Here is a 288,358-nt window from a genome sequence, read left to right as displayed (position 1 = left end):
ACACGAGATTTCAGATGCCGTTTTATCTTTAGATACAAATAGTCGACAGGCGACAATAGGACAAACCGTCATTGACGTTATCATTTTATCTGTCGTCAAACAAGAGAGTGTTATACCATTTCACAAGAAAGACAACGTAATGTACTGCTGTGGGGCGTCTGGCAAAAAAAACACTTACTTTTTTATAATTGTGTGAGTGGTGGGTGGTACCGGTAGGGCAGGTTGGTTGGTTGGTTTGTTGTTTAACGCCGCACTCAGCAATATTCCAGCTATATGACGGCGGTCTGTAAATAATCTGGACCAGTCAATCCAGTGATTGATATCACGAGCATCGATCCACGCAATTGGGATCGATGACATGCATCAACCAAGTCAGCGAGCCTGACCACCCGATCCCGTTAGTCGCCTTTTACGACAAGCATAGTCGCCTTTTACGGCAAGCATGGGTTGCTGAAGACCTATTCTACCCCGGAATTTTCACGGGTCCGGTAGGGCAGGACACGCTTACCATTGTCATTGTCACCTAGTGTCATCACTGATTTTCAGTTACCCATTCAAACATTTTCATCGTTATTTTGCCTGTAACGCGCAGTTGAATCTGTTTTAAGTGATACTCGAGACTGCTTATTCTCCGTTGTTGACGTTTGACTCAAAAACAAAACAAACACATGTCACTACATACGTGCAACAGCCTACCTGTACTCAAATAGAAACCATCTATTGTCTTGCCGTGAAAGGTGATTTTGCTTGTCTTAAGGGGCGACTAACGGGATCGGGTGGTCAGGCTCGCTGACTTGGTTGAAGCATGTCATCAATTCCAATTGCGTGGATCGATGCTAATGATATCAATCACTGGATTGTCTGGTCCAGACTCTAGTATTTACATACAGACCGCCGTCATATAGCTTGTAAAACAACAAACCAACCAAACATCTATTGTCGGGAATATTGTCCAAACACAATACAGTCTAAGGAGCATCCATCGGTTTAAAGACACCAAGACACACTAAAGAACTGTCAAACATTTATTATATTTGTAAATGTTTTCATCTTATGTTGATCTCAACTGCCCGAAGACCATACATGTAATTGTAAGTATATGTCTCTCTCACAAGTTTCAAAGTTGAACCGAGATTCAAACATACGGTGGCTGCTGGTCACACATTATATTTCAAATAAGGAGGATCCTTCTGTTTTCGGTGCATAGTTGCTCTTATGGATCTCAGGGTAATAGGAATTGGTAGTTCCGATTTTCTTGTATTCAACACAAAACTTGAAAAACTTGAAGAATTGTAGCCAGGTCACTTGATGCTATTTTGTCGAAACCAACCTCAATTTGTCATGGATTACACCACTCTGAAAGAAGGAAAACGTTGTGAACTTTAGTGCACTCCCATAGTTGCATGAATTACAAGTAGACCAACTGTATTAATTAATTTATTAATTAATTAATTCCATGACATTTATTGGCCTAAATAATAATATACATCTCATTCAATTTTAATTTCCTCTCTGAATGCCCAGGCTGTCTGCCGCAATGTATTGACTGCTCTTTCCTTCATCTGCAGTCTGTCAAGTTTCTCTTCATCTAAATCGCTCTCATTATCATTTCAATCAACAAATTTGAAGTCAGTAGATTCGTGAAGCGCTCGGTCAATCACACGAGCTGTCGTTAACACCGATCGCATCGGACGCCATCTTTGTGACGCAATCCTTACATAAGCAACTATACGTCTGAAATTTGGAGTTTGCAGATAATGAGTCCAGATGTTTGATGCCATGTATCTCTGTAATAAATATGAATCAAAACATGTTATATGTTGTTATATGTTCCTTAGTTACTGTAGTATTACGTATACAATATCACGAGACTTCAAAATGTGATTTTTCACCCATAATATCTCTTTTCTCCTTGTGGGTCATATATAATTCTTCACAATTTCAGACACAGGAAAACATGTAATATTTCACCCATAATGTCTCTTTTCTCCTTGTGGGTCATATATAATTCTTCACAATTTCAGACATGAAAACATGTCTGGTGTCTTATGAACGCATCAAGAATGCTGACAACATTGTTGTTTAATTTATGTACATTTCACACTTCTTCTCATGGCAAGTTACACCCTTGCATCTTCAAGAGAACGTTTAGCTGCTTTATACAATGTGACACTGGACACGACCGTGGCAGGGACGACATTGGAAGTTGAGATACAACCAGTAACAACACACAGAAATGTACAGGACAAACTGAAGTTGCCGCCAAGAAGCTTCGAACAAATATTTCATTCCACTATGCATCTCGACATGTCACTTGCTTTAAACATGACATGCTCAATGGCTGAATTTGGCAGTCAGGAAGTTAACTGTAAACAATTTTTTCTTCATACATGGAGATATAGAATGAATGGCCATGAGTACTTTCTAGAAAAACATGGAACCAACTTTATATGTCTAGATGCAGTTTTTAGTAGACGGAAAGAGATGGTAGTATATATGTCAGCTTATTCAGCCGTCATTTCTTGCTTCTAAAATAACAACAGCGGTCTGTCTATCCCTCAGCATACTCTTCCTCCTCCTCACCCTGTTGGTCTACATCCTGATTAAGGAGCTACATACTGTGCCAGGCCTCAACCTCATCCTACTGTCATCCTCCCTGTTCCTTGCACATGTGTTTTATCTGTTTGGGGCTGGAACTGTCACCACCCCGACCATCTGCACCGTCATCGGAGTCCTCATCCACTACTTCTGGTTCGCGTCCTTTTGCCTGGATGAACGTCTGTTGTCTACACATGTTCAGAGTCTTCACCAACCTCTTCTCCTCGCTGCACTTTGCTGACAACAAGGAGTCTCTGATGATAAAGTCCTCAGTTTTTGCTTATGGCGTCCCCTGGTCAATGTAACGATGACGTTAACCACCACCTACATCCAGTCTGGCTACACAACTGTTGGGGGCGGTCGGGTAGCCTAGTGGTTAAAGCGTTCGCTCGTCACGCCGAAAACCCGGGTTCGATTCCCGACATGGGTACAATGTGTGAAGCCCATTAATGGTGTCTCCCGCCGTGATGTTGCTGGAATATTGCTAAAAGCGGCGTAAAGCCATACTCAATTAATCACAACTGTTGGCTATATCTGGCGGTCCTGCTCTGTTTCGTAGCTCCTGGATTGGTGTCACTTGTTTTCTTTGGTAGTCCTGCTTGTCTAACAGTTGTCATCAACGGGGTATTATTTCTTCGGACGATGATCTCCATACGACTCAGAAACAGACAAAGTCAGTCCGCAGAAAATATACATGCAATCAACAACATTAGATTATTCAAACTACTATAACACGTCTCTCATGGTTGTTTGGCTTCGTTGGTTACTTCCTTCAGAGAGTGGAGCTGATGTATGTGTTCACTGTGCTGACAGCTGGCCAGGGCGTCTTACATCTTCTAACTCACCTCAAGGAATGGAAAGCCGTTTCTGATAGAGCTGTGTGGTTATTTGGAGATGCTCGGTTTCTGTATATCTATCATCCAGGTATCTAACATTATCAGTATCTGAAAAATATGTTGACATATGTCGAACACATGTCATCACCCAAATCAGAGATTACTGTTGAATATGGAAAGGGTTTTGACACTTTTATTTCAAAGACGTACTAAATTCACGTGTGTGCCATTTTCTATGGTCATATTTCACCATCTGTTGAATATGCTTTTATGTCTTCAGGCTATTCGTATTAAATATTAATAAAAAAACGTCAACACCAGAGACTAATCAGCTTCGCTTAAGCGCGGACAGAGTTTTGATTCGGCCTGAAAGGCAAAGTATCAGCGAACCGTATATGAATGGATCTTGAAAATTAGCGATGACATCAAGTGCGAAAAGCGTAAGCGTGTCCGGCCCTACCGACAGCATCATCCACTCACATTATTTGCACACAAAAAGTAAGCATTGAGCTGTAGAATTCAAAATTTATATGGAACTGTTCTGATCAGTGCCTTGATCGTGTCTTGTGAATGTTGTCAAGTGCTATTCCGACAAAGTAATATGTTTGATGTTCCTTCAGTTGATATTGTTCTGCTGAAGGATAAAGTGGTTTGAGGTGATTAAACTGATTCCGGAATGTGGTTTCATACGCTTTGTGTAGGTGGTATGAACGACCCACATGAATGCAAATGTGACTTTTGAACAGTCATTTTTTTAGGTTTAGACAATATATATTTCAGACCATCTACATGATACTTGTTTCGTATCAAATATTGTTTCACACGATAAAGAAACATTGGGTTACAACATCCAATGTCTTATAAAAGCTTTCAAAACATTTTACGGTAGACTTGTGAAGAACATTTCCAAAATAATGTGTCAGTGACCAAAAATAATATCTGATAAAATTCCATATTTTCATGTCTACCGCATGTCTACCCCGGTGTTTGTTCAGGTGTTTGAACACTTGACTTGCCTTTACATATTATTGTGACGTTTGCTACCGCTGGGGAAGTATGACCGCTCACCTTTTCACGCACACCTGGTTTTATCAGTTTCTTGTCATAACTACATGTTTATGACATAGTCGGAATCGTACAATGGACTCTGCTTTGAATGGAGAGTTCTTATGATTATGGGAATGGTTTGGTCACTTTATTTGATATAAAGTTATATTTTAAGTGATGCATTCATATAATATTCACCGCTATTTTCACTGCTATTTTGGAATTTACGCATAATTGAATCTGTTTCGGTGGATAATCGTGATTCTCTGGCGTTGACGTCAACTATCGCATGAAGTATCTAACTTGTGACTCTAACGTGTGATGGAAGTGCTTCTAATTCATTTTGTAGTGGAATAGAAAGATTGCAACGATTCTTTTCACACATTGAAATCATTTGAAATCATTTTCGGTAATTCTCAATTTCATAGTTTGGTGGGTGTTTTTATATCCGAGGGTCTTTTTGTATTACACTAAATATTTTCATTTTAGAAAGACAATACTAATGATCGAAACATTTGGTTGAAAGCAGCTATAAGATTATGAGGAGAACATAAAATGTGGTTCGTTCTTTATGTAATATTGTATACAGCCCAGGATATTTTCTCCACAAGGAATGCTCAAGTGATCACCGTGTCGAACAATTATTTGACAGCTGCTGTTGAAATTTTCTATGAATCCAATATTTTCCAGTAAGTTATGTTTCCGTTTAGTTCGAAATGAAGTCAACGGGACAACGGAATGAAAGCAATGGATCGTGTTTGTCTGCAAGGCACTGAAGCGGGATAAATGTTGGGTGAGAATGCATGTATATGCTAGTCTGGTTTATACCTTTTTGAGTGCATGCTTAGGCAGTATGCTTACATGTATTAGGTGTAAGTTTCCAGTTATCGTCAAATCGTCAATTTGTCAATTATAATGGATCTTCAATACAAATTCATGAAGACATCTCGACTTTAAGGTCGTGATTCACAATTTGTTAATGTTGCATGTTAATGTAAGGCACACAATTTGGATGTTTGTGTATTTGTTGCGAGCATGATCAGGTACTCATTAAAAGACTTGTGGTTCGCCGTAAATAACGTTTACACAATGATACGGTTTGCTGAAAATCAAAGTCAATGCGCTGTGGGTATACTGAAAACAGGTATGGTGCAAAAGGAAGTTGTCAGATGCTTTAATGTTCATCGAAACCCAATATTATCTCTTTGGAGACGTTAGTCCAGGTTTCATCTGGACAGCTCTGATGGACGTGCCAGGGTCTACAGGCGTCCAGGAGAACGTTTTAGCGGCGCTTGCGTTACTCAACGTCGTCAGTTTAGGGGTGGAAGTCTTATGACATCTCGTCACCGTTAATGTCAGTTTGAATGGTGTACGCTACCGGAATCTTTCGAGATTATGTTCAACAATCTGTGCAATTGCAGGGACGTAACGTCACATTGCAGCAGGATAATCACACACACACGCGCACGCACGCACACATGCACGCGTTGTTAGATGGAGCGTCGCTACAATAGGACCAGAACCAGCCGGTAACGCTAGCTCAGTTGGTCCAATCTTTGGTTGACATCTGGAACAAGATCCCCAGGCTGTCCCCAACATCCCCAACATCTGGTGCCGTAACTGAATCAACGCAAACAGTGGTCACACCCGACATTGACATTGTTAATTGAGTTGTGTCACTAATCCAATATTAGGGCATGTTGCTCTGTCTCCTGTTACCAGGTATGAGTTGTGTAAATTAATTATGATAAAACATTGATCAGAGACGACTTATCCAATTTTATGTTGTTATTTTCCATTACATACCATTTGCCCCACTCTATATGAAACACGGTGACTAGTAGTATATAAACAACTTAAGACAAAGGTGTATATCACTTACTTACTTCTTTGTGTAAGTCCCGAGAGAGTTTTTATGTGGATGTATACATGCATTGAACGTCCGTTAACATTCCTTTTCTGTCGACGGTGATTGTTATTATTCCTCTCAATAATACAATATCTCCGTTGTCCAATCGGAAATCGGATATGAAACAGTATTTCGAAAACAAGCAGTATAAAACCATCTGATGATTTCGCATTGCGAACTACAATCGATCTGTTGGACGAACAGTGTGCGTCAAAATAAAAACTACAACTGCCCCTCTGGGCCTGATAGTATCGCTAGATTCCATTTCGCCCACTTCATGTTTTCATTAGAGTCATGCATTAAATATGTCACAGGTGTGGACGATTGGTCCTGGGGGTATTATTGCAACCTACAGGCGTGCCCTTGTGTCCATCATAATCACACGACAACTCAATTCCGTAATTTAGAACATCAATTGCAATTCAGATACTGAATTACAAAAATAAGAAGAAAATGAAAGTGGTGCAAATGTTCATATTAAACACAAGTGTTGTGTTCATGGCTACGTATAACAATGTATATATTACTGTGCTGTTCATATATATATATATATATATATATATATATATATATATATATATATATATATATATATATATATATATATGTATATCCGTATTATAAACATTTTGTAGTCGCGAGTGGAGAATGTGACCTGAGTCATATAACATGTTCCCAATCAAATTCACTTATGCGAATAAAATATGCTTAAAATGAACCCGGTCAATAATCACGTGGTTGCATTAATGTATCAGCTGATTGCAGTGCGAGAATGGTGGATTTGAAATTTGCATCCCCGTATTTTTGCATACACTGGCGCCTGCATTTATAGCTTATTTAGGAAATACGTTTCTCCGAACGCTGGTCTTCAATTCAAAAAGACAAAGGTCCAACGTAGTTTTTCTGCTTACATTTAATACTCACAAATCTAACATGTGTTTAATACTATCTCACTTATACTGAATGACGTCAACCCAGGGGTAACACTGATGACAATACAACCAAGTACTGCCTGCCTGTACCTTAATAGAAACCATATACTTGACTGGCATTTTTAAAAGTTAGTAAGTAACAGTTACGGCAAGATATGTTTTGGGTGACGATTTCTTTATTCTATTCTGATGTGACATTTTGGTATAGATCCTTGACAACACTCTTGCTTGACAACAGTGTAAGGATCTATATCGAAACGTCGCATCAAAGAAGTCGTCATCCAACAAGTATCGTCTTTACAGAAACCAACTGTCTACTGGAATATTGCAAAAACACCAAACAATCGAAGGGGAATGGAGAAGTTTTCTGACACCATATTAAGGATACGATAAACTTAAATAATAGCTGTAAATGGATTCAGCTTTGAGCCTTCACATTCGATTATACTGGTTCATGTCATGATGAAAAGCGAATTGTACAGTTTCGTAAAAAAAGAAGAAGTTAAACATAAAAAGTCAACGCCAGAGAATAGGAAGTCTCGGATATCCGCCAAAACAGATTCCACTGGGAGAAGAAGGCAAAACAGCGGTGAAAATTTTATATGGAGGTATAACTCACATCAGTGATTTCGCTGGATGTTCGCGAAAAGGGTAAGCATGTCCTGCCCTACCGGTAGCACCCGCCATTCATACAATTTGCATAAAAAATAGGAAATTTATTGCTTGGCGCAGCACAGCAGTAATCCTGTCATGCGACGTCAGCCTGTAAACCAGACAATCAAGTGATCGATTAACCAGAAATCCACAGACACGATATTATCATTATTTATTTTGTTGTAACTAATAAAAACGAAAAATACTGTGACTAATGTGTTGATGTGAAGTGCCCGAAGTCCATACATGTTACAATTACAGATGTCTCTAGCATCCCTGTGCCGCTCCCCTCCCCTTTTTCGGTACAAAATCCGTCTTGCATGGCTGCGTTTGAGGCGTGTTGGTATCATAATGCTGACACACAAGCCAATCGCACGTCCGTGATGACTGTTGTGAAGACACGACTGAATCGATAAACCTGTTAACGTGGCAACTGTTTCCAGTTCTCTATTATGACTCTGTGTATTTCCTGACTGTCCAATCAACAAACACGTTAGGAAATGTAATATTCACATAAACTACAGAGTGACAAAATACAGTCACATTAATAGGCTGTTCGCTGATTCAAAAGATCGTGAAAACGCAATTCGCCGTCTTCCCTCCAGGCTTGTTGTTCTGATATGAATGTAAGGTACGTACATCTTTCACAAGTGTGTGTGTTAATATTGTTACCGTTCGCTCATATCGGTGATATTGTTTTATTCATTTATTCGAATTGTACAATGTATATTGCTTGTTTGTTGTTTAAAGCCGCACCACCATGTATGTATGTGTTTGTTTGTTTGTTTGTTCGGACGGACGGATGGATGCATGGTTTGTGCTAATTAAGTGCTAATTCCTCGTGGTGCTTTAGCCAGGCATAGCCAGTTAACATATTCAGCAGTTCAAACATATACACATATTATTCTAGAAAGTTTTAGGTTCATGTGCAGAGTTAACCATTTGAGTTGTTATTGTTAAACGTTCTCAACATCTTCCCTTGGCAAGAGTGTCCACTAGCCTACATAAGCCAACTTTCCGTCCTTGCCATTTCAATCGTGTGCTAAAATATAAGAGGACTATTGCACTTATCGTTAGTCATATCGGAGAACGTTTTATAAACTCAACATCCATGTTCCGAAAACGTGGTCGTTGCTGTGGACACAGCCATCGTGTGTCGAATTTGCGCTGGAATTAGTCCAAACATTATGCGAACACAAAATATTTTTGGTGAGAGGGGGAACCTGCGATTGTACGGAGACTTGATATTTCATGGGCTACAGCTGCAAAACCAAATTATCAATTAAAACTGTTATCAATTATAACTATTATATTATTTTTTTAAATAGATATCTTTACAGGAATGCATTTTTCGTGACTTATTCGTGATTTATTTTTATAACCAGTCTGAAGCATAAATATATTTTTTCAAACATTCTCTGGGACAATTCTTTTTCTCGATAAAATCAGGGCCATTAAGAAAACGAATCTTGACAGCATCGAAGTCTATGCCTAGATAAGAGTGTCAAGTGTATAGTGGTTTTGTGACCCACGATAAATGCTGAGCGTAAAAGAGAAGGTCAACCATTCGATGATACTAGTTCATGTCATTATGACAGCCGAATTGAACAGTTTCTCCCAAAAAGAAGAGAAACATAAAAGGTCAGCGCCAGAAATTAACCACTCTAGATTATCCGCCAAAACAGATTCCACTGGGCGAAAAGGGCAAAAGAGCGGTGAAAATTATAGAGCGGGATCACTGACATCAGTGATGAGCCTGGGTGTTCTGAAAAAGAGTAAGCATGTCCTGCCCTACAGGTTGCACGCGCCACATACGCAGTTTGCATGAAGACGCAGGTGTTGCCTAACGTCGCTCATCAGAAAATATGAGCGACAAAACCCTTTCCATATTCATAGGAAATATCTGCCAAAAGCGGAGTAGATTAAACGATCCATCTTTCATTTTGATATAACTCCTCCCCAAAATTCTTAATTATACTGTGTCAAAGTCGAGGACAATGTCATACATCTTGTTTTATAGTGATAATATCAGTGCTGTAATGTGTATTGTGTCTAATATGTGTTATGATTTGCTTAACTTTGCTGACATATCGACCTCAAATTTCAGGTGGCGACAACAGTAGTTAACCCAATGGCCTACACTCAAGTCCTTCTTTTCCTTCCGTTGTTCCTCACGTCATCTACCATTATTAGCGATGACGTCAAATCCCTGATATACACGCTACAAACTAGGTACTGCGGGCGATCTCTCTGCTCAACAAACACATCTCATAGTCCTCCATCATGTCCGTCACAGGAGCAGACAACCGTCGGCGTTTCTTCTGGAGTGACCGATCTCAACGCGGCTGTCGAAAACTTTACTTTAGATCCATCAAATACATTTCACACTGAGACCAGCAGAGAATTTACTACCATCAGCCCAGGGAGCGACACATCTAAATCAGCTGCTGTTACGGAATATGTTCAAAATAATATGATATCACAACCGTGTGAGCCTTGTCATCAGTGTTCATGTAATGATAGTTGTGTGATATTTGGAAATTGTTGTGCTGATAAAGAGATTGGCGGGAGATATTTTTTTGACTGTGAACGTATCACAACATATGATAACGAGATTGAATCATTTTTGTTCCTAATTGTAACAAAATGTCAGCAAGATGCTCCCAGCTACACTGAAGACCTTGCCGAGAAATGCGAGCATGGAGAACTTGGGTATGTCCAAGATGGCCGCCTGGTGACGGCGCCACATCCCTTCAACACCAGCGTCACCTTTAGAAACAAGTACTGTGCTGCATGCTATGATGTCAACAACTACACACCATGGGACGTGTATATCAACTGTCCAAAATACTTCGATTCATCCAATTACACAGACATAAATTCCTTGATACGTTCAGCAAAGGGCCTAAATTGTTTAGTTTCAACTAATATAAAGAATAACAGCCATGTTCATACATGTATTTCTGAAAAAAAGTTGGTATCAACTTGTAATGTTACTGGACTTTGGCAGGAATACAACAAAAGCATAGAAGAGGCGTGTCACTCCTATTACAACCCAACACTGAAAAACTATAAAAACATCTTCTGTCATCTATGCAATGGAGAATCAGAGCAGGAACTGAAATGTCCTTCAGTGTGTCATACATCCAAGGTAAAAGGAGTGATCTTCATGCCATTTGTTGCATTGCTTAATTTTGAAAATTCAGATGCAGAAGTTGTTGCAAGCGCAGAGAATCTAAGGGGCAAATACGACTCCATAAAACGATTTGGAGACCAGACACATGCTCAGTGCAGAGATGGAGATATTTATGACTCATCTTCCGTAAGTATTACATAACTTCTATTATTATATTACATTATCAGACATAGGATAAAAATGCAGTGATTGAGGAAAAAACAGATGATCAATGATATATTTTCGGATGGCACTATCAATACTATTTACAGGGAAAAAATTATATTTATTACCATGAGGGTCGAGATAAACGACTTAATAAAAAAACATGCAATTATTACTCCAAGTGTTCTATATCGTTGATGTAATGCAGATAGCTCCCCTTTTATAATAACATAACTGATGAAACATTCATTTGTGTAATGACGTCACACTTGATGGTGAAAAATGTGGATGCTGTAGCTTCGGTATTTAAGTGGTAAAAATCTTCCCTATCACTACAGCTTATTCTTATTTGGGGATAATAAAGAGACAATGTGTGTATTATTCTATTGAGTTTACGAACCTTGTGTTACAATTAATGGATTTCAATTGTTTTCACTCGAGTTATAAACACGCTCATGGAATACTCATTATTATCTTTATTGACAGATTACTATGCTGTGTAAGATCTTAAGCTTGAAATCATGTGGTTTCTTTTCAGAAACGATGCCGCGAAACGTACTGTCCTTTATCAGACAGGAAAGATAATTCGACATGTATTCAAGTGGTATCAGATGAACATTTGATCCTCACGGCATGGAATACCACACTGTCATTTAATGAAGATGTCAACATTTTGCCTTTCAATCCACCCACTTTTGTTTTTCCTTTCGGTCAAAAGTTTCAGACTAATATTCAAAACTTGCTAAGTGAACATGGATTCTTTATCTATGAAATGACAGCGAATTCTTATGCACGTATCAAGAATGCTGACCTCGTAGTTGATGAAGGTCATTTACAGTTCACACTTCTTCTCATGCCAAATTACACCCTTGCATATTCAAGAGAACGTTTAGCTGCTTTACACAATGTGACACTGAACACGACCGTGGCAGGGACGACATTGGAAGTTGAGATACAACCAGTAACAACACACAGAAATGTACAGAACAAACTGATGTTGCCGCCAACAATGTTCGGACAAATGTTACATTCTTCTATGCATCTCGACATGTCACTAAGTATCAACGTTCCACTTGCTTTTAATGTGACATGCTCAATGGCTGAATTTGGCAGTCAGGAAGTTAACAGTGCAAACCATGCTTTATTCATACATGGAGATATAGAGTTGAATGATCATGAGTACTTTATATCAAAGCACGGAACCTACTTTATATGTCTAGATGCAGTTTTCAGAAGACGGAAAGAGATGGTCGTACAAATGCCAGCTTATATAGCACCGGCATTTCTAGCTTCTAAAATAACAACAGCGGTATGCCTATCCCTCAGCATACTCTTCCTCCTCCTCACCCTGTTGGTCTACATCCTGATTAAGGAGCTACATACTGTGCCAGGCCTCAACCTCATCCTGCTGTCATCCTCCCTCTTCCTCGCACATGTGTTTTATCTGTTTGGGGCTGGAACTGTCACCACCCCGACCATCTGCACCGTCATTGGAGTCCTCATCCACTACTTCTGGCTCGCGTCCTTTGCCTGGATGAACGTCTGTTGTCTACACATGTTCAGAGTCTTCACCAACCTCTTCTCCTCGCTGCACTTTGCTGACCACAAGGTGTCTCTGATGATAAAGTATTCAGTTTGTGCCTATGGTGTTCCCCTGGTCATTGTAACGATGACGTTAACTATCACCTACATCCACTCTGGCTACACAACTGTTGGCTATGGTGGTCCTGCTCTGTGTTTCGTAGCTCCTGGATTGGTGTCACTTGTTTCCTTTGGTGGTCCTGCTTGTCTGACACTTGTCATCAACGGGGTATTATTTCTTTGGACGATGATCTCCATACGACGCAGAAACAGACAAAGTGAGTCATTGGGAAAGAAACAGGCAAACGACGTCATTACATTCTTCAAGCTGTCTACTATAACAGGCCTGTCATGGTTGTTTGGCTTCGTTGGCTACTTCCTTCAGAGAGTGGAGCTGATGTATGTGTTCACTGTGTTGACAGCTGGCCAGGGCGTCTTCATCTTCCTCTCGTTCGTTGTCAGTCGGCGGATCCTCAAGCTAATCAGAGACCATCTCAGATGTCTGTGGGCGAAAAGGGAGAAAGGCCATGTAAACACGGCGGACACGTCAACTGCAAGAGATGCTTCAATGGTGAGCCGGTTGTGATTTCAGCCATGAAAACTGAGAACTTATTTACATACCACACACATATGAAGGTGGCTCTGTGTTGATGCAATATATTTGTTTCTCAATAAATGTCTGTTGAAATATATTAAATTCGACATTAAATGCATTTCACGCGTGTTAAAGGTTATTTGACATGCCACGTGTATGCAAATATTTCGCCCTTCACGTGGTTAAAGACCACTCCTACTTTGTCCAAATTTAGTAAAAATAGGAAAATAAGTTTCTGATACAATGGTTTTGATGAGGGGAAATATGTTTACATAATTAGGTAATATTTATTATCTTAACATTGATTTTTTGTGCATATATCCTTCAATAAATCAAAGGCAAAGACCTGTTTCGTGTACTCCACATGTTATCTTCATGTTTCTGTGATTGAATATGGTCATTGGTTTCAAAAGCAACATATATACTGTGTTGCGAAATATTATTTTTTTTACTTTACTTGTAGCAGCGGAATATCTGCACTTGTACAAAGCAGACGTATTTTGAAAGTAACATATAGTTCTTGGTTCCAACCAAATCACTAAATGTGTTATTGTGTCACTTGATTGTCTGGTTCGTTTACAGGCCGGTGTTGCGTGGCAGGAGTAGCGCTGTCCGGCGTCAGGCTACAGATACTTAATTCTCTTTGCAAATTGTGGAGTGGCGGGCGCTACCGACAGGGCAGGACGTGTTTACTCTTTCCAGAACACCTGCCCTTCCGTGATCAATTGAAATAATTGTCACCGCTATTTTGATTTTACGCTCAATGGAATCTGAAAATGGAGACTGGTGATATTATATTATGTTTTCACCAAAGTGATAAACGAAATCACTCGCCTGTGTTATTACTCCCGACAACAATGCCTTGCATGACTAGGGTTTGGTGTCACCCTGCCTCTCGCTTGTTATTAAAGGGCTAAAACAAGGACTGGTCGGCTCTGAGTCAGAGTACTGTGTCTGAGTGGAGTATTCATGTTACATTGCGGCATGATATGTCAGTGGGCTAGCACCATAAAATTGGCATTAGTCCAGACTAGTACAAACATACATACATATACACACACACATACACCATGACTCAACCACGCACGTCTGACATTACCGGTGATTGCTCCATTTACCAATTACGCCCTGTCTTGTTTAATGGGTATTTGCTAAAAGGCACAATTTGCCAGACAAATTAACAATCCCAATGCCAAATGTATTATTGACACAAACAACAATTTGACTTCATGATTACTTTGGAATAATATTTTATGAGTTAAGAGCCGTCGATTTGTGATCTTAACTTAAGGTAACGTAGATTACATTTAATGACTTTTGCTATTCTTTTATCATTCGTAAATATATAATGTCAATGCCAGAGAATAACCATCCTCGATTATCCGTAAAGTGGATTCCGTCGGGCGCATCAAAAAAGGCGTTAATTATGTATTTTTTTTCTCTTGAGTAAGATTAAAACAGGTGTCAGTGACTAACTCTCATATCCAATACATATAAGCAACAAAATCTTGTTTTCCATATTCAAAGGAAACCCGCGCTAATAGTTCAGCCACGATGTCAAAACGAGCAATTCCTGCTCTGGTTCTCCATTGCATTGATGACAAAAGATGTTTTCTTATAGTTTTTCAGCATTGGGTTGTAATAGGAGTGACATGCCTCTTCTTCTGTGCTTTTTTCGTATTCCCGCCAAGGTCCTGTAACTTTACAAGTTGATACCAACTGTTTTTCAGAAATGCATGCATGAACATGGCTGTTATTCTTTATATTTGTTGAAACTAAACAATTTAGGTCCGTTGCTGAACTAGTCAAGGAATTTAAGTCTGTGTAATTGGATGAATCGAAGTCTTTTGGACAGCTGATAGACACGTCTAATGATGTGTAGTTGTTGACGTCATCGCATTAATGTGACCAAAGTTCTATTTGCATGATGTTTGAACACACAATGACTTTTAGAAAGTGGTCAAATGTAACAAATGTTATATTTGGGATTACACTTTCTGAGTAAAGTACAGGTTCTCGTACTTTTTATGGTTGAGTCCCGTCCGGGATTCGAACCCATACTGCCAGAGTGTGGCGTACAGATTCTCGTACTTTTTATGGTTGAGTCCCGTCCGGGATTCAACCCGCACTGCCAGAGTGAGGCAGTGTGGGTTCGAATCCCGGATGGGACTCAACCATAAAAAGTACGAGAATCTGTACCTTACTCAGAAAGTGTTATCCCAAATATAACATTTGTTAATGTATGATCTTTGTTTCTACAGTATGGCCTCAGTTCTATTGGTATGTCATTTGTTCTATAGTATGACCAAGGCTCTATCAGTACGACCTCGGTTCTATAGTATATAGCATACACTGTCTGAAATAATGAACTGTCTATTATTCCGACGCCATAAGATATTGGCCCAAAGCGTCATCTCTGAACCAAAATTTACACACATGACAAAAGTATAGCATATTTTCATATATCTCGAACGTCCATGTATCTTTTGGAAGTATCTGCCTTGACAGTAATATTTTGTGCTTATGGTGATGCCAACAAACTTGGATCTTCTTATAGTCATTACATTCACACAAAGTTTAAGCCCTGTGGCCCTTGGTTCTCAAGAATTACAAAGTGATACCAGTTTCAGGTGATTGCCGCTTTGGTGAAACCCACTAGCATTGGTATGGTACTGACACACCTGGAAACATAATCTGGGTGAACAGAGATTCGACCCCACAATCAAGGGTTTATGGCGTGCCCCGGGGATGCAACCCTGTACAGCGAGTTGCGTCTCCTTAAACGACTGGGCAACCCACGTCCCCCACGGTCATTTGAAATGACAAAACAGATCTGTGAAATATGTTAGGTTTCTGAAATATAACTTTTAATCATTATGGTACATGAAACCATTGACAAAACATAAAACAATGAGAGTTTATAAAATTGCATGTAGATTACAAAAGCAAAGAAACACTTACCTCATACACTCATCGTGATTGGTTTAATTGGCTCACTGTCCGTAAACCATTTTAAACTGGTAAATAAGAAAATTGAATGCATCAACTTTATGCATAGATTAAACAATTTAATGTGAATGCATATCATTTGGGTTGGTTCTCTCAGACTGTGTCAAGGCTAATGAGGTGAGTAACTTTGAAATTTAGTGATCAGTGTTAATGATAATGGTAGTTTCAGTAAGTGAGTTTAGTTTAACACCGAGTGGAACATTATTTCTGTTATATCACGGCGTCTCAGTTTTACGTTGGAGGGAAGCCAAAAGTGATGCAGGTTCCAGAACATTACCACATTGTGCAGCTCACAAGCACGGTTATGGTGTGTGCAACAAAAATCCTAATCTGCGATGGAAACCCACTGTCACTGGATTCTGGTACAATAGGTGAAATTGGGTTTAACGTCGCGTCCAATATTATTGCACTTATACAGCGCCGTGCATGCACGTGTGTGTGGCCGCTTGTACTAGTCCGGACTAATGCCGATTTATAGTGCTAGCTCAGTGAGATACCATGCCGCAGTTTAACATGAATACCCTACTCAGACACAGTATACTGACTCCGAGCCGACCAGTCCGTGTTTTAGCCCCTTAATGCCGAGCGCCAGACAGGGTAACAACAAGTACCATCTTTTAACGTCTTTTGGTATAACGCGGCCGGGGATCGAACCCCTGACCTTCCGTTCTCCGGGCGGACGCTCTACCATTAGACCACGGAGGCGGTCTCTGGTACAATAGAGGGAAGCAGCTGTGCTTAATGAATTGCTGCACCTTAGGCAACAGAGCAACGCATACCCCGACCTCAGGCTCATGACATGGCTGATTATTGTTGTACAAAAGCAGGCGACAGTGTATATTACTCTTAGATTTAATAACGGTTATTCCCAATTCCCAGAATGACAACAGAGTGAGTGAATGTTGTTATATGTCCCAGTCAGCAGTATTTAAATGCATTGATATTCTCATACATGATGACAAACAACAATGGAAAAATGACATTTTGGATGATAGAAATACCATAAATGGTAATAAGTTAAGATCATACAGGCTTTTTTAAATCAGAATTGACTGTTGACAATTATGTATTTAAGCTTAGATATAAGGGCCAACGCTTGTTTTCCTATGTGAAAGTTTACCCCTTGATAGAAACTGGACGCTATTCTGAACCACAAACCCTACTATGTTACAGAATTTGTAAATATTGTTTTAATGTTTTAAATATCCGCACTCTTGAAAATGAAATGCACTTTCTTATATGTTATCCTTTTTATGAAGATTTAAGATATGAATTATTTTATGAAGCTTTAAATATATCCCAATGTTTTTATACCCTTGATGATATGCATAAGTTTTGTTTTATATTGAAATCGGATGACTTACACAATTGTTTATCTAAGACCCTTTTAGTAATGTATAAATGATTATTATCTTTTATTTGAATTGTCTTTAACAATACTTTTCTAGTGCTGAAATTGTTTTATTTTCATACTTTTTATGAATTATATGTTTTATATCTTTTCACCGTGTCTCATAAGCCCTATGGCTGGGCGTTACATAATCTACTTATGTATTTATTTGTATATGGTTTATCTGTAACATTGTACCGCGTGACATGATAATAAACTATATCTCCCCCCCCCCCCCCCCCCCCCCCCCCCCCCCCCTCTCTCTCTCTCTCTATTTAATCTCTGTCCATGGTTCACTGCGTGAGCAGGGTATGAATTTAGTGAAAGCCACAAGCTGTGTTCAAATACCCGGGGCTCAATGATTAAGATGAGTTCATTGATGTTATGATTACATGATCCGTCATGAGTTCGCCTACCTACTCCAAACAGGATATCAACACTGTGTGACTAGTTTGATCGTTGCCGATATAATGACCATATACTACTCAACATTAGCTAAGGACCAGAATAGTCATCTATAGTCAAATATGTGTTCCTTAGCAAAAGTTGAGTAGTATATATGATCAACAACTTTAGAATGTGAGTGAGTGAGTGAGGTTTTATGCCGCATAGTTCAGGGATAAACCAGCAGTACCATGGACATGCAAGGAGCCACAAGCCTTCTCCCACCACTTCCCTTCATGCCAGTCATGAAACATAGTGTGTACAAGCCGGAAGAATTGATGATGATTCAAAACAAAACAAAAAACAAGCAGTTATAAATAATATTTCTCAATTTTATTTTATATAACAAAAACCAATTTGCATTCATATAAAAATATATATTCTAAGACTGACTTCAAACACAGACTGGTTTCACACAATACAGCAGGCAGTGAAACCAAATGCAGTTTGTGCCACTGTAGAGGGGTACTGCCAATACCAATGAGTCACTATTGGTGCTTGCAAGTACTTGCAGAAACAGAAGCAGCCCCCCACCACCATTTCCTCAAAGCCCTCCAAGCCCATGAACATTGCTTCCAAACTTTGACCTTAATCAAGATCCAATAATTACCACGTCTACAAGCAAACCTGCAACACAGGAAGCGAGGGACAGCATATTTCACAATTCCTTCAAAGAATACACTGACCTTTGATAGACATGGATTTTCTCATGATCTGTTAATGTACATGCAAACAAAACGTTCAAGCCAGTCAAGGTCACACTGATTCAGACACTGACAATGACATGACTGTTTTACAAAAATCAGAATGCTGGCCTTCATCTTTGATTCACTTTGACCAGACCTGTTCATCTTAAAAAGATGTACATAAGTGTAATGATAAATGATTTGTAACCAAAATGGTTGTTTCTCGTGACCTTTGTCCTTTTCATGACATTCCAAACGAATTCCCCAGGGCCAGACGTCTATGTAAGATATCTATTGTAAATAATCTTTGTGATAGACATTAGAAAAACCACAGGCAGCAGCAACAAGAAGACCTTAAAGCATCCAATTCAGTCAGTGTGTCCCCTCACAGATATAACTGGTCATGATCCTCCAACATTTGCTTGCAATCACTTACTCCCACTTTTCGTAAACTGAAAGGCAAACGTTTCTGATCACATACATTTTTCCTAACTTGAACACTCGAATATGAATATGATATGGAACATATGCTGTGGCTTTGCAGATCGATCAATGCTCTACCTACACAGCACAACACTTGTGAAAACAGTACAGGTGAGCTTCATTCACATTTTCATTTTTTATGCAAATATCTATTGGAAAATGAAAAATACCTGACATTTCAACTAAAAGAACACAAAACTTTCTGGAGGAAAATTAAATTTGAAATGATCTTTGTTTAAAAACATTTCATTTGTCCTCTTTTTAAAACTATAAATGTTTAGAAAACACAAGTGGTCAATCCTCAATCCAATCAAAAGCTCTAAATCTTCAAAGGAAAGTGGAAAATTTTATGTGCTTCTAAAATATACAATGTATAAGACATTATCCTTGTTCGCCTTTGTGTAACATTCAAACATTAAGTACGAGAACTGACTAGCTCCTACGGGCCAGTGGTTATGACTTTATTATCAAATGTTCCTCTCTCAACTCACCCCACAGTAACAAAACAGCAAACACAAAATAATTATACATGTATATTTTAATACAGTCAACCACCCTTGAATCGAAGTTGAAGGGACGTACGTAAACAAATTATCCGATTTAACAAAAAATGATTAATAAAGAAGGAATACACTTTCACTTGAGACAAAACTTCTGCATGTCTTCTGCTACTGCCCCCACACAGCCTATCCAAATTACTTTTGATTTGTCAATATTAATTTTTAACCCTAAGAAATTATAAAAGGTTGTCAATGTATCATGAGAGGCTTTTAAGCTATCTTCTGTACCGTCTAGCTAAGGTTGGGTATCACCTGCAAATTGTCCTACATTGGTTTCTTCATCATTAAGAGTTATTCCCCTCATGTTGTTATTTTCCTTTATCATAAATCCCAAAATCTCAGCCTCCGGGGATCACCTTCTCTACAGCCCCTGGAATTGTTTCAAAACCGGAAAACCACTTGCTGAAGAATTTATTATTCAAAATATTTACCCATTTCACTTTGTAAGGACCGAAGCCATATCTTTCTAAAACAGCAAGTATAAATGGGTTTGAGACGGTATAAAAAATTCTTTCTCAAAATCAATTAAAAATAGCATGCTAGGTTGGATGCAGTTCAAATGTAATATCATACAGTGTTCTGTACAACCACCAGGAATAAATCCTGTCTGATCTCCATGAAATAATAAATCGAGTGTTATTTTTAATCTATTAGCTATGCAAGTGCTCACAATTTTGTAAAGTGTTTAGTAATGAAATAGGGCACCAGTCTTTAAGAAGTGTTCTTCTCAGTCAGGGAGCGAGTCAGGGAGCTAGTCAGGGAGCTAGTCAGGGATCTAGTCAGGGAGCGAGTCAGGGAGCTAGTCAGGGAGCTAGTCAGGTAGCTAGTCAGGGAGCGAGTCAGGGTGCGAGTCAGGGTGCGAGTCAGGGAGCTAGTCAGGGAGCTAACAAAGGATCATATCTATCTGCAATAGAAGATTTAGAAATGGGGTTGATAATGCCTTCAGACCAATCTGATGGAATCATCCCGTTCAAGAAGTTTGCATTGAACAGGTTCATAGGAAACTGGAACTGATAGCATCATCCTTGTTGTCACACCTACCTATGTTATCCCACTCATGTATGCCCTTGTTGTTACTGTTAATCCTCTACTGTTAATCCTCCACTTGCTATATATATTCTGCACTATGTCCCTCATTTAGTCTTGCTTGACAACGGTATAAGGATCTATACCGAAACGTCGCTTTTTACAGTATTAAAGAAGTTGTTATCCATAAAATTGTGTCTATCTTGTCATCCGCGAACTTCTAAGTAATGCCTATCAAACAAGTAATGCCTATCAAACAAGAAACTGGAACATCTTTCGTTTTTCAACACCTCAGTTGGGATATTATCATAACCTTGAGCCTCTGGCTTAGCCGAGCTGAGTGCCTCCCACACTTCCTCGTGTGTGACAGCTCTGTTCAAATCTAATCTTATCCGTGTTTGGAGCCTCAGTCTTTTGATCATTCACAGTTTCATCAGAGTAATTACAATTAGGTAGGTCACTGTACTCTTTCCACTGTTTCAACACAGCATCTTTATTATCGGTGATACTTCCATCCTCCAGTCTCACTTTCATTGCCACTGATTTCCTCCTCTCATTTCCCACGCCTATTTTCTTCCAGAATTCTTTGTTTTCCTCATCGCACACAGTTTCTAACTCTGACAAGTTTCTCGGATATCTTTTCTCTGTGCTTGTCTTTTTGCTTTATCAAAAAGTTTTGTTTTTTTAATATAATCAGCTCTTAGATGTCGTCTGCTTGGCCCTTTACTTCTACACCATACTCGCTCTGCTGCACACATATTATTTCACATGAGAGTTAGGCCGTGGAGCGGGCGAGTGCCTGCAAGCCGAAGTCAAGGGGTCTGTTAGTGATGCCATCCTGATGCCCTTCAAGACTCGGTATTTCAGCGCCAGGTTCCAGTCGGAACTCAAACCGCTGCAACAAGTTGGCGGCAAACAGGAACAGCTCCATCATCACCAGGGGTTCCCCCAAACACGTGCGAGGCCCTGAACACAAAACAACAGACAAGATCTAGTCAGTGAGTGAGAGAGTTTGGTTTTACGCTGCTTTCAGCAGTATTCCAGCAATATCACGGCGGGAATGGGCTTCACACATTGTACCCATGTCGGGAATCGAACCCGGGGCCTCGGCGTGACGAGCGAAACTTTAACCACTAGGCTACCCTAAGATCTAGTGAGTGAGTGAAGGTAGCAATAAGACAGCTTTATCACGATGGCCATTATATGCTGGACAGGACTGCTTATCTCCAGCCAACGTTAAATGAATCCTTGTAATGTTTGTCCTCTGGGACATGTTGTTCGAGACATGGTGGTGTACTCACCTGCCCCAAATGGCATGAAAGCCGGGTTCTTGATGATCTTGCCCTCCTCGTCTATCCAGCGTTCGGGGCGGAACACTTCCGGTTTTGTCCATAACTCAGGGTCCATGTGGCAGGAATAAAGATGGAACACCACGAGGTCGTTGACGTCGAGATTGTAGCCTCCGATCTCCACTGGTTTCACCACAGAGTGCGGGGGTGCCATCGGCGCTAGGGAAACGTGACACAAACAATCACATAAAAAAGGACAACGGGGAAGGAGGTATGAAGGCAATTGACATTTCCACAAACACCCCTGCCTCACCCTGTGACATCCTGATCCACCCGGTGACACACCTTGATCCACCCCTGCCCCGCCCGGTGACACACCTTGATCCACCCCTTCCCCGCTCTGTGACACATCCTGATATCCACCCCTGCCCCACCCGGTGACACTCCTTGATCCACCCCTTCCCCGCCCGGTGACACACCCTGATCGAGCCCTGCCACGCCTGGTGACACCCCCTGATGCACCCCTGCCCCGCCTGGTGACACACCTTGATCCACCCCTTCCCCGCCCGGTGACACACCCTGATCCACCCTTTCAACGCTCTGTGACACATCCTGATATCCACCCCTTCCCCACCCAGTGACAGACCCTGATTCCCCCCGTGATCCACCCAGTGATCCCCCCGATCCACCCCTGCCCCACCCAGTGATAAAACCGAGCCACCCCTTCCTTGCTCAATGAACGCCCCTGCCCCACATAGTGATTACACCGATTCCCCCAATTCACCCCTGCCCCGCCCTGTGACCCACCGAGGGATTAACCCGATCCACCCCTGCCCGCCTGGTGACACACCCTGATCCACCCCTTCCCCTGCCGATGACACACCCTTATCCGCCCCTTCCCTGCCAGAGATCCATCCTTGTCAAGCCCTGTGACACACACTGACCCAACCCTGACCCGCCCTGTGACACACCCTGAGCCACCCCTTCCCCGGCCGGTGACACACCCTTATCCACCACTTCCCCGCCCAGTGACACACCCTGAGACACCCCTGGCGCATACAGTGATTCCAGCGATCAATCCTTGTCAAGTCATGTGACACACTCTGATTCACCCCTGACCCGCCCTGTGATCCACCCCTGACCCGCCCAGTGACACACTCTGATCCACCCCTGCCAGTGACTCACCTACGGACGCCAGGCGCAGGACTTCGTTGAGGGTGGCGACTATGTAAGTCAGCTTGTCCTTGTCCGCCAGACTCACGGGCCGCCCACCGCCCGTCTCCTACAGCAAGGAGTGAGACGGTGTTGTTTCAATTGTACAAGGTTATCAGCCAATTTAAAATCAAATTTAACATGCATCGTTTTACAAATCCGCTATTTCGGACAGACATGAGTATGCCCTACCTTCTTGACTGCGTCCAGGCAACGCTGCTGGATGTCTGGGAAGCGCGCCATGTACAGCAAAAACCACTGCAGCGCCACAGACGTCGCCTCCGACCCTGCCAGGAATAGGTCCACAGTGGTCCGGAACACGTCCTCCACAGCGACTGAAACAAGCATCCCACTACACAACACGTGTCACTGCACGGGAAAGGCACTAACGCACGAGAAGAGTGCCGGAATTTGGAGTGAGTGAGTGAGTGAGTGGGTGAGTGGGTGGGTGGGTGAGTGAGTGAGATTTTACGCCGCTTTGAGCAATATTTAGCAATATCACGGCGGGGGCCACCATAAATGGGCTTCACACATTGTGCCCATGTCGGGAATCGAACCCGGGTCTTCAGCCTGACGAGCTAACGCTTTAACCACTGGGCTACCCGACCGCCCCTGCCAGAATTTGGAAATATGTATGTATGAATGTAATGGTGTTCAGTGCCCGGAAGACACGTCCATTCTTTGCTACAGTTCCACAGTGTTGCACAGTGTTGTGCCGTGAAATTCTCAATTCCACCTACTTTTACTGTCCCCTTCTTGCTCTGTCTTCAGGAAGAGGTCAATGAAGTCTCTCAGGTTATCGGGGTCAAAGTCCACCCTGTGCTCGTTCACTTTCTTCACCACAAACTCCTGCAATTTCTTGTCGTTGTTTATCATCTTCTGCGCCTACAACATCACCATGGCAACGTGAAAAGGCAAAACATCCATCTTCCATGGCAACATGGAAAGCGAAAATAATTTCAAATAGTCCAGCTCAAATTTGACAAATGTATATGAAACAAATTCTGCTTTTCTAAAATGTTAACAACCATAGAAACATTGAAAAGTGATCAAAGCAAGAGCCAAGTTTCCATGTGTTGTTCAGAACGTGGCAGTGATGTATCCATGTAAAGTGCATTTGGTCCTGGTGTCAGTTGTTAACGCTGCTGGCGAGGTACATCTAATAAGAATTTCTTAAACTCTTCCATGTTTTCATCATACATGTTTTATTTGCTTGTTGTTTAAAGCCGCACTCAGCAACATTTCAACTATATAACGGCGGTCTGTAAATAATCCAGTCAGGACCAGACAATCCATTTATTGACATCATGAGCATCGATCCACGCAATTTGAATACGATGACGTGCATCAAACCAAGTCAGCGAGCCTGACCACCCGATCCTGTTAGACGCCTCTCACGACAAGCATAGTCGCCTGTTACGGCAAGAATGGGTTGCTGAAGACCAATTCTAACCTGGATCTTCACGGGTGCATCATACATGTACATACTCGTCAAGTACAAGCATGCATTATGGATAGTCGTATGGATGGAGACATTATACTGTGGATATAGCACCTCACAGAACTCTTTAAAGCCTTATCCTTCAACAGTTGAAAGGGAACGAAGGTTTTCACCACCATCAACACAGCTTTCTTTATTACATCTTTGTTGTGACTTGAACAGTGCTACAGTCTGAATGTCTTGTTGAATCGGGGATACATCGCTACTGACCTACAAGATTGTATGCTACTTATCTTTACTACTATCAGTTACTTACTACGTTATGTTTGTATGTGGTTTAGTTTTGCACATACTGGATTATCCAGGGTCCTGGCATTCAACTCGTAAGCTATGAATAGGAGATAGGCCAAGATGTAAATAATACAAACATTACAGTTTACTTCAGTAGAATTCTTAGGATAAAATGGTTTTCACAAACTTGTCTCTATCCGTATAAACTTATATACTCAACAACAAAAGTTCCCGTGACACCAATATTTTAGTGTATTTTTCAAACAAGTAAAGTTTGGTTTTCAATAATGTAGTACATGTATGGAGTCAAGTCACAAAAACGCAACTGCTACAGAAAAGCATGCATTCCATGCAAAAGTTGACTTTTATGCACGCCCGATGCATTTCACTTCCCAAGAATGGGTACAAAAACATGTGCGTTAACGGGATTTCATATGCATTGTTTAGCATCGTGCTGACAACAACCACTCAGAAAAACAACAAAATTACGCAATTACTCAACATTACGAAATGCCACGCCTGTCCGAAAATGAGCGTCTGCGAGCCATTGGTATGCTTGAAGCAGGATCGAGTCAACGTGATATTGCAAGACTATTTAACGTCCACAGAAACACCATTTGGTGTTTATGGCAACGTTGGCAACAGACGAATGCAGTCAGAGACCATAACCAATAATCGACAAGACAAATGAATTCGAACAACACACCTACGAAATCGATTCCAGCAAGCAACAGTGACTGCCAGAAACATTCCTAGCCTTCGACGAATATCTTCACAAACCGTACGACGCCGCCTCAGATGTGCAGGGATTGTCGCCAGAAGACCCGACAGACGTCCCATTTTGACAGGAAACCACCGTCAAGCACGTCTACAGTGGTGCAGACAGCGTCTACGCTGGACGGCCATGCAGTGGGGACAAGTTCTATTCACTGACGAGTCTGTTTTTCCCCTCAGTCACAGCGATGGACGGATTCGAGTGTGCCGACGTCGAGGGGAACGTTACGTCAATCATTGTGTCATGGAAGAAGATCGGTTAGGGGCGGCAGCGTTATGGTATGGGGTGGGATTACAGCAAGACAGAGGACCAGTTTGATAGTGGTACAGGGAAATCTCAATGGACAGCGCTACCGCGACGGGATCATCGGCCCTGTTGTCCTACCGTTTTTGCGTCGTCATGGCCCAGGCACTACCTTTCAACATGACAACGCCCGGCCTCATATTGCTCGACTTCTTCAGGATTCTCTTCAACAAAACAACGTGAATGTCACATGTGGGATGTGATGGATCGGCGCCTTCGACGTCAACCACGTGTTCCAAAGACACTCCAGGAACTTCGAAACATGCTCCTGCAGATATGGACAGATATTCCACAGGACTTTGTGCGACGCCTGGTCCATTCCATGAGACGAAGATGTGTTGCTTGCAAAGGCAACCAGGGGTGGACACACACGCTATTGATTTGTAAATTGACGTTTTGGCATGTTCATGGTTTTTTTAATGAAAACACGCATTTTCTGAAGTCAGTATGGCAAAGTAAACCACTTACAGGAGTCTTTTATCAGTTGCAAACCGAAATTGTTTCAGATTTGGTAAAAGAACATAACTTTGCATTAAATCTTATTCAGTGTCACAGGAACTTTTGTTGTTCTGTATATATCTATATGCATAAGTCACAGCGCAAGGGAGAATTGCTTATTGAATTCTTGCGTATGTTCACATAATGCTGTGCAGATATACTTCGGTTTCTTCATGGCTTTTTATGGTGTTTTTTGCAGTATTAGATTGATCATTATTTATCACATTGAATTTACTTTTTACAAATCCAAATTCATATTCCCCGTATTTTCAAACACCACTGACCATATAACGTCCTAATGTACGCTAATATAGTTTATATACAGTAAACTACGGTTTTAACGAACTCAAAGGGACCCCTCATTTTAGTTCGTTATAACCGTAGTTCGTTATAAGCATATATACAGCATATATACAAAACAAATGGCCTGGATATAAAGTTCGTTATATCGGTCAGTTCGTTATAAGCATGTTCGTTATATCGTAGTTAACTGTTGTTGATGTAATAAGGTTGTTATTACTTGTATTAAGTTGTATAATGAAACGTGCCGTTATTATCGCCTAGCCAGTGTTGCTTCATTTACGTTACCTACTTCGAAAACGATGAGGAGAGTCGATTGTTTTGCATTTGTAGATGGTTTCTAAGTCATTGAAGTGGTTCCCCCTTTAAAAAAATCACTGTATACCACAAAGAGAAAATATAATTTATCCTCAGAAAACGTTTCCGTTTTGTAGCTGACATATCACGTTGTCTCTCGAAAGGGGCGTAACTCACCAAGGGAAATAACTCACCCGAGAACTTGAAAACTATTTTACTACTCGAGTAGTAGCTCTACCCGAATCGTACTCGGGTACCAGGGTACCCGTTTCGACCCTGGTGGCCACGAGGCAACAACAGACTTCTCTCAATACGGCCACACGACAACATCCTGCGGCGCTACTTACTGGCGTCGGGTCAAGAATAGGTCTTCAGCAACCCATGCTTGCAGTAAAAGGCGACTATGCTTGTTGTAAGAGGCGACTAACGGGATCGGGTGGTCAGGCTCGCTGACTTGGTTGATGCATGTCATCGATCCCAATGGATCGATGTTCATGATGTAAATCACTGGATTATTTACAGACCGCCGACATATAGCTGGAATATTGCTGAGTGCAGCGTTAAACAACAAACCAACCAACCAAACCAACTTACTGGCGCATCTCCCCGGATGTACCTGATCCACGGGAAGAAGTTTTCAGGGACCTGGATACCAGCGTTCTTGAAGAGGAACTCCAGGTACCCCAGCAGCTCCTTGAACTCCTTGTCTGTGTACTCAAACCTACAACATAGACACACACAAGACACACTAGACTCGTGTACCAAGGGTAAGCCACCAGCTCCTTGAACTCCTTGTCAGTGTACTCAAACCTACAACATAGACACACACAAGACACACTAGACTCGTGTACCAAGGGTAACCCACCAGCTCCTTGAACTCTTTGTCTGTGTACTCAAACCTACAACATAGACACACACAAGACACACTAGACTCGTGTACCAAGGGTAAGCCACCAGCTCCTTGAACTCCTTGTCAGTGTACTCAAACCTACAACATAGACACACACAAGACACACTAGACTCGTGTAACAAGGGTAACCCACCAGCTCCTTGAACTCTTTGTCTGTGTACTCAAACCTACAACATAGACACACACAAGACACACTAGACTCGTGTACCAAGGGTAACCAACCAGTTCCTTGACCTCCTTGTCTGTGTACTCAAACCTACAACACAGACCCACACCAAAAACACTAGACTTGTGTACAAAGGGTAACCAACCAGTTCTTTGACCTCCTTGTCTGTGTACTCAAACCTACAACACAGACCAACACCAAAAACACTAGACTCGTGTACCAAGGGTAACCCACCAGCTCCTTGAACTCTTTGTCTGTGTACTCAAACCTACAACATAGACACACACAAGACACACTAGACTCGTGTACCAAGGGTAACCAACCAGTTCCTTGACCTCCTTGTCTGTGTACTCAAACCTACAACACAGACCCACACCAAAAACACTAAGACTCGTGTACCAAGGGTAACCCATCAGGTCCTTGAACTCCTTGTCAGTGTACTCAAACCTACAGCATAGATCCACACCAAAAACACTAGACTCGTGTACCAAGGGTAACCAACCAGTTCCTTGACCTCCTTGTCAGTGTACTCAAACCTACAACACAGACCCACACCAACAACACTTAGATTCGTGTACCAAGGGTAACCCACCAGTTCCTTGACCTCCTTGTCTGTGTACTCAAACCTACAGCATAGACCCACACCAAAAACACTAGACTCGTGTACCAAGGGTAACCAACCAGTTCCTTGACCTCCTTGTCTGTGTACTCAAACCTACAACACAGATCCACACCAAAAACACTAGACTCGTGTACCAAGGGTAACCCACCAGCTCCTTGAACTCCTTGTCTGTGTACTCAAACCTACAACATAGACACACACAAGACACACTAGACTCGTGTACCAAGGGTAACCAACCAGTTCCTTGACCTCCTTGTCTGTGTACTCAAACCTACAACACAGACCCACACCAAAAACACTAAGACTCGTGTACCAAGGGTAACCCACCAGCTCCTTGAACTCCTTGTCAGTTGCTCAAACCTACAGCATAGATCCACAACAAAAACACTAGACTCGTGTACCAAGGGTAACCAACCAGTTCCTTGACCTCCTTGTCTGTGTACTCAAACCTACAACACAGACCCACACCAAAAAAACTAAGATTCGTGTACCAAGGGTAACCCACCAGCTCCTTGAACCCCTTGTCAGTGTACTCAAACCTACAACACAGACCCACACCAAAAACACTTAGATTCGTGTACCAAGGGTAACCCACCAGTTCCTTGACCTCCTTGTCTGTGTACTCAAACCTACAACACAGACCCACACCAAAAACACTAAGATTCGTGTACCAAGGGTAACCCACCAGTTCCTTGACCTACAAGTCTTACCTCTCCCCGAACCTGATGTTTCATGTGATGTTACCTCCCCCTGAATACGATGTTAGATATGATGTTACCTCTCCCCGAAAACAATGTTTTGTATGGTGTTACCTCTCCCCGAACACGATGTTACATATGTTACCTCTCCCCGAACACAATGTTACATATGTTACCTCTCCCCGAACACAATGTTACATATGTTACCTCTCCCCGAACACAATGTTACATATGTTACCTCTCCCCGAACACAATGTTACATATGTTACCTCTCCCTGAACACGATGTTACATATGTTACCTCTCCCCGAACACAATGTTTTGTATGGTGTTACCTCTTCCCGAGCACGATGTTACATATGATGTTACCTCTCCCCGAACACAATGTTACATATGTTACCTCTCCCCGAACACAATGTTACATATGTTACCTCTCCCCGAACACAATGTTACATATGTTACCTCTCCCCGAACACAATGTTACATATGTTACCTCCCCCCGAACACAATGTTTTGTACGGTGTTACCTCTCCCCGAACACGATGTTACATATGTTACCTCTCCCCGAACACAATGTTACATATGTTACCTCTCCCCGAACACAATGTTACATATGTTACCTCTCCCCGAACACAATGTTACATATGTTACCTCTTCCTGAACACAATGTTACATATGTTACCTCTCCCCGAACACAATGTTACATATGTTACCTCTCCCCGAACACAATGTTACATATGTTACCTCTCCCCGAACACAATGTTACATATGTTACTTCTCCCCGAACACAATGTTACATATGTTACCTCTCCCCGAACACAATGTTACATATGTTACCTCTCCCTGAACACGATGTTACATATGTTACCTCTCCCCGAACACAATGTTTTGTATGGTGTTACCTCTTCCCGAGCACGATGTTACATATGATGTTACCTCTCCCCGAACACAATGTTACATATGTTACCTCTCCCCGAACACGATGTTACATATGTTACCTCTCCCCGAACACAATGTTACATATGTTACCTCTCCCCGAACACAATGTTACATATGTTACCTCTCCCCGAACACAATGTTACATATGTTACCTCTTCCTGAACACAATGTTACATATGTTACCTCTCCCCGAACACAATGTTACATATGTTACCTCTCCCCGAACACAATGTTACATATGTTACCTCTCCCCGAACACAATGTTACATATGTTACCTCTCCCCGAACACAATGTTACATATGTTACCTCTCCCCGAACACAATGTTTTGTATGGTGTTACCTCTCCCCGAACACAATGTTACATATGTTACCTCTCCCCGAACACAATGTTACATATGTTACCTCTCCCCGAACACAATGTTACATATGTTACCTCTCCCCGAACACAATGTTACATATGTTACCTCTCCCCGAACACAATGTTACATATGTTACCTCTCCCCGAACACGATGTTACATATGTTACCTCTCCCCGAACACAATGTTACATATGTTACCTCTCCCCAAACACGATGCTACATATGTTACCTCTCCCCGAACACGATGTTACATATGTTACCTCTCCCCGAACACGATGCTACATATGTTACCTCTCCCAGAACACGATGCTACATATGTTACCTCTCCCCGAACACGATGTTATGTATGGTGTTACCTCTCCCCGAACACGATGTTACATATGTTACCTCTCCCCGAACACGATGTTACATATGTTACCTCTCCCCGAACACAATGTTATGTATGGTGTTACCTCTCCCCGAACACGATGTTACATATGTTACCTCTCCCCGAACACGATGTTACATATGTTACCTCTCCCCGAACACAATGTTACATATGTTACCTCTCCCCGAACACAATGTTATGTATGGTGTTACCTCTCCCTGAACACGATGTTACATATGTTACCTCTCCCCGAACACGATGTTACATATGTTACCTCTCCCCGAGCACGATTTTATATATGATGTTACCTCTCCCCGAACACGATGCTACATATGTTACCTCTCCCCGAACACGATGTTGCATATGATGTTGGCCACAGCATTTGCCAGGTACGGCTTGATGTTGAAGCTGCGCCCGTCCAGGTCCTCCCACGCCTCGATCAGGATGCTACACTCCTCGAATATGCGCTCCTCCAGGGAACGCTTCCCAACCCCCAGGTTCCTCAGGGCCACGACAGCGAATTTCCTCATGTGGCGCCATTGGTCGCCATTACTCCAGAACACACCTGTATGTGATAAGAGAGTTGCATGTATAGCTACCTATGTGGACAATGTGTGACTACAAGTGTTTGCAAGATACTCACGTTATGCGAGAGAGCATCTTCCCGAGGCAAGAGAGTTAATTGACTACAAAAGTCCAGTTTCCACCCTTGCCGAACTAGGCTGGTATTATGGAGTTACATTTTGGCCGGACTAACGAGTCTATGCATAGTCCAATCAAAATCGCGCACCGAAATCGAAATCCGGTTCGTAGAGTGTCATGCAGATTTCGGTCGACTGCAGGATTTGCAAAGCATGTGCACCGCTAACCCGCTGTCAACAGATATTTTCTAAATCTTTTCATGTTTTTCATCAAGGTGCTCACGTGATGTGATGCACTTCGCGATGTCAGACTCGTTTTATCACAATATAGATCTTGATTATCGATCCGATCGTCTTGCCTGGGCGCCACCGTTTTGTTTGAAACAAATGCAAGTGATACGAGAGGTGGAATCTGATTGGTCAATAGGAAAGGCATGGAAAGGACATAACTCGTAATAGCCACTGGTGGCGCTACGATCGAGCCCAGGAATTCCAGCTTAAACTGGACTTTTAAAGTCAGTTAACTCTCTTGCCTCAGGAAGATGACCGTTCTTATGCCTATTGGCCCCCAAGTACCTAAAAGGCGACTATACTTGTCGTAAGAGGCGACTAACGGGATGGGGTGCTCAGGCTCGCTGACTTGGTTGATGCATATCATCGTATCCCAATTGCGTGGATCGATGCTCATGGTGTCAATAACTGGATTATCTGGTCCTGACTCGAATATTTACAGACCGCCGTCATATAGCTAGTATCAAACAACAAAACAAAAAAAACACAACAAAAGACAATCATGTCTCTCACTTTCCTTGATATGTTTTTGATGGTCATGGTTGGATGGTTAATAGTAAAACCACTTTCCTTTTTGTTGTTTATGGTCGTAGTCGGGTGGTCTACAGCTTTACAGTCAAACAGGTATTCCCTCTGTCACCGGGACAACTCACACTCACACTCACACTCACACTCACCTTTCCCCTTGAAGATTTTGTCGATGATATAGATCCAGTTGGGTCTGTTGATGACGTAGCTGCCCTTGTTCACCAGAGTGTCGCGTACAAGACTGGGGCCGCACACCACCACCGTCGTCATCGGCCCTATCTTCAGCCTGAACACGTCGCCGTAACGTAATCGCAGCTTCATCATGAAGCGATGGACGTCCTTGATGCCGGCCATCTGCGGCATGTTGCCCACGACGGGGAACGCAAAAGGCCCGGGTGGCCGTTTCTTCCCATCCCTTCTAAGGAGCAGATAGCCTAGAAGCAGGGTGGACGAGAAGACGAGGACAGTGCGGATTGAGACGGATACATCCGGGGGTAGAAACGACTGCACACGTTCCAACGCAGGGGTCAGGTACTCCCTGACCGTGGACAGTGCTGAGCCCATAATTAGTATTGAAGAAGTATTGTGTCTGTATATTTCAAATTCTCAGACCACACAGATCATGTCCTGCTGTCTGTGACAGTTCGCTGCCTGTTTGTACCACCACGGACTTGTGTAACTATCTGTTGCGTTTCCTATCCAGGTTATATAGGTCCGTATTACCACACAGTCGTGTCTATTACGTGGAGTGCGGGACTGTCCAAGATTCGGGCCTCTACCGCAGGGCTGACATCGGATTCCTGTTCTGCGCACCAAGCCTACTGCCCTCACACGGAGCCAGGGCGAGCGTCCTATATTTTGACCTACATGTGGTGTACCTGTAGGTCAAAATATAGGACGCTCGACCTGGCGAAGTGAAGCAACGCGAACGTCGTCTGTGAACTGTTGATCTACAATGTATACAAAGACGGGTATACAAAGACGGGTATAAGCGACGAATGCGATGTTTGCTACAGACGTTGCCCAACTATGCAGTCATGAATCAATGCTGCCTGATTGCAACACAGCAGGATATTGTCGCTACGTCCACTTGGAGATCTCTTTCTCTATAGTCATTCACTCACTCATGATGGATAATACCTGACGATCGTTTAACTAAATCAGTACTCGCCAAGGATTGGGTTGTATGGCTTGTATTGTATCGCTGACGTCGGTTCGGGGGGGGGGGGGGGGGGGGGGGGTAAATGCATCAGGATGTACATGAATTCTTTATATATTTTAATATGGTGGTGTTGAATGTATTAACATGTTTGTAATGTATACATGATGTTGTACAAGTATAATTTTGTACCTCATAGAAAGAATGAATCATCATCCTTCATATTACTGGACTACTTCTGGGCACCTAAATTAACAGTGCCAGATGGTGATACGGCCTAATCCTATAACCCCTTATAGTTACTCTATCCAAAATCAAAGGAAGGCACAGTTGGGGTGAACCACCATATACAATCAGCATCGTTGACTTGAACCTGTCTTCAAACAAAGTGACACTATAAACCACTTGTTGTGGAGACTTACATGATAAGGAGGAAGACAGACACATGACAGACAGATACATACTCTAGGTAGAAGACCAGTCATTGGTGTCATTCTCTACAGTCGATAAAGGAGTGTCTTGAACCAATACACTTGCTCACACAATAGTTCACGAATGCACCATTCACGACATGTGTGACTGTGTTGGGAAGACTCCCATTAGGGCTGTTGGACCACAAGGTTGTGGGATTTAGCTAACAGTTCCACAACGTTTACACATCCTTGTGTTTGTCTGTCTTTTGTTTAACTCTGCTCTAAGCAATATTCCAGCTATATGAGGGCAGTTTGTAAATATTCGAGTCTGGGCCAGACAATCCAGTAATTGACATCATGAGCATCGATCCACGCAACTGGATGACATGCATCAACCAAGTCAGCGGGCCTGTCCACACGATCCTGTTAACCGTCGCCTCTTACGACAAGCATAGTCGCCTTTCACAGCAAGCATGGGATGCTTAAGACCTATTCTACCCCGGATCTTCACGGACCAAGTCCTTGTGTGACAAATTGTCTTTTCCATGCTACCCCGTCATAGTTGCCCAGATCATGGCGCTGAGCCTGACGTATGTGCCACACTCACCCCTCTCACAATAATCCACCGCTTGCAGCTGTCACATGGCTCAGGGGACACCGCCTGGATGTATGGAAGTACGTCTGCACCTTCGTTACCATGGCAGTAGCTCTGATAGTGTACCTTGGTTACCATGACAATAGGTCTGATAGTGTATCTTGGTTACCATGACAATAGGTCTGATAGTGTACCTTGTTACCAGGGTAGTAGGTTTGATAGTGTACCTTGTTACCATGGTAGCAGGTCTGATAGTGTACCTTGTTACCAAGGTAGTAGGTTTGATAGTGTACCTTGTTACCAAGGTAGCAGGTCTGATAGTGTACCTTGTTGCCATGGTAGTAGGTCTGATAGTGTACCTTGTTACCATGGTAGTAGGTCTGATGGTGTACCTTGTTTCCATGGTAGTAGGTCTGATAGTGTATCTTGTTTCCATGGTAGTAGGTCTGATAGTGTACCTTGTTACCATGGTAGTAGGTCTGATAGTGTACCTTGTTTCCATGGTAGAAGGTCTGATAGTGTATCTTGTTTCCATGGTAGTAGGTCTGATAGTGTACCTTGTTACCGTGGTAGTAGGTCTGATAGTGTACCTTGTTACCGTGGTAGTAGGTCTGATAGTGTACCTTGTTTCCATGGTAGTAGGTCTGATAGTGTACCTTGTTACCATGGTAGTAGGTCTGATGGTGTACCTTGTTTCCATGGTAGTAGGTCTGATAGTGTACCTTGTTACCATGGAAGTAGGTCTGATAGTGTACCTTGTTACCATGGTAGTTCGTGGCTGGTGTAACTAATGGTGAGTTGGTGCAATCACTCACAGTTTTGTCAGAATGAAAGTAAACAATATTGAATGAAATTTGAATATATTTAATAAAATGGATCACAAACATGAGTCCAGATATACAATGAACACTTTTTATAACCAGTATGTGTAATAACAAGATTAAAATAACACTGTTATCACATACACACCCCTTAGATCAACATTTCACATTGCGTCACTTCGCCAGGACAAGCGTCCTATGGTTTGACCTACATGTACATCACATGTAGGTCAAAATATAGGAAACTCGCCCTGGCAAAGTGACGCAATGTGAACTGTTGATCTACAATGCATACAAAGACGAAAGCGACGTTTGCTACAGACGTTGCCAAACTACGCAGTCATGAATCAATGCTGCCTGATTGCAACACAGCAGGATATTGCCGCTACTTCCACTTGGAGATCTTTTTCTCTATAGTCACTCACTTACTCATATTGGATAATACCTCACCTCGTCGATCGTTTGATCTTAACTAAATCAGTACTCGCCAAGGATTGGGTTGTATGGCTTGTATTGTATCACTGACGTTCCGGGGGGGGGAGAGAGAGAGAGAATTCAGAGGTAAATGCATCAGGATGTACATGAATATTTTATATATTTTAATATGGTGGTGTTGAATGTATTAACATGTTTGTAACGTATACATGATGTTGTACAAGTATAATTTTGTACCTCATAGAAAGAATGAATCATCATCCTTCATATTACTGGACTACTTCTGGGCACCTAAATTAACAGTGCCAGATGGTGATACAGCCTTATCCTATAACCCCTTATAGTTACTCTATCCAAAATCAAAGGAAGGCACAGTTGGGGTGAACCACCATATACAACCAGCATCGTTGACTTGAACCTGTCTTCAAACAAAGTGACACTATAAACCACTTGTTGTGGAGACTTACATGATAAGGAGAAAGACAGACACATGACAGACAGATACCAAGAGAAACAGCTTCCCACATTATGAAAGTGGATGACTGGTTTGTTAAATCTTTATTAGAAATAATAATGACTTTTTCCATATAATTACAACGTTTTTCATCTTATAATTTTGAATATCTGCGAGTACCGGCACATGTCTTGCAGTCCGACTTCGCAGTGTTTTTTGCCTTTCAATTCCTGGTTGGGCTTATCTGCGGGTCATATCATTTTCTTTCGTATTTCAATGGTCAAATTAACACCTCGGCTTATCTACGGGGTCGGCTTATCCGCAGTCATATACGGTACATACTCTAGGTAGAGAACCATTGAGAGTCATTGGTGTCATTCTCTACAGTCAATAAAGGAGTTGCTCTCAGATTGTAGGAGTAGATAAGCAAGTATATTACATTATAAATTCCACAATCGGCATATAATCTTAATACAGTCGAACCTTGCTTATCCAGACAGTTGCGTTTTCTCAAATAATGTCTGTATAAACAAATTTCCTGATATCCAGAATCCCTTGTCATTTACAGGATGCAAAAAAGTCTATTATATAATGCAAGATATTATTTGAATATTATGCACAGTAAAAAACTATTTCGTATCCCTTCAGCGAATTCAGGTGAACGAAAGGTGATAACAAACTTGGTCAATAGAAATGTGAAATTTGTGATAAAACATCATTAGACATGAAGATTTACCTTTTAAATTGTATTTCCTGTTCTGCTAGGCATTGTTTTACATGCAGGGATTAAGATAACCGTGTGTTTTTTCTCGTAAACTAAGCCAAAAATAGCAATCAGCTGTACACACATTTTCTCTTAATCTATCGGAGATTCAGTCAAAAAATACCTAATGATATAACTCCATCAAATTTTGATGCAATGATTGGAAGAAATTGTATCTGAAATTATTATTATATCAGGAATTATATATTCCATTGTCATGTTATTTTAGTTGCAGCGCTTAACATATATATTTAAAACAATAATAACCATGGCATAAGCATAGCATTTTGGTACAACTGATTGCTGTTGCCAGATGTAGTTTGATCTGTCACAGTTGAGATTTTACTGCAGTCTTTTTATTATGTTTGCATATAATTCTCAGGCTACAACAAATATGACTTTTAACGAGTCAAAGTATGGCATGTATGATATATGTATCCATTGTCAGTCAACTACCTTTCGTTACAAGGCGTCAATAGCGTTAATCAGTTCATGGCTGGTGTAACTAACGGTGAGTTGGTGCAATCACTCACAGTTTTGCCGGAATGAATGTAAACAATATTGAATGAAATTTGAATGTATTTAATAAAATGGATTACAAACATAAGTCCAGATATACAATGAACACTTTTTATAACAAGTATGTGTAATAACAAGATTAAAATAACACTGTTATCACATACACACCCCTTTGATGTCAGATGCCAGGTGTTGAATTGCAAAACAAACATCATCAAGCAAATTCTAAGCATAAAAAAGAAAATTTCTTGTTTAATAACACTAATGGTAAAGCTCATGAACCATCTGCTAATTATCATTTTTACACATTTTGTTTTGGAAAATCCAGAACATCGTGAAGGTTACCCTAAGTTACAGGTTGAATGAAACGGAATTATATGAAACTACACACATGATAAAGAGTTAGCACCTGACTATCAACTGATAGAGATTGGGAATCACAATTGTTTACAACTACGGAATAAAAATCTTTCATTTAATAAAATTCCAAACAATTTTTATCAATAAGGCAAAAGACCTAATATTTGATTATATAATCCCACCAACTGCTCAATGAGTGAGTGACTGAGTGAGCATAGTTTACTTTACTTTTAGCAATATTCAAGCTATATCATGTCGGGGACACCAAAAATTGACTCTCACACATCATAGCCATGTGGGAACTGAACATGGGCCTTCGTTGTGATGAACGAACACTTTAACCACTGGGCTATCCAACCGCTAACTGCTCAGTAAAGCAAGAGATGCATAATGAAGAGGAAGCATACCACTCAAAGAAGTTGAAGAACACCCATATTTTTCATATGACTATAGTTAGTCTGTCATGACAGATGTGTTCTTTAACATGTGTACATTTGACCACTTTCTTAATGTATAGTGTTCATATTTTTTTGTTGCTGAGTGCAGCATGAAACAACAACCAACCATCTTACTCTGTTGAGTAGTATATAAATATATGTTGAGACCTGCATGAATAAAGGCATGCAGTGTGTACCGATTCCACCATCCCCAGGAAGACAACATTTGTTACACTTCAACATTAGGATCAGATCCGTGGCCAAATTTTCTGTTCAACCTGTCTTCATTCTTGAGTTTGGGCGTCTCAGTTCTAGTGTGCCAAACCAGCACCTGTGTTGAAAAGATACAGCATTAATATCAGCAGACTGACACTTGACAGAAGATGCTAACATCAGCATGATCAGTAGACTGACGCTCATCTTCCGAAGGCAAGGGAGTTAACTGACTGTAAAAGTCCAGTTTCCACCCTTGCCAAACTAGGCTGGAATTCCAGAGTTACATTTTGGCTGGACTAACGAGTCTATGCCTAGTCCAATCACAATCATGCAACGAACTAGACATCCGGTTCGTAAACAACATGGAATTCAACATGCCGATTTCGATCAAATGCAGGATTTGCAAAGCATGTGTACCATCAACTGGGCATCAACAGATATTTTCCAAATCTTTTCATGTTTTTAATCAAGGTGCTCAAATGATTTGATGCACTTCGCAATGTAAGACCCATTTGTATTACAATATAGATCTTGATAGTCAATCTTGATTTGACTGGGTGCCGCCATTTTGTTAGAAGCAAATGCAAGTGGTATGAGAGGTAGACAGTAGACTGACACTAGACTTTGTAAATTGAGATCAGTATTCAACATAACTGAACATAATAACATCAATAGATGTAACACCAGTCATAACTTTTTCAATGCCCATAACAAGATCTCAAGCAACTGATTAAAACCCATTTTTATGGCTATCAAGAAAGAGTCAAAACCTGTCTTTGTGTGGCAGAAAGCAATAGTGAGTGAGTGAGTGAGTATGGTTTTACGCCGCTTTTAGCAATATTCCAGCAATATCACGGTGGGGGTCACCAGAAATGGGCTTCACACATTGTACCCATGTCGGGAGTCGAACCCGGGTCTTCGGCGTGACAAGCGAACGCTTTAACCACTAGGCTACCCGACCGTCCCCAGAAAGCAATAGTCTACACTAATGTTTTGTGAGGCTGCCTGGTTATACAGTAACCCACCTTTGTGCAGTGATCAGCGAGGGGCTCCAGATCGTCCAGGGTTATCTTCATGCCTGAGAGGATGGTGGATTCCTGGTACCCTCTCTTCACATAGTTGGAGAACTCCACCTCAGGATACTGGAAGAAAAGTTGGAGGTTGACAGCAAACCCTGCCATGTCCATAGCAAATGGTCGATCTGGCTTCCAGTATGTGAACCAGCCAGTCACCTGCAACACACAAATTAGAAGCATCAGAGTTTGTTTGAGGTAAACTCAACTATTTCCATGTACTTTACGTCTGTAATAATCCATGAAGATCCAGGTAAGAATTCGTCTTCAGCAACCCATGCTTGTCAAAAGACTTATGGGATTATTTGACAAGGTTGTCAAGAACGAAGATGCATCATTAGTGGTTAACCACTTGTGTTAACAAACTGTGACCTGACATGGTACCTCCCTCGTGAAGATCCGGGTAAGAACTGGTCTTCAGCAACCCTTGCTTGTCGTAACAGGCGACTTACAGGATCGGGAGGTCAGGATCACTGACTTGGTTGATGCATGTCATCGTATCCCAATTGCGTGGATCGATGCTCAAGAAGTCAATCACAGGATTGTCTGGTCCCTACTCAAGATTATTTACAGACCGCCTTCATATAGCTGTAATATGTCTGAGTGCGGTGTTAAACAACAAACAAACTTCTGTAATCACCAATAAGTATCAACAGACATTGGTTATACAAGAATTGCATCCCTATGGCATCATGGTTGTCATTTACTGAGCCAAGAAAAGTGAATTGCCAGCACATTTCAACAGAGCCCTGATCCATTCAATAAATAAGAATGATCACTGTTATGTAATGTCCATATCGGCACATCAGAATTCAGAGTAACCTCCCCTTGGTCTGTATATTATGTACTAACCATGTTATGTTCTCCATGTTCTAGGGAAGGGTGGGATTTTGGGGAAAGAACATCATTTCTTCCAGGATATAATGGAAACAAAATAAACTGCTTCATGTTTTACTTGAAAAAGTACATCATTCACTAGATGTCCTGTAGGGTACGGAAGGATAACTCAGGTATTCGGGTAGGATGGGTCCAGAGTAGGACCCGGGTACCCACAGGACTACCCAGACCCGTGGTTAGTCACATAATATATTGTTTAATGACAAAAACTCACTATAGCTCAGTGGTTACTAGAGAACATTGTACTATACGGCGCCCCTATGTAATCGACGGTCCCCTGTACCAGTGCACATGCGCAATCGGAACCGGAACCAGATATAATTACAAACACGCCCGTGTTTCAACCTGTTCGATACTTGTTTAGTTATTGTCATTTCACGCTGATTTTCTCAAGTAAACTGATCGAACAAATGGAACTCTGTTCTTATTTAGTTACACTACAAGTCGCTGATGTTCGCATTTCTTTCTGACGATACACACATTCCTTTTGACTTGTATATGTCTGAGTAAAGATAAAGCTTCAGTCAACTTCAGAGTACATATGATCTGATTGTTAGATACATGCATCAAAATAGTTTTAGCCAGGGCTGCGGCAAAACTATTCCCAATCAGACATTTTGTTCCCAACTCTTGAGACCTACAGCCGGTACCTGGGTTGGGTCTGGACATAGGGGTAGGGTACTGGGGTAGTAAATTTGCCCTAATGTCCTGAGAAAATAATGACAGCCATGTTTAAAGTCATACTGAAATTCTGTTTGCAACATATTTATACAAATTGTAAGCTTGACAATCCTTGTAGTTTCCATAGGAAGGTCCAGGGGAATAGCTGGGATCATGCAGACAAAGTTACAGCTCTGTAACTGTGTAGTTTTAGAGGAGATGTCATAAAAATATAAGTTAGCAAAAACCTGGACGACAACGTCCATAATAAGCTCTCTTGACTTTCAGTCAGGTGAGCTGAAAATGTATTGTGGGCCTAGAAAAGGTTTGGCTTTATGTCTAGAAGCAGCGACAGAGAAATATTTCTGCCTCTAACAAAGACATAAAAACAGCAACACACCATTATTCAGAAGCATGACATGCCCAAGAATCCCGTCTAAATCTAAAATGCTAAATCTTATGGACGAATGAGCAACAATCCAATCAAGTATTACCACCCTGTTGTCGTTTGAATCATGGCACCTACCTTTCCATTTTTGACAACAGGACTTTCATATCTTAGACTTCCTACAAGACCAACTGGCCACACGGAGACTTTTTGTGTCTGTCGCATCTGGAACACAAATTAACATCCATTGGTCATCGTTACACATATTGTAGGAGCATGGAAAAATTAATATGCATTTGGGGGATGTAATACATATAAACCCCAACCCACACCCCATCTCCCACCCCCACCTATAATAGATGACAAGTCCCTAACCCTGTGACTTTGACCGTATTGACATATATAATTTTATTAACTTGTTAGACCTGCTTTCAGAGTTGATCCACAAAGCATTTTGAACAAAAACAATACTTGTTTGAAGTAACACCACTAGGATGCGAACAATGAGCAACTGTAAGCTTTACTGTCCTACAACAGGATGCAAACAATGAGCAACTGTAAGCTTTACTGTCCTACAACAGGATGCCAACAATGAGCAACTGTAAGCTTTACTGTCCTACAACAAGATGCCAACAATGAGCAACTGTAAGCTTTACTGTCCAACAACAGGATACAAACAATGAGCAACTGTAAGCTTTACTGTCCTACAACAGGATGCCAACAATGAGCAACTGTAAGCTTTACTGTCCTACAACAGGATGCTAACAATAAGCAAATGTAAGCTTTACTGTCCTACAACAGGATGCCAACAATGAGCAACTGTAAGCTTTACTGTCCTACAACAGGATGCCAACAATAAGCAACTGTAAGCTTTACTGTCCTACAACAGGATGTGAACAATGAGCAACTGTAAGCTTTACTGTCCTACAACAGGATGCCAACAATGAGCAACTGTAAGCTTTACTGTCCTACAACAGGATGCCAACAATAAGCAACTGTAAGCTTTACTGTCCTACAACAGGATGCCAACAATAAGCAACTGTAAGCTTTACTGTCCTACAACAGGATGCAAACAATGAGCAACTGTAAGCCTTACTGTCCTACAACAGGATGCCAACAATGAGCAACTGTAAGCTTTACTGTCCTACAACAGGATGCCAACAATAAGCAACTGTAAGCTTTACTGTCCTACAACAGGATGCCAACAATAAGCAACTGTAAGCTTTACTGTCCTACAACAGGATGCCAACAATAAGCAACTGTAAGCTTTACTGTCCTACAACAGGATGTGAACAATGAGCAACTGTAAGCTATACTGTCCTACAACAGGATGCCAACAATAAGCAACTGTAAGCTTTACTGTCCTACAACAAGATGCCAACAATGAGCAACTGTAAGCTTTACTGTCCTACAACAGGATGTTAACAATGAGCAACTGTAAGCTTTACTGTCCTACAACAGGATGCCAACAATAAGCAACTGTAAGCTTTACTGTCCTACAACAGGATGCCAACAATGAGCAACTGTAAGCTTTACTGTCCTACAACAGGATGCCAACAATAAGCAACTGTAAGCTTTACTGTCCTACAACAGGATGTGAACAATGAGCAACTGTAAGCTTTACTGTCCTACAACAGGATGCCAACAATAAGCAACTGTAAGCTTTACTGTCCTACAACAGGATGCCAACAATAAGCAACTGTAAGCTTTACTGTCCTACAACAGGATGCCAACAATGAGCAACTGTAAGCTTTACTGTCCAACAACAGGATACAAACAATGAGCAACTGTAAGCTTTACTGTCCTACAACAGGATACAAACAATAAGCAACTGTAAGCTTTACTGTCCTACAACAGCCTGAGCATATTCACATAGAGAAACCGGATCCAAAAGGAGTCTAAAATCAAAGTACACAATTAATGCTGAAGGGGGCACAGGTGGACCAGTCGTCTCAGGCACCACAATTCGCTGTGCTGAGTGGCGTCCTTTAAGCACGCCAGAAACCTGTGATTGTGGGATCGAATCCAGGTTCACCCTGATAATGTTTCAAGGTTTTTCAGCACCATACCCATGTTTGTGGTTTTCACCAAAGGGGTAAACGTCTAAGACCTGCATTACCTCGGGCTTTCCTCCAAAATTAACCTGACACGCTGTGATTTAACAGGAGTGCAGTTCAAAATGGCATCAAGCCCAACTCACTCACTCACACACATAATCCTGTAATACATACCTCTGCAAATATCTTTAGATCATATGTATTGTCATCGTCGGCAAAATACACAACACCAGGCTGTTTTTCAGGATTCAGGTTTTTTCGTAACCATGACAACCCCATATTCCTCTGTAATACACCTCTTGGTTTTAACCAGTTAGGATCATCCAATTTTAATTTAACTTCTTTAGGTGTGAGAATGTTTAAATGTGTGTAAGATAAGCCACACAGATTCAAGAAGTTGGTGACTAGTTTAGTTCTTAATGCTGAATCTTCTATCACTATCCAATGAAAATTTGGCAGGTGAAGAAAAGTCTGTGACAGCCTGGTCAGTTCAGCTTTCTGCTCACTTCGATTGTAAGTGGGCGTAATGGCATATATAACAGGCATTGACTGATCAAACACTCGATTGTTCTTCCCCCGAACTTCCAGATTTAAGATGAGGTCTTGTATTTTCTTTTCTGATGTTCTCAATTTGTCCCCGGCTTCTCTAACTTCTTTGTCTTTTTCTTTTATTTGGTCTCTATATCTGGCCAACAAATTTTCCAATTTTTGTTCATTTTCATTCGGACACCATACACCTGAAACAAAGATGGATCAGTTTAAGACACTGCAAATGCACACAATGCAGTGTTGTCTGCTCGGTTATTCCCAACCTAGTTCCTTCTATGACCAACACGACCCGAGAGTATGTACGCCAATAACAAGAAACCTTGTATTCCATGCAGGACAACAAAGATATCATAAATAGTAGGAATGGGTATTGGAGGTTTAAAGTGTCTCACAATATTTAGCGATGCACAAGGCCGTATTGGAATATGTATCACACTATATTGTATAATCCTAAATTTTGAATTCAGAAGCAATCTGATACATTAAGCAATGAATAATTGAAGTTCATAAACGGAACAAAACAAGATGCTGGTACAACATGATGTTTATTCAATCAATAAATACGCAGCCATATTGGGGCCCCGGATGCATGCTGCGGGGCACCGAAGGCATTTGACAAGAAAATAACATTAAACACATGATAAAAATTGCTATTTGACATCACCCAATATATCGAGCATGATAAAAGGATATTGTGATATGTACCGGGAAAGAATGAACCTCAATTTACCAAGGTACCGATAATACAGCACATCCTCAATAAATAGATATGAGAAGTACCTAACAAGTTTTGCAAAGAAAAGATAACATCCTGAAATTTGCAGGGTACTGAGTTCTACTCTGCTTTAGAATAACAGGGTTGCAGTGATCCAGTCTTTGACCTTAATCAATACTGAGTGAGTGAGTGAGTGAGTGAGGTTTTACGCTGCTTTTAGCAATATTACAGCAATATCACAGAAGGGGACCCCAGAAATGGGCTTCACACATTGTGCTCATGTCGGAAATCAAACCCGGGTCTTCGGCATGACAAGTGAACGATTTAACCACTAGGCTACCCGACCGCCCCCATAATCAATACTGACTAAAATGATCACCTATTGACAGTGCCAGGTGTCCTCATTGATTATTAGTGAAAAGTGTTACTTTATATGCATAATTCTCATCCAATTCTCAACCAGTGAGCAAATCGATGAATAATTTAAGCCATTTAACAGTCATTTTCCATTACAAAAATACAGTATTTAAGCACTGTTAAAAACAGACACTTCAATATGTAAATGAACAAAACCTCTGTAACCAACAATGATAAGAGGGTCTTCGATCATGTCGATACAGATGTGTCTACAACATCCTATTTATTCTGTCCTTCCGTGTAAAATCAACTTACCAAAATTGACCATAAAACACATGAAGACCATCAGAATAACTCCAAAATAAAGGTACCAAATTCTTGCAGACCTCATGAGATACATTGCTGACTGTTGCCCCTCCACCAGTGTAGAGATCACATACAGCAATGATTGGCGTATCTGAAATAGAAGGCATCACACATAGGTCACACATGTAAAAAGATTTCACTTATAAATAATCACATGCTATACAACCGATAATTCTCTTAAACGTTTCAATATGGCAACTAAGATCAATTAACCAGGGTCCCGTTGTACAAAGCGATCTTAGCGCTAAGGTGATCGTAACTCCCATACCTTAACATAGACTTACGACAGTCGTAGCGCTGAGGTCGTAACTCCCATACCTTAACACAGGCTTACGACAGTCGTAGCGCTAAGGTTGTTTTGTACAACGGTGGCCAGGGTGTCGTTGTACAAAGCGATCTTAGCGCTAAGGTGATCGTAACTCCCATACCTTAACATAGACTTACGACAGTCGTAGCCCTAAGGTTGTTTTGTACAACAGCACCCAGGATCCTGACACAAGTGGAAATCTGAAAGGTCACTTAATTGTTTTCTTCCAAAATACACTTGTATGTTTTTAACCACAAGTTCAATATGAGTTGTGGACTAGTTGGATTTAACTCATGGTTTCTACCTTTAGTAACAGTTATTTGGTTGAAACATTGCCAACAGTTATGAGGCAGGGTGCAATTTTGGGGGTGCTCATGTAGCGGCCATAACATTTCCGAGACCCGTGATGAGATTCGAACCACAGACCTTCTGACCGAGGTCGGACACCTTGTCCGCATGACCAAAGAGGTTAACCCCGTCAGCAAGCTGACATGGTAGGATGTCACCTGTGGGACGGCTTCATGCCCTGCTACATACTCCCTCGTCAACAGAAGGCACATCCCGGGCCGCATAGTAGGGTACTGAGGCTTATTTTTCTCAAACTTAATATGAACATGCTCAACCCTACGTTGTGCGCCAATGTAGCGGCCACAAAATTTTCGAGTCTGTGATGCAAGCTGACAAGGTAAGGATGTCATCTGTGGGACGACTCCATACCCTGCTACACTTACATATGTTAAATATGTTGGCAGCTGTTTTGTTTCAAGGATCCAAAGGCTAAGGCAGAATGGGGATAATCTACACTAAACCCAAAAACAACTGACGCATATCATCAAAGAGGCATACATAAAAATGTATTTACCAATACTAAATACCAAGCGCGGGTGGTGAACAGATTCCATAATCTCACCGGAAACATACATTATTATAGAAACAATAATAATCACCTAAATACATGTTTATGTCCAGAATCCCAGTTTAAATGTTTGGTTGACTGCCTGGTCCGAAATAAGAACAATAATTGATGAGTAATAAATGTTTAAAATTTAAAGAATTAAAGTTATGAACATTCATTCGAAGTTTTATGAGAATCTATTTTCATTGCTGTTGGTGTATTTGGTGTCAGCTAAAATCAGTGGTCACCTAACTCGGCAATTGTATCAGCTATGTGCTATGAATATATCTCTGCATTGGTGGTGTTTGAGGAACTGATACATCCTTAGGGCCACAATGCACTGGTAAGCTACCAATCACATAAAGCTGAGCGTTTCATTAATATCAACTCTCCCGGTCTCTGTTCTTAGCCAGACAGTGGCAAATAGCTGCCCGTACTTTTATTATACGTCGTTGAAATCTAATTCGCCATCTTGACGTGTTTACCTGTATTGCAGTATGGCTGACTTCCACGTCCTTACGTTTACACCCATCGTGTCCGCAGAGGCTTCGCACTTCGACATCAGGCAGCCCGATACCTGTTCTCTGAAGTTTGAAGGAAGGGAGGTAACTCTCGCGTACCTATCAGCAAGACAAGCTTTCCTCGCGGGTCGTCACCAACCACGGTCTCAGAAACATGTGTAATTGCCATTTTATTTCGTTTTGGCCCCTCCGTTTTTACAGACGATCGTTATTTAAATCGAAAAAATAAATGATGAATTCTTATATTTCAATGAAAGAGATCAGTTATATAGTTATAGATCTGTAAGTACCTTTAGAGCGCAATAAACCAATAAACTCACTCATATCATGTGTGAGACCGGAATAAGCTTCTCCTTGCTATGAAGAGCAGCAAAACGGGGAAAATAACTAAAATGGAAAAAAAATACTATATCGATTTTAACATTTGCCACACAAAAAAGTAAGAAATGTTTTATTCTTTATAAAAACCTCAATAAGGGATCTGAGGAAAAAAACTAATAGATCTAGTTACTTTAGAATAGCCTTATGCGAGAATAGTTTATAGCATACAAGCATATAAGGTACTCTCGTATACTTTTTCAAATGTTTGGATCCACAACAATTTCTAGTTTACGGGTCCTAAATGAAAGATACGCAGACTTGTGTTGAATTACAATACGTGATTATCAAACCTCAGTAGCAGGCTTGCGAATATGGGAAGAACGAAAACTTTTTCTTATTCTATAAGTTTTTTCTTTTCGTTGTATCAACTCTACCCGTGGTTATTCCGAGTAAGAATATAACCACCCACACACCACACACCCCTAAATGGATCGGGTGGCGAGACTCGGTTACTTGATTGACTGCAGGTGATCGTTTCCCAATTGCGTAGATCGATGCCCGTGATTGTGTGTCCCTGAACTTTTACGATCCAGACTGATATTTACATACCTTTGATGTAGCGGGAATATAGCGGAGTGTGGCATTAAACAACAAATTAAAATTCAATTTATGTTGGCTAAGTTTGTGAATAAATATTATATATATCCTTATACTTAGGTGAAAGGGGAATCGACGTTCTCATATTTTTTCTGTTATATTGTATAATCCATATAGATCCAAATATGCAGTTAAGCTTGGTAAATAAAAAATAACGTGTGTGATAATATTTTCCTTCGACCTTCAGCTTTGTTAAGTAATGCCAACATTGTTGTAACTTGTAATGTATTACATACACTGTTATTACGTAATGTGACACATTGTGTTTCTGGTTATTTTCCGACAGGCTGTTGAATAAAGAATACACGCTTGTTGTAGTGCTGTTAACAAGGGGAATAGGTGATCATTACATTCGTGTGTGAACCATGCTATTTTTACGAAGTTGTGTCAGATTCGGTGTTTTAATCGATATCATATATATCATATAATTTGTTTGTTTGTTTGTTTGTTGTTTAACGTCGCACTCAGCAATATTCCAGCTATATGACGGCAGTCTGTAAATAATCGAGTCTGGACAAGACAATCCAGTGATTGACATCATAAGCATCGATCCACACAATTGAGATCGATGACGTGCATCAACCAAGTCAGCGAGCCTGACCACCCGATCCCGTTAGTCGTCTCTTAGACAAGCATAGTCGCCTTTCACGGCAGGCATGGGTTGCTGAAGACCTATTCACCCGGATCTTCACGGGTCATATATCATATAACATAATTCAGACACGTTTCATAAAAACAGTACGACAAAGACTATTAACTAATGTAAAAATGTCTACGTTTTCGTCCATTCGATGCTTATTTAAGTTTATTTACCATGTTGCGACATTTCAGTTCAGACACATAATACTAATGCCTTAATAAAATACGGGTGCAGGCTAAAACGGCACCTCAGCAAAACGTCACCGATTTCTCTGGCGAAAACGGCACCGCATTTGGCGAAAACGGCTACTATGTGATAGGCGAAAACGGCACCTCTATTTACCAGGAGGGTATTCTCTTGGCCTCACAAAAAATGTCCTGGACAGTAGGGGGCTAATTTCTACTGTAAACTTGTTTAAACATTTCACTATTATTAGTGTTTGTAAGAGGCGATGTGAGTTTAATTTCATTATTTTACTTCAAGGCATGTTATGTTTTCACAATAAGTTGAGTTGTGTATTGGCTAAGTTGGAAAATAGTTGGAGTAGAGGCTAAATTCTAATGTAAACTAGTTGTAACATTTCACAATTATTGGTGTTTGCAAGCGACCATGTTAGTTTTATATCATTTATTTTATCAAGGTTAAAAAAACATAAGGTGCCGTTTTCGCCAGGCATTAGTAGCCGTTTTCGCCTGAGGCGAGGTGACGTTTTCGCCAATCGGTGCCGTTTTCGCCAGGTGACGTTTTGCTGAGGTGCCGTTTTAGCTATAACCCATAAAATACCCATCTGGTGAAATTGTGTATACACTGGGATTCAATAACAATTACTTGTTTTCTATGCCAATAAAAAATACTGTCAAATACTATCGTTGTGTTTCTCCCGACCCGACCCGTGAAGATCCGGGGTAAAATGGGTCTTCAGCAACCCATGCTTGCCATAAAAGGCGACTATGTTTGTGGTAAGAGGCGACTAACGGGATCGGGTGGTCAGGCTCGCTGACTTGGTTGATGCATGTCATCGATCCCAATTGCATGGATCGATGCTCATGATGTCAATCACTGGATTGTCTGATCCAGACTCGATTATTTACAGACTGCCATCATATAGCTGGAATATTGCGGTGCGGCATTAAACAACAAACAAACTTAATGTACAACAAAGGGCAGAATTGAAGTAATCTCATTTATTTTGCACTTCTCATATGACAAGGATAAGTATTGTACACACAAATGGAAGGTAAACCATCATACATTGTCATCTAGTCAGCAGAGTTCTGAATAAAACTTACATGTTTTACTGAGCAACATGGTACATATGTCACATATGTAGTATGAAGATAATATACAGATGTACTGTCAACACATGCAGTATCTACACATGACATTCTGATGGAATCACATGGCCCATACAATACTTGAGGAAAACAACATTCTTGTATGTGTTAATCAAATGCAGTCATACTTGGGTAGTACCACTAATAAACACATTATACATCATTTACATATTTACTGTGTGAACTGACATGCTAACTGTCATAAACAATGTGTTTGTACTTTTCAAATGCTAGGAATTGTCCATGCTGCAGAACTGAAAAAGACTGTAATTGCTAATGGGGTTTCTATCATCAATCTGACCGTGAACAGTAAATAAGAAACGATATGCTTTTAGATGACTTGATAAAAAAAGGTGAACAATACAAAAATCTTTGATAAATTCCATGTACAAAAGTGATGTAAATTGTTGGTAAAATTTCAACAACAAAATAAAAGAAACAAAATATAATATGCTACTCATAGATCTTCACAAAATAAATCCAACATAAGTGGACTTTAATAACACAAGCCAATGCAAAATCATAATTTTACACATTTCTTCCAGATACCTTTATGTGAATATGCAGATTTAGCAAACTATATGAATAAATTAACATCTATATGATCAAGACAAATTTAAATTACATTTGAGGTTACATAATGACCCCTGAATTAGAACTAATTATATCTCCAGAAAAAAAAAATACATATCTGATGAAAAAACACCAAGACAAAAACCAAACAAATTATGGTGATGAAGAACTTGAGAAAGTGAAAGAAACTGTATGTAAACATACTTATTCATGAATATTATTGGATTCGTCAGGAAACCAATTAACCAAACATATTCAGTTTAAAGTTTAGAATCTGTAAAGTTCAACTTATACAAAAATATGTTTATTCCTCTATCTGTAAAATAAAATGGTAATTTGAATATGACAAGTTGCCAGATGCAACTCTAGTAAAAATACATGAATATCTACAAAATGTTAAATATACACGTCACATCTGCCAATATCTTTTGTACAGATTGCTGAATTGAAAGATGTCATGGATTAATAGTCATTTCTTTTACAAACAGTATATACAATGCATAAGCTTACCTACCAAAGACAGCACAAGTGGAGCCTTGTAAACCTACACAACAGAACATGCAGGTAACGAGACTACCAAGTAAATACATTACTATGTAACAAGGTGTCGAGAATGACATTGTGGTTTGGAGATGGTAATTTATGATAGGGTTGGTGGATGGAGGAATCTGAGGTTCATCCAAAAAGAAGAGATGTTCTTGTAGAGTGTCATTGACATAGCAGCCCAAAAGCTACATGTGAATTCTTCACCGACTCTGTGGAAGTGTGAGTGAGTGAGGGAGTATGGTTTTACGCCGCATTTAGCAATATTCCAGCAATATCACGGCGGGGGACACCAGAAATGGGCTTCACACATTGTACCCATGTCGGGAATCGAACCCGGGTCTTCAGCGTGACAAGCGAACGCTTTAACCACTAGGCTACCCGACCGCCCCTACTCTGTGGAAGAAAGACTGACCTGTGTAACATCTATTTGCATTCAAATGCCTTCATTGTGTAAAGAAACTACAGCCATAAGACACTCATTGTCTATGAAAGGCATGGAATTGATCACGCAATAGGTAAAATTCAACCAAAATATTAACTATCCTATGAATGACATCTAGGAGTAGTTGGGTGTAATGCTGGTTTGAAAAAAACATTTGTTATATCACAGCCTGTCAGATTAATGTGGCAGGAAAGCCTGAAGTGATGTAGGTCATGGACGTGAATCTTACCACCCAGCACAGGCAAGATGCTCACTAAACAAGAACAGATAAGTAGGACAAATCTTAGATGCAAACCAGTGACCTTGAGATTCTGGCATGACAAAGGGTAAAAAATAGAACAGAGCCATTTCCCTGGTAATGAGTGAGTGTATTGGTTTTAAAGCTGCTTGAAAAGAAAGTAATTCTGTTACCTGGGGTACATCACAGCATGTGAGCTTATTGAGGGAGGAAACCACAAAGTGTCACATGTTGCAAACATTTACAACTCATGTGATATCATGTTGCACAGGTATGGTGCAGACAACACAAGGAGTATAATCACAGCATATTTGGGATTCAGACTTATAGTGGATGCTGGCAGGGTAGACCTTGAACTGTTTCATAGGCATTACTTAGAAGTTGACGGATATTTGTGTCTACTTTTCCTTAGACCTTGTTGTTAGGAATGAAGCAAATTAGCTGTGATACAATTGAGCACCAACAGCATCACCTTGGCAGGTACAAATAATGTTAATCCAAAGGATGGCTATTCACCATTTGTAGACAACCATGTAATAACAAGTCAAGCAACCATCAATAGTGAGCGAGTGAGTTGGGTTTAACGCCGCTTTTAACAGTTTTCCAGTTATATCATGGCGCGTCAGCTTAATGTGGGAGGAAAGCCCGAAGTGATGCAGGTCTCAGACGTTTACCACTTTGGTGAAACCCACGAGCACGGGTATGGTGTCAACCATCAATAAACATGGACACATCCCATATTGATAGCTAAAACATCTTTCAGATGAGATATACCTTTTTGAAATAAAAAGGCTGCAGTAAAATGCATCTTTTGTTTATTTTGTGTCACAAGTAAACTGACAATAAAATAGAAGGTTGCAGTAAAATGGATCTTTCTCTATTTCTCTGACACCAGTACATATTTGGACAGCTGGATCACATTGGGAGGGTACCAGAATACTCTGGGTACAGAATCTAGATCCCATCCTGTAAGAAAGTACCTGTCCCCATCACTGGTGTTGGTTACATCAATGAACAGGGTTATTCTAGGATAGATAACACTTGTATTTCACCTTTTATTCACAAGTTTTCAGAGAGCATATCACAAGTAATATTGACAGAGCAGTGGGCAAACCATCCAACCAAATGTCAGACCATTGATACTCATAAGCTGAATGATGCGAACTTTCCAGCAGTCCGTGAAATCTGCCAAAAACATGGACACTTTTGTACCAGAGATGTGTTTTTGAAACTAGGAAATAAATTTAATCCTATCAGATTTCTTTCATATTAAAACATACTTCTTCATGTAAATATACCATTGTGAAGCAGAGCCCCCATGTCACAAAGATATGATGAATCCTTATATAAATACAGTAACAGAATTTGAATTTATGGATCAAATGGCAAATGGCAACTCATTCACAAAATTATACTTATACTGTTAATGATATGCTTTCACTGAGATTTGTTACTTACATTGATAATGCTAACTTGGACTATGAAGATAACAGAACCATTAGTCTATCAACTTACATCAACTAACCAACAAAGAGATGATACCTGCACTGACTACAAATGTTCTTATAAGGACTTGGTCTTCGCCAAAAGAGACCAAGTTGGGCAAGATGGGTGATCTCCCCTGATCTGACCAAAAGACAGCAAACACTCACTCTATTTATGAATACACTGATAGATATACTACTCAAAAGAAGTTAAGGATCACCTGATTCTTTCATATTACAATAGTTAATCTCTCATGCCATGACAGATTAACATTACCAATATGAAAGAATCGGGTGATCCTTAACTTCTTTTGAGTATTATATATTCAGCAGCTACATTATCGCCTTCATGATTGCTGTCTGGTCCCTGATCACAATTAGCAATATCAACATTCACTTAAACTAAATAAAATGCTACTCAAAAGAAGGTAAAGAACACCCAGTTTTGTCATATGACTATAGTTAATGTGTGATGGCCATGATAGATTAACTATAGTCATATGAATACAACAGGCTGTTTTTAACTTGTTTTGAGTACTATATACTAATGTTTGTTTTACACATCTGATAGAGCTGATTGCTTATTTAACATGAAACAATACGGACTAATCACTAGCAATGCTGATCCGTAACATCCTGTAATACATGTAGAAATGTTAATCAAATTATTATGCTACAACTGACAGTTTCATTTGGTAAATCATGAACACTGCTGTGAAAGTTGCTAGGAAGTTTATTGTATTTGTAACAAAACTGTTCGACATTTGTTCAAGTACCAATTGGATGACATAGATATATTTCTGTGCACCTTCAAATATGATGCAGCCATTCAGCAAAGTACGCATCTTTAAAGGTTTAATTTAACTCAAAACCTAATAAGTCACAAATCTGAGGAAAGAGCATCTACACAGATACATGACACAACAGGCAGTTCCAGATGCAGACCACAAGTGTTTCTTCTTGCAACCAAATGTATGCATTTCAAGACACAGATATATGTGATTATTGCCTTATTGTCCTATTAAAGTCATTAACATCCTTCGTGTATTGTACTTCTCCATGTGCAACATGCTTACATACAGTAAAAACAGTCATCAAACCAGGTCATGCTGATGCCATTGCTCTGATCGGTTCGTTTCTTGTTAATGCCATATTCAGCAATATTCCAGCAATGGCAGCAGCCCATAAAAAAATGAAAAATGGACCAGACAAACCAGTGATTGATATTATAAGCAATGACCCACACCTTCGGGGCATGATGACACATTATCAATCAAGTCACTGAGCCTGACCACCCGATCTATGAACTTGCCTTTTATGGCCAGCATTGGTTGCTGGGGACCCATTCTAACCCGGAATCCTCATGGAGTCTGAACTGACATCAATCAAACCATTTTTCTTTGAAGGTGATGATGCTTGACATTGTGATTTGATACAAAGATTGTCCTTTAATAACTAATGGTGCAACTCTTCAAGGCAAGAGTTTCTTATTGCATAGTTAGAATCTTCCAGTCTGATTGTATTACCACTGAATCAAATGGCTATCAATGCATCTTCCTACACACTAGTCTCTGGGTCTGGAACCTCTTCCATTTCATGGCTGACATGAGAGGCTAATTATGATGATACCAGACTGTTATAGAAAGAAGAAACTAAAACAATTCAAAAACACACATTCAACACTGTACAGGTTGTAGGGTCGCTGAGCCATGCTGCTGATCTTTGTGCAAGACACAAATTATGCCTTCAAATGTTTTAGTCATCCACAAGGACCAGCGTCCTATTACCGGTACACCAAACAGTACCTGCACTATGACCTCCAATACCCATACACTTTGAAAAGAATACTTCATGAATACTTCATGAACCTAACCATAGCGCTAAGGCCAAACTCCTGGTCTTTCGGTTTACGGATTCTGCTGAGCGGAGACAAAAGTCACATTTAAAAACAGAAATAATGCAAGTCTGTTTCGATTTGCTCGCCAACTCCATCTTTAATGGATAAAAGGATATCCATACAAAAATCGAAAAACATATTTTCGCAACTTTTAATCTTTTAAATGATAATTGATCAAGATTCTGGACACAGTAAAGGAAAACACTTTTGAAAGGATACTTCAGATTATTTTTTTGTTCTGAATAAGTTGCTATATTTGCAGTGATAGTTAAGCTTGTCCCATTGTTGCTGTATTGTAACCTTTTGTCTTGCAGTTTAAGATATTGTAGGCACCATTTTTTCTGTGGATAACACCGAAGTTCACATTAATTAATGATTTGATTATTATTGCTTTACTTTTATTATATTTAGCATCAGCTGAATCCGTAAAAGAATCAAGAAAAAAAGCCTTGCCTTATAAATATATATATATGTATATATATATATATATATATATATTTATTTGAGGTTCAGTTTGAAGTTGACGATGGTGGAAACTCATCTCCAGGTATTTGTATTTGTGTTCCTGCATTGAACTGATACTCAGTACGTGTAGAACATCACAAATATAGTGTGTATGTACACAAAAAACAACAACATTCTTTTATACATGAAATTTTGGAATATTGACTAAACCATGTACAGTTGCTACCACTGTGTTGACAATAACATGTCTCCCCCATACATAGGCTTCTACTGTGTGAAACAATCAACAGAATAGATATAACAGACAATTAAAAGAAATATCAATCAAAAGACACAGTTGTTAGCTAAAGTGATTAAATACTTGAAGCAGCCATCAACAAATAAACAGGCTAAAAATGAATTTATACACATCACATTGATAAAAATCACAATTTCTCATAGAGACTAAAATATCCATGAGGATGATGAGGCTTGCACTAAAACCAATAACAGGTTGGTAGTAAAATCACAAACAAAGACTGGCAATATTTAAATTACGTGGATAAAACATAGAAATGACAATGTCACAAATATTGTTTCACTTTTCTCATAAATGTTAGAATAAGAAGGTTATTCTTTAGAAGTTTTGAGCAATGAGAAAGACATCCTCGATTATCCAGGGCATTATACGTCCAGTTTTTTATCCTACATACCCTGACCCATTCGGTACCTTGACTTCGCTTTCAGCCCAATTCGAGTAGTTATCCAATCAAATTACTCTCTTGCATGAAAGAAATTCTTTGCTTAGTTAGAGATGGGAGCAATGGAGATGGTGACGTCACTTCCGAAACAAAGCTATGGTGGAGAATGAGTCCAGGACATTTATCAATATAGAATGGAGAAACTATACACTGGACAATCAAGGATGTGACAAAGAATATATCTTATAAACAGTTATCTTGTTCTTCATACAATTATTTAAAAGGATATCTATGAAATCTCGGAGTATTTGCATGAGTATTATTCCTATAAGGTAGGGTACCTCAATGTTGCTTACCATAAATAATATTGATCCCTTGGGAAATTAATTTCTGATATGTGGCCTATGATCTTCCATTCTCATTTAAATCAGATCTTTACTCTGATGATACCTTTCTCTGTGAAAATCTGAGAACACCAGCTTGTATCTGGTGAATTTCTATTCAGACAAGTATCTCCGATTTCTGCATCTTGAAAATGATTTAATATTTAACACATCTTGTCATTTGTGATTGTCATGGTGTCAACACCCGAAAGATTATTTTCAATGTTATATTTGTGTTTTTGTGACACTCTTCTTTTGCAGAGATCCAAATTTCCAAATCAAAGGGGTAAGAAAGCCGATATCTTATTGGCACAAGAACCCATGCATCCTTCATTTTGCTCAGGTAGACAAGTTAGCTCAGGCTTCACCTGACACGACCTCTTATGCTGGTGTCCTCAGTTCTTTATGCAGATAGACATCATATCGGATTTATATGAAATTGGTCTTGACAGAAGGGTTGTTAAAAAATTAATCAATCAGTACATGCGCATAATCTATATTGTGTTCAGACTTAAGCATGAGAGTCAAAGGGTTCTTCCTTATCACAACCCTGATATAAAAACTTCATTATATAGGTGCCCCCTCCATCCACCACATCCCCCCCCCCAAAAAGATTCAAACACTACTGCAGTCAAATTCAGATAATAACATTTTCAAGTTATGAGATAATAAAGAGAGAATTCAAATGCAACATTCTTAAATGTCCTTACTCAGACAAGAGGAGGTTGTTATAAGCACATGAAGATTTCCCGTAATGGCAGAGTCTACAACAAGTAGACTGTCTCTACTACAGTGTTACAGTGTGGACCTGATGTGTATTGTCAATGTGATTATTCATTTCAGTTGAATGATATCATGTCCATCATAACCATCAAAAACAAATTCACACACTTCTAAAACAGATTGTTTGATACAATCGCAATCATAATTTCTATACAAAATTTCTATAAAAACGAAAGTATTGCTGGGCCTCCAGGGTGCTTATGACTAGGTCACGGGAATGATGGGAACTCATTGTTTTGATGATGTTATTTTCTAAAAAGATTATGGTAGATGCAACAGACTCATAAAGCAAAAAAAAAAATCAAGATATCAGATTCTTATGTTTCTCCCTTCTGTAAGTATCAAATATAATCAAAACCCTTCGGAGGATATTGCAGAGCTTGATGTCTTTGGTGTTCACTCACAACATGGCTTAATGTCACTATAATCTCAATTCACAGGGATGATATATTGATAATCATAACCCATGTACTGAAAAGCCAAAAAATGCTTCAGATCAGATGGTTATTTAAAACATGCCTGATGAACATGGTGAACAAAATTCTTATTAGGATTATCAAAATATTTGGTTTTGGGAATTGAAGTCCTGCCTATTAGTTTTATGACTGATAATAAGGCTGGGACGAGTCAGAATTCACTACCCGGGTAGTGCGGTACCCAGCCCCCTACTACCCGACACCAACCGGGTACCCGCTGTAGGTCTCAAGAGATGGGTACAAAATGTCCAATTGGGAAAGGTTTGACCAGATCCCGGGCAAAAAGTATTTAAGTACACTATTAAATTATCTGGTCATGCATACACTAAAGTTGACTGAAGCTTTATCTTTTTTCAAACATATAAAAGTCAGAACTAATGCGTGCGTAGTCAGAAAGAGATGTGAACATTGGTGACTTGCAGTGTAACCATGGGTCCGGGTATTCCTGTAGGTACCCAGGTCCTACTCAGTACCCAAATTACCCATCCCAACCCTGAATAAGCATGATAAATTTAACAAAAGTTGTATTTTTTCTGGCCTCAATATGCCATTATGGAAGCCAAAAACTAGATAGTTAGATACAGGCAAGTTTACTCTACACTGGCTTTTGAGTTTGAAAAGCACTTGGTGAACTTAGAAATCCTGGTGACCTGGTCATTTCAGAAAAGAACTTCATATTTACAGTTGAGAACAACTAGGAATTATGAATTATCTGTCCTAAGTGAATTCATTTTGTAAGTCTTGAGTTCTGGGGCACTTTCACCATTGTTTCACGAGTTGCAAGGAAATGGAGACATCAGGGCCCACTTGCACAAAACGATCTTAGCGCTAAGATGATCGTAACTCCCATACTTTAACATAGGCTTACGATAGTCGTAGCGCTAAGATCACTTTGTGCAAGTGGGACCAGCTCTTGTTGCAATAACAGCATATAAAAACCTCTAGGAAACATCTTCAATTATATGCAACAGTGTGTTTACATGTCGACATGTCGTTATGGCTGCTATCACAAACAATAAAAACAATTGGTGTCAACTAGCCCATCAGCATGAAGCCAAAAATATGATCCTCAGTAAGAATCACTGAAAATAAATGCATCGATGTAACATCATGATTCCTATGTAATCTTTGACTGACTCTGAGCCCTGAAGTTGGTCGATCCTACACATATTATCAGTAGTGTTCAAGGAGGTACTACAGGTACATGTGTTTAAACAAACGTGGTGATATGTAGCAACTTAAAGCAACATTGCATGTTAAAACATGAAGTTTGAGACATTCTTCACTCCTACATAAACATACGAACATTCATGGCGGAACCGGAAGCCCCATGAAAACCATACAGTAACGTCACCATTCAATGGCGACGTTATCTTGGCATCCTGGATGACTAGGTATAATCTCAAAGCAGGAAGCAAAAGCCTATGTGCCATATACTGTGTAACATTTGACATGGTATGGATTGTCTCCCCTTACTTACGGTGAGACTGGCATCACTGAATCATACACCAGTGCCGACCATGTCAGATATGTCACAGTGATGGGGATACTTATCAAAGCATGCACATACTTTACACCTGACTACAAGCAATGTAAGTGCTTGGACTCAGCAGGAAGCAGGAAGGAAATGCTTATTGCTATGTCGGTTGAAATAGACGTCAATGGTGAAGCTAGCAGAGGCAATTCAGTACTGTGGTGCTGTGACAAGCAACTTTTGGCAAAGTGGTTGTGTTTTAATATTATCTGTGTTTTCAAATGGTAAAATATTTACATACTGTACACTTTATAGTAATGATAAGCCAAGCAGCTGGGAAGACATTGGCCAAACAACACTATGTATCTGGTACATAATACCATATTAAAGATATCTCCTCTCAGCCATCTTTCATCAAACTTTTCAGTCACAAAAACTATGAGCCATTTTTATGTTATCAAACGAACAAGTTTTAGAATTATAAAATAAAAACATTCAAAACTAAATTCAATGACTCATGGTAAATTAAAATCATACCACCGATCTAATTATTTCACAACAGTATGTAAACATTTACCTTTGACTCATCAAAGTTAAACTAATGATCAAAAACTGGCTTCGTAGAATAACATTTGATATTACAAGATTAATAAACTTCAATAACACTGGCACTTTAAATAAGTAACTGATCGAAATGTAACATTTAAAATCAACAGAATTTAACAGCATCCAAAAACAATACCATGTTGAAAAGGAAACAAACCCTTTGCTATAGGTAATGGATGATAATTTCAAAAGCTTCACATTAGCGTTGTGAACGCACTTGCAAAAAACAACCCCAATACAAGTATGTGACCATCACTGTACAATAATACCATTCATCAGCAACAGTCACAGTATTAAGACTGCTTTCAGCATGCTGTCCACAACCCACATTTCAACCTACCCAGATTCTTTTCACCTTTGCTTTAATGCATGTGCATGCACAAGCACCATGACAGTACCTGAAGTATATTTTTTCTTGCATTGATCCCTGATGATAATACTTGATCGTGGCCTTGAAAGGCCATGTAAAGTATCTACATGCTCCGACTTGTAAATAAGGCACAGAAGGCAAATGCAGTTTCAGACCATTCTGGTAATATCAGACATGACCAGTGAGAAGCTGCCCATTTGCGTATCACCTCCGCATGGCTGAGGATTGTTGGGAGGCATTCCTTTGTTCCTCTTCAGTGGGTTCGGGTATGACAGCCTGGAGAGCTGCTGGCGTTAGCCACTCCTTTGGTATTGCTTTCTCGATGAAGGGAATACAAGAGCTCATATATGCTAGCCTGTTGACCCAACTGGGCAGTTCCTTTCCACAAATGATCTGAAACAAGGATCTTTTGATTGTATGAAACTTGACAAGCATGAAGACAGTGGGGTGAAACAAATGATCAAACTGTTGCATGATGCATTATTTTATGCCACATGTGATATGGTGATAGGAAATATAAACCATAAAATACTACGTTGTTCTACGTACCACTAAAAACCCTAGTCAGAACTTTACAAATAATGTTAATTCACAATTTACGCAATGATTAACACTATTTGAAGAGGCATACATGAATCTATGAATGTAGAAACTGTTTGTAACAAATTATAATCAGTACTCAAAACTTCAAACTCCCTACCTGCAATTTTCATATGCAGTGTTCAAATCACTATAAACTTACTAAAGAATCAATGCTAACTTACCAAATGAAAATATTTTAGAACTACTTTGCATTGTTTGTTTGTTGTTTAACGCCGCACTCGTCAATATTCCAGCTATATGACGGCGGTCTGTAAATAATCGAGTCTGGCCAGACAATCCAGTGATTGACATCATGAGTATCAATCCACGAAATTGGGATAGGATGACATGCTTCAACCAAGTCGACGAGCCTGATGACCCAATGCCATTAGTCGCCTCTTATAAAAAGCATAGTCGCTTTTTACGGCAAGCATGGGTTGCTGAAGACCTATTCTATCCCGAATCTTCATGTGTATTTTTATAAAAGGGTGTTTGTTTACATACAAAAACATGCATCTCCATCCCTACCATTTCATGAATGTAATTATGAGCAGCAGCAAATGATTGAACACCTAGTAAAACATAACAAGTACTGTCATGGCCAAATTTTAATGGCAGTTGACAGCAGCAAGTAGGGCTTTCCAGATGGAATTAGGGTTATCTGCCCTTAGTTGTATGAGTGAGTGAGTATGGTTTTACGCTGCTTTTAGCAATATTCCAGCAATATCACGGTGGGAGATACCAGAAATGGGCCTCATACATTGTACCTATGTCGAGAATTGAACCCGGGTCTTCAGCGTGACGAGCGAACGCTTTAACCACTAGGCTACCCGACCGCCCCCTCAGTTGTATGAACATGGCAGGCTTGATCATTCAAGAAGTTTCTGGATGGGACAGTTTCTAGAAGGCAGTATATAAGAGTGAGGACACTTATCTGACCATTTGTATTGACTTTTTGATTGTAAACATAAAACTGTGTGTTTAAATATACTTTACTGATAATTCATTGATCTTGTGTGGTCTTTTACTGATCTCACATTTGTGTGTGAACTGATTTCTGGGTTAACCTCTGCCTTTCAATTTGGAAATCACCTCGTAACAGTATCAGGAACCATTTTGAGTTTACACCATCAGTTGTCATCACACATGCCCAATGGAGTACAACTTTGAAACAACTCTGGCTATGTTAACAACAGATTCTGGTTCAATAACATCACTTCAACTTTGAAGAGAAGGTCCCATGCCTCCAGCTTCTTAAATAACAATGTTATAAGCACTTCTGGTTCAATAACATCACTTCTGGTTAGGGAGTACAAGTTTAAAATGGAATGTCTCAATGCCTCTAGAAAAGAAAGTTACAAGCACTTTGGGTTTTAATGACCATGACCTTTAATGTCAGCCATGTATAAAAAGTTTCATAAATGCTGATCATGCTGATAATTAGAGCAGAGGACTACACAGAAAAGATAGTTAGGGTGGATTCCAATACAAACCTGTGTAAGAGACTGAGTAAAATGATTGCAGTTTTTATTGAGTAAGTGATACTGGTCCCCACGGAACTCCTTCCCCAGCTGTTCTACTAACTTCCTGATTTCATCAGCTGTGAAGTCAGTATATCCTAAAACAATGGATTCCCTGGAAAAGAAAATTGAAAATTTTATTGTAAATTGTATATTTATATACTTATTAAATCTCAAAATATGCATCTCTGCTTTCTTCTTCGATCCTATGTGGAAATGTGCTTGTGGTCACGCATTGTACTCCCACGCAAAGGGACTTATACGACCTAAACACGTGATTAACCCTGCCATATCATTCTGTTTTATCAGAACTAACAGTAGCTGTGATGCAGGGATGGTTGGGAGGGCATATAACAGGTGAGATAGTATATAAAGATACAATTTACAATAAAATCCTATATAAATATACAATTTACAATAAAATCCTATCTCACGCTATGCATTTATCCCATGGTTGAATACAACCATGAGATGTCAACGAGGAAGCTGGTGCTAAACAGTGAATTTAATAACACATCTAAAACACTGCCTGGTGTCTTGAAGGCAACAACTCATGAGCCGGAACAAACACCAAGGCTGGTGATATGATCCTGATATATTAGTCGGATGAAACAGCATGAAATCGGGTATAACATGCGGAACATGTTTTCACGTATGACATCATTACTTGAAGGAGTGCGTATCTGTAAAGAACGATCGAGACAGTGTATGACTTTTAATCAGCGGAAGAGCGGACAGGCACTTTATTAGATTTCTTGGGTTTCTTTATAGCAGACAGTTTCGCCTTGTCAGAATCCCGCGAATTTGATCTCCTGTCAGTTTCACGTCTGTGGCATTTCCGTCTGTGGCATTGTGAAGGATTCCTCCATCATGTAGTCACACTCAGAACATCGCATGGAAAGACTGAATTGTACCCAGCAGTTACACCAAGTCTCATTAGGGTCAGAGGCAGAAAAAAGTTGTACTGCCCTCCTGACAGACAGGGTGAGGAGTACAGTCTTTGCTCATTATCCTAAAATTGTTGTATATTCAGGGTGATATAGAGGAAAACTTGTTAAAAAAAATGCAAATCACTGTATTCTCTAAATATTTACATACACGTCTCCACTGAGTGGCGATGAGAAAGAGAATGATATGGCAGAGTTTATCAGTGTACAGTTAAGTTATTTATAATAGGTTGTGTAGGTCCCTATGTACGGGAGTACAGTGCTTTACCTAATTGTTGTAGTGTGAGATAGGATTAAAAAATATTCAATATCATTAATAAAGCTTGACTAGTGTTGACATTGATCTGAATACAGTGTGGTCAATTGCTACAGGATTTGAAATTAACATAGGGCCACAAGTCAAGTAGAAATCATGAAGGATTTCCTATTATCCCCCGCTTCACTTTGTGGGGGGAGATAATCTAGCATCAGGCACTTATTATGCTTATAAATCAGAAATTCATCTTAACTTCATAGATATACCAGCCCAAAAAATACTTGAGGCAGAAAAGGGTGATTATGAGAGCCAAATGTAAGTAAATTAATATGAGTTTGGTTTGTTTGACGTAATGTGCCACAATCAGCAATATTCAAGCAATATCACAACACTTACAAACATCTGGAAGATATAATCCAGGGATTGATATTTTGAGCAAAGTCCAATCTAATTAAAATCAGATCTTAGTTCTCGCTACCGCTAAACAAAGATCTGAGGACATCCCATTAGGGGTCACGTCAGAACGACCTTTCATCCGACCAATCAGACCGTCGCTTACACATGCTTACCAGATTATGAAAGTGACAGTTTGAATGTGATTTCTGATCATGCAATCTCGAAAACTTAAACACGGGGTTTTCCGAATGATATTTACGGGCTTAACGACTGAATCCATACAATCTAGACCATCTATTAGCCATTCCAGAATGTTCTTTTGTTCAGGTTTCAAATTTTTAATCGAGAATTTGTCAAAATATGTTTCGAAGCGTAGTCGCCAATTTGAAATTAGTGCCGTAAAACACGAGAAAGCTGCCTTCTGATTGGCTAATGTCGACTTCTTGATCTGATTTTAATGAGATTGGAGCAAAGTCCCATACTGTAAGAGTATGATGACATACAATTAACCAAGTCAGTGATCCTCTTACCCACAATCTGAACAGAGTCATGTCACATATACAGAATTCTTGCATCAGGAAATCCTTTAAATGTTTCAGACTGCAGTGGAAATAATTACCATAATTACTAGTATTACCAGTGATTACAGACCCATTTTTACCATGGTTATGAACCTATCAAATCATATCTACGTTTTGACAAATTAAGCAACATAAGCCAGTTTTATCATGTCCAAAATAAATTATACATAGGGCTAAAAAAAATAATAGTCTTTGTGCTCAGGCACCGTCTGCATCATCATATAGCCTGTCGCACGTTTTGTTTTTATTTCTATTTTTTTTTAAATATAAAAAATTTAATACTTAAACACAATGCAGGCAAAAAAATTGAAAATGGAACCAAAAACGAAACATGCAATGAATTTTATGATGATGTGGGCAGTGCCTGAGAACCAAGACTGTTATTTCTTTTAGCTTAGGTTTCTACAAATTTATGAACCCTCTATTCATGTTCACATAGTTAAGCAATATCACGATAACAGTTACTTTGAGGAACAAAAAGGATAAAGTAAGGAGTGTAATAGTCTAATAACAAAATATATATCTCACTTGAACTTGAACTGTTCCCCCAGGTCATCAGCATCCTTTGGAGCGATTTCAAACACACCAGAAAATGGAAACGGATGTCCTCCATATGCATATTCTGAAATAAGGAAATAATATTCAGCACAGCATCAAACGTACTGTTACAAAAACACCACAGTTGCTATGTAAAACAGAACATGTAGAAAGCTGATCTGAATCAGGGATGTAGCAGTCTGATACATCCTGATATGGAAACATGACTCTGAATGGTTTCACTTTCTCTTTCCACAGAAATGTCCCTGAAAGAAGTGTCACTGATGTTAGAAGAAAAGAATATAGTCATACAACAAATAATTTGAGTAAGCATGTGAGTGTTTAACGCCGGTGTGAACATGTTGCACAGTATTTCATTTATATCATGGCATGTCAGTTGAAGCATGGACATTGTTGAAGTTATGCACTTCTTAGGCAATTACCATTTTGGTGAAACTCAAGATCATAGGTATGGTGCACACAAACCAAGAATCAGGATGAATCTGACTTGAACCCATGATCAAAGGTTTCCGGCTTGTTTTAGGAATGCAACTCTGTGCGACTAGGCCACCAATGCCCAACATGAATAAGACAATATCTCAGAACTGGTTCAGATGCCCATGGGACTAGGGGCATTAGTCCCTGAAAACAACTAATGACCCTCTGATTATGGGCAATATTGGTCCCTTGGTCCTATATTTCGTACACCTGGCCCATAAATTTTCTAATCTCATTACCATGATCAAAATCAGATCTCTTACTCCAATAGGATACTTCTCTGCATGAAGATTCCTGCATGAATCCTCTGCATGAGGATACTTCCTCAAGAGGTTCTAAATTCTCAGTACGAGTGAGCGAAGCATAAGGTAAGCATATCTGATTTTAGTATCACAAAATCAAATATACAACTGTAATCTCATTCAAACCAGATCTTGGTTCTCGCTACCGCTTAACAAAGACCACAGGACATCCATATATGTGTCGCATCACAACGACCTTTCACCTCACCAATCAGAGCATCGCTTACCAGAAAAGGGAACTGACAGTGTTTTCTAATCATCCAACCTCACAAAGGTTAACACACGGTATTCCGAACAACTATTACAGGCTGTACACCAAATTCCGTCAAATTCATCGTCTATCTCTCACTTCAGTGGGAGACTTTCCATTGCCAATGGGAAGTACTGCCGTCCAATCTCGGCCATCTATTAGCTAACCAAGAGTTTTATTTTGTTTATTTCTCAAAATATTTTTTAAAGCGTTGTCTGGAATGCAAGTCGTCAGTTTCAAACTAGTGCCGTAAAGCTCGAGAAAGCGGCTCTCTGACTGGCTAATATCATGAATATCAACTGCTTGTTAGTCACTGGTTGGTCAAAGTTTGCGAAAGGTCATTCTGATGTGACCTGTAATGGGATAGTCTCAGATCTTTGTGCAATGGTAGGGGGCACTAAGATATGTATTTATTGAGACTGATATAAGTGGAGAGTTCCGAATGCTGTGGATATATTATACAATGTGTCTTTTGTGAATGCGATTGCATCTGCACCCAAAAGGGCATACAAGGAAGGGTATGCTGGGGTTATGTTGTGTGTTTCATCTGCTAATAACAAAATTTCCGAATTGATTTGTTCAAGAAATGAAGCCAAATCATTTAAGAAAGTGAATTGATTTGATTGTGGCTCAAGAACCCACACACCCTTCATTTAGATTGGGAGGTCAAAGTTCATGGAACCTTCAATGGAGGTGTTGCAGATCTTGATGCAGAGAGGAATCATATCGGATTAAAAGATCTCATTTTAATGAGATTAACAATTTTACAAGGAAATTGTACACCGGATTCTAAATCTTCAAATTTATTTAAAATCTCCAAATATATCAATATGTTCTATGTGCCATGGTAATGCTCAAATCCACATCTCACAACTAACTACATGGTTACTTGGTGCACTAGAACACTTTATATCTAAATACATCTCTGTCTGTACATTTGTTTAACACTGCAATCAGCAATAGTTCCAGCTTTATCACTGCTGCCTGTAGACAATCTAGTCTGGACCAGTGGTTGGGGTGAGGGCATGATCAACTTCCATTCGCTATGGTACAATGACACAAGTCACAGAGCCTGACCATGCAATCCCCATTTTAGTCAGCTCTTACTACTCTGTACAAGCATAAGTTCCCTGAGACTTGGAATCAGCACAGAGTGAATCACCTCCTGAATATTCTCACCTGTCCCATATACCTCTATGCCTGAATGGAAGACGCCGATGCCTAGTGATGATGTGTACTCATTGATCCAGTACTGCAAATGAAATTGAAAGGAACTGAAATTAGTAAACCACATGCTGGTAGGGTTAATAGACATTAGGGCTGGGACTGGTAACTCGGGTGCCCGGGTCGGGTGGGTACTGAGTAGGACCCGGGTACCCACATGACTACCCGGACCCGTGGTTAGTCACGTGATATATTGTTTAATGACAAAAATTATCTAGAACTCTATGGCTACACTTCAAGTCACTAATGTTCGCATTTCTTTCTGACTTTGCACCCATTCCTTCTGATTTTTCATATGGTTGAATGAAGATATAACTTAATTCAACGTCAGTATATGAATGACCAGATTGTTTAATACGTGTATCTAAATCATTTTGCCAGGGCTAGGCTAAATATGTTCCCAATCGGACATTTTGAGACATCTCCTGAGACCTAGGGTGGGTACCCGGGTAGGGTCGGGTAATAGGGGGGTGGGTACCCGGGTAGAAAATTTGGACTCGTCCCAGCCCTAATAGACATAACGCTGCAGTCAGCAATATTCAAGTTGTATCACGCACCCACTATTGCAACAGCCATTAAATAATGAGGCCCAGGCCGGACAAACCCAGGGATAAAAACTAACTGTTAAAGTCTACTAGTTCTTATAACATATAGCAAAACCCTTAAAAATGGCAAATTTCTTCTACTCCTTTGATACCTTAACTATTAGTGCAAGGACTATAGAACTAGTGCCAATTTCTAATATTGCAAACAAGTTGTTGATATTATGTGCAAATAGTTACTCGATAAATCGCAGAGAACAATGAAGACTGAAGGGTGGTTTAGTTCACGATAAAACACTGTTCTATCATGACGTCATTTCTGGTGATTCGAACAAGTGCTCAGAACGTGATGACGTTGGAAATAGGACAACGTTATTTTTGAGAGGGAAAGTGTAAAGTGAAGTGTTCCCCATAGATGTAGCTGAACAACATAGATAAATGCAATGGCCGAACGATCGCTTCCAAAATTGAGAGAGATATGACAATCGGTATTGGGAGAAAGGTTTCAGATAATCAACGTGAAAATTGTGAAGAACTGTTCATAAAATGGACTTTTCCGACATTGAAACAGTCAGATACTATTCAGGGAGTTATCATTATTTAAATAGGGGTAAATATATTTAAAGCTTGTACTTTTCACTAACATCCTTAACATTGCTTAAAGGGTCTGTACATAATGTTGATATCTCATGTATGCAATAAACGACGAGTGGGAGTTGTTTATCATACAATAAAACACTGAAGGGAGAATAAACAATGAACGATAAACAACTCCCACTCGTCATTTATTTCTTAAATAACATTAGCCATGTTAACATTTTATGACCATTTATGTATTTCTAAAACCTTATTTCCTGTTTTGAACAAGAATCTGTTGTAGAAATTAACATGAAAAGCTAATCAAGCTAATGACTGAGAAATAATAACATTTAAGAAAACAATTAAACACTGACTGAAAGTCCATTTGATACCTTTAACAAATCATCAATACTTCTTGGTTTTGAGTACACTATGTTCCTCCATCAACATGAACACATATGCTACAATGCTGGTTTCAAGTTCACCACAAGAAATAGACGCTATGAACATGTGTCTATAGCCAGCTTTACCTTTTTAACCTGCTCTGAAATATTTGTAGCAAAGAAGTTTTCACACGATTTGACGTAAATATGCGTATAGCGATATGTATCTTATCATATGTATCGTGATATGTATTGTATCCTGACCTTTCTGTATCATTTCACCCTTAGAACTTGGTGCCAACCGTACCATTGCCTGTCTTTAAAGCAATGTGTAGAGCTGACAGTCAGAAGGTTATGACAAATGCTTCACACTTCAACCATGTGTCAAGTGAAACACATTGCTAGTTGGGGCCATACTAGCTGAATGCACATTGGTCCTAGCTCCTTATGGCTTCCCTCTCACTTGAACCAGGCCCATCTTAAAACGCTTGTTAGAAATCGTGACTTCACCACGCCTTATGTATTCAAGGGTGACTGAGGAATATAGTGCACACCATCCCCTGGAGCATTAACATGATTCATAAATTTGAACATTTGGTAAACATGTTTAGACCAGCTGGCTTATTAACATGGACCATTGCTGATAATCTCATCCATACTGTGAAACAGACTGTTTGGGGGAATAAATCAAGGTTACGAAAGTCATGTATGAAAGTACCTACCACACCCAATCAACATGATCAATGGGGCAGGATTAAGAAATAATCCTCTTGGTAAATTGATTCACAATTTATCAGGAATTCTGTTCAATGATTTTAAATAAAAGCACAATTAGACAAGCAATCAAGTTGTACTTCAACTACAACTTGTAGTTGTAGGTATGTGTGTGCTTAGGTATTCTGATTTTGGCTAGGGTACATTTCTGTATACATGAACGTACCTGGTATACATATCTGTAGTACCCATGCCGACAATGACCCCTTCAGCCATATTAAAGGTGGCAGTTCATATAATAAAATTTGGGGTCATTTTCTCTACAATCTTATAAAACTTATAGAACCTATGTATGCATATACAATATAAGGTAACTTATATACATGTATCAGGATATGTATGCGAAAACATGATTGCTCCCCTCACCATTGCTTTCATGTCGAATTGCAATGCTTCTATGAATGAATGTAATTCCATGAAATATGAGGTTTCAAATGGGAGAATTTATGTAACATATATATTCTGAAATGAACACATCTATTCATGCAGAAATATTTCATTACAGAGAAATAATACTTACCATATCATACACATTCACAACAACTGGCTCTTGCGCCATAGCAGTACACACAACTGTTGGTTGGAAAGCCAGTTAGACGCTTTTGCATTTAATCAATTGGAAGAAACGTGTGGTAAGGTCACACACAAAGCCTAGGTGTGTACATAAACTGCAAAAGTTCATGCACATACAGTTGGACAAATGGTCCCGGCCAAGTGAGGTCACACCAATGAAGCTGGAGATGATCTGTCAAAACCAGACGGCACCTCCGATATCCTTTCCCAGTTTCAATCAGCTGATTGGGTTATCAGCATAACTATATCCTTCTTGACAATAATATACCCTAAAAATGATACATATCTGTCAAAACGTCAAAAATAAGAGTGACATGGATGAGTAATATTGGTGAACAATAAAAAAGGGAGAAATGTTCTACTGTGGGAGTTGTACAGGAAAGTGTATTACGTCATTTCCAGCAACTGAGTAATCATACTATTTTCCCAACAACTATTTCCAAAGTCGTAGATTAATGTTCAATAAATATGCCTTGTGTTTTACAATCTATTTAAATTATATTTGAGAAAATCGAGTAAGCATGTAAATAAATAGTTATGTTTGTACAATATTCACACCATGACTACAACCAACACGCTTTCCAAAAGCTTTTACGGATTATGATTTATTTCAACGAGAATACTTTCGTGCACCTATGTGATGACGTATTTCACATCCACCGTCAGTCATGGCATTTTCCAGATCACTGCGAATATTGCCATTTCTAAAGAATATCAACAGGGAACAACTGTTTTCTGTTGCACGGACCTTTCATACACAAAGCGTATGTTCTATGTCGTTTAGTGATTAAGCATAGATATTCCGATGACACTGCATCTATGCAAATGCACCCTCGTTCTTGAATGTCAATACGAAAATTCTGCCTCTTTGGGGCCCAAGTTGGTCAGTACAAGCAACTTGCCAGAGGGAAAGTCTTCCGCCCGTACCCCCCTCTAAAAGTTATATATGTATGCATTATCGCTCAATGCTATTGTGACTTGTCCCAACAGGGTGAACAATGCAGTTTACCGGGCACAGCTTCGCCCTCTACCAAAAGCTCAGTTACGGTGCTATAACCGCTACCGTGGTGACGCTTGAATGCACTCGTCTCCGGAGCGGACACACCTTTCTTATCCAACAACCCCTTTCGATCACTAGGGTTAGTCTGTTAAGGGCTAGGTATAGCATAAATTCTAACCTTTTTACAGTCATTCCGATAATCCAATAAGGGTAATAGTATGAGAGTATAGTCCGTTTTAGTATGTTTCATCACTTGATTAGTTACTCATTTTGATGGACAGTAGCAGGCATGGCTTCCTCAAAATGGTGAATGGAGACGGTGTGATGTCAGTAACATGCATGCATGCGCAATTCATTGTTTACTTATCTGCGCATGTGTGTTAATGAGGTGCAAATGACCCGTTTAACAAGCATTAATTACATGTGATGGCGTTCTTGGTCCAGTGGTAGAGCATCAGCTAATTAATGCACTAATTACCCGAGCCGGTAAGACAGTGAAGCATGTTCGAGCCCCCACACTAAATGGATCAGAATAAGTGCTTCCGGTAAAGTGTACCACTCCCCAGTGGGGAATCCGAAACAGAAACCTAATTACCGTATCTCAGTCCAAGATCTTTTAGGTGTAGATTAGAATTTCATGGTTAAAATGTGTGGCATGGCAAATAGATCATGGTGCCTATGCTGTAAGACAATAATTTATCTTTGCATACCCTATTTTTGAATTAAGACATTTGTGTTCATACCAGTGGATGATGTCTTCATTAATAGAATTCAGCTATGTCCTGACACAAATATGATTCTCGATGAAAGTTGTAACCTCTATTGCGTCTGTAAACTTCCATGGTACTCGAGCGATGTCACCTGTTTTCGTTTGGTTCAGTACTTCAGCATGGTTTCCATGAATAAACAGCTGTGTATGGTGCACCAGTTCTCAACATAATTCTTGCAGGCAGCAAAACTCCAAAATTGATTGAAAGTTTGAGACACATATTCACAAAATATGAATTCTTGTGAAATTACAGTGTTCACACATAACATGGGCACCAAATTCTAAATTATAATTGACTGTTCTGACAGGTGTACAGTACTTCACATGAACCCAATGTTGACAGTCCATATGTGTACACTGTCAAATCAGCTTCAATGATTGTCACACCTCTCGTTATAACACAACAAATCATGATCAATGTCTTTTCAAAAACAGGGTATATTTTAATTCTCTCTCACTACATTTTTAAAATTATTGCAGAAAATAAGAATATTGGTAATATACAGAATAACCTACTCAAAATTACAGATTATCTGTTCTTCATGAACTTCTTTTGTAAGTTCCTCGTCAAGCTGGGGAATTACAAAATTAATTCACTTGGTGACAGAAAATAACATTGGCATATACTATTCCTCATTTTCAGATCACCTCACTGGAAATTTGTTGTGACTTTCATTAAACTGTTCTGACATATCCATGTTATCTCTAAGAGTTGTCAAAGGTAAATGACTTGCAGAATGTGAAAGGATTTTTTAACCTTGACATGACCTGTTGCAGGTTCTGTCATCTCAGAATATTACATTTGAAGAGAAACCCGAGTTTCCTGGTTCCAAGTCCCACTATGTCCATAAACTGGAGTACATACAGCCTGAGTTGCTGGAGGGTATTCCTGTCTACAGAGTCATGGGAAGAGATGGGAAGATTGTGGATGAAACACAAGATCCAAAGGTAGGTTACCTTGGTTACAGTTTCAGATGAATGCTTCAGAAACTTTCATTCATTTCACTGAATATTGTTGAAAGTTTTATTGTTTAGAGTGTTTAAATCAGTGATGTGTACTTTTCTGGATATTTAAGTGTTTTTGTTAACAGTTCCAAGCTTGAAAAGACATGCTATTGGGCTTGGTGCAGGGATGCCACATTAATTATATGTTCAGAGATTCAGTTGATCAGTATTCATCAGAAAATTTCCACATGTTCAAGTTAGTAGTTGTTCTCCCTATTCTGTCAACCAGCTAAGAAGAATGTTCAACTATTTAAAAGGTTAATGTATTCTATACCATGTATACACAAAATCAAACATGAGTACACAATAACACACTCATCATTAATATGCAACCAATTTATGTTTGTGAATTTAGATGTTCAAAATTCCAAATCATAATTATCATAGTAAACATGATTACGGCATGTAAATGACAACGAGCATCTGAAAAATACACAAAATAATTGTGACTGATCGTAATTGATTCATAAGTATAAACTAGTTTAAACAATCAAGTTTGAACCCTATGTGATCTCTGTATGTCTGTGGGCACAGGTGGCACAGTCGTCAAAGGTGCCACAATTCGCTGTGCAAATTTGCATCCCTTGGGCATGTCAGAAACCTGCGATTGTGGGTTCGAATCCCTGTTTTCCCAATTATGTTTCAAGGTTTGTCAGCACCATACCTGTGCTCGTGGGTTCCACCAAAATGGTAAACATCCGAGACCTGCATCATTTAAGGCTTTCCTTTCACTTTAATCTGACACTTTGTGATCATAGTGATATAGCTTGAAAACTGTTCAAAGCGGTGTGAAAATTCACTCACTCACTCACTCTACATGACAGCCTGTGTGATATGTTGCAGCTGGACAAAGACACTGTGATAAAGATGTACAAGGACATGACTCTTCTCAACACCATGGACCGTGTACTGTATGAGTCTCAAAGACAGGGCCGAATCTCCTTCTACATGACAAACTATGGCGAGGAAGGAACTCACATAGGATCAGCCGCTGCTCTCGACCCCAGAGATCTTGTGTTTGGTCAATACAGAGAGGCAGGCAAGTTGCTTTCTGTTGAATCAGGATTTTAATGCAAGGATTGTCCCTCAACTGTGTTCAGTTGCACTTGCAGTCTCAACAAAGTCTGATCTTTTAGTAAAAGTTTTACTGATACGATACCTCTCAGTGTCAAGATATAACGACACTTCCATAGAAGGTTGCGTCAGGTGAACCCTGAGAAAACTTTGACTGCCCTATCTAAATGAAGGTTGTGGGGGTCCAATCGGATGTCACCTGTCTAAAACAATTTGGGTTCATTTCTTTACCACCTCGATTCAGAAATTGTATACATAAATATGCCTTCCATCATGTTCCTATTTGGCTGTAGATTCCCTGTTGCTCAGAAACAACAGGGTGCATGACACATCCACAACAATTATGCCGCAACTTCAGTTTTTGGCAGTTGAAAGTTCCTGGTCATATTCATTTTTCGGGATACGGAAATCAGATATGATGGTCTGAATGCTTCTTTTGATGCTGATTAGCTGATAATCAAGTTTAATCAAGTGACCTCCTAAATATCTAAATATGTTTTGCCACGGCTATGGTAAAAAGCCCCACTAACATCCTGTGCTGCATATGCCATGAATGGGAGAAATATTGAAATATGAGACTGTAGTAGGGGGAAAATCTATAACTAGGTTTCAAATCAATAAAGGTGATCTTCTCTCAGTCTCAAAATGCTAAATAAGCATGTCTTGTATTTTGCTATTTGTGTGTGTGTGTTTGTCAACAGGTGTGCTGATGTGGCGGGGTTTCACCCTGGACCAATTCATGAACCAGTGCTATGGCAATGCAGGTGATGTGGGGAAGGGGAGACAGATGCCAGTTCACTACGGCTCTCGGGACCTCAACTTCATCACCATCTCATCACCTCTAGCCACCCAGATGCCTCAAGGTCAGCAGTCAAAATGAAGATAATCAAAAAACATTATTATCATCTCCATATGAATTTTAATATGCAAGATTTGGTTAGTTTTCCAATTCGAAATGGGGGTACGGGAGGTCCAGTTGTATACGTAGTCACAATTTGCTGTGCATCTTTGCCTTTCATGAAACCATGATTGTGGGTTTGAATCCCAGTGTCACCCTGGTGTTGTTTCTAGGTTTGTCAGCACCGTACCTCTGCTTGTGGGTTTCACCAAAGTGGTAAAGGTCCAAAAACTGCATCACGTCAGGCTTTAGTCCCACATCTAGCTGACACACTGTGATATGACTGAACACTTCAAAATGGAGTGATCCATACTCCCCCATTCCCATAACAACATGGAATGATTGATCAGATAGATTTTGAAAAGTCAAACGGTTATGTCTGTAATTTCAAATTGATGAACACTGTATATGTGTGTAATAAATAACAAGGATTGAAAGTACCTTCCATGTTGTTATTAGATCAGTATTGTTTAAAACAGTAATTGAATCATCTTCGTGCTATGATATTCGTAAGTCTTACCCAAAGACGTTAAAAGATGGTACTTGTTGTTACCCTGCCTGGCACATGTCATTAAGGGGCAACAAGGACTGATCGGCTCAGAATCATATACTGTGTCTGAGTGGGGTATATTCATGTTAAACTGCAGCATGGTATCTCATCAGGCTAGCACTATAAAATCGACATTAGTCCAGACTAGTACAAGAAGCCACTCACACACAATCACAAACGTGCATGCATGTCGCCATATGAGTGCAATGATCTTGGATGCAATGTTAAACCCCATTTCACCTCACCTCATGGCAAGACACAACTATTCACAGTATATAGCCGGATGTGGTGTTAAACACTAAACATACATCCCTTCCTCCTTACAGCGGCAGGGGCTGCCTACGCCTTCAAGCTGAAGAAGAATGACCTGTGTGTGATGTGCTACTTCGGGGAGGGGGCAGCGTCCGAGGGGGATGCTCACGCTGCATTCAACTTTGCTGCTGTGCTAGACTGTCCCATCATCTTCTTCTGGTGGGTCTTCCTGATAACATCAAGCTTACTCAATCAATGGGGCATTTCGACAGCAGCCTATGCCGGTCATGTGAGGCAACTTGGTTTGGATTGGCTTGATGACTTGAATGATTGCGTGTTATGTCACCCCAATGATGTGGATCATTGCTTGTAATATCTGTTACTGGTTACTTTTTCTGGTCCAGACAGGCTGCTTTCATATACGTATCGCTGGAATATTTATGAGTCAAGCATTTAACAACAAGAACCATAATTATGTTACAAGAGAACCGTGCATATATGAGTCAACTATGGATCAGGTGGTTTAAATTTTTTCTCTGTTTAGTTATGCACCAACTAAATGGATGCTCATGCTAACAACCACTGTTTTGCCTGACCCTGCTGTGATATAACTGGAATATTGCTGACCGACAAAGAACAACTATTTTTTACTCTCTGATATTTTGGAAGTCTAGAAATGTGAAAGTACTTAAACATGTAAAATAGATTATACATGTAAAAGACAAGTATCCTTGTAAGTCATTCCACTGATCATAATGAAGGCATGATACTGCTGCATCAGCAAATATTTTTTCTGGGATATTAAAATGTTATTGGTAAGGATTAAGACCATGGATATAGAGATTACAAAACGAGTGTCTGTCACATATCGTTTGTCTTACAATGAGATGTTACGAAAGGTATCTAAACGAGTGAAAGCGAGTGTTAACAGTTAAATCAGTGTTAACACTCTAAAACCATAAAGTTTAAACACAGACGTAGGTGAATTCAACCGAAGCATGAATAAATTATCAATGAATTACAATCAGGAAAGTAGTCTGTCATTATTTGACCTTAGTACATCACCATGGAGTAGCCAATCACGGACCTGGAATTCAAGGTCACACATGTTTGATACCAGTTATCTCAAATGTGTTTCTCACTCACAGGTATATAAGAATAGGACGTCCCAACTTTTCAGTTCTATATTTCCAAACATGTTTTTCTGTAATATTTTCTTTGTAGTTTCTTCGTTATTTAATCCTCTTCTCTTGTTTCAGCCGAAACAATGGTTATGCCATATCTACACCTACAAAGGATCAGTACAAAGGAGATGGTATTGGTATGTGTTACCTTAGAAGCAAATATACTGAGTATACAACTGTTGTAGGTGTCATGTTATATGTGTTTTAGGTCACAGTAGCCATGTTATGTGTTGTACGACTGTTTCTGTGTAAAAACATACTCACTCTCTCTCATATTGAAGCAATTTTGGGGGAAGATGACTACAAGGCTATGGTACATGTTATTGCCGATGTTATTGAGCATTCTTTGGTCAGCGTACATGCTGGTTTTCTCTCACTGGAACCAGACCTTGACTTGAATAGTTGGTCATGTATTCATGGGTGATGACTTGAATAGTTGGTCATGTATTCATGGGTGATGGCTTGAATAGTTGGTCATGTATTCATGGGTGATGGCTTGAATAGTTGGTCATGTATTCTTGGGTGATGGCTTGAATAGTTGGTCATGTATTCATGGGTAATTGCTTGAATAGTTGGTCATGTTTTCATGGGTGATGACTTGAATAGTTGGTCATGTATTCATGGGTGATGGCTTGAATAGTTGGTCATGTATTCATGGGTGATGGCTTGAATAGTTGGTCATGTATTCTTGGGTGATGGCTTGAATAGTTGGTCATGTATTCATGGGTGATGGCTTGAATAGTTGGTCATGTATTCATGGGTGATGGCTTGAATAGTTGGTCATGTATTCATGGGTGATGACTTGAATAGTTGGTCATGTATTCATGGGTGATGCCTTGAATAGTTGGTCATGTATTCATGGGTGATGGAGACCTGTGAAGATCCGGGTTAGAATAGGTCTTCAGCAACCCATGCTTGCCCTAAAAGGCTACTATGCTTGTCGTAAGAGGCGACTAACAAGATCGGGTGGTCAGGCTCCCTGACTTGGTTGATGCATGTCATTGTATCCCAATTGCATGGATTGATGTTCATGATATCAGTCACTGGGTGATGAAGGAAGGGAATACATGGTGTTATTGGGCACTGTGTGAATAGAATGAAGAATGTAACTTTTTCCATATCAGCTTCCCGGGGAGCAGGGTACGGCATGCTGACAGTTCGCGTGGATGGCAATGATGCCTTTGCTGTGTACAATGCCACAAAGACAGCACGGGAAATGGCCATCAGTCAAAGCAGACCTGTCCTCATCGAGGCGATGACATACAGGTATGCACATTTCTTATCCCCCCGTCAGCCATCCATTTTCCGTTTCCGGAGCAAAACTCTGAAACTGTTACCGTATATGACCGCGTATAAGCCGAATTTTGAGGACCAGAAAAAAGATTCTGTAGAAAGGGGTCGGCTTATCCACGGGATACACTTTCATGATAGTATTTTTCAGATCGTGATCTGTCAAAAACATCGCCTGAATGACGGTCCGTTAGATCACAACTTTCCGAAAGTTTGGAAGTTGCCACGACTAGAGCCATTATTGTTATAAATTATCAATAAAGTTATTATTATACACCAATGTTGTCATTATTAAAAAAATGTTATGCATGTTACTACTTCCGATAATAAGTTTTCAATTGAATGTTCAAAGTTTATAGTATATATATTTTTTGTTGAGACTTTCTGTATAGATCAGTCTGGTGGGGAACTGGTGCATTTTGATGATTTGGGAATTTTATTCTTTATATTTTGTATTTTCATGATTTTCCATGATGTAAACAAGTAGTTTTCTATTTCTGGAGCAGAACTCCCAAACCGTTAAATATTTCTTGTTGAAACTTGATATATAGATCAACTGCTATAAAGTCGTGAACTGGTGCCTTTTGATGATTTGAGATTATTATTTTTTAAATTTCATGACGACAAGTTGGACTTTAAAATTAGTGTAGTGCTTATTTCTGGAGCACAACTCTAAAATCGTTGAATGTTTCTTGGTGAAACTTGCTATACCAATCAGCTGGTATCACAGCTGTTGCCAGGTTGTGTTATATCATAAGTCACATGCACAAAACTTGTTCCTATATGGATTCCCACAAATGGTGGCTCTAACACAGGACGGTTCACCACGCCTTGTATTTGCCACTAAAAAAGTAGTTTTGTGTTTGCAAAATCTTAAAAAAATATAAACAAAAGTAACAAAAATTATTTAGGGGCACAAATTCTGTATCATACATATAGATATGATTATATACAAAATCCACTTTAACAAAAAAAATATACTTGAAAACTACCAAACCACTGTTGTAAGCGAAAGAATACATGCTGGACAAGTAACAAAAATGGCACTTTGCAAAACGAACACTCTCGATTGACGAGTTTACAGTGTATAACAAAACATTTTCAAGAGAAGCCATATTAACTCCATAAATGGCCCTCTGTCATTATTTTGCCTTGTCAAGGTGGAACTAACGTAAAAAGGAAGTCAACAGTTTGTGTATGGGCTAGACACTTACGATAGAGGGAGACAATTTGAGGGGAGGTCTGTCTTGTATGACAATAGTTCTGTCAAAGTGTTATTTTCACAGCAGTGAAATATCAATTGTTATGATTCACTGCAATGAAAATATCACTTTTCTCAACTTCGGAAAACACTGTCTTTTACACTTAAGTATATAATAAATTGAATTCTGAATGCTGAAAATCAATATGTGTTGTCCAGAATTGGCCATCACAGTACCTCCGATGACAGTTCAGCGTACCGGTCAGTGGACGAGGTAAGCTACTGGGACAAGCAGGACAATCCAATCTCGCGACTACGCAACTACATGGTGAGCCAGGGCTACTGGAACGACGACATCGAAAAGGAGTGGAAGCTAGAGTCTAGGAAGAAGGTAGAGTGTTAGCTGTTAGCTGTTGCATGTAACAAAGTTGGCTACATCAGAGGAATTTATGGGGGTTCGCTGAGGATCTGCAGATGAAGTAATTAAGAAACACATCTAAAGTAATGGTAGGAAAGTTGACTGTCACATGTTATGAAATTTTTAGGGCAAGACATTACAGTGACGTCTTAATGAAGGGAGATCCACATCTGCAATTTCAGGGAAGTCAATTATCACCTGGTCACATAGACTAACATTTAGTCTCTGAAATCTTATATTACACAATATCCTTCTTGACTCTAAAAAGAAAAAAAATTCCCTATGCTGATTTCATATAGAGCTAGCTAGAGCTCGCTCGACTTGCTTTTGTATGCGTTTCTAGATTTTATTTTTTTTCATAAAATAAATATATTCCACAGTCATGGTGCAGGACTACTGGTCACAGTCACAGCTCGGATAGCATTTGGTAGCCTAATTGGTGTTTTATTAATGTTTTATTCTTATTGTCAGGTACATTTGTATATGGTATACATATGTCACATTATTGTTCTCACATGAACTTACAAATACAGGGTTCACATACAGGGTACAGATATACATATTACACTTTATATGTCACGTGTATTTTGTACATTGTAATACCGGTAACCAATAGTGAGTGAGTGAGTGAGTGAATATGGTTTTACGCCGCTTTTAGCAATATTCCAGCAATATCACGGTGGGGGACACCAGAAATGGGCTTCACACATTGTACCCATGTCGGGAATCGAACCCGGGTCTTCGGCGTGACAAGCGAACGCTTAAACCACTAGGCTACCCAACCGCCCCAAATAGATCAGGTGGGTCAGGCTGTGTGACTTGGTTAATGGTGTGCCATCATACCCCCATGGCGTTGATCATTGTTCACAATATAATTGTCTGGTCCAGATGTGATTATTTACAGGCTGCCATCATACAGCTGGAATATTGCGAATAGTGCGACGTTAAACAACAAACAGGCTGTGTATTTGTCAATCTCATATGTATTTCTCCGTTCTGTTGAGATGTGGTTTGATCTGTGGTTCTTTGGATGGTTACAACCTGCTACCTGGCCATTGTGACCCACAAGTGTTGATCATAGTTCATGACCCAGACCCTGTTTATTACAGGCCTTCACATGTTGCTGGAATATTGCGTGTGATGTAGTCATTCATTCACTCACCCAATATGTCTGTTTGGTGTTAGGCTTAAAAGAATAAAAGAATTGGTCCTCCCTACATGAACAAGCATACAAACTCCTATGACCACCATGACCATAACACAAGATGCGCAGTAAAGCGGCATGCATTTAAAGGGAAGTAACTGCATGCTATATTGGATAGCATTGTTTTTAAGTATACTGAGTCAAATTAAAAACTTCACATTTTTAAAAGTAATCCCATCTATGATATACAACGGACAAATGTATCAGAGAAGGTAATTTTTAATCATTAATGTCCAAAGAAGGATTTTGATTAACGGTGGTAACCATAATTTGTTCCAAGCACCTATGGTATTTGGTAATAACATCAACAGTTTAAATCATAAGTACCAAGCTCGAGAATCTGATGGCACACAAGTTCAGTAGCGTGTATGGCCACCATGTGCGTTGACAACTGCCACACAACGCCTCCGCATGAACCTTGTGATGCTTGTGAGCACATGATTGGGAAGACGACGCCATTGTTGCTGCAAAATGGTGCCAAGATCTTGCAAATTCTGTGGTTGGTTCTGGAGAGTGCGCAGACTTCTGCCAAGAGCATCCCAGACGGGTGCGATGGGATTGAGGTCGGGAGACCTTGATGGCCAGTCCATGACGTTGACTCCCGCATTCTGAAGGAAATTCCTTGTCAAAATCGCTGTGTGGGGTCTGGCATTGTCGTGTTGGAAGATCAAACCGGGTCCATGTGCTTCCATAAAAGGCAGAAGTTCTGGTGCCAGTACCTGGTCGCGGTAAGCAGCAGCGTTGAGGTTGCCACGTATGACAAGAAGCCTGGAACGGGCATTGCCACAGAAAGCACCCCACACCATGACACTTCCGCCTCTAAATCTGTCAACTTCCTGTACACAACACTGGGCGTAACGTTCATGATGGCGCCACCACACCCTCGCCCTACCATCAGCAAATCAAAGATTAAATCGGGATTCATCAATGAAGACGACTTGATTCCAATTCCATCGTAAGTGTCGCTGTGCCCACAATTGACGTTGACGTCTGTGTAATTGAGTCAGAATCGGCCGGCAGTATGGCCGTCGTGCTTAAAGGTGAGCAGTTCACAGACGGTTTCGAACAGTTTGGGCACTCAGTCTACCCCTAAACAGTTCATTTCTGGTTGATGTAGCCGTTAAAAATCAGTTACGGAGGTGACGTAAGACAATCTGACGATCCTCTGCATGTGACGTCACACGTGGTCGACCTGGCCGAGGGCGATCAGTGGTTGTACCCGTTTGCTGTAGACGCGTCTGTAAATCATAAACAGTCTGTCGACTACAACCCATCGTCCTTGCGACTTCAGCTACGGACGTTCCCGTCTGCAACATGCCGATGGCACGTTCACGTTGCTCATTTGAAAGGCGTGGCATGACAAATGGGCGTAAAGACTTTTGTTTTCTTGTGTTTTTCTTTTTTTTGTTAATGACTGCTAACAAGTATGGCTGAAAACGTGCGGTATTATGGCCGGGTGACCAGCTGCACGTGAAAAAACACTTTTGCCACTATAGTTCTTTGCACATGATTTTGATTGATTCACCTGCACAAAAACGAGTGTTATCTGAAGACAATACGTGGCCAACACAGTAAGGGCCCACAATGATAACTGGTCAAAATGTTAGAAATTTAGGATTGTGAAGTTTTTAATTTGGTTCAGAATATTAGAATTTTGTTTGATTTTTTTTTTTTTTAAATGGAAATAAAAACGAAACGTGCAGTGGACTTTATGATTATGCGGGTGGTGCCTGAGAACCAAGACTATTATTTTTTTTAGTCTTTTGTTAAGTGATTTTTCAATAGAACCTGTTTTTTTGTGTTTTAGGTGATGAATTCATTTGCAGCAGCAGAAAACCGCAAGAAGCCTAACCCAGAGGAACTGTTTCATGACGTGTACGAGGAAATGGTGCCACACATACGGCGCCAGATGCAGGAGATGAAACATCACGTTCTTCAATACAAGGAACACTACCCGCTGGAACACCACGAGAAGATGTCCTAACTCACACACAGAATCTCCCCGCTTCAAGCACTTTTTTTCAGTCCGTCTCAGGTTCAAGTTCCAAGCAGATATTTATCGATTCGATTCAATCAAATCCTTTTGTTTAATTGTCTAGGTTTTGTTCCTCAATGTTCCACAAAATATTAATCGCAGAAGAATGGTGCTTAACAAAATTTGCCACGCAGACAAAATATTTTTATTTGCATTGTGTTTTTTGGTTTTCTTGGATTTTTTTGGTAATTGAAGTATATAATAGTTGATAAATGTAATATGTGTTCCATGTGATTCCAGTTTTCAAACATTTATGTAGGCCAAGAACTATGTCAATGTGTTTATTGTTTGTCTGAAATTAGGCACAAATTTGAATGAGATGGCAATCTTGAGTATTAAACAGTCAGTTGCCATATAAACATGCCTGTTCATTTTTCTCGTATTTAGACACTTTAAGACAATCATCCTGTTCCAACAGAGCAATAGGAATTGACTTGTGTTAGTGTTCACTGATGTACCTTGATTTAATGTAAACTCGGCAAAGGTAAAGATCTGAAGGTTACATATCTGTAGATACTGTAAATTGTGTATATACAGGCTTGATAACATGTTACAGAAAGTGAAACATTCACTTACATTCAGGAGGGGTACAGTTCCTTACGTGGTTGTTTGGGTTGCAAATTTACTTATTGAGCTTCTATAATGGCTTCAGATTCTGATACTGAATTATTATTATTAGTTTTAAAGAACAAATATTCCACATGAATAAAATACTCACCACAAATTTGTCTTTTTCGTCACCAGGATTTTATGATAAGCCATGATAGTTCCAAGTCAAAATCCTGTATAATTTAGAAACCAACATTATTCACTTCTGATCGTTCAGGGTTGTATGCTTTATCATTGTTGGCAGCTAACGTATTCTTTTGTTCCTTGTTCTCACCTGTTCTGAAAATAGCTACTCGTGAACACTGATCATGTGGTAGAATTAGAAGACACACGATTGTCAGATATATTGACAAATGGTTCCTGTAACTGTCGCTGATATCTTGAGTATTAGAGAGTGTAATATGTCACATGTTTAGTTCTTTGACAGAACAGACTGACGATGAAAATGTTATGTTTGAGAGAGTGATTGTTCAATGTATATAGTGTGTAGTGTGGAAAGGAGTATCTAACTTTATTGTGGATGGATATGAATAAATATTGGATAAACTCATTTCTTTTGATCTTTTATTATTGATGCTTATTAAACTGATGTTTGTTAAGATGACAGTAGTGTTTTACCGCTGACGTTCTCTTGATCACATTTTCTCTGCAATCATTCTTAACCTGTTATTGAATGCTGCAAATCAACTAAACACCAGTCCAAAAGACTATTCTTCCTCCAAAACTTACTTCGGAAGATCTTTTCACACAGAAAAATATATTCATACTTAAGAAACATGTAACAGAGGTAACTACAAAACCATTGTGATTCCAGGATTAACACCCAGTAAACTGACTTGGTTGATAGCATGTGGCGAGGTCAAATCGGGTTTTACCTCATGTCCAAGATTATTGCACTTACAAAGCAACGTGTGTGTGGCTGCTTGTACTAGTCCGAACTGATGCTGATTTATACTGCTAGCCCACTGAGATACCAGATAGGGCACGGGTGGCCCAGTCGTCTAAGGCGCCGCAATTTGCTGTGCAGAGTTGCGTCCCTTTGGCATGCCAGAACCCTATGATTGTGGGTTCGAATCCCGGTTTGCCCCGATTATGTTTCTAGGTTTGTCAGCACCATACCCGTGCTCGTGGGTTTCACCAAAAGTGGTAAACGTCTTGAGACCTGCATCACTTCGGGCTTTCCTCCCACATTTAGCTGACACAACGTGATATAACTGGAATACTGTTAAAAGCCGCGTTAAGCCCAAACTCACTCACTCACACTCGTTGTATATTTTGGTAGACTTGTACACAAATGTTGGATAACCTGTACCCACCCTACATAATCAACTGGATGACTCGTACTCAAAAGAAGCGTATCCGTACACAATGAAAATATATATGTGGCTTCTATTGCAAAAGCTCGTTTATAAAGCAAAATACATCGTAATTTCTATGTTTTTTAATTATCGATGCCATATTAAACTGCTAATCATCAAGTACAAGAATACATATTTTATCTATACTTTGCTTCATTTTGACTCATTGTTAAGAAGGTAAGAGCAGATACGAGGTTTAGCAGTAGAAGCGACCATATGATTTCAAACATTATTCACTTCTTTTGTTATCTGCATGGAGCAGCAATGACCCGGAAATGACATTTGACACTGTTCATGGCGTGGTGACCAGGGAAATGTCATGAAACAATAGCTCACATATTCCGGTCCGTCTAGTACTTTTGTCATTTGGGATGTCATTTGTCCAACGCTCCACTTCGGGACAGCTTATAACCACGCTCCTCACATCTTAAATGGAGACAATGCTTGTTGTAAAAGGCGACTAACGGGATCGGGTGGTCGTGGCTCGCTGACTTGGTTGATACATGTCATTGATCCCAATTGCGTGGATCGATGCTCATGATCCCGATCCCAATCACTGGATTGTCTGGTCCAGACTCGATTATTTACAGACCGCCGTCATATAGCTGGAATATTGCCGAGTGCGGCGTAAAACACAAACACCAACCAAACCAACCATCTTCCCGAGGCAAGGGCGTTAACTGCCTATATAACTGGACCTTTATAGTCAGTTAACTCCCTTGTCTCGGGAAGATGCGCTCCTCACGGATAAATATACAAATTTCTGCACCTTGGTGGTAAGAAAGGTAGCACGCGACTGTAGTTTTGACGGAAGGGAGAAGACATATATTGCGAAGTGCAGGCACGTGTCTGTGTGGTTGCTTGTACCAGTCCGGACCTGTGCCAGTTTTATAGCGCTTGCGACCTGTGAAGATCCGTGGTAGAATAGGTCTTCAGCAACCCATGCTTGCCGCAAAAGGCAACTATGCTTGTCGCAAGAGGCGACTTACCAGATCGGGTGGTCAGACTCGCTGACTTGGTTGATGGATATCATCATATTCCAATTGCATGGATCGTTGCTCATGATGTCTATCACTGGATTGTCTGATCCAGACTCGATTGTTTACAGAGTGTCGTCATATAGCTGGAATATTGCTGCGTGCGGCGTTAAACAACAAACAAACAAACAAAGAATATAGCGCTTGCCCACAAAGATACAATGTTATAGCTTAACATGGATACCTCACGCAGTCCTTGGTTTATCCCCTTAATGCCGAGCGTCATTCAGGGTTACAAGTACCGTCTTTTAACGTCTTTTGGTATGACGTGGCTCGGGTATCGAACAAGCGACCTTCCGCTCTCCGGGCAGACGCTCTGTCCATAAGACCATGGAGATAACTTGAGAGTGAGTGAGTGAGATGGGTTTAACGCCGCTTTTAACAGTATTCCAGTTATATCACGGCGTGTCAGCTTAATGTGGGAGGAAAGCCCGAAATGATGCAGGTCTCAGACGTTTGTAAACCATTTCGGTGAAACCCATGAGCACGGGTATGGTGCTGACAAGCCTGGAAACATAATCGGGGTGAACCAGGATTCGAACGCACAATCACAGGTTTCTGGTGTGCCCAAGGGACGCAACTCTGCACATCGAATCGCGGCGCCTCAGACGACTGGGCCACCCGGCCCCTAGATAACCTGAGAAGAAATGATGATGTGAAAGAGTAGTAAGAAAGTATAGGTGGCATTTGAAGAATCAACAGCCGTGTGTAACTTTTGCCGAGTCCACAGCAACTTATTATTTTTTCAGACAATGTCTTACCATTTATATTGCAGTTGACGATATATTAGTTGATCAGTACAGAGAAAATACTTCACTCTTTAGCCTTCGAAAATGCTTTCACTTAATGTCCTCACTTGATTAAATGAATAATTATTATCAGAGACAAAGCCATCTTTGATACAGCATTATATCACTTATAGATATCAGTACCAGTCATCCAATGAATTACTTTATATACACCCCTGAAGATCCGGGTTAGAATAGGTCTTCCGCAACCCATGTTTGTAAGAGGCGACTAACGGGATCGGGTAGTCAGACTCGTTAACTCGGTTGATGCATGATGTCAATCACTGGATTGCTTGGTCCAGACTCGATTATTTACAGATCGCCGCCATATAGCCGGAATAATGCTGAGTGCGGCGTTAAACAAACAAACAAACAAGCAAACAGTTTCACATGGAGGTATGATAAGTGTAAATGTATGATGTAATTGCATGAATGCAGATGCAGATGCACACGGGCTCCAAGGCGAAAACCAAAGGACATACATACATTTGTCATAATTGCAACTGAGCTACCAAAAGTCAACAAACCCGAGCTCTTGGACAGATTTTGTAAACATTTCCCGTGTCGAACCCGGGTCCTCGGCGTGACGAGCGAACACTTTAACCACTAGGCTACCCGACCGCCCCACATGCTGTTAGAATGTAGTGCGGAACAATTATTCCAATTTGTCAGGACCATCCCCGTGCTCGTGGTAAACGTCTAAAACCTGCATGACTTCGGGTTTTCCTCCCACATAAGCTAACACGCCGTGATATAACTGGACTAAAGTTCAAAGCGGCGTAAGCCTAACTCACCCACTCACCCCATTACTGTAAATTTACATAAAACATTTCTGACATATCTATGTAGTTTACACATTCTGATTCAATATAATATTCCATATGCTTTACCGAATGACACAAAACTTGTAACGAGCGTGACTAAACAATAGGTTCACTAACATTTCATCTTGCCGAGGCAAGGGAGTTAACTGACTGTAAAAGTCCTGTTTGGACTTTTAAGTCAGTTAACTCCCTTGCCTCGGGACGATGTCAACATTCATGAACCTGAAACAAACATAAACATGTTTGAATGCTTGATAAAAGAACTCTTCAAAATATTGTTTGTTATAACTGAACATATTTTTTGAAAACAGTGTGATATCGAGGAAGCTCAGAATGTCGTCTGCCGCTGGGAGGCAGACGGACATCCTCTCCTCGTCGTCCTCGGCCTGGTCCCCTAAGCCTTCCCCTGAACGTGGTGCTCGAAACCAGCACACAAAGAAAAACAGAAAATACGCAGCCACACAAAGATACAACAAGGAAACAGCGTTATCACAATCCCCCCGTCATGGGACACATCAGAATGTTGTTTGCTCAAACAGATTGAATAACACGAAGTTAATGTTGAAAACATGAAGGCTTTGACTGTAAATATACATGTAGAAGCAAGGACGTCACTCTGGAAAAAAATATTTTTTATGGCACCAATTTTTCGAACTCAGTCTTGATAAGTATCTATCGGACAAGCTTGCAGAGTTTCATTTATGTACCTTCAGGAGTTTCTGAGAAAACTTGTCCCCAATGCAGACACTATGCACTAAGTACAACAAGGAAATACACACACATTATTTGTTAAGAAGTCCAGTTTGTTGCAAAGAAAACACACAAAATATTTATTTTAGAAATACCGAAACATCAAAAGGTACGTACCAGTTACATCAGACAATCAATCGTGTATTCAATAACACTGCTCACAGCGACCCATGGCAAACTACAGAAACATGTTCGGTTAGAGTGCTGCATATTAGATACATAATTTTATAACATACATCAGTTGCGGGCTTATCATTTTTTTTAAATAAGAGAAAATGTGAATTTCCACAATAAAATAGAGCACACACATGTACACATGCACACACGCGCGCACACACACACACACCTAAGCATGTATACGCAGGCGCCCTCTGATAGGCATTCAGAAGTCGGAAGAAAAAATAAAGTTTCTACGCATAATAGGCGTCATGTATTCAGAAATATTTAACTCCTGACAGATATATGTACCCTGCTTACCCACATGAGTCCCAAAGAGGGACAGGTCAGCCGAAATTGCTGAGGCAGAAGGCGACTTCTTAAACACTCAAAGCAACAACACACCCCGATCCCGTTAGTCGCCTCTTACGACAAGCAGAGTCGCCCTTTACGGCAAGCACATGTTGCTGAAGACCTGTTCTAGCCCGGATCTTCACGGGTCGACAAAATGAATTCCTGGCGAGATCTTAAAGCAACAACACATCACAGATCTCCCCAGGAACTCATTTTCTCGACCCGTGAAGATCCGGGCTAAAAGCAACCCATGCTTGTCGTAATAGGCGACTAACGGGACCGGGTGGTCAGTCTCGATGACTTGGTTGATGCATGTCATTAAATCCCAATTGCGTTGATCGATGCTCATGATATCAATCACTGGATTGTCTGGTCCAGACTCGATTATTTACAGACCACCGTCATATAGCTGGAATATTGCTGAGTGCGGCCTTTAACAACAAACAAACAAATCTCATGCACTCCTGCTGAGCAAACTTCAGGAAAGTCCCTACCTGTCATACTAACCCGCTGATCTGCATAATCCGTGCAGTCAATAACAACAGTAGGGATGGAAGGTTTGCTCGTAGGACAGTCGATTACACGCTTGCTTCCCGTCGACCAACTGTACCAACAAGAACTCCACGTTTGTTTTTTGACAGTGCTATATTTAAATCAGCAGTAAAACGTGCATGAGCTTAAATGTCGTGATGTCATTATAAAGCATATTTAGATCCCGTTGTATTAGCGGAAATGCGTCACTTCCCCTTCTCTCGTATTGTCATGCAAACAAAGGATACAGCGTGTAAACAACACACTTCATACGAAACATTGCATTGTAGTTACACCATCTCTTCCACATTGTGATTTAAGGGTATTCTCTATGTGCAGATATCACGCAATATGATTTTCCCTTGGAATAATAAAATCTTTTCGTTTATCTCATCTCTTATCTTGTCTTTCTCATACACTGTTTGGGCAACCCTTTTACATACTCTCTACTGGCATGTATTGGTATGTTGTTTGTTTGTTTATTTCTTTGCCTTAGCACCCTATTCATTAAATCGCCTGTAAGTGAGTTAGTGAGTATGGCTTTACGCCGCTTTTAGCAATATTCAAACAATATCACGACGGGGTCACCAGAAATGGGCTTCACACAAAATCATAGGTTGCTGGGAACAATTGTAACCCAGTATTCACAGATAGGGATACCTTGATGATTTAATCCTAATTAAATAAATATTATAAAATTTCATGTTTATTTCATTTTTTTCCTAGTTGTGTCAGTCATATTAAAGGTTATACGAATAATAGACTTGTGTTGCATAACTCGAGGTTATTACGTGTACGATGACAGGTTATAATGTACACGTGCGTTTGTTTACATTCAATGAAACAGCTCTATAATTGCGACATTGATTAAACACTTTCTTGGCTTTCCAAAACAATTTTTTTTATCATATACCAATTTAAATTGTATTTAAGTAATTAAAATAATAACCAATTTCAAAACAAGAATATTTTTATACTCTCATTGTAAAATTCATTCGATATTTACGAATTTGTTTCTAACCAACCAAAATTGCTAATGTTTCATTACAGACAATAAAAAATGTTATTTTCATACCTTATAGTTAGACAAATTATTACATTTACTAATTATATCTGTATTTTCATGCCATGACCTTCCTTATAACACGGTATTGCCCCCTAACCTGCCATGCTGCGATCAAAAGTGGTATTGCCCTGCGGGATTAAGCCAATGGATTCTATGGAGACATAAATATTTTTAGCCAATCAGCGGGAGCGTAACACAAAGCTTCTTGTTGTGCCTTATCTCCTGTGACTTCCCGGAACAATTGATTCAATTAATTATTGAATTTGAAATATTCTTGTTTTGTTTTTTTGAAATTACATAATAAATAAGTTATCGACCACAATATTATGTTTCATTGACCCCCCAAAAATTAGTTTGACCGCGGCCGTTGCTAGTCTCGGTCAAGAGTTTATTGGGTCTCTAAAACTTTATATTGTCCTCATGAAAGGTCAGTAATTGATAGATATATGTTTTCCTGAAATATCAGAATTTGTACAGTGGATATCTGACTATTGAAAGAAGAGAACGTTGTATTTCCTGATGCCATTCATATTTTTGCACGGTATTTGTCGATTATATCAAGAGGGGGCACGGGTGGCCCACTCGTCTAAGGCGCCGCGATTCGCTGTGCGGAGTTGCGTCCCTTGGGTACACCAGAAACCTCTGATTTTAGGTTCGGAGACCGGTTCGCCCCGATTATGTTTCAAGGTTTGTGAGCACCATACCCGTGCTCATGGGTTTCAACGAAGTGGTAAACGTCTTAGACCTGCATCACTTCGGGCTTTCCTCCCACATTAAGCTTACACGTGATATGCAGTGATATAACTGGAATGCTGTTAAAAGCGGCGTTAAACCCAACTCACTCATGTTCATATCAAGAGGCATGTGTACCAAATGATAGCCTTCATTTACAAACTGTATGTAGATATGACTATGCCGTTACAAATTAAATTTCTACGATCAGTCACGACAGCACTGATACAGAAAGACAATTCACTTTTTCACAACCAGTACTGTGACAATGATACTGAACTGATGTTCTATGGTGATGGATTGACACATACATGTTGATTGGTTGTGAAAAAGTGAATTGTCTTTCTGTATCAGTGCTGTCGTGACTGATCGTAGAAATTTAATTTGTAACGGCATAGTCATATCTACATACAAAACCAGTACTGCGTATATATATATATATATATATATATATATATATATATATATATATATATACAATAAAATAATAAAGTCCACGTTGGTCCATCATCTTCTTTATATCAGACTCACGTGGACTTTATTATTTTATTATATATTACATGTACACCGAGTGAACATTTACCTCATTTTTGTATATATATATATATATATATATATATATATATATATATATATAGGCGCAGTACTGGTTGTGAAAAAGTGATAAAGACAATTCTTATGTTTGATTCCCGTTAATCATGTCATGTTTGTTGTGCATTGCGCGCAAACACATCTCAAAATGTTTTTGTAAATATTTATCAGCAAAAATGCAAAGATTGCACGGAAATTGTTTTCAGAAAAAGATTTCAGCACAATGCACGTGCAAAATGTTGGAAACAAGAGTAGAGACACTGACTATAAAAGACCGTATAAAAATTCATCAGTTCATTACGAATTTTCTGACTGCAGCTGACCGAAATATCGCCAAAAGTTGGACCTGTCTTGCTACGTCTACACCGACAACGGCGTGTCCGGTGGTGCAACAGAGTACAGGCATAGGATCTCAGGAACTGGCGACGCGTTTGATTCAGCGATGAGTCACGTTTTCTTCTTCAACGACGGGATGGAAGACAACGTGTATACCGACGTCGACATGAACGTTTTGCGCCGAACTGCGTTCGACAGGTGGGCCGATTTGGTGGAGGGAGTGTCATGGTGTGGGGAGCCATATCCTACACGGGTAGATCACAGTTAGTGGTTGCCCAGGGCAATCTTACAGCAAACCGATACATAGACCAAATTCTGCGTCCTCACCTCCTCCCAACTTTGGACCGCCAGAGGGAGCTGTTCCAGCATGACAACGCTCGGCCCCACACAGCACGTGCAACAGTTATTTCCTTGTTAATGAGAACAGCAATGTCCTTCCATGGCCGTCCAAATCGCCTGATCTCAACCCGATTGAACATTTGTGGGACGAACTTGATCGACGCGTCCTTCAACGTCACCAGCGTCCCCGCACACTGGCACAACTCGCCAACGCCTTACAGGAGGAATGGCGAAGAATTCCCCACGAAAAAATCCGTCGACTTGTGCAATCTGTGCCAAGGAGGTGTCGAGCAGTGATGGCTGCAAGAGGTGGTACCAGGTACTGACAATGACGCCCCCTTGTGGCTATACACATGTGCAATGACCGAACTGAATTAATGCTGACAATGACGACAATTCTTTTGTCGATCACTGTTTCTAATTTCATTTGATTGTGTTCACGCATATTCTGTGTAGATACTTTTACATCCGCTTAATAAATATCCTTATTTTTTAACTATGCGTTTCTTTCTTTTTTTGAAGAGTGTACAATATTGGGATTTCACGTTTATTAACGATTATATAAATGTTATTACAGTAAACTACCACTAGCTTTACTTCGTTATAACCGTAGCTCATTATAAGCATATATACAGGATCTATACTATACTATATAGCAAATGCCCGGGACCAAAAACACAGTACGTTGTATCCGTTAGTTCGTTATAAACGTAGTTTACTGTACCATTAATATTATTTATACAAAAAAAGTGTGTACCAAATAAGAATTCCGAAACTGATGCACCTTGGATGAACGTACATATTCGAAAATTGATGAGATAGTTAATAGGTCCAGAACAGGGCAGGGGCGGTCGGGTAGCCTAGTGGTTAAAGCGTTCGCTCGTCATGCAGAAGACCCGGGTTCTAATCCCGACATGGGTACAATGTGTGAAGCCAATTTCTGGTGTCACCCGACGTGATATTACTGGAATATTGCTAAAATATTGCGGCGTATAACCATACTCGCTCGCGCGCTCACTCACTCACTCACTCACTCACTCACAAGACAAAGCGTAACATTTTACAACCTCCTCGGGTGCAGTTTAGAAACATGCTGAAATTCGAAAACGCAAAGTTGAATTCAATTCCAAAATTGATGATATTCTAAATACTATGCAAGGTGGTAACACTGGTAAAAGATATCTTCAAACATCAAGAAAACGAATTTTGTAGATCAAGCTTCAGTTACAAATCCAGATGACGTCAGTAATGACAACGTATTTCATGTTAATGATGATCCCCACTTGAAGTATCGACATCTACTGGAGCTGATATGACAAGTAATCGTATATTTAAGACCTAGGCTATTGTTTTATCGAAACCGCTTGTTAAGTTATTAGTATTTCATTTATCTGTCTCAATATACAGTAAACTATGGTTATAGCGAACTGGAAGGGGCCACTAATTTTAGTTCGTAATAACCGTAGTTCGTTATCATAAGGGTAACGCTATTTTTCAGGGCATTAGCATTTGCAGCCCGATGTCTTCCATTAACGGCCCGACGAAGGAGAGGAAAAGAGCGAGGGCTTCTGCAAAATGGCCCGTCGTCAAGCAATATGAGGGCATTATCAAGTTACAGTGGCCCGGTGATTTTCTTATAACATACTGGCGGTTTAATGATAATTCTATCCATATTAGCTATGGAAGCATATATACAGCGTTTATACAACAAATGGTCGGGACTAATAAATATGTTCGTTATATCATTCCAGGCGTCAGTGATCCCGATTTATAAGAAAGATGATAGCCTTGTTTGTTGTAATTACAAACCGATCGTGATTACAAGTAGCCTATCCAAAGTACTTGAAAATGTGTCCTAAAACATGTGCACAATTATTTCATGGATAATGAACGTGCATGTACGTGTGTGTGTTTGTGTGGCTGCTTGTACTAGTCCGGACTGATGCCGATTTATAGTAATAATAATAATAATAATAATAATAATATAGTTTATTACAGTGTCATGTGTTACAAAGCAATACAACATTTAGCACATACTTAAAATACAAACACCAGGCCTCAGAGGGCCGAAATGACACCTTAAGATATTACAAATATTAAAATACAATTAGATATAAAAAGTAATCATGCACATTCTTAATATCTAAATATACACATATTCAGTGCTATAGTGCTAGCTCACTGAGATACCATGCCGCAGTTTAACATGAATACCCCACTCAGACACAGTATACTGACTCCGAGTCGACCAGTCCTTGTTTTAGCCCCTTAATGTCGAGCGCCAGACAGGGTAATAACAAGTACCATCTTTTAACGTCGTTTGGTCGCGGATGGGGATCGAACCCCGGACCTTCCGCTCTCCGGCGGCAATTTCTTTTGTTTCGAACACTCGAAATCCCAATTAAATGGGTTTTTAACTTAAAATGGTCCTACGATGTTGTTGGTACATCTTCTAAATATCTACAGATACCGATAGATAAGGTGGCAAAACCAAAGGATATGAATATATTATTTGACTTTCAGGTTTGATATACATTTTATATCAGAAAGGTTCTATACTAATACAACAAGACTATGCGAGCGCTGTATCTATCGTCTACATATTTCTACACGTGGGTAGAATAAGAGGTATCGTTCTTGTCCCGGAATGGAACGAGTTCATCAGAAATGAATAGACTGACAAATAGTCCCAGAAATAAAGTTCTCTTATCTAAAAATATATATCTACAAAATGAAAAACATAAAATCCAAATGGAGCCCAGAACAATCCTTAAAATACAGGCGCTGGGGCAATTCAGTCTTGCCAAATTATTCTAGACTTGACTCTGGGAGACAGACTAAGGAATGGAAATAACGGTCAGTCGGTTGCGAGTTCAACTCCATGCATGGTTGTGGCTGCCTGTCACAGAGGGGAGCTGTGTCTGTTGACCGCAATAGCTCAGTGAACGGACTATCGCTGTGAGGACCTTGGGTGGAATTGTGATTTGACGTCACATTACATCCTTGTAATAAATGGATAAATTGTGGATAAATTAGATATGACGTCATTATTAGAGACGTTACATCACAATACGTAATTTTAACGCTATGCTTATTAGTAAATTAAAGTTTCTCTGTGGGGTTTAATAATAAAATAACCTTATCGGCGCACGGATTACCTGTCCCTCGTGAATAAAACTGTGATAATCTGGTCATTGTACTGTCAATCGTCGACAACGTTTCATATATTGTTGGTGTGTAACTGGTGCTATAGTCACGATGTGGCCGAAATACTGCCGATGTGATTTAATATTTAACATTTACTCACCAATCGATCCATCCTCCCACTCACTCACTCACTAACTTCCACGTATTCGTGCTAGGGAATTCCGATGCGGGGTTTCCCCAGGAATGTGGAAGTAGTCCTTTAGTGTTTACGTCATTTCAAGAGCACGTATGAACGTCAAATTGTGTCGTTTATACACTTATGAACGTCACTTTCGCGTTCAGGTGACCGATCTCTTGTCCAATTGAAAGCTGTATATCGTGTAAACTTGAAATTTAAAAAAAAATATCAAAGATTGACTTATAGCTATTTAAAACTACAAAATATTCATCATTGTCAAAAGGGGACATTTTTTTCATTTTTATTTTATTTTCGCATATATTCACAGTAAGTACGATTTGTTCTGATATTACATTGAATATTCGTATTGTTATTGTTGACAGTAAACACTGTTGTTGGATATGATCGAGAGTCATCAGGAATCAATGGAACCCCGCTTATCCGGACCCCTAAGTTAACTACGGCCTTGGTAATAGTTTAATTTAATACTTATGCTTTCAAATGCTGCTTGAGTTTGGTTCCTTGGATAATCATAATTTATGCACTTGATATGTAATTTGTGTTTCCGAGCGATAGACACGATATATGATAGGTAGATATAAACACTAGATCAATGTGCGCGTGGTCTATATTCGAACTATATAGGCATTCACGTTGTGATTGTACATGTTCAGTTCTATGTTATTATTTACATTTCATACCCGGTTTATTACTAACGGATAATATATTCTTATTGATCACGCGTTATTCTAAAAGTGATCATGGAACTCCAAGTTTCAGTTTCTTGACCAACTGGGCATCGAGTCTATTGGCTGGGGTTTTCCACTTTGGCCCACGCATCGTCTGCGCATGCTCATGTGTATGAAAAGTCGAACTATCAAGCGGGACGAACTGAGAGCGACAGCTTTGAATTACTATCGTCGCCTTGAACTGACGTAAGTAACTCTTTCAATACTATTTACCTGAGAGACATCACAATAACCAAATAAAGAACCAGATAGATAATACATATTATTTTCATTATTCATGCAATTTCTCAATAACTATATATTTTATTATAAAATGTTTGTTGTCGCTATCACGATCCTGTAATTACAACCTTCTAATGTCAAATGTTGATGTCGATAAAATATACTAAAATATAACCATTTAAGATAAATTTGGTAAAATGAATATTTAAATTATACAGTTTTGTCCATCTTCGGTAGGGTGTGTTAATTACTCCATGTGAGTTAGTGAATGCCGTTTGGACTATTATTCTGCACCAGAATCCCCAAGGGATTTTTATAGTTTTAAACACCAGAATCGGGGGGAAATGTAACCATTAATTTAAGATAAAGCGTAATGAATATGACTGCAACGGAGCGAGAATCGCGTTGATACCTACACGTGACTAGATAGCAAAGGTATGAAAACATAGAAAAATGGGAACCGAACGGATTTTCTCAATTCTTGAGGGGGTAGATTGACCGTAAGTTCGAATAAGAGGTAGTTTATTGTATAAAAAGCTAATATACTGTTTATTGTATAATTAACTAATATTCTCAATTTTAAAATATTTAGAAAATGATACAAAGTTTTTCATAAGACCACATGTAAAAACCTTCGATGTGTGTTTTAAGCGAATCTGAAATCTGATTGGTCAGTTGAACCGATATGACGTCATAATGCTGTTTTATAATAACAATTTCATACGACGTTTTCAATTGTTCGTGATGTCACAGTGACGACATGACGTCATTTAAACAGGAAGTGAAATTCAGTGAAGTTTCTTTGAAGGCTGTATTTTCACACAACATTTTTCAGCAGTTGTTTAGTGGACCATGAGCGTATACAGTACCGGCGTAGGTCATGCTTTTGTTTCCTGACTCGCAGCTTTAGCAATAGCCAAATGTGTAGACAATATGTTTACTTCAATAGGCAGGTTGGTAGGGGGAAGTATTTCAGTGACAAAACAAAATGTATTTATTTCGGATAATAATAATAATAATAATAATGTGTGTGTGTGTGTGTGTGTGTGTGTGTGTGTGTGTGTGTGTGTGTGTGTGTGTGTGTAGGTGTGGAGGGGTGGGGTGGGTTGGGGTGTTGGACATTATTGAATATAACTTGTTATCAATTATCAGTTATCAAAATAAAACAATACATTTTACATGTATTTAGGGGTGGGAATGAAAATTACTGTCATAAAATTGGGGGGGGGGGGGGGGGTGCACCCTGACTACCCCTATAATAAATTACCAGCCCCTGAACCAGTTGCCGATTGACTGGAGTGTCTCATATTACCATGATTACAGTGCAAGTGTCATGAAGAGTAGCAATAGGATTTACTTTCATCAACATGTATGATGTACAATACGTTGGCCGAGAAAACAGTGCGTAAACTTAGCGCAGTTGCACTTAAATAAAAGTATGCATAAAACGAATCTAAAAGCTTTAAAGAGGACCGTGTGCGAAATACGCATCAGTCGGAAAGCGCACGTTAAATCTCCAAAGTAAGTAAGTAAGTTTAAAGAGGAGGCGTTGCTTAATTATTAATTAGTATGGCCGACTAGGCCTGGAGGTGATAGGTATGAGACACCGACCATTGACCATTCGGGGGAGGGCTCTCGGATTTCGATCAAGTTCAGATTTTTTTCAGCTGCAGCTACAAACCAGATATTTTTTTTAATTTAAAACTATGAGGCTGAATTGTTTTTAATGAAAAACATCTTGCAACAATGTCATTTTTGTGGCAGGTTGCAGAAAGTTGACTTTGTTAGATCGCAGAGAGGTACGCCCCAATACACGTTCAACATCACCTCTACAAGATTCGGTGGGTCTAACAAAAGTGGCAATATTGACACATGCATTCATCACAATTTCAGTTCCTAAATTTAATTTAATCGTTGCCCGTGATATCAATCACTGGATTGTCTGATCCAGACTCGATTATTTACAGACCACCGCCACATAGCTGGAATATTGAGGATTGCGGCGTTAAACAAACAAACAAACAAACAAACAAACCTTGATGCAGTAATACATTACAGCTTGTTGAAGTAAAGCCTACATAATACAATGAAAGTATTTTCATTTCTTTATTGTGAGTATTATATTCTCATGAGGTGTCTGACAAATGGAGTATCGGGACTGATGTTACCACGTGGGTAAGAAGCACTGCATGGTGGGAGAACTCAATCGTTGGATTTGTGATTTTAAGGTGTCTGACAAATGGGGTGAGACCATTTGTATGGCTGCGGTCAGCCCAGGTACCATACAACACTCAGCAATGTATATGCAGTGTAACATAACACGGTAATGTAGCAAGTCATACGAAGGAAAGTACAGTGTACAAACGGTCATTGTTTGCTTGTGGATAGGAGAATATCTAAGGGTTAAAAAGGGTGAAGAATAGGTTTGATTTGCCGAGAACGTGTGCTTTCGATGTTTTGAACACAATAATGCATTAACGATGTTACGATCTATCAAATTCTGCAAAGTTGTATTTTCTCATGAGACACGCCCGTTAAGCTCGACCACAACCTCTTGTGGTAACTGCTGCTTGCAATGATGCATTGTTGGAACATATAAAATTAGAAAGTCGTTTTCATTGGTTTTCTCTGTTTCTCGTGCCCGGCCAACTAAAATATACACCAAAATTATTATTCTGGTGCAATGATGCGTTGTTGGAGCATATATATGGAATTAAAAAGTCGTTTTTAAAGTTTATGCTTTTTCTCATGCCCGGCCAACTAAAATTTACACCAAAATTATTATTCTATATAACTAACCCGTAGTCCTCGGACGAATACTGACCGGAAACCAATGTTTTGGTTCTGTCCCCCTGAAATCGCTTAACCAGTTATCAAACTTTTGAGAGATTTGTAATTTGGAAAGACTGATGACACACTTGCATGACTCTTATTAATGATATAAAACAGAACATAACAATATGAATACACCTCTATGCAGCATTACCTTACACATATATATAATTACCCACATTGTGATTGCGTTAGTAGTGAAACTCTTAACAATATTGTAATGTTTTGTATGAAAATACCTTTTTACCGAAAGATGACAACAATATTCTCTCCATTTTAAAGTAGGCTGGTTTGCATTTAGTTTTTGTCGATGCTGTTTTACTAATTTCGGGAATCAGTGAGCCAAGTTGTCTAAAATGGCGTGTCAGCAACCTATGATCGCGGGTTCGAATCCCAGATTCGCCCTGGTTATATTTCTTGTGTTGTCACCGTCCCCGTGCTCGTGGCTTCCACCAAACTGGTTAACGTCTATAAGACTGGGGCTTTCCTCGGATATAACTGAAATATTGTTTTATGTTGGTTCAACTAAACTCACTCGCATGTATTTCGACCCGTGAAGATCCGCGTCAGAATAGGTCTTCACCAACCCATGCTTACCGTGAAAAAACGACTATGCTTGTCGACTAACGGGATCGGGTTGTCAGGTTCGCTGACTTGGTTGATGCAAGTCATCGTATCCAAAATGCGTGGATCGATGTTCATGCTGTCAATCACTGGATTGTCTGGTCCATACTCGATTATTTACATACCTCCATCATATAGCTAGAATATTGCTGAGTGCGACGTTAAACAACAAACAAACAACATGAATTTCGAACTCTCAAAAATACGGCAAATATAAAAACTATATATATAAACTCATTCATTGGACATCACCAGTCAGTGTAATAGTTTTTTCCGTACAAGTAACGGTACACGTGTTCACCATGAAATACGATTTTGTTGAAATGCACTTCCGTGTTGTTATTGTCAGTGTGCGTGCGTGGACATATCTTCTACTCTCCTTACTAATGTCTTAATCGATCAACCAGAGTCGACTGAGCTATCTACTCTGCACACAACAGAAACCAGATCACATACTGCAATCACCTGCCGAGAGGTAAGATTCTTCCTATTTTGTAATCATCTACGTTGTTTTATGAACTTTTTTTTCTAAATGTTCACTTCTTAAATAAATGGATAATAAAAAATAGTTTTCTTTTTGATTTACTGCAACAAATTTTCTTACAATACACGTTAGTTGTCTGGTCCCATTATTTACAGGTCGCCTTAAACAGTTATACTTCTGTTGGCGTAGACTTGATATTTTGTATTGCCTATGTACAGATATAGCAGTGACCAGTGAAGATTCGGGTTAGAATAAGTCTTCAGCAACCCATGCTTGGCGTAAAAGGCGACTGTGCTTGTCGTTAGAGGCGACTAACGGGATCGGGTGGTCAGGCTCGCTGACTTGGTTGATGCATGTCATCATATTCCAAATGCGTGGATCGATGCTCATGATTTCAATCACTGGGTTGTCTGGTCCAGACTCGATTATTTACAGACCGCCGTCATATGGCTGGAATATTGCTGAGTGCGGCGTTAAACAACAAACGAAACAAATGATATAGCAGGTCTTTACTGTATATAGCGTATTGTCTATGCATGTAATATTGAGGGTCAATATTACGTCCTCGGTCAATATTGTGTTTCTCATAAAAACAGGTATTATATACGTTGTCGCGACGTTTTGGTTAAACGTTGTAGCAACGTAAAAAATGGACGTTGTGACAACGTCTTGATTTGGTTGTATTTTGGTTTACGCACAACGTTGTAGCAACCAATCTGGGAGTCTACAGAATTACGTTGTGACAACGTAACATCACAACGTTGTAGCAACGAAAAGTCAACGTTGTCACAACGTTGTCACAACGTAGAATTGTTTGCTGGGATCCTCCTGAAAAGTCTTGTATTTTGCCTTTGAATGTAATACTCTGGGTCTATATTTTATATAGCGTATTGTCTATGCATGTGATATTGAGGGTCTATACTTTATATAGCGTATTGTCTATGTGATATTGAGGGTCTATATTTTATATAGTATAGCGTATTGTCTATGTATGTAATATTGAGGGTCTATATTTTATATAGCGTATCGTCTATGTATGTAATATTGAGGGTCTATATCATATATAGCGTATTGTCTATGTATGATTATCTGGTCTATACTTTATATAGCGTATTGTCTATGTATGATGCTCTGGTCTATACTTGATATAGCGTTTGGTTATCTTGATCTCAAGTCCATATGGCAATATTTTTATGACAGTTCGGTTAAGTTGGTATTACGTGATAAAAATATTATGACCCTCGTTTTTCCATACCATGCCTCGACCCATGTGCAGATATTAGTGTCTCCGTCGGAATGATACGGGACATGATATCTAAAACAGAGGGGGATGATCTCAACATATTTGTTGTGTAGAAGGGCTATTACGGAAACGGCGTCAAAATGTTAATTTTCAGTTCTGAAATACCCACGCCAAAATATGTCGTGCCCATATGCTAAAGGGACCCAACAATTGCAGCACCTGCATTTCGCTACGCATGCAGCTATATATTAACGCAATTGCTATTTATATCAGAATGATAACTGAAGCTTTAAATGAAACTAAATATATTTTACTTATTTTGTGCGAAACTTAATCAGTTAATTGTTCTTATGTGCAATGTAGGATAACATTTACGAAAGACAGTCACGGAACCAAACTTAGGTAGGACTCGATAATACAGATACATGTAAACAAACGAATAATTATTTCATAACAATATTTACCAATATTTGATATTTTCGTCGATCGAGTTTGTTCTAATTTGCCTGTATGCTATTTTGAGCTCTCCGAATTCCTATATTGTATCAATAATCGTGTCTGATACTTTTGCTAAAAATAAATGACAAAACTTTCAAATGTGTCATAGTTTGAGTAAAAGGGACATTTGGTATGGCACTGGGTGAGAATTTCCGATTCATAAACCCAGGCGATATTTTAGATAAGCTGCAATGCACGCTGGGATGTGATATCAACCAATCAAAATGGAAAATCTGCTTGGTAATTCCCCGAAATCTATTTATAGTATATGACTACTTCTGGGAAAATCAGGAAGGTTGTGCACATATTTAGGGTACGAGTAAACCACGACTAGTGGTTCACCAATAACTTGTCAACAATGACGACTCTTAGCTCAGGTAGGTACAAATGTATGTCTCCAACAACACCCAACTGGGATATTTAGCAAACCATAAGGCGTGCAGTGTGCGATTAACCCTGCAATAAACTCGATTTCCGTCAACCGCTTGAGCAGGACGCCATATTTGTTGACAGCACATAACAGAGAAAACGCCTGCATGGTCAAGTACTAGGTAGCGGTGCAAAACAAGGGTACGCTGTGATTGACCTCAGCGGTTACTATAAGATGCATATTGCAGTACGGAAGACGTTTAGATGAGACTTTCTTGATGATAAACTCCATTTTAATTGAATAACTGATTATGATCAAGGTATACGAAAATATCGTATATTCAGCTTCAACGACAAGCTCATACAACCAGATAGACAATTTGTAATGGAAATAGCCAAAGACTGAAGTTGACAGTGACTGCAACCCGAATAATACGATCTCTCAAGTCGTAACTGTTGGTACACCAGGTTTCAGAATGTGCATGGTATCTTCCCTGCCCAAGGTAAAAGCTTGTGCAGATATCGATCATGTGGATATGGAAATACACCATAGGTTTTTACTTATACACTGTCTCTATTTATAAACAAGGCCTGAGTGTTTGGATATATTATGATTATGCTTTTTTAAATATGTTCACGATGTTTCTAAGTAGGTAAACTGATTAAAAATTGTTAACCGAATAAATAAATTACTAGTGTGTTAATTGTATCATCATTATATAATGGTCAATATATTGCCCATTGAGGTAGTGTTAGCTAGGCAGCCTAGGGATGGACATTTTGAATACTTAGTTGATTGTCTCCGTGGTTTATTGTATAGACAGAGCATCAGCCTGATGAGAGTAAGGTCGTGACAGGATCCCCGGTCTGTGTCATACCAAAATATGTTAAAAGATGGTATTTGTTGTTGCCTGTCATTTGGCATTAAGGGGATAAAAAGAGGACTGGTCAATTCATGTCTGAGTGTGATACTGTGTCTGAGTTAAACTATGGCCCAGTGTCTCAGTGGGCTTGCACTATAAAACAGACATAAGGCCAGACAAGTACGAGCAACCACACTCACTCTCGCATGTACTTTGCTGTATAAGTGCAATAATCTTGAATGAGTCGTTATACATGTACCCTATTTCACCTGGCATGACATGACTGCCTAGTCATTCAAGAACGCATAATACTAAAAATAACTAATTGGACATCATGACATTAAGGACGAGATTGACTTGTGGGTTTCAGTTTCTTTATTTTCAATGCACAGTTTTAGATGCTAGTACCTCATTAAGTGTTTTTTTCTAAGTCAAACATTTCATTGACAGTCAGTAGTATTGGAAAAAAGCTCCAGGAGCTTACTTTATCTTTTCCTTTTCAAAGGTACAGAATGATTATGATATCATTATCGTTACAAAACATCAACAATTTACAACAAACATAATTGGACACAGAAGCATGAATTAGATGTTTTTGTTGATTTACAGGTTTAAAAAGGAAATTGTTGACACTGTCAAGTTGGTGGGCCTTGTTATTGACTTATGATTTCATCATGTACATATACACAGAGATCAGCAAACAAGACAACAAATGATGACATAGCTTAGTGTAGTAATTAGCCCAATGTTCAGAAACCTAGTACTGTCTTGAGAGAGCTGTCATTTGACTGTGTTTTACTTCAGATTTCAACCTTGATGACCTGTCTGTTGCTCAGCTCCCAAGTGGTGAGCTTGAGAAATATATTCAAGCCAACTTTGGAATGCCTGAAGAACAACCAGTCCAGGCCACACAAGAAATGAATGGTTAGCCCGGTTTGTGTTCTATAGTAGTCTATTTGTCATACTAGTGCATCAACTGTGTTCTCAAAGTATAGTCTGGAAGTTAATTTAAGGTACCGACGTTTACTACAATATCTGAAAAACTATTGGACCTACTCCAGTCAAAGTTGGTATGAGATTATGAAACAGTCATACATAACTGGATATTACATTTAAAGACAATCGGTGCATGAATAAAAAATCTGTCTATTTAGCTATCACTATATTTCATCAACAACCAGACCTGTTCATCAAGGGTGGAACGAGCATTCATTGTAACAGCCATCTGCATAATGCTACCCCTGCATCACAGGCCCATATGACACAGTTGAACCAATCAACTCAACTCGAAAGGTTGCACGGGAATCACACACGCACAAATACGGTGTTAGCTTTAGATTTCATGATGTCTCACCACAAGCATCTTTCCGCTGATGCGAAAGGTTTCGTTGTTAAAATATTTGAATACTTTAAGGCTGAAAGTGAAAGACATTCGCCCTTCTTTGACATTTCAAAGTACATGAAAAGAACAATTCATGCGTTACAGCTTCCCAAACAAACCGTAGTTAAGATGTTGAACTCATAGCTGTTGTTAGTGAGTAAATGTAAGTATATATGATGTCATTGATGCGCCAGAACTGTTTTTAGTGAGTATATGTAAGTATATACGATATCATTGATGTGCCATAACTGTTGTTAGTGTTTATATGTAAGTATATATGATATCATAGATACACAAGAACTGTTTTTAGTGAGTATATGTAAGTATATATGATATCGTGAATACACCAGAGCTGACATATTGGAGAACAGCTGAGCTGTTGGCACGGTTAGTGACGTTTACATGCTATAGTGGTTATCATGGTTAGAGCAAAAACATTGTCCTTTAATCATGAATAGTCCATGTACTCTGTGTACTGTTGTTTTTGTTGCAATCAATCTGACATCACCATTAATGTATGTGGACTTATGTCACTGGTGCAAGTAAACCATTGCAATAAATCCTTGCTACTATTCCAGGTCAGGGACCCTCACAAGTCCAGACCGGAATGCAGGGGGGCATGCTTCGTCAGGTGCAGTCGCCAATGTTCTCCAGTGCTGCTCTGACCACAGAACCAGCACCTCCACAAGCACCTGCTCGCCAGAGCAACCAGCCATATATGGAGATAACCGAACAACCCCAGTTTCGCGGACTACGGTTCCGGTACGAGTGTGAGGGAAGATCTGCTGGCAGCATACCCGGGGAACACAGTACAGCCGAGAGAAAGACTTTCCCTACTATTAAGGTGAGCACCTGTTTCGAGTGAGTGAGTGAGTAAGGTTTAGTGCTACTTTGAACAGTTTATCATTAGTCAGCTCGTGTGTGGATTCTGGGCGACAATAGGACCCCAGCAACCTATACTTGTCCTGTGAGGCGACAATAGGACCCCAGCAACCTATGCTTGTCCTGTGAGGAGACTTAATGGATCGTGTGTGTCTTCGGTCATCCTGCCTCAACAGTGTGGAGACCGCCTCCGTGGTCTAGTGGCAGACGTCCGTCCGGAGAGCGGAAGGTCCGGGGTTCGATTCCCGTCCTCGTTATACCAAAAGAAGTTAAAAGATGGTACTTGTTGTTACCCTGTCTGGCCCTCGGCATTAAGGGGCCAAAACAAGGACTGGTCGGCTCGGAGTCAGTATACTGTGTCTAAGTGGGGTAATCATGTTTAACTGCGGCATGGTATCTCAGTAGGCTAGCACTATAAATAGGCATCAGTCCGGACGAGTACAAGCAGCCATACACACATGCATGCACGTCACTATATAAGTGCAATAATCTTCGACGTGACGTTAACCCCATTTAACCTAACCTCAACAGTGTGGACCATTGCTCAATGTCAGTCTGTGGACTGTATGGTCCAGACAGGATTATTTTCAGGCCTATGAGCTGGAATGTTGCTGAGTATCACATTAAACAAAAAACAATGAACAAAAGCTTAGAAATTGTATTGCAGCATGCTTAAGGCAGGAGTGTGGAAAGAATCTTCAGATCTTTGTTTGGCAGAAGTCAAATGCAAGCATTTTTTCTTGTCACCTTGTTGGTTGTCAACATTTTCAAAAGAGTTGATATGTTTGTTATACTTTGATTTCAGATACGTAATTATAAGGGCCCTGCTATTGTAGTCGTCTCCTGCGTAACCAGAGATGCTGCCCCCCTGTGTAAGCCACACCCACATTCACTTGTGGGGAAAGATTGTAAGAAAGGCGTGTGTACAGTAAAGGTCAAGGACACGGATACGATAACGTAAGTTGAATAATGAACTTGAAGAAGGTTACAAACATATATATTGGTAGTAGTAATTTGGGCCAGAGGAAGGTCTGTTTGCACCCACCAGAACCAGTGTTATGGTAGTTATTTTATTTTGATACATTGTCAGAGCTCCAGATAACTTTTTGAGCAATTGAGTTTTTACTCGAAGGTTTCTATTTTAATTGGGTTATAACATTTTTCATTGGGTAACCAATATTTTTTCACTCATCTATTCATCACTCTGTTGGGTTTTTCCCAAAATGAGTAAGCATTTTGAGATTTAAAAAAAAATGAAATAATGTTTTAGATGTATATAACGGTTCTAAATATAGGCTTGACTCGGAAAGTAAATTAGCTTGTAATTGTATTTTGGAAATTAGCTCCGTTGTACACATGCTGAAAAAGCTTCATTGGGTATTTATGCGTGCTGTTTTCAAACAATTGAGTTTTTCATTTAATGCATGCTTTTCTGTATGCAAGTTAATTAAAAGTAATTGGGTTTTGAATAGTTTTGAGGGGTATTTTATGCAAATACGCAGCTTATCTGTATCCCTGCATTGTATTCAATTGATGTTGATTTCCAGATTTCCACATCTGGGTATTCAGTGTGCCAAGAAGAAGGATGTGGAAAACAGTTTAAAGCTGAGGAAAGAAATTAATGTAGACCCTTTTCAGAGTGAGTAAATCTAACTGTTTCATGATAAAAATTGATTTTACATGACATCATTTCTGGAGATTCGAAGATACTGTGATGCTTGATGACATCATAAATTGGGTGACACTAGATTGTAGTGAGTTGTTCCCCTTAGATGTTAGCTGAGGGGAACAATCGCAGTCAAAATTTGGCAAGATATGGCAATCTATAATGGGAGAAAAGTACGGATTATGGCTGTCAATTGTTTTGATGTTTGTGAGAAAAGTCAGCAATACCTACACACACACCCCTCACCCATTCATTCCCTCCTTGTCCGACATTGCTGAGATGGTTGGTTGGTTTGTTGTTTAATGCCACACTCAGCAATATTCCAGATATATAACAGCAGTCTGTAAATAATCGAGTCTGGGCCATACAATCCAGTGATTGACATGAGTATCGATCAACGCAGCTGGCATACGATGACATGCATCAACCAAGTCAGCGAGCCTGACCACCCGATCCCGTTAGTTGCCTCTTACGACAAGCATAGTCGCCTTTTACGGATTGTATTCAGGGAGTTATCATAATTTAAATAAGGGTAACTATTTTTACAGGCAAAGAGGCTGTATTTAATATTGATACCTCAGATAAGAAATAAAAGACTTGTGGTTGTTGTTGACAATAAGACACTGCATTGAGAATAAGCCACTAGGAGCTGACCCCTTTGTGCTTTATTCTCCTTGCAATGTTTTATTGTATGATAAACAACTCCCCTTTGTTATTTATTTCATAGTTACCATGGTAACTGTACCATGTACAGTATTTAATGAAACAAAGTCTCACTTCAAGACTTGCAGAAATTGTTTTAAACGTCTATGCCAGTTTGGGAAAGGTGTTCTGACTGAATTCTCATTGATGTCATGTTGTATTTCAGCTGGTTTCAATCACGGCATAGGTCAGATTGATCTGAACGTGGTCCGTCTGTGTTTCCAAGTGTTCCTTCCTGATGCCAGTGGAAAAATCACAAGAGTTGTCCCCCCGGTAGTGTCACAAGCCATCCATGATAAAAGTAAGTACACAATAGCTACAGATGCTACGAGAAGGAACATTTAGAGTAACATCATCTGCATAAGGAATGCCTGGACAGAGTCTCTGAAACCTTAAGCAGGGGGAAGTACGCTTGGGAAAATGGCAAGTTTGAATTGAGTTGCATCCCTTAGACGTGCCAGGAACCTATGATCGTGGGTTCAATTCCCAGATTCACCCTGATTGTTTCTAGGTTTGTCAGCGCCACACCCATGCTGTTGGATTTCACTGAAGTGGTAAACGTCTAGGACTATCATAACTTGGCGTTTTCCTCTCCATTTAAGCTGACGTGCTGTGATATAACTGAAATACTGTTCAAACCTGTCTCAACTCACTCACTTTTTGCTGAGGAGGAATGGAGCCTTTGCAAACACATTATTGTTCAAGATATTTGGGACAGGCCTGTAAGAGACAGTGTCAAAGCAATAAAAAATATCACATATCTGGAAATTGATCTGTAATGATTTTTTCTATTTATTCTGTAATGCCGAAAATAGTAGAAACCTTTTTTTAAAAACTTGGTTCACAAATCCGCTAGAATATTCTGCCCACCAGGAATAAGTAAAATGTTAAAATCCCACTCTTTCACTGTCGCTGTCATTACAGTACTATAACTAAAACCTGTTGAAACTTTATCTTAAAAACTCCTGCCCCCACTTTACTTTTTATTTTCTAAAGTTCCCACCTACTTTGCATTTTGGGGGCAGTGGGGTAACCTTGTGGCTAAAGCGTTCGCTCACCATGCTAAAGACCCAGGTTCAATTCCCCTCATTGGTTCAATGTGTAAAGACCATTTCTGGTGTCCTGTGTCGCGATATTGCTGGAATATTGCTAAAAGCGGCGTAAAACCATACTCATTTACTTGCTTGACATAATGAGAAAATAAAAAAAAGGATACCTATGTATAATATATTTCTTTTTTTCCAAAGAATCTGTCAATGAGCTGACAATATGCCGTGTCGATCGCAGTTCAGGCAAGGCAAAAGGTGGAGACGAAATCTTTCTCCTGTGTGAAAAAGTTAACAAAGGTAATAATTGTCAAAGATATGCGACAAAGTATATCTGTACATGTCAAATGATTTTTCAAGTGTGTTTTGATTATGTGGTTGATGCTCATTAACCGAGACAGTGAGTTTCATATTTCCAGGAATAATGTAATGTTGCAGTGTGTATAACAATGTCTGTGTTGGTTTCAGATGATATCCAAATCCGATTCTTTAAAGACACAGCTGCTGGTTGTATGTGGGAGGACTATGGTGATTTTGGCCAGGGGGACGTGCATAGACAGGTAGGTGTACTTGGAGGGTGTCTGTTCACAGACAGGTGTACATGGGGAGGGGCACTGGGGGGTGTTCACAGACAGGTGTACATGGGGAGGGGCACTGGGGGGTGTTCACAGACAGGTGTTCAGGGGGAGGGGCACTGGGGGTGTTCACAGACAGGTGGACATGTAGTGGGGCACTGGGGGTTCACAGACAGGTGTACATGGGGAGGGGCACTGGGGGGTGTTCACAGACAGGTGTACATGGGGAGGGGCACTGGGGGGTGTTCAGGGGGAGGGGCACTGGGGGTGTTCACAGACAGGTGGACATGTAGTGGGGCACTGGGGGTTGTTCACAGACAGGTGTTCAGGGGGAGGGGCACTGGGGGTGTTCACAGACAGGTGGACATGTAGTGGGGCACTGGGGGTTGTTCACAGACAGGTGTTCAGGGGGTGGGGCACTGTGGGGGTGTTCAAAGACAGGTGTTCAGGGGGAGGGGCACTGGGGGTGTTCACAGACAGGTGGACATGTAGTGGGGCACTGTGGGGGTGTTCACAGACAGGTGTTCAGGGGGAGGGGCACTGTGGGGGTGTTCACAGACAGGTGGACATGTAGTAGGCCACTGGGGGGTGTTCACAGACAGTGTTCAGGGGGAGGGGCACTGTGGGGGTGTTCACAGACAGGTGTACGTGGGTAGGGGCACTGGGGGGTGTTCACAGACAGGTGTTCAGGGGGAGGGGCACTGTGGGGGTGTTCACAGACAGGTGTACACAGGTAGGGGCACGGTGGGGGTGTTCACAAACAGGTGTTCAGGGGGAGGGGCACAGGGGATGTTCACAGACAGGTTTACATGGGGAGGGCCACTGTAGGGGTGTTCACAGGCAGGTGTTCAGGGGGAGGGCCACTGTAGGGGTGTTCACAGGCAGGTGTTCAGGGGGAGGGGCACAAGGGGTGTTCACAGACAAGGGTACACGGGGAGGGCCACTGGGGGGTGTTCACAGACAGGTGTTCAGGGGGAGGGGCACTGGGGATGTTCACAGGCAGGTGTTCAGGGGGAGGGCCACTGTAGGGGTGTTCACAGGCAGGTGTTCAGGGGGAGGGGCACAAGGGGTGTTCACAGACAAGGGTACACGGGGAGGGCCACTGGGGGGTGTTCACAGACAGGTGTTCAGGGGGAGGGGCACTGGGGATGTTCACAGACAGATGTTCACGGGGAGGGCCACTGTGGGGGTGTTCACAGACAGGTGTACATGGGGAGGGCCACTGTGGGGATGTTCACAGACAGGTGTACATGGGGAGGGCCACTGTGGGGATGTTCACAGACAGGTGTACATGGGGAGGGCCACTGTGGGGATGTTCACAGACAGGTGTTCACAGGGAGGGGCACTGTGGGGGTGTCTCACTGTAAGAGGTCGCTATTTATGTTTCCCTTGTCTGTTTCAGTTTGCCATTGTGTTCAAGACCCCAGCTTACAAGGAGGCGTACATACAGCAGCCTGTCGAGGTCCAGCTTCAGCTGCGACGACCGTCCGACAACGAGACCTCGGAATCTATTCCGTTTACTTACATGCCGGAGGATCCTGGTTAGTTTCATTTTTCATGTTTGTGATTGACATCCCTTGTTTGAAACTAAGCATCATTACTTAAGGAAATTATTTACATAAGCATGGTAAGCAGTCATTTGTAGCCAAGATATCAATTTGATTCAAACTGAAAAATTATGTTTTAGTCTGTTTTCAGTCGTACAAATGGGTATCTCTCATACCCTCACGTCTAGTCGCACGTTTAAAAGGAAGCCAGAAGCTGGAATGTTAACATTAAACTTGTTTCCGACCGGTTGCGCACGCACCTCCCTATGACGTGTCACAAATCTCTCAGCGCGGCTCGAGAAAGGCTTTCGCGGTAGACTGCTAGTTTGTATTCTGCTAGTACTTTTCGCTTGTCTACAGTTGTTGTTCTAATAAAGTAATAATAAATATGTCTTCCCTGTGATATGATACCCATTTGTACGACTGAAAACAGACCAATAAAACATCCTTTTTAATCTGAAAAACCCATTATTTTGTGATTGTTAATATCAACATTGAAATATTTCAGACCCAGATAGAATTGAGGAAAAGAGGAAGCGTAAAGCAGCAAACTTTATTCAGAATTGGACCAGTTCAGGTAAGTCACTGACTAAAACACCCTGCATTATATTAACCATTGTTTTGTGCAAAATGTGAATTATTTTTGGAAAAGCACATGATAAAAGCAATCTTTGATCATTTTTGCGTAAGGTCACAATGGACCACAACCTTCCTTCAATCTTCTAAAGTGGTAGAGTTTCCGCTCAGAGAGCGGAAGGTCTGGGGTTCGATCCTGGTCCGCGTCATACTAGAAGACATTTAGAGATGGTACTTGTTGTTACCCTGTCTGGTGTTCAGCATTAAAGAGCTAAAAGAAGGACTGGTTGGATCAGAGTCAGTATACTGTGTCTGAGTGGGGTATTCATGTTAAACTGAGGCATGGTATCTCAGTGGGATAGCACTATAAATCGGCATCAGTCAGCACTAGTACAAGCAGCCACACACACACGTGCATGGAAGTGCTATATGAGTGCAATAATCTTGGACGCGACGTTAAACCCAATTTCACCTCACCTCACCTCACCTCACCTCACCTCACCTCACCTCACATCTTCTAAAGAAATTTATGCTGTCATCTTTACGAAATATTTATGTTTAGGTTGCAATACTGTTGTTTTTCAGGTGTGAGTGAACGAGGAAACGCAACAGTAAAAGAAGGGTTACGGACAAAGCTGAAAGCAAATCGTAGGATCAAGCAAGAAGGCGAACCAATGGCGCAAGGTACACAGACAGTCTGGATGTTGAATGCTGTGTGGAATTGTTTGAAGCATGGGGTTAATGGCTGGACAATTGTAGATACTGTGTTTTGTCTTTGAAGGAAGAGACGCACTTATTGGTGCAGTTGAGAGTTTGATGATTGGTGGAGGAGAGGGTACAAGGATGAAGAGATGGATTGGGCGGAATAGATAGAGGGGGATGGATGGACGAGACGAGATGGATGGGTGAAAGGGATGGGTAGGATGGTAGAGAAGGGGTTGAAGGAATAGGTGGAGGTGGATGGATGGACGGGACGAGATGGATGGGTGAAAGAGATGGTAGAGATGGGGTTGGTGGAATAGTTGGGGTGGATGGATGGATGGGTGGAAGAGATGGGTAGGATGGCAGAGATGGGTATGGAGGTGGATGGACGGGATGAGATGGATGGGTTAAAGGGATGGGCAGAGATGGGGTTGGTGGAATAGATGGAGGTGGATGGACGGGACGAGATGGATGGGTTAAAGGGATGGGCAGAGATGGGTATGGAGGAATAGATGGAGGTGGATAGATGGACGGGACGAGATGGATGGGTTAAAGGGATGGGCAGAGATGGGTATGGAGGAATAGATGGAGGTGGATGGATGGACGGGACGAGATGGATGGGTTAAAGGGATGGGTAGAGATGGTGTTGGTGGAATAGATGGACGGGACGAGATGGATGGGTTAAAGGGATGGGCAGAGATGGGGTTGGTGGAATAGATTGAGGTGGATGGATGGATGGGACGAGATGGATGGGTTAAAGGGATGGGTAGAGATGGGGTAGGTGGAATAGATGGAGGTGGATGGATGGACGGGACGAGATGGATGGGTGAAAGGGATGGGTAGAGATTGGGTTGGTGGAATAGATGGAGGTGGATGAATGGACGGGACGAGATGGATGGGTTAAAGGGATGGGTAGAGATGGGGTTGGTGGAATAGATGGAGGTGGATGGATGGACGGGATGAGATGGATGGGTGGAAGAGATGGTAGAGATGGGGTTGGTGGAATAGTTGGGGTGGATGGATGGACGGGACGAGATGGATGGGTGGAAGAGATGGTAGAGATGGGGTTGGTGGAATAGTTGGGGTGGATGGATGGGTGGAAGAGATGGGTAGGATGGCAGAGATGGGTAGGATGGCAGAGATGGGTATGGAGGAATAGATGGAGGTGGATGGATGGACGGGACGAGATGGATGGTGGAAGAGATGGGTAGGATGGCAGAGATGGGGTTGGTGGAATAGATGGAGGTGGATGGATGGATGGGACGAGATGGATGGGTTAAAGGGATGGGTAGAGATGGGGTTGGTGGAATGGATGGAGGTGGATGGATGGACGGGACGAGATGGATGGGTTAAAGGGATGGGTAGAGATGGGGTTGGTGGAATAGATGGAGGTGGATGGATGGAGGAAGATGGATGGGCAGGACCAGATGGATGGGTTAAAGGGATGGGTAGAGATGGGGTTGGTGGAATAGATGGAGGTGGATGGATGGATGGGATGAGATGGATTGGTTTAAGGGATGGGTAGAGATGGGGTTGGTGGAATAGATGGAGGTGGATGGATGGACGGGACGAGATGGATGGGTGAAAGGGATGGGCAGAGATTGGGTTGGTGGAATAGATGGAGGTGGATGAATGGACGGGACGAGATGGATGGGTTAAAGGGATGGGCAGAGATTGGGTTGGTGGAATAGATGGAGGTGGATGAATGGACGGGACGAGATGGATGGGTTAAAGGGATGGGTAGAGATGGTGTTGGTGGAATAGATGGAGGTGGATGGATGGACGGGACGAGATGGATGGGTTAAAGGGATGGGTAGAGATGGTGTTGGTGGAATAGATGGAGGTGGATGGATGGACGGGACGAGATGGATGGGTTAAAGGGATGGGTAGAGATGGGGTTGGTGGAATAGATGGAGGTGGATGGATGGATGGGACGAGATGGATGGGTTAAAGGGATGGGTAGAGATGGTGTTGGTGGAATAGATGGAGGTGGATGGATGGATGGGACGAGATGGATGGGTTAAAGGGATGGGTAGAGATGGGGTTGGTGGAATAGATGGAGGTGGATGGATGGACGGGACGAGATGGATGGGTTAAAGGGATGGGTAGAGATGGTGTTGGTGGAATAGATGGAGGTGGATGGATGGACGGGACGAGATGGATGGGTTAAAGGGATGGGTAGAGATGGGGTTGGTGGAACAGATGGAGGTGGATGGATGGATGGGACGAGATGGATGGGTTAAAGGGATGGGTAGAGATGGGGTTGGTGGAATAGATGGAGGTGGATGGATGGACGGGACGAGATGGATGGGTTAAAGGGATGGGTAGAGATGGGGTTGGTGGAATAGTTGGGGTGGATGGATGGATGGGACGAGATGGATGGGTTAAAGGGATGGGTAGAGATGGTGTTGGTGGAATAGATGGAGGTGGATGGATGGATGGGACGAGATGGATGGGTGGAAGAGGGGCTGTTTGCAGCAGGTAGGGTGGATAGAAGAGATGGGGATGGAAGAAGTGGGGTGGATCTAATATATTTGGTTGATGGATGGAAATTGTATGGACTGATTAAATAGAAAATGATTTAGTGTGCATTCTAGAGCATAGTATTGCCACATCTTTTTCAATACTGACTCAACACTGATCTCACACATGCGGCGGTTGGGCGAATGGCTTCTACTCCAAAGAAATCTCACATAGCTCAATATGCAGTATTTTATTTCGTTAATATTTGTCAACATGGTGGTATTTTTATATGGAATAGAGCAAGCTCAAGAAAATGAAGTATCACCGTTGGTAGTTTGCCTTTAGTCATTTATAAACAGTCTTACAATTGGCTTACGCCAGCATGGGCAAAGTTTTCTATTCGCATGTTGGAAAATCAACAACATATCAGTAGTGTCAAGCGTTTGAAGACACAATTGGGTTATTTACTGAAACAAAGTATGGAACAAGACAGCCAATCTTGCGATGGGACAGTCGGAGATAGACTCTCCTGTTTATGAACCAAATAGCAAGTGAATACCAAGCCAATTACAGCTTTCCTGTTACGGTAGGTGAGACATTGTCCCAGACCGACTGCTTTTTCCAAGAGAAGTGGTTTTATCTTTTTGGTTGCTTTTTGACCGAAATAGGAGTTTAATGACTCAAATTCAATCACGGGATAAATTTACAATGTTTCCGAACCCTGACATGCCATACTGACGCTGAGGTTCACCAAATAGGGAACCCTTTTTGAAAATGACCTCCCAAATTTTAAGATGGCTCCACTTCTTTGTGACTGGTGGGCCCAAAGGTGCCTTCCCTTTCAGCAACTTGAGTGAGCACTGAGATGATTGATGATTAGATGATTAGATGTAAAGATCAATGGAATGGTGTTGATCATTGATGGGTTGAAGTGTTAGAAGTGTTGGTTGGCACTTGATGACAAGTCGGTGGGGGATGAAAGACTCTCATTCAGGAAGGGGCGGTCGGGTAGCATAGTGGTTAAAGTGTGCGCTCGTCACGCCGAAGACACGGGTTCAATTCCCGACATTGGTACAATGTGTGAAGCCCATTTCTGATGTCCCCCACAGTGATATGGCTGGAATATTGCTAAAAGCCGCATAAAACCATACTCACTCACTCAGTCACTCACTCACTCACTCACGTAGAAACTCTTACACCAAGTTTTCATATGGGTGTAGAAAGTCAACTCACTGTCACTTCCTCACTGTTTCCAGATGAACTACCCAGATACTCCTTCACCAACACCGGCGCCAGTGCATCAGCAGGGAACATGACAGGCGTGCCCACGATGAACATCCGCACCGCAGACAACACGGCCATGGGAAGCATAACAGTCTCCAGCACAACCTCGGCTGCAGCCAACCCCCAGTTTCAGAACTTGAGGATCGACCACACAGGGAATGTGATTGACAGCTTGGTAGTACAGAACCAGCAGCAGCAGCAGCAGATGCTACTGGGAGCTGGCCAGATCAACCCTGCCACCATCGACATGGAATTGCTTCACGCCTATCTCCAGGATGCACAAGGAAATGGTGACGCTCTGTCAGCTGACCTGCTGGACGAAACATACGACCCCAATGTGGCTGCTATGGAGAGTGTGTCGAGTAACACCCCTCAGTTGAATCACCCCGGTTCCTTTGCAGCTACACAAGAGAGTTTACAGGGGCTAAGTGAGAACTCGTGAACACAACAGGTGAAGGACAGTTTGTTTTATACAGAGTGCTTTGTGTACATCGTCATGCATTGGTGTCCAATAAATGTGAAAAAATGTAAATATCAAGTCTTATTTCTCTCCCAGATTCAGTTACACTGCCAGAAAGATAGATGAAATTTTAGACAGTTTGGTCCCATTCAAAATCCTGTTCCTAATATGCATCCACCATGAATATGATGAACAATGTCAGAGCTTTTGTTGGGGATGTTTTTCTTAGTAAAAGGTCCATTGTTTCTGACCAACAGCAGATGAAATTTCTTCCAGGACATGTTCACTGATTCTTGGAAATCTATAAGTGAAAAAGGAAGCCCTTTGCAGGATATGTTACATGCCATTCATGAACTGAACATTGATATGTGTTATTTGTCTCCTGCGTTGAAGCAATGGTAGAGACCTCCTCTACACTATACGATGTGTGTTTTATGCTCCAAGTAAAGCCTTTCAAAGATGTTTTATACAAATGGTTATCATTATTGTTTAAGAATTGTACATACAATTCAGAACACATTTACAGATGTGTTTTAAAAATGTATCTGTGCTTTCTATTGTACTGTGTTTGAAATTAGGCCTGAGGGTCAAAGGGTCCTTATGATATCACGAACATTAAATGTTTCAGATTTAGGGAACCCTCTAGATTCAAATACTATAGCAGCATCTCTCATCGACCCCCAGGACCCCTCTTTATTTCTAACACTGTGGAGATATTTCCTTGGCACAGGCTTTTAGCCTTTCATGTGTGTTTGGCTGTATTTTTAGCATGACCACAAGACTGTTGCATTGTATGGGATGGACTTGTTCTTCATAGGACTGTCCGTGCTTCTACTCAAATCTGTGAACTGTTCATGACATTTAGTGCTTTGTTATCATGAATATACCATTGTTTGTGTTTTGTACTTCATGTTAAAAGATCATCTTAAAATATGTTTTGCATGAAAAGTGCCATCTTTCTTACAGTATCAAGGCTTCCTACATTATCAGATCGGGATGTTATTTGTTTGTTATTTTAGGTGCTAAGTATCCCAATCCGATTAAAATCAGCTTTTTTAACTCTGATATGATGCCTCTCTGTGTGAAGAATGACTAATCCCCTGTGGGAGGTCATGTCAGGTGAACTTTCTGATCAGCCAATCAGGACCTTCGGACGCTTTGTATGAGGTAGCAAGGTTTTGAAGCAGTATATATGATTTCTGTTTTAAAATTTTATTTAAAAAACAGACATAAATGGGCTGTTCCGATTTTTGAATAATTCCTATCATTTCTGAATGCCATGACATCAACACCCATAGGGGTGTATGATGGAATGGTAAACATGGGTCTATGCGGGTTTTGTTAAAGTTCTAAATTTCTGAATTGAGGTAGTAAAGAAATAAAGCCAAATCATTTTAGGAAGCCACATCTGATTGGCTCCAGCACTAACAGATACTTCATTGCAAGCTCCATGTTCAACTGGCCGCCAACGCATATGGAGTGTTAGTCAGTTCCTCATGCGGAGTGTTTCGGAGTGAAAGATCTGATTTTTATGAGATTGTGATTTTCCAAACTTTTGTGAAATGTGATATTTTGTTAATATTGATTCCCAATAACATCATGACAACTCAACAAGTAATTAGAGGATCTTAAAAAATGATTTGGAGAAGGATGATAAAAAATTGAAGGAAAACAAGCTGATTTGTTTACTAGTTGAATCTCTGTATATTTATGTATAAACCCTGCATACAATCTAGTTACGAGATATCTGCAGGAAGCTTGTAATTTCTTATCTTGCTTCATCTTGAGCTGTCTATCAGAATAAAGCATTTACAGAGCTATATTTGTAGTGAATATGTTTTAAGGTGCCTCTCATTATCACTAGGATACATCTTGCATTGGAGAAACAAGCTTTTTGGTGTCATATTTTTTCGCAAGTATGTGATGTAAAAGTAATTTTCATCTGAAATTAGAGTTTGACTTTGCATGAGGATAATATGTTTAACAAAACTTTTCTCCTCATCATTATGATCATGTTGGTTCAATTAAAATGTGCAAATAATTAACTTTTCAGGGCAACCAATAATTTCTGGTTTTGTCTGGATTAAGTCCGGTTTTGTGAATGTCAATATTGTCCGGATTTTAAGGGAAGAGTTATTTTTCTTTGCCCAAACTATGTCGCTCTGTTTGAATTAGTACCGGTATTATGCAGTCTGCAATTATATCCACAATCCTGAAGCCTAAGCCTGGTAACATTTCTTTTTGTCTAGTAAGTATGGTAATCTCAGCTCATAATAGTTCATAGATCAACATTAAAAGTGTTGCCAATAGATGAGCTTTTGTCATAGACTGTCTATGTTCAACTGCCCAGTGAGTGTGAAATGACCAAAAACCAACAACCTGGTGACCTGGTCTGTTTAAATATTAGCATCTGATAAGAAACATTTGCTTCATGCTCTGATGCTAAAAAAATCAGTTCCTGGCCAACTTTTTCATTTTGTGTCTACTTTGTGTTGTATTTCTTTTTGTCATTTCATGGACCCTAGATTACAAAGACATTATAAACCATAGAGGTGACATTGTGAAACATTATTTTCAAGCCACTGTTTCCATACTTAATTTAAATCTATTCCTGTTTAGGTTGGATTTCTCTTTGATGAGGATCAAGTTCCTAATTTTACAGGATACTCATTTCTCATTTCGCAGCACTTAGCATCCCGATGCAATTTCATTTAGTTACTCATTACAGCCATGTTGACATATAATGTGTTGACTTCAATACTCAAGTGTTCATTTAAAATGGGGGGCGGTCGTGTAGCCTAGTGGTTAAAGTGTTCGCTCGTCACGCAGAAGACCTGGGTTCGATTCCCGACATGGGTACAATGGGTGAAGCCCATTTCTGGTGTTCCCCGCCATGATATTGCTGGAATATTGCTAAAAGCGTCGTAAAACCATACTCACTCACTCACTCACCATTTAAAATGGTAGGAAGAGTGATTTGAACAAACTTGTGAATGATCTGGAGGAACATCTTCCTGAGGAAAGAGAGTTAACTGACTATAAAAGTCCAGTTTCCACCCTTGCCGAATGAGGCTGGTCTGATGGAGTTATCTTATGACTGGACTATTGAGTCAATGCACAGTCCAATCACAATCGCGGAATGAAATCAAAATCAGGTTAGTAAACTGTCATGCAGATTTCGGTCGATGGCAGGATTTGCAAAGCATGTGCACCTCCAACTTGGTGTCAATAGATATTTTCCAAATCTTTTTATGTTTTAAATCAAGGTACTCACGTGATTTGATGCACTTCACGATGTAAGATCCATTTTATCACAATATAGATCTTGATTATCAATCAGATTGTCTTGACTGGGCTCTGCCATTTTGTTTGAAGCAAATGCAAGTGATCCGAGGGGTGAAATCTGGTTGGTCCATAGGAGAGGCATAGACGGGGAAATAACTCGTAATAGCCACTGGTGGCGCTACGATCGAGCCCAGGAATTCCAGCCTAGTTCGGCAAGGGTGGAAACTGAACTTTTAAAGTCAGTTAACTCTCTTGCCTCGGGAAGATGATGAAGCAATAGCAGTGACACTGATTGGACAACAATCATATATTACTCTACTTTTGATAAGTTGATTCTCTCTCTCTCTAATGTCTGTCGCCCAACCTTGTTACGCCGAAGGAACCACACACTGTAAAAGTTTTGCTTGTCAATGTTTACAAAATCAGGACACCAAATTCTTTATTGACTTATATTTGAACATATGGGTCAGGTCATTGCTTGTTGGCTTGTTGAAATGTTAAGGTTTAGTTAGTGGATAACTGTTATGCTATAAGGTGTCACTTATGACATGAATTGTGTATATACTGTACATATGACATGCTTTACCATTTTGTTTTCTAGCATGTAGTCGATACATAATTATCAACCATTTTTACTTTCCATCGTGTATCCTTCAGCACATGTTCATTATCAGAGTATCATGAAGTGTTCATTTCATTGAGTTCATTTCAAGCTAATTAGTAAGTATTAACTCATTAAACACTAATTAATAAATATTTTTGTTTCTGTATCTTGTCTGTTCTTGGGTTATTGGTCTGACTTCTTTAAAAGATCAGTACTAGAAGTTACCATCTAAAGGTCTTCACAGAGTGCTGTCGAAAGGCTTCCAGACCAAAAGTACCATGTGACATGAATATGTCACAAGGAAAACATTCTTTCCCACAGTCCATAAGGGTAATAGAACGCCTCTGTGGTCTAGTGGATAGAGCATCTGCCTGGAGAGCAGAAGGTTATGGGTTTGACCCCCAGAGCATCATACCCAAAGACGTTAAAAGATGGTACATGTTGTTACCCTGCCTGGCACTCAGCATTGAGGGGCTAAAACAAGGACTGGTCGGCTCTGAGTTTTTGTCTGAGTGGGGTATTCGTGTTAAAATGTGACATGGTATCTCAGTTGACTAGCACTATAAACTCGGTTTGAGTCTGGACTAGTACAAGCATCCACACACACATGCGCATGCACTTCGCTATATACGTGCAACAAACTTGAACGTGATGTTTAACGCCATTTCACCTCATATCAAAAGAGGGGCGGTCGGGGAGCCCAGTGGTTAAAGCGTTCGCTCGTCATGCCGAAGACCCGGGTTCAATTCCTGACATGGGTACAATGTGTGAAGCCCATTTCTGGTGTCCCCCGCCGTGATATTGCTGGAGTATTGCTAAAAGCGGCATAAAACCATACTCATTCACTCACTCACTCATATCAAAAGAGAAATATCACAGCAATGCAAAGTTCTGATTAAAATAATGAATCAGTGGAATGGCATCACAAAATCTGTGCAACTTTAATCTGTTTCTATATCATGCTTTAGCATTGTTTAAACAGTCTGAGAAGCGAATGTGCTCAGACATTTGACTCCAGTGTCCTGTTTGTATCTTCATATCTCCAGGGGGAGGTCTACAGTTAGGTAGTTGTAGAGCCAACTTCCATGAATCGTCAGATAACTTGCAGTCCAATAACGAAAATGGCACCTAACACTTTTTTTTTCTTCCTGTCTAGACATATGACCAACCATGAGATAAAGGACATTATGGGTGAAAATCACATTTCGACTTTTGATCATAGTTGAAAACTACAGCATCTTTGAAACAAAAAATTCAATTCACAAGCATGAATTGATATTTATTACAGAGATACATGACATCACATTTGGCAATCGTCACTGAAGTATGTCTCTATGACGTCACAGCACAATGGTATCCCTGCACCCATAAGGTTCCGTTTTTTCTCTCCTGATGGGTCACATGTCAAACATCGAGGTCATGAACCTGTTGACACCTCCAACCTGCTTGCTGTACCAGAAATACCTCATCCAAATCAATCCAGGCCTGTGTTATGGCTTATGAAGACAGTGAGTTGGGTTCAGTGCCAGTACGAGAATCTGTACATTACTCAGAAAGTGTTATCCCAGATATAACATGTGTTAGACGGTATTGAGTTATATAATGGTGTGTCAGCGTAAGGTGGGAGGATAGCTTCAAGTGAAACAGATCACACAAAAAATGTTTACCACTTTCAGGGATGAGATTTTTTCGTAGATTTGCAGAATTCCCCAGATTTTGTTATGTCAAGGCTCATGCATGCCACAAGAATATACACATAAATCACATAGTCCCCCAGACTCCCGGCTACCTTTCAGTGTGTTTTCTCAAAACATTCCATTCTCATTTCTGCAATTAGGTAACACCCATGAGCAAGAGTAGGCTGCGGAGTGAGCATGGCACTTTCAATACAGTTGGGGTGGCAGGGTAGCCTAGTGGTTAAAGCGTTCGCTCGTCACGCCAAAGAACCGGGTTCGATTCCCGACATAGGTATTATGTGTGAAGACCATTTCTGGTGTCCCCCTGCCGTGATATTGCTGGAATATTGCTAAAAGCGGAGTAAAACCATACTCACTCACTCACTCACTCACTCACTCACTCAATATAGTTAATGGGATCCCATATCAAGGAACAACATGAGCAATATAGCATTAATAATTATTTTATTACAAAAACTCTTAAAATAATATGGTTAAAAATACATATAATACACTGTAGGTTGCATAAAATTTTCAGCCTGTAAAATATAGTTGATCAAAAAGAGATACAATTTTCAGACAAAGATCTCATAAACAAACAGCAGCAGCATTAGTAAATTGGCACAACTTATCCCATTGGCCATGGCAATAAAATCCAAATATATATTTCTCAACAAGAATCACCATTTCATGTTTGTAGAAAACATGCCCTATTCACAACCACTTCTACATCACGATGATAGATTTAGTTATTATCAGTTATATTGGTATTAAAAGAAAGAAATAACAGTATTATGATCTTGGTGATATTATCATAAGGTAAAATAAGGTTCGTCATGAACATCCGTAAAGTGTTTCCCCATGAATGTAAACTAGTGACATAATGTTAATGACCAGTAGGCCAGCCATTGGTGAGTGTGCAGTACCCATCATCTGGGTGCAGTGATCCTCCAGTGCCATCAGGGCTTTACACCACCCTCAAGGTACCATGACAGTCAAACTTATGGTACATACCCTCAAGGTACTACCCTCTAGGTACCATGACAGTCAAACTTATGGTACATACCCTCAAGGTACCACCCCCTAGGTACCATGACAGTCAAACTTATGGTACATACCCTCAAGGTACTACCCTCTAGGTACCACGACAGTCAAACTTATGGTACATACCCTCAAGGTACCACCCTCTAGGTACCATGACAGTCAAACTTATGGTACATACCCTCAAGGTACCACCCCCTAGGTACCATGACAGTCAAACTTGAGGTACCACCCTCTAGGTACCATGACAGTCAAACTTGTGGTACATACCCTCAAGGTACCACCCCATAGGTACCATGACAGTCAAACTTGTGGTACATACCCTCAAGGTACCACCCTCAAGGTACCATAACAGTCAAACTTATGGTACATACCCTCAAGGTACCACCCTCTAGGTACCATGACAGTCAAACTTATGGTACATACCCTCAAGGTACCACCCTCTAGGTACCATAACAGTCAAACTTATGGTACATACCCTCAAGGTACCACCCTCAAGGCACCATGACCTTCAAACTTTCAAGGTACCTATCCTGGGGGTCCCACTAGATGCAACCATGACATCATGACTTTGATGACATATACAATGAGGAACTAACGGAGCCATATTGTCCTGCCGATCAGCACTATGTATTAACTTACAAAAGTCACTGATGTTAATCTCTTCATGACCACAGTCGCACACAAGCTGCCTCGTTGAAACATTTTAAAGAGAACCATCAAAATCACAAGCATGGATCGCGTGTTTCTTAACAAAAGGGGTGCAATTTGTGATTTGGCAATTTGTGTTGGGATGTGATGTAATTTTGTCAAATGATTTAGTAATAGCGTAATATATTTACATTCAGTATACCTGATCGGCAATACAATGCCCACATGCATAAACGTTTAGTAAGCACCCCTTTTATATTCAGATGACCAGCATGATTGTAACAAGATATATATACCGTATTCGACGTAATAAGCGCCCCACTCTAATAAGCACCCACAGTGATATTTGCAAATATATTGGCTAGTGAACAAATCCCAATTAGCACCCCTTCCGATTGATCAATGTACACAAGACTTATTTATTCGTGTATGATACGCACTTGTATGTTATATACACCCTTAATTATGGGCAATTAAATTCTGGAAAAATACACCTGTCGTATATAAACATTTCAGGCTGTCAGCATAAACCACGATATTTATCTTTCAACTGTTTTTTTCATCAAAATATGGTATGTTTACAGGGAAACATACAAGTACAATGATACACATCCATACATTATATATACACACGCTACCTAGATTGTACTAATGTGCACTTTCATTCAAATGACATGTTCACTCAGAGAGCTATCAAACTGGAGCATTAGACATAATTCAGTTGGTACTAATGTGTTTTCCCTGCTCGATATCGTGATCAGCAGTGGAACTGCCTGTGTGAGCCTGTCTCTTCCAGCCCTTAAATATCACAACTGACTTTCAACCAGACAAGTCAAAGTACATATTCAAAAGCAATATCTAGGTTAGGCATATGTTTTTTGATAATATGATTTACAGATCTTAAACTTAAATTCCTTATTCCTGCCAAGTCATGTGTAGTGTCACAGGCACTGGCCTATTTTAGATGCCATCATAAATGGTAAAGAGTAAATGGTAAAAAAAGTGTCTGTAATATTTATTACTGTTGCTTTTCATCATCAATTCTTTACAGGTTTGTACTGCTGCAGAATGTTTGGCATTAACAAACTGGTCATGTGCCTATCATTTACCCTACTTCTATAGTTTAACTGACCGAATTATAAAACTATTGTCATGCAAGTAAACGACTCGACCTTCGTTAAACTGCTGATCATCTATAATGCTCATCAATTATTTGGTGAGGGAATTATAAAGCATTGTAGCGCGGGATCACTGTAGTTTCTTTTTATCATGAAAATAATACGAGTACAATCTATATTTCACTACGCTCAGCCAAGCAAGTTCTCTCCTATCAAATTCTCTCTCATCAAACAATGTTATAGTAATGTGATATGATGGCACACTAATCCTATATGGTACCCACCAAACAAACAGTGGCTGACAGCACTAATCTCAAAATAGGGGCGGTGGGGTAGCCAGGTAGTTAAAGCATTTGCTTGTCACTCCGCAGACCCAGGTTCGATTCCCCACAAGGGTACAATGTGTGAAAACCATTTCTGGTGTCACCCGCCGTGATGTTGCTGGAATATTGCTAAAAGCGGCATAAAACAATACTCACTCACTCTACACACAATATATCCCACAGATTCAGTTTTCTCACATGGCACGATGCTTGACTACTATTATGACGGTGAACATGATTGTCAGTATCAGAATTAGGATGTGTCATGATTGTTGTGTATGACCCTGTTGATAACGAGGGACTGTGGAAATGGAAGACAGCCCTTCGAAACCAAAGATCAAAGCGTAGCTGCAACCTTCTAAGCATGTCTACTCTGTAACCAGTACCCTATTTAATACCTCCAAACTATAGGTAAGGATAATCAAATGCATTATACAGAAAATCTCATCCAGATAAACTTGTTGCTGAATAGATCTTGGCCATTATGCTCTTTTTCAGAGTACATTCCTGGAACAAGACCTGCTCTAGTGTAGGCGCTATCCAGCTACCCAGAGATGCAACAGCACTCAGTGAGCACCAAGGTTGGCAATGGATGTTCAATATAACTTTACACAATCAACTGACAGCACAATCCACTCCAGCCCCCAATTTCTCGAAACAAACTTAGGTTTCCTCAAATTTGAGTAAAAACTCAGACTTAAGTCAGTTTTTTTAACTTAAATTAGTTTCGAGACATTGGAGCCTGGATCAGTGTTTTCGTTCTCTGGTATCCACCATATAGCGACCAAGAAAATATGGCTTGGGCTGTTAAGTCCTAGATATGTTGATCCCTGTGTTCGTTAAAGATATGGTAGGGTAAGAATGGATTTTTTTACAGACACCTTCTGCCATGGTAAGAGATGTGCACAAGCTCCTTCCTTAGTAATGGTTTCTATGTTTTACAGATGCCACTTTTAGTGCCCTCACAAAAATGGGTGGGATGGCCCTGATGATCATTCTGATCCTGAATTTTCTAACTCTCTTAATGCTTATTAGTGGCATCAAACAAACATGGTGGAGAAGTGCCCAGTAAAATACATGTGTACCGACAGTATACCTTTTGACTTGTAAGCATTATCTGACCCCTATACCTTTTGACTTGTAAGCATTATCTGACCCCTATACCTTTTGACTTGTAAGCATCATCCGACCCCTATACCTTTTGTTTTGTAAGCATTATCTGACCCCTATACCTTTTGACTTGTAAGCATTATCTGACCCCTATACCTTTTGACTTGTAAGCATCATCTGACCCCTATACCTTTTGACTTGTAAGCATTATCTGACCCCTATACCTTTTGACTTGTAAGCATTATCTGACCCCTATACCTTTTGACTTGTAAGCATTATCTGACCCCTATACCTTTTGACTTGTAAGCATTATCTGACCCCTATACCTTTTGACTTGTAAGCATCATCTGACCCCTACAGTATACATTCTTTAAAAAAATGTAAATGGGTCACAAAAATAAACATGGATGTATAATGAAACAGAAAAAATGGCAGGTATTTCCTTTCTGAAAATAAACATGAGTCAGACATGTATGGTCAGTGCTAACTTAACCATTATAAAGGTAGTTTTACCTTAGCTACCCCAGCACTGCTCACAGGCCTAACACAGTGTGATCACAGCATGCTGGTATAGGACTGGTACACATGTGACAGTGTGATCACAGCATGCTGGTATAGGACTGGTACACATGTGACAGTGTGATCATAGCATGCTATCATAGCATGCTGGTATAGGACTGGTACACATGTGACAGTGTGATCATAGCATGCTGGTATAGGACTGGTACACATGTGACAGTGTGATCATAGCATGCTGGTATAGGACTGGTACACATGTGACAGTGTGGGGGCAAGGTGACTGGCAAACAGCAAACATAGTTTAATAATGTCTGTTATTTTCTTGTACTCTATAACCAACAGGAAACAATGTAAAAGAATTCAAGGTAACAAACAATGTATCAATTATACTCTATGACCAACTGGAAACACTGCTTTCGTGTCTAAAAGTATTCAAGATAACAAAAATATGTCCGTTTATCAAATTCACTTTGACTGCTATAACAACTCCTGCTGTCAGTCCAGACAGAGTTGTGTGACTCGTCATGGTATACCCTGATGTACAACAACGTCTTCCGAGCTCCCAACACTGACTCCACTGAGTGAAGCACAGCCACACTGCCACTAGGAGTCTAGAGACAGCTTTAAGTGGAGATACAAGGGCTTCACTGTCAACAGGTGGACTTTCTTTCGGCAAGGATCTGTGGGCTTCTTGTATCTGGAAAGAGTATGAAATAAACAGAATATATCTCTAAACATATTGGATATCATATATAGGTCTTACTATACTTCAAGTACTGGCTTAAATCTACCATGTACAGTGGACCAAGAAATATTGGTTTAGACAGCGCTGGTTTATGAATTGCTTGATAGGCATTACTTAGAAGTTGACGGATGACAAAGTAGACACAATTTATACTGTAAAAGTGACTTTTCGGTATGGATCCTTATACCGTTGTCAAGCAAGGATACAAAATAATAATTGCTTGACAACGGTATAAGGATATATACCGAAATGTCACCTTTACAGTAAATAAAGAAGTTGTTATCCATACATTGTGTCTACTTTGTCAGTGCTGGTTTATGCATAGAATGAAGATCATCGATGGAAAACAAGACAACAATTACAGTCGTTGTGGTTGTTGCTTTAAGTGTTTCAGAGGTTGCCTTTATGAGGACCACAGTCCATCACTGTATTTATTACCCTTACAGAGTGACACTTGCCACTCATCAGCCAATTGATGCACTCAGTCACTGTCATCCATGCTGACACACATACCAACACAAGCCTTCTGTGTGTTTATTTAGTAGACATGCTTACACCTTGTAAATTGAGCATTTGTCTATGGCTTTCAACTGAGTGATTGTTGCATGCCAGATTAGGGAGAGGCTTTTTCTATGTTAATTGGTTATAGGATCTAGCAAGCATCGCCTGAATCAAGAAGAGACAAAGGCCAGATTACACAGAGAATATTTAATGACATTATCACAATCTGCAGGACTAAAATCTAATGCCAGTTTGGACAGATTGCTGGATTAGACAAAGGCCGGTTTAGACAGAGTCCACTGTAGGTGGAAAGCACACTGCTTTATCACAATACATCAGTTATATACAAAACTGGACTAAGTAAAAAATCATTTTGCAAAAAATGAAATACAAACCTTCATGAAAATCTTGACCTGCGAGTTGTTTTGATATTATGGAATCTAATGCAGGCCAACTAATGGTTGATATTATCAGCATCTATCCACATCATCGATATTACATGACATATATTCCAGGTCACATCTGAGAGCTGGCTGTAACCGAACTCAGCAGCTGCTGTGACTGACCGAGTCTTGACCTGTGAGCTTTCAACCAAAATGAAAGGCAGGAATGGAAGAACATGAGGTGAACATAGTCCCCTGTACATTAAACATGACAAAAGCAGGCAACTTACAATTCCAGATACGTCGGTCCATCTTCGATTTCATCTTTCTCAAGAAATGCCCAACATTTGGTGCTTGTGGTTTTCTTCTTCGGTTTGAAGTGTTTGAATTCAAAGAACACAGCAAAACCTGAGAATTGAGCAATGTAAAGGGAGTGTTATTTTTTATCAAAACAAACTTGTATGTGTTTCACACAGTCAAGATAGTTTACATCATCAAAAGCTATGGTGCAGACAGGATTTAAATAGCATAAAATAAGTAACACCAATATCCAGGCTTGCCAACTGAGATTTTCCCAAAAGGGTAGACATGTTTCCAAGTTATCTCCCCTAGCCATGTTACCACCTAGTTACTTCCCCTTATACTAAAACAACCTTCTTGTGTAGGTTAATATAACACCAACAGAAAATAAGAGGTACACATTCAGTTTATTACATTTGGGACTGACCTTTTATATCCTGACGGGTGGGTGGTCTGGGACTTTTGTTCGAGACAGGATAATGTTATGGTCGGTGATTAAATACATACAAAACGGGAAGTGGGGTAGCCTAGTGGTTAAAACATTCGCTCATCATGCTGAAGACCCAGGTTGATTCCCCACATGGGTACAAAGTGTGAAACTCGGTTCAGGTGTTCCCCGCCATGATATTTATTGCCGGAATATTGCTAGAAGCGGCATAAAACATTACTCACTCTCTCCCTCAAAACATACAATATTTTCCTTTGAAACATTGAACCGAACAAATCATATTTTCACAACACTGATATTTTCAATACATCAAGCATGTCCAGTAAATTATTTTTAGCCTTTTTTAAAACTTGCAGTGAAATCATTTTTCTTCAAGTATTCTCTGGAAGGAACAACGCAATGTACTTTAAAAAATGAAAAATTCCAGGCCCAACCCTGTCAATGCTGTGAGTGTTTGAGGTCATGTTGTTTTATGCCACAGTCACATAACCAGGACTTCAATGTACAATGCGGATGATTCACATGTTGTATCTCACTCACCTGGTGGCAGACTTTCTATTGTCTTCTGTATATGGACGTCTACATTAAAGAACACACATGTGTCCTGCTTGTCTGAGGCTATCGGGGTGTTCTGTATGGCGGTCAGGTTGTGACCGTTCGCATCTGAAATGAAAGCAATCAATGATAGCACACGATACAGACAGGTTATACATGTAGTGAATGCTGTTTAACACATATGCGTGCACTCAGCTTTGAAGCATAGTAAACACCTAGTTATGTAGGCCATGTGGACTAAGTGAAAATGTATTGCAACACTATCAGTAACTATAACTAACTCATTTAGAGATACATATTAAAATCAAATAACACAATTCCCAGACCCATACTGCTGCCTGGCTTACATGCAGTCATTAAGCACTTGGGCTCACAAAATACACCTTTCTTTTACCCAAAAGTTGCATCTATGCTTGTAATGGTAGTCTGTAATATTCCGCCTACATCACTGCCATCTGTAAATAATCAAGTTTAGGCAAGACAAACCAGTGACTGAAAAACATGAATAAGTATCCATACCATGCACAATGTCACAAACTCAGCCTGACCAGCCAGTCCTCTATAGTCTGCATGATATACTAGGGCCTAGTTATCTCCCTTACGCATGTTGCCACTTAGTTACTTCCCCTTACTAAAACAACCTTCTGGTGCAGGTTTATATAATACCAACAGAAAATAAAGAAATAATGAATATTACTGTTAGCTGCCTCTAACAAATGGCATCGGAACCTGAAGACCAACTCTAACCAGGACCTTTATAGGGAGACGATTCTGTAGTTACCTTTGACAGACACACAGATGAAGGGGTCTATGAATTGTGAAGCATCCTTTAAACCCATCTTCTCCACCCGGACACTCAGGTACCGCATGTTGGCTATCGGCATAGGCTTAGGTAGGAGGTTACCTAAAACTGACAAACACTCACTCATACATAGGTGTTGTTGTTCACTTGTTAATACAACAATTGGCAACATTCCAGTTGCCTAGGACCGCCTTCGCGGTTTAGTGAATAGAGTGTCTGTCCAGATAGTGGAAGGTACGGGGTTCGATCCCCGGTCACATATTACCAAAAGATGTTAAAAGATGGTCTTGTTGTTACCCTGCCTGGTGCTCGGCATTAAGGGGCTAAAACAAGGACTCGTGTCTGTGTTTGAGTGGGGTATTTATGTTAAACTGCGGCATAGTATCTCAGTGGGCTAGCACTATAAAATTTGCATAGTTTCAGACTAGTACAAGCAGCAAAACGCACACACACACACACACACACTGAAAAACCCACATGTTTGGTTCATATCCCTGCATATTTGGTGGTGGTGGTGGTGGTGGTGGGGGGGGGGGTTACTGACTTTAAAAACAATAAGGTTTCCTGGAGTTTTCACCTTCACAAAACTTGTGGTTAACAGAAACAGAATAAAACAAATAAGTCCTAACTGGATTATCCTAAATCTACAACAACTCTCAAATATCATAACTTTGATGTCTTAAACAGAGGTAGATACTGCAATTATTCTAAAGAGGATAAAGAGGAGGTGGGTGGGAGTGACACATTTTTCTTTTTTTACATTCAGTGGGTGATCTACTAGACAATGCACCCTGGCATTTCAATAACTTCATAAACTATGTATACTTTGACCACATACAAATGGGACAAACTTCAAAGAGTAATCAGTAAAAACACACACTTCCAAATGAAATGACTGCTTTGCCATGAAAGATAGTACCTCTTTGTGATGGCTTATCTTCATCATTAGAGGTGTGGAGACTGAGGACACTGAAACCAACAAATTCAACATCAGCAAACAGTTTCTGGAGTGAGAGTGAATGTTGTGTAAAGCTATAATACAAATTACATCAAGGCCGCTTACGGATGCGTAATGTCACTGCATAACTGTCATCATGCAGGTAACTGTCATCCTCCCGAGGCAAGAGAGTTAACTGACTATAAAAGTCCAGTTTCCACCCTTGCCGAACTAGGCTGGTATTATGGAGTTACATTTTGGCTGGACTAACGAGTCTATGCATAGTCCAATCAAAATCGCGCACCAAAATCGAAATCCGGTTCATAAAGTGTCATGCAGATTTCGGTTGACTGCAGGATTTGCAAAGCATGTGCACCGCTAACTCGTCAACAGATATTTTCTAAATCTTTTCATGTTTTTAATCAAGGTGATCACGTGATTTGATGCACTTCGCGATGTAAGACTCGTTTTATCACAATATAGATCTCGATTATCAATCAGAAAGTCTTGACTGGGCACCATTGTTTTGTTTGAAGCAAATGCAAGTGATACGAGAGGTTGAATCTAATTGGTCAATAGGAGAGGCATAGAAAGGACATAACTCGTAATAGCCACTAGTGGCGCTACGAACGAGCCCAGGAATTCCAGCCAAGTTAGGCAAGGGTGCAAACTGGACTTTTAAAGTCAGTTAACTCTCTTGCCTCGGGAAGATGGGTAACTGTACATGTTACGAATGATGACCACTGATTAGCCAAAGATGTAATTTGACTCTGGTTGATTTGTGTGCAAAGATTCATGACAATATTTGGGCAAACATTTTGGACAAACTGGCAATGACATAAGTTCTTTTGAGGTTTGCCCAAGCAAGCTACAAAAATTAAGAACATAATACAAAAAATATCTATTTTGTCTGAAAAGAAAATCTTAGTTCCTCTTCTCAACATATAATGTCCGGTCTCATACAGTTTGTTTTGCTTCAGAATTGAAATGTGATGGACAGATGGACAGACAAACTGGTAAGATGATGCATGGATAGAAACCTGTTTCTATCATGTCTGTATATCTGCCAGTTTTGTCATGTTTGAGAATAATATGACGCAAGAGTAAGATATGATCAATATTTACCTGATGTTTGGATACTGTCGAGTCTGAAGCTGAGCTGCTCGCACGTCTACTGGGAATTTCTCACTTGGTTTCCGGCAGAGGTTCTTTAGGGCTAGAAAACCAATGTTACGTTCCTTCATCATGTATACATCACAAAGCAAACATGGAGGGAGTATATGCTGTAATAAGCTGCAGTCATCAATATTCTGGTTATGTCAAGTGTCTTGAGGTTGTCTTGGTTAAACCAATTTACATGTATTTATTTTCAACAGTACGGTTGAATTGGGTTTAATTGGGTTTAATTTGGGTAATTTCAACACAAGGTCATTTTAAAGACCCATATATAATAATTAGTTGTTACTCTAGTATCATATGACAAATTGTGTATGATGAACAACGTTCTACAAAGTCCTATGAATACCTTAACCATTATGATGAATTTTGGTTGGGACTGTAGGAGTAGTGCCAGTTTCTGATGCTGTTATGGATACTAGAACAGATTTTCAGTGAGCAAAACTCTTACTTGACTCTAGTTTCAGGAGATCCTCCAGAGATATGCCCTCCTTTGATACACGGTCCTGTAAAAGAAGACGTTATCAAACAGTTCCAAAATACACTTACTATTTATGTCAAATGAATTAGTGAATTTTGTTTAACGCCCCAGTCGGCAACAGTCATGCCATATCATGGTGGTCTGTAAATATTCAAGTCCAGGCCAGACACACCAATGTCCTTGAAAAGAATCTGTATTTCCCCACTGGATACGGCAGCGTGCATATCATTATAAAGCCACAACAAAGGAACATTTAGAATTTATTTTTTATGAACAAGAAAACAGTAAGCCTGACCACCCGATACATGAAGTCACCTCTTGTGACAAGCACAGTGAGTGAGTATGGTTTTACGAAACTTTTAGCTATATTCCAGCAATATCACGGTGGGGGACACCAGAAATGGGCTTTATCTATTGTACCCATGTGGGGAATCGAACTTGGGTCTTCGGCGTGACGAGCTAACGCTTTAACCACTAGGCTACCCGACCGTCCTATGACAATCATAAGTGGTTGGGAGTAAACTGTAACCCTGAATCTTCACTGGGGCAATTAGGTTATGTTTACAGAGAATGAGTTTGGCTTAATGCCACTCTGAGCAGCTTCAGTCATGTTATAGCCTGTCATCTTAATTAATATATGAGAACAGCATAAAGTGGTGCAGATCTTAGACATTTACCATTTTGGTTAAACCCAAGAGTATGGGTATGGTCCTGACAAAAAAATTCAGAGTGAATCTGGGATTCAAACCCAGGAAAAGTGGGTCATTGCATCACGCGGTCACTTATGCCGCTGTTTTTGGTTGAGGTGAGGTGAAATTGGGTTTAACATCACGTTCAAGATTATTGAGAACCCACGGATCCTTCCGTTTGCAGAGGCATGGAGGTAGATTTTATTTTGTCTCACATGGTTTGGATAGGATCACATACAAATCTGGTGTGAAGGATTAACTCCCATGACAAACCCAGTTTTAGACACATTGAGACTGAGAAATACTAACTGGCATAAAGACTTGGCCAAGTCTACTAAATCAATTAATTATCAAAGTTTGATTAATCTATCTGTCACAAACCTGGAGAGATTTTGATCGTGAATCCAAGCAAACTCTAATTTTGTCCAAGAACTTCTGAAAATCAGAGAAAATCAGAGATAACAAGGTGTAAGCTTGTCACACAAATTAAAAATGGACCTCAATTTCAGCAGTGTCATAAATATGCATTAAACATGTTAAATAAATTAGTATGAGTGCATCACAATCAAATATTGCTACACATAGTAAAAACACTCCAAGATAATATAATTTGGGAGGTCAGGTTACCTAAAACACAAATACGTTTTGGGCCAATTGTAAACCATATAAAAGATTACCTTTTGTTTATCTGTGAAGATACCATTGTCGCTCATGGAACAGTGATGCAGCTGCTTAGATAAGCTGTAAAGAAAGGCTTCACATTGACATCTCTACAAGGGAGGCAAAGTAAAGCTAGCTTTGCTGTAGACATGATAAAACATATACTAAAAACTTTATAAGTGAATGAGTAAGTGAGTGAATGTTGTTTTACTCCCTAGCCATCAATATTGCAGCTGGTCTGTAAATAAGTGAGTCTGGGCCAGATAAACCAGTGGTTGACAGCATGAGCAATGATTACATTCTCAGCGGGTACAAATATGATGAAATTCAGAAGAATACTTTAAAGATACATAGTACTGTAACATATTCTCTGGTGCTGAACTTCTGATATTTTTTCACACTGAAATATTGGGTTAGAAGATTGCTACTAACTGGTTTAAAAAATGGGTGAAAACTTAGTTTTCATCAAACTGTTGGCATCTAGAAGGCTTATACTCATGAGATCAAACATGTCGTTGATACACTGATAACTTGTTCTACAGTTTGTCTTGCAATATCTACACTTTTTGTCATTCTATTCTATAATTAAATGCTAACAGGATACAATCATTCTCAAGAAAATCAAATCTTTCACTCTATTATGATAATACTCTGTGTGAAGATTGGACAAAAACTCCACAGGGCACTTCCCGGCCAGTAGTCACCCGCATCAAAGAACACAAGACCTAACTTTCACCAGCAAATATTACCTAGCCACCAAATTCAGTCCAAATCCTCTCAACAAAACATCAGGACTTCACCAAAAGAAAACTCTCAGAAGCCATAGAAATCCGCCGTCACAAACCTTTGATCAACAGTGAGTGAGTGAGTGAGTTGGGTTTAACGCTGCTTTTAACAGTATTCCAGTTATATCGCGGCGTGTCAGCTTAATGTGGGAGGAAAGCCCGAAGTGATGCAGGTCTCAGACGTTTACCACTTCGGTGAAACCCACGGGCACGGATATGGTGCTGACAAACCTAGAAACATAACTGGGTGAACCGGGATTCGAACCCACAATCATAAGTTTCTGGCATGCCCAAAGGATGCAACTCTGCACAGTGAATCGCGGCGCCTTAGACGACTGGGCCACCCGTGCCCCTTTGATCAACAGAGATCAAGGGTATTATATTTTGTCTGCCTATGAAGATCTGCCTATTAAGCAATAGTCTATTTTAATTAGGACCTAATCAGCTTGTCACGACTGTATATCCCTTTAATCCTTATCCTCACTGTATATCTGGCTTCACTACCCGTGTGCTATTTGTTATTCGTACTGTACATTTGGCTTCATCCAATTATCTGCTTGTTATCAGTTACCGTTGTTGTCTATGTTAATCTGCTGCTTATCACAACATGTCATGCATATGTACCTCTCATTACTTGATTGGTGTGACTCCAGCTTGATAACGGTGTAAGAATCTACATCGAAACGTCGCTATATACAATAAACCGGAAATTGTTATTCATAAAGATGTACATTTTTCTTGGGTCACATCAGGTGAATCACAGACCTAGATAATTTAATACTATTTATATCCATGGATGAACCATTAGCAAACTGTAAGATTTTTGTGATGTTTGTAATCCATCAAAGATGAACTATTATTGTTTTATTTTCTCATTGTGAGTGGGTGACTGAGTTGGGTTTAACGCTGCTTTTAACAGTATTCCAGTTATCAATGGTTATATCACAGCGTTTCAGCTTAATGTGGGAGGAAAGCCCAAAGTGATGCAGGTCTCAGACATTTACCACTTTGGTGAAACCCACGGGCACGGGTATGGTGCTGACAAACCTAGAAACATAATTGGGTGAACCGGGATTCGAAACCCACAATCATAGGTTTCTGGCGTGCCAAAGGGATGCAAATCTGCACAGTTTTCTCATTATGACTTCTGGACAAGGTCAGTCAAATCTGTGAACAGCAACATAGAGAGGTGTCTCCATAATTCAAACACTGATTAAGCCTCCATGTTTAATACCTCTGGTATATTTCTGTAGCCTCCAGTGGTTGTCCCCATGTATCAAAGTCTGTTCCTTGTTTAAACAATGAGCACCAACTAGTAACAACTGATTCCTGGTCATCACAGTCGGACACAGTCGTCATCTCTACAGAAACTCATTTCTGAAATGGATAAGCAGAAAAAACATGAAATCACAGCAATAACATAAATATCTTTGTTGGTTTTATGGTGATCCTAAAAACCCACTAATGAAACTCTATACATGCCATAACCATCATTACTGTATTTGAAACAAAGTGGGTCCTGGCTTCCTTGAGTTTTGTTGCCATAGTATTTGGGAGGTTTAAATATTTTGCAATGTACAAGGCCATATTGATTTAAACATATTTATTCACAAGGAGTGAACGGGATTGGGGGACATGTTCAGACAGCTTAGAATGCCCTCTCCCTGGTATTTACAAAAATTTCACAATTTCAAATTCAATATATATGCATACAGCACTATAGAGGAGACATAAGAGAGAGAGAGAGAGAGAGACTGAGAGAGAGAGAGAGAGAGAGAGAGAGAGAGACTGAGAGAGAGAGAGAGATACATTGTTGAATGAACAGTTCTTTACACAAATCTATTAGTTGTACATATATAATGTTGTACTGCCTTAAATATAGCTTCATTTTCTGTAACAACATGAGGCCATATTGCGATACATATCACGATATATTGTATAATTCTAAGTTTTTAAATCAGAAGCAATCTGATACATTAAGGTATGAACTGAAGTTCATAAATGGAACAAAACAAGATGCTGGTACAACATAATGTTTACTCATTCAAATAATATGCAGCAATCTTGGGGCCCCGGATGCTCGCTCCTGGGCATCAAAGGCATTTGGCAAGTATATAACATTAAACACATGATAAAAATCCCAATTTGAAATCATCAGATTTATCCAACATGAACAAATTATATTGTGATGCGTATTGTGGAAAGAATAACCCCAATGTACTGAAATATCGGTAATACCTCACACCCTTACATAGAATAAATATCTATGAAATTAAAGTTTAGTATTACCGTTATGACAAGGACCCTATTACTTTCAAGCTTAATTTGAAACTATCATCACGCCCTAGGATCTATTTGAAATAAAAGAGTAACATTGCTAGCAAAATATAAAAAAAATAAAAATAAATGCCAAATTTGACATAAACACTATTACTAATGACCTGAAATTGTTTTGTATGGTAGTGAGCAAGTGAGTATGGTTTTACGCTGCTTTTAGCAATATTGCAGCAATATCAAAAATACTTGAAATTGAAAAGACGGTAGACTGGAAGCAGTAGCAATTGCAGTTGAAAAATTCACTTAACTCAGTCAAACACCATTGCAAAAAAGAGTCGCGACATTACCAGAACAACAAAGCTCAAAACAATTTCACAGCGGTAACATACAGGAGAGAGTTTCCAATTACTATTTCTGTAATAATTGAATTGGCTCATTGAATATAGCTCTTTTACAATGTATTTTACTTTTTGTTCGCATGGACATTATTATTTTGGAGTGAATTTTGATGTCCTAGTGTGATGTGATGGCCAGATGACTGAAGTACATTGGGGAAATAAAATGCCTAACCAAGTTTCATATCACAATTAAATGATAAGACATACTGAGCAACATGCGAAGTAAGTGAGTGAGTATGGTTTTACGCCGCTTTTAGCAATATTCCAACAATATCACAGCAGGGGACACCAGAAATGGGCTTCACACATTGTACCCATGTCGGAAATCAAACCCAGGTCTTCGGCGTGATGAGCGAACACTTTAACCACTAGGCTACCAGACCGCCCCCAACATCCGAAGTATTATACACTGACTGAAGTAGCAAATGCTGATCTTTGGTTATCTTGACTTTATTATCATATATGTGTCCATCCTCCCAAGAATCATATTTCCTGCACAAACTGGTAAGTGCTATTGCTAAAATGGCACAGCAACAAATGTCATCAAGCAAAACCAGCAGTATATTGGAGTAAACATTAGTTTTAAGTTGACAGCAGTGTATCTTCAATATGTTCAATAATATGTTTATCATGTTCATACAATAATAATTTTTTAATTTGAAGTTTACACGATATACAGCTTTTCCATTGGACAAGAGGTCGGTCACATGTCCGCGAAATTGACGTTCATAACTGTATGAACGACACAATTTGACGTTCATACGTTTTTCACGAGACCGTGTTCTTGAAATGGCGTAAACACTGATGGACTACTTCCACATTCCCGGGGAAACCCCTGGGAATTCTCTAGCTCCGACGTTCATACAGTTTGGCCCTCACTCTATGAAGGTTCATACTCCAATGAACTCACACAAAGTGAAAGTCAATTCCTAATTGATAACAATAAGTATTCAGAGACCAAATGTCCCAGTTTCACACTGGGCACTTACAAGATCATCTAGAACCTGCAAATGGATACCAGGATATGAGTGAGTGAGTGAGTGAGTTGGGTTTAATGCTGCTTTGAACAGTATTTCAGTTACTAGATCATGATGTCTGGGAGATAAGTCCCAAGTGATGCAGGGCCCACCTGCACAAAGTGATATTAGCACTAAGATGACCATAACTCCCATACATGGGGCTTACAATAGTTGTAGCGCTAAGATCGCTTTGTGCAAGTGGGCCCAGCTGGGTCTTAGGCACCATTCCTCCTTTGAGTATATAGGGGCGGTCGGGTAGCCTAGTGGTTAAAGCATTCGCTAGTCACGCCGAAGACCCGGGTTCGATTCCCGACATGGGTACAATGTGCGAAGCCCATTTCTGGTGTCCCCCGCCGTGATCTTGCTGGAATATTGCTAAAAGCGGCGTAAAACCAAACTCACTCACTCACTCCTTTGAGTATACTACTTGTCTTTAAAAACAAGTTTGCAAAGGACAAGCATTACAACAGAGACATGCATATCTGTACACATGCACAGATTCAGTCACAACTATTGACGTTTGAGAATAGTGTCTGTTTGCGTATAAAATCAATAAATGCACAGTGAGCATGTTTGGTGAATGAAACGGAAATAACGATAATTTAGTTTAATGTATGAGAATTTTAACTAGTGGAATAAATGCATGGAGAACAGAAAAAAATATTGCAGGTCCCTTGTCAAAAATCTGAGACTGTCAACTGATGTTGAAATGAATGCATAGAATGACTGCATTGGAATGGTAAAAAGAATGCATGTTTTCTCTATACTCTGTAATATAGCTTAAAATATATCAGCTGATATGATTATGTGGTGCCTTTTCGATAACGAAATATGGTACCGTTTTCACTCTTGGCCAAATTGGTCATGTTTTCTGCAGGCAAATTTGATTCGGTTTAGCATTATCCCCTAGATGGCATGGTTCAATCTATCGCAATATAATGAAAATATTAAAAATTTATCTATATAATGAATTAATAGAGTATATTTAGCAGCAGAAACGTAAAATTCCTAGACAAGAGAGGCGACAATACGACCTAGTAAAAAATGCTGTACCGGTTCATACGAGGCGTACACAGCTATGATATAAAATAACCCGTTATCAGCTGTTTATTTCAAGATACTCACATAAATCATAAGCTATGCGCTGCCAGTAATTAAATCAACAATACAACCTTCACTCTGACGAAGATATTAAAACATAAATCCAATCGTTCATCTCGTGGAAAAGTGAGGTTTGTAAATATAGGTAATACTTTATTTTAACGTTATTCACCCCGTTTAGTCTAAAACCATACAATTACAGCACAGATGAGTGCCAAAGATTTGTAGCTTTCTCAATCATGTCAGTGATTCACACCTGAATTAAAGTCTGTAGTAAAGCATTGTCGTTGTGTTTGACCACAGAGTGCAGTAATAAATCTGCTACGCTAACAAAATGTTGATTTTTTTAACGCCGTAATTGTTTGGTAATTCATGAACAAGGTATTTTAATGGACAGTGTTTGTGATGGCAATGATACTCACCTCGGACTGATTGTGGCCGTGTATTCTGTTCTGCATAATATTATCTTTTCCACAAAAAAACATTAACATTTTGCATAACTACCTTTATATTTAATATAATTACATACATGAGAAATGTTCTTAAAATAAATTATTACTGAGAAGTAACACAGAACACCACTGGGAATTAACAACGTCATGAAAACTTATAGCCAATCAATTTGAAATCAATAAATATAGAGAGAGTAAATCATATTCAAGCACCCATGACACTTTAATTGCCAATTTCGGAATGCGCCATTTTGATATGTCTGATATTTCCAGGTAGTGTGAAAATGACTGAAATGCCCAAACTGGGCATAGGTCATGTATACTTAATACTAGTATATGATTTCAAAAATATTTATTTCTTCAAAAGTAGAAAAGTGGCAGGATGAACTCTGTCTCGAGCGAACCACAGGATCATTTAGCGAAATTCATGCATAGTCATGAACCAAATCACATTTGGACTATGAATATGCATGAATTTCGATGAAACATCACGCGAGTCAAGTCGATAAAACTATATGACGTCACTTACCATTGAACGCTGAGAAGACGGAACGCCAAGTTGGCTTATTATGGTACTGACGTGCTAAGGCACAATTGTGATTGTCAGTATGTATTTTAAACATGAAGCAATTCTTGATTGTTTCTCTTTAAATGTTTCACTAAGGGAAATACTTATCAAAGTTCAAAGTGGCGTAGGTATTCGACGTCGTGAGGACGGATATGGTGTTGAGTGAGTGAGCACGGGTATGGTGCTGACAAACCGAGAAACATAATCGGAGCGAACCGGGATTCGAACCCACATTCATAGGTGTTTGGCGTGCTCAAGGGACGCAACTCTGCACAACGAATTGCGCATTCGGTGACTGGGCCGCCGTACCTCGTACGGTGTTGACAAAGCCAGCTTAAGCATATCAGAGCGAAACTGAGACCCGAATTCACGATCTGTGGACCTGCACTTCTAAGGGATGCAACTACACACAACGAGATGTTGGAGCCTTAATTAGAGCATTGACCACCACATGCAGCCCGAAAGAAATCGTCCCTGACGTCAGCATATTGTTCAGATGACGTAATTGTATAATTTGTGACGTCACAAACATGGATGGCGTCACATCCTATCGTTCTCAACAACTTTAGAACTGACTAATCATTAAGAAATAAACCACTCGTGGTCGTTGTTCATCATACAACAAAGCAACGATAAACAACGACCACGAGTCGTATATTTCTTACATGAAATATCAACATTATGTACGGCCTGTAGGTTGCCCAGATACATCTATGGGGAACATCTCACAAGACACCCCTCTAAAAAATAACGTCGTCCAATTTACGACGTCATCGAGCTACGAGCGCATGTTCGAATCTCTAGAAATGACGTCATGTGTTATCGTGAAATAAACCATACTTCGTTCTTCATTGTTCTTTGCGATTTATCGCGCAGCTATCTTATATATGTTACAGGAAATATGTATAATCAGGGAATATGTATAATCCCTGAAATTTTCAGGGAATATATTTAATGTCTGATTCACTCAGGGAATATACATAATCCCTAGATTTTTCAGGTATTATACATATTCCCTGATTTAACACCGTTCCGATCCTAGAAATATCATAGGTGTTGTGATTGGATGCATTGTCAACAAAAACTAAATTGTTCTTGTTTGTTAAGTCTATCCTATGTTAGTGAGGACTAATTGTTAAGTTAAGTGAAAGGTATTTGTTATCATGTCAAATAAATTTGTCTTCTCATAAATAACTTTTTTAATCAAGTTTGACCATATAAGAGCCCCAAAAGTAATTTCAGGGAATATGTCTAAAAAACTTGATGTTAAATCAGGGAATATGTATAATACCTGAAAAATTTAGGGATTATGTATATTCCCTGAGTGAATCAGACATTAAATATATTCCCTGAACATTTCAGGGATTATACATATTCCCTTATTATACATATTCTCGGTAACATATATACACTGATACTCGCTAAAAACGCGCATGTCACGTGTGAGTTTTTAGCGAGTATTTTTCTCAGTTTGTTTACCTAGCTTTTTGGAAATACCGAAAGTTTTAAGAACTATTTCGTCAAATATAAATTGGAACCTTTATCTTTCCTTCGAACCTGCTATACCTGAAGTGAAGGGCTTAGTTCAGTAAACTTTGTGACATTAAAATGTTATGGTTGGTTGGTTGTTTTTTTACCGCCGCACTCAGCAATATTCCAGCTGTATGAGGGCGATCTCTAAATAATCAAGTCTGGACCAGACAATCCAGTGATTGATATCATGAGCATCGATCCACGCAATTGGGATACGATGACATGCATCAAGCAAGTTAGCGAGCCTGACCACCCGATCCCGTTAGTCGCCTCTGACGACAAGTATAGTCGCTTTTTACGACAAGCATGGGTTGCTGAAGACCTATTCTAAAATGTCATGGAGAGAAATCATAAGGTGTAACTAGCCGGGCCCCAAAAACAGGAAGTACTGCACTTGGTTGCGGTGTGAGACGAAAGACACATAAAGATACGTTTGGTCTAACGGTATGAGACACGATTAATATACGTGATCAAACATTCGTGCACCGGGCCTGGAAAAATATAAGGAAATATGTCATTGTCACAAAGCATAATGTATATGTAGCAGGGCGTGGAGTCATCCAACAGATGACATCCTTACCTTGTCAGCTTGCTGACGGGGTTAACTTCTTTGGTCATGTGGACAAGGCGTCCGACCTCGGTCAGAAGGTCCGTGGTTCGAATCCCATCACGGGAAACGGAAATGGCTGCAACATATACAATATGAAACATTCAAACTAATTGTTTCCATTAATAATATTCTTATTTTGTAAAACCTTAAATTTCCTTTCATGTTTGTTACGAGATATGAGAGAGGGGGCGGTGAATGTCTGTGCGAATTGTCTTTTACGGGAAAAACTATACAATATGTCTTAGTAAAGAACAACATACGCTCGCACGCTCTGATGTCATGTTCGATGAAATGATACATGATACATGATCTCAATGCGGCGTTAAATCAAACTCACTCACTAACTCACTCCCTCACATCCCTGCGCCGGCAGCAAGCTCAGTACTCAGCGCCAATCTGAACATTTACTGTAACGCTTTCCTCGTCCAAATGTTCCAGTATGTAAACAAATCAAGATTGTCTGCAGAAATAAGTTGAAACAATCTGCGGTCGAGTATTGTCAGCTAAACGATCGACAGCCTCGATCGAGGGGGCCATCAAGGATACATTCCTTGATGTAAAAATATGTCATAAAAAAATATGGAATGATCGAGATGTTTGGCGCAACAACGCTTGTGTAACGACCATTACTAGTCATTAGCCTTTATGTGAATTTTACACCATCTGACGTAATTATCACGTTAACGCTAATTAAGTGATTAACTTCTGTAACTGGGAAATAATAGGGCGGTTTTCCTGTTGAACCACTCGAGCGTAACACACCCAGCTGTACATGTTTCAATGACTTAATACTAACCGTTAGAAACGCGAATACGATAATTGAAGCATACCTTACGTGTCGAAAAGCAAACGACATCTTATTTACGACAAATTTTAACGTCCAGTACACCAATTCATAGTAAAATGTATCGCACACTGTCTATTGAATCCCGTATATTTGTAATCGGGAAAGTGTGATAAATATTGGTTGATAAATAATGTCGTAAACATATTACCCAATCGTGTACGCATGCGTATTACGAATCTAAGGCCCTTATTTCCTGTGATAAATGCGGAAATTTCATGTAGTTGTTTCATGTAAACAGCAAGTAAAACAATTGTTTATGTGACCGCTAGTGATAGTAAGATGCGAGAAAAATATATACGCGGACTGTTGGTCACAAACATTTCATAATAACTTACCTTATGTAATTGTATTTGTGAAATGATAAGTAAGGTTACTTCCCTTGTATGTTAAACATGGCAGGCTCGGAAGAGAAAACAGCAGATCAAGTGTGTAAATGGTTTAACTTGTCAGTTCCGTAGGAATGTCACAACATACCGGTATGTTTCCAACAGCTGAAACAGTTTCTGAAGATACTTCATCAAAATGGAAAGGTTTATTCATCAAACCCTTAATAACTGTGAGTACAATGACGTCCATTATTGAAAGTCGGAACATTTCCTGATGTGTGTTAATCAGTGTTTTCGTGCTGTTCATCAGCTCACATATATGCATCTATGACAGGATCTGCTTGAATTTAAGTCAGATGACATATATGCCAAGTTATCATGTACGATTACGTGCAAATCTTGCATTGTAGATCATTATATCGTGATAATAAGGAACTACAAGTATCCTTACAAGCTCTGGCATATAAAGTGTGATGGTAAAAGTTGATATACAGAGTCTGTTGATAGATCTGAAACTAAAAGACAGCATTGCATAAATTCATAGAAGTCAGCTTGTCATGCTGTCCACAGCCCTCTTAATGCTCATGTTATTTGTCACTCATATGGTGATTTTCAATTATGCACAGATTGATCTTATTAACGGTTTACCAATCGTTTGTATGACAAAAGTTGATTTTATATAACTTGATATTATCATAAGATCAATAAATACGGATATCTTCAATAATGTTGGTCATCTTAGTAGCTGGGCCTAACCATGTTACAGCAGCTACCAATAAGCAATAAGGATAAGGAAGCTGTAAACAACCAGCAAACTCTGTACTACACATCGTCTTCATAACACCTCATATCTTTCTCATTAGCAAGGCTTGTTAAAATAATGTTCTTGTTTCACATGACTTGCCTGTCCATAAAATTACCAACCCCATGATTTCTTTTATTAGTTTTAAGCAGTGTATAGAAACAATTTTGGCAACTCAAATTTCATGATTGCACTAGATTCCAACTTTTAGCTCATGCCATGACACCTGCCTGGTGTAGCTTTCAATCAGTAGCGATAAAATGATCCTGTAAGTTTTGTGTCGTGTATCCTCCAAATTAATCCAAATCATCAAGTGAACTGCAAATAATGAATGTGTGGTGACATTTTTAAATGTACATTATAATAAAGCTCAAATTATGTCATATGTACTATTAGATTATGCTTAATTACATTTGAATTATATTTACTTTTTTTAGATTTGTTTACCAACAAGTTTAAAGAAATAAAGTATTAGAATAAAATCCTCCCTACCAAGCAATCATGAGAAACAGCAAATATTGTTAAATTGTCCTAACAGAGAGTGTTTGGTTTGAGGTATTGCTATAAAGAGCTTGAGGTGACATTGGGTAGGGCAGAGTTGTTCACTGTTTTAAGTGTACACCGCCATCAAATAAGCCGTTGAGATAATACTTTGCAAACTACAGTGTGAATCCCAACATTGTATACAAATATTGTCATGATGTTTGTTATTTTAAGCCGCACTCAGCAATATTCCAGCTATATGATGTAGGTCTGTACATCATGTACATAATCAAGTCTAGACCAGACAATCCAGTGATTGACATTATGACTATGAGCATTGATTTATGCAAGTTGGATACAATGACATGCATTAATCAAGTCAGCGAGACCTCGTGAAGTTCCAGGGTAGAAAAGGTCTTCAGCAAACCATGCTTGCCGTAAAAGGCCACTATGCTTGTCGTAAGAGGCGACTTACGAGATCAAGTGGTCAGGCTCACTGACTTGGTTGATGCACGTCATCGATCCCAATTGCGTGGATCGATGCTCATGATATCAATCACTGGATTGCCTGGTCCAGACTTGATTATTTACAGACCACAGTCACATAGGTGGAATATTGCTGAGAGCGGCGTTAAACAACAAACCAACCAACCAACCACCAAGTCAGCGACCCTGACCACCTGATCTCTTTCGTTGCTTGCCTCTTTTGATACTATGATCATGATGATGTATTGGCTGTAGTGATTTGTTTATATGTATACTCAGTCTGTGCCAGAACCTTTGAGACTACTAGCCCGAACTTGGCTGTTCGCATCATTGTGAGTAGAGTTTAATGTTATTGTAAACACTATTATTATTTGAGCTTATTGGACCAAACACAATTTTACTAGACTCGGGCTTCAGACTAGTGGGTGTAGTTGCAGACTGGTATATCGCTGTAAAGTGTGTGATGCAGACACGGAGTGTGTCCCTTGGTTTAGATACTGTCGCTGCAAACCTGAAAGTAAAATGATTATAGACTTTGTTGACTGGATGAGTTCATCCAAATGATGAAAACATGTTCAAGAACATTGTGTTAGCACTCGTATGATTTCGATGTTGGTGATCAGCGTTCATTGAAACCATCAAACCAAGGATGTTATGGGCATTAGTTGAAATAGTCCTTCATAGTAACTTATCACTTACGTCAAATTCTCAGTCTTCTTGTCCTGCATCAGTTCTGCTTCTTGTATCCAGTATTGATGTTTCTTCTGAGTACAGTTAAAATGAAACTTATCAAGTTTCATCAAAGGCAGTGCAAGGCTACAAATTATCATTGCCATTACAGACTGATTATGTTTGCAGAGTGGAATTGATACAGTTTATTAAAGGAGAATTTCTTGTCAGTGGGAGTGAATGTTTTTACTAAAATCCAAATAGGTATTGATTTATTTAATATTTTATTCAATGTCATTATAAGATGCATCAAGTTATGTGTGAAAATAATTAATTAACTGTGAGACTTAATTAACTGGTCAGTGTTCCATGTTCAGTTGTTGGTAGCTGCTAATACCATTATTAAAATTAGTCAGTTGAGTCCAAATAAAAAAACGTTCAGGAGAAATCTACAATGTTAGACTTCAGACAGGAATGCAGATATATTGGTAGCAGATGCAATCAGTGGACAAACATACTGAATGCTTTGAAGTCATTACAGTTTGAGGTGGTCAGTTTCATGAAAACAAGCACTCTTACATCAAGTACATCATAGCCTAGTGTGTTGCTTAGTTTTCTATATTTATATGTTTGGTTTATGGATCCGCCCACCCAAAATGGGTTAAATGTAATGATAAGAACCGAACACTTAAGTCTACTAAGTAGCCAAGTGACCCTTTGATTTGTCATTATTAAAACACATGCTTTTTAAGAAAAAACATTTCATAATACCCCAACTGACAATTTGATAATTTCATTAAAAAACCCAAACATTTGTAATGTTTTTATTCTTATAACCTACCCTATTTATAGTATTTTATTTTATTTGTAAAAAGATCAGAGAAATAAGAAGACATGTATCTGTCATACATACCACATTATCTGTTGGAATCTGCAAAAACTGCAAGCATAAATTGTGACAGTGTTTTACATGTTTGTCAAAGCAAATTTGCAAACACATGACTGAAATGTGGGACGTTTCTTAGATGTAATATGTTATTTGATCTTTCTTAGTGATTTTCCGAGATATGAATGACTTTCTGTGACGTTTTCATGATTTAAGTTGATTTCTGTTGGACATTCTCTATATCATGACATGGTGGCCAATTTTGAACATAATGTTAAGGCCATTTTGGATAGCAAAACCCTGAGACTTTCTGTTATGGATGTCTGTTGAGTGAAATGGGGTTTAATGTTGCGTTCAAGATTATTGCACTTATGTAGCAACGTGCTTGTAGTCTGTCCTGTCTGTCTGTGTGTCTGTCTGTCTGTCAGTGTTTGAAATTTTGACTGGCCTGCAGGAATTTGTACTAGCCCCGGGCTAGTTTAGATAACTTTGCGCATGTCAAAATGTATACCAATGGATGCTCCTGTACAATTGTGATGTAGACAGAATGGTCAGATTGGCTGATAAACTGAAAGCACTTTTGATGAAGTTGATGATATTGATTATTGATCACAATTTGAAGGCCAATTCCCAAGATGAAAATAATAAGTAAAGTTGCAAACGGAGAATATGTTCTGTAACCATGTTTTCCCGCCAAATCATTCAGTTGTCTGAGGATGCACACACGACTCAGTTGAAAGCAAATCTGAAAAATGTTTTCTGGTTATGATTATGAGTTACTTAATAATACAAATATGGCCTGTGGACAGGCCTGTTGCCAGCTTGCTGTCATGATGTAGATGCTTGTTATCATGGTTATGGTAACAATTTGTAGAGCTCCAGATATTTGCCTAAATTAAGCACCATAATTCGCCATAACCCACTTAATCTTGAGTTGCTTGCATAAAACATGTACATATATATATCAGGGGCGGTCGGGTAGCCTACTGGTTAAAGCGTTCGCTCGTCACGCCGAAGACCCGGGTTCGATTCCCCACATGGGTACAAGGTGTGAAGCCCATTTCTGGTGTCCCCCGCCGTGATATTGCTGGAATATTGCTAAAAGCGGTGTAAAACCATACTCACTCACTCACTCACATATATGCATCAATTTATAAAAAACAAACTCCAACGCAATAGTATGACATACAATAGTGTGGCCCAATGTAGCCATTCAGTTTGTGTACCTGTATGTCGTTACCTGTCCAGTGTTCCCGTTGGCTATTGGGACTGGCAACTCTTAAAAAATACCAGTCCCTCCCCCAATTTTTGTCAGTCCCACTTTTGAACAAATAAATAAACGTATGAAAATTGCCAGGTTTTAATTCTTTCAACATCATGTTCAATGTAAGTTCACGGTGGACAAATTCAATGATGTCATCTCTGAAGTAACTTAGATGTACATGTCATTCATCAAACTTCAATCACAATTTACTCTCTTTCTTTTCAATATTTCACTTTGGTTCAAGACTAAGTTACTATAAATAGATATTTAACCTCTAAGCACAACAAAATGTTGTTTCCTTAACTAAAAAATAGATGACAGGAAACGCTGATGATAACAGACAAGCTGACTTCATTCGAAAAATACACATGATTATCGCCAATGTTTTGGTCAACAACAGTGATTTATAAGGTACTTTATTTGCCCTTCCACAGGGACTGGCAGCCACATGAACTACCAGTCCATGCCTAATTTTGCCAGTAAAAAAACATTGTGTACATGAACTCTACTGTAATGAGTAATGCAAAAATGTGTTTCGGCTGGCATCTTATCACTTAGACATATGTCGCTGTTAGGGGCTTTTGTGATATGTGACACATTTGAGGCACATGGACAGATGCACATTAGAAGTTACCTGAAACAGTCTTAAGCAGAATCAATGATTTGTGAAAAGGTTCACTCATTGTTTTAAGAAATAGAGAATCTCACCCGAGTGTTTTTTGATATCAAATATATCAACACGAGTTGATAAAAGTGGGAAAACTCCGAGGCTTGCCAAGGATTTTTCCACTTTTATCAACAAGTGTTGATATATTTGATATCAAAAGACACTAGGATGAGATTTTATTTATCATCCAACATCATTCTTCCAACTTTTTCAGTTTGTAGAAAGTTATAAGCAGTGTCTTAAGTGTAAAAAGCACTACTAACAGCTTCAGTAGCAGAGCCATTAGTGATGTCATTTGATTGTGACGTCATGGTAACCAATGACGTCACAATGGTCTGCAAAGCATTGTGATGCAATTTCATTGCAGCGATATCTACAGTATAGATATTGCTTGATCTCACCCAAGTGATATCTCCTGTGGGAGCCAGTTTTGGATGATAATATACGGTACCCAATAGATTGGACCCAAGGGAGTGAAACTATATTGAATACAAATATTCAATACCATGCAAGTAGAGCGACTAATCCGATGATTGAATCATTTTGTTTGGCCTAAGAACCCTTATTAATATTTAAAACTACTGAAACTTATGCCAAGAGACACATTTTGATTGGAGAAGTTTTGAAAACAGATGGTTAATAACAAGGAAGTAATCAACAAGGCTAGACACCCAGCACAAACATGTTTTTTTTTAAATAACTGAATACTCTTTACACTTTTTCTGGATCTATAATATATGCATGTGCTTTTGAGAAGACTTGTTGGATCTAACACTGAAGTGATTAAACTCAAGAATGGGCCTGTTGGAAAGGAACCATCTTCCCGAGGCAAGGGAGTTAACTGAATATAAAAGTCCTGTTACCACCCTTGCCAAACTAGGCTGGAATTATGGAGTTATATTTCGGCTGGACTATTGTGTCTATGCACAGTCCAATCAAAATCGCGTAACGAAATTGACATCCGGTTCAACTGCTGTGCAGATTTCAGTCGATTGCAGGATTTGTAAAGCATGTGTACTGTCAATTCCGTGTCAAAAGATATTTTCCAAATCCTTTCATGTTTCTAATTAAGGTGCTCACATGATTTGATCTACTTTGCTAAGTACGACCCGTTTTGTTACAAATTAGATCTTGTTTATCGATCTGATCGTCTTGACAAGGAACGGCCATCTTGTTTGAAGCAAATGCAAGAGATATGAGAGGTAGTACCTGATTCTTTAGTAGGTGGGACATAGAAGGGACATAACCCATGATAGGCACTGGTGGCGCTACGATCAAGCCTAGAAATCCCAGCCCAATTCGGCAAGGTTTGAAACTAGACTTTTATAATCCGTTAACTCCCTTGCCTCGGGAAGATGGAAAGGAACATGAGAACAAACACTCTTAGTCTTAATGTCAACTTATTCAGGTTTAAAACAGTAGGTGAAATTTTCCCTTGAACATTTGTTTCTCTTGATTTGACATGCTTGATCAAATGCAATTTAAGTTTATAGCAAAAGCTATTTGGACATCAATCTTTCTAGTAAAATACTGTATTGTTAAAACCTGGATGTTGCAAGGTACATGTGCTGTGGCTATACTGACCTACAAATTGCAGTGCAACTAACATCTAAACAAGCCATCTGTGTTAACAGGTGAAATATTATTAGAAAAATTATTAAAAAAGGAAAAATATGTCAGTGAATAGTCTGATATTGTGTGCGACATTTAGGAATATCATTTGGCCATCCATTTGGACTCAATATTCCTTCCATTAATCATTACACGAATATTAAGAAACAGCTCACTCACTATAACCATATAACTGATGTGACTTTGCTTTTGCAGGTGCTCCGGCAGGTGCACCCGTCTCTCAATGCGCGGGACGATGCACTGCAGTATATCGAGGAGCTGATGATCCAGCTATTGGCGACACTGTGTTCAGCACAGCCTCACTCTGTACAGGATGTGGAGGAGCGGGTACAGAGGACCTTCCCTGACCCCATCGATAAGTGGGCCATTGGCGATGCCCAGAATGCCATTGAGAAGAGCAAGAAGAAGAACGAGAGTCACTCTCTTGTCTTGCCTGTGGATAAAGTTCATCCTCTGCTTCGGGTAAGTTACAATTATGGACTATGTATAATTATGATTCAGTTATATGCTGAACTGGTTAAAGATAAGATTATTATACCCCCGACCTAAAAGGGGTATATAGTATTACCAAGGAATTCTGTTCGTCCGTCCTGAGAATATTTTTGGTGTGCAACCTATAAATTGAAAACTACTAAATAGATTCTTTCAAACTCAAATGTAAACACTTTTTATACCTATAGGAGAGGTGCAGTGCAAATTGTGTTTTCAGTATTTGGATTTTCTGAAAAAATACAGCTATTTTTCATTTATATATTTAGAATATTGTTACATTTGTGTGACCTATGATGAGAAAACTATGTCACAGATTCTTTTCCAATGTAGGCAACTGTTTCCATACTAATAGAAGAGGTGCAGTGCAAAGTTTGATTTTGTCTAATAGATTTTCTGTGAAAATATTGCTCCTTTCATGTTTTGAACTTAGAAATATTTTTGAGTTTGAGTCGAAGTCAGGGGTGTTAGTGAGCCCGACTCTTGTCTTGTTTTTTAAATGGTTTGTCCAGGGATTTATCTAGACCTACTCAGAGGCTGATATTCGACCTCAAGTTTGCAAAACATGTCTGTGAACATTCCCAGATAGGAATTTAAAAATTTCCAACTAAAATAATCAACTAATGTTACGTCATTGTAGAAGTGACTTGTATTTTACTGATGACAGGACCAGTAATGGTATTCCAGGGCAGAATAGCTTCTCCACTAAATAGGGTTAGCAATGAATGCAATATGTTGCATCCTGTAGTCATACGGATTGTGAGTAGACACAAATCATTTTCATTGCAAGTCTTGGGTAACGCAAGACAGTATGGCTGTATGTAGCATTAAAACAAATCAGAATTCTAGAATGCATGTTATATATGCCTGACATATCTATTCTTGTAAGAAATATGCTCAAAGATTGTGTCAATAGTTGATTTTCATCAATGTAACATTGAAATCCCCATCTATAATAGGCTTTGTGCATGTGCAGTGAGAAGACCTCAGTGAGATTGATGGAAATGAAGTGAAGCAATGCACATGTTGCTGGTCATTGATGGATGGGACCCCTGCTTTGTCAGGACTAGACAGGAGTATTTACCATATTTGCCATAATTGGGGCCGCCTCCGTGGTCTTGTGGTAGAGAGTCCGCCTGTAGCCCCGTCCGCGTCATACCAAAAGACGTTAAAAGATGGTACTTGTTGTTACCCTGTCTGGCGCTCGGCATTAAGGGGCTAAAACAAAGACTGGTTGGCTCGGAGTCAGTATACTGTGTCTGAGTGGGGTATTCATGTTAAACTGCAGCATGGCATGGCACTATAAATCGGCATCAGTCAGGACTTGTACAAGCAGCCACACACACACGTGCATGCACATCGCTATATAAGTGCAATAATCTAGGACACGACGTTAAATCCAATTTCACCTCACCTCACCAGAACTGGGATATAGCTGGAAAGATGCTGACTGGCATAAGACAACAAACTAATGGTGTATCGATCAGTTACCAGACTATTTGTAAGCTGACTGAAATAGCACTTTTAATTGGGTAGAACATTGACTTTTTTAGACTGGTAGATTTAGTATACTGCCACTGAGATGTGTGCTTGATGTTGTGTGTGCAGGAGATGCTGGGCTATCGTGTGGACTACCAGGTTGCTGTGTACATTGTTGCTGTGTTGGAGTATATTGCTGCTGATATTCTCAAGGTAGGTCATCATTGCTGATTGATTTTAGCTTAATGGCCATAGGGAGTCCCAGGCAGGATGCGAGCCAGTGGTCACATTGGCTGCCAAGTATGGCTAAGATCCAGTGGTCACAATGGCTGCCAAGTATGGCTAAGATCCAGTGGTCACAATGGCTGCCAAGTATGGCTAAGATCCAGTGGTCACAATGGCTGCCAAGTATGGCTAAGATCCAGTGGTCACAATGGCTGCCAAGTATGGCTAAGATCCAGTGGTCACAATGACTGCCAGGTATGGCTAAGATCCAGTGGTCACAATGGCTGCCAGGTATGGCTAAGACCCAGTGGTCACAATGGCTGCCAGGTATGGCAAAGATCCAGTGGTCACAATGGCTGCCAAGTATGGCTAAGATCCAGTGGTCACATTGGCTGCCATGTATGGCTAAGATCCAGTGGTCACAATGGCTTCCAGATATGGCTAAGATCCAGTGGTCACATTGGCTGCCAGATATGGCTAAGATCCAGTGGTCACAATGGCTGCCAGATATGGCTAAGATCCAGTGGTCACAATGGCTGCCAAGTATTTGAATCTATGGGCCCCTTTAGCTTTTAACCTAGGACATTAGGGTTTTGAAACACCCTTTGATTTTAATGCTTATTAATATTATGGAACACTGCTGTCAATGTTTGATTAAACACGAACATACATTACCTTCCATATTTGACATATTTGTCTGGGCAATGTTGGGTCCATGGCCAATTTTAATATGCCAAAGGTGTTCAAGATCAGTCTGATGCTCTGCATATCTGTATTGTGTGGTCCAAATCTAATTCACTTACAACCACCTAATGATCATTACATTTTTGTTAGTTATTCTGCACATAGTTTGTAAGTAGTAGAGTTATCTTGCCCTCAAAGAGTGGAGACTAATTGCATTGTGTGTATGTGTTCAGTTCACAGGCATCTATGTGAAGAACATCCGCCACCAGGACATCACCTCACAGGACATCAAGGTGGCAATATGTGCCGACCAGGTGAGTCACAAACACAGTGAAGTTCATGGCTCAGTGATACAGGAGTGAACACTATATATGAACTCTGTGTCCACGGCAGCTGCCTATTCAATGGAATTGGACTCTTCAGTCCATGTGAACACCTTGTTTTCAAAAATAGTGTTCACATCTAGTTTTGTTTGCCGGTGAGGACTACCCCGTTTACTGTAATGTAAATGGCAACTCTGTAGCAGATTTTTGCAGACGACTGAAAATATTCATTAAGTTGTAACCTGTTGAAATATCTGATGAATATCTTTATCTTGTCCAGAGTTTTACCATTGTGTTTTCTTGACTGGGGAGGGGCGGTCGGGTAGCCTAGTGGTTAAAGCCTTCGCTCGTCACGCCGAAGACCCGGGTTCGATTCCCGACATGGGTACAATGTGTGAAGCCCATTTCTGGTGTCCCCCGCTGTGATATTGCTGGAATATTGCTAAAAGCGGCGTAAAACCATACTCACTCACTCACTCACTCACTCACTCACTCACTCACTCACTCACTCTCTCACTCTCTTACTCACTCACTCACTCACTCACTCACTGGGGGACCAGAGGATGTGTTCATAGGCCTGCTGAGAAATGTGAGGGTCAAGCCATACTACACCATGTCAATTAAATAAATCAGATATGTTATGGTGTAATGTATATGGTATTAATATACTTATATTTGTCATTTCCAGTGGGCTTTGTCCTACCATTGTTTTTATGGCCTTTGTCTTGTTTCAGGTCTTGATGGACATGTTCTCCCAAGAGGAAGTGGTTTCATTTGTAGTCGAGGATGAACCAGTGCGTCGAGAATCTATGACATATGAAGAGATTGTGAAGGATTTTATTGTGGAAGAGACTCAGTACATGCGAGATCTCAACATGATCATTAAAGTGTTCCGAGCTCCGTTTGCTGACCTGTTTCCACGCAGCAAGGTGAGTTGGGCATTCAGTGAGGGATGGAGTTGGAACTCTGACATCACCTCGGTAGTATTGTAGATGTATTGCAACTCCGGGAATTCGTTTGTGGGGAGGGGTTTCTTTTCTAGCCTGCACTTTTAATGATCATTGTAAGAGGATCAATGGTCGGACTCAGTAACTTAGTTGATTATGTCATCATACACCGACTGCGTGAATCCCTCACGACATCAATCATTGGATTGTCTGGTCCAGACTCAATTATTTACAAATTGCTGACATTTAGCTGGAATATTGCTAATTTGCTAAAAGTCTAATTGTTACACTTAGTACTAGCTTGAAATGAATGGTGGACTAGTTGGATTGAAGTGCGTTATCGACTGACTCGAGAGAGTGTTTTGCTAGGATCTGGAGGTGATCTTCAGCAACGTGCTGGATGTGTACGAGTTTACTGCCAACCTGCTCAGCTCCATGGAAGACCAGGTGGAGATAGCCGAGCAGAATGAACCACCATGTGTTGGCACATGCTTCGAAGACATGACCGAGGTAGGCAACTTTCCTTGAATATCCAAGTTAGGATTGTAGTGGATGATCACATACTTGTGACCAGGCTAGTGTATTGTGTCATTGTGGAGTGCTGTGCCCAGTGGCACTGTTATTCATTGGTTTCTCCCTCCATGGCTGTGATTTAGCTTTAAAATGAGTCACCAATATTCTCACCTGTTATTCTTCTCCTTAGACAATGAGGTATACATGTTATTAAAGCCTTGTCATATTCCCCTAATAGGCATACAATGTGAAGCCCATGATTGGGTGTCTCCTGTGTGATACAACTGGAATATTGCTTAAAGCAGCATAGAACCAAACTCACTCACTCTCTATCTCTCATTCACTCTCATCCCCCATCTATACTGTTTGAGTTGCGGGAGATAAGGTACAATGAATTGTTAAATTTTAGAAATTGGTTACCATATTTGGTAACAGACATACATAAGGCTTAAAAAAAGAATTGGTTCTCAGGGAATGGCTTTGAAATATAGTGTGGATGGGTGAGTGAGGGGTGGTTTTGAAAACAGTATGTAACCAAATAAATAGTTGTGTACAGTCAACCTGGGAAAGGACTTGCCTACATTGATGTATTCCTTGTTGAGTAAAATGCTAGTAAATTTGTCTCTGTCCAATTTGAAGCAGCTAGTGGAGGTCAGGAAGACCAACTTTTGTACTACATGTGTTGAAAAGCACAGAACTCAACTTCATTGAATCTTCATGTTATCCAATGTATGTTATCAAGAGCACCCAAAAACAATCTTCCGTCCGTCCATCCATCAATCCATGCAAGATGTCATTCCAGAGTAGATCTTGAAAACTGTAGCATATATTGCTTCACCAAATTTGGTACATAGATAGGTCTAGTGGTGAACTCGTGCCTTTTGATAGTTTGGGATTTTCGACATATATATTTTTTGAGTTCCCATGGCAACAACTTTGACTTAGGCTGGAAATGGCGGAAGTGCTCGTTTCCGCAGCAGATCTTGAAAATCCTTAAAAAAAGTTCTTCACCTTACTTTGCACATAGATATGTCTAGTGGTGAAATGGTGCCTTTTGCTAATTTTAGATTTTTGAAAAATATATTTTTTTAGTTTCCATGGCAACAATATATATATAACTAGTTGACATATTCATGACAAGTATTACCATTGCGGGGGATATCGATGACTTCATCCTCAGTTTTTTACCCTAATGCATTATGATGTGGTAACTAAGATGGCCCAGTTTTATGTTGTTCATAATTTTATTAATTTTTGATGATTATCATGGATGCAGAATCTCTCTACCTTGTGATTTAGGATTCCTACTTTTATGTCCTAAAAAAGGTTAAAGAAAAGAAAAACAAGAATTCTAAATAGAAACAGTTTGACACAATGACACTGTAACTGTCAAATTAAAATCCAACCAATTTTTAACCCTTTTAACACACAAGATCTTCCAGCCCAGTATATATATCTTCTGTCTGCAGGGGGAGGAGTTCAACGTGTATGAGAAGTACGTGGACGACATGTTGGCTCCCCATGGGAAGGAGCGTCTCAACACACTTCTCATGAGGGACGATGTTAGCAACTTACTGATTGAGGTACATGTGTATTTTGGGAGATATAAAAGAATTAAGACCAAAATGTGTTTTTAATCTTAAGTATCAGTCTTGTCACTTGCATGTTGAGTTGAATTGTTATAACAGCTGAGTGTGTGTGTTTAGTATTGTTCACTAGTTCACAACTGTCTTGATGCATCACAAGTTTAATCTACAGACACAATACACGATATGACTACCTGTGTATCAATTATTGTTTTCAAATATCAAATTTGTAAGAAATTTTATTTTTTACTTTGTTTATAGCAACAGCCTCATGTTATCAGAAATACATAGAAAAATTCACAAAAATGTTTGTGTTATTTTGTTTTGTGACTTGTAGACATAGAGGTAGGTGTAACATTATACATCTTGTTTGCTGGCCTTATATATGTTAAAGAACACCCCTCCCCCACCCCCCACCCTATACCCCACTCCTCCCCCCACACACTGCACTCCTCACCTCACATACCACACCCCTAACTCCAAACCTACACCCACACCCCACACCTGCACAAACACCTAACCCCCCCCCCCCCCCCCCCCCCCCCACACACACACACACACGCCCCACACCCCGTCCCACAGCCACACACACATCCACACCCCACACACATCCACACCCCACACCCCACATCCCACATCCCACATCCCACACCCCACACCCTCACCCTCTCACACCACCCACAACATAAAACAAAACAAAACAAAAAGAAGAAAAATCAACTTTGTTGATACAGTTATTATAACATAGACTCTGGACTTTCAATTTTTTAACTTCGAACACTTTTGAAGGAGACAATCATTAATGTACACCGTCTCTCGTCTACTTGTTTCAGTGTGCTGGGCAGGGTTTGAAAGCTGCCACCAAGTATGTTCTTCCAAAGCTGTTACTGGGGCCAGTGTCTCACTGTCTGCATTACTTTGAAGTCATCAAGGTGAGGACTGCAGTGAGGATGGCTGGAGTTTTGGGAAATGGATTAAATTTTGTTCTTTAGGTTGATAGTTATTTAGGTAAAATTATTCATTGTACATTTGGTTATCAGACATGGATATCTTGAGACTTTGACAACAATGTTAGTGAACAAGTGGATACACCATCTTCAGTATATTTATAGCGTCAGTGCTTTGTCTCATGGTCAATCTCATTAAAATCAGATCTTAGTTTTCGCTACTGCTAAACAAAGATCTGAGGACATCCCATTACAGGTCACGTCAGAACGACCTTTCGTTAATTTTGACCGACCAATGAAATGACTGACAAGAAATCGACATTAGCCAATCAGAAGGCATCTTTCTCGAGCTTGACGACACTAGTTTCAAACTGGCGACGACATTTTCGAAACATATTTTGACGTATTCTCGATTAAAAATGTTAAAACTGATAAGAAGAACATTCTGGAATGGCTTATAGATGGCCTATATTGTATGGATATAATAATAAAACCCGTAGCTGTCATTCGGAATACCCCTTGTTAAATATTTTGTGGTTGCATGATCAGAAAACACATCCTGACTGTCACTTTCACGATCTGGTAAGCGACCCTCTGATTGGTTGGCTGAAAAGTCGTTCTGATGTGACCCGTAATGGGATGTTCTCAGATCTTTGTTTAGCTATAGCGAGAACTAAGATCTGATTTTAATGAGATTGTCTCATGGTAGTACCATGTTTCACACATTGGCGCAAAAATTTAAAGATTTATGTTGCATTTGTTTAGAACATGTTCATTGCCTACATATGTAAATTATCTGCTTTGAGAATTATTAAACTTTCAAGTAGGAGAAATGCTGGACCGCCTTGTTACGGCAGGATTTTATGAGAAATCTGTATTTCTATCCAGCTGTTGAAAGACACCAGTCAAAATGAAGAAGATCGAGAGTGCCTGATACAAGCCAGTGGCCTTCTCCAAGCTCTCAAACTCTCGCTGGATAGAAAGTTCAGCGGCGGTAACATTCCCAAGCGTAAACCCTGGTGGGTATACAACCTAACCTTGACAGTTCTGAGACTTGCTGACAGCTATCCTGTATCTTTTTATAGGCAAATCTTTTGGATTAAGATTTAAAATTGCCTGGACTGTGTGATGAGATCAGGTTTTTCAGCTCTTTACTTGTATGCTGACTCAATTGTTCATTCTAGTTTGTCTAGCATTCACTTGTTACCCTAATTAAACATACATTACATACAGTGCTACAATTACAACCTGTACATTTGGTAGGAAAGTTATGCTTCATACATTACTCAAATACAAATACAGTCAAAGGGAGATAATTCATGTTATGCGATTGTTTGCAGTTACTGTCATGAACAATGATGTGATTTTTTAATTGCAAAGTGTTGTAGTTTCATCACTTTTGGATTTTTTAGGGAAATATCAACACGTCTTCAAGGTCAAACAGGCCGCACTGCCATCTTACAGAAAATGACAGATATCCAGAGAAGCATTGATGGCTGGGAGGGCAAGGATATTTGGCAGAGCTGTAGTGAATTCATCATGGGTGAGTCACATACTGTAATGACACTGTGGGTAATGCAGGATAAGAATTGCTCCCCAGCAATCTATGCTGGTCATTATGTCAATCACTTGATTGTCTGGTCCAGACTTGAATTTTACAGGCTGCTGTCATGTAGCTGGAATATTGATGAGAGCGCCGTTAAAGGAAATTGAAATGATATGGCTGGAATGTGACTAGTTGTGGCTTACAAATAATTAACTCAGCACTACATTTTGATTCTTGTCCTAACACGTGTCATAAGTGGTCGCGATCTCAGTTCACAGTGGGGTTGTGCTTTTGATGAGCTTTGAACCTGCTAACCCGTTACAGAGTTCAGTTATTACACCAACTCTCACAGTAAATGAAGAATAGGTCTTCAGCAACCCATGCATGCCGTAAAGGGTGACTATGCTTGTCGTAAAAGGCGACTAACGGGATCGGGTGGTCAGGCTCGCAGACTTGGTTGATGCATGTCATCGATCCCAATTGCGTGGATCGATGCTCATGATATTAATCACTGGATTGTCTGGTCCAGACTCGATTATTTACAGACCGCCGTCATATAGCTGGAATATTGCTGAGTGCGGCGTTAAACAACAAACCAACCAACAGTAAATGAAGCATTGTCTGACAGAAACATAATCATTGAGCATTCTAGGGAAATGAGCACATTGATAAACACATACTGATTCCTCATCAAGTACAATGTACTGGCTACTTTCTGTCCTTGCAGGAACGCCTGTGTTTATCCAATCTTATGTTGTTGTTCAGATGGGATCTTGACCAAGTACACCAGTCGGCGCCCGTCAGAGCGATATGTCTTCCTGTTTGATGGTCTGATCATCCTATGCAAGAAAAACCTGAATGCAAGGAGATCATCGGGAACCGTGTCTATTCCAGAGTACAAACTAAAGGAAAAGTACTTCGTTCGTAAAGTAGAGATTTTGGACAAGGAAGACACTGAAGGTAGGATACCAGTGTACATGTAGATGGACTTCACAATGTATTCCCGTCGTATAGCTGGAATATAGCTGAGTGCAGCGTTAAACATTAAACAAACAAACACAATGTATTCATGTTGTGAGCTTGTGAAGAACCTGGCTGGTCAGTTATTCTAGGAGAAACTTTACTGGTTTGAGGGTGCTTTGTAAGTTTAATTTACTTTAGGAATTAGGGCATGGGAGACTGGTATCAGCAATGTATTTAGAAAGGCCTCAAAATGCTGGGTATTCTGAGGTAAATAAATTTGATAACAAACACTGTTCATAAAGCTTACAAAATGTTTATCTACATGAATATCTGGGGTAGTGGGTTAGCCTAGTGGTTAAAGCGTTCGCTCATCACGCCGAAGACCTGGTTCGATTCCCCATGTGGGTACAATGTGTGAAGCCTATTTCTGGTGTCCCCCGCCATTAAATTGCTGGAGTATTGCTAAAAGCGGCGTAACACCATACTCACTCTTTACATGACTATCTGTGTGAATATGAAACCTGTAATATTGTACAAAACTTTGTTTGTCAGTAAGGAAGGTTTGAGTTTGGGATTCATGTCAAATTGTGTGATTTATATAGATTTACCACTGTCCTTTTGTCTTGACTCATGGAAAATTATCTCGGTAATAACTAATTCTCTGGTTCTAAGGGAGATCCTGCTTCAGACAAAACAGCCCGACATAAATACATAAGAGACAATATATTTTGTTTTCTGTACTGTCTTGGTCTGGGTGGCCCAGTCATCTAATGCATTGCAATTTGCTGTACAGAGTTGTGTCCCTCGCATGCCCGAAACCTGTGATTGTTGGTTCAAATCCCTTTTCGCCCTCATTATGTTTCTAGGTTTGTCCACACCATATCTATGCTTGTGGGTTTCACCAAAGTTGTAAACGCCCGTGACCTGCAGCACTGAACTCCCATATTAAATTGACACTAAGTGATATAACTAGCAGACTGTTCAAAGCGGCATTAAACCCAACTCACTCACTTGGTCCATATGTCCAGGATCAGGAGGGAGAGTAAAAAGAATTGTTTGATATGATAATTAATACTAAAAACTCTTAAAATAAAGTTTCAATTTTCTGACATTTGCATCATAAGGCCTGGCAGTTCATGACTTTTCCACACTAGAATTACCCCAGCATAGGCGTCCCGCTTGCACCTGTCTCTTTTTTTAAAATGTCCTGAGACATTTCCCTGAATGTGAAAATGTTGTTTTCCAGAACTGAAGAATGCCTTTGAGATTGTGCCCCGAGACCATGCTGGTAGCATCACCCTTTATGCCAAGTCTGCCGAGGAGAAGGCCAACTGGATGGCGGCTCTCTTCTCCCTGCAGACACGGAGTAACCTCGAGCGCATCCTGGACGGCATTCTGCGAGATGAGGAGAAGCAGCATCCACTCCGTCTACCCTCTCCAGATTTATACAGGTGAGTCTTTTGGGGGATTCGGGTAGCCTAGTGGTTAAAACCTTGGTTCGTCCCTCTGTAAACCTGGGTTCAATCTCATGGGTACAGTATGAAGAAATTATGTAAGGCCTAAAGTGAAGTATCTTATTGGGAGTGACATTTTAAGAATATCATTCAGCCTCCATGGAGACTCTGTTCATGTAAGGTGTAATGAAGAGAATATTGAGAAGTAACACATCATTAGCACCTTTCCTGTCCACATTTTGAGCTAAATGTAGATTTTATGAGTTATATAGTCTTTTATTCATGATCGAGTGGGCCATCAGTCCATATGTATACAGTAATATGGTCCACTACGATATATGTGGTACAGAGAAGGATCATTGTCATGGTATATTTCTCCTAACAAGTATTGCGTAGTGGATATATACTCAATTCCAAAAGAAACGCACACCCTAAAGTGTGGACATACTGAGAGTAGCCGTTGACAACCAATGCACTGTGTTTGCTGACACAGGTCGGTGGTTGTTGGTATGTTTCACTAGAGTGCCTTCAGCACCCAACAATCCATGTTTCACATTTGCGTTTAGCTTGTCCTCAGAAAGACACGTTCTGGCCATTTTTACTCCATCTTCCCGAGGCAAAGGAGTTAACTGACTATAAAAGTCCAGTTTCCACCCTTTCCGAACTATGCTGGTATTATGGAGTTACGTTTTGTCTGGAGTAACGAGTCTATCCATAGTCCAATCAAAATCGCGCACCGAAATCAAAATCTAGTTCGTGAACTGTCGTGCAGATTTCGACCGATAGCAGGATTTGCAAAGCATGTGCATCGCCAATTCATTGTCAGCAGATATTTTCCAAATCCTTTCATGTTTTTAATCAAGGTGCTCACGTGATTTGGTGCATTTCGCGATGTAAAACCCGTTTTATCACAATATAGATATTGATTATCGATCCGATTGTCCTGACTGGGCGCCACCATTTTGTGTGAAGCAAATGCATGTGATACGAGAGTTGGAATCTGATTGGTCCATAGGAGAGGCTTAGAAGGGACATAATTGGTAATAGCCACTGGTGGCGCAACGATCGAGCCCAGTAATTCCAGCCTAGTTCGGCAAGGTTGGAAACTGGACTTTAAAAGTCAGTTAACTCCCTTGCCTCGGGAAGATGTTTTTACTCATGGATATGAACAGTCTCTGTTCAGAGTTTGAATCTAAGATGATGCTTGGAACGTGTCTAGACATGTTATTCTAGCACTGTGTGTCTTTTGTTGTGCAAATATATCACTTTTATTGGATTTAATGTGATCGGAAGTTACAATACGAGAGGTGTGTTTCTTTTGGAACTTAGTATATCATCTAATGCTATGGGCAATGCTTTCTTGCTTACTTGACATTAATACATTAAATATATTGAATAATGGCATCAGAAAGAAATTCTCTTTCAAATCAGAATATGCTGAACAGACAAGTATCATACAGTTACATTAACCACTTAGGCAAGTTTAAAAAGTATTTGTTTCTCTTAACTTTTTTCAAAACTGATTGGGTAGGGAGGAACATTTTATATTTATATTTTATCATTTCACAAATCTATGCAAGTATACTTGATTCTGATATGTCACATGGCCAACCCCTCTTCAGCTTGAAGTGTAAAGAGACATGGTGACCATGGATAGGTTCCCTACAAATCTGACACACTTTAAATGGCGTGGTGTGTGCAAAAAGTTGAATCATTGACAAAAACGGATTTGACTTACAAAAAGTCGTATCTTATCAGTACATAAGCATCAAGGGGCCGAGGTAATTTTTCAAGCGGGTGAGTGTCGAGAAGCAAAATCTGACAAGTAAATGGCAGTAATGAGTGAAAGAAGTGAAAGATCACTAAGAAGATTTCTTTGATAGGCATTTAGAAGTTGGAGTACTAAGTAAGGATAAAAGTTTATGGATGGATGAACAACTTCTTTGTTACAATTAAGAGCGACGTTTCGGTGTAGGTTCTAACACCGTTATCAAGCAAGTTTTAATTGTAATAAAAAAGTTGTTCATCCATAAATTCTTATTCTTACTTACCTTAAGAAGATTGTTGAGTAGTTGTCTGAGACCTCCATAGGATGGTCGATGGATTTCATCTTGTATATGCTTAGTGCTAAGTCCTTTTCTTCCACCGTACAGGTTTGCAATGAAGGATTCTGAAGAGAACATTGTGTTTGAGGAGAACCAAGACCCGTCTATTGAGAGCCCACTCATCAAGGGCGGGCTGCTCATCAAGCTGGTGGAACGCCTCACCTATCACATGTACGCAGACCCCAAGTTTGTGCGAACATTCCTCACCACCTACCGGTCAATCTGTAGTCCACATGATCTGCTTGACCTTCTTATAGAACGGTATCCTTCTCACGTCTGACTGAGATGTTGTTTCTCAGAAATAATGAAATACATGTACAGTAAAGTAGGTTAAAGGGCAAGTTCACACGGAAATGAACCTATTTTTCTTGTACTTTTTCCACATTAAAAGTGTTAACCTAGAAGTGTCATAGACACAAATATAAAAATATCACAATGAATTAACATATTTTTCGCATTAAAACGATTTATATTATTCACATTTACCAAGTGTTCTATTTCCACAACAAAAACACCATGGCTTATGCCCCTTGCAATATGACGTCATTGGTGCCAATTGATAAACATTATGACGTCATCATGCTTTGTTAGAGCCGCTTCACGTGGTGTAGGTCCAGGTGTGTGATTCTAGCGTCTCAGATGCCAGCCAGCATAGTGTTATGCTGAGTCACCACTGCGCCGGAGTGTGTCGTAGGCCATGTTGTTTACCGCAAACTGGTACTTGATATCTTTTGCGTTGAGAATAGACAGGGACCCAGTTGAATTGGCACCAATTACGTCATAATCTAAGGGGGATAACTCAGGCCTGTTTAGCTCGAAAAACGAAGGCCTCATAACGGCATATCATTTTCACACTATTGTGAGCTTCCTACTTTCACTGTGAAAAAAATGAGTGTATATTTTCAAACACAGATACTAATTAATTCTAAAATTGCGTTTTGTTAAGAAAAAGAAAGAAAGTGATTTTTGCGTGTACACTTCCCCTTTAATAATGAACACGTTTATAAAGAAATAACCAACTGTATTTTTGGTCCTGACCATTTGCTGTATATTTTATCATATAAAATTGATGGATATAATGAACATGTTTATAACGAAAAAACACATGTAGCGAACTGACTGTGTGACAATGTTTTATTTCATAACAAACTGTTAATCGCTGACCTGCTCACGTGTGAGCAATCAACCTATAAAAACATCCACAGCAACATGGGGCTGTTCAAAGCGGTAATAAACAATAATTATTGTAGGCAAATGATTAACTGGATTAAGTGCGGACACCTTGTCCTCAATTTACATCCTCAATTAACAATAAAGCCTTTAAAGCTTGTAACGAACTATGATTATAACCAGCTAAAATTATTTGTTCCTTTTGAGTTCCTTACAGTAGAACTACAAGGGACCGGAGAAATCAGTTTGTTATATACATTGTTTGTTATATACGTTTTCTCTCGGAAATGTCCGCCATGTTGGATTAAACAAACACACTACACGTAATTGCAGCATTGCCCGCCACAATAGCATGTGCTCGTGAAGTGACACTTTGACATGATCTCGTGAAATTTATGTTTGCCTTACAGACAAGATTAGTCCGGTTACAGGTAAGATAAGTATAAAGCAAGTTCAACAAGTTTGAATCAATACCGCTGTTTGTGTTGATTTGCACTGATTGCGTATAGCCAATTGTCAATGACACTTGACACTGAGTGAGATTTCTCAGTTCGCTGTAAACATCAATAATTAGTGGGTTTGGGGCGTGTCAGGGATCAGATATCAGTTTGCTTTATACATGTACGTTAGTTCCTTATTTAGGCACATTTAATGTGATAATATAGAGGAGATAAATCTGAGATTTTGTAACAGTTCGTTGTATCCATTTGTTCGCTCAATCCGTGTTCGTTATATCCATGTTCTACTGTATAACCATAGTTTTCTGTGTAAGGTATAACTTAACCTTTTGTCCTCCTTAGACTAGTATTTCTGTCAATACAAGACTGCAACGAACAAAGTTGTCCTGAAATTGAAATTTCTACTGACAGAAGCAATTTGGTGCTATATGAAATTCTAGTTGTATATTAAAGGTTATAAAGTTAGTTTTAAGTTACTGGTTGACATAATGTGTAAGGATGTCAGAAAATTGCCAGTTTGTCTGTTTTCCTGTACGTTAAGCTTTAATTACATTAAGTAATACGTTACCACTGTTATACCGAGGCTGTTGTCTCCCACAACTGCTGCTATAGCGAAATCTACCACAGAGATCTCAATTACCTCATGCAGCACGTGCGTAGCCACCTAGCTGCCATGTGACACCCTTCACTCTTGTCTCCTTCGTCTGCTTAGCAAGACGTGTTTTCTCCTGCTGAAGCGTTCCTTGAAGATTTGGTGATATTTATTATCGTTTATTCTCTAATAAACTGTGCTTTTATGGGGCGTTGCGGTAGCTACGCTTGGTTATAATTTTCCCGCCGAACGGAAAATTTTTCCCGCCCTTTTTTCTATATACTTGCGGGGTTCGCGTATGCACGTTGTGTTTTACGTTTCCCCTGTTCTTGTATGTTTTGGGGGTTAACATAACTTATTTCTTTAGTACAAGTTATATGTGTATGTTATATGTTCACATTGCTCGTTTATTTTCTTGTGAAAATGTTCGTTTGTGAATCATTGTGGTGCGTGCGTTGTAACCATGTTTTGTTCTTTGTTTCTAGAAAACAATCAATGTCTGACATGGATATGTCCCCTGTCTCCACCCCCTCTACCCCTGCTCCTCGGAGTTGTGGGGTGTGCAGAAAGTTTTTGTCGTCCCGGGATCCCCACGATCGTTGCCCGCGGTGCAGGGTTCCTTGCCAGGAAACCCGGTGCTCCCTGTGCGAAGGTCTGGGACCTGCGGAGTTTGAGCGGTACCGGCTGTGCGCGCAGTCCGTTTCCACCCCTGTGGTGGCCGGTTCGTCCGGTTGGGGCCCCCGTGCGGGCACCTCCTTGTCGGCTGCGGCGGATCCCCTTGCGGCCCTCGGGCTGTCTGGGGCTTCCGTCGCCGCATTGTTGTCGCAAATTGTGGACTCCAAGCTGGCGGCCTTATCGCAAGATAGGCCGCTGGCTGTTCCGTCCCCGGCCTCTTCGGTGGCCGCGGGTTCGGACGCGGGGTCCACCGGTACGGCGCCGGCTGCCGTGGTTACCGGTCCTTCCCCCGAACCGTTGCTTCCGCTATCGGTTAAGGACCGCGTGGCCATGGTGTATGACCTCTTCGAGGACATGCCAAAGCCCCTGCCGATACCGCGGGGTATCCACGGTTCCGTGGGTTCCTCCGAGGTATACGACGAGTCGTCCGACAAGGCTTTCCCGGCATCAACCTTGCTGCGCGGGATTAAGCCGTCTTTGGAGAAAGCCTTCACGGCTGCCTCCGGTCGGGGTCTCCCGTTACCTCCCCCGTCGTGGAGAAAAGGGTCTTTCCCAGTTCATGACCTTGCCTTTCCCGAGGCTGGTCCTTCTGCGGAAGCCCATGTGGAGCGTTTGGGGGTCCGTGCCCCACCGGTTGCCACGGTACCGCAAGGTACCCTGCAACAGCTGGACACCCTCGCTCGACACTCCATGCTGGCTATGTCTCACGGAGACACATACCTGGCTGCGGCGGCCAGTCTGGTCGAAGGTTCTCCCACGGACCGTGACCAGCGCATTTACAACTGCTTGCTCGGTTTGAATGCTTCCCTGGAGTACGTTGCCGGGGCTTCGGCCTTTGTTTCCGGCACGTGCCATTTTCTTCGGCGCCAGTCGTATCTGGTTGCTTCAGGGTTGGACGCTGCCAATCAGGAGGTGCTCCTTTCGCAGCCTTGGTCTGCTCGGACCCTGTTTAATAACAAGATCCCTGGGGTTCTGAAGGAACAACAGGCCGCTGTGTCTGCCGAGGCCTCTCGGCACACACTGGATCTTGTGGGGTCCTTGCATAGGCGCCTGGGTGCCGCTCCGAAGCGGAGCGCGCCCCAGGTTGCTGCGTCCGGCAGGCCTAAGGGGTCGGGTCCTTCTTCCTCCGGGAAGAAGCCCCGCTCTGAGGGCTCCGGTAAGGGTTCTCAGCAGCCCTTTCGCGGGAAGAAGGGGAACTGGGGGAAGCCCAAGTCATCTAAGGACGGCAAGGGCCCCTCCAGGTGACTCTCATTGGAGGGGTTCGTATGCCGACAGCGCCAACTTCGGTTGGCCCGTAGGCGAACCCGAGTCACACGGCCCTGGACAGTTGCGCCTGCCGCAGCCCGTCCGGCCCCCCTCTCTTTTCCCAGTGGGAGCCAGACTCCAGACTTACTGGGAGAATTGGGAACAAGTGTTCGACGACCCGTGGGTGGTCAACACGATTCGGTACGGCTATCGGCTCGATCTCAAAGCAAATCCGCCGCTCACCGTTGCCCCGTCGGCAGGTTTCTATTCGGAAACCGATCTTCCCTTCCTCGCCGATGCCATCGGCAGGTTGGTGGAGAAGAGGGCTGTTCGGGAGTTAGCTCTACCAGAAATAACACCGGGGTTTTACTCCAGGATATTTCTCGTTCCCAAGAAGGACAGTGCCGAACTCAGAATGATTCACAACTTGAAATCGTTCAACGAGTTCTACCTGCGCAAGCCGCCCAAGTTCAGAATGTTGAGCTTGACGGACCTGAAAGCACTGATCATGCCGGCCGACTGGCTAGCTTCGATCGACCTGAAGGATGCTTATCTGCATGTTCCGATTCACTCGGATCATCACAGGTATCTCAGGTTTGTCTTTCAAGGCAGGCACTACGAGTGGGTTGTACTCCCATTCGGTCTTTCGTCCGCTCCCTGGCTGTTCACCCGGTTAACCACCCCCATAGTGGGGTTCCTCCACCGGAGGGGTGTCCGGTACTTCGCGTACCTGGACGACTCGCTAGTAGCAAATCGAATGTCGGACACCCTGTCACGCCATCTCGTTTTCGCACGTCGGCTCTTGGAGCAATTGGGGTGGATTGTCAATCTCCCCAAGAGCGAGTTAACCCCTTCTCAGAACTTGCAGTTCATCGGAGGTCGGTTCAACACGGTGTCCCATCGCCTATTTGTCCCCCCAGACCGGTGGCACAAAATTCAGGCGATGATTGCCAAAGTCTTAGCGGTGCAACAGACTGTTCACTTTTGGGAACAGCTGTTAGGGCTACTTGTATCAGCCCAGGACTGCACCGTACGGGGTCGTCTCCAACTCCGCCCGCTGCAACGGTTTTTAATCCAGTTGTTAGCAACGGAGGTGAACAGTGCGACCGTCGCCCTCCCGGATCGGCTCCGACCGCATCTGGAGTGGTGGACGGTCCCTTACAATGTCTTATCAGGAGTCTCTATGCGGCCCTACCGGGCCACGTTGAACCTGTATACAGACGCCTCTCTAGGAGGCTGGGGCGCCCATCTAGAGGGGGAGGTGAGCTCGGGGCTGTGGTGCGTAGACGAACTAGGTCTTCACATCAATTGTCTCGAGTTCAAGGCAGTGATCAATGCAGTCAATCACTGGAAGCATCGTCTCGTCGACGCCTGGCTCATGCTGGCGACCGACAACACGACGGTAGTGTCCTATGTGAACAAACTGGGGGGAACCCACAGTCACTCGCTGCTCGATTTCACGTTCGAGTTTTACGCTCTGGTGGACAGTGTCCCGTGCCAGATACGCGCCCGTCACATCCCAGGTGTGCGGAACGTACTGGCCGATGCTCTATCGAGGCCTCGGGATCCGAGCCCCACAGAGTGGATGCTGAACCCAGTAGTGTTTCAGTGGCTGTGCGAACGTTTGGGTCGTCCGATGGTCGACCTGTTCGCAACGCGGTTCAACAATCAACTCCCGTTGTTTGTATCACCAGTCCCGGACCCGAGGGCCATCGATCACGATGCTCTCGCGTTAGACTGGACGGGCTTGGACGCTTATGCTTACCCGCCGACAGCGTTGATACCACACATTCTAAGCCGGCTTCGAGGAGTTCGCTGTCGAATGTTACTGATCGCTCCCATGTGGCCGAACAGATCGTGGTACCCCGACTTGCTGACCCAGGTCACGCAGTCGCCACTCCCACTGCCTGTGAGACCGGATCTCTTGATCCACCCTCACACCCGTCAGCTTCATCTAAACGCAGGGCAGTTCAATCTGCACGCGTGGATGTTGTCACCGAGCGTCTGAGGAGTAAAGGTTTTTCTCGCCGGGCGTCTCGGGCATACGTTAGTATGCATCGTGATTCTACCCAGAAGGTGTATAATGCACGTTGGGTTATTTTCACGAAGTGGTGTTGTAAACATCACATTCATTCGCCAGATAAGGTATCTGTGCAGGATATTGCTCGTTTCATGTCTCACTTGCGAGAGACCCGGAAACTCTCCGGGGGTTCCATTGCCAACTATGTCTCGTCCGTTGCTACGGTACGGGACGTTGCTATGGGTACCAGTCTCTCCAAAGAGCCGGTGATACGGGGTATTATCAAGGGTTTCAAACAGCACGATCTTAAGAAGGGCCGCCTTCGGGCACCGGCCTGGGATCTTTCCCTAGTGTTGCAATCACTTACGGAAGCTCCGTATGAACCCTTGCATAGTGCTTCGTTCCGGCATGTGACTTGGAAAACAGCATTTCTCCTCTCCTTTGCCACGGCGGCACGTGTATCCGAAATTCATGCACTCGATGTCGCCAAGGTACGATTCGATAGGGGTGACGAAGGAGCGGTCCGCCTGGGCCTGCTCATGGGCTTCGTCGCCAAGAATCAGAGAGTCGGGCAAGCGGAGAGAGAATTCACTGTAAGATCACTCAAAGAAATCTTACATCCTGCTGATACTGAGGACAGAGCGCTGTGTCCGGTTAGGGCCCTTAAGTATTATCTTAAGGCTTCGAATGAACGCAGACAAGGGCGTGACCGTCTGTTCATATCGTGTAACCCTAATCGCACGGTTGACATAACTCGCAACTCGATTGCGTTGTGGCTTCGTTCTGTCATCAATCTGGCGTACCGGTCTCGGGGGTTACCGGTAGCGGGGTCAAACCCGCACGAGATCAGGGCGCTAGCGGCAACATTTGCCCTACACTCGAATATCTCTGTTCACAGAATATTACGAGGTTGTTACTGGCGTTCTGACTCGGTTTTTGCCAATCATTACCTCAGAAAGGTTTCTGATGAAGACGTGGAGGGGGTGCACCGTCTTGGGCCGCTGATCGCGGCACAAGCGGTCATCTAGGGGGTGTGTCCAGCGCAATTTCAAACTCCGCAGTCGTCAGTCCTTGCACGGTGGTCAATCTTGGTCGTCTCCAATGTTCCCACGCCGTGGGTACAGGAGTGGGGGTCCTGCAAACCAGCGCACTCACACCACAGGTGAGGCGGCTTTTTGTGTGTTTTGTCCTTATTTGTATTTTGACAATTATGCATTTAATTGTCGTGTATTCCAACCTTGCGATACATGCTTACGAATACTGGAATTAGGTCACGCGCCTAATGCATACTTTCAGTAGGCTTGCTCTGGGATATACGGTCTGAAGGAAATTAATTTCCCTCTTTTCGACTGTTTAACCTGATCTAAGATTTAGCTCACGCGGATACAGTGTTCTCATCCGCTGCGGCGATGAAATACCTATCCAGTGGGGCCGTTTGGAGTCACCAATCGTTTTGGCAATGACGATTGAGCCTTACGGTATGCGCATGACAGTGCTTTGGTATTCCTATAGGGTAACGCCTAGCTAGGTGCATGCGCATCGAGTGCTTCCGCCTTGGTGTTTACTTCCGCTGGTCGGAAGGAACGCTAGCAGTCAGGATTCGGGTTGTAGGTGCTCCCCACCGCCTACTGTGGTAGTCAGCCTCGTTATAACAGTGGTAACGTATTACTTAATGTAATTTGTAGAATTTTCCTATTCGGAATATTCTATAAGTAATACGTTACCACTGGGCTGCTGCCCGCCCGTCCGTCCCCCGAGCACTTGCTCTCGCAGGAGACAAGAGTGAAGGGTGTCACATGGCAGCTAGGTGGCTACGCACGTGCTGCATGAGGTAATTGAGATCTCTGTGGTAGATTTCGCTATAGCAGCAGTTGTGGGAGACAACAGCCTCGGTATAACAGTGGTAACGTATTACTTATAGAATATTCCGAATAGGAAAATTCTACAAGTTTGGGTATATGTGACCCAGTTGTTTAAGGAGCCAGCAATTGCTGTGCAGTGTTGCATCTCTTAGGTTCAAGTCCTCATTCACCCTGATCAATTTCTGGTGTCCCCTGCCATGATATTGCTGGACTATTGCTAAAAGCGGTGTAAAACCATACCCACCCACCCTCCCTCCCTCCCTCCCTCCCTCACTCACTCACTCACTCACTCACTCACTCACTCACTCACTCACTCACTCACTCGTCCACCCTGATAATGTTATGTTTGTCAGCACCATGCCTGAGCTTGGCTTGTGAGTTTTACCGAAGTGGTAAACATTTACGACTCATAGGTGGATCAAGAGGGCTCCAGGGTGTCCCTCCTTTTAAAGTTGCTGAGTCAGCCCTTGAGACCCCACCTTGGGCTTTTCTCCCATATTAAGCTGACACACCATGAAATACTGAGTTATATTCACTCAAATTCATGGTTAGAAATCAGCTGTTATCCTATAACTAAGTGCAAGATGTTATCATGAGCTCACACATATTGAACCTTAACCGTGTCAAGATTTGATATCCCTGAGTTCCCCAGTGATGACAAAAAATCAGATGAAGTCGACAACAGCCTCCGTACCAGAGAGGATCTCAAGCGCTTCCGCAAAGAATATGTGAAACCTGTGCAATTCCGGTAAGCTGGCTTCCATTTTACTGACTATTGTTTGCAGGGAGGATATGCATTTGTATTACTTGACAGCATATTGATGAGTTTGGACACAGCCATATTTAAATAAACAGGCATTTCCAGCATGGTGAATATGATTGTTATATTCCCTGTAACACCTTCAACTGTGGACTAGTGTGGAATTCCTCAAGATACAACATGAGAACTAGAACATTTTGAATTTTCAAAATATTAAAAATACATATGTATAAACCATAGGTTTGCATGATTTTCAGCATAATGATGATGCTATCACAAGTGCTATATATATGTTAAATACATGTTAAATACAGTCCTACAAAGTTCCCACAAGCTTGAAAAGGCCTTGAAGTTCGCAGTCTGGCCTTACTGAGGCCTTAAGTTTCAATCAGCTTTGAAAAAACCCAAAATTGCAATAAAATGCTTGCAAAGGCCATAGATTTGGCAACCATTTTAAACTGCTGTTAAATAGATATATAGCAATAACTGTTTCTCTAATATGTAACAAAAGATTAGTCAATAACTTGATAGGTTCATAAGATTGACACATGTGATCATTACCTTGAGAAGGCCTTATACAGGCCTTATGGTGACAGGTTGTGTATGAAGCATGTTGTATTGTGTGTGTGTTCAGAGTGGTGAATGTGCTGCGACACTGGGTGGACCACCACTACTATGACTTCGAGCGGGATAGAAGCTTGCTGGATAAGCTGACAAAGTTCCTGCAGACTGTCAAGGGCAAGGCCATGAAGAAGATGGCCGACTCCATCATGAAGGTCATACAGAGGAGGGTACGTCAAATATGTTTCTTTGTGTGGAAGTCCATAGAAACTGAGGAGGGTACGTCAAATATGTTTCTTTGTGTAGAAGTCCATACAAACTGATGTTACTGTGATCATTCATTTTGTGTGGAAATGAATTTGTTCCGATATGTATACCTTTTTTGTTTCCTTGCAGTGTGAAAGTACAAATCCTGGGAGAGAATTTACATATCAAAAACAGCCCCCTTCCATAGAATGGCATATTGCGAAAAGAACAGACGATTATGACCTTATGACTGTAAGTATTGTCAACATATTTGTGTGAGTAGCAGTACATTATGATTTTCTGACCGACGAGGGTAATCTATTTAGTGAAGGTCTGCTAAGCAATCTGTTGTATGTCTAGTGAATCGTATTACTGTTATATATTGCCCATAGAGGAAGAGGGGTTATAAGGATGACTTTTCAATATTTTTAGAGTTGCATATCTGCATTTCTCAGTGCTGTTGGTTGAAGTTATATGACAGTATAATGTGATCTAATGATCATGTCACAAATTGATAGCGTCAGGAACAATCAGCTTGGAACTTACACCATATATTCACTTGGGACAGGGGCGGTGGGGTAGCCTTGTGGTTAAAATGTTGGCTCGTCACATTGAAGGCCCGGGTTTGATTCCCCACATGGGTACAATGTGTGAAGCCTGTTTTTCGGTGTGCCCTGCCATGATATTGCTGGAATATTGCTAAAAGCGGCATAAAACCATATGAACGGACGAACGGATGAACGGACAAACGAACGACATCTAATCTGTAATTCTGGATATTCTTTAAATATATCTTGCTCGCCACTCATCATGTTCAAGAAATTCTTTTAGATTCTCTGTGAAATCTTCTAAGTCTAATTTTGAATTTACCTAGTCCACTGACACAGACTAAGCGTGAGGGAGAGTGTTGGTTGTAATAGAATCCTTCATCACATTATACATGTGTTCCCAGCTTCACCCCATAGAGATCGCCAGGCAGGTGACGCTGCTGGAGTTTGACTTGTACCGAGCTGTGAAACCATCTGAACTGGTTGGCAGTCCCTGGATCAAGAAGGACAAGATGAAGACATCACCCAACCTACTGAAGATGATTCACTTCTCAACCATGGTAAACTGTTTGTCTTTGTATGAGTTGAATTGACTTGTGCTTAGATTTATGTAAATTTAAACACACTGTGTCATCCAAGTTACAGCTATTTGCTGTGCAGAGTTGTTTCCCTTGCGTACACCAGAAACCTGGGACCTATTTTTCTAGGTTTGTCAGATTATTCCTGTGCTCTTAGACCTGCATCATAATGGGCTTTCCTCCCACATCAAGCTGATACTGTTCCAGGTGGTTTCAAACCCAAATCACTCACTCATTCACTCACTCATCAGTGCAAGTATGTTCCATAAACAATATGCTTGTCGTAAGAAGAGACTAACTGGATGGGGTGGTCAGGCTGGCAGACATGGTTGATGCATGTCATCGATCCAAATTGCGTGGATCGATGCTCATGATGTCAATCACTGGATTGTTTGGTCCAGACTTGATTATTTACAGGCTGCCATCATATAGCTGGCAAATTGCTGAGTGCGGCGTTAAACAACAAACCAACCAACCAACCAACCAACATAAACTTCAAGTGAAAAAATATTGAACAATTGAATTAGGCTTCTTCTTTTTTAGAGAGGGTGTGGTAGCCTATTTGTTATAGTGTTTGTTGGTCACCCCCAAGTCCCAGGTTCAAGATGGGTACAATGTGTGAAACCCATCTCTGGAGTCCCAACTGTCATGGCTGGAGTGTTGGCCTAAAATATTGGAAGGTGGCATAAAACCAGCTCATTCATTGGTCCAGGCCTGTTTTGACGTAAAGCTCTGTGCATGTTGTATTGTAGGCTGAAGAGCAGTGATTGACATTAAAAGAAATTACCAGGCTTCCATCAGGACCCACAGACTTGAGAAGCTGTAGACCCTGGCTAAACCCCTTGAGGCTCTCATTAAAAAAACTGCAGCTTATTGTGATAAATAAATTGACCCGCAGGTAGCCCATAAGGACCCATACAAATTTGAAACTACTGGCCTGGCACAAGATATACCTGCCACAGCCTACGGGAACATGCTTATTTCGGAGACTGCTGAAGAGACTTGTAAGGATGTTACTGGAATTGTGATTGCTCTGTTTTGCAGTTCACATTCTGGCTGGAGAAATGTATTATAGAAGCCGAGAACCTGGAGGAGCGTGTAGCCATCGTGTCGCGGATCCTAGAGATCATGCATGTCTTCCAGGAGCTCAACAACTTCAATGGCGTCCTCGAGGTCGTCAGTGCTCTCAACTCAGCACCTGTTTATCGACTAGAAAACACCTTTAAGGTATGTTTTGATGAGAAGTTTTCAATTAACAATTACATTGTAGGTCACCAGAAAGTAAATTTTAATGCCCATGTTGTGAGAAAATGTATGTTGTGTTCTCCATGAGTAATTTAGGAAAACTAAATGTAGATAGTACTGATTTTAGCGGAAATTTAAGGAAAGTCCTGTCTGGGGTTAATCTTACTATACTGAACAAAAAAAAGTTTTCATGGATCATGGATATACTTGGGGATGTTTTTTGTCGTGAAGTCTGAGCACAAAATTTCATATAAATATCCCCAAAACATTCATGATGCCTAACTTTTTGTTCAATATACAAGATGATGTCATGTTTTGATGTCCCTGCTACCAGTTCCTGGGTTGATTTCATTAATACAGCTGAATACCAGTGACTTGCAAGACACTCACTCAACTGCTTGTGTTGTAGGAGATTCCTAACAAGTACCTCCGGGCATATGATGAAGCCAATGAACTCAACTCTGATCATTTGCAGAAGTACAAAGTTAAACTCCGCTCAATAAACCCACCTTGTGTGCCATTCTTGGGTAAGTAGCATGTAGACTTGATTTGAAGATGTTACTACCAACAGAGGGCTGCCAACGGGTAGCCTAGTGGTTAAAGCGTTTGCTCATCACGCCGAAGACACAGGTTTGATTCCTGACATGGGTACAATGTGTGAAGCCCATTTCTGGTGTCCCCTGCCGTGATATTGCTGGAATATTGCTGAAAGCGGCGTAAAATTATACTCACTCACTCACTACTACCAGCAGACATCTGTGCACATTTACAGTGAGGAATGTTTTATTTACATTTTTTATTTACGAATATATATTTGATTTGCCTCGCCCAGGTATGTACCTGACAAATATCCTGAAGACAGAAGAAGGGAACCCAGACTTCCTGCAAAACCGGCATCCAGGGCTGATTAACTTCAGCAAGAGAAGAAAGGTGGCGGAAATAACAGGGGAGATTCAGCAGTACCAGAACCAACCTTATTGTCTCTCTGCAGAGACCTCGATCAGGGTAGGGAAACACTGTCTAACAATAATATAGCCGTAATGTTTAAACTTTGATGGTAATTTTTCAATAGTAAAATGCCCTTGCTAGTTCTCTTCAATACCTACAACTGTCTTCACATGTGCTCACATATCATGACAGCTCCAATTGTATTGCAGATTCCTGTTTTTGAGAAAGTGGGATGTGTTTAAATGTGTTTTGTTTCCTCAGGAATTCTTTGAGAGTTTGAATCCACTGGAAGGCATGTCTGAGAAAGACTTCAACGACATGTTGTATGCCAAGTCATTGGAGATAGAACCGAGAGGAGCCAAACAGGTTCCCAAGTTTGTAAGTCATTTTCCTCTCCTGTATCTTGTGTTGCATTGCAGGATTCCATAATATCAGTGTTATTATTGTTACTTGTTATCAGCAAATGAAGGGGCATTTCATTCTATCTATAGGGGCGGTGGGGTAGCCTGGTGGATGAAGCTTTCACTCATCACACCGAAGGCTCTGGTACGATTCCCCACATAGGTACAATGTGTGAAGCCCATTTCACACATCGCCTGTATTGATGGAATATTTCTTAGATCAGTGTGTGCCCTACTCATTCTCACAGATTGAAATTTGCTTTTACTGATTTTAGTCCGGAAAAAAGGGAAAAGTACTGACATACTCTCAGGGCTAGATTTCCATGAAACAGTCTACTGGCGATCTGGGCCAGATAATGTTGAGAAGAACTGCTTCAAGCCAGCTCCGTGTGGACAAATTAGATGTTCTTGCTGGGCCTGTGTTGATTTGTTGAATGCCAGCAATGATGAATTATTTTGATATGTTTATTGAGAAAAGAATGTGACTGAAATATGCTCTCATAATATCACATCAAGATTATTAAAGGAGATAATCACTTCTCGTTTTTCTGTTGTGTAAACAAAATGATTTTATTTTTAAAACTGGGGCAGTGGGGTAGCCTTGTGGTTAAAGTGTTCTCTTATCACACTGAAAGCCCAGGTTCTATTCCCCACATGGGTACAATGTGTGAAACCTGTTTCTGGAGTCCCTGCTGTGATGTTGCTGGAATATTGCTGGAATATTGCTGAAAGTGGCGTAAAGCAAAATCTCACTCAGTTCAAGCTGTGTTTGAAAGTTCAGGGGTCTAGCCATAACCCTAATGTCAGCAGTTAAAGATTATGGGGATCCCAAATTCAAATATCATTGGAGATCACCCCAAGGAAGCCAGGTGTCCTTTTAATCCAGAACACTGTCAAATATATTTAGTGGTCCGGATTGGCCACATGCTTTTTCTGACACTGTAATTGTCTCAAAGTAAGTGTAAGAATGTGGAGTATTTGAATGACACTATGGCACTGTTCACAGCCCAAGAAGTTTCTGGAGTACTCTTTAAAGTCCCCTGGTGTTAAGCCCATGGCCAACCGACACAGCACATCAACCCGGAGTGTCTTCCCCATCGGCTTCCCTGCTCCTGTGAAGAGCCCGGAGGATACAGAGTCTAATGAGGCTGCTGCCACGCCCCCTCTCACCCCCTGCAGTCCCCTCACCCCCCCACACACTGCCACTGGGAGCAGCTTCAACAATGTGTTTGATCACGGAATTGCCAGTAAGTACTCATGAAGTAGGAGTTACAGTTTATGGAACCTGTATGGTTTCTTTCTGGGATTGGGGGGGTGGGGTAGCCTATTGGCTAAAGAGAGCTCGCTCGTCTCGCCGAAGACCTGGGTTCATTTTCCACATGCGTAAAATGTGTGAAGCCCATTTCTGGTGTCCCCTGCCGTTGTATTGCTGGAATATTGATGACAGCGGCGAAAACCATCCTTACTCACTCTTTCAGGGATTCTGGGTGTAAGTACAGTAAACTATGTTTATACTGAACATGTTTATAACGAACTGGCGGATATAACAAACTATTTTTTTTGGTCCTGGCCATTTGCTATAAAAATGATGTAGATGTGCCAACAACCAACTACAGACCCGTGAAGATCTAGGTTAGAATAGGTCTTCAGCGACCCATGCTTGCTGTAAAAGGCGACTATGCTTGTCATGAGAGGCAACTAACAGGATCGGGTTGTCAGGCTCGCTGACTTGGTTGATGCATGTCAGCGTATCCCAGTTGTGTGGATCGATGCTCATGATGTCAATCACTGGATTGTTTGGTTCAGACTCGATTATTTACAGACCACAGTCATATAGCTGGAATATTGCTGAGTGCAGCATTTGAAAACAAACAATCAAACAAAAAAAACACATACGGTTTTAAGAAACTAAAATTGGTTATAACCGTAGTTTACTGTACACAGGTCCTGCTCATGATGTCAATCACTGAATTGTCTGGTTCAGACTCGATTATTTACAGACCACAGTCATATAGCTGGAATATTGCTGAGTGCAGCATTTGAAAACAAACAATCAAACAAAAAAACCACATACGGTTTTAAGAAACTAAAATTGGTTATAACCGTAGTTTACTGTACACTTGGTTGATTATGAATGATTGTGCACCAAGATGTGGGTTGTTGCTCAAAATATCAATTACTGGATTGTCTGGTCCTGACGCCATTATAAACAGGCCATGGTCATATATAATTGGTTATCCGACTTGATATTTATACAGTGATTGTTCCAGATCTGATTTTAATTAGATTGGGATCATTTGATCCTCATCACATTACACAACTTAGTGGCCATAGGTATTCACAGGTGATGGAGGAACGTGTAAACAAACCTGTGAAGTATTGACAAAGACAGTGGTACATTCCATTATAACTTTCCAATCAGAACAGTATTTTTATACATAAGAGTTTATTTCCTATTTCAGATGCTGGGTTTTTAAGCACCAGCAGTACAAGTCTAGCAAGCTCTGTGTCCACCCCGGCTGCCATCCCAGAAGACGGCAACTACCCACTGCAACCACCTCCCCTCCCGCCCAGACGCAAACCCCGCAACTCGGTCACTGACCCATGTGACCCTCCTCCCCCGCCCCCACGGCAGGACAGTGATAAACCCCCACCTGTGCCCCCCAGACGGGACTCCATGCGAGACTGTAACGTGAACAATACACTGCCCCGATCACTTAGCGTCTCCCATCCTCGCTCTGCTCACAGTGGACATATCGCCACTCTGCCTAGGCATAACTCCGACAGGGGCTATAACTTTTTGGACCTTAACGGTGAAGATAGGGACACGCCTGTATTGCCGCCTAAGACTTACAAATTTGTACATTCACGCAAACAAAGTAGCTAGGACTGACTAGATTGTGATACAATGACTCGATTGAAATCAAACAGTGCGGCACTCAACAATCACCTTGCCCACTATACCTCCCTCTTTCACCATAATAGTATCTTCCAGTATGACAATATGGAAGAGTCCATTCAGCAATATAGGGGAGTGGTGGGGATTTGTTGTTGATGTGTGCTGTCTAAACATATTGTAAAGACGACTTCTGTGAGGGACATCATTATTTTGCTGTGCCCTTCAAAGTGTGATTCATTATCTGCAGTGATTGAAGAGGATCTTCATGGAAGGAAAACTGTGAACAAATAACCCAAGCAGGCTTGGAAAATACTGATGAAAATGGTGATGCTTGAAATGTGATGCCAATAGCAAGAATGGTGATATAGTGACACCTGAATGTGAATATAACTACAGATATCATGATTAGCTTGTGTGACAAGACTTAACCCAATGTCTTGGACAAGCTATTGTTGTTATTGAATAACCTACAGTCAAGATTGCTTCCTACAAAATGCCCAGATTGCTCACGTACTATGACAATGCCCACAACAGCCTGGTTGGTTGAGAACCCAAAAGCTTTAGTATGTTTTGGCTTTACTCATAGTGCCAATATTATGTGGAAGGGTCTCTTTATTGTTAATTCTCATGAATGAATCAATCCTCTTGAACTAAACCTCTCTTGAATTGATTCAAAGCAGGACAAACTGATGTCATCAATGCTTCTAGCTATGACCATTTCTTTGTTGGGTGCAGATTATTTCCTTTCACAAATGGAAATCCCATCTTGGATGATCCTACTTTTTGATCTTACTGTACACATGGGACCTTGCCCTGCACTATGAGATGAAGCCGACCACAAGATGAAGCGATGAGGTTGTTGAGAGCATTATCTGTGAGACAAGGTGACTAGAGACATGAGCGGAGCTGTGTGCATTCCTTCCCATACACAACTAGTTCTCTGACGCCCTTCCCTGCTGCCTCCTCCCTGAGTGGCTCGGGGACGAGGGTGCTTCTGTTTATGTCGGTTCTATGTATGTCTTTACAGTAACAGTCACAGTGCCCTAGTGTGTATATCTGCCTGCTTCTGTCTGTCCTTTCCTCCACCTGTGCCAAACTTGATGTGGATATTTTCAACTCGGGTTTACAAGCATATGTCCTGAACGTTAGGATGTAGGTATCCTTGAAACAGTTTGTTTCAATAGTTTGGTACTACGTTGTAATAATAGTAAGCAGTCTGTACTGAAACTTTTGAACATGTCCTGCATTCTCTTAGTAGATTTTAGGCTTAGAATTTGGTCTGTCATAAATTGAGCTCACTAGACAAAACAAAAATGTACTCAGGCTTCAGATGAGTCGCTAAAGTCACGGACGGCTAAGTCGCACTGACTTGGTCACAACCTGCTTTCAGCATTTCAGCCCAATCTATATTCAGTGCAACTTGCAGGATAGATAGTTCCGGTCATGAAAATAGTGCATAGGTAAGGAAAACCTGTCTAGGTCTAAACATTTCTGGTCATAAACACAATAAACTTGAGGGAAGTATTGGTAATTTTGAAAATCCATTCATTTGGTGATATCTCATGATGGACCCATTTTGAAATAGCAGTGTTGCATTAACAATTAACAGGCTTATGTAGAATTCTGCTTGGTATGAACAAAACACCAAGTAGGAGGGAAGAAGCGCACAATGTTTCAGAAAGCTGTTATGGTACAATACTTTTAAACAAGACGTTTCCTGAGGAGGTAACGTGTACTCAATTATTATCTGAAGTAGGGCTGGGACGAGTCCAAATTTACTACCTGGTTACCCATCCCCCTTTTACCCGACCCTACCCGGGTACCCACTGTAGGTCTCAGGAGATATCTCTAAATGTCCGAATCGGAACATTTTTAGCATAGCCCTGGCAAAACGTTTAAGATACATGTATTAAACAATTTGGTCATTCATACACTGAAGTTGAATTAAGTTATATCTTTATTCAACCATATCAAAACTCAGAAGGATGGGTGCATAGTCAGGAAGAAATGGGAACATTAGTGACTTGTAGTGTAACCATAGAGTTCTAGATAATTTTTGTCATTAAACAATATATCACGTGACTAACTACGGGTCCGGTCCCACTCAGTACCCACCCAAACTGGGTACCTGAGCTACCCGTCCCAGCCCTAATCTGAAGTTACAGTTTTTGCATACAGTCATACTGTTATAACGCCCTTCATGATACTGTGGATTCAGTTAAAATGCGGGGCATTCAAAGGCTTTGATAAATTTCCCATGTATTGAGTAACCCTTTAAATGCTGGTTGGAGGTGTTAAAGATGAAATTGCCTTGAGTGTCCAGGCGTTTGGACAAGGATTACCATGCTTTCTCATGATAAGGGCGACAGTTATTGCTGTATATTGAACAAGGATCTGTGGCTACCTACTTCTGTTTGCATAACAGAACTGCTCCAACAATATTTCTTCATAAAAATATCTAATGTAGTTTTGGTAATCCAGTATTTGTGTGGATTATGAATATTTCTATTATGTTTGGTTGTCATGAAATTGATATAATGAGATTTGAACGCATGTTAAATGAACCATTACCATTCATATTAAATTACAATAATGTTATTAAATCAGGATTAATTTGCTTCACAAATATTAGAAATTTTATAAATGTAACTTCATTTAGAAATACAAAAAATCTTTGTTGGTTGATTTGATGTGTGCAATGTTTGTAAAGAATAATGACAAGACTGATTGTGGCCATTTCTTCCTCGAAAAATTAATTGACGTTCATAGTTTCTATCATAGAGGTTAGTATGGTTTTGCTTTGAAAGACGGTGCTGAAAATATCCACTACAAGCAGGACTTGTAAGAAAGGCATACAGCCTTTGACTGTTATCCCCATGTTGAAATAGTGCTATTGCCGAGGTCCTCCTCGGCCCTGTGTTGTGTTAATGTTGATATATTGTGTTCAAGGCCGACTCCAGATGTATCCATTCTTTCCTGTCCCTGCCTGCTTGCCGACTGCCGAATACCTGGCCTACAATTTCACAGTATCGCAACATAGGACAAATTGATAATGTACAGTTCAAGCCTCATTCTGTAGTAATAATTTTTTAACCAAATGGGAAAAAGAATAAATCAAGTATGAAGCATAGTGGTGTTGAATTTATTCTTGGAAGTGGATATGTACATATGAACTCAATTGTCAAGATTTACATTCAAGTGTCTTGTTAGGGAAACAGCAGTCACGCATCACCAGTTACTGACATCATTCTGTGGTTTTAAGATGTACATTTTAGTGATGGGCAGTTAAAAGAACAGTTATTTTATTTCATTGTTGAATTGGCATGACACATTTAGAAACAATAGATCGACTTAGCAAATTTCTGTTTTTGTTTGGAGACATTTCACTGTATTTTCTGAATAAGAAAATTACTGTGAATACTTTGTTATCACATCCACAACTTTTGCCCTGTTAATGTGTATCACTAAGTGTATTCTGTTAGACAAAAATATATATATGTCTCATACCACAACATCTTGAAACACATCCGACTTCAAAAGGTCACCCTGAGATCACATCACACCTTGGAACTGATCAAACTTTCCGTCCAGGATCTCAACAATGCTCAAGAGTATATAAAAGTCATATATATGTTGGAGTCGGAAGTTCTGATTTCAATAATGACGACTGGTGTGTTGTTTTTAATCAGAACTTTTGATTTCTGTGGTGAAAGAGCCTACTTACTAATGGACACATTGCTTCTCAATCAAAGTTGTTTGGCACACAAAAGTTGTCCCTACTACGGAGACCCAGAACACAATGTATTCGGGGGGACATGTTATGAAACAAATAGTTACTGCTTACACATGAAGAACGGTTGTGTGAACTATTTTGGTGTAATGGTGGAGGGCAGTAACAAAACAAAATTAAATTAATTAAATACTTGGAAAGATAGCTCTTCACTTAACTAAACATAATATGGAAACATCTCCAGCCCATCCCTCCAATAAACGTGAGTGAGTGTTGCTTTGAACAGTATTCCATATGTCTTATCCTTACTTAGTATTCCACAACATAGGAGGAAAGCCCAAAGCATTTCAGGTCTTAGATGTTTACAACTTCGATGAAACACCCGAGCCTTAGACACCTGGGCCACCCATGCCCTCATCCCCAATAATAATTTTTCCCACAGCCCTATAAGTGCTCAAACACTTTTTCTTTACTCCCCAAGAACAAGATTTCATTTGATGCCCTTGTAACAGCAGCCATCATTTCAAGCACAGTTTAATGCCCAAAACAAGGCTTACATTATTGAATGTTTTTCAGTGTCCGACTTTCTCTACCCATAAATCTTTGCTTTGCTATGTGTTGTAGTTTTAACACTGAAGTCGTGTGACAATAGGGAACTCGATTGTAACAATTAGGTCATATGTTACCTAAGGTCTTCCTGCCTTTAGGTGTTGCTTGATGGCTATCTTTAAGGATTACATACTTCCTAAAGTCTTCCTAGTTTGTTACTTGCATTCACAGTGAGTGAGTTTGGTTTTACGCTGCTTTTAGCAATATTCCAGCAATATCACGGCGGGGGACACCAGAAATGGGCTTCACACATTGTACCCATGTCGGATTAGAACCTGGGTCTTCGGAGTGACGAGCGAACGCTTTAACCACTAGGCTACCCAATCGCCCCCTTGCATTTACAGAATTGTTGCAGCAATCTTTTCGACTACATTTCACACAATTCATAACTCAACACGCCCCTTTTCCAATAAAATTAAGCACATACAAAATTTTCATTATTCAAGCACGTAACCTTATACATGTTATATGTCCTTACCGAACCCCACAATAAGACCTTTTCAGTGAGCCCTTCAGGAAATAGGGAAGCCAGACTAAATGGAAGCACCAATTTGAGTTTTGAACAACAATGAAATGTTCATAGGAGACAACACAAATCTCTGTCACAGTTCATTTATACAGCATGATTGAGATTATTATAAGGAAATGCCAATTTTGTCCCTCCATGTTGCAAGTGGAGAGTTCTTGTGAACATGATTACACTAGATGCAGTAACACAGCACTTGTAGAAATGTCTTTCATATCACAGGTGTAGCTGGCAGTCATCAAGACAGCCGAGGTGGCCACTCGACATTGACGGCCTGGAACAGAAATGTGAAAATCTTACTAGGTTTAAAATTAATAGAAGAAAAAAGAGTTTTCTAACATGCACAAGTTATGAATTCTGGAGGTCAGTGTCAGTATCTTATGAGGTGCTGAATCATGGAATTGGCTGCGTGTTCTCAATGAGTGAGTGAGTGATTTGCGTTTAATGCCGGTTTTAACAGTATTCCAGTTATATCACAAGTTGTCATCTTAATGACAGAGGAAAGCCTGAAGATATGCAGGTCTCAGACATTGACCAGTTTGGTGAAACCCATGAGCACGGGTATGGAGCAGACAAACGTAGAAACATAACCAGGGTAAAGCGGATTCAAACCCACGATCACAGGTTCTGGTGTGCCCAAGGAATGCAACTCAGCACAGTGAATTGCAGCGCGTTAGACGACTGGGTCATCTGTAACCCTGTGTTCTCAATTAAAGAGTATGAAATGAAATTAAACAAGTATTCAGTGTGTGTATGGGTGATCACAATGTTGCAGCTATAGTATAAATCACAGAGCTTAACTAATGAAGTTTAGAACAGGCAAAACAGTGGCTTGAAACATGAGCATTCAGGGCTCGATGATTAAACATCAAAGTCTGAAGGTCCGATCATAGTTGCCTTTCACAACAACAGTATATCCAAAGCTAGGTTCTATCATCTCAAGCATACAGACATCTGTTTCATTTTTCAGTGGTATAGATGGTACATGTACAGTACTTGTCCATGTTAGGAGACTAAAGAGAGCTGGATTAAATGGGGGTTTATGTGATTGTCACACATACAGTTAACATGCAACTACAGAAACCTGCAGTGCAAGATCCAGCACTGCTGAGGAATATCTCCTTGTTGACCCTTACCTCCACGTCCAGTTCTAGGATATCACATTCCACTCCCAGCAGAATGGACAGATTTGGAGTAGTTCGGCCAAAGTCCCCGTGGACGAACTCCTTGATGTAACTACATGTTGCTAAGGAATAACGGAGAGAGGACAGTGCGTTCATTGGTTGAAGGTTAAGATATGAATCTTTTTTATTGAAATACATCTTCCAAACTATACTGTCCCATGAACACGAACAAGAGGGAAAATACTGTTGCTACACTCATCATAAAGGTGATGTTATGCAATTACAGCAATGAACCAGTCTATTTAAGAAGGGATCCACAGCAGCATAGAAAATTAAAAGTGTAGACAAAATGTTTCTCTATCTGTATTATATGCAAAACAACTGGCCATAGCTGATCTTGCACTTCATAATCTAGTCTGTCTCGGCCAATGAACCACATTATTTTCCCTTCTGCCCAGCCCTTGATGAAATGCTTTAGCTCTAAATGAAGCAAGTCTAGATTTTCTACACGAAAAGGAGTCTGAATCTCTCATCCCACTTGGGCTCCTTTTCAATTTACATAGGGTTTTCAGAGACTAAGCGTTAGACTACTAAAAATCCTAAGGCCATATCTGCAGCCTAGATGTACATTACTAGTAAAGTTTAGTGAAATTTCTTTCAGTCCAGTAAGCATGGTAAGATCAGTTGATAATAAACAACAAACTAAGACTGAAATCCAACAATCAATATATCTTTGTTTCCCCTATCCCTAACTTTGGCCCAATGAATGAGTTAACATCAGACAGTGGGCGTATATACACGCAACACTACAGTAGTCAGTGAGTATAGGTTTACGCCGCAATATTCCAGCAATATGGGCTTCCAGGCACCAGAAAAGGGCTTCACACATTGTAACCATTATGGGAATGAAACCCGGGTCTTCGACGTGACGAGCGAACGCTTTACCCACAAGGCTACCCCACCGCCCCCAACACTACAGTAACATAAATCCTGCTTCTACCAACTGACTGAAAAAGCATATTCAGCTATATTTCCACAAAATCATCTACTTCATGAGAATCAGTAACATTGCTATTTGGTTCTTAGTTTTGTGTGTGAAATCCTCAAGGATACGTTCCAGCTTGTGTGGACAGATACAGCCGGAAGTGGTGCTTGTTGACCTTCTCAGCATGCATGTTGTGTATCACCCGCAAACGAGAAGCTAGAGGCCGTCTGAAAAAAGGAGACACCGGTACCATAGATGTTTGCCTCACCCAATTACAAATTTCCATGAATCCAGTCCAGATTTATGACAGTCGCAGCGTAACAATCGTAACTTTAACATAGACTTACTCCAGTCGTAGCACTACAGTGGTTTCGTGGAACGGAGCCCTGGGCCCCCAAAGTGATCTTAGGAGTAAGATGATCATAATGGCCGTACACTAACATTGACTTTAGACAATAGCAGCTCTAGATCTGTTTGTGGAACAGGGCCCATGGCTAACATAAGCCTATGTTAAAGTATGAGAGTTACAATTATCTTAGCACTAAGAATACAAAATGCCTTTCAGAAAGTGGTCAAATATAACAAATGTTATAAATGGAATTGCAGTTTGTTAGTCAAGTACAAATTCCAGTGCTTATTAGGGTTGAGTCCCATCCAGGATTTGAACCCATCTTTCTCAGAATCAGGCACCTAACCATCAGCACACAAAGTCAGCGACCTCAGCCACTGAGGCTTCCACACAAAGTCAGCGACCTCAGCCACTGAGGCTTCCACACAAAGTCAGCGACCTCAGCCACTGAGGCTTCCACACAAATGGAAGTCCAACAACTGGAAGTCTAGTAGGACTGGGACGAGTCCAAATTTACTACCCGGGTACCCACCCCACTATGACCCGACCCTACCCGGGTACCCACTGTAGGTCTCAAGAGATAGGTAAAACATGTCCGATTGGGAATAGTTTGACCGTACTCCTGTCAAAATACATTTAGATACACGTATAAACCGATCTGGTCATGCATACACTGACGTTGACTGATGTTTTATCATTATGCAAACATGTAAAGTCGGAAGGAATGTGTGCAAAGTCAGAAAGAAATGTGAACATTTATCACTTACAGTGTAACCATAGAGTTCTAGATAATTTTTGCCATTAAACAATATAATCACGTGACTAACCACGGGTCCGGGTAGTCCTGTGGGTACCCGGGTCCTACTCAGTACCAACCCGACCCGGGTACCCGAGTTACCGGTCCCAGCCCTAAAGTCTAGATCACATACTTTGTGACCACTTTCAGTGATGGGAGCCGTTCCAATTTACACGTATCAGTGGGGTACACAAAAGTATGTGATCAAGACCACCAGTTGTCTGACTTCCATTTTTTGTGGAACCCTCAGTGGCTTAGGTCGCTGACTTTGTGTGTTGGCAAACTTACTCTGAGAAGTGTGGGTTTGAATCCTGGATGGGATTTAGCCTAAAAAAGTACTAGATTTTGTACTTTACTAAAAAAGTGCAATCCCAAACATAACATATGTTACATCTTAGCACTAAGACTAGTGTCCTGATCTGATAGAACTATGGATAAATTGTCAGTACAGATAGCCAAACAGACCACATTTACAAGTTAGTCTCTGTCCTTATCTGTCAGCATGGTCAGTATAAACACAGCGTCAACCCTTTGTAGTACAAATTTATGTATTTTGTTAATTAGGATGGGTTCGAGCAAGGTATTCCATTAATAAGACTGGGGGCCGAATCAAACCAGGCCTCCTCATGGGTGTAATCGATCAACAAGAAGGTATTGTAATTATGTACCTATGCAAAACTCTTAGTGGTGTCTTCTGATCCAGTTTTAAGTCCTGAAATCATAAAACAAATCTTTATTACCTACGAGGTCAAACACATCGGGGTTCATAAAAATCATATGTGCCCTAGGGTCATATCATGTCACGAGACAACAGTGTATTGTTTCCGTCATCTGGACGTCATCGTTGACGTCATTCAAATCTTATTGTGACATGAGGTCGGAATGACGTCATAGCTGAAGATTGTTGAGGTCATTCGACAAATTGTGGTTCCAATGCTGTTGCAACTTGCTGTCCTTATAGGTAAACACTAAAATTTGTCTCAGTACAAAGACGCCTTCTTCGGTAATAAATAGAACATTATATTCGTGTTCATGTCCTACTAGGTTTGCGACACTCGTGCCTAAATTTGGGTATTTCCATCGCTCTCACTCAGAAAATACCAAAATTTAGACACTCGTGTTGTAAACATAGTATGACACGAACACTCAAATCATATCCTCTATATTATATACACAGAGTCTTTACTAAAGGGTCACCTAGGTATGTTGGGTGTCAAACACGAACATATGCCAACAAGCATCATCGTAAACGGAGTAGGTTGAACTGTAACTGTTGAAAACATTTTGTTTATGTCTATGACACACTGATTGGATTCTTTAATAAAACTTGTAAAATTGACGACTATTAAAAACAAGATTGAAGGCGATGGAAAAACGTACCCAAAACACACCTGAACGTAACTAGTGGTTAGCTCCTGCATATGCATGACAAGGAACAGTCAATGTGGTTCAAGAACGGTTCATTCCACATGCAACTGAACTGAACTCTTGGAAGTTGAAAATGTGACATTTTTTAAATACTTCTATCTCCTATTATCTCCCTGAACAATCAACAACGACACTGGGTATATTGAAAAACAAATCAGCAGTCTAAAACATGCTTAAGCATGTTAATCACCTAACAAAATTCTTTCTTCAAACAGATCAAACCATTTAATGTCTAATCCAGATAACTGAGCCATACCGTTAATTCTTTAAGCTTGTCGAGTTGTTCCTGCTGTAGTTCGGTCTCAGACCAGCAGAGGGCGCTGTATGTCTTGCTCTTCTCAATCTCGCCTTCCTTCAAGTTGGCCGTGTCCTCCCTGAGTGCAATAGTTCAGACATTATTGGAAGCTGCTAACAAGTCAAGCAAATGGGTTCGGCCATTGCTATTTCCTATGTTGGATCACAGATTTTGTCTGCCAACGTCAAAAGTCGGAAGGATTTATTTCTTTAAAAGATATCTGCATCAGCGTAGGATACTCGAACACTATTAGTGGGCAAACTGTCGAAATAGGGTCAGCAGATGCTTGATCCAACAAATCATAAATTAATGGTCTGAGTGTCTGAGGCAATTGCATATCATGTTATCAAAATTAATTACTCAGTAATCAAAAATCAGCAGTTCCTTTCAAAGTTAAGATCATAGCAACAAATTTGTGGACATAAAGATGATTGCTGGCCAGACTACAGAAAGCATCACTCACAATACATGTTGTTGTTGTTGTTGTTGTTGGGTTGTTGTTTAACGCCGCACTCAACAATATTCCAGCTATATGACAGCAGTCTATAAATAATCGAGTCTGGACCAGACAATCCAGTGATCAATATCATGAGCATCGATCCACGCAATTTGGATACGATGACGTGCATCAACCAAGTCAGCGAGTCTGACCACCCGATCCCGTTAGTCGCCTTTTACGACAAGCATAGTCACCTTTTAAGGCAAGCATGGGTTGCTGAAGACCTATTCTACCCCAGAATCTTCACGGGTCACATGTAAACTATTGACAACTACTGGTAACATAGGAATAACAGGGTGGGGGGTGAGGTGAAATGGGGTGTTCAAGATTATTGCACATATATAGCGAAGTGCATGTGTGTGTGTGTGTGTGTGTGTGTGTGTGTGTGTGTGTGTGTGTGTGTTTGCTTGTACTAGTCTGGACTAGCCCCCTGAGATACCATGCTGCAGTTTAACATGGATACCCCACTGAGACCAGTATACTGACCCTGAGCCTATCAGTCCTTGTTTTATCCATTTAAGGCTGAGCGCAAGGCAGGGTAACAACAAGTACCACCTTTTAACGTCTTTTGGTAAGATGAGCCGGGGACAGAACAACCAACCCTCCGCTCCCCTGACAGACACTCTATCCACCAAAATGAAAAGGAACGCATGAAGCCTGCTGTATCACTGGAGAATAACCTCTGGACGACAGGCAGGCAGCAAACTTGACAAACACACATATTTTCACATTACCTTCCTTCTGGTAATATCTAACCGTGAAGATTCTGGGTTAGAATGGGTCTTCAGCAACCCATACTTGCCGTAAAAAGCGACTATGCTTGTCGTTAAAGGCGACTAACGGGATTGGGTGGTCCTGGTTGATACATGTCATCGATCCCAAGTGCGTGGATCGATGCTCATGTGTCAATCACTGGATCGTCTGGTCCAGACTCGATTATTTTACAGACTGCCGTCATATAGCTGGAATATTGTTGAGTGCGGCGTTAAACAATAAACAAACAAACAAACCAACAAAATCTGATAACATCTACCACATTTACAAAGTCTTGGTAAATCTTACCGGGGTACTATCTGCAGATCCGATATTGCTACATCCTTGGTTAGACTATTGGTGTCCTGTTTCAAAAGAGAGAATGAGAAAATAGACAGACGTCATCACTTATAATGACATATCATAGAATCAATGAATCTATTCGTATGTAGTGTACATAAGGCTTTATTTTTCTTTAGTTGACAAAAACAACTCTGAAATTAGAAATTAAATAAAATGACTTTTGACAACCTATGTTTTGGCAGGCTATTTTAAGGAAAAATACCAAAGATTTTATCACTGTTGTTTCTAAGAAATGGTAAATAATACATGTAAAAATCGCTATTTTAACATAGAGACCAAACAATTATTTTTCGGAATCATTTCGCAATCGTACTTCTGTGATGGTGTGACCTACGAGATTTTGTTTTCATTCATTAGTAGCAGTACAGCACTAATCAGGAATTTGAAAATTATTTCAAATTTTTTTTCTTACCACCTACATTGAATTTTAGGCCAAATGTTTGTAAACCAACTGATGTGAATTAATAGGCCCTACACTGAATCCACAATGAGCACACAGCCATGTTTGTCTTGTATCTACCTGCTGTATCGTCTTCAAGTCTTCAGCTGAGAACTTCACCACATGTGGATTGATCAATTCCACGACAAAAGGCCGACCTGGCAGAAACAAATTGTTTTATAAAGACTTAATGACGTCTTTACCTGATAATCATGGTAACATATAATAGTACACATACACTTTACGACCTGTGAAGATCCGGGGTAGAATAGGTCTTCAGCAACCCATGCTTGCAGTAAAAGGGGACTATGGTTGTTGTAAGAGGCAACTATGGTTGTTGTAAGAGGCAACTAACGTGATCGGATGGTCAGGCTCGCTGACTTGGTTGATGCATGTCATCGTATCCCAATTGTGTGGATCGATGCTCATGATGCTGATCCCTGGATTGTCTGGTCCAGGCTCGATTATTTACAGGCTGCCGTCAGTTAGCTGGAATATTGCTAAGTGTGGCGTTAAACAAGAAACAAACAAACAAACAAACAAACAAACAAACAAACAACATACACTTCACAAATAATTACACTTGACTAGGTCAGTATGCGAAAGCAGGACCTGATGACCTGACTCGAGGATCTCTGTTTTCTCATATGGACCTCATCAAAAGTAATCAATCGTTTGTTATACTATAATTCAGTTTAAAGTTTATGAAGCCTTTAAAACGTCCCCTGGTTCATTACAGCAACCTGAGAACCGTAAAATGTTACTACCAAACACCATCTTGGTTTCTAGCAGGCAAGTCAATATACATCATGTGAGTTGGGCTAGAGTTGACTAGATACAGGGTATATATTGATCATCCAGCTGTGAGTTGACTACTAGATACAGGGTATATATGGATCATCCAGCTGTGAGTTGACTACTAGATAAAGGGTATATATGGATCATCCAGATGTGAGTTTACTACTAGATACAGGGTATATATGGATCATCCAGCTGTGAGTTGACTACTAGATACAGGGTATATATTGATCATCCAATTGTGAGTTGACTACTAGATACAGGGTATATATGGATCATCCAGCTGTGAGTTGACTACTAGATACACACTCACCTGTCCCCAACATCCGGACATCTACATCTTCTCTTCCTGACGACGACAACTTGTGATCTGTAAAATATCAACCATGTCTTGTACAACAGCCTCAAGTATGGCTCTCTATGTTGTTAGTGCCTGCATTACCTTCATCAAGTCAAGCTGGGTATTTAGAAGTTGGATGAGCATGAATACACAACACTTCTTATGGAAAACAACTTCTTTCAATCTTTTTAACAATGTTTGAGGGCTACTGCTTGCCCCTTCGCCTGATGAAGGGACAAGAAGTAGCTCTGCTTAAGAAGAAAAGAAGAATTGTTATCGACAACAAGTGTTATGTATTTACCTTCATTGAATAGTAAAATGTTGAGGTCATTGCTCTTAGAGTGTCTCTATATTGTTAGCGTGGATGGGTCTCTACCTGTTGGCTTGAACTTGTCCAGGATGATCTCACACAGGAGTTCCTGGACCGACGTCTCCGACTTGCGGCCACCATCGACAATCCATGGAGTCTGACTCAGATGCCGACTGTACTTGTTGTATCTGCCTAATCATGACATCAAACTAATGTTAGCAAGTAGGTGAAACTAAGGCATAGGCTATCTTTCTGTCATCATCATCATCATCATCATCATTTGTCATCATCATCATTTGTCATCATCATAATCAGTATTCGTCATCAACACCATCAGTATTCATCATCATCATTTGTCATCATCATCAATATTCTTCATCAACACCATCAGTATTCGTCATCATCATTATCATTATTGGCCATCATCATCATTACTATTCATCGTCATCATCAGGATTCGTCATCATCATTATCAGTATTCATCGTCATCATCATCAGTATTCGTCATCATCATTATTAGTATTGGCCATCATCATCATCACCATCATCAGTGTTTGTCGTCATCATCATCATCATCACCATCATCAGTGTTCGTCGTCATCATCATCATCATCACCATCATCATCATTATCAGTATTCGTCGTCATCATCATCACCATCATTATCAGTATTCATCATCATCATTATCAGTATGCGTCATCATCATCAGTATTCGTCATCATCATCATCATCAGTATTTGTCATCATCATTACTACCATCATCAGTATTGGTCGTCATCATCATCATCATCATCATTATTCGTCATTTTCAATTTAATTTCTGTAAACATCATAATTATTTCTTTAATCACTATGACGACCAAAAAATTTCTATTATTTCTATGATCACCCAAATATGTCTATGATCATAATTACCCCATTAACACTTTTCATCAGTTTGTGTCTTTCCAAGAAACATCATTATCATCATACTAGCTTTAACTATCAAACAATGCATAATGTTACCTGCTATAAAGACAGATTCATGTGAGCAGCCCAGCTGGTACCGACACTTGTTGGCTGGCCGGGCCGGGGGGCATGTGTAGCACCTGTAGGGGACACCATGAAAACATTATACACCCTGTAACAGGTAGATATCTCCCATGTACACTGCAGTGGCTTGTACATGTTGTAGCTTATGCTGATGTCAGCATGTGGATTATTTTCGGTTTGAATTAGAAAACCAGTCCCAGGATTAATTGATGAGATGCAAAAAAAACCAGGAAAAATAAACTGGTAACCGTGAGATATACCAAAACTAAATCATCGTCAGTACTTACTCCTGAAACTTTCCATCACTGATTTCTCGGACAGCTTTTGCCACGTTAGTTCTTGTGAATGTCTCAAAGTCAAACTGCATGGGAATAAGTGAAGATGGAAAATATAAGATTATATTAATTGGTCAATCCTAATTGGACGTTGACCACTTAGAATGACTGACACTGTCACATACATCATTATCATCAGCACAGGGATCCAGATAATATTTGGAACCACCGAGTATTTGCCATGCATACTCCCACGTTAACATTCTCATCGGGTAGTAATAGTTTTCTTCAGTAGATTCTTTACTCTCTTACGTCCAGTCTATTGGGTTTTGTAAACTGATGAGAAGACTTTGTTTGAAAATATTCTACTTCTATGCTGTTACCATGGTTACAGGTAACTACTAATTAGCATATGTTCTTGTGATGCCCCAAGTGGTTTGGTTTGGTTTGGTTTGTTGTTTTACTCCGCACTCAGCAATATTCCAGCTATATGACGACAGTCTGCAAATAATCGAGTCTGGACCAGACAATCCAGTGATTGACATCATGAGCATTAATCTACACAATCGGGATACGATGACATGCATCAACCAAGTCAGTGAGTCTGAGCACCCGATCCCTTTAGTCGCTCTTACAACAAGCAGCTTTGCCTCTTACAGCAAGCATGGGATGCTGAAGACCTATTCTTTACCCGGATCTTCACTGTGCATAAACAATGATGAAGCATTGCGACACCCATCACTGGTCAAATACTGTCACAGCGTCAATTACCTTTTTCACTTTACGTCTTCGGAAAATGTGAGGTTGAACATCAAGGCTGGAAAATATGGTGCAGAAATTGAAACAGACACATGATTCACAACAGTTTAAATGTTTGATATGGTTGTACATGTCATAAGAAAGTGTCATGAGAAGAGTCTCAAGATGTCATGATATGTGTCCAAACATGTTTTGTCAATATTGATATTTGGCAATACTAAGACAGCTACTTATATTTCATATGCTTTATTATGTTTACTGAAGTCATTCCATTTGTTACCTAAAGAGTAACCATGGTAACCTACAACCATCAAACCTCTTAAACATATTGTCTACTGTTACAATATTGTTCTAGTACTCTTGGGACAGAATCGATACTGTTTGTTTGAAGTTGTGTTTATTTTGAGTATCAATACACACCACTACCCAGCCCTGCAACATTAAATGATCGATTCTGGACCAGACAAATCCAGACATCGATATTGTGAGCAACAATCCAGGCCGTCTTGGTACATTCACATGCAGACAACCAAACCAGGGCGCCCGACCACCCACTCCATTTGGTCACTTCTCACAACAAGCATACGTTGCTGGGACCTATTTAACCCCCGAGTTCCTGAGGGGGCAGGACATGAGGAAAACTGCCTAGTTGCATACAGTCAAGTCCAGTTAATCCGAAATGGTTGGTTGCATATGATTATGTCGGATTAACGAGTATGTCGGATAAACGAAATTAAGTACTATCAACGTTCATGACATCTTCCCGAGGCAAGAAAGTTAATTAACTATAAAAGTCCAGTTTCTACCCTTGCCGAACTAGGCTGGTACATTTTGGAAATGGAGTTACATTTTGGCTGGACTAACGAGTCTATGCATGGTCCAATCAAAATCGCGCACCGAAATTGAAATTCGGTTCGTAAACTGTCATGCAGATTTCAGTCGATTGCAAGATTTGCAAAGCATGTGCACCGCCAACTCGTCAAGAGATATTTTCCAAATCTTTTCATGTTTTTAATCAAGGTGCTCACGTGATTTGATGCATTTCGCGATGTAAGACCCCTTTTATGACAATATAGATCTTCATTATCGATCAGATCGTCCTGACTTGGCGCCACCATTTTGTGTGAAGCAAACGCAAGTGATACGAGAGGTGGAATCTGATTGGTCCATAGGAGAGGCATAGAAGTCACATAACTCGTAATAGCCACTGGTGGTGCCACGATTGAGCCCAGTAATTCCAGCCTACTTCGGCAAGGGTGGAAACTGGACTTTAAAAGTCAGTTAACTTTCTTGCCTCGGGAAAATGGGTTCATGATCGAAAATTGGACAACTACACAACACATACACAGTCATGTCACTGGTCGGTCATAGTTTCCAAAAGGTCATTCTGACGTGACGTGTAATGGGATGTCCTGAGTGAGTGGTAGCAAGAACTTGCATATAAATATAATGACATTGAGGTAATCTAAGCATATGATGAATCCTGTTTTGTTTATTTAAAGCATAAATTGTTTATTGTTAAGCAAAGTTTATCTCTGCAGCTTTGTAATATGCAGCTACCGGCCGACTCGCCTTGCATCAAAACACTGGCTGTGTACTTGCGGGCAGATGACCACGGAGTACGCTGATCACTGTGTCAGATTAACGAGACTGATTAATGAGTGATTTTGGTAATTCGTTGCCGGAGTGAGAGACTGTTAGATTAACGGGTCTAAATAGCACTGATTAAATCTGTTCTCATGATTAGTGTCGGGTTCGAATCCCGGTTCGCTGGTTTCTAGGTTTGTCAGCAGCATACCCGTGCTTGTGGGTTTCACTGAAGTGGTAAACGTCTGAGACCTGCATCACTTCGAGTTTTCCTCCCACATTAAGCTGACATGCCGTGATATAACTGGAATACTGTCAAAAGCGGCATTAAACCCAACTCACACACTCATTAGTGTTGGATAAAGCCGATTGTCGGATTAACAAGTGTCGGATTCACAAGACTTGACTGTATATCATTGACCTTCTTTGTGACATCAAATATCAGTGTGTGATGTCCCATTGACGAGACGGCACTGGTGCAGGTTACAATCGGCATGTGCAGCCCAAGTATACAAGCAGACTGCACACAGTGCAGATGGTAAAATATTCCACAAACAGGTTAAACAATATCACTTGCTTCAAATTTATACCATGTATACACGATACAACGCTATATACATATTTTATTTTCCAGTAAAGTATGTGGTGCATTCAGTTCATCTGTTGTGCTATCAGTTAACTGCAGCCCGCACTAGGTTAAGGGGAGACAAACCTGAAATCAAACCCTTAAAATGGAACTGGATTGTATACTCACAGGAAGTTGCATTCTCTCTCTGCATCGTCGTGTGTGAAGTTGACCGATATATCAAACTGACTCTGCAAAGGATCAGTGAAAACTGCTTTATGTTGGAGTCTATTCTAGTTTAAAGTCATGTTCAAGCATATTGCACTAAAGCAGCCAGGGCTACAACAAACCATCTTTTAACGTCTTTTGGTATGACACGGCTGGGTATCGAACTGCCGATCTAATGCTCTCTGGGGATGTGCATCATAGTTAAGTGATTTTTTGTTTAACGTCGCACTCAGCAATATTCCAGCTACATGACGGCGGTCTGTAAACGATCGAGTCTGGACCAGACAATCCAGTGATTGATATCATGAGCATCATACACAATTGGGATAGGATAACATGCATCAACCAAGTCAGCGAGTCTGACCACCTGATCCAGTTAGCTGCCTCTTACGACAAGCATAGTCGCCTTCTACGGCAAGCATGGGTTACTGAAGACCTATTCTACCCCGGATCTTCATGGGTCATAGTTATATGAAGTTTGTTTTCACTGCAGTCAGCAATATTTAGTTTAACCTTATCATGCTTATGTTCAAGATTACTGCACTTAGGCAGACAGAGTTACAACAAGTACAACCTTTTAACGTCTTTTTGTATGACACGGGCAGGGATTGAACCACTGACCTTCCGCTTTCTGGACAAATGCACCATCCACTACACCATAGGGGTGGTATAGTGAGTGAGTGAGTATGGTTTTACGCCGTTTTTAGCAATATTACAGCAACATCACGGCGGGGGACACCAGAAATGGGCTTCAGACATTGTACCCACGTCGGGAATCAAACCCGGGTCTTCGGCGTGACGAGAGAACGCTTTAACCACTAGGCTACCCGACCACCCCAGGGGTGGTATAAATGATTGTGGAGTGTTAGGCAAGTCAGTGCAGACTTCAGTCTGAGACACTAATTGACATGATTAAATAGTTACAACATGATCTGGGCATTTTTCTGTCATCCACTCAAGTCTCAGGCTTTCAGGTGAAATTCCTGTTGAATGTATCATGTACCATGGTAACGGAGACTGACAATGTATCATGTACCATGGTAACGGAGACTGACAAAGTATCATGTATCATGGTAACGGAGACTGACAATGTATCATGTACCATGGTAACAGAGACTGACAATGTATCATGTACCATGGTAACAGAGACTGACAATGTATCATGTATCATGGTAACAGATACTGACAATGTATCATGTACCATGGTAACAGAGACTGACAATGTATCATGTATCATGGTAACAGAGACTGACAATGTATCATGTACCATGGTAACAGAGACTGACAATGTATCATGTACCATGGTAACAGAGACTGACAATGTATCATGTATCATGGTAACAGAGACTGACAATGTATATCATGTACCATGGTAACAGAGACTGACAATGTATCATGTACCATGGTAACGGAGACTGACAATGTATCATGTACCATGGTAACAGAGACTGACAATGTATCATGTACCATGGTAACGGAGACTGACTCTGTTTGTGTATAACTCACTTTGAGCTGGAATGATGATCCCAGTATCCGTGACAGCTCTGGGCCAGAGAACCACTTCCAGACGTCCTTCACTGATGGGATAGCCTCGTCATCCAAACCATGATATGCATAACTGGATTTTAAAACAACAACATTTGTCAGCTGTTATGTACTGAGCCATAGGATGGCATAAAATATGACAAGAAAATGGGCATCATCATGGGAGATTATTCTGTGACTTCGAGATATGTCATGCCACAACCCATTGCACACGTGTCAGTGACAAAACATATACAGGCATGTCACAACAAACTGAATATAGTGGAGCCCATGATTCATTTGTTTGTTTGTTGTTAAACGCCGCACTCAGCAATATTAGAACTATATGACGGCAGTGTGTAAATAATTGAGTCTGGAAAAGACAATCCAGTGATTAATATCATGAGCATCGATCCATGCAATTGGGATCGATAACATGCATCAACCAAGTCAGCGAGCCTGACCACCCAATCGAGTTAGTTGCCTTTTACGACAAGCATTGTCGCCTTTTATGGCAAGAATAGGTTGCTGAAGACCTATTCTACCCCGGATCTTCACGAGTCGGAGCCCATGAGTGAGTTGTGGTTAACGCCGCTTTAACAGTATTCCAGTTATATCATGGCGTGTCAGCTTAATGTGGGAGGAAAGCCCGAAGTGATGCAGGTCTCAGACGTTTACCACTTCAGTGAAACCCACGAGCACGTGTATGGTGCTGACAAACCTAGAAACATAATCGGGGCGAAGCCGGGATTTGAACCCACAATCATAGGTTTCTGGCGTGCCCAAGGGTCGCAACTCTGATGAGCGAATCGTGGCGCCTTAGACGACTGCGCCACCTGTGTCCCCCGGAGCCCATGAGCATGGTGCTGACAAATCTAAAAACAAAATGAAGGTGGACCTGGATTCAAAGCCTCCATCATAGGTTTTTGGAATGCCTAAAGGGCGCACCTTGGCACTGCGATTATTCGGCGCCCTAGACGCCACAATATGGTGGTGAGGAGTCTCGGATGCAGGTTGACCTGCTACTTTCACCAGCTGACCCAGTAGGATGATGGGACGTGTTGCTAAGCTGGGAATTAATGTCCATTGCAGATGTAAAACAACTTACTCAAATTTGTTCCCAAGGTGTAACGTAAGAGCATGCTGAAAGAAAATATATTAGAGTTAAAGCAATTATTGGCATAAACGTGTAATAAGGGAGAATGCGGTAACAAGTGGTGCCTTTGGTCCCAATCCCTTAGTCTCTTTGGACAATAAACTATGTTTAGTGAAAGTGTATCATCTCCCAGTCTCAACTGGCTCATATTCAGAACCATAACCATCTGGCATCCAGGTCTGCTGGAAGTAACAGCATCCAGTTACCATGGTTACAGTGTTCCTGTTTACCAGTAATGTTTTTTTACCAGTAAAATTAGGCTTGGACCCGTAATTCACGTGACTGCCAGTCCATGTGGACCGGCAAATAAAGTAGCTTATGAATCTTTGTTGTTGAACAAAACATCGATGATATTAACTATATAAGTATACTGCATTTTTCAAACAAAGTCCGCTTGTCTGTTACCATCAGTATGATCAGGGTTTCCCCTTGTCATTTTTTAGTGCAAAGAATTAACATTTAACTCTGCTTTTCAAGGTTAAATATATTTTTGCAGCTACTCAGTCTCAAAATATGCCCCAAAAAGGGAGAAAATTGTGACTGAACTTTGTGTGAATGACGTGTAGATCTATCTAACTTACTTCAGAGATGACGTCACTGCATTGAACATGATGTTGAAAGAATTAAAACCAGGTAATTTGCATACGTTTTTTTATTTGTTGAAAGTTGGAACTGACATGAATTAGGGGGGAGGGGGTGGAGACTGGTAATTTTAGAGTTGCCAGGACTGGCATTTTCAAAAGTCAGCAGGAACACCGTCAGTTAAAAGAATATGCCAGGACTAGATTATCCAGTTTGATTTGTTACTATAGTTATGCATGCCATGAAAATTACACACAATCACTACATCTTGTGAAGGAGGAAATGACCCAAGACCACTCTTTTGGAGTTATGGTGTTCATTTTTTTCACAAAGAAATTAATTTAGGTCAGTAAAAATACAAAAAACTTTGTGGCACTCAAAAAACTTAACCTGGAGTGAAACTCCATTAATCTAGACGGAAGCATCCCCACAGACAGTGGCTGTGGTCTCCGGATTAACAGACCACGGTTACCATGATTACAGAACACACAATGCCTTTTAGAAAGTGGTCGAATGTAACAAATGTAATATTTGGGATAAAACTTTATGAGTAAAGTACAGATTCTCCTACTTTTTTGGGTCGAGTCCCGTCCACTTACACTTGTCAGAGGGGTACAATTATTAGAGATTTCTCTGTATGAAAACGAATATCATCATGCCACACTCAGCAATATACCAGCTATATCCCGGTGGCCTCTGATATTGTGAGCAATTAGCCACACTGTTGGAGTACGCCATCCTGACTACCTGATCTGTTCGGTCGCATAGTTAGATTGCTCGGGACGAATTCTGACACGAATTCACCATGGGTTCACCACATGTGTTATCAAAATCCCTATAACATCTGTATCTATAGATACCAGCATACAAGAAATACCTATTGATGGCAACTGGAAGTATTGACCAAGCCCTAAATAAGGATAGAAACAGCGTATGTTGAAGTAACTGTTATTAGCAATATCTTTAAGTTGCATTTAGAAGCTTTGGTATCAGTGGAAATGAATGACTACCAGATGATTTTGGCATAAACATTAAAGTATGTCAGGATAAGTAATATCTTTCCTTACCTCTCTGAGGATGTTGGAGACTGGCAGCGACAGTGAGCATTGGTAGTTGACAAACTCATAGCCATTCTTGTCCACGCACTGCTTGATCTGAAACACATACACCATCTGTAGAACACATGTAGATCTCAGACAGATGAGAACGGTGCACTAGCCTACTGAAACAGCCTCATGGAGCTATTATCACAAACACCATCTGTTGGACACATGCAGATGTTATCAAACACCATCTGTAGGACACGAGAACTGAGGTGCACACTCAGCCAGGTAACAACAAGCAAGGGGACCTGGGGTCTTCTTCTGTATAAAAATCCCCACAGGAGAGACAAGCATGGCCCTGGATATCTAAACGCCACAGAGAGACAAGATTAGACACTGGATACCAACTATGCCCAGAATCCCCATAGGGAGACAAACATAGGTACTGATTACCTGCTCTAGCTGTGGCTGCCCTAGGGAGACACGTGGGTACCTATTCTAGCTGTGGCTGCCCCTAGGGAGACATGTGGGTACCTATTCTAGCTGTGGCTGCCCCTAGGGAGACAAGATGGTACCTACTCTAGCCACAGCTGCCCCTAGGGAGACACGTGGGTACCTATTCTAGCCACAGCTGCCCCTAGGGAGACATGTTGGAACCTACTCTAGCTGTGGCTGCCCCTAGGGAGACATGTTTGAACCTACTCTAGCTGTGGCTGCCCCTAGGGAGAAATGTTGGAACCTACTCTAGCTGTGGCTGCCCCTAGGGAGACATGTGGGTACCTATTCTAGCTGTGGCTGCCCCTAGGGAGACATGCTGGAACCTACTCTTGCTGTGGCTGCCCCTAGGGAGACATGTTTGAACCTACTCTAGCTGTGGCTGCCCCTAGGGAGACATGTTTGAACCTACTCTAGCTGTGGCTGACCCTAGGGAGACACGTGGGTACCTATTCTAGCTGTGGCTGCCCCTAGGGAGACATGTGGGAACCTACTCTAGCTGTGGCTGCCCCTAGGGAGACATGTTTGAACCTACTCTAGCTGTGGCTGCCCCTAGGGAGACATGTTTGAACCTACTCTAGCTGTGGCTGCCCCTAGGGAGACACATGGGTACCTACTCTTGCTGTGGCTGCCCATAGGGAGACAAGATAGTACCTGCTCTAGCTGTGGCTGCCCCTAGGGAGACAAGATGGTACCTGCTCTAGCTGTGGCTGCCCCTAGGGAGACATGTGGGTACCTGCTCTAGCTGTGGCTGCCCCTAGGGAGACACATGGGTACCTGCTCTAGCTGTGGCTGCCCCTAGGGAGACATGTGGCTACCTTTTCTAGCTGTGGTTGCCCCTAGGGAGACACATGGGTACCTACTCTTGCTGTGGCTGCTCCTAGGGAGACATGTGGGTACCTACTCTAGCTGGGGCTGCCCCTAGGGAGACATGTGGGTACCTACTCTAGCTGGGGCTGCCCCTAGGGAGACATGTGGGTACCTACTCTAGCTGTGGCTGCCCCTAGGGAGACATGTGGGTACCTACTCTAGCTCCGGCTGCCCCTAGGGAGACATGTGGGTCTTGCTGTAACCATGGTAACATCTCACCTTCTGTAGGAAGTCAGTGCAGCAGAAGTCCTCCAGTATTCCCAGGCACACCGGACAGGGAGTAGTTCCACTGCTGCCGTAGGTGCTCTGGTCATCCTCCTCACACAGCTTGCATACGAGCTTCCGCAGGTCCTGCAACATTTGTCCATTCCAATTTAGATTTAACAACTACCACAGTATCCATGGTTATGGACTAGACTAAATATATAAAGCTTCAGATATACAGTGACTATGATGATCAGTTTATCCTGAAAGCATACTTGCACATTGTATATATTCTTTCTCCCTTCTACTCCTAGAAAGGGTGACGCATGTTATCATATCCCATTTTCGTAGATCAATGCTCATGATATCAATCACTGGATTGTCTCATCTTCCCAGAGCAAGGGAGCTAACTGACTATAAAAGTCCAGTTTCGACCCTTGCCGAACGAGTCGGGAATTTTGGAGTTATATTTTGACTGGACTAACAACATAGTCCATTCAAAATCCTGTAACGAAATTGACTTCTGGTTCGTAGATTGTGGAGCAGATTTCAGTCAATTGCAAGATTTACAAAGTGTCTGTACCTCCCAACTCAGCGTCAAACAGATATTTTCCAAATCTTTTCATGTTTTTAATCAAGGTGCTCACATGATTTGATGCACTCCTGCGAAGTAAGACCCGTTCTATTGTAATTTAGATTTTGGTTATCAATCATTTCGTCTTGACTGGGTGCAACCATTTTGTTTAAAGCAAATGCAAATGATATGAGGGGTCAGAATCTGATTGGTCAATAGGAGGGACATAACTCGTAACGTCACTGGTGGCGCTACGGTCCAGCCACGAAATAACAGGCCAGTTTGGCAAGGATGGAAACTGGACTTTTACAGTCAGTTAACTCCCTTGCCTTGGAAAGATGGATTTTCTGGGCCAGACTCGATTATTTACGTCATCATACAGCTGGAATATTACTGAGTGTGGAATAAAAACAATAAACAAATAGGATAGGGCCATGTAACAATTAACTCGATTATGGGGTTCCAATGTATATTATAACATGTCACTGCACCAATCATCGCCAGCTTGGACCCTCGCAATTCACAACCCAACACAGGTATTCCAATATACTTGTAGCTTTACTTCTCAGTAATGGCCAAACAACATGTGAGGAGAAAACGACACAAGCCAAGGGAGGTAACTCTCCCACTACCTAGGCAGTCTGCCGCTAAACATAAACAACGGTCGCAAACCACACTGGCGCAACCTCCTTTTTTCTTTGTAACACATTACCTGATATGGGTTACTATTAAAGACTCATACTGTCATAAACAATACCCAAAATAACTGGTCACAATAAAACTTAAAACCTGATGTAGATATCCTTGACATCACGTGATATAAGTTGATACGACACCATAACTATAGCCTAAATGCGAAAAGGTATCCAGACACAGTTGATGGACATAGCAACATAAACATGTTAGAAATCGGTTACATAGTCATTGAGGTGTTGAGGTGGTCGCCGTGCACGGATTGACCTCCTTTGTGCACTGACTGGATTTGAATACACGGTATCATCAGTGTCATCTGTATTCACAATGTCATTGTCACTAACATTTTCACGCAAGGAGTCCTGATTATCAAGAGGAGGATGTTCTGGTGGGTTGACTAAAATGTCTTGGTCATGGTATGGTTCATTTAGCACTGGGGGAACGATGGGAAGGGTAGGTGGTTCAGTCCTTTGGGGAACAGTATCTATCTCACCATCAGAAGACTCATCGCACACATATTGCTGAGGAAGTCCACTTGACCATTCATGTTGACATGGAACTCTGAAGCACTCTGATTTTTTTACTCTATATGATGTGCTTCGAAGTTGGGAACCCACAAACTTCTGAATGTTGCACCATTCACCATCGTTAACAACCACAAGGTATCGATCTCGTGACCGTGATTTATTACGATCTGCATGTAGATATACCAGGTCACCAATGCTGATGTTAGGGGTGGGCAGGCTAGGGATATGGGCTTTAGACATCTCACTGTGTAGGTGATTGGTAGTTCGACGGTGATGTTGGTCAAGGATCAATTTTCTGTCTCCAACGGGTATTTGGTGGTTGTTAAATTGATCTCTTTGTGTCCACATTTCCCTGGTGGATAACCCTCTGGATCTGATGCGAGAATTTAGTTGAGCAGTGGCTATAGCTAGGGTTATAGGTGTGACCGACCCCCCCAAAGGATCAATTTTTAACAATTCCAGCTCCAGCTCTTGAATAGCTCGCTCGGCTACGGGATTCTTGTTCTTGTTCTTTATTCGACCAATTTCAATGCAAAGACGTTGACTTCGGAGAAGGTCATCTTGAACTAAGGCCTTAAACCCTGGAGCTGGGTCAGTTCTGATGACCGCCGGGGGTCCATCTAATGGTCTCATCACAACACTTAGGCGAATCAAAGCCTCACGTAGGGTTCCCTTTTGCTCATTTTCAATGGCACATGTACAGGTGAAAGATGTGACACATTCTCTCAACACAAGTATGAGTTGTCGTTCTCTTTTCATTACATCTGCAGCAAACGCGGCTCCAATGATCTCTGGGGGATCAGTAGATGACTGAGCCACAACTGTGTGGGGAACCTGTTGAAGAGATGTACAGTGATAACATCCGCTTGAAACTTTAGTTATTGCTTGATCCATGTCCAAAGCATAGAAGTAGCGGTTCACAACGAGTTTCAACTGGTGGGCAGAAGGATGATTTAACTGGATGTGCATTGCAGTCAGTAATCCATCCAAGACTTGTCGTGGAATGACGATGCACTCTCTGATGGTAACAAGGGGCTCATTTCTTTGAATCACCAACACACCATCTTTCGCGATGGTCACAGACTGTAGATAACGTTTTACGTCTTTAACATCAGTTTGTTTCTTGGAAGGGCGAGTGCCCTGTATGAGATGACCATGTGTGCGTCTGAGATCAGAACACTCTGACTGGATGGCGAGCCATGCATTCCTGTTGGTGTATGGCAGTTTAGATTTCCCTGACATGATGTCCTGAACAGAAGTACCACGTACCGTACAGTCCTCAGTTTGACGAATGAATGAGCAAATCTGACACAGGGGCTTGTCACACTTGGATGCATTTCTACTGGCAAAATCAGATGGAATATTTGCAGAACCACTGAGATGGTGAACAGAGGCCTGGTATCTACTCACTGTCGACAAAAAGGTAGACACTCTGGGGCTTGCTGAAAACTCTCCACGACACAACTTTTCATATGCTTGAACACATGGTTTACTGTCAGTCAGGATACATGCTTGTAGGCTTGACTGTACAAGGTAAGGACTAAAGTGCTTGGTGGCAACAGCTATAGATAGTGCTTCTATTTCACACGGTAGCCATGTCATTTGACGCTGGCGCAGTTTGGCACTGAAGAAACCAGCGAGGAGAGTACTGTTGTTCCTTGTAATGTAGAGAGTAGCACCTATGCCATGGTTTTTCACTGCTCCATCTGTAACGATCCATAGCTGGTCATCACTCCGAGGAAGAACAATGGTTTTATGTGAGGATAGTGCAGATTGAGCATTTCCAAAGGCACAGATAAGTACCTCTGACCAAACTATTCTCTCTGCCGAAGGACGTCCAGCTTGAAGAGTGTCCAATGGACCCAATAGTCCAGCACAACCTGGTATTACCCGGGCTAACACTTTGTAGGCTCCAATAAACGACCTCAAACCCTTGACTGTAGATGGACGGGTGCAACTAGAGAGGGTGGAAATTTTTACAAACCTGTAGAGGTTATGAATTCTCTGATGAAATCCTCCTTGGGGCACTTATTGCATTTTCCTGGCTCAAGAAAATCTACATGACATAGTTGTAACCATTTTCCTTAATAAAAATTGTTACCACACAAAAAACTTTGTTTTTGTATGATATACGTCCACCCTTATGGTGCCTCACCCTCCACGGCGCGTCACGCCAAGGGAAGCAACTCTCACCCAAATCACTTTCCATATGTCTAATGCTGACGGAATGTGGGGAGGCGGGTGGCCGTGCCCCAAGGAGGATTTCATCAGAGAATTCATAACCTCTACAGGTTTGTAAAATTCTCTTTCAGATTAAATCCTCCTTGGGGCACTTATTGCATCAAGATAGACTCCTAAAGATAATCTAGGAAGTGGCATCCGTCAGCAACAAGCGTGCATAAAATACATCGTATTTTGATTATTTCAATGAATAAACAAGAGTTCAATAAATGGAACCAACCTTATCGTGAGGCACCACCGTCGAAAGGCGGGGGCTGGAGACAGGGCGTTATCGACCATACACAATGAAAAGAGCCATTCTTTGTGGCTCATCATATCGAGAACTCGAGACACACACACCCCCCACCCCACCCACTTTTTTGAACAAGTGATATTGGGGGCACAGATCACGAGAGACTATAAACCCGCACAGAGCTAGGCCAGAGGGTCCCCGTAATCGAAGGAGTGCATGTGCAATTACGATGATTATCGACTAGTAATGGCTGGTATTGTATCGACCGTAGAAGATAAAATCCGGACCGTTACTGAGCAGTGTTATAACCGGTCCGGGCGGTCTAAAATCTCGAAGGCTCAATCGGCTAGAGATGTAGTACTTTGCCCAGTTCGGAGAACTGACTGACCAAACCGAGCACGCTCGCTTGAGTGTTTGTCGAGTTGGTAATGTTTGATGAACGTGCTCGGCTGGCTCCAAATAGCCGCGGAGCAGATCTCCTCAATGGGCAGAGCCGCAGCATACGCTTGTGTCGTAGCCACTGCTCTAACCGAATGAGCCTTCAACTTGGTAGGGGGGTCCCTGCCTTGAAGCGTGTACGCCGTACATATAGTAGAGACTATCCACCGCGAGATAGTTTGTTTGCTCGCAGGTGAGCCAGCCTTCCTACCGCCATAACAGCAAAATAGTTGATTATCCTTACGGATACCCTTAGTTCTGCTGATATAGGACTTAAGGGTCCTGCGGACATCCAATACATGAGCATGTCTTGTAGTGGTCCCCGACGAGGAAGGCTGTGAAAGAGCAGGTAGCTCAATAGGAGCCGTCACGTGGAAGGCGTGTGCGACCTTAGGACGGTAAGAGTCCGGCAGGCGAATACTGACCCTGTCCCGGTGAAAGACAGTTAGTTCGGGATCGGCTGACATTGCGTGAATGTCGCCTACCCGTCTGCCGGACGTTACCGCCACAAGGAACGCCGTCTTCCAGCTCAACAGCTGAAGAGAGAGAGACGACAGATCCCGAAAGGAAGAACCGGACAGCCAATCAAGAACGATTGACAATTCCCAAGGGGGACTGATCCGCCGGACAGGCGGTCGGATCCTGTCCACACCTGCTAAAAAACGCTGCACTAATGGGTGCGCACCCAAAAGTGCCCCGTCGACGGGGACGTGAAAGGCAGCGATAGCTGTAGAGTACCCCCGGACTGTCGATGCGGCCAGGCCGACATCTAGTCGCGACTGGAGGAACTCAAGTACGGCTACGAGATCTGCAGAAAAGGGATCTGCAATCCTTCTATCGACACACCAGCGCGCATAGCAGGCCCATCTATCCTCGTACTGAACGTTTGTCGAATCCCTCCGCGAAGCCAGTATTGTGTCTGCAACTCGTGCAGGAATACCGCTCTCCTGGAGGCGATTCCGGACAGTGGCCAAGCCACCCACTGAATCCTGGGATTCGGGTGGAGGGCCTCGTTCTGGGATAGGAGGTCCGGTCGTAAAGGTAATAGAACAGGAGGCTGAGCCAGAAACCTGAGTATGACTGGAAACCAACTCTGCGCCGACCAAAGGGGTGCCAGGAGCACAAGTAGTCGCGCAGGCTGAGTGGCTAGCTGAGACAGGACCTTGGAAATCAGAGGTACTGGGGGGAATGCCCACAGTATTCTGTCCGTCCAATCTAGCTGGAAGGCGTCCGGTGCCACCGACCTCGGGTCGGGGACTCGGGAGCAGAACGTTGGTGTCTGGTGATTCACCCCAGACGCAAACAGATCCACCTGGAACGACCCGTATAACTGGGAGATAATCCCGAATATCCCCGGGTCGAGCCTCCACTCGTGAGGAGCGAGGATCCGGCGAGACAGAGCGTCCGCACGGACGTTGTCTACCCCCGGGAGATAAACAGGTAGCACCCTGATAACGTGTGAGTCGCACCATAGGAGGAACTGCCACGTCTCTTGGAGAAGCGACGGAGACACCGTTCCCCCCTGCTTCCGGATGTAAGTCATCGCCGTTTGGTTGTCCATCTCTAGACGCACCACTTGGCCACGAAGCAGATCCAGGAAGCGTTGGAACACCAACCTGACCGCTCTCAGTTCTAGCACATTGATATGCAGTTTGATCTCCTGCTGGGACCATAGTCCCGAGGCAGTGTGATCGTTCAGAACGCCTCCCCAGCCGGAGAGTGACGCGTCTGTTTGAACTGTGAGAGACGGCACGGGAGTGTCGAGGGGGAGCCCCCGGGACAGATTCCCGACCTCGGTCCACCACTGAAGGTGTGCATTGAGCCACTGCGGAGTCTCGAGAACAGTCTCGAGATCTTCCGAGTTCACCCAAAGTCGACGGAGCGCTTGTTGAATGGGTCTCATTCTCAAGCGCGCCCGCCAAACCACATCCACTGTCGCCGCCATGTTGCCCAGTAACTGGAGCCATGTACGAGCAGTGTGACTGGCGGACAGAAGGAACTGGGAAGTAACACTTCTGACCTTGGTAATGCGATCTTGTGACAGAGATACAAGTCCGCTCACCGTGTTGAAATTCGCCCCTAGGAAGACTAGATTCTGAGTAGGGCTCAGATCTGACTTCTTGAGATTGACTATCCACCCTAGAGTGATCAGAATATCTATCACTTGTTGTGTAGCTATCTGACTCAGGGATTGCGATAGAGCTCTTAGTAACCAGTCGTCGAGGTACGGATGGCAGAACCGACCTTTTGACCTGGCCACTTGGGCGGGAATCAACATCAGCTTGGTGAACACCCTCGGGGCCGTAGCGATCCCGAATGGTAGAACCCTGAACTGATAACACCTCCCGTCGAAAGAAAACCTGAGGTATTTCTTGAACTCGGGGTGTATGGGTACGTGGAGATAGGCGTCTTTTAGGTCTATTGACGTTAGCCATTCTCCGGTCTCGACAGCTGAGATCACCGAGCGCAGTGTCTCCATCCTGAAGGACGGTACCTCTATAAGTTTGTTCAGCCTTCTCAGATTGAGAATAGGCCTGAACCCTCCGTCTTTTTTGGTGACTAGGAAATATGTCGAGTAGAAGCCCTCGCTTTCCTGTCCCACGGGAACCGGTTCGATCGCAGCCTTCATAAGAAGTGCGTCGACCTCGGCACGGAGGAATTCCGCCCTCTCCAGGGTAGCAGGCACCGGAGTGTGCTTTATCCCGGAGAAGGGGGGCGGATGATGTTTCCACCGAGGCAAATGGCCATCCCTTAGAGTGGACAGGGTCCAGGGATTGGATGTGACTGTCTCCCATTCCTGCAGGAATAGAGCCAGTCGGCCGCCTACGGGGACATCCGGCTTGAGGCAGCAGACCCCGGCTGTCGGCAGTTCGAAAACATGCGACCGTGGGTCCGCCCGGGGCGCTTCGGGCGCTAATGGGAACCCGATGGGTTCCCGGCCCCGCGAAAAGGCTGCTGGCCTCGACCAGCTGCCCTGCCCCGGCCCCTGCCTCTCTTGCTCCTCCCGGCGCCCTTACCTGAAGGAAGCGGCTGCTTCCAAGCAGGTGCAGACTTCTGACCCGGCGCGTCAGCGTAGGAGGAAGCAAGTGGAGAGGTCCGCTTACGCGGTTTAACGCATGGTACCTCCAACAAGGCCTTAGAATCCTTGATGGAGGCATACAACTGTGCGGCCTCTCGGACCACCTGCTGAGCCCCAGGGAAGAGGGTGGCACCCATCTTATAAGGCAAAGCAAGTAGATCCTGGCGTGTGGAAGCCGAGTATTTGGATACCGACATCCACAGCCTGCGCATGCCCATGACTGCGCACATCATCTGCGAGGCACAGCTACGAATAGCGTCCCTCGCAAGATGACTATGTACCTCCGTCAGTTGCGCGGCCAACTCCGAAGAGTCGGCCGGCCCCTCTCCCGCTAACTCCCTCTGTACGGCCGACAGATAAGCGGAGTGTACGGACACCCGGAGCTGCTGACATGCGTTACGATATTGCTCCTCGAAGCAAACGTAAGCAGCCTTCAGCTCCGTACCGCACGCGGGAAAGGGTGGCAACCGCCGGCCCTGCTTGACCTTAGCCAAGTTGGGGGTCGAAGACCCCCCCAGGGTAACGGAGGTCCAGACGCATTCGTCCACCACCGGTACCTCAAAATCACCATCCTCTGCTAACGGGTACCGCTTAATAAGTTCGGGCAGGTCGAACTTCCTGCGGGCACCCGACAACAGAGGGTTGATGACTTCATGCACCAATGAAGACAGAATACGGAGCCGCACCTGGGGCGCCTTGCTCGGAGCAAAAGCGTCCCCCGGAAGGCGGAACTCAGTCGGATCCGACTGGGGCATGGGCGCAGCCACCTGAGGCAGTACCTGGACAATTTTGTCCCGTACATGCCTCAACGAGGAAACGAAGGAAAATATTCCCGAGGTCTCCGAGTCGTCTCCCCCCTCCTCCATCCACTCCTCCTCTCTCGATTCCGAGCCGAAATTAATCGACTCTTCCCCGAGAGAAGAGGCAGACGAAGTCGGAAGGGGACGCCCGAAGGCCTGGGCCTTCGCATCCCCGGGCTGCACCCGGCCCGAAGCCGAGTCCCGGTCCCGAGGTGCCGGGGGTTCAAGGGAACCCACCTGGCTCTGGGCTAGAAATCCGCTAGAGGAAGCCTCGGCCTCGGAAGAGGCGTCTGGCTCCGCTAGGGAGAACTGTGCGTCGGTAGTGAACGGGCCAGTGCCCGCCACCCCTCCGCTGGGGAGCGACCTCGAGCCGGCGCCGAAGCCCGGTCTGAGTTCGTCCCCGAGACCAAGTGGCCTGCCTCGGCCGACGCCGGGCATATCACAAGGTCTCGAAGCCGCGTCCGGCGCCGACAACGGGGAAGGCTCGGTCCGCAACTCCTCTCGGAGCTGAGACTTTACCTCCTCCATCATCGACGCCATCTGCGACCTCAACAAGGCAGAGATGTCTGCCAAAGACGGTGCAGGAGAGGGTGCAGTGATTGTGACGGGGACCCTAGAGCCTTCTCCCCCGGCCCCCGGGGAGGGAGCGGAGGAGACAGTCTCAGCTGCCTTTTTACCCTTTCTTACTTTTTTTGAGGGGGGCGGGGCGGTCTTTGCCGACCTAATGTCCACCCCCGCCTTCAATAGACCCTTAAAGTGTAAGAGGTCCACATTTCTCTTTTTTTGCGCCCGTGGTGTAAATGCAACACAGATCGGGCATGACCCATCGTCATGCCCGTCTTCGGCCAAACACTTTATGCAGGTATCATGCCTGTCTTGGGGGGGAATCGAAGCCGAGCACCCCGTACACAGTTTGAAGGTCTGTAAAAAAGACCGTAATTTTTGAGTTTGGCGGGAAGGGTAATAAAGTGTATCAGTGCGATTGAAAGATCGGAAAGATACGTGCATAAATTGTGTAACTAGAAGCAAAGGCGTAATTTAGAATGCGATTGGTAACGCGATACTAATAGCCAATGTCGTAGTATAATTATAACACCAAAGTGGGCGTGTTACGCGCGAAGGTGTAGAAAACCCGTAAAAAAGGTAAGTGTAATTTAAAATAATTAACACACCACCTTGGGTTTATTTAAAGGAAAAGATTGTAGGCTAAAGCCCGATGATATAGATTAAAAAACCGAAGCCGTTTTTGATGGCCCTGGTGTTACATATATCATACGTGGCACTACAAAATGGACGCTACGACGGCCTTATTTCAAAGGTATCGTACACGTGTCACATAATTACAACTTTATAACTTTACAATGCGAGGTATTACGCCTTTGCCTGAAAGAAATGTACCATACATACAGTTTGGTCTGCCATGGTTCTTGTACAAACGATAATCTTGTCTTTATATTGTCTTGAAAAAAACAGCACGTCTGTCTTTGTCAGATGACATAAGGAAAGTGATTTGGGTGAGAGTTGCTTCCCTTGGCGTGACGCGCCGTGGAGGGTGAGGCACCATAAGGGTGGACGTATATCATACAAAAACAAAGTTTTTTGTGTGGTAACAATTTTTATTAAGGAAAATGGTTACAACTATGTCATGTAGATTTTCTTGAGCCAGGAAAATGCAATAAGTGCCCCAAGGAGGATTTAATCTGAAAGAGAATCTGTGAGGACTTGCTTGAATTGAGCCATTTTTCCAAATCCATCCTAAGATGGTCACACTAGAAGGGCCGACAGTAGTCTTGGCAGCTGAAAGCTTCAATCCATTGAATTGCAAGGCCTGTAGAACACGTCGCCAGTTGTTCAGAAGCTCGTCTACGGTATTACCTCCACAATATAAGTCATCTGCCAACTTGGCCACTGATCCTTCCTTGAGCAAGTTCCCAAGCACACGACACATCAATTCTTCTAACGCAGTTTCAGAGCCCGGCATGCCCATGGCTGATCGGGCAAAAACACGGACTCCACGGAAGGGAGTGGCCACACCACAATATTTCATTGATCCACGGGACAGGGGTATTTGGTAAAAAGCATTTGTCAAATCTGTGGTTATGATGTACTTCCATGCAGCTATCTGGCGTAATGTAGAATCAACATCAGGCATGAGTGATGGTTGTGGTTTACTATACCGCCCCACATCTGTGAATGCTGTAACCAGACGAAATCCACCATTTGACTTCTTGACAAGGAAGGATGGATTTAAATATTCCACTGATATCCCCACATCTTCAGGCTTGACGAAGACACCAATGTCCTCAAGCTCATCGAATTTGTCTTGCAACTCTACAAGTTTGTCACGAGAGTATTGTGGGACTCGTCCCTTGCGTTGAGGGGGTTGGACAGGACCCATGTTGACAACTGCCTTGAACGGGCCAGATTTTCCATTATATCCATGGACATGTGGATTAAACACATCATCGTACTCCTTTATGAGGGCGTGGAAACTGTTGCGAGTGTCTGGTGTGAACTGGTTATCTGGGTCAATGCGTACCTGTTCTGAACAATTGACCTTGCATGTAGTAGTGGACTGTCTGAGAGGAATGCTTTCTGATTGACTATCGACCATCTCGGTCCCAGAGTTTGGGATGGTGAATACTTGTTGAACCTGGCAAAAGTGCTCATGCTTCTTGAGGACAAGAGGCTCTTTTGTGTCATTAGGAATTCTAATCTTCCCTGAAACGCTAGACACTATATCTGGTGTTGGCCATTCTTTGTGGTCTTTGAATAAATCACCTGTTAGACGTGGTTCCACTGCGAATGTGTCATCTGAGTGGATCAGGTCATCCGGGAGTGATAACTCTATGAAATCGCCAGGCCAGATTGTTGTAGGGGACTTAGGCGCTCGTAAGACATGTGCACGTCTAACTGTATGGTGTGACGACTGGGTTTCTTGGTTGCCGTACTGGAAGGTGGTTCCATCTCCAAGTGTAATTTGGCGCTTAGCTGGGCGAACGGCAACATCATTTATTTCCATGCACGGTGTTCCTGCAAGCAACTCGACATCAAGGTTCTCCACAACAAGGCCCTCGAAAATAAAATCCTTATTGTCACGGCTGAGAGTTACTCGTGTTTCACCAACAATATGGAGTGGGGATGAACCATCAGCCTGATGGGCAGATTGTGAACTTTTGGTGACTTCAATGCCGAGTCTCCTGGCAGTAGTCTGACTGATCATATTACCTGTAGCTCCACTGTCGAGGGTAAGACATATGACATTATGACCATAAAATGTGTTCATATATGGAGACTGACGTACACTGACTCTATTGACTGAAGCATTGTTTACACTTGAGGCAGTAACGGGAGGTGTAGATACTGTGTCTGTATGAGGGGACTGTCCATCTTCATCCTCTGACTCATCCAGGATGCTAGCTATTTGACGTGCCTTAGTCATGTATTTTCTGTCTTGATCAGGTAAGTATGAACATTCACTGAGAAAGTGATTGTCATTAGGACAACCAGCTGTGTGACAGAGGGGACACATTTTTGAGGTTGACTGGTAACGACGTTTATTTGATGTCTGCTGTATGCGAGGTCTAAAATTAGATCTTTGACTGAAGTTGTTTGCTCTAGTGGTAGCAGTCCTCATGACCTTGGCATCCTCAGATGAATGTATTTCATCTAACAGGGAATTGAGTGCCTGTGATATCTCAGGTTTAATTGACGCTAGAGTACGGGATCTCAGTTCCGTTCCATATCGTTGCTTCACCAGCTTGGGCAAATCAGGATGGATAAGGCGCAACCAAGTCAGGATAATAATGTTCTCTAACGTAGGTGTTAATTCCTCATCCTCGCCAATCGCCTCTCCATGATGAGTGATTCCGCCATTTTGTCTGAGCAGATTATCTTCCATAAATGCAGACAGGCGCTGGTAAAGATCCTCTGGTCGCTCCTCAGGTTGGAGATGTATGTCACACAAATCAAGAAAATGTGCACCACTGGAAGCCGTAGTGTAGTCTGATAGTCTGCCAGATACTTGAAATCGACACTGAACTTTTCACAATGGTGTTCCTGGCAATTACAGGACAATAATTGGCGATTTGGCCCAACATTAACTCGAGTGATGTTACCTTTTGCGCTGCCGTCTTGCGTTGAGCTCCAGCAACGTCTTCCCCATCATTTTCAAATCCTCGTAACGGGGTTGCACGTGTACGTTTTCCCCATGTGGCGCCGTCAGCAAGAAATGTTGCAAAATTCGTGTCCAGTGATAACGTATATAGTAGGTTTTGTTTCCAATTCTCAAACGAATTAACAGTTTCATGTTTCGTGAGAGACCACTGTTTCGGTGCTCTGTGAGTGTTTGCCATGATGTTATGCTAGTAGGCCTACTTGAAATACCCGCGCTATCGTGGCGATGTAGACCAGGTAGATTGCACACTTATTCGTGTAGTAACTGCGAAAGTCAGGTTAAGTGCCGTGTTCAGAGATGCGGATGATCGTCTCCGCTGCCACCACGCCAGCTTGGACCCTCGCAATTCACAACCCAACACAGGTATTCCAATATACTTGTAGCTTTACTTCTCAGTAATGGCCAAACAACATGTGAGGAGAAAACGACACAAGCCAAGGGAGGTAACTCTCCCACTACCTAGGCAGTCTGCCGCTAAACATAAACAACGGTCGCAAACCACACTGGCGCATGCTATTTGGGCCTTGTGCTGCTCTTAACATGCCCCGAATAAATGGATATCATATTGATGTTTCAATGTCAAATGTCCTGTTTTTCAGTTTGGGACGCAATACTTATCATGAAAAGTTTTCCTAAGCAGTAAAAAGTCAGGAAGATTTCCAGGTTTAGAATGCTATGTAATAATCTTTTGGAGCACACTCTCCAGTTTTTTCACTTTGCTATATATAAACTCACCTCTTGATTTGCTTTGTACACCCATGGCCTCTTCTCCCCAAGATATCGCAGAACACATCGAGGACAGCAGCCAATATCTACCAGGCTTCCTGCAATCAATGTCGTCTCTGCGTCCGATGACGTCAACAGCTCCAACTGAAATAGTGATGCAAGCAATTGAGGGAGTCTGTGTGAAATGTAGAAGCTGTCTCCTCTTACATGTATTAATGAGAGCATCCAATCACATTGAACTAGCTTACCATGCTATACAATGTATGCAAACAAAAAAATTGTTATACATGTAGTGATTATTGAGATATATCATGTTCATTTTTAGACTAACTGACCATGTTGACAGAGACATGATTATCTGCAACATGTTCAATAGATTTGGCTGGGATTTGTCTTTGACAATACAACATGATACACACAGTGACAAAAATAAGGTAGACTGCTGCTTATCAAGTTATCTGGGTGCACACTAATTGGTTCACCGATAGCCTTTGAACATGTTGAACACTTCCTATTTCCTTACCAGAGCTGTAGTCAACTGGTCACATGAGTACATGTTCACAAAATGAAACTGTTCAAGAAAATCTTTCTTTTTTTTTACATTTAACAGGTTTAAAATTAAAATAATTAAATTAATTAAAATTAAATTTGTTTAACTGATACTAACTAGTCGTTGGTGGCAATTCAAACATATAAAAATACTGTAGATCTATGTCTAAAAATATATTTAATGATAAGTACACTTCAGCATGTTCAGAATGTCTCGGATATATCGGTGTACACATGGTACATGTAAGCCATGTAAACGCGGAGACTATTTGATTATTGTTGTGCAAGGGTATTGGGTCAAACAATTTGAGTAAGGGTCAGTCACTTTATCACTGGGCCGACAAAAATTGGGAACGTGTCAAGACATTTGTGTGTGAACGAGGTAATCAGTTCACGAGCGTACTATCTTATTAGGCCTGGGATTTCTTTACATCCTCTTCATAATGCTCGAATCTCAGCCATTCATGCCTTGTTGGCAAAAAGAACCGTTTACTTTTTGAAAAGAGCAGCCGGTAAGTGCAGTAGCCACCGAAACATCTCGTGGGTGAAGATTTGGTTATCGTGCTAAAGCCTATGCGACTGAAGATATACTTGCACTCTCTTAAATTGTCACGAAAACAGGTGACGTGTGTAAAATATGACAAGACAAAAAGTAATTGAGATAACACCGAACATTTGTATGTCGACAACTGTCCGATATGTTAACTGATACTTTAGGCAAGACATTAGCTCTAGGTTCCTGTAGCTAAATAATGTCTACAGTCAAGTACCACATTAGCAAATATTTTTTCCATGCTTACATCCATGGGGGCAGCCATCTTTCAGGGTACTTCGAAAAGACGTAAAACGATTTAAAACGAAACAAAACGATCTCACAGCTTTGAGTCAAATGGGACATTAATTCAGTTACATTTGTAGTCCTAGCAAGTTTTTTTTTAAAGTCGTTCAAACGACACTCTGATTTTATAACTCAGATGATATGATTTATACCAGAGACCATATACCGATATATGGTCTCTGTTTATACCAATCTAACAGTACCCTACAGGTAGGTAGAGCCTTCAGACCTATCTGACAGAGTAGAGCATTGTTCTTCTCTATCTGATATTATTTCTTGACAAAAATACTCGTCAAATTAAAGATATGGAATAGTAATGAAGATTAAATATCCATATTGCTTTTCATACTGGATACGTTTTATTTCTTAACAAATGCATTTCAGTGTTATTTTCACAAAGTTTGCTAATGTTTATGTATATCATAAATATGACAAAAAATCATTTTCGTGGTCATGATTTTAATGTACCCGTAGCTTCTTGATGCACTAATGTACAGAAAATAACGACCCTCCCCAAATATGTGACTTATTTTTTATGACCCTCCCCCAAAAGACTGTGTAATACTAGTAGTATATTGGATGACCCTCCCCTCACTCACCCCCACCCCTATAATAAATTACCGTTCCCTAACACCTACAAACAATTAAGTTTGTATGGCAAAAAGCATACACTATTGAAATTGCTCCCTCATGTATAAATATGGACTTGCCCACTGTCAGTGTCCATGTTGCCGAACCATTCTAACTTTTAACTTGAGATTATCTGAGTCGCTTACAACATGTGACCAAATATGGCTTTAACTTGAGATTGTCTTGAGTCGTTTCCAACATGTGACGGTATGCATGTGGTTTCAACTTGAGATTATCTCACACTCTTACTTCATGTAACTACATGTGATTTTAATCCAGTGCTCCTACAGTCCTTAGCCGAGGTACTGGACCCTGGCAGCAGACAACCGATGGAACTCCCCGGCTTCCTGTGCGCCAATGATGGGGACGCAGATAGGTTCTTGTGCTTGCGTTTACTTCAACAGAAGGACACATTGTACATGGACGGCACCTCTATTCTTGTCCTGCTCTTTAGAAAAATGATACAGGTAGTTTTGTGCTTGTTGTCGACCTCAACAAGACCGCACAGAGAGCTTACCCGAACATCTATGCCCTCATCACTTAATTTCGACAAAATCCTTTCCATATTCATAAGAAATATCTGACAAAAACTGAGTCAACTGTACGATTCCGACTGCATCATGAGCATGTGTTTAGGAATCACTATGAAATAGTGATAATGCTAGGTGTTCGCGAAAAGGTGAACGTATCCTGTCCCACAGGTCACAAACACATGCAAAGGCAAGCCAATTTGTCACCTGAAAAATAAATATATGGCACACGTGAAAAAAGGGGATTGCTTCGGACATCATTTTGTCAGCGATGTGTCAAATTTGGAAATGTCCTCCACATGTCTACCATTAAACATTTTGAAAGCTTTGCTGACGCTTTGAATGTTGTAACCTTGATCAAACAACTTCTGAACAAGAGTCGTATTACGCTTTTGGACATGTTGGTAGAAAGGGCATGCTCGATTTTACCTCAAACGTGTGTAATGTAGACACCAAGGGCTGGAACTGTAGGAATATTGCTCGACTTAAAGGGAAAGTTGACTGTTGGAAAGTTGAAGTCATCCCTCTTGTCATACAGTCATGTGGAGAGTGTTTTGTCACGCTGAATCTTTACGCATATATCTAAATATGCAACAGATGAAGCGGTCTCACTGGTCTCCTATATTTCTAGTTCGGGCTGTTTAAATCGGTATGGCCCTGAAAAAAACAGTCTCGATTATCTGCCGAAACTGTTCCATTTGGCGCATAAGGCAACAAAGTGGTTGAAATACTATGGATTGATCACTGAAAATCAGTGATGACACCAGGTGTTCGCGAAAATGGCAAGCATGTCCTGCCCTACCAGTAGCACCTACCACTCAAACACGCTGCATGATAATACGTGTTGTTTGTTGCCCGACCCAACACAGCTGTACCCCTGCCACACGACGGCGGTCTGTAAACAATCGAGTCTTCACCAGACAATCAAGTGATGGACCAGACAATGCAGTGATACGATAGCGCATATGACAAAGAAACATTGCCAGAACAGTATAACACCGGGATCGATGTTCGGCAAGCTGTCGAAGATTAGTAGCTCTAATCCGATTTACTACATCAAATGTACTTCAGCAAAGTGTCTATACAATGACTCGTCACCTCGCGACCTCCCACACACAAACATCACCATGCATTGTTGTTCGACCCAATATTCTCCATAAACCCACGCAAGAATTTGGTATCTCGTTTCATATCCGAATGTCAAACACATGAAAAAGGCAGCCAATTGTTTACCTGAAACAACAACAACAACAACAACATGGGAACATATGGTACGAGTCAAAAGAGGGAATTGCATCAGACATCATTTTGTGTCTAATTTGGAAATGTCCTCTACTTGTCTACCCTAAATATTTGGAAGTTTTACTATTACCTGGAATGGTGTAACCTTGATCAAACAACTTTTGAACAAAAGTGGTATGACGCTCTTTGAATTCTTTGTAGGAAGAGTTTGCTTGATTGTACCTCAAAAGTTTTTTGTTTTTAAAATTTTTTTTTTATTCAGTCATATACACAGGATACATAAGCACTCGGAAAGCAATACAGCTTTATGAATACAGGTACTTCTCAAAAGGATATGGTACAGAGGAGGCCTAAGGCATAATCCACATCATGGTACAGATGAAGGCATAATCCACATCATGGTACAGATGAAGGCATATTTATGTATACAATTAAGAAGATGCGGCGTTTATGGTACATCAAATTATGTTGCAAACATCAAGTGAATATGTACCTCAAAAGTTGTTAAAATGTAAACACCAAAGGCTGGAGCCACTGGCATATTGCTCCACATAAAGGGAAAGTTGAAGTCATCCCTTGTTAGTTGGTTGGTTTGTTGTTTAACGCCGCACTCAGCAATATTCCAGCTATATGACGGCGGTCTGTAAATAATCGAGTCTGGACCAGACAATCCAGTGATTAATATCATGAGCATCGATCTACGCAATTGGGATCGATGACATGCATCAACCAAGTCAGCGAGCCTGACCACCCGATACCGTTAGTCGCCTTTTACGACAAGCATAGTCACCTTTTACGGCAAGCATGGTTTGCTGAAGACCTATTCTGCCCCGGAATATCCACGGGTCTCACCCCTTGTCATACAGTCTTATGAATATCTTTTGTCACTCGGAATCTTTGTACATAGATCTAAATATGAAACAGACGAGGTTGTTTCACTGGTCTATTGTATGTCTAGCTCAGGTGGGAGTGGAAGTGAATTTGCTATTTGGCTATTATTGAATGGTATCAGGTCATTGATATGCCCGAAACATCTTTCAAATTCCCTTGTTTTGATTTTGTCAATCCGAGCAGACATTCCCAACAAACACAAAGAAGTTGCAATCAATAAAGTTCTATGTCTCCATGTTCAACGAAGTTCTAAATGACATTCAAAGCGAAAATATTGATAATATATGACTGAAAAGACTTGTCCTTTAGTGAAGCATAACTTGTCAAATCTTAAATGTAAGTTGTTTTAACCTATAGTTACATATTACACGATTATGCAATGTGATATGTTTTCTTTGGAGAAGGTTTTAAAAGTAATTAGGATTGCTTGACGTACAAAACGTTCCAATTTACGATAGAAAATTACATTACATTTCAGACACTATGTTACAAATGCATACTAGTATGTAAATATACAAAGTCAAGGCCAGAGAATAACCAGTCTCGATTATCCACCGAAACAATTTCCATGGAAAAGGTCGTAAAGGGCAAAATAGTGGAAAATTATAGGTATGGATCCCTGTAAAGCATTCGCGAAAGAAAGTCAAAATACTAAAATGTTGGCTATAAGGGCCGACCATTTGATGTGAGCCTGAATTTTCTCTTTACTCCTTGCAACAATGTAATTTTTGTGGCAGGCATTTTTTGAAGCTTCTTTATTATTATTCAAGTATTTGCGGTGACAATTTGTCAAATTGTCGGCCTCTAAACATGTGTTAAAGGGAAAATCATGGTAAAATAGCTTTCAGTCCCGCCCATTCATTAAAGGTGTTCCATGTTGATCTGAATCACTCGTTTAAATCAAACAGGGTATATCATATGAAAAAATATATCCAAATACATGTACCTCATTTTGCTTTTGTCAAAATGCAACATGTATTTTGTGACACACCGATTTATGTTAAAATACAATAGCATGTATTTGATATGAATGATACCAAAGGTCACCACGCAAACTTGTCGAATAAAGTATTGAACTGGATTAAAGGATACTATATCACTATTCGTAAGAAAGCATTTCCATAACATGAATCAATAACGAATCCTGCGAATAGTGTGGAGGTGATTTTAGAATGAATACGTGCTTTGCCCTTTGTGAAATTTGCTAATGTGCTATAAAATCCCAGACTTCCACAAGCGGTCACGTACAAATAATGTGGTCACACGCTGATGTACAATGCACTATTGTCCTAAGTACGCATGGTAAACTTAAGAATGGACTTCAGCAACAACCACACCAGTACTCATTAATTCCAAACCGATCTATACCAATAAATAAACTCAAGTTATGACCACTGTCCATAAATTACATGTTTGACCTCTGTCCAGATGAAATAAACAACGTTACCTTCGACCGCAAACAACTAAATACGTTCACACAAAAAAGTATTTTTGGTTACGATTATAGCTGTACATACCCTTATGTTTTTCATGTTACAGAAAGCTATGTAAGGAATACTATCGCGAGTCAAATACATAAAACCTCATCTACATTTTCTCCATGTTATGATATATACAGCGTCATATGCTCACATGTACTAAAGAAGCCCAGGGCTTTGTGCCAGTAGGAAACATGTGTTGTTGGGATCAATGGGCTAATCTCAAGGGCGGGCTATGCATACTAATAATGCCTACTTTCCTTAAAGTCTTTCAACATATACAACCAGCCAGTGTACAAGACTACCATGGGTATAAATACGTAACCAGTCGGCATTTGGACGCTGGAATGTTTTAACACGCAGTTGGCATTGAGAAAATCAACATGAACAGATGAAGGTGATTAGTTATTGGATGCTTATTTGCATTAGAGGACAATCCATAATCTTTGTTTTCCACTTATTAAAACCTCCATACGAGGTTTAAGGAGCAGACAAAGACACAAAATGGAGGATTCATACTTCAAAATACACACCATAATCAAAATAGTGACAGTTTTGGTACTAACCATTCCCACCCAAGCCTTCCCAGGAGATGGACCGTGTGTTCCAAAGGATTGCACGCTCCAAGATTGGATTCGGTGGGGAGACTGTTCAGAACCATGTGGCGACACAGGCGTTCGGGATCGAACCCGACTTATTCTCCAGGAAGCGAGTTGCAACGGCAAATGCAACTACAACACGACGGAGACAGAACCATGCAACCGTAAATGCTGTCCCAGAAATTGCCTAATGGACCATTGGTACGCCTGGTCCTGCTCCTGCTCAACCACGTCCTGTACTGACCCTGGTGCAAGAATTGCATGTTCCAGGTATAGGTTTCAAATCCACCCTTCTTCTTGTGGAGGGTACTGTGACGACCGGACAACGGAGAAGCTGTGTAACACGCTATGCTGCTATAAGGATTGTGTGTATGGGAGTTGGATGACGTGGGGATCTTGCAATGCACAGTGTGAACAGACAGGGACACAGCTTCGAGAAAAGTTTGTTGAGCAGAAATCGGAATGTGGTGGCAAGATGTGTATCGACATCCCCCAGGAGGTGAGGGAGTGTGAGGGTCCGTGCTGTCCAGTGGACTGTGTCCAAGGGGATTGGAGTCAGTGGTCAGCGTGTCCGGCCACGTGTGGCTATGCCAATATGACCAGGACTAGGTATGTAGAAGAAGCCTTCTGCGGAGGGAAACCTTGCGAGGTGCCTGTCCATACTGACCATAAGGGATGTGAAAGATACAACAACGTGGATTGTAAAGTAAGTATTAAACAAACTAGTATAAAACCTTTGTTATATTAACGCCACGACTTGTTAATCAATGCGATGAATTGGTATTAAACATTGATGCAATTCCTTATAATAAGCATTAATTACAATTACCAGTGAAACAGATGTTTCATATTTAGATCTATGTATAAAAATCCAGTCACAAAAGAGATTTCTACAGTACTAACGGTATGACAAGAAGGGTTGACTTTCCAATAGTTAACTTTGTCAACAATAGTCCTCTTATGTCCAGCAATATTCCAGGAGCTCCAGCTCTTGGCATCTACATTTCACAACTTTTCAGGTACAATTATTGTTGACTTGTACCAAATGTTCCCGGGTGAAGAAATGACTTGCATTTGCATGTGTTTGTGACGGGTGCCGTCTTTGGTCAGGATATTTTCACCTTTTCGCAAACACCTGGTGTCATCACTATTTGCAAGGGTGGATGATGTAGAGGGTATATACGGGTTGTTGGTGTTGAAATATTGTGTGATTGATGTAGATGTTTGGGAAAGGAAAGACATTTCTTTACATTTCGATACACCGACATGCCTAACCTAATCGAAATTGGATGATAAATTGGCTAAAAAATGTATTTGTGAAAATAGAACGATATGAGATCTTATATAATTATTTTTATTCAAAGTATAGATTCTGAAATAAATAAACACAAACTTTACAAATCATATACGAAAGAGCATTGACAAAACAATTATTATTGAAGCAGAAAGGATTGTAACTGGTTTACCAAGCTATACTTCTGTTAACAAATATAATTTGAAACTTCTTGGGTGCCCTTATTGGAGCGTATGAGTACATTGTGTTTATGTGATGAAATACATAACGATATGACACCATCATACCGTAATGGTACCTTACTCTGTCTGGTCAAACATAACATACAGCCTTAGAACTGCTCATAAATAACCATGCCTTTATTACATACAAAGTTTTCTGAATCCTCGTTTTTACCTTCCTCTGTTAGAAAATAATAAATAACCCACTCAAGAAAGGAATATTTGAACCTTCTCTCGAGTATAAGAAGAGATAAATCTACAGTTCCACCACATTTCTCATATGGTCTCAGAAACATTAACATTGTCATTTATAATTCAGACATGGTGATAGTGAATTTAAGAAAATGATTTTTTAAAGAAACACTTTCCATGCTGATAGAGCAGCACATGTGGAAACTCATATCTTTTTTTCATTGAATGTCATTTTTTTTATATATTAGCTTGAAACGAAGTGTCATTTAATGTACGCTCGTATTTATTGTAAATAAGATTACATGTAAATCTATGGGAGACGGCGATCTAGACTGTGATAACTTGTGATCCTTTTCATGTGAATACGAGGCCTGGTCAAAAAGGTCTGAGCCTGACTAACTTTCAACAATGGGCCAAAACAAAGTGAACAAGTCAATGTAGTACATTGTTGGAGTGGTTCATTGCAAGTGTAGTTGGTCTGTTGTCGCCGTTTGTACAGCCAGTTGAACGTGATAGGGGTCCAAATGGACACAGAAATGGAAAAGAATGAGTTCCAAGCAGTCATCACGTTTTTGCCTTGAGAGAAAAGTACTCCCAAAGGAATTCATGACCGCATGTCACAAGTGTGTTGGGATAAGTGCCCTAGCTATTCCGCTGTTAAACGTTGGACAGCTATGTGTAAGGCTGGGAAAAGAAGCCTTGATTATGACCCTAGGTCTATTCATGAACAGTTACAGATGAATAAGATATATGTTCGTTGGGTGCCAAAGTTTCTAAATTCTGGAAAAATGACATGACATTGCCAGAGAAAATTTAGAGCTACTTCAGGAGGGTTTTGTCAAATTCAAAAAGAGATTAGTAACGGGTGATGAAACATGGGTCTACCACTATGATCCCGGGTCAAAACATCAATCCGTGGAATGGAACCATTCCACTTCTCCGGGACCAAAGAAACTCAAGTCTTCAAGATCAGTGAAGAAAGTCATGACCACTGTACTCTGCGATGCAAAAGGTGTGATCCTTGTTGATTACTTAGAAAGTCAAAAGACGATGACCGGTGCCTACTATGCTGATTTGCTTCATCGCCTGGGAGATTCTATATAAGAAAAGCGGAGAGGAATGCTGACTGCTGGAGTTCTACTTTTTCAAGCCAATGCCTCTTCTCACACCTTTAAACTTGCAAATTCTGCTGTGCGACAATGTGGGTTCGAAGAACTTCCTCACCCTCCATACTCGCCAGACCTGGCAACAAGTGATTTCCACCTGTACCCTAAACTGAAAAAAACACCTTCGTGGAAAGCGCTATGACGACAACGATGACCTCAAAGCTGCCGTCAATGGGTTTTACAGGGTGGCTTCAGAAAACTTCCTCCTGACTGGAATTGAAAAACGTCACTATTGATATGAGAAGTGTTCCTGCCCCACAGGTGGCACCTATCATAAAGGGTAAAGGCAAAGGCAACGCAAGTGTTTACCTGAATATATGACGGGAACATGGTAAAGTGAAAATAAGGAATTGCATGATTTGTGTCAGTGATGCGTCACATTTTGAACATGTCTACCATGAAACATTTGGAGGCATAACTGGGGGTTTGAATGATGATGTTGTTACCCTGATGAAACAACTTCTTAACAGTCGAATGACACTCGTTGAAGCATGCACAATGGTACCTAAAACATGTGATATTTAGTTGGTTGGTTGGTTGTTTAACGCCGCACTCAGCGATATTCCAGCTATATGACGGCGATCTGTAAATAATCGAGTTTTTGACCAGACAATCCAGTGATTAATATCATGAGCACCGATCCACGCAATTGGGATCGATGACATGTGATATGTAGCCACCAAAGGCTGTAGCTGCTGGAATAGTGCTCGGCATAAAGGGAAAGTTGACTATTGGAAAGTTGAAGTCCCCGCTCTTGTCATAGAGTCCTGTATATGAGTGAGTGAGTGAGTATGGTTTTACGCCGCTTTTAGCAATATTCCAGCAATATCACGGCGGGGGACACCAGAAATGGGCTTCACACATTGTACCCTGTATATGCCAACTATTGGGGTTGTATGGTTATGAGAGCATAATCTGGCATCAGTATGCAGGATGGCTTTCGCTTCAGTCAGGGTAATAGCCAATTAACCAGCAATCTGTTGCCATTGGTGTTTATGTCACACCCAGTCACAGCTTGAAGCATTGTTGTATGGTGTAGCCATTATAGACGGGAATATGACAAAACTGGATATATGAATGGCATAATCTTTACTGTATAACAAGTTACAAACACAAATCTTGGATATGTTACTACTTATCTTGCTGTCCTTTGTCGAACGTTTTACTCGTATGATTAAAATGTATTACCTATTCTATTCACGATGTGGCTAAAATACAAATCAGCGGGTCGGTTAAAATTCAATCATAATACTCCACCTTAATCTATATTCCCATACGATAATGTCACCATACAGAACGTCATGGCATCGGTTAGTATAACATTATATATTTCGCGATGTATCACCCTGTATCGGAAATTGGACGAAAGTAACATTGGATGAAGTTAGTGTTTCTATAACACGTCTATTTAATAAGAATAATAAACAATCCAAGGTCGTGGGACATTTCAATGTCCCTGTTGATTTTGTTGATGGTTCTGTACTGCTGGACGGTACAGAAATGAATGTCAACCAAGCGGAGTGCCATATCAAATCGGCCCAGAATCAATTTTTTCAAGGAGAGGTCTGAACGACCACTGCATCGAGTATATGTGCAGTGTGTTGAGACGAGCAGCAACCCTGCAGAGTCCTTTGCTTGGATGATGTCGACTGGCTTGAAAAGTGATAATTATAAAAATTCTTTGTAATAGGACCGTATACGGCCTTAGACGTAACCATGCCAACAAACCTGACCTTGTCCTTTTTCATAAATCTAATAAAATCAATTATATCATTGAATTCTCTGTCCCGTCTGACACTAATATGATTGACAAGATTCAGGAAAGACATGGCAAATATGCAGACCTCGCTCCGAAGTACCAAGTTGTCCGACTCCCCATTGCTCTAAGTGCCTTAGGTATGGTATCTCACAATCTGTTGGCTGACATTGGGGGAGTACCCAGGTCTGTCGCAGAACAAAGCCCTTCTGACACTTTGGGTAATGCAGAAGGCTGCAGTGTTGGGGAGTCTTCACATTCTTTGCGGGAGCCACGAGCTGATTCGGAACCTAACCAGCCTGACTGCCAGGATCACCCAAACTCCTGCATTTATTTATCATAATCTGTAAATAATACTACTTCTAATAATACAAATGATAATGATAATGATGATGTTGATAAATATGAAATATAGATTATGCAATGCATTTCATAAAACTGTCCAATAAATTGTCAGTGGATGTCAAATACGCAGCTTGAATTAAAAGTTGTATTCTAGATATATGGATGCAGGTTATCAGAGCAAGACTGAAAAAGTCGAATCAATGTCATAGGGGCAATCTGCCAAAGAGCCCAACAACCCCATTCAATTAAGTCTTTCCAGCAATGGGATGTTTAGGACCTATTCTAACCCGGGCACTTCGGGGTCCGAGATGAAGAAATAGTAAGGCGAAATTGATATTGTTTCATGGTGACAAAAGTGTCAGCTATGTTGAATCGCGAGTCAAGCCCAATATATAAAATTTAATGTTTGCAATTGAATAAATTCCCAACATAAAATATGTTCTCAGCTCATATGGACATGGCATTCCTATAATTAATACCCCGAAATATTTACTTGAAACATAAAACATGTTATAGATATATTATGAAGTATAATGCATATATAATTTTATATACAAGACACACAATATTCCCATTTTGCCAGGAGCTCTATACTTTTACATAATGGCGGTTCTTATTACAATGAACTCACACCAAGTGAAAGTAGAGTTAACAGTTCTACTAGACTTCAGTTCAAGTTTTGAAACTATGACATCACTGTGTGTTCCTGCAGGTATCCCCCTGGTCACAGTGGACACTGTGCGAACTGGACAATGGTCACTGTGGGCGTGGCCAGAAGGAGCGCATTAGGTCTATACTGGTAGACGGACACTGTCACGGTCAGTCGTGTCCTGATCTCGTAGAAAAGAAAAACTGTTCTGGTCCATGCTGTGTCCAGGACTGCGTGGTCACTGAGTGGACGCCCTGGACGTTCTGCAGCTCCACCTGCGGGAAGGGAGTGAGGTGAGACAACATAATTACCTTTCCGCGACTAGAAAAGTTGCCAGCTTCAATCTTTGACCAATGGCCTCAGACTCTAAACGGGAGACGTTGTAGCTCAGTGGCACGTCGTGGCACTTAGCTTCCAGTCAAGAGCAAAAACATTCTTCTTCCGGAAATACAATGCCGTTGTCAAGTTCCATATATATAATGAACTTTAGTCTGCAGTCTGGTTATAAGCGTATTCAAGGCGAACCGCATCTCCAGAACTCCACCTGTCAGTTTATATTTTGTATGTGTCACGAGTGTTTCACCCGTGAAGATCCGGTCTTCAGCAACTCATGCTTGCCGTAAAAGGCGACTATGCTTGTCGTGAGAGGCGACTGACGGGATCGAGTGGTCAGGTTCGCTGACTTGGTTGAAGCATGTCATCGTATCCAAATTGCATGGATCGATGCTCATGATATCAATCACTGGTTTGTCTGGTCCAGACTTGATTATTTACAGACCCCAGTCATATAGATTGAATATCGCTGAGTGCGGCGTTAAACAACAAACAAACAAACACGTGTGTGTATATATGTAGCAACCACTTGGTGATCGGATTTAAGAAGCACTATAAATTGACTAATTAATATTTCGGTCAGTTTTATTCGTAGGCAAATATATACAATGCTTTCCAAGTGAATAATGGGTGTTATAACATAATCTTGACACATTATTATTACGTGTAGCATGACACACAGACATAGTGTAAATTCATGTTAAATTTGTCAAACACTTATAAGTATTATTAAAACTACCACCCCTGTCTTATTTATCGTTCTCTCTGTTTTGACTGCTAAAACTACTTGACTTATGTGAGGAAAGGTTGAAATCCAGTACGTTCTTTCCCAATTCATTTCACAAGTCAACGAACCCGCAACACAACCACCGAACAAGCCTGCAATGGTTCTCCTTGTCCCGAGTTGCTGGAGAGCAGGGAGTGCGAGCAGACGACAATTCGAGACTGCGTGTTCGGGGCCTGGTCCGAATGGTCAGCATGCAACACGGACTGCGGGGAGGGTCTGAAGCTCCGGAGCCGGACCATGTTGACACCGGCGTACTGCGGTGGTCAGTGTTCGGACACAAAGACAGAGGAAACAGCTCCATGTACGTCTCACGCTGCCAGGCGGGACTGTGAGGTAAGCTTCGCATGTTTCCGTAATCCTCATTCGGCTTGTCCCGGAATGGGACGAGTTGGTCACGAATGGTAAGCTTTGATGTTTGACTGGGCCCCTTTCTACCTACGCCTGCTGCGCGAACGAACAGTGGATCCTATTAATACTGGTGTCTTCTACGTCAATCCAGTCTTGTCCCTCTCGTGGTCATGGCGAAATATACATTTATTGCTTGTGACGTGTGACTGCGAATATTGTATTTGGATATTTGCATAAATAGCTCAAACGCTACTTAAAGCCAATGTTGTACTTTTAGTAAAAGGTCGCTTCAGATCAATATGTTAAACTTTCTCCTGGTGTACTTTCATATAAAAGGTATTTATGTGGGCTTGTTTGATCGACGTGTTTACAGTTATACGGTAGTCAGTAGCTAGAGAGAAAGGTAGGTCTCAAGATCGGAATATTTTGGCTTTTAATATTGATCTAGTATTCATTGAAAATATTGACTACACAATATGAAACTTAACACACTCGGTAAAAATTACAGTTAAAGCATAAAAATCTGATCAAACCAGAAATGTTCCTTGATCTTTTGGTGTTGCTCAGTCAAGAGACACATGGGAATACATGTTTCTAAGTTATAACATCTAACCGAATCTCTTTAAGCTGGATACTGTCCATGAGTCCTGACAATATCCTACTTGTTTATCACTACTTGAAACAGAATAACTGGAATCGTTTAGTTGTTATTTTATAGAAGCAGATTGATCGTTTCGCCTGAAAAAACACGCGGTTATGCAAACGCTCCGATGATGGAAGTCAGCTGACAGCTCACTGTTTGTCCTATTTATTTTTTATTAATAATATATTGATTTCTTTAACATGTGCACGTACTATGTATGTATTTCTTACTGCTGTGCATTTACAAACAAATTGGAAACACCCTTGTCGGGTAACTGGCAAACCAGATATATTGATACTCCTGGATCAATTCTTTATTTCAACCATCTTCCCGAGGAAAGGGAGTTAACTGACCATACAAGTCCAGTCTCGACGAAGTCAGTTAACGCCCTTGCCTCGGGAAGATGATTTCCCATCTAACGAGAGTCGACTGTATGACTTGTATGACTAATACGACTTAGCATTCTCGTAAGAACATGATAATTATGTCTCGATCAGTGACAGCTAGGTCGTGTTTACCCATACATGTGCTATATAAATGCCGTAGTGATTGAAATTGTTACATCGCTGGTCGCCATGAGCTGAGGTAAGCTTGTGGCACTTGCATCTTCAATGAGCGAATTGCTGCATCCATATTCCGCCACCCTGTTGTATTTAGCTTAGTCAGTGGACCCAATGGTCAGTGTGCGTGCGCAACTGCAAGGAAGGGGAAAGGAAACGCAACAGAACCATCATACAGAACGATGATTGTGGCGGACTCACGTGTTCCAATCTTGGACTTGTTGTGAGTTAGTTTGCGTAGAATAAAAGAGGCATGGGTTTATATTGTTGCCAGGCTATTCTACTATTTATCTGCCTTTGGTTTGCTTTACATGACAGAAAACAAGGAACCTCGTCATCATCATCACCATCATCATCATCATCATCATCATCATCATCATTGCGGCGTTTTACTGTTTGTCCTGTATTTCATGATGAACAATCTCTCAACAATTATTGCTATTTCCGTGATCTCAATAAGTTGATTGATTAATAGATAATAAAGTTCACAGTGAATGTCATGGTCATCTCAAAATTCTTTTTCATGATTTCAATATAGGACATGTTGATACATCATAATTTTGATTCGTAGAGATCAAGAAAATGCTGTTGATTTTTCGATCAAAACCAATTTCAATTTCCTGATATAGTGAATATTTATATATGAATAAGGGAAACCGGGATATCAAAATATATATGATGATAATAATGTTTAGATGTCTAATATCGCTTTTGTTATATTAATAATTCATGTTTTGATATGTCAGTTGAATGATTGCAATCTTGTTACACCTTTTGTGACGTCATTTAGTATCACCCACGTATATAATTCATATCAGTGGTATCATTCTGTGATATCACTGAAGTAGCATGTGTCATATCAATGACATCAAGGTGTCATGTTGTTGCTCCGTACATAGAACATGTAATGTGATATTAACGTTGCATGTAGGGTTCCTCAAATTGTAATGATGCATTTGTACATTTCAACATTAACGTCAAAGCAATTTGTCAGCAGATTGTCAATATCAAGAACAGTTTACCTTACCTATATGGTTAAGGGAGACTGACAATATCAGCAAAGTCTTTGTAAAATATATTGATCTATACAAGTGACACTGATTAAAGGAAGACTTCGAGCCAAACCCAAAGGTTGGAAGACCTAAAGTAACACGTGACGTAAAACGCTACAATGGAATTGACTTTCTGGACGTGGCACCGGTGTTATAACTACCAGTTAGGATACATATGTACAATACCCACATGATGTAAAGAATAGCACCATAATGTAAGCCTCATTCTGAGATTAAGCACCTTTTCGAAAGAACGCTTGAAGGTAACCTTAGAAATATAGAAGTGTATCCTTATGTAGGATACATTGTAAATATTATATTAATGTTCCTATTCAAAAGCATGCAAAAGTCCAATTATGAAAGAACCAGAGTAACCATGTACATCAGATTCTGAGAGAGTGAGTGAGTGAGTTGGGTTTAACGCCGCTTTTAACAGTATTCCAGTTATATCACGGCGTGTCAGCTTAATGTGGGAGGAAAGCCCGAAGTGATGCAGGTCTCAGACGTTTACCACTTCGGTGAAACCCACGAGCACGGGTATGGTGCTGACAAACCTAGAAACATAATCGGGGCGAACCGGGATTCGAACCCACAATCATAGGTTTCTGGCATGCACAAGGGGAGCAACTCTGCACAGCGAATCGCGGCACCTTGGACGACTGGGCCACCCGTGTCCCCTACATCAGATACTGAAGCTAGGGATCACGAATATTTTGGGGGATATCTTTTGTAGTGAAGATTGAGCACACAATATTAAAATGTCCCTAAATACATTCATGATCTCTAATTTTGTTTGTTCAGAACATTTGAAAATGTTATAATTTACACGACCTATTCTTTCAGTCATCCACAAAATGAAGGGCGAGAAGTAGTCCTGAAAAAAATGTTAGCAACATAAATGGTTATGGATGAATGTTTCATGTCTTCCGTTCGCCTTTACGTAAGCAAGAACCTACCTATATAATTTCCAAAAGCGACAGCAGGACAAGCCTGTTTCATTTCACACAACATTGGCCATGGTTACAAGGCCGCTTTGTTTTTTTTACTTTCTGCACTGCTTGGACTTTTGTTTCTGGCTTAAGGTGTCGCGGTGGTCACAATGGGGTGAGTGTCTGCGCAACTGCTATAAAGGATTGCAAAAGCGTTATCGAAACGTGACAGTGAATATGGAGTGTGGTGGGCAGACTTGTCCCCGGATGAGCGTAAGTTATATAGTCACCAGCATCAATGAAAACCTTCTTGTGACCGTTATTCAGTTTGCTACCACCATTGTCGTAATCGGTATACTCTTACCTACCACTTATTTCGTATATTGGATGAATGAGGTTCGGCTGGATTTGCAATTACAGATGTTAAGTCACAACAATTGGTCATTTTGGTTTAATTCACGTGGTTCAAAAGGTGGCAATGATCGACCCACATTTGTTGGACATTTCCATCCGCTTTTCTTTCCTCCACTTGCAAGTGTTCGTGTTATACGGTGCAGCGCTCAAGTTCAAAAGTATGGCTAAAATGAGTCAAAACTGCAACCTAAAAAAATAATCTGATGAGTGAGTGAATGAGTTGGGTTTAACGCCGCTTTTAACTTTTCCAATGATATCACGGCGTGTCAGCTTAATGTGGGAGGAAAGCCCAAGTGATGCAGGTCTCAGACGTTTACCACTTCGGTGAAACCCACGAGCATGGGTATGGTGCAGACAAACCTAGAAACCTAATTGGGGCGAACCGGGATTCGAACCCACAAACATAGGTTTCGGGCGTGCCCAAGGGACGCAACTCTGCACGGCCCCTTAAACGACTGGGCCATCCGTGCCCCCTAATCAGATGAAAGAAGGGTGTCCAAATGATAAAATAATAATATTAAGGGGATTTTGTGTACCAACACACAATTAGCATCTGCACAAAGCGCTACATGATATATCATATACATTTTACACACAAGCATGAGAGATGCAGAAAAAGTTAAATGCTAGCAGTATGGATGTTTTTGGAACAGGAAGGTCTTTAAATGGGATTTCAAGGAGGCTAGTGTTGGTAAGACGAAAATCATCTTGTGCTTAAGACTTGGTCATCTAAATAGTGAGTGAGTGAGTTGGGTTTATCGCCGCTTTGAATGGTATTCCAGTTATATCACGGCGTGTCAGCTTAATGTGGGAGGAAAGCCCGAAGTGATGCCGGTCTCAGACGTTTACCACTTCGGTGAAACCCAAGGGCACGGGTATGATGCTGACAAACCTAGAAACGTAATCGGGGCGAACCGGGATTCGAACCCACAATCATAGGTTTCTGGCGTGCTCAAGGGACGCAACTCTGCACAACGAATCGCGGCGCCTTAGGCGACTGGGCCACCCGTGCCCCCCCCCCCCCCCCCCATCTAAATAGAAACATAGGCCTATCTACTCCTACGTTACAGGGTATTGGTTTGATCGGTGTACACCATCAAGCTTTAAATGAAGTCAAACATCTGCGTCCATTATGACTGCATGCTCGGTTTCGGTGAAAGTTGGTATCGGTTTGATTTGTATGTTATAATAGTCAAATTATAAATATACATGATATATCAGATGATATTCTAATATACTAATATTAGATGATACTTTGTGATCAATAATTTTTCATGATATGATATGTTTATTGATGCTTTTTACTCAAAATGCTAACGAAAACATGATATAAACTTATTGTAATTGTAAGTGATGTATCATAGAACCCTCAAGTACACATTTCATAGAATCTAATTAAAGAACTGTGTACCCCGCCCAGGAGACGCTAAGTTGCCACCCCGAGTGCAGCCAGCTGTGCAACCAGGGCGTGTGCAGCTGCCAGGTCGGCTACGAGTTGCAGGCAGACGGCTACAGCTGCTCGGAGATCAGGTGCAAGTGGCCATACAGCCGACACTGCCCTCCAGACTTAAAATTCAGGGATGCATGTCAGAGTGTCAAGTACAACTGTCCTACCGTAAGTACCAAGGAGTAATAGCCAGGGACTCGTCCCACAAAGCGTTCGTAACTTTAATATAGTCTTACGGCAGTGTTAGCGCTGAGATCGTTTTTTGGAACGGGGCCCTGGTCGATAAACAAATGAAACATTGATCGAGCATGGATTGTCTGCAACTCATGTCCATATTTGGCAAGAGCCGTGAAGAACCGGATGAGTATAGGTCTTCAGCAACCCATGCTTGCCGTAAGAGGCGACTAACGGGACCGGGTGGTCAAGGATGGCTGACTTGGTTGATGCATGTCATCGTATACCAATTGCGTAGATCGATGCTCATGATGTCAGTCACTGGATCGTCTGGTCCAGACTCGATTATTCCAGACCGCCGTCATATAGCTGGAACTTTTGTGTGGCGTTAAACAACAAACAAACAACATATTAGGCACAAGAGTGATATCAGTCAGACATCAGACCCACCGAGTAACCGATCGACAGATAAACTGCCGACGTATCCGTCAAGTGTTAGACCAGTTGAACACACGTGGTCAGTTGAACGGTTATATAAGGATATCACCCATAAGGGCACGGATATAGGTGAACATATTTTCAGTAATTTTCAATAAGCATTGTAACAATTGTTCCATTGTTTACATCGATATCGTTTGCGAAGAGGCCCATACCAGCCTGGGGGCGGTCGGGTAGCCTAGTGGTTAACGCGTTGGCTCGTCACGCCGAAGACCCGGGTTCGATTCCCGACATGGGTACAATGTGTGAAGCCCATTTCTGGTGTCTCCCGCCGTGATATTGCTGGAATATTGCTGGAATATTGCTGCAAGTGAACTGATGTCTGCATTTGTGATCAGGAACCCACATAAGTAATCAACACGAGACAGATTAACCGCAACTGCTCGTTGCTCGCAGGTAATTCTCTAACAGGTGGTGTTGTGTCATAGTATAGTCACGTGCACTACTTCAGTGAGAGATTGAGCAAGTTGGATTTAACGCCGCTTTTAACAGTATTCCAGTTATATCGCGTCGTGTCAGCTTAATGTGGGAGGAAAGCCCGCAGTGATGCGGGTCTCAGATGTTTACCAGTTCGGTGAAACCCACGAGTACGGGTAGAAACCTAGAAACATAATCGGGGCGAACCTGGATTCGAACCCTCAATCATAGGTTTCTGGCGTGCCCAAGGGACGCAACTCTGCACAGAGAATCGCTGCACCTTAGACGACTGCCCCCCCCCCCCCCCCCCCCCGTGCCCCCCGAAACTTCTTCAAGTAGAAATGTTAGTCCACTAAGCTCTCAGTGAAAAAAAATAAATTGTCGTTAATATATAAATTGAAATTCGCTTCTTGCAAATGAAATTGCTCTCTCCAACGAATGTCTTGTTCCAGGGACAAAGTTACAAGGATGAGTGCTTTCCCATAGGTTGTACCAGCGAAGGATTTGTCGTCAAGGGGGCACCGAAGTCCATCTATTGCCAAAAGAACCGAACGTGGTCAGAGAACTCGCTCTACTGTGGCTTGGCCAACAAAGCACCCCTCGGGGTAACTGGACTCTGTACTTTACTGTATAAAAGGCGACTGCTTGTCGTACGAGGCGACTAACGCGTTTGGGTGGTTAGGCTCGCTGAATTGGTTGATTCATATCATCCTATCCCAATTGCTTTGATCGATGTTCAAGATGTCAGTCACTGGCTTGTCTGGTACAGACTCGATTATTCACAGACCGCCGTAATATAGCTGGAATATTGCTGAGTGCGGTGTTAAACAACAAACAAAACAAAACGTTACTGTCATCTGGCACAATGTCAACCTGTATTAGGAACTTGATATTGTACTTTTCTTAAAATGAGGTTTTAAGATAAAGAAAATGTTGAAAGTCAGGGTCCCCAAAGAACATATATATATTGTCCGGACCGAAAAACGGGCGGTAAGTGGTCTTTCTTTGTAGTGAAATCAGCATCTTATGAGCTAATGCCCACATTGTTATAGATTGAGATAAACGCTACAGAGATTAACGAGAACTGGCCAGTTGGAACCTGTTTTGCTGCCTTGACCACCCTAGTTGACAACGAACCTTACGACAAGCACGTCTACTCTGTTGTGAGCGACGACACGGGGACGGTGATGATCAAGGATAACAGAGTCTGTCTACAGAAGGAGGCCAGCTACGAGTCGGAGTCGTCAAGAGAGTGAGGAGGGATATAGAAGTTCTCGTTCGCATTTGTGACGTACTGTAATGAGAGAGTGCGGTTTAACGCCACTTTGAACAGTATTTCAGATATATCACGGCGTGAGAAAAAGGGAGGAAACGGTATATCTGATAAAGATTATTACCACTTTGAAACATCCATTGGTAAGGTGTTAGAAACGTAGGATCGAACAAACGATTCGAAATCACAATCGGCAAAGTCAAATATTAATGAAATATTTCGTCTGTACCATCTGTACCACCTGCGATACCCCCTAGTGTCGTGGGATGGGGTGGGTGGGATCGTATAATATGATTAAATATATTTTAAATTATTACCTACGAGGGCAAGCATCTCGGGGTTCATAAAAATCGTATGTGCCCTAGGGTCATAACACGTCACGAGACAACACCGTATTGTTTCCGTCATCCGAACGGCATTGTTTACGTCATTCACAGAAACTACGTTATAGCTGTAAATAGAACATCCTATTCGTGTTCATGACATACTATCACACTCCGTCGCAGTGGTGACTCAGCATAACACCACTGCCACAGGCTAATTTGCATATCACGTGACCGGACTTTTCTCTTGTTTGTAAACAAACGCGCTTTTTCAGAAATCAGTATAGAACGGACTAATGCAAGTATTTGGGGGCGCTTTACATTTTGTTTTGCATAACTATATAGATATGCTACTACAACTGCGACAGTGAGTTGCATGACAATATATATTTATGCATCAAAGTGACCGTGTCTCTAGCTCTCCGTTGGGCTTCGACGACAGCACGTGGAGCCGTACAACCAATGTAAACATAGGATAACTACGCAAAAACAAGTAGATTTTTACGTATTTGCATACTTTCTCAATGAAAGTTAACCATTCTTTGACATTTGTTTATGAAAATGTGTAGACTTGTCAAACATGAAACGGATGAAAAGCATATACAATATCTTGAATGGACTGTGAAAGATGTGACGAATCGTCACATGGCACTGGCCTGTGGCAGAGGTACTATGCTAGCTGGCTGCCGGCCGCATGGAACTCTGGGTAGGAGAGTGGACATACTATGTTTACGACACTCGTGCCTAAATTCCGGTATTTATCTCGCTCTCGATCGGGAATTAACGAACATTTAGACATGCGTAAACATAGTATGACATGAACACTCATATAATATCCTGTATATATTTAAACGACAAGCGTACTCGGGCTTCTTTGTGTATTATTAAACGTTTGATGGTGTCTCTCGTAATCCAGATTTGATGTTAAAATAAAGACTACGGATTTTGACGGGGAATCCATGACCAAGAGTTTCCACATGACAGTCCTCAATGCTAACGATCCGCCGAGGTCCGCAAAGGTAGGTATCTGCTACTCTGGCATCCGAGGGAAACCAAATAATATTAAACCAAATAATATTAAATATCTTGATCAACCCTAAATTATCAGGCACTATCACGCAACTCTAATTTACCTATTTCTTTAAAGGTCATCATTTACCATGTATGCCGCCAAAAGTCGAATATTCTTATTTGAAAGAATGTTCCTTTCTCCAACCTTGTCGAGATTCTGGGTCAGAACTAGTCCCAAGTATGCTTGTCGAAAGATCAGACTGACTGAGGATAAGACGGCCATGCTATCAACCACTGGTTTACGTCGATTACCTTTGTATAACTGGAATATCGATGACTGCAGCGTCAACAATCACTTCGTATCTCGAAGGGTAAAGACGGATGAGAAAAAGTACGAACCAACCGAAGGACATAGTTTTCTAGTTAAAACTGTCCACGTAAATTAAATGCAATGTCAACCTTTATTACATTACGTGTTAACGCTTACTTAAAATGACATATATTTATGTATTACAGCTTGTACCGAACACAATTCGAGAGAACAGTAGAGATGGGACGCAGGTCGGCTGTGTGTTCGTCAAGGATGATGACCCCGGTCAGACAATGTCCATCTTCTTGATCAGTTCGGCTGACAGTATCTTTGAACTGACCACTGAGGGCGGGAAAACATGTGTGAAGGTCAGTGTAGGATGGTCAGCGTCCCCGACAGAAGTGACCTGCTGGAGCTAGGGGTGGTCAGGGTCTTTTAAATAAGTACTGATTCTATCAGCCAGTGTTTTTTCAGGTTTAATCTGGATTATTTACATACTACTTTTATGATCCTGCAATATTGTTTATTACGTCCGTCAAAAACAAACGTTCACACATTCACTTACATGTTTCACGGTAGAAAGCAAATGTTTGTTTTTGCTGATTGTGTGTCATCGTGTCCCGCTGGCGTTGATCTATGCTTATGATGCCAATCACTGGTATGCCTGTCCAAGACTCGGTTACCTAAAACCAATAAGATTTAGCCAAACTAGTACCAGGAAAAATAACATTTACTGTATTTAGCAAGAATTTTGTTGTTTTACAGCTGGCTGCCAGCTCCGACCCTAGGTGCTACTCCGTGGGGGGCAAATATTGCACCCTGGACTACGAGACACGCAGAAACTACTACATCACAGTGTTGGTGGAGGATGATGGTCAACCGCCCATGATGAATGTGTTTGACCTGCCCATCACACTCGTGGATGTCAATGAGAAACCAAGGAAACTCAGTCTCCACCCCAAGAATGTCCTGGAAGAGGTGGAGCCAGGTACGAGAATAGTGTCTGGTGTCATATTTACTGAAATTCGTGAAAGTAAAAGGCCATTTTTGTCCTACAGAATATGCACGTAATTTAAAAAATGAACAAAACGCTTAGAACTGCTCATGAAAATTATGAGATGCAATTGGTAGGAGAACTAGATTTTGTTTTTGTCAACACTTTCATTTTTTTCAGGAGGCATTTCATTATTATTTGACCATGAGCAAGTCATCGCCCCATCTGATTTTCTATTGATGTAATAGTTTGCATGTATAGTTCCCAAGGCTAGATACACTTCAATGACACTGCAATGACATCTGCGTAACTGCGCCTACGGTTTCACGCCAAGAGTTGTCTGACGGACATTTCTTAAAAGTTGCAGATGACCAGGGAGACACAATTTATGAATAACAACTTCTTTATTATACAAGTCTTGCTTGACAAGGTATAAGGATCTATACCGAAACGTCACTATTACAGTAGAGTAAAGAATGTGTTATCCATGAACTGTGTCTACTTAGACGTCAAAAGTTGGTATTACAATCAAGCGTAATACAACTAATGACATTTTGTATTGAAGTATTAACTTTACGACAGGGGAGACGCTGGCTGTAGTGGTGGTTGATGACGACGTTGGTCAGTCACACACCTTCGAGATTCTGGTCAACCCTTCCAACTTGTTCGCGATCAAGGGCGACAAACTGACGGCCTCAAAGAAGCTTGACCACGAGGCCAATAAGAACAAACAGTACACACTGGACATACGTGTCACGGACAATGGTAGTCCACCTATGGAGGTAAGTGTCTACACCTATCCAGTCAGTTGTCCAGAGACATATGTCAAACAAGAACGTTAAATGGACATAGAACCTGTGAGAAGAAAGACTTGACTAATGAATTTCAACCTCGTTTGTTCTTTCAAAGCGATGTTTCCGGACAGGTACTTCTTCCTTTATCAAGATTCAAGTTTAAAGTAATCTTTAGCAACCCATGCCAGTCTTAAGAGACGACTAACGGGGATTGTTGGTCAGGCTTGGTGATGCATGCCATGGTATCCCAACTGCGTAGATCGATGCTCACGACACCAATCACTGAGTTTTTTTGTGAGACTATTATTTACAGACAGCCATCATATAGCTGGAATATTGTTGAATGCGGCGTAATACAACAAACAAACATAATTGTAGTATAAAGGTTATAATCCTCAAAGTGACAAAATTGAGCGTAATAGCTTTTTCTTGATAATCTATCTGTGCATGTAACCTTCAGCGACCCATGTTTGCCGTAAAAGGCGACTTTGCTTGTCGTAAGAGGCGACTAACGGGATCGGGCGGTCAGGATCGCTGACTTGGTTGATGCATGTCATCGTATCCCAACTGCGTAGATCAAACAACAACAAACAAACAAACAAACATGATTTAGTCGAAAACGTACACTCGACTCTGCATTCGCAGATATTTGTTATGAATATGGAAAGGGTTTTGTATGGAATACTGTAAGGGACATTCTCGCGTTCTCGCGATCTTGCATTCTCGTGTTTTGGGCATATTAAGCTTGTTTTCAAAGGTCGAGATCGCGAGAATGCAAGATCGCGAGAATGTCCCTTACAGTATTCCATAGTTTTGTCCCTTTTATTTTATAGCTTGTTTTCTGGTTGGAACTAATTGATTTGGTACTACATTGTCTCTCCAGGCAACTCTTCAGCTTCTGTTTGGCGTGGGGGATGTCAATGAGTCACCTTACGATCTACACGTCACGTCGGACAACAGCAAGCTCAGCTATGAAACTGATCACCCTAGAGTGAAAGAAAACGTCAAAGGTCAGCCGATGTCTTTTAAAACTCAGATTCAAAGAGATTTGTTTAAGTATGAGTATATGTCCAAATGTATCAATACACTTGAAAGACATTTGCCTGTGACAAGAATATTTCTTCTGTATATAGGTACATGGTTTCACGTTCATGTCCACATTTTAGAGGGGCGGTGAGGTAGCTTAGTGGTTAAAGCGTTCGCTCTCCACGCCGAAGGTCCGGGTTCGATTCCGACATGGGTACAATGTTTGAAGCCCATTGCTGGTGCCCCTCGCCGTGGTATTGCTGAAACATTTCTAAAAGCGTGTAAAACCGCTGACTCACTAACATTTTCATTTTTGATATCAAGCGTTTGGACTTATTAATGAGATTTAGATTACATTTAGAAGTTTATCATTTGCAGGCATTTAACAAATGTTTATGACAGATTTTGTTATCTTGACGTGTTATACAGCGAGATTGCGCTATTGTTGTCTACATAGTGAATTAATGATGCGCAAACTGACGTCTATTCCAGGGGAGATAATGGGTACATTGAGTGTATATGATGTGGATGAAGATGAACACTTGGAACTGAAAGTCATTTCCACATACAGCAAGTTCAGTTTGGTCTCACAGCGATGTGTGCCATTACAGGTTGGTTACAATGTGTTACAATGGTTACAAAATTGACGAGAGTATTATCTGTAACCAATTAGTCCAATCCAGGTCGTCTCAGAATCCACATTGGGATTTGTGTCGTGCACGTGACTGCCACATGATGGCTGGGAATTCTTTTAAAAGAACTTGTGTTTGTTCCATGATAAAAACTGTATTTGTCAGCATGTTTAACGAAAACAATTGTAGGTTGGACATGCCGAATGTCCTGAGGAAAATGTGCTTTGAAATAAAATAAAATTGTTTGGATCCTACTTCAACAGAAAACAAAATTACCCATAGAAAGCATCTCAGTTCCATGATCAACAATTTCACAATCAACTCCCTTCACTCACCCATCTATATTCATAATGTTTTCACTGAAACACGAAAGTGCAACTGTATATATTAACGGAAAAAGAGCACGTGTGATGAACGGATAGTCTCTATATGCAGATACTATATTCAATAAGCGGTGAGGTCAATGGAATGAAAACCATGTGTTGCAATAGAAGTGTTTCTCCCCTTGCTGTTCCAGAACGTCAACAACTACTGCACCGCGTCCATCTTGATGGAGGAGTCGGTGGACTTCGAAGAGGTGCAGGAGTTCCACATCACTGTCATGGCGACGGACAAGAGGAAGGTCCGCATCTCAAACACTATGACAATCCGTGTCAAAGACGCCAACGACCCTCCTAAAGTTAGTTGACCAATAGTTATCTCAGTGGGAACGTGTTGAGTGTTGCGTCCTTGGATTCAACAAGAACTAACTTAGACCACCTTGGGAAAAATAACGTTGCTTCACCTTCGGATTAAAAAAAAATTACAACATAAAAGCCGATTGTTAATTGAGGTAAATACAAAAACATTTATGTTGAAGAAATGACACAAAAGTAATTTATCCCAACTTGAAGGAACACCCCACCCCCACTCCATCCCACCCGACCCTGAAAATATATAGATGGTACCTTAGATGAATAGATCATTGATCTTTGGTTTGGATCAAAATATAAAACCAGTAACGTTTACCCTTTCTTGTATCTTGTCCTTCTTTTGTCATATGTACTTTGAATACATCCTCATTTATCTCTTGATCTACTTGAAACATACTACACTAACGAGTACCCCTCCTACCCAGAAGCGCATGTCAAGAAATTGTATAACTTAGAATTGAATACCATTATCACCACACTTACGACATGTACACTATCTTCAGCACGTATTTTGTACTTTGCATCTAGGATATAATTCTAAATGGCCTAACGTCCAACGAGGTCAAAGTTCCCGAAGATCAACGGTCCTTCACTGTAGCTACTGTTACCACCGTGGACGACGACGAGGGGGATAATCATGTCTACTTCCTGTCTGGAGAAGCTGCTTCAAACTTCAGGATTGAGGGGGACCAACTGATGGTAAGGCTGGTTCGTAGCCTGAACAACAAAAAGAATAAACATTTGACATGGACAGCATGTCTTATACCAATCATTGTTCATGTTGAATAGCATTGTTAGATGCATTAAGAAGCTATTGCTAAGCTGATTGAGTGAGTGAGTGATTGTACAATAATTAACTCATATTTGTAAAGGGCTTGTCAGCTTGATGTGGAAGGAAACCAATGTGTTGCATGTCCGAGGGACTTCACAGTTTGGTGAAACCCATGTTCGCAAATATGGTGCTGACAAACGAGGAGAATGTTGGATCCTGACACCCAAGGGGCACACGTTTGCACGAGTTGTGGCGCCCGCGAGAGAGTGACTTAACGCGATGCGATATATTTCTGGATAGTAAGGGCGTGACAGATGCATGGCAGCACGACACTTGCAGTGCTTGGAGACACTTATATCTGGTCCAAAAAACGTCCAAGCAAATGCTAGAATTGCATTATCCATGGAGGAGTCCAGGAAAAAATACATTTAACCTCAAAGGGAAATCCCAAATGATATGTCGTCATAAGTGTAGATGCTTGCCTGAGTGCGTGTCTGGTTTGTATCGGTACACAGGACAGTAAATCCTTTGGACTCAATCAGCAAATGCTCTGATAGTCTTGTGCAGGACGTCACGGTCATGCGATGTGTAATACGTTGCTTCTGCTGCCAAATTGGAAGAGTAATCTAAAGTAACATTTTCAGACATCACCGACAGCGAACCTGGACTTTGAAACACAGCAGACGACTCTTCTGACACTGACTGCAACAGATGATGGAGTCCCTCCTCAGTCATTTCAGAAAACTTTCACCGTCATCATCGTCGACAGGAACGAGCCACCGTCAGATATAAGTCTCTCCATGAACAAAGTACGTATTACAAAGTGTCGTTCAGTTAAATATTCTCTTCCTTTGTCCGACCGCTTCTGCCCTGAAGAAAACCACGTAACTATGATTGTTTGCGAATTCTGTATTAGGGAAATAAAGGAGGCATGACATTATGATTATTTTAGTTACGATAGAGTGTTGACAAGTTGAAATAAAATGATCAACAAATTACGATGAATTGCGGATTATTCCGAATACTTCAACTGTTCATGAACACGGGCTAGATCATCCCAGTTTCGACAAGGTATTACCGCTTGCCATTTATAGTAACAACATAATGAAAAGCCAATCAAATGTCAACCCCACGAAAACACCTCATGGACGTCAAGTTATATTTCAGCTCATGTGATGTTTTTTTCCGATTTGTGACGTCTTGTCGTGCTGTTCCATCAATGGAGCAACGAGTAGTCTATCACTTCTCAAACAAATTAACACTGAGAATCGGTAAAATGCATATACATGTATGCAAATATCAAAAAGTTAGAAATTCGCAGTAGGGTTGTGGTCCCTGCCAAACTGCCCAGTTGGTATCCTAAGATCAAGTAGATATTTGCCCTTTTTAAGGCTTTGCTATATGTTATCATTATATGACTAGTGGGCTAAAACTGTTAGTCTCTATAGCTGACTATAACCTCTCTGGGTAATATTATTGACTCTCTAAGTTCTTTGGCTGTGTATCCTTGCGTTGTAACAAAGAGAGCGCTTTTGTGGGTAATCGTAATGGATCAAGGTAATGTCAAAGGGCAATATTTTGTCACCATTTTCTCACGATAAATATCAATAGTGATATCAATCTAGGGTCTACTCATTCGACCCTTCTAGGTATCTGAAGACAGTCCTATCGGAACTGTTGTGGGTGACCTTGGAGCAGTGGACCCTGACAACAGGAAAGACGCTGGAGGTCAGACCTTCACCTTCAGCCTGCCGGACGACGGCAGAGGCTTGTTTGAGGTCAAGGGCAATCAGCTTGTCACCGCTTCGTCACGTGTTCGGTGTGGGACGGACCTCTGTCGTCTGGATTTTGAGACCGACTCCGAGATCCACATCACCGTCAGAGCTCGTGATAACGGGAAGCCTCGGATGAGTTTTGATGAGATATTTATCATAAGCGTTCTTGATGCCAATGATCCACCGGAAAATCTCCGACTGACACGGGCCAGTTTGCGGGAAAACCTACCTGCTGGCACCATCGTTGGTAAGGATGATTCTTGGTTTATAAGATCAAACAGCATTGATCATTACTCTTGCAGTCTACCGCTGGTTTATTTACATGCTACTTGGGGAGGGATGGGATCTGAGATCATGGGTTCATGTCCTAGATTTGCCCCGAATACATTTCTTAGTTTGTCACCACCATACCCATGCTGTGGGTTTCACCAAAATTGGTAAACGTCTAAGACCAGAATTTTTTCGGTCTTTCCTCCCACATCAAGCTGAGCCGCCGTGGTATAACTGAAATACTGTTCAAGGCATAAAACAAAACATACTCACTCACTTAAAACAAAAGGAATGCATGTTGTTTTACACAGCTGCCATCAATAATTATATATATATAATGTAGCGACATCGAAGTAATACCAAAGATTGATAACATGGGTTGAGATCCACGGAGTTCCCCCTAGCTGTCCAAAATCAGTATCTTTTATTGTATATCGAGTTACCTGTCTTGTAAAGGGGAAGGGTGAGAGTGAATTAAAGCCTCGTTTTAGGTGAGCAATACTATAACTATTATATGGCCGTCTCTACATAATAGTACTAGGTTATTGACAACAGCTACATGCCATGCAGTCGGGGTACGCTGACACACAATTAGTCAGTTCACACACTGTTACTATCCAACCCTCATTTAAAGCGACAAGCGTTGGGGTTTGTTTTGCCCCGGAATCCCCACGTGTGAGTTAACTTTCTGCATGAAACAACACACTAAAATATGACACGCCATCCCCAGGTACCTTGAATGCAGACGACACTGATCAGTCTCAGACCTTGACCTTTGAGGTGATCGAGAGCTCCATCTTCATGATACACGACTCAAACCTTCTGGTCACAAGCAGAAGTCTTAATTACGAAGAAACCTTTAGTTATCAGGTCAAGGTCAAGGTCACTGATAGCGGGTCACCGCCAGCGTCGGTAAGTTTGGAAGCTTGGGAAACAATCCTTTAGATTACAATGTCAATTACTGATTGAGAAGAAGCGATCTTCCAAACCCACTAGTCTCTATTTTAGGACCTAAAAAGTGAAGTGATAAAGTAGTTTTCTATGTCTTTAAAGCTTAATCCTCCAGTTCCGACACTTTCTTCTGGTTGTAGGTGATCTTTCGATGTAGGTCTTGCTTAGGCACCAGGTGCAAATCTAACTGACAACGAACTTAGTGAGTTTTTCTAGTAATATTAGCTGTAGAATAGGTAATCTCAGTTGTACAGGGATTGCAGTTGTATTATGGTATCAGTTGTATAAGTTGTTTAATAAGTTCAGTTTTATAAGGATCTCTGTTGTATAATGGTCTGTTGTATACTAAACTCAGTTTTATAGGATCGCAGTTGTATAATGGTCTCAGTTGTATACTTAATACAAACTCGCCCGAGTGTCTTTTGATATCAAATATATTAACACAATTTAATAAAAGTTGAAAACACCGAGGCTTGCCGAGGAATTTGAAACTTTTATCAACGAGTGTTGATATATTTCATATTAAGGATGCGAGTATATTTATCATTCATCTTCAACATTATTCTTCCGTCCAACATTTTCCGTAAACAGTAATAAACAGTATCTTAAGTGTAACGCGTACAGCTGAATATTTGATTGTGACGTCATGGTAACCGATAAGGTCACAAATGATCTAGCCCAAGCGATATATCCTGTGGAGGATAGTTTTGGATGTACAATGAGCTCCGTTGTATAATGGTCTCAGTTGCATAATGATCTAAGCTGTATATTAATCTCAGTTGTACAATGCTCTCATTTGTATGGTGATCGAAATTGTAAAATATTCCAGTGTAGTTAAATATGATCCCATTTTGTTTCTATAAGAGGTGTAAATTACCAGATTACACAAAAGGAATTTTCAATATTCTAGCTACATAAATAACACGTGCACGTAAGTTTGGAGTACTAGCGATGAATTTGAGTGGGTCCGATACATACATTACACGGTGATAATGAAAACGTCCTTGTAGGTGGAAGATGTGATGACAGTGACGGTTTTGGACGTCAACGAGGCCCCCGACTTCACTAGCATCAGTATCGTGAGCGTGTCTGAGGATGAAGATGTAGGAACGGTCATCGCCAACATCTCCGTAGTCGACCCCGATGCTGATGCGAAGATCAGCTTCTCCATCACAAAGTTTGAAGATGATTTCATGACAACTCAGCCTATTTGCTCAAAACAGGTTAACGATATGTTTCTGTGAATAAAACAAGTATTGTAAAGATAGATACGTTCAAGCATGACCGGTACAGCATTGTATATGTAGCAGGGAGTTGATGCATCCAACAGATAGCAGCTTGCTGACAGGGATAACCTCTTTGGTCATGTGGACAAGGCGTCCGACCTCGGATCAGAAGGTCCGTGGTTCGAATTCGTGGACTCGGAAATAATATGGCCTCCACATTGGCGCCCAACGTGGGGCTGAGCACGTTCATATTGAATTTAAACAAAATAAGTCTCAGTTCCCTAGTGTGCGGCCATGGACGTGTCTTCTGTTGACGGAGGAGTGTGTACCAGGGTGTGGAGTCGTCCCACAGATGACATCCTTACCATGTCAACTTGCTGACGGGGTTAACCTCTTTGGTCATGTGGACAAGGCGTCCGACCTCGGATCAGAATTTCCGTGGTTCGAAACCCATCACGGGACTCGGACATTTTATGGCCGCTACATATAATTATAGTGTACACAGACTACTCCGTGAAAGCCTCCCTTGTCGTTCCCGTCTGTTATTAACAGTGTGATAATTACACAATTACACAAAATATAGTTCTAAATATTACTGGTTGAGGTGAGGTGTGGTGAAATGGTGTTTAACGTCGCGCCCAATATTATTGCACGTATATAGCGACGTGCATGCACGTGTATGTGTGTGTGTGGCTGCTTGTACTAGTCCGGACTGATGCCGATTTATAGTGCTAGCACACTGAGATACCATGCCGCAGTTTAACATGAATACCCCGCTCAGACACAGTATACTGACTCCGAGCCGACCAGTCCTTGTTTTAGCCCCTAAATGCCGAGCGTCAGACAGGGTAACAACAAGTACCATCTATTAACGTCTTTTGGAATGACGCGGCTGGGGATCGAACCCCTGACCTTCCGCTCTCCGGGCGGACGCTATACCATTAGACCACGGAGGCGGTCATTACTGGTTGAAGTAAATAATACTTCACAGAAAATTGTGAAGATATTCGAACATTAATTTAGAGTGTCAGGACATAGCCAATAGAATGGGGATTAGTCCTGGTTGAATTTAGTTTACAACACTTACATTACCGTAGCATCACGGCGTATTTTGAACAGTTGTCATTGAAAAAAGATATAACTTTCAAGATATGTTAACAAACATTTGACGGACCTTTTGTGGAATAAATGTCTAAATGAGCACTATGATACATCCATATCTTAATCTGGGCAAAATGAAATAATACGTTATCTCAAAAAGGCAACTTCGGACGTACCAGGATCCGCTTGTTATGGGTTACATTCCCGAATTCATACCGATTATGGTCGTCTTTCTGTGGCCACAATTTCCGGGCTCGTCGGTTTCAGCAAGTGGGAAACGTCTATAACTTGAGTCACTTCGGGCTTCCCTCCCACTTTAAGCAGACAAATCGTGGAATAAATGAAATACTGACCAAAGGGGTGTTGAACACAATTTGCTCAATCGCTAACAATAACCAACTATACAATTGACATCATATTATCTCATTCTGATGTTCCATCAAAACAGACGGACTCGGCGGGAACAGTATGTCTGACGTCACTCTTGAGTCTCATCGCGTTTGACTTCGACAAGCATCCTTTGTACTCTCTTCCCGTGGTTGCTAGGGACAACAAAGATTTGGAGACACAGCAACTCCTGACCATCAAAATAGTGAACATCAATGACCCTCCCCATGTGAGTAGACAGTGGTCTATTTGTCTAGTATTTAACTTGCAGGAATGTACGTTGTAAAACACGGAATGGGACCGTGCAATAAATGTAAATAGCAGCGTCATGGCAAACTAATGATCAATATTGGCATGACCGATTGTAAGGCGAAATTTTAATTTGTTTCATATAACTAGGTGACGTGACTTTTATAATTTCTGGGAAAGGAAATGTATCTTTACTAGGATATATAAATATTGATAAGCCATACATTGCATTTATTTTTATTTGATATTGTGGAGGGCTGCTGTTTTTGTAACATATCTGAATTACATATACGTTCTAGATTATCACCAGCACGTTATGTGTTTTAGTCATTATTCAAGTTAAATACAAATTCAGAGTTACCAGTTTTCCAACAAAGTAAATATTAATAAATCGACAAAATTATTCGCTATTCAGAATTGCATTTATGCCGGTCATGAATACAATGAAACCTCGCTAGTACGGACATCGTTAAACAAATCCGTTCCTTCAGAACGAATACTGCTGTGAATTCTCACTTGTACACAAAGTGACATTACAATGTAACATGTTTCGATTATTTGGGGAATGTGTGGGAAGGCTTCCATTCCATAGAAAGGGTGCACTGGTGGCCCAGTCGTCTAAGGCGCCGCAATTCGCTGTGCAGAGTTGCGTCCCTTAGGCATGCCAGAAACCTCTGATTGTAGGTTTGAATCCCGGTTCGCCCCGATTATGTTTCTAGGTTTGTCAGCACCATACCCGTGCTCGTGGGTTTCACCGAAGTGGTAAACGTCCGAGACCTGCATCACTTCGGGCATTCCTCCCACATTAAGCTGACACCTCGTAATATAACTGGAATAATGGTAAAAGCGGTGTTAAACCCAACTCACTCACTCACTGTATAGAATGAACGAGTGATGGTTGTTTCCTTGAATTCCCTACCAGGATATCCTGCTGGACGGCATCTCGACGTCAAAGATTGACATTGCTGAGAACGTATCTCCTCTCGATGTAGCCACAATGTCCACCATTGACAGAGACAAGGGACAGGCACACACCTACCGTATCAAGTATCAAGATGGCGGCGAGCAGTTCGCAGTTAGCGGGGACCTCCTCAGGGTATATAGCTCAACCTGACGATTGCTCTCGATATGGAACAAAAACGGCACAATCAACTTGCGTTTTAGGTTTAAATCTATGTAATATTCTGATCAATAGTTTCTTAGAATACACACATTCGTTAACTTTAGTTGCTAGATTAGCTGGAATGGAAGGATTGCTTGTTCGAATTCCATTTGCGCCTCGGTTATAATCCTTGGTGTGTCCGTAGCTTCCCCGTACTCGAGGTGTCCCCTTTGATATTGCAGTAAGCTTTCAAAGAGAAAACAGGTACTGGTAGCTCAGTGCGCCATCTCCTCAGCATACCAGGACACTCTCATCATGTGTTCGAATTCCCAGTCCGCTCTGACTATTATCCTTGGTTTACCTACACTGCATACATACTCATGAAGATCCGGAGTAGAATAGGTCTTCAGCAACATATGCTTGCCGTAAAAGGCGATTATGCTTGTCGTAAGAGGCGACTGATGGGATCGGGTGGTCAGGCTCGCTGACATGTCTGATGCATGTCACCGTATCCCAATTGCGTGGATCGATGCTCATGATGTCAATCACTGGATTATCTGGTCCAGACACGATTATTTACAGACCGCCGTGATATAGCTGGAATATTGCTGAGTGTGGCGTTAAACACCAAACAAACAAACAGACAAATCTATAAAACAACATATTAGGCAAAATTTTGACATCAGTCAGACATGAGACTCACTGAGAAACCGATGAACGGATAAACTGGAATATTTCGGCGTTAAACAACCAACCAACCAACCAACAAAACCTATACACTATATTTGTGCTTGTGGGTTTCACCAAAGTTGTAAGCGTCTGTAACCTGCCTCTTTAGGGTTTTCCTCCCAAATTAATCCGACGTGTTATGACGGAAATACTTTCAAAACAACGTTTAACCGTAACTTAAACGTCATGACATACATTTACTCGATTACACAATAGCGCCATGTCTTGACCGGTCGTTGTCAGTTAGTCAGTGACGACATGGTTAAGGTGAGCTCTGAGTGTGACCACCTGGTGTTCCAGCTGTCAACCGCCGCTGACCACGAGGTGACCCCGGAGATCCACCTGACGCTGGAGGTGACCGACTCGGGGGATGTTCCACGGTCACTGGAGAAGAACATCACAGTCGTGGTGAAGGACATCAACGAACAGCCGTCACAGCTGGCGCTCTCGAATAAAGCGGTCAGTACTAGGGCTGTAACGATTCGTCGATACCTACGATATCATCGATACTAAGGTATAGACAATATTTTAATCGTAAGTTTGTGAGATCGTGATACACTATAAATAGAACAGAACCGAACAGAAACTGAACAGAAACTGAACAGAAAGTTAGCTCCTATAAAGGCAGAAGTACGTAGCATAGCGCAACTTGTAAGCATCGGAGGCGGTTGGGTAGCCTAGTGGTTAAAGCGTTCGCTCGTCACGCCGAAGACCCGGGTTCGATTCCCGACATGGGTTCTATGTGTGAAGCCCATTTCTGGTGTCCCCCACCGTGATATTGCTGGAATATTGCTAAAAGCGGCGTAAAACCATACTCACGCACTCACTTGTAAGCATGGAGGAACACGAGGACGTGTCTGCTTTTAAACTATTACATTAAAAAAAACATCCCTTCAGTTAATACTGTTTGTTTTGTTCTTGTTGTTTTTTCGTTAACAAGGTTTTGGTTTTGAGATAATAATAAGTAAATGAATGCATCCATAGGTGTTTAATTTCAGTGATTTCATCATTTCTTACTATTTGTTGGTGTATCGTGATAGCAGTGGTATCGTCAGTCTGTATCGTGATACGTTTTGTATCGCAAGCTACCAGGCTATTCTCAGATCTAATAAGTACGCTACTGAAGTAATGTTTACATATGCTTGCCATTGTAAATAGATGAAATTGGTATCCGATAATACACTGGGAAAATGCCAATTGAATTCTTCTAACTTAATTAGTAACAGCGGCCAGAGGATTCGTAAACAGCAAAATGACTATCCCCGTTCCACAAAGCGATCTTGGTGCTAAGACTGCCGTAAGTCTATGTTAAAGAATGGTAGTTACGGTCGTCTTAGCGCTACGACCGCTTTGTGGAACAGGGCCCAGCTAGATTGCACGAATATGCTGAAGATTAGTAAATAGCACTAATCAAATTAGTATAATTCACTATTTAAACCACACTGTAGAAAACTTGTTAAGAACGTTAACACATGCAAGACATGTTTAGGAATGTGTTTCAATCCTAAGCGGTATGCACATTTGGTGTGTTTTTCTATCTAAACATGTTTAGGGTCTTAACACATGAAATGAGCTATCGCCTCATAGCCCAAACACCACCTTAACACAACATCCCCATAAAGCCTAGCATGCTTAGAATTTAAACAACTCTAAACGTGTTTAGAATTTGAACATGTTTAATAAAGTGCATATCATCAAATATGAGGGGGATAATATTTATTAAAATCAGTTGTGCAATTCAGATTCACAGGCAATTGCATATGACTTCGAACGAACTTGGAACAATATTAACATAAAAATGTACAAATAAACCAAGCTAAAGGTTACAAGGAAAACTGACACTGTGACAACATTCTCCGTAGCACAGGTGGTAGCGTGGTGGATTTCAAGAGATTGCAGGTTCGAATCCCACTGAAGTTTAAATTTCTTTGTGTTCGTTAATGTGTTGATTCTGTGTTTTATAGTATTTCTCTCATACAAAAGCAGGAAAAGAAAGTTGATCTGATTACTGTTTAACCTGTTTTACTTAGTGTCGATAGGCCACCTGGTAAAACAAATACTAACTGATTAGTAAAATCTACTAACCTGTTAGTGTGTGAGTGGACAGTGAATTTCACTTAGTGAACTTGACAAACTATTTCTGTCAGTGTACTTCTATACGGACAATCCGATGCTTGTAATACTCGTAGCTCCATACGCGATGATTTATCTAATTGTTGGAAAAAGTATTGCATATCGTTCCAAACGGTTAGATAGAAGTTAAATGTGTTATTAATGGGACGGTTCAACCGAACATTGTATTCCTACGCGATATCAAAAGTAAAATATGGCTCAGACTTTAACTATTCTAAGATTGGCATTAAAAGAAATTATCATCGTGTGATTCCAAAGGCTCGCATTATTAAATTCGTATTTATGAAATATTATATTCAAGGCAATAACACACACACGGCTAATAATTTATTTCTATATATATATCTAAAATAGCATAGTAAAATAGTTGTTGTTGTTTTTAAATTCTTAAAAGGCTCAAAAGTCAGACCCACTGTTGTGAAAAAATGAAATTGAGGAATGATTTTATTTATTTATGAAAGTTAGTTTACTTGGTAAGGTGGTCAGCCCACGTAACGAGTTTACTTAAGATTACTTTCTGAATTTTGTGCAATTGTAAATTCTCAAAAACAATCTGGGACTGCTACCTCAAAACTGCAAAATAATTTATCATGATCAATTACAAAGTCTATATATATCTCATTGCAAACAAAGTATCGTTAAAAATAACACGGAATATGTAATGTTATCATGATATGTGTTCCAGGTGGCCGAGAATAGTGGGGAGGGAACAGTGATTGGCACGTTGATCGCAGTCGACCCTGACAACGCTGACTCCAACAGGCAGCTGTTCACCTTCAGCCTGATGGACAATGCTGACGGGAGGTTCCGGATTCAGGGAGACCAGTTGCTGGTAGGCTATACGGAAGCGTGAGTGAGGGGGCTCGTTCGAGAGAGTGAGTGAGTGAGTGAGTGAGTGAGTGAGTGAATGTCACTAAAAGGATGAACCGATTTGTTCTGGAGTTACACGTCAGTGACGTTAATGATGCAACCATAAATCTCCATCTTAGCGGGGGAGTTATTTGAATTATGCCCAGGCGTGTCAGCTTGATGTGGCAGGAAACCCACAGAGGCACAGGTCGAAGACATTAGGAAGAGAATTTATGCATGTAAACTTCTTTGTTATGAGAACACAAAGTTTTGGCGTATATAATCCTTCATCAGGTGATCAACGTTTACCACTTTGGAGGAACGTAGACGTTTAGAGGATTATTGTAGTGAAAACGTTAGTACAGCTTTCAAATCACGCCATACATCACATGGCATCAAACAACTTGCGACAAAACCATGTCTTGGACGGACGTATAATTATTCAAGGACAGACTGTGACGTGACCTCGACCATCACTCACAACAGATGCACCCTTTGGGGATTCCTGGCTGGAAAAGATTCGCTTCCACCTTTGAGTTTCTTAAGAGGCGACTTAATGGATTGGGTGGTCACGGGTCAGAGGTTGACAGTGGGCGGGTGACAAAAGTCGGAGGGTTGCAGACAGTAGAAGCGCCATTGTGGGCTGAGACAGTAGATGTAAGCTGGTGGATGGAAGAAGGCGGTAGGAAAGGATCACAGAAGACGGAGTCAGCTTAGGCAATGGGTGGAGGGTAATATGGACAACAGGCGGTAGAAAGAGGCTAACAGGCGGAGCGCAATATAAAGGCAGTAGACCGTAGGCTGAAGGTGGTATAAAGAACAAAAGGTCAATGGAGGACTTGAAATTTCGAATATTTTTTAGGTTGCTCAACCCAACAAGGATTGCTTGTCAAAGGGTGGCGACTTCTGTCACTTGAACTACGAGGACAAGAAAACCCACTCAATCCAGGTGGCTGTGGCAGATAGTGGAGTGCCCAGCAAGATGAACCGATTTGTACTGGAGGTGAATATCACAGACGTCAACGATGCTCCCAGAAACCTCCGACTTAGCGGTGAGTTCGTGTTGCGCGACGATGCTGTGTACTTAAATATCCTGGATCTAAGTGAGTGAATGATAAAACAATATGACAGTTATAACACGGTGTAGCCAGTTTCAGTGTTTTAGAAAAACGGACATGGCATGACACACCAATGATCATTAATACTGGCATGTGAGAATCTGGTTTTCGTACCCACATCCTGCTGTTCCTGTTTGGTCATCGGTAACCTTAACAGTTCACTGTTTTGTAATCTGTCTATACCTTGATCTATCGTCGTTCATGTAAGATATTATTATTTTGGTTTTTGAAATACTTTTTTCGGTATATAAGGGTTACGTTTATGTATTTATATCATATAAACTGCCGGGCAAAAGAATGTATACATTTGAAAACTTGATGTGTAAAAAAATGGCAAAAGTTTTCAAAATGTTACTAGGCTGAAAACAGTCCCCGAAACACTGCAAACTTAGGTACCAAACACTACTAAATCTCACTACAATCAATTAGCTCTCTCCACGGTAGCGAAAACTAAGATTTGATTTTAATGAGATTGAAACACAACTATAACTCAAATACATCCCCGTGGAATAACCATTTATTGTTTGTTTCATTTTTAGTCACAATCAAACATTGGTGTATACTTTCTTCTGCCCGGAAGTTTACAAAACTAGCAAATAATGTTATAAATTACCCGCGGAAGTATGCTTGCAGACAATAAAGTTGAGGAGTTAGCATCAACTGGTACCAAGGTTGGAACGTTGACTGTGGATGACGAGGATGTTGGGCAGACTCACACCTTCTCCCTGTTGGGGGATGCAGAGGGCATGTTTAAGATAGAATCTGCAAAAACTGTTGTCAAGGCAACGGATGATAGACTAAACAACAAAAAGACTTACAAAATAGTTGTACAAGCAACGGAGAATGGAATAGATCCTAAAACGGTAGGCATTGAACGAACATCAGCACATTGAGTTAGTTAAACAAAATGAAAATACAAGATTATAATGTTTCAACTGATATCTCTCGATTCTTTTCTCGAAAATAAAATAATCACACGTTTTCTCTCTTCCGTTTCAGACTGAAGAAACGTTCTATCTGACTGTGACCGGAACTGAAGAAGCCCCTCGTGACGTCAGCATTACGTCTCAGGATGGCGTCAACCAGTTTTCCCGGAACGAACCAACCGTTCGAGAAGATGCAGCATTAGGCAGTATCGTTGGAACCGTCACGGCCGTGGACAATGACCCAGGGTCAGTCATTACTTTTGAGCTGCTGGACAACGCTAATGGTCACTTCATGATCGAGACCACGCCTGCTTCCTGTAGACCAGAAGTAAGATTGGAGACAAACGTTTGCACGACAAACTTTTATTTATTTTATAATATGCTCAATGTATGTTTGGTTGTAATGTATCTAACATCACCCCATTTAACACCGGCGTTCCAATTGGTCGTTTTGGTGTCATTTCAATGATGTATGTATCTTCAACTCGGCACCTTTATCTGTAGGTAAAATATCTTTATTTTCTGTGACAGTAGCTTCTTTGTGCTGGTAAAATGAATATAAACGTGCCTTGTTCATGGGCGAAGGTGTTTGGAAGGATTTGGACCCCAACCCCAACCTGAACCCTACATAAATGATTTTTTTATACTTCCAGTCAGAAGTTATGATTTTTACAAATGTCGAGGCAAGGGGTTATTGGCGGAGGCATATTTAGATTTTATCATTCGTAAGCATGAAGGGGGCACGGGTGGCCCACTCGCTGTGCAGAGTTGCGTCCCTTGGGCATGCCGGAAACCTATGATTGTTGGTTCGAATCCCGGTTCGCCCCGATTATGTTTCTAGATTTGTCAGCACCATCTGTGCTCGTGGGTTTCACCGAAGCGGTAAACGTGCGAGACTGCATCACTTCGGGCTTTCCTCACGTATTAAGCTGACACACCGTAATATAACTGGAATACTGTTGAAAACGGTGTTAAACCCAACTCACCCATTTACGTAAGCATGGTGCGTTGAAATCACTGGAATTGTGTATAACCTTTATATTCACACATCTGTTGAACTTGTGGATAGACAAAAATATAGTGTTGTGGTCATTATCATGTGTTCCAGGGCACAGGCACATTGTGCAGCACCCACATTAAGTTGTCGAAGCCAATGGACTTTGAGACGAATCCCCAGCACCCCATCGTGGTGAAGGCGGTGGATGGCCAGGGGATGCGGTCCTCAGAGGCGTTCACTGTTGGCGTTATCAATGTCAATGAGGCACCAGTGGTAGGCACATTCAGTTTACATGCTTTCGGAGTGGGCATAGGTAGATAGTCAAGAGTTTTATTAAATAGCCCGATACACAAAAGGTAATAACTTGTCCTTTTTGTTTTTATTTAGTGAGGGGGGATATTGTCAACACCTGGTCCGTCCGTCCGTCTGTCCGTCCGTATTTCGTTTCTGGAGCATAACTTTAAAACCGTGAATGAATTATCACATCCAAACTTGGTACATGTATTAACCAGGGGCTGAAGTGATGCCTTTTGCTATTTAGGAATTTTCATTTTTCCCTGTTTCCATGGAAACAAGTTACACTTAGCTGAAATGGAGGTAGGTGTTGTTTCTGGAGCAGAACTAAAAACCTATTCAACATGGTACATCAATTAATCAGAGCTGAAGTTCCTTTTGCTTTTTAGGAATCTTTTTCAATTTCTTTTCCAAGTTTCCATGGAAACAAGTTTGACTTGACTCTTCGTACTAATGTGTTTGTCTGGACTATATCTCTAAAACTAACAGGTACCCTTTCTTGAAATTTTGCACATACAAACACCTCGGGAAGATAAGGATTTCACTGTGTAGGTAAGTTGGGTATAAGACTGGGTGTGGGCGGTTCAAGGGTGAAGTCTATGAATCGCAGTCCTAGAAACGCGTACCTATTTCAAGTGGTTTACTTGACCCTTGAGATATGTTTCTTGTTGGAAATATTGTCCTGCTGTGTCGTTCAGGCCATGGAATACATAGGCGGGGACATAACAGTGGAAGAGAACCACAACGGGGAACAGCTGAGTGTGTTGACGGTCACGGACCCCGACAAAGACGACACTCACATCTTCTCCCTCACCGACAACGCTGCTGGCAAGTTCATCATTTCAGAGAAGGGCCAGCTTGAAACTTCACAAGGTACTGGCTTGTTCCCTGTAATAAAATATGGGTTTCATGCTAGTTAAGTATCTGTAGAGGTATTCACTTGTTATTAGTGCCATACTGGGTCTTCAGCGCCATGATGACTGTAAGACAATCGTTAATCCGCGATGTTTCAGTAAATGCAACTTTGAGTGTCTACGACAATGCATAATTTATTCTTAAGGGGTGAGTTAGTTAAACTTTTTATCGTTTGAACGTACCTAGGCGGAGGGTGATCACAGACGAGAATCATAATCCGGGAAAATGTAGCATTCGAACCAACGTGTCCAAGTTACAATAGAACACTGACTTCTTTAAAACGAGTTGCTGATATTGGTAACACTACAACCCGTAGATCCTTCTTTGTATTAGGGCGTTTCATCACAAATTATTTTTTGTTTGTTGGGCATGATCTGTACTACCAGAAACACCTGTTTTGTGTTTCTTGTTTAATGCCGCTCTCAGAAATATTGCAGCTACAATTATGTCGGCGGAAAATCTGGACCAGGCAATCCGGTGATTGTCATTCATACTCTCAATTGGGATAAGATGATATGCAATGAACCAAGTCACCGAACCAGACCATCCGATCCATTTAGTAGCCTCTTATGCTTAGCATAGGTTGCGTGGGTCTTAATTTCTTAACTGGAACTGGAATATTCGTTCCAGTGTGTACGGGGTTATTTATTTCAATTCCAGATGCAAAGTTGGACTATGAGTCTGAGAAGAAGCTTGTGATAAGAGTGAAAGTGGTGGATAAAGGAGGTCTGGCACTTGAACAGACCTTTCACGTCTACATCCTAGACCTTAATGAACAGCCTGATGCTCTCAACATCAGCAACAACCAGGTACGAATGAGTGTTCTGCAAATCTCACTTACATGTCAAGCAAATACCGCAATGCTTTATCAGCGTACCAATGTCGAATTTCTGAGACAACGATATAAGCGTCTTTTACCGTGCATGACTTGTGACGTGGAAATGGACAGGCCGATGACGATGGCCTGAAGGTTTCGGCCCGGACAGTTTTAAACAATACGGCCACTAGTGTAGTCGTTTCATACCCGACTGTATATTTTTCCAATGGGTATTGCTAACAAACGGTTTAGCTCATATTTACCACTATTCGTCCTGGTAAAAGGCGACAAACGGGAACGAGTGGTCGGGCTAACTCACTTCAGTTACTTCATTCCACCCTCATCTCGCCACCCATATACACACTTATCTCCAAATTACTCAGAAATAACGACACTCCTTCCTTACTACCTACTCCCCACTAATACATAGTCACTAACACTACATAATACCATTATTCCAATATTACATCTCTAAATACTCTCACTAACAGTTTCAACGATAAAACATCAGGTTCTCGTACTTTATTCTTTACTTGGTAATATTTCTAAATATATAACATATTATTAACTGGCGTTTTATTTAAGAATTAAACGACAAGTGGGAGTTGTTATATTGTTCGATAAACAACGACCACGAGTCGTTTATTTCTTATATGAGATATCAACATTTTGTACAGCCTTTTTAAAGATGTCAATAAATTGTACAAGCTTGAAAAATATTTACCCGTATTTTAATCATGATGACTCCCTCAATAGAATCCGACCTCGACAATGTCGGACAAGCCCATTTTATGAACAGGTGGGTATTTCCCGTATATTCTCACAATCCTCACGTCAATTATCTGTATATTTTCTCCCAATACCGATTGTGATATCTCTCCCGCTTTTGGTCGTTCTGCGTTGCCCAGCTACATGTATGGAGAACAACTCGCAAGACACTTTCCTCTACAAAATAAGAATGTCCGATTTATGACGTCATTAGGTTGCGATCGCATGTTCGATTCTCCAGAAATGACGTCATGCTGGAACAATCTTTAATCGTGAAATTCATTGTTCTTCATTGTTCTTTGAGATTTATCGCGTAGCTATCTTATATAAGTAATATAATTAGATATTTCATTTAGTGATATAATCGGCCATATAATAATATCATTAAAATCATTTAGTAGTATTACTGAGACTTATTATTAAGATATAAATATGACTGAGTGAATTAGTAATATTACCAAATAGCTGTCTCTTCTTGGAATTCTTATTATCTCTGAAGACGTTGTATTGTCGCGCCGCAGTAACTCAGAGGTTTTGAGAATGTGAATTCTTTGTGATGGTTCTGCAATCCCGTATAGATAGCAAAGCTGGATAGCGGACTGGTAGAGTTACAATGATCTCCTCAGTTTTGTAGCAGACGCCTCAAACGGCCAAGGTTTTGAATTAGTTCAAATTATCTCCAGGAGAACTAATCACAGTATGAACATTCTTCTGCTAAGGTTATGACGGATAGAATATGGTAAAATACCAGTATTGGAGCTCCCACACAACGTCGTCAATAACAACACGAGAAACACCATTGTTATGTGTGTAGGTTGAAGAGATGGTCAAGGCTGGCACTGTGGTCGGGAAGCTGACGGTCAACGACCCTGACAATGCTGGTGGTCGCACAGTCCAGCAGTTCACCTTCAACCTACTTGATGATGACGGCGGCAGGTTCATGTTGGATGGAGATACATTGAAGGTAAACTCAGTTGCATTTGTGTTAATTTAAACGCCACTTTGTTTGTCTATACCTCTGTCCATACATTTCGTTTTATTGAGGCGTTTATTTTTATTGCTTCGTTAACGGATCCACAATGGTGAATATAATGAAAATTATGAAGGGGGTCATTTTATATAGCCTATTTAACCAATTTAAAATGTCCATGCGTAATTTTGTATAGAAGAGAGGAGACCTGTGTGTGTAAAACGTTTTCCTATATATTGTGTTTTAGAAGGGGTATCTTTATCATATTTAATTATATGTTACGCGACCGACTATACCATGTATTCAGTGACCACTTCAGAGTGTTTTTTGTTTTGTTTTATTTGTGTTCTTATTTCTGTTTCGTCCAGCGACCCTACAAATATGTCTTAGTTTCACACAGGGAAATAATGTTAAGTCCAGGCCTTCTCTGGATAGTCTGTCGCTAGATGAGGTGAGGTGAAATGGGGTTTAACGTCACGTCCAAGATTATTGCACTGATATAGCGATGTGCATGTACGTGCGTGTGTGGCTGCTTGTACTAGACTGGATTAATGCCGATTAATTATGCTAGCCAAATGAGATACCATACCGCAGTTTAACATGAATACCAATCCACCAAGGCCTTGTTTTAGCCCCTTAATGCCGAGCGCCAGACAGGGAAACAACAAGTACCATCTTTAACGTCTTTTGGTATGACGCGGCCGGGGATCGAATCCTGACCCTCCGCACTCTGAAAGGCCCTGGCGGCGACCACGGTGGCGATCTGTCATAAGAATGACCTAATACTGTTATTAACAATTTCAGATTGCCGACGAAGGAGTCATGTGTAGCGTCAAGGGCGGGACGTTCTGTTTGTTTGACTTTGAGTCTCAGGAATCACACAACATCGCGGTTGAAGTGACAGACGACGGAGAGCCCAAACTGACCAGCACCTTCACGTTGACCCTCCGCGTGCTGGACCTTAATGACCCTCCGATGGACCTCTCGCTGGACAAGGTCAACATCCCGGAACAAATGGACGTAGGAGGTGTGATAGGAATGTTGTCCGCGGCGGACCAGGATCGTGACCAGCGCCTGGAATTCTCTATAGCTGGTGGCGATGCGACAGACGTGGTCAGCGTAGATGGTATCAAACTGATACTCAACAAATCGGTGGATTTTGAGGAGAAACCGTCTTATACCGTTATCGTGAAGGTCAAGGACAATGGCAACCCCCCGTCTGAGGTACTATTGGTGGTAGTGAAATGTTATAAATAATGTTTCTTTTGAATGGATTTGAGTGGGTGAGAATGCAATTTCACGGCGGAGGACGTCATAACATTCACACGTCGCACCCGCTTGGGAAATCAAACGGGGTACACGAGCTCACACTTATACCATACGATTATCTGGCCGCCTTTTAAAATAGTGATGGACAATTATTTTTATTTTGATGCATTGTCGTGGATAGAAAACTATCTCATGATGAATGGTTTCTAAATCTCTTATCTTTGAGCATCGTTCTGTATTCTTTTCCCACAATACAGAGGACACAACTTTGAACAATCTTGACATGAAGCTGATAATGTCAATTTCATGAAACTGTCGAATAGGAACTACGTGTATGTCAAGCAAACAGCATCGTTCAGTTCCACATTAACTCAGAATATTCCTATCAAAAGTTCTGCTCAAAATGAGCTGTCTATCACGATGTACACGTGGGGTGCAGACCAAGGTGCCCTTGTACTGTGCGATCTCAGCGCTAGGATGATCGTAACTCCCATACTTTAACATAGGTTTACAATAGTCTCAGAGCTAAGACCGCTTTGTGCAAGTGGGGACAGGGTGCCGTTGTACAAAGCGATCTTAGCGCTAAGGTGTTTGTGTCTCCCATACCTTAACAGAGACTTACGACTGTTGTAGTGCTTAAGTTGTTTGTACAACGGCACCTGGGCCGTAAGCAATGGCATACTTGGAGAACAACCTGCGGGGCACAAGGGCTTACGGATTATTTGCCCCGTGTGAAGTTCCGAGTCTTGAGGATGAACCTCCAGATTCAGGAGAGTCACATGACCAGCACTGTCCAATTCCGAACTGATTATACTATATATTCCCTATAGGATTTTTCTGAGAAAATGTAGAAAATGTTTCCTGATCCCATTTGGAGACATTAGCCCCGTTGGCCTCTTGGTGAAACAAGGTCTTTTAATTCGTTTGTAAAGTCATGAACAATTGATGAATTCATTTTGAATTATTTGCAACAGTGCGCTCATATAGTCACTTGGTTATGGAGTGAAGATTCGGGGTAGAATAGGTCTTCAGCAACCCATGCTTGCCGTAAAAGGCGACCATGCTTGTCGTAAGAGGCGACTAACGGGATCGGGTGGTCAGGCTCGCTGACTTGGTTGATGCATGTCATCGTACCCCAATTGCGTGGATCGATGCTTATGTCACTGTCACTGGATTGTCTGTTTCAGACTCGATTATTTACAGACCGCCGACATATAGCTGGAATATTGCTGAGTACGGCGTTAAACAACAAACAAACAAACACTTGGTTATTGGCCTCTTGCAACTCAATTATGATGCTCATTGAGGATTACTGAAAATAATGGTTCCGATAAGCTTGCCTCTATGGGTAATATTTTGCACTGATTTTGAGATCCATTAATGATTGTCTATGTTTTCTTGCTTACGTAAGAAAAAGACCTATGTACATACTCATGTAACAACGTATTTGTTACATTCACATTTCTTTATTTTTCAGACAAAACGAGAATTCGTTTTAAATGTTGTTAACGTCAATGAAGCCCCTACACAAATGTCAATAGAGCCAATAAAAGGGGGTCCTTACATGACGTTCCCCGTGGATAGACCAGTCGTTGGAGAGAACGAGCCAGAGGAGACAGTGATTGGTCAACTCTTTGTCCTTGACCCAGATAAAGATGAGCATATAACTGCTGTGTCGTCTAGTGCCATGATTTCTATAGAGGAAATGGGATGTTTAACTCTGACAAAAGTAAGATCATATCTCATAATTTAAGATTTTACGAAAATATATGTGACTGTACAATATTACAATAGAAATAGGATACTAATATTGTTCTTAATATGTAAAGGCAACATTAGAACCCTCAAATACGACTTCACAAGTACTTAATAAATAATACAATTATGACTGTTCTGAATTGTTTAAGCTACTCAAACAGTGAATGTTTAGCTTCATATCTACGTTGTATTTGTAGCGGACATTTCAATGTTTAGGGAACCCGATGTGCTGGCAACGTGAAAACCGAGAGAATGTTTGACTTCGAGAGTGAGTCTTCGTTTGTCGGTAACATCACAGTGACCGATGGTGAGGGGAAGAGTCTGAGCCAGCAATTTACTTTCTCTGTTGTGGACAAAAACGACCCTGCCAAGGTAAAATGAATTACATTAACTTAATACTGCCTCATGTCTCTAAATTTTTTCAAGATAAGTAAAAGCAACAAAACCCTTTCCATTTTCATGTTTCATGTTTCGCCGGGTAGCTAATGGTTATAATGAGATTCTCGAAAACTCTTATGACAAATGTCATATATACATATGTTTGTATGTGACAGTCAGTGGTTAAAATCAGTCAAATTGCACATTGCCTAAACGTTTCAGGCAATTAATAAATTGCCTGATTGATTGGGCAATTAACAAAATGCCTTAAAAATATGTCAGTCATTTTATTAATTTAATGAAAAATCTTAACATATTTTTATTGTCCTTACATCGAATAACATGAAACCATGAACTCAAAAACAAAACACAAAACAAACTCACATTAATGTTTTGGCGTATTGCCTTTCAGTGAGCAATTTATGATCCAACATTATTTGTTTTAATGTGAAAACGTAAGAGCTAGTATCGCGCAACGGCACCGTCTAAATGAACTCTGTAGACCTAAACAACATTATCTACATACCTGTTACAAAGGCCTGGTATTATCAGTGACCGTGTGTACCTTTACCCCCAGGATATCCTGATAGACGGGCAGGCTGACGGAGCCCTGACGATCCTAGAGAATTCGGTGGACAAGGTGGTCGGTACCTTGACTGCTGTAGATCCAGACGTTCATCAGTCGCACTCATTTGCGATTCTAAATGGACCCCAGTTTTTCTTCTTTGTTGGCAACCAACTCAAGGTATCGTATCAGTGGTTATGAAGATTTACGATTTTTGTTATTCTTGTTATGATAATCATAAGATCATCAGACGTCGATAAGTAGCGCACCAATATAAAATAATAAATTGCAATCCACATTTTGGAGAAACTTGCCCGTCTGGAACTGAATTATGCAACATACACATAAGGCATATCCGTCTAGATTAAGCTATACTGATTACGATGTTTGTCTTTGTTTGTTGTTTAACGCCCTAATCAGCAATATTCCAGCTATATCGCGGCAGTCCAGTGATTGACATCATGAACATCGATCCACGCAGTTGGGATACGATGACATGCATCAACCAAATCAGCGAGTCTGACCACCCGATCTCGAAGTCGTATAATAATTACACATGTATGTTTGGGTTCACAATCGACACAGCTTAAACATGTTATGTTAAACTATTCTAGTTGACGACATCTGCACATCTGGATTTCGAGAAGGCCTCCGAGTTTGTATTGACGGTGAGTGCCACGGATGATGGTCAGCCGCCAATGACCTTTGAGAAGCGGGTCACGATCAAAGTCACAGACGTGAACGAGGCTCCATCAAGTGTGTCCCTGTCGAAAAATCAAGTAAGTACCTTAAGTGTAAAAGAGGTGAGGTGAAATGGGGTTTAACGTCGCGTCCAAGATTATTGCACTTATATAGCGACATGCATGCACGTGTGTGTGTGTGTGTGTGTGTGTGTGTGTGTGTGTGTGTGTGTGTGTGTGTGTGTGGCTGCTTGTACTAGTCCGGACTGATGGCGATTTATAGTGCTAGCACACTGAGATACCATACCGCAGTTTAATATGAATAGTGAGCGATTGAGTTGGATTAAACGCCGCTTTTAACAGTATTCCAGTTACATCACGGCGTGTCAGCTTAATGTGGGAGGAAAGCCCGAAGTGATGCAGGTCTCAGACGTTTACCACTTCGGTGAAACCCACGAGCACGGGTATGGTGCTGACAAACCTAGAAACATTATCGGGCGAACCGGGATTCGAACCCACAATCATAGATTTCTGGCATGCCCAAGGGACGCAACTCTGCACAGCGAATTAATATGAATACCCCACTCGGACAGAGTATACTGACATCGATCCGACTAGTCCTTGTTTTAGCCCATAAATGCCGAGCGCCAGACAGGGTAACAACAAGTACCATCTTTTAACGTATTTTGGTATGACGCGGGCTGGGATCGAACCCCGGACCTTCCGCTCTCCGGGCGGACGGTCTACCACGGAGGCGGTCTAAGTGTAAAATAAGAAATAACAACTTGATTAATTACCATTATTCTTTAACCTGACCACTTCTAAATGTTTCCAGGTATCTGAGGCCAGTGCTGTTGACACGGTTGTTGGGGCGTTATCCACCGATGACCCAGACAATACCAAGACGATGTTGCAGACATTCACCTACACCATCATCGACGACGACGATGGTAGATTCAAGATAAATGGGTCTCATCTTCTGGTAGGAACATGTATCCAACATGACCATTTGGCCGAATATTAAGACTTGTTGTAGTTTCCACATCGTAAATATTATGTTTGGAATACAACATGTTATGTCAACCACATATTTTCTTGAAATAGCCGAAGTCTGAAGACGCTATATGAGTTAGGTAACGTCCCAATTTATCGTATAGCGCACAAAATATTGGCAGCTATGTTTCCTTACAGAAATATCCATCAATCGGAACCACTATCTAAACTTTATTGGAACGTTGGCCAACAGTTTTTTGGAGCAGGCAGGCATTGCATCGATGTGTATAGGGTATCGAAAGGCGTTCCTGATGTATGGGCACATTTGCATATTAAAGTAATAATTATACCAGATCCTTCATAAGACTATTATGGTATGATACATTTGCTTTAATACTAAATTCATCATGTTTACACTGATACTGTCACAGTGCCACACGGACTGGAAAAAAAACTTGATGTAAAAGAGAATATACCTCACGATATATTGCCTCTGTCATTGTCATTGTCACTGTTACACGAACCAATTAATCTAGTCTGGACCAGACAATCCAGTGATTGACATCATGAGCATCAATCTACGCAGTTTGGATACGATGACATGCATCAACCAAGTCAGCGAGCCTGACCACCCGATCCCGTTAGTCGCCTCTCACGACAAATAAAGAGGTATTGAATCAAACTTACAATGACTGTCTATGAGCCTGTGCCGTGTCTCTGTTTAAGTGTCCCTTTGTTTGTCTATGTACTATGTCGGTGGGACCCTTTAGCATGTTTAATTGCGACTTTAATTTCAGGTTGCCAAACCCGACTTTGACTACGAGAGCAAACGTTCAACAACGGTAAAAGTTCAGGTAACAGACAGTGGATTGCCTCCCATGACCTTGGACTCTGAATTCATCATTGACATAATTAACGCAAATGACCAACCGACCAATCTCAAGTTTTCAGGTAATTTTTTGGTGTGTGTAGAATACTGGGTGGAATAATCAAAAAGTAATATTGTTCATTTCATATGTACATGTTAACGTATGTCCACCCACCAAAACATAGGTGTCAAATTTCCGTTTGTAGAATATATAAACACTGTACCGCCGTATTATAGATCAATTATAGAGTTCGGCCTTACTCCGCTTATGAAAGTATTCAGTTATATCACGGCATGTCAGCTTGGTGTTAGAGGAAAGTAAAGCCGAAACTACTCCGGGTCGTAGACGATTCCAACTTTTGAGACCCCCCCCCCCCCCCCCCCTCAACACGGGGATGGTACTGACAAACCTAGACAGATGATCAGTTCGAATCTGGGTTTCGATCCCATGATCATAGGTTTCTGGTGCGCCAAAGGGGCGCAGCTCGGCACAGCAAATTGCGTCGACTTTGACAACTGGGCCATCCGAGCCCCCTGATGACTAAGGAAAGAGAAATTACAATAGTTAACTTTATCGTTAACGTCTATAAAAGCTGAATTGAACTCAGCACTTCTAACAACTAAGGTATTTAATGTATTCCACCCAACAGCCAGCACCATATCGGAAGATGCTTCAGTTGGGACCATAGTTGGAACGTTGACCGCTGATGACGATGACGACGGCCAGACACTCTCGTACAGCGTAGGTCAGAGTGACCTCTTGACCATCCGAGAGGACCAGGTCCTGGTCAACGGTCTCCTCAACTACGAGGCTCAGTCCAGTATCACAATCCTCGCCACTGTGGCTGATGACGGCGAGCCTAGTCTCTCGGTGAGTTATAGGATGGTGCACAATACATGTTTTGGGCTCGAATTGGATATGTATATGATGAAACAGGGATTAATACACGAGTGTGTCATGTTTTCTTCATGAAACGAGTGTCGGAAAAATAATATTTCCCGAGCGCAGTACATAATTTATCCTGTGATCAGTCCCCGCAACATAATGTAAATACAACACTATGACTGTCGTAAGATGTTTTAATGAGAATAGTACCAAGATATTTAATAAGAACTTTGATAGTCGAATAGAGTTAGACTCTCTTTGTAGAAATGGATACAGGATGGTGTACATTTAAGCTGTATTCGATTTGTACCCGTGTTTTTATCAGGTAACAAATTGACTTGCCTTTGCATGTGTTTGTAACAGGTGGGTCAGGATACGCTCACCTTTTCTCGAACACCTGGTATCATCACTATTTGAGAGTGATTCATAAACAAATGGTCATGATATAGTCGGAATTGTACAATCGACTCAGCTTTTAGCAGAGATTTCTTATGAATATGGAAAGGGTTTTGTCGCTTTAATTTATTCCCATAATTATAACAAAGCCCTTTTGCAGTCGTTGTACTGAGGTCTCTAAAACTGACGTAGCTCGTGTATTGTTACAGAGGCCTATTTCAAGAGAGCCTCGTGGCATCTGTTCTACCTCCAAGAGAAAGAAGTATAAACCAAACTAGTTCCCGAACTGAACAGTTGTTAGACATATTCCAAGTTTTGAAATGTAAGATGTTATTTATCGTGTTAAGATGCCGACTTTGGTGTACATGTAATGCGTGATTTTATTTACCCTAATCCTTGTAGATGTCCCGTAACTTCACCATTGATGTTAAAAATGTAAACGACAAACCGTCCAGTCTGGAGCTGCGGTCAGTGAGTAGTGCTGGCAGTCTGAACGTGTCGGAGAGTATGCAGGTCGGAGAGGTGGTTGGAGTTATTGTCGTAACGGATGAAGATATGATAGAGAGAATCACAATAACTTTGGATGTCCTGGAGGGTGGTGTGTTCAAACTAGACGCCAGCGGACCCACCTGTAGCCTGGTAAGGACTGTCATCCTGATAGGTCGTTCCTCTAAATTGATTCTAAAGACTTTCAAATCTTTACTTAACAAATGTGCATGATCATAAGTGCTTAAGCGTTTAATTTTACAACCCATAGGCTACTGACATTGTTTTTCTATTGTCAAGTTTAAACAATTTCATATTTTGCCTGTCATGTTCCATGCTGTTTGCACAATTTATAATGAAACCTTGTTTCAGATTAGTCGATTATGTCTAAACAGTTTGAAAATGTTATTCGATCACAGTCACTTTTGTCTTTGTGTGTAATATCATAAAGGACCAACTTCTAACATTCACCGCCTCCGTTGTTTAGGGGATAGAGCGTCTGCCCAGGCAGCGGGAGGTAGATAGATCGATACCCGGCCGCGTCAAACCAAAAGACGTAAAAAGATGGTACTTGTTTTTCACTGCCTTCCGCTCGGCTTTATGGTGATAAAACAAGGGCTGACCACCTCGGAGAATGAAATAACCATGTTAGACTTCGGGATGGTATGGCAGTGGGCTAGCACTATAAAACCAGCATGTGTCCGGACTAGTACAAGCAGCCACACACACACACACACACACACACACACACACACACACACACAAGCACGCACGCATGCACGTTGCTATGTAACTGCATTAATCTTTCACCTCACCTCACCTCACCTCACCTCACCTCACCTCACCTCACCTCACCTCACCTCGCCTCGCCTCGCCTCGCCCGAAAGAAGATGCGTTCGAGCGTTCGAGCGACGTTAGCTTCATGCATTACACACTTTCTCTTCACACAGAAGTTTAAAGATGGCATCAACATGACCATATGCTCCATCAACCTTCTGCTTGCTGACACCATAGACTTCGAGCAGATCACCAACGACGGCGACACTATCCCTGTTGACGCTACAGCTACAGACAAGGGAGGACTCACCATCACAGACAGATGGGACATTCCCGTGGTAGATACCAACGACCCTCCCACGGTACGTGTTGTGCTTCACGAGGTTTATGTTGAGGATGCATATGTTCCAGTGTTTGAAATTTGTAAATAAATGAAAGGCGACATGGCTCATAACAATTATCGGCCAACATCATGTATTCTGTGTGTTTAATGTACACTACTTTCATATTCCTGTTCAATGTTACAATTTGATTAGTCAGTTGGGTTGAACGACTCAACGGTTTACCAGGGCGTACCAGGTTAATGAGGAAAACACAGACTGACCGTCTCTATGTGTAAACTTGTACTGTGTGCTGTAGCCATCTTTTGATATTTTGACTTTTATCCCGCTGAACAGAGTTTGTTGCTTCGTCGTCTGCTATTCTGTAATGGAGACATCATGATAATCTACTTCCGGAATCAGAAGTTTCGAGTGATTTCTCCGAATTAAACCATGTTATATAGTTCATATATAATTTATCTATAATGTTGCATAAGGACCTATAGTTGGGGACCGCCCCGTGGTCTTGTGGTAGAGCGTCCGCCCGGAGAGCGGAAGGTCCGGGGTTCGATCCCCGACCGCGTCATACCAAAAGACGTTAAAAGATACTTGTTGTTACCCTGTCTGGCGCTCGGCATTAAGGGTTTAAAACAAGGACTGGTCGGCTCGGAGTCAGTATACTGTGTCTGAGTGGGGTATTCTGAAACGCCAGAAACCTATGATTGTGGGTTCGAATTCCGGTTCACCCCAATTATGTTTCTAGGTTTGTCAGCACCATACCCATGCTCGTGGGTTCACCGAAGTGGTAAACGTCTGAGACCTGCATCACTTCGGGCTTTCCTCCCACATTAATCTGACACGCCGTGATATAACTGGAATAATGTTAAAAGCGGCTTTAAACCCAACTCACTAAAGTTGAGTTTGCAATAGATCGATCAGTTATTAAATTTTCAGTATTAGGTATCATTTATAATCAGCCAAGTCTTCAGCGCGTGTACTGAAGAATGAGTGAGTTAAAATTTAAAGTCAAATCGGCAATATTTCAGCCATATCGTGTCGTGAGAGAACAATATTATTCCCATCATGAACGAGTTATTATGAAATGTTTTTCTAAATGTGTAGGTAGATGTACATATAAAAAATGGTAGGTAAGAGAACATGTGCTATGTTTTATGTAAAATCTAATGACAACGCCTCCTGGGTCACCGTAATATATGCGTTGAAACTAATTGTGGAGGCCATGATTTCCACGACGAATGTAACTTTTTACAAAGGTTTATCCATGTAATTATATGTTAAATACTGTTTCTTTCAGGACATCTTCATAGATGGCAACATCGTGTCAATCCCAGAAAATATGCCCAACTTTCGTATCGGAAGTTTGCAATCGGCGGATGAAGATAGGAAGGATGCACACATATACCAGGTAAAGAAGCGAAAATAGAAAACTTAGGAATGGTTTGCATCACTATCTTTTCAGCTGGATCTTAGATTACACATGTGGAAAATAAATAAAGACAATCACAAATAATGCCTTTCAGGTACTTGATTACTGGGAGATATTTAAGGTGTCAGCGGAACAGGAACTGGTCGCGTCCACGGCTTTCAACTTTGAGAAGAAGTCTGAGTATAAGGTGAAGGTCAAGAGCGTTGACTCTGGCAACCCTCCGATGTCCTTCACCAAGACCTTCACCTTCACTGTGTCGGACGTCAACGAGAAGCCCACCAACATATCTCTCTCACACGCTGAGGTACGAGTTCAAAGGATGTCTGTTTGTAACATTGACATAATATTAAATTTTGATGAACTGGTTTTGACTTGAGAACCTGTCAAATTCATGAGCTAAGTTATCGCAATTTATGTGCTCTTGACGAAGTTTTAACTGTGGTAATCTTAATTAAAAAATTCTTTCGTATTATTCATGATCTGTTAAATGGCGGGATAAAATAAACTGTTCCTCTTCATATTGTCGTAACAGCTTTCGGGTGGCAAGTGGGACTGTACTACAGTTACTGAAACTATTGTTGTTCCTTGACGTCATGGTCAGTTAAGCCATGACTGTGCAGCTCGCCCTGTCAGCATCGTCTCAGCTCAGTCAAGGGGTTATTGGTCTAACGACGCTTACTCCGAATTGTCTCCATCAGCATGTATACTCGCATAATGAATAAACGCAACACCAGCTTTCTAATCACATCAGTTTTATACTTACTCTCAGTCCATCTATCAATACACGACAGGGTCTGAGCGGCCATGCTCGTCACTAAATGGGGAGAACTTAGAACGATCGGGATTCGACTCGATCGACTGCAAACCGCGCTCTCCTCTCCTCTCCTGTCCTAATGTATCTTGTTATAGTGTTCGGGCTTAGCCTGTCGTTGTCACATGTCCTCATTAATCATTTTAATTGGTTAAAAACAATATCAGACCATGAGCTCGTGTTTGTGTCGTGATTGGAAAATTACCTGAACCTACTGACCGATTAAAAGATGTCTTTTGGTTAATTGGCGGCAACACCAACAAGGCTATCCCGAAATATCACTGTCATCGCCCTACTGATTTCCTGCTTGTTTGCGCCGCCACTCCGACTTTCTTTCTCCATCGTATTTAAAGCTATAACCATCAAGTTAAATGCTGCCTTTTGTATAATTTTCTAAGGTTTTGGGGATGCGTTTTTACCTTATAACAATATTGACCTTGTTCATTTAGTAACATTACATGTCGTCGGATTCTTACTAATCTATTAGAGGCCCGTGAAGACGCCGGGGTAGAATAGGTCTTCAGCAACCCATACTTGCCGTAAAAGGTGACTATGCTTGTCGTAAAAGGCGACTAAGGGGATCGGGTGATCAGGCTCGCTGACTTGGTTGATGCATGTCATCGATCCCAACTGCGTGGATCGATGCTCATGATATTAATCACTGGATTGTCTGGTCCAGACTCGATTATTTACAGACCGCCGTTATATAGCTGGAATATTGCTGAGTGCGGCGTTAAACAACAAACAAACAAACAAAACAAACAAATCTAATAGAATGATTTGAGGCGGTGGTAACCTAGCTGTTAAAGCGTTAACTTGTCACACAAAATGCCTGGGTTCAAGTTCCATATGGGTTCAGTGCAGGAAGCCCCTTTCTGGTGTCTCCCGCCTAGTATTTGCTGGGATGTTGCTTAGAACGGCGTAAAACCTGATTACGATTAATCTGATTTCTTAACAATCAAAACGTTTGCTCCCGTAGGTATCCATGGCTGCACCTGTAGACAGCGTTGTTGGTTTTGTGGAGGTGTTCGACCCTGATAACGAGGACGAGGTCGGGGAGAAACAGACGTTCCAGTGTGCGGCTGATGCCTCTCAGAACATGTTCAGTATCAATAAAGGAGACAATTCTTTAAAAGTAAGGATATGAGAAGCACTTCTAGCGACATCAAACTCATAACATGACTTCTGTGTTTGATGCACAGAAAACGTAGATCTACATGTATACATATCCAGAAAACATTTAATTCTATATATTCAAACACAATGTGTTACTCTTTCGAGTAGGAAGTTTACTGTATAAATATATATGTCCCTAGTGCTTAAGGCATGTATGGAAGACCGCATTTAAACGTACAAATGCGTAAACGTACGAGACTGTTACACGAAACATGAAACGGACCATAGTGTGTCACCATGGCTAGTTTCATACAGGAGGATTCACGTGTGTATCAGTGTAGAGATAACGGTATTTATGCTGTTATTACTTATTAGCACTGAACTGCATTTGTATTTGTGTTTTCATTCAATATTATGTCAAATAAATCTCCAATTTGGTTTCATAAATCATTTGATATTTACATAATGTTAAAGCAGGGTCAAAATTGTCCCTTTGGCCATGATGACTTTGGACTTTTAGTCTGATTTCAAACTTTTGAGATATATTTCAGACTTTTGAGATATATTTCAAACATTCGAGATATATTTCAAACTTTCAGAGTATATTTCAGACACTCAAGTTGGCTTTATTTTCTCTCACGTAAATTTCCCTTTTTGCCTAGTTGCTGTCTGATAAACCTCCTGTCTGTAATGTCATGTGACTGACCATGTTGTTCATCTATTTTTAACTTAGTAAGGATAAGATCCGTATCCGTACTTAGTACTCTAAGTAAGGAGTGATTTTTAATTTGACTGTAATGGAGTCGCTCGAAATCATGTGACGGTAACAAGATGGCGCCTGATCGACTCGTCTCGCTCGGCGAGGCAGTATCGCTATGAAATTTACAAGACATAGTCATTTGACCATCCAAGTGTTAACAGAAATAAATGTTCTGAAAGGTAAGGCTTAATTTTAGCGTATTCGGATTGTTTTTAGACACGTACTGAGAAATACTTTTAGGGGCTCGAAAACCCCAAATACGAGGATAATAACTGTGTAAATTAGTTAATTATTGGTACTCAACGTTTTCAACGCTTTTTCCGACCATACTTTAGTGTCCGATTCCCTGCAGGTGAAGTCCGTGCTTCCTGCGGAGGAGAAGACCGTGCAGTTGTCAATCACATGTACAGACAACGGCGTCCCACCGCAGTCTGCAACTGCTGACGTCAAGGTCAAGGTCGTCGAAACTGCAGATGTCCCTAAATCCATCCGACTTGACGGCGCATTGGAGGTGGAGGAAAATGCCTCACCTGTGAACATAGGAATATTCAGTGTGATCAACGCTTTAAACCAGAAACCCATATCAGGGGTAGGTTTATCAGCTTCATACTCGCAGCGATTCTGATTCAGAACAGATCCATTGCGCCACGTAAGAGCTGACTAAAATTAGGATCTAGTGGCTACTTAGTGTGTCTTATATACTGAGTGTGTCCTGGCTTAGGTCATTGCTCATGTAAACTGTCATTCATCAGTATACAGTAAACTACTGTTATAACGAACACGCTTATAACGAACTGACGGATATAACGAACTTACTTTTTTGGCCCCGACTATTTGCTGTAGTTATGCTGTATATATGCTTATGACGAACTACGATTATAACGAACTAAAATTAGTAGTCCCTTTGAGTTCGTTATAACTGTAGTTTACTGTACCTTGTCCTGGCACGATTAGGCCAGACTTTATTTTTGGTTTGGGGATTTTTGGCCCAAAATTCGGGCCAGGAGTTAAAAATACATGTTTAAACAAATTCCACCTTCAATTATTTTTTTATTTCCTCAGATGTTAAGTGGGTAGAGGGGGAGTGGGACATGGGGACGGGGGTAATAGGGAAAGAAACAAGTTTATAGTTACCTCACTTCCGTTATAGTTGGTATTTTTATATGCCGCACAATCCAGTGATTGCCATCATGCAATCAACCAAGTCACTCTGGTTGTCATTTATGTTACTTCACATTACATTGTAGAGGGGTCGGCGGATTAATCAAAAACAAGTTTAAATATATTCTGGCCTTATTTACAAGCTTCTACACCGCCTCCGTGGTCTAGTGGTAGAGCGTCCGCCCGGAGAGCGAAAGGTCCGGGGTTGGATCCCCGACCGCGTCATACCAAAAGACGTTAAAAGATGGTACTTGTAGTTACCCTGTCTGGCGCTCGGTATTAAGGGGCTAAAACAAGGACTGGTCGGCTCAGAGTCATTATACAGTGTCTGAGTGGGGTATTCATGTTAAACTGCGGCATGGTATCTCAGTGAGCTAGCACTATAAATCGGCATCAGTCCGGACTAGTACAAGCAGCCACACAAACACACACACACGTACATGCACGTCGCTATATAAGTGCAATAATCTTGGACGCGACGTTAAACCCAATTTCACCTCACCTACAAGCTTCTAAGATAAAGTGGGGCGGTGAGGGTAGACTGTTTGGTCGTCACGCGAACCCCGGGTTCCATTCCCCCACATGGATACAACGTGTGAAGCCAATTTCTGGTGTTCTTCGCCTTATTATTGCTGGAATATTCTTTATAGCGGTGTACAGTCACACTCACTCACTCAAGATAAAACTGGAATGATACTGACTACTACGCAAAACTATAGATTTGTATCAGCATTGATAAAAACTTTGCATGTTTTGTTATAAACCTTATAGTGACCATTCCGTCAAGACATAGCCAATGTTTGCGATGTGTCAACTCTTTACCTGCAGACGTTTGTCTACACGGATGTATCCCAAGTGAAAGGAGATGGATATCAATGGAGTATTACAGGGGAGTCTTTGGTCTTAACTTCTCCCCTCAATTACGAAGCAACCGAAGAGGTCAAAGTTGCTGTCAAGGTCACGGGAAAGGACGGTAAAGGTCAAGATGTTGTGACCGAAGAGACATTCACGGTAGATAGAGTATCTTATATGAACGTAATGTACGGTTGATAATATTTTCAAATAAATTTAAAGAAGCGACGAACGCAGTCTATAAGATCTTCCTCAAGCTTTTCTGTTTTAAGATTTTTTGTTGTTGAACGCCGCACTCAGCAATATTCCAGCTATATGACGGCGGTCTGTAAACAATCGACTCTGGACCAGACATTCCAAATTATTGATATCATGAGCATCGATCCTGGCAACTGGAATACGATGACATGCATCAACCAAGTCAGCGAGTCTGACCACCCGATCCCGTTAGTCGCCGACGAGCATGGGTTGCTGAAGACCAATTCTAATCCGGATCTTCACGAATGCTTCAAAGGTGGAGCACATTAGGTCTTATTCATACGATCCTGTTACCAAACATATTTCGTGAAATTAGAAAATGTCAAATGATGTGAAATTCGCCTGACGTGAATACATCGCAAACCATCTTTCATTTTCCGATGATATACTCTTACACCAAGAATGCATCACAACAAATCTCTCCTTCATCAGATAACAGTAAAGGACGTAAATGAGGCTCCAACCCACATCGGTATCTACAGTGACTCCGTGCCGGAGAACTCCCCTACAGGAACCCCCATCGGCGACCTCAACACCGTGGACCAGGATACTAACCAAACCTACATTTACACACTGAAGGGGGTTGCAAGGGGGTAAGATGGGGAGACTGGCATCACCTTCGTTGTATTTAAAATAACCCGCAATACACACGTGAAAGTTTTCAACATCTATGTGATGGTTTCCACAGGCAGCATTGGTTGTATACTCCCCAGGGAGTTGAGAAAAAAAATCGGGGTAATAATAATGCTGCGCTTCGACCATTCATTGACTATGGAGTTATGCGGGTTATAAGATGACTATTATCACATTATTTAAAATGTGTTGGTTTAGTTTAAAATGTCGTGTTTTATGGAACTAAAGACGTACATGCACAAATTATGAGAATGTCCTTCAGTAAGAGCATTTGCAGACATTTGTAGTACACGCTAACGTTTAAAATTCTCTGTGCGTATACGTTCTCTGAGAACCATGTGACTTACCCCGCTTAATGTCAACAATGGAGTAACTTGTGACGCATGAATAAAACAGATTTTTCTTCTAACATGCAAATGTAGATTTTGACGCCATCTTTCATATCTTATCAAGCGTGGAGTCAAGTGTGACGGAGCCGCAACTATCCAGCCTATTCGACATTAAAGAGTGTACACTTGTGGTGGGGCTGGCCAGTGAGTTGCTGGACTTCGAGACGTCCTCCATATTCTCGCTGCTGGTGGAGACGGTAGACTCCGGGTCACCTTCACTGTCCTATACGGGAACAGTGCGGGTGTTGCTGCAGGACCGCAACGATGCACCGTCCGCTGTCCAGTTGGACAATAATGAGGCAAGTGTAGAAACATCTTAACCTGGTTAGACCCGTGAAGATTCCGGGGTAGAATAGGTCTTCAGCAACCCATGCTTGTCGTAAAAGGCGACTAACGGGATCGGGTGGTCAGGCTCGCTGACTTGGTTGATACATGTCATCGATCCAAAATGCGTGGATTGATGCTCATGATATCAATCACTGGATTGTCTGGTCCAGACTCGATTATTTACAGAACGCCGTCATATAGCTGCAATATTGCTGAGTGCGGCGTTAAAGAACAAACCAACCAACCAACTTAACCTGGTTGTGTCTGTTGAGGTACATTGTCCTGTGTTGAGGTACATTGTCCTTTGATGAGGTACATTGTCCCGTGATGAGGTACATTGTCCTGTGATGAGGTACATTGTCCTGTGATGAGGTACATTGTCCTGTGTTGAGGTACATTGTCCTGTGTTGAGGTCCATTGTCCTGTGTTGAGGTACATTGTCCTGTGATGAGGTACATTGTCCCGTGATGAGGTACATTGTCCTGTGATGAGGTACATTGTCCTGTGTTGAGGTACATTGTCCTGTGATGAGGTACATTGTCCCGTGATGAGGTACATTGTCCTGTGTTGAGGTACATTGTCCTGTGATGAGGTACATTGTCCTGTGTTGAGGTACATTGTCCTGTGATGAGGTACATTGTCCTGTGTTGAGGTACATTGTCCTGTACTAAGAGCACATGTTACAAATAAGGTATAACACAAGGCTAGAGCTTGTGTAGGGTTCATCGGTCATCGACCCGTGAAGATCCGGGATAGAATAGGTCTTCCGCAACCCATGATTGACATAAAAGGCGACTATGCTTGTCGGAAGGGGCGACAAACGGGATCGGGTGGCCAGGCTCGCTGACTTGGTTGATGCATGTCATCGTGTCCAAATTGCGTAGATGGGTGCTCATGATGTAAATCACTTGATTGTCTGGTCAAGACTCGATTATTTACAGACCGCCGTCATATAGCTGGAATATTGCTGAGAGCGGCGTTAAACAAACAAACAAACAAACAAACAAACAAACATCTGTCGTCAACTTTGACTCCTAGGATTGTTAGGGCTTCAGTTCTGTCCCACGCTTGGACATACGTTATGAAACATTTGGTGACTCCAAGTGACTTCGCTCTATAATGCAATAGCTAATTGGTGTCGTTCATCTTCCCGAGGCAAGAGAGTTATCTGACTTCACAGGACCTTTAGAGTCAGTTAACTCTCTTGCTTCGGGAAGAAGGGTGTCGTTGGGAGCAGATGGTAATATGATTGTAAAACTTTAAGCGCAACAGGTAACATGGGTTTGTATTCTCCCCGGGGACCTGATAATGCAACATGGACGCACGCTGACCTGTTTAGCAGAGTCATACAGCAGCGCTATAACCATGTTTGAGACATCAATACGTCACAATTAACTGTTACCAAATTTTAAAAAATACTCGTTATCCAAAGTTGAAATTTCGAGAAATTAACCATACATGTTATTTGCGGAGTTGACACAATAAGCTGTGTGATGGGTGCTGAGTATGAGTGGTTACCACTTTCGAGTACAAGCTCCTCACAGCGAAATGCCGTTCAGGGAGCTCTCTATTCTATCGCGATGTTACCGAGAGTGTAACGAAGGTGTCACGCGCTGGGAAGAAGTTTGGTTCAAGTTTTGAGGTGAATATTAAGTTTATGTGTATATGTCTCATTTCAGATTCCCGAGCAGAGCCCAGTGGGCAGTGTGGTCGGAGTGTTCAATGTAACTGACCAGGACAAGGGTCAGAAACACAAGTGTGAAGTTGTTAACATACAAGATGTGCCGTTTAAGGTATGCTGGTTAGAGAGGTGCGGTGTGCTTCAGTACGTTGATTATGGTTGCATGTATGCGTTATCAACATTGTTTGTTTGTTGTTTAACGCCGCACTCAGCAACATTCCAGTCATATCACGGCGGTCTGTAAATAATCAGGTCTGGACCAGACAATCCAATGACTGATATCATGAGCATTGATCTACGCTATTTGGATACGATGACATGCATCAACCAAATTAGCGAGCCTGACCACCCGATCCCGTTAGTCGCCTTTTACTACAAGCATAGTCGCCTCTTACGGCAAGCATGGGTTGCTGAAGACCTATTCTAACCCGGATCTTCAATGGTTCAATGAGCGTAACTATGTAAATGAAAGCTAGGTGTTCGTGATAAGTGGTGCGTATCTCCCTGTCGGTGCCATCTGTCACAAACACATGCAAAGGCAAGTGAATTGTTCACCTGACCATGGTAACTATGGTACAAGTCAAAATAGGGCATTGCATTTGACATACTTATTTCATTGAAGCGTAAAATTTGCAACAAATTCCCCCAATTGTCTTCAGAACGTTTTGAAAGTTTTACAGAGGCCTTGTATGTTGTAATCCTGATAAAAAAACTTTTGAACAAGACGCACTTTGAAATCTTAGTAGAAAGAGTATGCTTGATTGTACTTCAAAGGTTGTGAAATGTAGACACCAAAGGCAGGAGCTGCTATGGTTTTGCTCGATGCACGTGGAAAATTGAAGTCATCCCTCTTGGCATACTTTCTTGTGGAGAGTCAGTCTGAATCTTTGTGCGTAGATCAACATAAGAAACAGATAAGGAAGTTTCACTTCTCTCTGTTATTTCTAGTTCAAGTGGGTAAATCAGTGGAAGGGATTTGGCTATTTGACCCGTATTGAACGTTATCAAATCACTGATATACCTGAATCTTCACTTAAACTTGTTGGCCAAACTCCCTCGTTTAAAACACCAGTTGTCAGGTCTGGAAATCTATAATGTTTATATCTGATGTATCGCTTACTTCTGATGCCACTTAAAATGAAAGCGGCAAAAAATCTATCCATATTCATACGAAATAAGCATGTGTCTATAAATCACTATGGAATAGGAATGATACAAGGTGTTCGCGAAAAGGTGAGCGTATCCTGCCCCACTGGGGGCATAAGCCTTTATCCAAACTACCTGCAAAATGACACGACAATGACACACCCATACTACCTGCAAATTGACACGATAATGACACATCCATACTACCTGCAAATTGACACGATAATGACACATCCATACTACCTGCAAATTGACACGATAATGACACATCCATACTACCTGTAAATTGACACGATAATGACACATCCACACTATCTGTAAATTGACACGATAATGACACATCATGAGAATAGGTAATTGTGTTGTTTATGCCACGCTATATCGATACGTGTACATTTAAAATGAAGAATTTGAAAGGCACCAGAGTTAAACTTTGACTGATAATAATCTAGAATTCAAATATTTTTCACAGGTTGAAGATGACCTGAAGCTGGTGGTATTCAGGAACCAGCTGGACTACGAAGATGTCAGGAACTATGTAGTGCAGGTAATGATGATGATGTCTTCATGTCCGTGGAAATGTTCCAAAATGTTCCAAAATCAGGCCTATGCAAAACATCGGTTGTCAAATGACTTAGTTGTGGCTTGAGGAACAAGACAAGAGGTGAGTGTTAATACACATCACGGATCTCACTGGTTTGTGGCGCTGCATGGGTTTGCTGTGGGATGTTTGTGAGCTGCACTACCGCAAACCTACATGTATTCCCAGAAGGTTGACCGACCTATACTTGGCATTATCCCATCATTACCATTTCTGTTCACGTTTGTGGTGACTTCCGGTGAAGAGTGAATCTCCAGTACCCTGTTGTGTTAGTCGTTTCACTCTGTGTATTCGTTTCCATTTCGTCTTGACTTACATGTACTTAAAGTCAGACACTGGAACAGATGTAGGTGGTGACATGGGGTTCAATGTCGTGTTCATGATTATGCGCGCATGCGTGTTTGTGTATGTGTGTGTGTGCACATGCGCGTGAATTGTGTTTAGAATAGCCACTGAACTCCCAGCTCAGAACAAACAATACCGTGACGTCATCATAATGGTTTCACTTCTGATATATGGTGCTTTGAGTTGTGTAAAACTCAGTTGATTATGAATATATTTTTGAAAGCGGGAAGGTAGTGTGGTGATGCTGAGGGCCTGTTTGTCCTCAGGTGATGTGTCAAGACGAAGGAGGTGATGGGAGTTTTCTGAAGGTCAGTTCCAGTTTCACTGTAAAGGTCACAAACGTCAACGATGCTCCATATAACGTAACCCTGTCCAAATCGGTGCTTGCTGAAAATGAAGAGAAGGGGAAGGTGGCAGCAGAAATTTCAGCCTTTGATCCGGATGGTGATAAGGTAACAATATACATTTGTAATTGGTAGACAAATGATAGGCGTTGCCGTTTTATATTGAATCAGCGGTAGGAGCATGTTTATGAAACGTCATATCTATGTTGTTATTAATTATAATATTATGGAATGAGAATCTGCTTCAATTCAAACGTTGCATACGCCCACTATACCTTGTGAAAAGTGATTTTGACATATTTACCCAATTAACTCTAATTTCAGGGTTGAAATGTTTATTATTCACCCCCTTGCATGAAAGTAGGAGAACTATAGTGTGGGTTACTTGGTTTTACAGATTACATTTGAGATCATTGATCCAACTGGGGACTTCACCATACAAGGGGACAGTACTCTGGTGGTTAACACGGTATTCAACTATGAGAAGACAACTCTCATTTCTCTGACACTAAAGGCCAGTGATTCACAAGGACTTTCAATCACTACGACTTTCAATATGGAGGTACTATGCATAGAAATGTAAAACTAACGCGATCATTAACGTTTGAAGAAGGAGCGGTGCAACTAAAGAACAAAACAATAACATGTCACCAAACGGTTTGGGTATGTGTTTTAGTATACGTCATGATTAATCTGCTTCAATCAAGTGGATGCACATCATTGCACCGCTTTCCCCTTCTTCGCCCTCGAATAATGATTTGCTGACAATGACTTTAATCAGAGGGAAAGTCAAGGATATGTGCACATATACAAATTAAAAGCTGAAAGAAAAGACTCACCTTTCTTACAAATGGTGCTTTCAGATTACGAATTTGAACATAAAGTTAAGGTTATATGCCGTTTTTAGCAAATTTTGCGTGTATGTCACGCCGAACACCATCGAAGTTGCTCGTCAACGATTAAACCCAGCAAGGGAATCGAACGTAAAACCCAAAGAGGAATATATCCCCAGTACGTGGATGGTGCACGCGACTGACATTGGGAATTGCAATGCTGGCTGGTTGTGCGTCAGCGTTCCCCGATGGGCCCGTTGCTTATGCAGACAACCCCTGGTATGCTTGGTCTGTATTAGGTAAAGGTGGTATTTGGCTGCTTGCGGCGTTAAATAACATGCTCTCTTTTTCTTCTGCGTGATGAGCGGACGTAGTGTCAAGTCTACCCATCCTAATCTTTAATTATGGATTGTCAGTATGTCAGTATATAGACACTGCGCGCTTCATATGTTAGATAGGAGACGTGAACGAGGCTCCGAGCAGCGTTAGCCTGAGCGCCCACAGTGTTGAGGAGAACGCAAGTCCGAGGACAGTTGTTGGAACTTTCAGGACCGAGGACGAGGACTACAGTCAATCCTTCACATACTCTCTCAGTGACGAGGACCTTGCTGCAGGTAGCATTTAGTCATTGGCACAATCAATAGGATAAGACAATTTATAACAAAATCAATAACAAATGTATGACCTTTTGCATAAGTAGAAGATGGTGAGTGGTGTACGTCTTTTACGGAAGCTGCTGAGCAAAGGAAAGCATACACCTATGTTTGATAGTGGCTAAAATGAAACAAACAAGACATAGTTATTCGATAAGGATGTTTTTGATACGGGTATCATGGCTGTGTTTTGGAACTTAAGTCTTCAGTGTTCTGGCTTCTGTCTTCAGCCTAAAAACATTTTGATAACGGTTGTAAAAAAAAAATCAGATCTAGTTTTCAATGTATACGTTCTTTTGTCCGGCAGACATGTGATGTTGTCATAGATGATACCATACCAACATGAGTCTCAAAACATACCTTTTCGTCCTTTCTTACGTTAGAGATTCAGTTACATACTACATTAGCATGTGTATATTAATTTTAATGATAATACAACACACATTATTTGAAGAGATGAGGTGAAAAGGGGTGTAAAGTCGTGTTCGTGATGATTTCTCTTATGCAGCAACACGTATGTGTGGCTGCTGGTACTAGTCCAGACTTATCATGGTTGTATAGTGCTAGCCCACTGAAATACCACACTCGGACACATTATACCGACTCCGAGCCGATCAGTCCTTGTTTAATCCCCGTAATGTTGAACGCCTGGTAGGGTAACAGCAAGTACAGTAAACTT

At 41.2% G+C, this 288,358-nt stretch overlaps 10 protein-coding genes and 2 long non-coding RNA genes across 13 annotated transcripts; 7 read left to right on the top strand and 5 right to left on the bottom strand.

Annotated features, from left to right (window-relative positions):
• Positions 1–8,478: 8,478 nt before the first annotated feature.
• Positions 8,479–13,818, top strand: LOC124144718. Its single transcript, XM_046514265.2, has 3 exons — positions 8,479–8,607; positions 10,084–11,298; positions 11,855–13,818. The coding sequence occupies exons 2-3, from the start codon at positions 10,108–10,110 to the stop codon at positions 13,481–13,483; spliced, it is 2,820 nt and encodes a 939-aa protein (XP_046370221.2). The 5' UTR covers positions 8,479–8,607; positions 10,084–10,107; the 3' UTR covers positions 13,484–13,818.
• Positions 13,819–21,385: 7,567 nt separating this feature from the next.
• LOC124144711 (cytochrome P450 2J4-like) lies at positions 21,386–33,876 on the bottom strand. Its single transcript, XM_048403956.1, has 8 exons — positions 33,167–33,876; positions 31,897–32,122; positions 28,091–28,217; positions 24,332–24,476; positions 23,784–23,926; positions 23,565–23,661; positions 22,392–22,598; positions 21,386–22,056 (listed from the first exon to the last, which is right to left on the bottom strand). The coding sequence occupies exons 1-8, from the start codon at positions 33,579–33,581 to the stop codon at positions 21,866–21,868; spliced, it is 1,551 nt and encodes a 516-aa protein (XP_048259913.1). The 5' UTR covers positions 33,582–33,876; the 3' UTR covers positions 21,386–21,865.
• Positions 33,877–37,113: 3,237 nt separating this feature from the next.
• LOC124144700 (galactosylgalactosylxylosylprotein 3-beta-glucuronosyltransferase I-like) lies at positions 37,114–48,067 on the bottom strand. The gene is made up of 6 exons (XM_046514240.2): positions 47,939–48,067; positions 46,201–46,342; positions 44,439–45,001; positions 42,346–42,432; positions 40,215–40,421; positions 37,114–39,304 (listed from the first exon to the last, which is right to left on the bottom strand). The coding sequence occupies exons 2-6, from the start codon at positions 46,283–46,285 to the stop codon at positions 39,203–39,205; spliced, it is 1,044 nt and encodes a 347-aa protein (XP_046370196.1). The 5' UTR covers positions 46,286–46,342; positions 47,939–48,067; the 3' UTR covers positions 37,114–39,202.
• A 2,694-nt stretch (positions 48,068–50,761) lies between these two features.
• LOC124144690 (deubiquitinase DESI2-like) lies at positions 50,762–71,664 on the bottom strand. The gene is made up of 5 exons (XM_046514229.2): positions 71,235–71,664; positions 68,392–68,464; positions 66,154–66,247; positions 63,419–63,560; positions 50,762–61,736 (listed from the first exon to the last, which is right to left on the bottom strand). Exons 1-5 carry the CDS (start codon positions 71,271–71,273, stop codon positions 61,548–61,550), a joined length of 537 nt encoding a protein of 178 aa, XP_046370185.1. The 5' UTR covers positions 71,274–71,664; the 3' UTR covers positions 50,762–61,547.
• Positions 71,665–71,915: 251 nt separating this feature from the next.
• On the top strand, positions 71,916–85,326 carry LOC124144679 (2-oxoisovalerate dehydrogenase subunit alpha, mitochondrial-like). Its single transcript, XM_046514218.2, has 9 exons — positions 71,916–72,051; positions 73,834–74,004; positions 74,905–75,100; positions 75,837–75,998; positions 76,910–77,054; positions 78,095–78,156; positions 79,144–79,285; positions 80,730–80,901; positions 83,940–85,326. Exons 1-9 carry the CDS (start codon positions 71,956–71,958, stop codon positions 84,114–84,116), a joined length of 1,323 nt encoding a protein of 440 aa, XP_046370174.2. The 5' UTR covers positions 71,916–71,955; the 3' UTR covers positions 84,117–85,326.
• A 16,413-nt stretch (positions 85,327–101,739) lies between these two features.
• On the top strand, positions 101,740–120,552 carry LOC124144668 (putative transcription factor p65 homolog). 2 transcript variants are annotated; one of them, XM_048403954.1, is made up of 12 exons: positions 101,740–101,865; positions 105,652–105,771; positions 106,807–107,072; positions 107,916–108,067; positions 108,658–108,749; positions 109,645–109,779; positions 110,726–110,824; positions 110,993–111,084; positions 112,502–112,640; positions 113,155–113,223; positions 113,808–113,906; positions 117,644–120,552. In XM_048403954.1, exons 2-12 carry the CDS (start codon positions 105,729–105,731, stop codon positions 118,111–118,113), a joined length of 1,656 nt encoding a protein of 551 aa, XP_048259911.1. In that variant the 5' UTR covers positions 101,740–101,865; positions 105,652–105,728; the 3' UTR covers positions 118,114–120,552. The 2 variants fall into 2 exon arrangements, with proteins under 2 accessions (XP_048259911.1, XP_046370163.1); XM_046514207.2 differs by lacking the exon at positions 101,740–101,865 and adding an exon at positions 103,886–103,992.
• A 4,135-nt stretch (positions 120,553–124,687) lies between these two features.
• On the top strand, positions 124,688–125,345 carry LOC125384490. The gene is made up of 3 exons (XR_007223290.1): positions 124,688–124,717; positions 124,963–125,170; positions 125,237–125,345. It is a non-coding gene; the product is annotated as an uncharacterized LOC125384490 (long non-coding RNA).
• Positions 125,346–126,278: 933 nt separating this feature from the next.
• On the bottom strand, positions 126,279–141,867 carry LOC124144659 (axin interactor, dorsalization-associated protein-like). Its single transcript, XM_046514196.2, has 11 exons — positions 141,740–141,867; positions 138,155–138,297; positions 136,153–136,216; positions 135,857–135,910; positions 134,757–134,811; positions 134,255–134,345; positions 133,112–133,161; positions 132,172–132,300; positions 131,376–131,498; positions 130,378–130,495; positions 126,279–129,155 (listed from the first exon to the last, which is right to left on the bottom strand). Exons 2-11 carry the CDS (start codon positions 138,277–138,279, stop codon positions 129,062–129,064), a joined length of 903 nt encoding a protein of 300 aa, XP_046370152.2. The 5' UTR covers positions 138,280–138,297; positions 141,740–141,867; the 3' UTR covers positions 126,279–129,061.
• Positions 141,868–145,884: 4,017 nt separating this feature from the next.
• Positions 145,885–182,888, top strand: LOC124144642 (son of sevenless homolog 1-like). Its single transcript, XM_046514175.2, has 23 exons — positions 145,885–146,281; positions 153,136–153,402; positions 155,038–155,121; positions 156,051–156,131; positions 156,875–157,069; positions 157,457–157,597; positions 159,070–159,183; positions 160,020–160,118; positions 161,022–161,152; positions 161,546–161,676; positions 162,445–162,639; positions 163,889–164,093; positions 166,250–166,462; positions 174,852–174,971; positions 175,618–175,774; positions 175,941–176,042; positions 176,743–176,898; positions 177,961–178,143; positions 178,571–178,688; positions 178,994–179,166; positions 179,371–179,487; positions 180,517–180,757; positions 181,973–182,888. Exons 1-23 carry the CDS (start codon positions 146,186–146,188, stop codon positions 182,395–182,397), a joined length of 3,744 nt encoding a protein of 1,247 aa, XP_046370131.1. The 5' UTR covers positions 145,885–146,185; the 3' UTR covers positions 182,398–182,888.
• Positions 182,889–185,216: 2,328 nt separating this feature from the next.
• Positions 185,217–220,948, bottom strand: LOC124144650 (tRNA pseudouridine synthase Pus10-like). The gene is made up of 19 exons (XM_046514184.2): positions 220,910–220,948; positions 219,570–219,704; positions 206,089–206,220; positions 204,529–204,615; positions 202,832–202,866; positions 201,706–201,817; positions 200,161–200,222; positions 197,832–197,877; positions 197,073–197,146; positions 196,759–196,841; positions 195,820–195,945; positions 195,417–195,473; positions 194,387–194,463; positions 193,813–193,868; positions 192,213–192,330; positions 191,197–191,240; positions 189,512–189,610; positions 188,411–188,510; positions 185,217–187,548 (listed from the first exon to the last, which is right to left on the bottom strand). Exons 1-19 carry the CDS (start codon positions 220,925–220,927, stop codon positions 187,513–187,515), a joined length of 1,497 nt encoding a protein of 498 aa, XP_046370140.2. The 5' UTR covers positions 220,928–220,948; the 3' UTR covers positions 185,217–187,512.
• A 24,822-nt stretch (positions 220,949–245,770) lies between these two features.
• LOC125384437 lies at positions 245,771–247,213 on the top strand. The gene is made up of 3 exons (XR_007223254.1): positions 245,771–245,884; positions 246,423–246,584; positions 247,126–247,213. It is a non-coding gene; the product is annotated as an uncharacterized LOC125384437 (long non-coding RNA).
• A 340-nt stretch (positions 247,214–247,553) lies between these two features.
• Positions 247,554–273,459, top strand: LOC124146198 (protocadherin Fat 4-like). Its single transcript, XM_048403381.1, has 25 exons — positions 247,554–247,577; positions 248,014–248,178; positions 249,019–249,391; positions 250,145–250,326; positions 251,376–251,588; positions 253,141–253,308; positions 254,251–254,424; positions 255,460–255,618; positions 257,978–258,124; positions 259,004–259,244; positions 259,893–260,122; positions 260,259–260,513; positions 261,294–261,455; positions 262,175–262,349; positions 263,052–263,200; positions 264,791–264,940; positions 265,751–266,170; positions 267,693–267,944; positions 268,190–268,345; positions 268,929–269,096; positions 269,531–269,695; positions 270,432–270,578; positions 271,387–271,540; positions 272,108–272,328; positions 273,142–273,459. Exons 1-25 carry the CDS (start codon positions 247,554–247,556, stop codon positions 273,457–273,459), a joined length of 4,968 nt encoding a protein of 1,655 aa, XP_048259338.1.
• The last annotated feature ends 14,899 nt before the right edge of the window (positions 273,460–288,358 follow it).

Source organism: Haliotis rufescens, unplaced genomic scaffold, assembly GCF_023055435.1.
Source record: "Haliotis rufescens isolate VD_foot unplaced genomic scaffold, xgHalRufe1.0.p SCAF_3, whole genome shotgun sequence".
Taxonomy (NCBI): domain Eukaryota; kingdom Metazoa; phylum Mollusca; class Gastropoda; order Lepetellida; family Haliotidae; genus Haliotis; species Haliotis rufescens.
The sequence above is the reverse complement of the archived record's forward strand: the minus strand, read 5'-3'. Positions and strand labels throughout refer to the sequence as shown.

What these genes read in the sequence shown, in the direction of transcription:
- LOC124144679 (XM_046514218.2), top strand. Translation starts at nt 71,956, where the DNA reads ATGGCATTTTCCAGATCACTGCGAATATTGCCATTTCTAAAGAATATC. An exon ending in GGACCTTTCATACACAAAGC is followed by an intron (nt 72,052 to 73,833) that starts GTATGTTCTATG and finishes GACCTGTTGCAG; the next exon opens with GTTCTGTCATCTCAGAATAT. An exon ending in GTACAAAGGAGATGGTATTG is followed by an intron (nt 78,157 to 79,143) that starts GTATGTGTTACC and finishes TTTCCATATCAG; the next exon opens with CTTCCCGGGGAGCAGGGTAC.
- LOC124144668 (XM_046514207.2), top strand. An exon ending in GGCCACACAAGAAATGAATG is followed by an intron (nt 105,772 to 106,806) that starts GTTAGCCCGGTT and finishes CTACTATTCCAG; the next exon opens with GTCAGGGACCCTCACAAGTC. An exon ending in TTACATGCCGGAGGATCCTG is followed by an intron (nt 112,641 to 113,154) that starts GTTAGTTTCATT and finishes GAAATATTTCAG; the next exon opens with ACCCAGATAGAATTGAGGAA.
- LOC124144700 (XM_046514240.2), bottom strand. Translation starts at nt 46,285, where the DNA reads ATGTATCTCATGAGGTCTGCAAGAATTTGGTACCTTTATTTTGGAGTT. An exon ending in GTGTTTTATGGTCAATTTTG is followed by an intron (nt 45,002 to 46,200) that starts GTAAGTTGATTT and finishes TCTTTGTTTCAG; the next exon opens with GTGTATGGTGTCCGAATGAA. An exon ending in ATCTAAAGATATTTGCAGAG is followed by an intron (nt 42,433 to 44,438) that starts GTATGTATTACA and finishes TTTGTGTTCCAG; the next exon opens with ATGCGACAGACACAAAAAGT.
- LOC124146198 (XM_048403381.1), top strand. Translation starts at nt 247,554, where the DNA reads ATGGTGCTGACAAACGAGGAGAAT. An exon ending in CTGCTTCCTGTAGACCAGAA is followed by an intron (nt 260,514 to 261,293) that starts GTAAGATTGGAG and finishes CATGTGTTCCAG; the next exon opens with GGCACAGGCACATTGTGCAG. An exon ending in ACGGCGAGCCTAGTCTCTCG is followed by an intron (nt 272,329 to 273,141) that starts GTGAGTTATAGG and finishes TAATCCTTGTAG; the next exon opens with ATGTCCCGTAACTTCACCAT.
- LOC124144718 (XM_046514265.2), top strand. Translation starts at nt 10,108, where the DNA reads ATGGCCTACACTCAAGTCCTTCTTTTCCTTCCGTTGTTCCTCACGTCA. An exon ending in ATATTTATGACTCATCTTCC is followed by an intron (nt 11,299 to 11,854) that starts GTAAGTATTACA and finishes GTTTCTTTTCAG; the next exon opens with AAACGATGCCGCGAAACGTA.
- LOC124144711 (XM_048403956.1), bottom strand. Translation starts at nt 33,581, where the DNA reads ATGGGCTCAGCACTGTCCACGGTCAGGGAGTACCTGACCCCTGCGTTG. An exon ending in CCTGCGCCTGGCGTCCGTAG is followed by an intron (nt 22,599 to 23,564) that starts GTGAGTCACTGG and finishes ACGTTTCCCTAG; the next exon opens with CGCCGATGGCACCCCCGCAC. An exon ending in TTTCATGCCATTTGGGGCAG is followed by an intron (nt 22,057 to 22,391) that starts GTGAGTACACCA and finishes TTTTGTGTTCAG; the next exon opens with GGCCTCGCACGTGTTTGGGG.
- LOC124144659 (XM_046514196.2), bottom strand. Translation starts at nt 138,279, where the DNA reads ATGACGACTGTGTCCGACTGTGATGACCAGGAATCAGTTGTTACTAGT. An exon ending in AGATAAGCCATCACAAAGAG is followed by an intron (nt 132,301 to 133,111) that starts GTACTATCTTTC and finishes AGTGTTTGTCAG; the next exon opens with TTTTAGGTAACCTCCTACCT. An exon ending in CATCTGTGTGTCTGTCAAAG is followed by an intron (nt 131,499 to 132,171) that starts GTAACTACAGAA and finishes CTTTCATTTCAG; the next exon opens with ATGCGAACGGTCACAACCTG.
- LOC124144642 (XM_046514175.2), top strand. Translation starts at nt 146,186, where the DNA reads ATGTCACAACATACCGGTATGTTTCCAACAGCTGAAACAGTTTCTGAA. An exon ending in CCCTCTCCAGATTTATACAG is followed by an intron (nt 164,094 to 166,249) that starts GTGAGTCTTTTG and finishes TCCACCGTACAG; the next exon opens with GTTTGCAATGAAGGATTCTG. An exon ending in GTGAAACCTGTGCAATTCCG is followed by an intron (nt 174,972 to 175,617) that starts GTAAGCTGGCTT and finishes GTGTGTGTTCAG; the next exon opens with AGTGGTGAATGTGCTGCGAC.
- LOC124144690 (XM_046514229.2), bottom strand. Translation starts at nt 71,273, where the DNA reads ATGGCGCAAGAGCCAGTTGTTGTGAATGTGTATGATATG. An exon ending in CATAGAGGTATATGGGACAG is followed by an intron (nt 66,248 to 68,391) that starts GTGAGAATATTC and finishes TCCTTATTTCAG; the next exon opens with AATATGCATATGGAGGACAT. An exon ending in GGGGAACAGTTCAAGTTCAA is followed by an intron (nt 63,561 to 66,153) that starts GTGAGATATATA and finishes TTTCTTTTCCAG; the next exon opens with GGAATCCATTGTTTTAGGAT.
- LOC124144650 (XM_046514184.2), bottom strand. An exon ending in ACTTGAAGACGATACAGCAG is followed by an intron (nt 193,869 to 194,386) that starts GTAGATACAAGA and finishes CTTTTGAAACAG; the next exon opens with GACACCAATAGTCTAACCAA. An exon ending in ACAAGCTTAAAGAATTAACG is followed by an intron (nt 191,241 to 192,212) that starts GTATGGCTCAGT and finishes TTATGATTTCAG; the next exon opens with GACTTAAAACTGGATCAGAA.